Source organism: Eublepharis macularius, chromosome 14, assembly GCF_028583425.1.
Source record: "Eublepharis macularius isolate TG4126 chromosome 14, MPM_Emac_v1.0, whole genome shotgun sequence".
Taxonomy (NCBI): domain Eukaryota; kingdom Metazoa; phylum Chordata; class Lepidosauria; order Squamata; family Eublepharidae; genus Eublepharis; species Eublepharis macularius.
The window spans coordinates 48,275,958-48,508,102 of NC_072803.1; the positions used below are offsets into that span (position 1 = coordinate 48,275,958).

The window sequence follows — 232,145 nt, forward strand, 5'->3', positions numbered from 1 at the left end:
TAAACCTTCTGGAGGTACAATTAAAATATCAGCACTGCATGGGTAACTTTGCTTTTATCACTACATTACCAATAAATAACTTTGGGACAGGGGTGTCCATTCTTGTTGAACCTGTGACCACTTTGGGAATTTTGAGAACGGGGAGTGGGTGCCACCCCGCAATTGCTGTGCTGTGTGTGTATGAGAAAAAGAGAGAGAGAGAGAGGAATAATCACAAAATGGTTGCCACAAGAATACTGATTTTAACCAAAAAATACTGGGAGGTTGCAAGCCAGGTATCCCTGTAGGATACTACCACAAATTTTAAAGAGTCCAGTAGCACCTTTAAGACTAACCAACTTTATCGTAGCATAAGGTTTCAAGAACCACAACTCTCTTCATCAAATGCATCTGACAAAGAGAGCTGTGGGTCTTGAAAGCTTAAAGTTGGTTAGTCTTAAAGGTGCTAGTGGACTCTTTACTATATTGCGACTACCAGGGCTTTTTTTTCAGCAGGAATGTGGTGGAACGGAGTTCCGGAGCCTCTTGAAAATGGTCACATGGCTGGTGGCCCCGCCCCCTGATCTCCAGACAGAGGGGAGTTTAGATTGCCCGGCGCGGAGGGCAATCCGAACTCCCCTCTGTCTGGAGATCAGGGGGCGGGGCCACCAGCCATGTGACCATTTTCTCCAAGGGCAACCCACTGAGTTCCACCACCTCTTTTCCCAGAAAAAAAGCCCTGGCGACTACAGACTAACACGGCTAACTCCTCTGGATCTACCATGAATTTTGCTGGTGTTCTGCACTCTTGCTCTTTTCTACTGCTATGGACAGACTCATATGGCTACCCCTCTTGATCTGAGGCTTAAAAGGTGAAGGAAAGTAGCCAGAAAGGGAAGACCTTGAGGGCTAATCCTGCACAGTGCACTAGCTAGACCACCGTCTCCGCTGTCTCCTGCTTGTGAGCCCACCTCCTCCCACATCCAGCCATTGGTCCACCCAGCTCAGCAGTGTCTACTTCCTGCCAGCAGCTCTCCAGGTTCTTGGGCAGAGCCAGGTCCTTCCCCAAACACCTGATCCTTGAGTTCTCCAGCAGGAATTGCAATGGATTGGACCTGGGATCTTCTGCATGTTCTCTGCCATCGTGGCAGCTGTTTCATGTCATTCCGCACAGGTTTGTGTTCTTTACTGCGGAGGTGGTGGTTTGTTTTTCTTGGATTTCTTAAAAATTGGAGTAATTTTCTATTAATTTAACTGCCGGACAACCCAGGGCTTTATTGAAGGCAGGCTACATGAAAAAAAGAAAGATCAGGCTGAGACGCTGGCCCCTTCTGACCTGAAGTTTTCAGTGAGGTCTACGTTAATGGCTGTTGTTGCTGGTGGAGAGGGGGAATGCCCCATGTGCAATAGATATGAACTTTTTATGGGAGGAAACACTCAGTGCAATGCTGTTTCCCATCACATTTTGTTCTTTCCTCCCTTGCCAGGAAGTGAAGCCTCAGAAGTGGCAGTGCTAGGTTTTTTTTGTTTGAAATAGCATTAATTAGCTCATCGGAGAGAAATAAAGCTCATTTTCACTCCCACACATTTTATTGACTCCCCCCACATGCTTAAAAGAAATCTGAACAGCATGTGATGGAACATGTTGTGCATTATGCACTCTGGTGGAGCAGCCAGAGACTCACTCCATGTGCCTTCTGCGTTCATTGAGAAGGGGCACTCAAGAAGGCCTTAAATTCAGGAGTGCTCTTCAGTTTCACAGTGTTCTCTGCCCTGGTTCCATTTGGACCTGTTCTAAAAACACATTTCGAAATTTAAAGCATTCCCCCAAACGACCTGGAAGAAAGAAGAGAAAAATAAGTACAGGGGACTGATCTAGATTACTCTGCCCAGACTTTTCTACCAAGCAGCACGGAGTCAAATGCAATGGCCAGGAAGAGCAGGCGGCAAAAGAGGCATGCATTCCCCCTTGTATCTGTGCTAGAAGATTGCCGCTTTAAAATAAGCCCCCTCTAAGCTCAATGGCAGGGCCAGTCCAGCATGGGAGGTGCTGTGTCTTATCCAGTCCCAGGTGCACAATGCTCCCATTGGGTACCTGGTATTGGATATAATATATATCATAATGTACTTCCTCTCAGATAATTGACAGGTTGGGACTGAAGAGCAGCGCAATGTGGGACCAAAGATGAGAAAAACCTGGCAGCCCGCTGTCAGGCTTCAGAAGCGGGGGACAGCTGGGCCGCTAGATTCACTGCTTGCTGTGTAAGGCATGTAGCAGTAAACCCTGCAGGGGAAGAAGTTAATATGTTCTTTCCCCCTTTTATGCTTTTGCTGTTCCTCCTCTTCAGTCTGGCAGGCCCAGTGCATAAGACCAAGATTTGATGTCTCCTTCCTGTTGCATTTGTAAAATGCTGCTTAGGAAATGCTTTTGCCTCTGGAGGAGCCAATGGGCCAAACCACCGCCTTCTCCATCCCCTACCAGTGGCTTGCTTGCAATGGTTCTCCCTCTTCATTCCTGCAGCTCCCCACCCTAAGGAACATTTCCCCCTCCTCTTCCTCCAACAGTGTTTCTTAGCAATAAGCACCTCTCTTTGCTCTTCTATTGGTCCCAGGTTTCCCCCTTGCTTAAAAACAGATCTCTTTGCCTGTGTAACTTGTAAAGTACCATGGACACTGAGTCTGCAGCATGAGTTGTCCCTGTTGAATAGATCTGCAACAATTGCACTCTGGATGCCACAAGGGCAGCCCCTGGAAAGGGTCTTACCTGGAACACCCAGCTATGGTTCTTCATCCACCTGCAGCAGGATTACTCCTTGAATTCCAGGCTCAGACCATGGCCTCCCAAGGATGTTAACAGACAACACTGAGATCCTTTGGGCAACTCACATCTGGATAGACCAGGAGATCAAGGGATAAGTCTCTGCACATGTGCCAGGGAAGAGCCGAGCAGGTGGATCAGTGGAGAGAAGGAACCTAGGGTTGTCAGCTCTAGTTTGGGAAATTCCTGGAGATTTAGGGGGTGGAGCCTGGAGAGGGTGGAGTTTGGGGAGGGGAGGGATCTCCAAGAGTCCACTCTCCAAAGAAGCCATTTTCTCCAGGGGAATTGATTTTTGTTGCCTGGAGAGCACTTATAATTCCAAGAGATCTCCAGCCACCGCCTAGAGGCTGCCATCTTAGAGGAATTACATGCCCAGTAGGAAGTGTCTTCAGGGGGCGTGGTCTTCTAGCCTGCACCAGCTCTCAATATCTTCTTCAGCCTCAAAGCTCTCTGCTGCCTAATGGTGAAATGAAGGTGCCAGCAAGACAGAAAGACAATCTCGCAGTAGTGGACTTGGAAGACTCTCCAATACGGCCAAGATTAGGAGACTCATTCAGGAACACTTTTGGCACTCGCACACAACCGTAGTAGGGTAACCAAAGCTGGGGTGGATCTTAGAAGGGCTGCCAACATTTCAGCCATTGTGGGTGCTCAGTATTTGCAGGGGCTTCTATAGAAGGGAAAACTACTACCCACTTGACCTCTGTAGCTGTGCCTTTAAGAGAGGTCTGAAATGCAGACATTAGCATGTGCGAGGTCCCGTTTGTAACATAGCCCAAGAGATAAGATGTTTGAGTGGGAACATTTACAAAAAACTCTGGGTGTGCAAGGCAGGAAACGGTGGTGCAGAAAGGAATCCTAATGCTTATTTGGTTAGCAATACCAAGCGGCAAAAATGAGACTGGCCTACCTTGATGAAGCAGCTAGACAAGAATGGTCCATTGGAATAAAACCAGTGACAAAATGAATATATCCTATCTCTGCAGGATGTTATTTCAATGGGACAGTTTTAAAGCACATCTCAGCTTCCACTTTCCTTAAAATGGAAGAAAAAAATACTACCACCCCAATTAAAAGTTTCAAATTCATTCCAGGTTCTCATACAGTGGAGACCTAAGCTTCCATGGACCTCTTCTGTGTATAGACAGGGGACTGAATTACCCAACAGAACTCAATTTTACTGCTTTCCTATAGGCTTACTTTACAGTAAATCCAGCTGGGTTGATTGTGGATCTGGGCCACATTCTTCTGACCTGAAACTGAAGTTGGACCCTGTTCCATTTCCTCACATGGAATTTTCCCTGTAAAACGTATGAACATTTCAATGTTACTTAAGTATTATAGATTAGCACTAAATGGATATTATACTGCTAAATAGCATTATATCTATAAGTTATGCCTTTAAAAACCGTAAACTTCTGTACCCACTTTTTAAAAATCTACAAAATCAGCAGATTAAAGTAAAAAACCCCAACCAAACGAATACATTCTGAGCTCAAATGAATGGACATTAGCAAAGTTCTCAAGTTACAAAACTCTGCTATTTTGCTAAATTAATGAACAATTTCATCCAAGGGCTGGATGGAAGAATGAGTTAGCTCGACACTCACCGCCCACTAGAGGGCAGTGCTGTATTTACTGGCCTATCTCCACTTTCCAGGGTCTGGGTCATCTTGCTAAATGACTTTAACTGCAGTGTGGTTTCAGGGGATTGTGAAAAGAGGTGTTTCAAATGCAGGCAGGGAGTCATTTTTTTAAATACTAACTTTCTCCATCATGAAAATCACCCCCATCTATTCAGTTTAATAAGAAGCAAAGCAGCTTGGGGCGTCTGCTTGTTCTGACCTTCAGAGGAGGTTACATCATTCCAAATTCTAGATTTTTAGAAAAATTTTGTAACTTTTAAAAAAATGTTGTATATAAAACAGATCCATACTCCTCTTGAACTCCTTCAACTTTTTGAAAAGCATCCCTACAGCAGGAATGGCTGGCTGGTGGTGTATGGTTTGGGTTTGGGTCCCCAGATAATTTTCAGAGCTCTTGTCTGCTCTGTGAACATGTCAGACTGCTGGGTACAGAGTCTGGGCATTGATTCCTCTTGTTCAGCTTGTCTACTTTGATTGACAGCAGCTCTGCTGGGTATCGGGCAGAGCGATGTATTTCCCAGAATTCTTTAGCTGGACATCAAAGGGATTATTCCTGGGATCTTCCGAATGCAGAGCCTGTATTTTGTCACGGAGCCACAGCCCTTCCTCTGGAGGGGAACAGCTATGGATCTCTCACCTGAAGTAGGGACTTTAGTGAGATTCCCAAGTTAATGGAACAATCTCCCCCTCTAGAGGTTTCTCCCTGCTCAGATTGAGGAACAGTTGCTGATTCTTTTTCTTCTAGCTTGCATGCAGCAGGTTGTTCTGTTTTGTGGGTTCAGAATGTGTGAATACACCTCGCATGCATCATACAGGTCCAGATACTGGAGAGGAAGGACTGGCAGCTGCTCTCTGTTGAATGGGTGCTTAGGGGCAGGCCCACGGATAGATCAATTCTTCTCATCAATGTGAAATCCTCTGAATCAGCCTGCAGTGGCCCTGTTCCCAAAGACAACAGGGTGCTTCTGACAGCAACTGACCTATCTGTCTTGGATGGAGCTGTTGTATCTGAAGCCAGGCTCTGCCCACCAACAGCCTCTCCGAGATTTTGAGCAGTTGCTTGGGTGTAACAGTGCAGTTCTGCTTGCTTGCATGGTGATAGGACAATTGGACTGTTATTGTGGGTGCTACGAAATGAATGTGTGCTCTCCTCAATGAGCAAGCAGAGCTGCATGCTACAAAGTTTGCAAAACAAGTTTGCTGCCATTTAACTGGCAAATATCACAACAAAAATACATGCCCTGTTTAGGTTCTTCAAGATACCTACCTCTCGCTCTGATTTCTAGCCCACCCTTCCACCAAGGAGCTCAGGGAGACAAATTCTCTCTTCCTCTATTTTATCCTCACGATGACTGTATGAGACAGTAAATTGAGAGAGACTGGCCCAAGTTTACCTGTTGAACTTTATTTTGTTTTTTATTTTATGTATTTATATTTCTAGTCTGCCTTTCTCACTGAGACCCAAGACAGAGTAAGTCAATGCGATCAACAGCTGGGACAATCAATAAATATAATAGCGTATGCCCTACAGAATTTTTAAAAGAAGCATGCGATTCAAATACAGAAATAGAGCAATGAATTAAACATTGCTGGAACAAAACACAAGAATCTGATGTGCTCTATTAAGTGGCACAGAAACCACCCAGTAAGATCATATCTGCATCCACAGACAGTACCCAGTAGTATAGTCTACAATCCCTGTCTTTTTACCAAACCATGTCTGGGCACCATTTCCTTACCTCACAGCCCTCTTGTATGAGTGAAAAAGCCCTCCTGAATAATTCAGTCTTGCATAGTTTGTGGAAAGCCAGGAGAGTGGGAACTTTCCTAATTTTTGGCAGAGAGGGAAGTAGAACATGGGTCTCCTAGACCCTAGTCCAGCACTGTAACCATTATACCACACTCTATGTGGAACTCTCTGTCTGAGGACACCCGGGCCCGTCAGGATCTTCTATCATTTCGGCGGGCCTGTAAGACGGAGATGTTCCACCAGGCGTGTGGTTGAGGCCAGCATGAGATCCTCACTGAGCCTCCCACTAAGTGTGGGGTTATACAGTGTCCACCAACCGGCTGCCCAATGTATGGGTACAGCACAGGGCTATGTAGTGCCCATTCGTTTGCTGACCCACGTATGGGTTGCAGTACATTATCTGTCCGCTTCCCTCCCCCTGTATGCTGATGGGCAGGAATCTGGAATTGACCCCATCTTGGGACAGTTATTATCTGTTTGTTGATTTTATGATGAACTGTTGTTTTATGAATTGTTTTTAATATTTGTATTGTATTTTTATAACTGCTGTACCTCGCCCTGAGCCCGCTTGCGAGAAGGGAGGGTTAGAAATGCAATAACAACAACAAAAATGACGACGACGACAACAACAACAATAATAATAATGGTTGTTGTGGGTTTTCCGGGGTGTATTGCCGTGGTCTTGGCATTGTAGTTCCTGACGTTTCGCCAGCAGCTGTGGCTGGCATCTTCAGAGGTGTAGCACCAAAAGACAGAGATCTCTCAGTGTCACAGTGTTAGCACCAAAAGACAGAGATCTCTCAGTGTCACACTGTGACACTGAGAGATCTCTGTCTTTTGGTGCTACACCTCTGAAGATGCCAGCCACAGCTGCTGGCGAAACGTCAGGAGCTACAATGCCAAGACCACGGCAATACAGCCCGGAAAACCCACAACAACCATCGTTCTCCGGCCGTGAAAGCCTTTGACAATACAACTACAACAACAACAACAACAACAACATGTGCTTTCAGTGTAACTGATTATGAGAGCAAGGATAACACAGAATGAGCTGAGATTCACATCTTATCACTGGTGGCTTTAGGCAACCCTCAGCATCTTCAATATGGAGATAATACTGACCTACGTTGTGGGGATGAGAATAAAGATTACCAAGCAAGTGGATCTGAAATGGTTAAAAAAACTCTTAAATATTTTTGCTTTTAAAGAATCCAAATAAAAAAGTGCATGACTTGGACCTGGTCTATGTATGCAGCAGAATGAGGCAGTAAAGCGGACTGTTCCACCCCAGACTGCAAATGAGCGATGACTTGTGTAATGCTGCCAGTGATAAAAACTCCCTGCAAGTAAAAAGCTAGTACATCCAAGTTTGTTCCCTTCTGTGTTACTTTTTAACTTGTGGGGATTTTGTTTAAAATGTAGGGAACCATATAAAATGTGATCCCCCCTCCCAACTAAACTGGTGCGATCCCTTCTTACCAATTATTTATTATCTCATTTATACTCCACCTTTCTCCCCAATGGGAGAAAAACATCTTACATGTTCAGGACTGGCTTGCAAAGCACTCTGGGCACAAAATCGAGGAACTCAAGGAGTTAGTGGCACATCAATAACTCGAGTTTACAGTAGGCTTCTACATGTGCCACTACATACATACATGGTTACCACGTGCACATTTGCCCGTGCATACTTGGAACATTACTGAATTATGTGAACAAACTGTTTTGGGTTGAAAGTTTCCATTCTGCCATAGTTTCACTCTCTCTGAGGAGGAGCCATCAGTCATTCCCACCCCCCCAACCACACTAACAAAATTTCATGTTGATGTTACTACTAGAAGTGATAACCGTGTCTTGCTTTAATGGCTTATAAATGCTACATCAGTTAAAAATAACATACAAATAACATTAAAGAAAAACAAAAACCTGACTGGGAACACCAACTATAGCAGAGTCTGCATGGGTCAATTTCATCCGTTCAGTTCTCATACTGCAGGGTTTTTTTGTGACCATCTGCACCATGAGTAGTCACTCCGGCCTCTATGCTGCTTTCCCTTGACTTTCCTTGGAGCTCATATACCCTGACCTTTTTCCAAAAAACCTTTCTTTCTTTCTTTCTTTCTTTCTTTCTTTCTTTCTTTCTTTCTTTCTTTCTTTCTTTCTTTCTTTCTTTCTTTCTTTCTTTCTTTCTTTCTTTCTTTCTTTCAAACAAGACTAAACCACTGAGCCAGCTTTGCCTTTCAAGACTCCCGTGTCTCTGACATTGGACTTCATGACCCACCTCACTAGCATCTCAAAAGACTGCCCAGAAGGTTGACTCACCCTCTGTATTTTTCAAGAGCAGCCCATATGTTGCAATGTGGCTGGCATGCATTAAATGACATTTCTTGCTTGTAGCTCATTCCCTTCTGGAAAGTGGATGTCAGAGGATCCCCCCTTGGGGATCCATCAACCTCAGAACAAGAGACTGAGGAAGCCAAGATAAGGAGGTGTTGACAACCCCAGACAGAAGAACAGATCTGCTTCAGCTTCTTTGCCATCTAGAGGCGGCAAAGAAGACAGCAGTGAGAAAAGGGGAGAAGGGCATGGGGATTTGTGCAACCCAGTGATGCTCTTAGGGGCTGCTTTTCTCACACACCACTGGAATCCAAATGTGCATTAAGATGAATGCTCCAGTTTACAACAATTCAGAAGTTTGTCACTTGCTTGCTTAGTGTATTTATTCCTATTTTGCCAGCTGGCTGCAGTGAAAGAGATTTAAACTAAATTTGTAAGCAAGTTAGAAAGGCCCTGCTGGGTTGCACAAAAGGACCATCCAAGCCAGCATCCTATTTTGCACAATGGGTAACCAGATGCCCCCCAGAAGGCCCACAAACAGGGCATGGTGATGCATGGTGTATACAGCTATTAAGCCACTCTCAGCTTTGAGAATCAGCTTAATAGATATACTCTTCAGTTCCTCTGATGAAGTGAGGCCGGACTCTCAAATGTTTGTGCTGGAGTAATTTTTTTGACAGGTATTACTGGAACCCCTTCTTATTTTGCTGCTACAGACTCACATGGCTACCCTTCTGGAATTCCCACCCCAACTGTTTAATTCTTTACTTTTTAAAAAAGGTGTCCCCATTAAACATAATGAATAAATGAAACAAAAGTCCAATGACACCTTAAGGACACACTATTGATTTCAATATGAGCTTTCACGGCTTGTTTCCTCAGATACAAGAAATGAGCTGTGATTCATGAAAGTTCATACTGAGATCAATGTTTGTTTGTTTCTTAAGGTGCACTGGACTTCTGTTTTATTTTGCTATAACAGACTCAGAGCTAAACTACAAGAGATGAATTACATGAGGATGCTCATGTGAAGGGAGTCATTATGTTAGCTGGGAAGCTAAGATTTAAAAGACAGATTGGAAGGCTTGGTCAATTTCCCCTCTCTACAGAGCTGCAAAGATGGATTCCACAAAGGGTTTTTTCCCTCTTCACCTCCTAGAAGGAACGGTGAAATTGACAGAGCCTTTGGGAAGCAAAGAGGAAATAAACAAACCCTCTGAAGAGTGATGTTTGCTGGCTCTGTAGAGAAGGGAAATTGACAAAGCCTTCCAATCTTGTCTTTTAAAACTCAGCTTCCCAGCTAACATTGCGACTCCCTTCACGTGCGCGTCCTCGTGTCATTCATCTCGTGTAGTTTAGCTCTAACATGGCTACTCCTTCGCAATTGTGAATAAATGAGTCAGACACGTATTTGGAAGCAATGAGCATCCTTCAGTGATCAGGACAGGCAGCAGTTCCCTTGTCATTCATTCTGCCCATGTATGTCCCACCCATTCTGCACGGAGCTCAAGGTGGTTATAAATGCATAAGGAAGAAGGGGGAAATCCCATTTTTCTCTTTTCCAGAAAACAGCCCCCACTCCAACCAGGTGGCAGCCACAAAATACACCCCCTTCTCCAGATGTGCAAAGGAAGGCCCTCTTCCAACAAAGACCTGCGCTGTATAGAGTTATAGACTGTACAGGCTGTTGGTTAAACCATTCTCTTGCCACATGTGAAAAGAAAGACCCAGCAAAGGCTCCCCCCCCCCATCTCTTTCTCCAGATCTAGAAATAAATATGCATCTCATGAAGCGAGCTCCGGCTCATCTAAATGTAAGCTGGAAGAAACGCTCAAGCACCAAATCCAAGCTAGGTGCCTCCAAGTTGCTTTTGTGGGCTGCCCTTAAACAGCTGGGATGGGGCATAAGAAGAAAAGTGGCTTTGATTGATGTTGACCTATCTTGGAGCTGAAAACCTGCCAGCTCGACCCGTTGCTTGCTGGACTGGGGGAGGGGTGAGTGCTGGGGCTGCTGGTGCAAAGTGGCACATGGGGTAGGCGGTGCTTGGTCAGTCTGGGGCCAGGGCAAATTCTCCATCTGGTCTGCTAACCAGTGGGGTGAACCTCAGAAAAAGCTGACTGCTAGGCAGGGTTTCAGTTTCTGGGCTCTCACTCCCCCCTCGAGTTGATCTGTAATGAGGAAGTCTGTCCCCTTAGCAAATGACACACCGTCCAACTCTTCACCGTCTTGGTGAATGTGTGCCAACTGGCCAGTGGGTTTGTGAGTGAATTTTATGACATTAAGTTGCTTCTGATATACTGCCCTGTCAGCAACTGTCCCTTCATGGGCATCCTCCATGGGGACTTTCACCATGTGGAATGGCCTGTTAGAGGTGCTCAGAAAGGCTCCCGCATTTCTATCCTTTGGCAGACTGTGTAGAACAGGAATGTCCAGGAGGGCATTTTTATAAAAGAAATACAGCTATACTATGATGGGATGGTTCAGGGGGGAACAGGATTGTAGTTTATCCCACTGTTTATTGTATGTACTATCTTGCTCTCTTACTGCAGTTTGGTGTAGTGGTTAAGAGCAGCAGGACTCTAATCTGGAGAGCCAGTTTTGATTCCCCACTCCTCTGCTTGAAGCCAGCTGGGTGGCCTTGGGTCAGTCACAGCTCTCTCAGAGCTCTCTCTGCCCCACAGACTTCATAGGGTGATTGTCATGAGGATAATGATAACATACTTTGTAAACTGCTCTGAAAGAGAGTTGTCTTGAAGGGTGGTATATAAATTGAATGTTGTTGTTGTTATTGTCCTCTGTTTTTGTAATTCTGTTTTCTGCATTATTTATAATATATCATATCTGCATATTTGTTGGATTGATTTCCAGCTTTTGCAATGCTAAGCCTACGGCATTGTTCATTGTATATGCTGACTGATGTTGTGCAATCTGTCTTGAGTCTCTATAATAATAACATGTTTATTGCTTTTCCGGCCGAAGCCATAAGCCATACAAACTGAGTCTCTATAGATAAAGTAAATAAACAAAACATATGACAAGTGGGCTAAATTTTTAAAAATTAAAATAGAATTGTATTTCTGGAAGGAGTGCCTTGAGAAAGTCTTTTTTTAAAAAAAGATCGGGTTAATTAAACCTAGATCCATGGAATATTGTCATCTAAGATACTTGGAGTTTCCATCCAGGAAGAGATTCTGTTAACTTCTTACTAGTTTTTAAGGCTGCCCAGTCTTCCAGCCACTTGCCAAGAAGGAAACGCTTTGAGGACTGTTGGTTAAACCAGTTTTAGGTGTGCAGCTTTGCTGGTTTGCAGTACAACAAACAAATCAGAAAAAGCCGTGAAAACGAACTAAGGCAAAAGGTGTGCTACAATTCTAACCTAAATAATTCCAAACTGACTTCTCATTCAGCATATTTCATTTTCAAATTTAATAGCAATACCAAGCCATATTTCCTATTCATGTATTAAACATAAAGGCAAACAGGCATCCTATCAATCCTGGAAAAAGGTGGAGAACTAATTAATTTTATAACAAAGGAATCCTAAACATTTAAAGGGCAAATGCTTATATGTACAGTATGGGATGTAAACAGGAGTAAATTTCCTATGCCCTTATTCAAAGGATTTCAAAAAAGTGACAGTGCCTATAGAAATCTCAGCACTGGTTTGCACAGCAGGATTCGAGCACAGCGGCACCAGAGACCAACAAGCTTTTCCAGAGTGTAAGCTTTCGAGAGCCAGAGCTCCCTTCTTCAGACATGAGTCGATGAAACTGTGACACGCCACTGAACTGCACATGCAGGAGAATCAATGAATGGTTAGCACGGTTGCTCCACGCCGGAGTAATCGGCGGCGCTCCCACCCCAAAGTCATTAAAGCTGCCGGATCTCAGCTGCGATCCTTAAGAAAAGCCTTTAAGCCGCGCCCTTTGCAATATGGCCTGAAGATGGCGCCAGAACGTCGCAAACCGACCCTTCGAAGCGTTCCCAGTGCGCGAACGAGCCAGTAAGGGAAGAAAGGGAAAGCAACGCTCGTCTTCAAGCGTGCAAGTGGCATCTGCAGGCGCCTTTTTCTGGCGGTTGCAAAGGCCTCTCCTCTCCCTCCCGCTGCCTGGAGTTTCCCTAGAGGGATGAAGGCGACTAGCAAAGATTCCCCGCAGCTGGCTAATTGCGCGCCGAGCAGGAAGAAACAGCCCCAGTCGCGCCTTTCTCGTGGCAAACTGCAACTTTTCCCTCCCCCGACCTGTTGATTATTCCCTGCCTAAAGAAGGCGAGATCGAGCCGGGGAAAGGGGTTGGCTGCGATGCTCGGGGGATCGCGGAGAGAACCCGCCGGCGCCTTGGCTTCGGGCGCTTGCAGGATGAGAGCCCCCGGGGGCCAGGAGGACGGGCACATCCGGGCGGGGGTGGGCGGCTGTTGGGAAGCGCGGAGGGCGGAGGGCCGAGGACCCTCCTGGTGAACCGCGAGCCCGGCGGGCTGGAAGAGACGCGGCTCCTCCGCCAGGAGGTCTTATGCTTTCCCGGGCTGCTGGAGGCGCGCCCCCTCGGATGCGGAGAGATGCCTTGCCCGGAGGAAGCTCAGGGGCTCGAGGGCAGCTGCAAACCCGCCGGCCAGCCGCTGCAAGGGGCCGGATCCTGCCCTGAATGCTACACCAACCAGACCTTTGTATTTGACGATGGCTGCTCACACAGGTAAAAAACCCCCCAAACAACTTGGCTTAAAAATGAAAAAGCAGATATATATATTGTCCTCCCCTTGAATCGGGCAATCTGGCTTTCAGAGGTACACTGCCTCTGGACATGGAGGCTCTATAGTAGTTGCTAGAAATATAGCTAGTGTTTTTTTTTAAGAGGCTGTGTGTGTGGGGGTGTGTGGCTTGAGTGCGGGTCTAGGATTTGGGAGCCCCTGGTTCAAATCTCAGCTTGGTATGAAACCTGCTGGATGATTTTGAGCCAGTTATATTCTTTTATCTCAACCTACGTCACAAGGTTGTTGTGAGGATAAACTTGAGGAGAGGAGAACAGTGCATGTGATCCTAGAGGAAGGGTGAGACAAAATGTTTGAAATAAAAAAATTAAATGTACTTTATAGGAACTGCCCTGCTGGATCAATCTGGTAATGCTGGACTAGTAGTAGCCAGTCAGAAAGCCTGCAACTAGGGCATAAGGAGATGGGCATCCTCCTCCCTTACTAATTTTTCGTTCAAAGGTATACTGCTTGTGAACATGGAGGTTTTATTTAGCTGTTATGAACAGAAGATCTAACCTTGTTGGAGCAGATCCAGGTTGATGAAAACACTCCTGTTGTCTTTGCAGTTTATGGCATGTTGCATCGTAACCAGGGCTGGTTCCAGGTTTGGGAGGAGCCTCGGCCTTTGGTGTTCAGGGGTACCTCTATGTCCACTGCTAGGCTCCCCTCTTGCCCTCCCACCCATGATCCCCCACCTGTCTTTGCACCCTTCCTTTGCCCTCTTGTGAGCTCTCCCACCACCTGCAGTCACAGCTGCCCACACTGCCTGCACACCCTTTCCCCACTGGGTGGTGAGTGCAGCATGGGCGCAGTGGAGTGCTGCTGCCATAGCCACCAGGAGCGCTGATGCGCTGTGCACCACCTGCCCTTCTCCACCAGTTCTAGGTAGCACATGCACTGGGAACAGAGGTGACAAGGCACTCATGAATGTAGACATTAAGAGGAGGTGGGTGAGTAGGGAGTCAACAGCAGTGGGTCCCACCAGAAGCCAATGGGCCCTGGCAGCTGCCCACCATGTGCTGATGCTGGCCCTGATTTTAACAATTAATTGCTGACTTGTTGACTGGCGGCCAGCTTTTCACCCTCACTCTCACCTTCAAAGCTGGCAATGTTATCTACTGTTTTAATTCATTAGAAAAAACTATATTGTGTGGCTGCTGTGCAGGATAAGGGGTTGAGTAAAAATGTTTTAAGTCAAATGTTCGTTTTGCACTGGCCTCTTGAAAGAGCAAATGCAGGCCATGAAAGTGATAGTTATTTTGTTCCCAACACCTGGTATGGGAAAATACACTGCCTCTGAATGTGGACGTTCCATTTAGATTTCTTCTAATTGTTTGGTCTGCCCTCCTATAAATTTGTATTGAGAGCATGTACGTGTTAAGCCAACTGACTGAGAGGTCTACATCAAATCTTTAACAGCCATGTAAACTTAGGCAATATTCTGGAAGAATTCCTGTGCTCTGATACCATCATAGCATGCCACTATCAACCAGGCAACCCGCCCCGCCCCCCCAATACTTACCAATGCCATCCTCAAAAGACTGTCTGAGAAGTGGAAATTCAACATATGCAGCTCGGGGGGGGGGGCATGTGTTGTATGAAGAGCTTTACCTATTGAGTTTCTGACTGTCTCATCACTGTTAATGGTTCATAGCAAATCAGAAAAGATTAGACTTTTTTCCACTTGCGGGGTCAGGGGGCTGTGCGTGTGCTTGGCAAAGTTTCCCTAAAGGTATAAATTTGGAATAGGTAAAGTCCAGCTTGTGTTGCAGATCAAGTTTAAGACTTCCTGTGTTTAGAAAGAGACTTCCCGACTGTGGAAGCTTTTGCTTGGATGCATTTTTCTCCTTATAGAAAGTATTGCTTGCACCTTCTGCTTTCCATGGTAGCAGAGGGCCTTGCATCTCCAACTTCTGCTAGAGCTGTCAGCTTCAGGTTGGGAAGTACCTGGAGATTTGGGGTGGGGTGTGTGGAACCTGAGGAAGGCAGGGTTTGGGGAGGGGCTAGAGATCAGTAGGCTATAATGCTATAGCGCCTGTTGTCCAAAGCAGTCGTTTTATCCATTTTCCTTGCCATGTGGAGTCCAGTAATAATTCTGGGTGATCTCTAGGCCTCTGATCTTAGTAGTATAGGCCAGAGTGAAGCATCTGCTTAGTTTACAAGGGAGGTGACTGAGAGCTGATGAAATGGAGGTCTACAAAATTTTGCATGGTACAGAGAAACTTTTCATCTCCTTCCATAGCACTAAAACTCAGGGTCACCATATGCAAATGACTGGCAATAGGTTCAAGATGGACTAAAGGAATTATTACTTTGCATAGCAGGTGGAACTCACTTGTGGACTTGTGGAACTCACTGCCTGGTGATTAACCCCCATACTCATTGCAGAGATGTATGTCAGCTTCGGGAGTAAACTGTTCACACTTAATTCAGTGGCATAGTGAATAGCTTGCCATGTTGGAACTGGCTGGAGAGAAGCAAGACCTAAGCAGTGACTCAGGCAAAGATGCAACAGCCACCCTCTTCCTGAGATTTGGTATTGCGGGCACTCAAGAGCCTCCTGTTTATTTTCTCATGGCATGTTAATCATGTGGCACCAAGAAAGTGTGACTTGCCCCCCAACACAGCCAGGCTTGATCAGATATTGCTTACGTGTGTGTGAGTGTCCCTATTGAACACAAGACACAAGTAGCAGGCTTTCGTACAGGAATGCTCTTTACCTGTTGGATGACTGTACATTGTGATTCCTCATCAGTTGGATTATTAGACATTGCATTGTTGCCCATGAGGATTCTGTTTTTACTGGATGAATGCTATTTATTGTTATTTATCGAATGAGCTATTTATTGTATGAGTTTGTATAACTAATTATTAATTGATGAGAAAGGAAGTGGATAATGGTGATTAAGATTGTTGTCATACAGGATGCACTTCAGAATACAGTTTTGAGCATGTTAGCACTTTGGCTAAAAATATTTAAAAATTATATTTATTGAAATGGGTTTTTTTTTGTTATGAGTAGATGCAACTACCCTCCGGATAGTTAGCTTTGTTGTTAGCTCATCATCTGGCACCCGGAGGAGCCCTTTCCTGGTTTAGGGTTTCCCTGATCTTTCCCAAACCCGGTTTACTCCAAAGTTTTAGGTAAAGTTGCAGCAAAGCCTGGGTGGCTGGTTGTGCTGGTGGGAAAGTTCAGGAGTTCCCTGTCCCACCCCCACCCCAGCGTCCATGTTCCTTGCTCCATTTCTTTGGCAGCCATTTCCTCTCCATGCCGGGGGGGGGGGGGGTCTTTTTAAAAAAACAGTAACCAAATATCAATATAACATCGAAACGTAACGTGTAACAGGTTCTCTGAAATCCAAGCCTTCATTTTATGAAAGAGCACGTAGCCCCTTCTGTAATAAAAGGGGATGAGGCTTGCTTTTTTAAAAAACAAGAACAACATTCGATTTGTATACCGCCCTTCATGGCAACTTAACATCCACTCAGAGCAGTTTATATGCTATTATTATCCCCACAACAATAATCACCCAGTGAGGTGGGTGGGGCTGAGAGAGCACCGAGAAGCCGTGACTGACCCAAGGTCACCCAGCTGGCTTCAGGTGGACGAGTGGGGAATCAAACCCAGATCTCCAGATTAGAGTACTGCCGCTCTTAACCACTACACCAAATTGGTGGCTCTTTTTTAAAAAGCTGGGATTTCAGAGAACCTGTTACCCATATTATTTTAATATTATATTGATATAGTGGCATTTGGTTGCTGTTTTTTTTAAAACCTGGAAAAGATTGGGGGTGGGAGTGGCTGCTACCGGAGGGCGGGGGCAGGAAAACTGGGGAAACCTGCCCTGTGGAACCTGCCAACTGCAGTGCTGTATTGGCTGCCGCAGTGGCAAGGGTGAAACTACACACGGTTGTCTCCCTGTGGAAAATTCCATCACAGGGGAACCCTGAACAAAGCAGCTTCTGTTAAAGACCAACAATGTTTGTGTGCGCGCGCACGTGGTGTCGAGTGGGAACAGATGCTTTCTAAAGGGCAACTTTTATCTGGGTTGGGATAGTCAAGCTTCAGTGGGAACGCAGTCTCCCTCGCGGGATCCCTTGCATGCGAGAAATCTCCCACAATAGATCTGTCAGCCTTTAAGGTGACACCTGTCTATTTTTTGCCGCAGCAGACTTAACACAGCTAGCCCACAGGGATCTCCCCCTTGGACCTTATATCTGTCATTCTCTGACATTAACGCAGCAGCTGTCTATTTCAGACTTGACGTTTCCTCCCACTGAGTCAGACCAGGGGTGACTGGCAGTGGTTCTCTCGCAGTCTCAGGTTTCACATCACCTGCTACCTGATCCTTTAAACTGGAGATGCCAGCGACTGAAATCGGGACCTTCTGCATGCACACCCCGGGCTGTATCCCTGAGCAGTGGCCCCTACCCAAAGCCATTGCCCCCTTAGGCCATTGACTTTGCAATTATGGTGGGGGGACTCTGGGCCTGGGAGGGGCATTCCTCGGATCAGTTATAGCAGACTAGCTTCCTGAAAGGTGGCTTGCCTGCTAAGGGCTGCCATCTTGCCAAGGCCTCCAGCATGGGAGAGGGCCCACCTTCTAGAGGCTTTCCCATTTCCCATTGGGAGAAATTCCTGGAAGCGTAAGCACTTGCAATCTTGCTTGCTTCTTTTTGGACCGCTTGCATTGGACCATGCTAAAATGCATGCTGTGTTGTAATTGGGGGGAGAAGAAATGAGCCATGAAAGGGAAGGGGAGAACTGTAAGGCGTTTAAATCGCAGCAAGCTTTCTTGGGAGTTTTGGACTCCACATGCTATTTCACTACCACTGTAAGATGTTGACCCTTGAGCAGAGAAAAATGTGTGTTTTAATATTATCCCTTTTATTTAATGTTATCAATGGGGTTTATTGTTTTGGAAGCCGCCTCGGATTTTTAGATTTTTTTTAATGGAAGGATTTCTTCCTTTCCTTTCTATCTTTGACGCTTCTTGAATTTAGGGGTGTCTGTTTCTCTCCTCCATTTATCCTTGCAACAGCCCTGTGAGGTATGTTAGTTCAATGGGGTGGGCAGGGCTTGGGCCAAGACAACCTGGTGAGCTTAGCGGCTGAGGAGATATTTGAACCTGGGTCTTTCCAGTTCTGGTCTGACACTGCACTGTTCCGGATCTCTGCCCTGACTGAGTTTGCTGCCATGTGGCCCAGGGCAACAGGTGAATCCAGGTCACTGGGGAGGGAGGAGCTGAAAGTCTACAAAGCATCTTCCTTGTTGAAGTTAAGGGTCTTTGGGGCTGGTCAGTACCTGGCTGGGAAACCTGCTGGGAATCCTATGTATTTCACTTGGAGCCTCATGATGGAAGAAAGGCACAATCAAATAATAATAATAATGCATTGCTTAATATTGGTTAGTGGTTGCTGGTAGTGGCAATCCATCTTAACAAGTCTAGGGAATGGGAGTGTTGGCAGAGTGCCAATGAAGCAATCAGGACACCGAATCTGATTAACAGTGACAAAAGCTTTATTAATAGAACTAACAAACTGGCTAGGAAAGTGAAGAAATAAATATAGCTGCCTTGCTAGGTGAAAGGGTTCTACAGAATTCTAAAAGTAGCATTCTGCAAACAGAGAAGGAGAAAACCCCTTATTCAAAAGAAGGTACTCCCCCTATATTCATAACTAGAACTTGCTGATCCCTATGGGATCTGCTTCTCCTCTTATTTGTTGGAGTACAGCAGCATCTTGTGTACAGAGAGTGTGCCTTCCATTCTAGCAAAGCTTCAAGAACTGAGTCAGATTGAGTTACTGATGATCCCTTTTGTAGTTGACATACATATAAGATCAACGGTCCATTTTATGCAGCATCTTCCCAGTAGTGACCAAGGAGACTAAGGCAAAGCAAGGAGGAGGATGAAACATTTTGAAAAGGCTTTTTACTCAGATAGGAGGGCCATGTTGTAGGGAAGGGGTCTCAGGTGCTTCACTGACGAGTAAGGGACCATAGACTTCACAATGTTACCTTATGTCTTATCTGTTGCTTTAAATATGTGCTACCTGTGCTTCAAGTATGATCCCACTGAGTAGTTCTGTGTTGTCTAATGTCAGTCATAGAATTGCTTATTCTCTGTTTCAGGATTTCTTCAACTCTGTATTGGATTCTTGCTAATGTTATATCTTTGTAAACTTGCATTTATTTACCCTATGGCATTGTTTATGGAAATGTCTTTGATACTGATTGTACTAATCTCAGACTGTGTAATCAACCTTGAGTGTCAGTGAGAAAGGCAGACTATAAATGACATAAATAAATAAAATAAAGAATATAACCCCCCATTCTACTTTTTAAAAAGTTGTCTTCAATGTTTGGTGTGCCCCCCCCATTTGTTCTCACAGTGGCTTACCACAAACCTCCAGGAATTTCACAAAAAGGGCAAGAAAACCAGTGCCTTCCTCTCAACAGCTGGTTTTCATTGACATACTGCCTCTCTGATCGTGGAGGCTCCACTGAGCTACTGTAGTTAATAGTTGCTGACCGACCTCCTTGTCCTCCGTGAAATCATGCAATCCCCTTTGAAAGCCTTCTAAGCCAATGGTGCTGACTACATTTTCAGGCTATGAATTTCTTCAATTATGTTTTGTGAAGAAGTTTTGTCAGGTGGCATCACTAAATAAGACATTGGAAATAACATCATTGGCTCTTCAGCCATTTTTAACTTTAAAAGTAGCTCTCTCTCTCTGTGGTGCCCTCAAGTCATAGCTGACTTATGGCAACCCCTGGAGGAGTTTTCATGGCAAGACTATCAGAAGTGGTTTGCCATTGCCTGGCTCTGCAGTCCTCATCTTTGCTGGAGGTCTCCCATCCAGTTACTAACCAAGGCCGACCCCTGATCTGATGAGATCAGGCTCACCTGGGCTATCCAGGTCAGGGCAAAAGCTACCATAGGAGGTGGTTATGCAACTTACATGAGGGCATGTGTTGTTCTAGCTGCATCCCCATGTCATTTGGTACTGGCTTGGTTAATAGCTGTGTGTATTAATTGTACATTTAAATCCACACTCTTTCAGTTGTGTGTATTCTTGCTTGGGAGGTTTCGCAATCCTCCTCAGAAATATTTGTCCCTATAAATACAAATTGCCAGAGGATGTTTTGCATGCAATAGGGTGAGCAAATAAATGGCCTCTGGAACCTGACTTCACCTCTACAGCTGAACTAGGAAAAATCTCTTCATTATGATTTGCTTTTGTAAACATCCCTCTCCACCAGCTGTGGCCACTTACCCCTTCTGTACAACAGCAGGAATGGCTGTCCTAAAGCTGTAGGGCATTATTGTCTAGGCTAAAAAACACCCATCACTACACCAGACTGTGTGTGTGTTTGTGGAGGGGAGGAAGGCTGTCATGTTATCCTTGAACCCTTAGTAGGACTGCTACTTTCATTTTGTATTTCTTAAAGTTGCCATTTTCATTGTTGATTTTTGTCTTTCGTATGCAAAAAAGAACATTGCAAAATGCATTGCGAATAAATAGGGGGAAATTCAGCTTGAGGAAAGAGAAGAAAACCGGTGGAAGAAGAAAGACTTGTAGGTTCATTTCTTACAAAGGGAGAAATGAAATCAAATGAAGATATTCAAACTGAACCAGCCAATTTTTAACATTTGATCTTGTCCCTACAGGGCTTGTATACTGCAAGAGATTCATTCTCTCTCTCTCTCTCTCTCTCTCTCTCTCTCTCTCTCTCTCTCTCTCTCTCTCTCTCTCTCTCTCTCTCATATTCCACATGCACAGGACATCTCTAGGTACAATGTTACACTGCACCCCTCCCCCTGTCCCCCAGAGGGTCTTGTCTCTCACAGGAATTGATTTTTGGGGGGGGGTGCATTCATTTCAGCTGTTCCCACAAAAACTGTTCTGCTTTTCCGTAGGAGCAAATGACAGGCACTTACACACATGGGAGAAAGCAAAGGGTTTATCTTGAGGACGGGAATGTTACACAAACGGTGCCCTTTTGCCCTTACCCAGATTCTTCAGAGCTAAAGGAGGAGACAGACAAGTGCTTCTTTTCAATGACTGTATTGAATATTGCAATATGGGTAACAAAGAACATAAAGCTTACAAGCAGTTTTAAAGACATTTTTCTAGTACAAAAGGAACTGCCTGCTGAACAATTTGCAATTGGTCATTACATACATCTGATCTCTACAGTTCTTTCAGTTGGCTACTACTCAGTTCTTTTAGCTAATCTCGCGATTTTGCATGTATCAATGTAACTTTCTATTCCCCTTATTTGGTCACTATCCTTTGCTGACTTTGAATTTCTCACTTCTTGCTGACTTCCAAACCTTAGAATCAAAAGTTATAGATATGGGGAGTGAATGTGCTCTTCTTGTATCTATTTCTTCCTTCTCATGAGACAATAGCCTAAAGAATGTGTGGCCTTATCTACGTTCCCTAGGCAACTGAGAAAAGAGAAACAATTTCGGCTAGTTATGTTGTTCCGGAGCAACTTTCAGCAAAGATGGAAAAGTGAAAGAGAGAACGGGGGGGGGGGGGGGGTTGCAAGCACTATTAATTCATTCAAAGAATATGTATATGAAAGTATGAAAGATTATAAATCCTTATAATAAAAGGAATATTAAAAATCTTAACTCTACAGTAAGGGGGTCAACCCATATCCCTGTCCCTAGCACCTCCACTGAGAATCTTGCCCTGTTTCTTGGCCACTCTACAGTGTGCCAGGAAGTTGGGAACGGGCTCCGATTGGGTGTGCCAGTGTGCATGGTGCTTCAGTGAGCAGTAGAAAGGGCAGCCACAAAAATGGGTTGCTGCCCAAGGAGTGTACAGTCTAAATTTCGACAATGGTGTGGTGCGGGGAGGAGAACAGAGGGAGGGAAAAGAAGGGAGGCAAAATACTGAGGGTTGAGGATGCAGAATGGTTCCATGCTTGGGGAGATTTATTTTCAGCACGGAAAAACGGGGGTTCTGTAAGGAAGCATTATTTATAAGGGATCATGAGGCAGGTGAGTAAACAAGCGTGAACTTCCCTCCCCCTCGCCTGCATTGCAAGTGCACAGATGCAAAGTCCAGTAGCACTTAAGAATTTAACCAGCTTCATTCCTGCTGGCACCAAATTAGACTGGGAGGTGCGACTGGGCTTCTGTTTTATTTTGCTGAAGCAAACAAGGCCACCCCTCTGGATGCATAAGCTGAAACAGGCTGGAGAGGCTAATTTCTTTCTTTCTGGGTCCTCCCTTCCATTGACTGACTCTCAATCCATCACAACATTTGTGTCTCTTGGAGCATACTCAGTCCTCATCAGAGTGTTTTTTTTAAATGGGGGGAACATCCTTTTTATTAATTTGCAAGGTTCAAAGTTCTTTTGCATACTTGGAGAGTCCCCTGAATATGTAGGAACTGGCTGTCCTGATTGGCAGGGCTTTTTTTCTGGGAAAAGAGGTGGTGGAACTCAGTGGGTTGCCAGCACAGGGGGCCACTCTTAGCGGGAGGTGGTGCCCCTGGTACCACATATGCACGCGCAAAGGGCACGCATGCTCCCAGGGCCAATGATGTCACTTTGGGTCAGCGGGAACAAGGGGGGAGTTTTTAAAAGTTTAAATTACCCTCAGTGAAAATGGTCACATGGCTGGTGGCCCCGCCCCATGATCTCCAGACAGAGGGGAGTTTAGATTGCCCTCTGTGGCACTGGAGCAGCGCAGAGGGCAATCTAAACTCCCCTCTGTCTGGAGATCAGGGGGCGGGGCCACCAGCCATGTGACCATTTTCAAGAGGTTCCAGAACTCCATTCCACTGCGTTCCGGTTGAAAAAAAGCCCTGCTGATCGGTATTATACCACCAGCATACTTTCCAGTTAGAAGGAATGGTGCTAAATAAAATAACAGTCCTGAGTGAAGCTGGGAGAATCTTCCTACATAATGTGTTTCTCCGTAGGTTTTTAGGTAAACAGAACTACTATGGGTTAAGTGGGAAATGACTTGGGCATTCCCAGCTTTGCCTGGAGTTTGCTTGTGTCATTTCTGATCCCAGGGGCTAGAATCTCCCTCCCCGCTTCTCTTATTTTGCCTTCTCCTCTTGTGAGAAAACTGTGTACAGTTGGTTGCTGGGAATTGTCAAATCCCTTCTCTTGACCATGTAAGGGATGGCTTGGTTAATGAGCCACTGCCAGGAAGGAAGGGATCACTCCTAAATTAACCTGAGCTTGGAAGTCAGCAGCTCAGGTTTCCAAAGAATAGATGCTCCTCTACACTCACTCCTGTGTATGCTGGAACAGGAGTAGAAGCGGACGATGGCCAGAGGGGTTTGTGGTGCAGAACTGCTCTGCAAAGGCTGAACTGCGGTCTCCCAATCTGGTGGAGGTATTGGATCTCTTGCTTGCAGCTTCTCTGTGTGGGGGGGAGAATCCTGGTCTATGTTTGGCTGGGAAATTGGGGCTGCTATTTATAACTGGCTGTTTATAACACAAATCGTGACTTAATCCTCAAGCTCCCTTCAAGAGAACTGGTTGGACCAGCCCTGCAGAATTGTTCTCCAGAGGGTTGCAAGGCGGAGTGTTCACTGGAGCTTGCAAAGGACCCAGAAGAGAACCGTGAATCCTACTTTGTGTGAAACAGGCAAGAAGGTTGGGTGGCACTTGAGCGTTCTTGGTTTGCACATCTCACCTTTCCCACATTTTCTTGGGTGCCTCTTTATCTGAGGTGGCACAAATCCTGTCGCTACCTGAAATACCCCAAAATATTGATTTAGCAGCTTTTCTAGGCTCAGGGATGGGGGCCATAGCAATAAAGGCCTGCCTGGTTTACGCTTGGAGGTGAGGGGAATCTGGGTAAGGCTTCTTCCAGTGATCTAGCCACCCAAGATTTTTCTTGAGAGAGGAAGGTAGAAAGGAGGGAGGTAGGACAAAGGTACACCTTCAGGTAGTCTTAGCTGCAATTGTATAGGGCATCAGATGTAATTAGAACCAGCACTTTAGACTGTGCCCTAAAAGCACAGGAGACATGTCGCTTCTTCAGTCACAGTAATTATCTTGAGAAGTTCACACTCACGGGATGTAATGGCCACTACCTGAGTTTACTTTAAAACGGGATTAGATAACCCTATGGAGGCCCATCAGTGGTGATCAGCCACCATGACCAGATGGAACCTCCATGTTCAAAGGCAGTGTATCTCTGAATACCCGTACTGCATGGGGCAATGATATGAGGTAATGTTATTGTCTCGATGCTCTGTTTGTAACATTCTGGGGCTCCTATAGGGGGGCAAGATGTTAGACTGGTCCAGGAGGGCTCGTCTTCTGTTCTTATGAAGTCCGTAACATTGGTATTGAATAAAGCAGTTAGGTAAGAATTTCCTTGTTTCTGGTTTTAGCCTTTCTGCTGCAGGGATATTTATTTCATCTAGTTAAGTACTATGATTTAGAGCAGCTCTCTAGGATTTCATGCGGGAAAGGTCTTTCCCAGCACGGGCTACTTGAGGTAAAATAACTAGAAATGCTAAGGAGCGCATCTGGGACCCTCTGTGTACAAAGCAGCCGTTCTAGTACTAAGCCACAGCCTCTTCCCTTAACAAGAATATGGTTGCAACTGGCTAGCTCACACATTTGCTGCTGCCCTCACAAGCTATTTAGGGTACATCTGTACAGCATGTATAAATGACGAAGTTAATATTTTAATACTGCCTTCAATCATTTATGCTTTTATTAATATTCGATTGGCAGTAATGACTTTCGAGGTCAGGCATTGCTGGCTGTGATTAATAAGCTTGCCTCCAAATCAGGGCCAGGGGAGATTTTTGCCTTCTGGAGTGGGGGTAGAAGAGGCACTTGCTGGAAAATTTCTTCAGGAATTTCCCACCATGTAGCAGTCCTTTTTTAATCCTTACAAGACTTACCATCTCATTTTCTGTAAATCACCAGAAAACGGAACCCAGTTCTGGGATCTGAGAAATACATGGGAAAGACGTAGCCTCTTGAGTGGAGTGCCGGGAATTCAGAGTGCAACCAAGTTCAATTTCCATGTATGCAAAATGTGCAGTCAGAATCCTGCAACCTCCCCCTTTCCCAGGCTCTTCTCATGTATCTCCGAAGGCTGGCAACCTGCGTATGGAGTGCAAACTGACCGAGGGGAGGACAGAAGTCAGCCTGGCAAGCTAATTTGATTGGCTCAGTGGTGATCTTTCAGGTTGTGAGGTGAGAAGTTTGGAGTCACCATGTCAGGGGATTAAAGTTTCTTTCTTTCTTTCTTTCTTTCTTTCTTTCTTTCTTTCTTTCTTTCTTTCTTTCTTTCTTTCTTTCTTTCTTTCTTTCTTTCTTTCTTTCTTTCTTTCTTTCTTTCTTTCTTTCTTTGTAGGACTGTTGTATGGGAGTAGAGAGAGAAGGCAAGCATATAACAACCCCCTTTCAAGGGCAAGCTCTCCTGGATGTTTAGGTCCTTCGTTATGAGGGAATCTAAGCATGAATTGTGTCTGTGTGTTGGGGGGATGTCAGGGAACAGATACATTCAAGAAGTAAAAAATACAGGTCGCTTAATTTGGCTAACATGTCACTGTATTAAATATTAATAATATTTATTTATTTTCTTCATTTATGTCCTACTGTTCTCCCTAATGGGGACCAAAAGCAGCGTACAACATTCTCCCCTCCTCTATTTTATCTCCACAACCACCCTATGAGGTAGGCTAGGCTGAGAGAGCGCAAGTGGCCCAAAGTCAGCCAGTATGCTTCTGCAGCAGGGTGGGGATTTGAACCTGGGGCTCCCAGATTGTAGTCCATTGCTCAAACCACCACAGCGTGCTGGCTCTCATTTCTAATTTTCTAATTCTGGCAATTAGACTCTGATTCTAATTCTGAGAATACAATCCTAATTTTTAAAAAGGTCTGATTTAAAAGTACCTAGTCCTCATTCATTAGCCCAGTGTCTTGGCACTCTGTGAAGGTGGGAACATGTTTGATGCTTATTGTACAATTGCACAGAATCTTGCCAGCGTGTTTTCTCTTGTGAAAAAGCCAAATTCAGTGCAACTCTGGGAGATGCATGGATAGAGAGTAGAAGGGGTTGACTTTTGTGGAGACTGACGTGTGTGTGTGTGTGGGGGGGGGGGGTGACACCGGAGCTGGGAAACCTCATCCTGCTGCTTAGGTGTGTTTTTCACACCCAGGAGGAAAAACACTGACTCTCTTTGATATACTAGCATTTCTCTACTGGCTGAATGAGTTTTGGCTGGCCCAGGCTGCTGGGAACCCGATACCCAGATTGGCTAACACCTTTTTACCTGCTTGGGAGTGAGAACTGAAAAGGTGGTGCTCTTTCTTTCTGTGTGTGTGCGCATGTGAGTGACTGAGGGGGTGGGGTACGTGACCATTTGAAGGTCACCATCCTCTTTACACAAGAGCCCCGTGGCGCAGAGTGGTAAGCGGCAGTACTGCAGCCCAAGCTCTGCTCATGATGACCTGAGTTCGATCCTGGTGGAAGCCAGGTTCAGGTAGCTGGCTCAAGGTTGACTCCATCCTTCCGTGGTCGGTAAAATGAGTACCCAGTTTCCTGGGGGTAAAGTGTAGATGACTGGGGAAGACAATGGCATACCTCCCTGTAAAAAGTCTGCCAAGAAAACGACGTGTAATGTGAGTGCGACGTCCCCTCCATGGGTCAGTAATGACTTGGTGTTTGCACAGGGGACTACCTTTACCTTTTTATCTATCCTCTTTACAGCCATTGGAATCTCCCAGTGGGGAGGGGAGATCAGATGTCCAGGTAATGTAAATTCCAAGTCACATTACAAGTCATTCTGCTTCATTTCTTTTATTAGCCTGCACCATAGCTCTTTAGCCAATATACTCTCTAGTGTCATGCTTATGGAATAAAGTTTGTATTGTTTAAGATGTAAAGGGATTGACTGGATTTCTATCGACATGCCTTGTCTGGGGGTCAACATTACCCAAAGAACTTTGATCATCTTCCTGCCATCAGACTGAGGAGAGGGTGGGGAGACAAAGATGAGAGAATCTCCCCCCCCCCAAACCCTGCTTGACAGAGCTGCAAGGGACCCTTATTGAGGGGAGTGAGTTCATCACAGACAGAATGACTCCCCCCACCCACTTCTTGAAAACAGGCTGTTTGTCAGGTCCTGGGGCAGAAGCATTACAGGATCTTCCTTTTTAAAGGGAAAAAACAGCTGAACGGGACCCTGATTTGACTTGAGTGTGGGCAATGAAAGGCTTAAGACCCCTGCACATGTACACACATGCGTGTGCGCGTGTGTATGATGTGCCATCAAGTCACTTATGGTGACCCTATGAATTAACCTCCAAAACACATCCTATCATAGATAGACTTGTTCAGATCTTGCAAACTGGAGGCCTTTGTTGAGTCAAGCTATCTCATTTCAGGACTTCTTCTTTTCAAACTGCCTTCTACCTTTCCTAGCATTACTGTCTTTTTTCCAGTGAGTTTTGTCTTTGCCAGATGTGTCCAAAGTACGATAGACTCAGCTTAGTCATTTTAGGTTCTAGAGAGAATTCAGACTCAGTTTGATCTAGAACTTGCTTATTTGTCTTTTTGACCATCCATGGGTCCTGCCATAAAGATTTTTGTGCTGTCATATTCAAATAAATACACAAAAACTTACATTTGCCAAGTGCAGCAGTAAGTATTCCTAGAGAACCCAGACAGTGGACATTTATATTTATACTGTTGGGAAATGGGAGACTACTTTCTTTTTTTGATTATATGTTTTTTATTATAAAAAGCAGAGTGATAATATGGGGGGATACAGAAAAGAAAAAAGAGATATAACATAATTATGTAAAGCAGAAATAATTATATATAACGAAGTATAAAAAACAGAACATTTTCTCCCCCATGTCTCCTTCATTAAATATTTAAGATACGGTCTATAAAATGCAATAATTTGCAACTACATCATTGCTGTCATCATTACTACATGTACAATATTATTTACTTTCACCACGTTCTACATGCCCACTATAGTTAACAAATAAGGAATATATCAGAGTACAAAAGGAAAATCTATTATCTATCTCATTATAAGAAAACGGGATGATTCTGCTCAGGATCTATTTCTTTATCCTATTATATAAAAAGCAAGCCGTATTGACGGCAAGTTGCTTTTTATCTCCACACAGGCACACTCACAGGCCCCTCCGTGGGGATAAAAAGTGAGTCATTGGCAGATGAGCCCAGATGGGCAGGGCATGGAGGCCAATGAAGTGGGACCCTGCCCCCCAGCAACCAACGTTCTAAGATAATCCGCTTGTGAACATGGAGGGTTCCATGGAGGTGTTTGAGGGGCCACAGAGGCGGCAGGGAGGCCTGGCACAGCAGCGTGGCCCTCCCAAGGCCCTGCAGCAGCCCCTTTAGGTGAAATTCTTCCTCTAGCCTGTCTCTTCCCTCTAAGCAGCTGTACTGTTCACCAGCATTCTGTTGCTGATGACGTTTCACCCTTGGAAGTTAGGGTGAACAATCAGTGATGTTATAGCAATTTAGCCAAGTGTACTGGCTGGGCGCTGTGTGTTTGTGGATGGGCAGGTGACAGGCACCATATGTAATACATGAAAAACAATGTTCAAGGAAAGCACTGGATGACAAATTCTGGGATGAAGTCATGGCTAAAATTAATCTCTTCGTGTGATGATTTCAGCGGTGTGTACCATTCTAATATTTCTCTGCTAGCTCTTGCTGTCAGGCAATTTTTCCTTGCAGATGAGCTATTTGATGAAAATCATACTTACTACTGCCCTATGTCACTTTTCATCCTGAGCAACAATGAACATCTTTTAAATATTTTATTATCTTTCTATCAGCATGCGTGCCCAATCCCATTGACCTTTCCAGTAGATCTGGGCCCCTCGCAACTCACTTGTGTTTCCCCCCAGTTCCTTTTCCATAAGCAAGTTTTGCTTATCGGGCTAATGCACAGAAGCTACTATTTAAAAAAAAATTATAGATGAGGAAATGCCACTCGGGAGATAGGTGGGTGGCTGCATCTTTTCCCAGCCCCTTGTTTTTCCATTCATTTGCCAACCAATTTGTGATTGCAAAAGCCCCCACGGTTGCTCATAGTGAGTTATTTCCATAATACCATGGAAATTAGATCAGAGCTGGAAAGCAACAGAGGAATAGCATTTTCTTTACAAAAACGTTATTTGAAAGTCTTGTATTACGCTTGAACACCCAGCAGGCTTTGAAGCTTGGATCTGAGGGGACATCAGATGGGGGGCAGGGATGGGAATGCAGGAAACTTAAATTCAAATCCCCCCCCCCTTGGATATGATGGTCACCAGATGACCTTGGACCAGTCACTCCCAGCCCAACTTTACCTCGCATTGCTTATGTTTATTTAGGGGGGTGGGTGGGAATGGCCTCTGAGGCGCAAGAAGAAAAATCATAAAAATTCTCAGAATTGAAAACAAGCTATAAAGTAAACCAAGAGCTACCCAAGGACATAAAAATACCAAGAAACAGTAACCAGCAGCTTTAGAAGGCTATCCATAAAGCATTCCTCAGGCTAGAAGCAGGTCGTAAACACAGCCACAAAAAAATATGGAACCCATCATTCAAAGAGAAATATTCTGGCCTGGTGCCAATAAGACAGTTAAATAGGGACTGGGCAAGCCTTAAAGGAGAGAGCATTCCACTGCTGAGGTGCCACCACTGAATAAGCCCTGCCTGCGATTGCCACCTACCTTGACTCTGCAGGCAGGGGCACAGACAGCAGGGCTCGGGAGGCAGATCTTCTCTGGGCAGGAGGCCCCATCCCCAGAACTGTGCCTAGAAACAAACAGGCAGCTAGTGGAGGGGACACAACTCCTGTATCCAGCCTCTGATAGCAACCCTGTTGCCATATTTCAGATCAGCTGCAGTTTCCAGCCCGTTTTCAAAGGTAGCTCCTGCAGAGTGCATTGCAGTAATCTAACTAGGATGTGCACAGAGCAAGGATCACTATAAGACACATACTGTGTTTTTTACAACACGGTCATCACTGGCATATCAGCTGAAGCTGAAGAAGGGTGCTACATGCCATGGAAGAGAACTGAGCCCCCAATCATAGGCTGGGATCGAGCTATGAACTGGCAGGGGTAGTAGTACAATCCCCTCCAGGACATGCTGGCTCCACAGTCTCTGAGCAGCGGTTGCCATTGACCAACAAAACTCTCCACTGACAACAGTGCTCAGTCTGGTCTAGATTATATTTCAGTTTATTGGCCCTCGTCCATCCCATTTAGGATTGCCAGGCCTTCCACTCCAGCAGGAGGCCTCCCGTCGATTGCCATTGTGGGGGAAAAATAAAAATGCTGCTGGCCTCTGTATTGGTACTCTATGGTAAAGCCATTGAGTCTCCAGTGATTCCTACAGCTACCCATTGTCCAACCTGGAAGTGACATAGGTGATATCTCTCACATCCCGTGTCTCCCCCCCCCCCCCGCCAATTAATCCTATTGCCTTCTCCAGGCACCTGTTTGGGACTTCCACAGGCCTATCTGACTTAGTTTTTAGGCAGAAATAGTACATACTGGTGGTAAATCCCCCAACAACCTCTCCCAGAAGTTTCATGTAAAAGTTACTGTAAAGGGATTTTTGGGGACCCCTCACCTAATGTCCTATGTATGCACGCTATTGAAGCTGAACTACGACACAGAAAGAAGAATCTTCCTCAGCAGACAAATTCCTTCTCCCACATTTTAGCAGACTAGACTGCAGGTCGACTTAGCCCTACATAGAGGAAAGAATGTAAACATTTTTTCTTGTTTTCACTTTGCAACTAAGTTTTTAACCTTGACTGTGTTATTTTCCAGAAGAATGTTGAACCCGTGGCAGATTATGACTTCAGCCTTGAAGTGTTTATATTACAGTGAGATTTTATTGTCCTGTCAATTAGGCCTATTAGGTGCCATATATCCTAGAGACTGTAAGAATTATTTGTATGAACCTTTGATCTTATATTCTGTAAACAAATAACAATCATTCTGTAAATAATAAAGCTTTGGGGGTATATAAGACTTTCTGATGTGATTGATGGATATGTCTAAATGAGGACATAGCATCTGGGTTTTATTAATAAATAAATAACGCTCATAATTCTTTATTGATCACTGATTGGTGACTTAATTATTAGGGGGTGTCAGCTGAAAGGGAAAATAAAATTGAAACAGAGTACTTTGCATAAAAATTCTCTTTCCATTACACAGGATGGGGAACAAAAGATCCCCTTTGCATAGCATACATGCCATGGGGTCAAGCAACAGTTCCCTGGTATCACCTTTGGGAACTGGATACCTGTCTAAGAGTGGAATCACTGAAACATGCTATCCCCCTTCTTCATAAGAGGTCTCATGGTCATAAAATGGAGCCCCTCTGAATAAATAGGAAAACAGATGGGGATTCAACTGGTTTACCCCTAGCCAGTTCTGTATCTCTTGTATCATGGCCTGATCCCCTCAGGCTGGGAGATGAGTGAGGGGGGGGTGGAGCTGGTGGGATGGAAAAGGGGGCAGAGTGTGGCACCTGGTGATTCAGGAGGTGGAGCCTCACTGAGGGCGGAGCCTGGTATATCTGAAGGAGGAATGACTTTCAGATGATTCAGAGATACGCTGAAAACAGCTGTAGTCTGAGATTTTATTTATTTATTTTCAGTATTTATATCTTGCCTTAGACTTTTAGAACCCAAGGTGGCTAAAACTTTAAATCAAACCTGGAGGACTAATGACTCCGTCTTCTTCACAGCAATAGGCTAGAGTGGGTCACATGGTACTGCCTTATCCTTGTGTAAGATTCTGGGTGATCTGAGAGAATGGTGTGAGAGGTCCTTGACTGAAACCTAACCACTGCCACTAGGTGACCTTAGGCAAATCCCTTGTGGCTTATTTCCCCTTAATTTAGCATGGGGATGGTGACAGAGGTGACCTGCCTCACAGGGCTGTTGTATGGGTAATGAGTGAAATGCTGTAAGATCTGCATAAACGTTTAATTATGATAAAAAATAGTATTATTGAGGTTGGAGAGCCTTCCCTCAGTCTTCTTCTGCTCTGTTTGGACTGCTTCCAATATCAATTCACTTTTGTGTGAGTCTTCATGTTGTTATCAAGGCTGTGTTTACTCTGCCTTTAAACAAAATTTGGGTGCAAGGATAGCTGAATTCTGCAACCTGCACAGTTTATGCTAGCTGGGTAAATTTGCATGCTCACTCTTGTGTAATTTATGTTTTTATATATAAAATTAGTAATTATGGATTTAACTAAATGTTCTGAGATTTCAGACAGTTAATTTTTAAGCATAGCTTTGCAGCTGCAACTCACTTTAAAAAAAAGAGCTGAGATTGTCAAGGTGTCAAATTATGTACCTTTGATATCATTCTTTGTTTCTCTTCCTGCAAAATATCTCAGTATGAAATGCTCTGGCTATCAGCCCTGGCAGCTAAATGGAACCTCTGCGTTTAGCAGCAGTCTATCTTTGAATACCAGCATTGTTGCCCTGCTTCTGGGCTTCCAGGAAGCATCTGGATGGGTGCTGTGGGTCAACTGGTTGCATGAGGTGGTCCTTTTTCCGTGATTCAGCATGGTGCTTCTTGAACAGATGTAGCTTCCTTCTAGTGAGTCACTCTGTGGGCCTGTCTTAGCTCTGTATTGCCTGCTACAGTTCCCCAGGGCCTCAAGCTAAGAAAGATTTCAGCCAGCAGTGATTATTATAACACGGGATGCTAGGGATCGGGACCTTTGGCATGCCATGGGTATGCCCTGCCACTGAGCCACAGCACTCTTCCCGTGCCATTATAAAATGTGATGATCTACTAATGTAGCCGGAGTCTAATGTATTAAGTTGCAAGCATGTATAGGCAACAGCAGGCATATGTCATGAGGGAGGATGACTGGGTGGTTCTTCGAGAAGGGGTGGATTTTTGGCTCTCCTCCAGAGAACGCAAAGCTTTTTTGCCTCGTCAATCAGCCACAGGTGGCTGCAAGAAGCACCCGAGTCCCCTTCAGAGTCCCTTGCAGAGAGAGAGGCATGCCTGTGTGAGCTGGCTGCTAGATCTCCTTCCGTGCTATTTCTAGTTATATGATTGAGACTGAGAGCCCTGCGGATGAGACAGAGATGGACTCTGGATCTGCGAAGGATTTTTTCTTGAATGGTAAAGAGCGGGGAGAGATGATTCTTCATTCAACAAGGTGAATTTTTGGAACAGATTTCCCTATGCATGTGAACATGGAAGGACTCTCCCTGTGTAGGGGAAAGAGGCTGATGCTGGGAGTCCCTCCCTGTGGGAGATCGATTTGAAAAGGGTTTTGTCTGGAGAACAATGCCAACCCTCAGCACCAACATGCTTGTGCCCAAGATGACGGTGAGACGTTATTCCCGGAGAGATGACCTCGCTCAAAAGCTGATGAGGTTAGTGTCTGAGTCGGGAGACATGATGGCTGGCTCTAAGTACTGGCGCGCAGCTAGCCTGACTCATTCATCCTTTTCTGGTATTTCTGAACTGAGAGGAAGGTATTGTTTAAAGACAGTTTTTGCAGGTGGCTGTGTCAGTCAATTGGGGGGGGGGGGCGTGGAACCCCAAAGCAGCCATAATTAGAGAGGCCATGTAGTGGCTTGAGTGTCAGGTTCAGATACTCACATTATCTTTACTGCTTTTGGGGTGACCTGGCCTGCCTCACAGGGGTGTCGTGAGATAAAATGGGGGTGGGGGTGGAGAGCTGGGTATGTGGCTCTGGGGTCCTTCGAGGAAGGACAGGATGGAAATGTACTAGGGAGACAGATAAAGCCATAACTTTAATAGGCCAAGTAAAGCATTAGAAAGTGGTGAGCAAGCTTTTGTTTTCAGCAGAACTTTGGGCAGGATTTTTAGTGCAAAAGGAAGGGGGCAGTGATAGGCATAAGGGCAGGTCCAAATTTGCGATGAGGGGGAGTAAGGAGAGAATGTGTTAGGCAGGCTTGATGGGGAGACTAAAAGAAGGGAGGCAGCGCTCCATGGCGGAGCGTCTGCTTGGCACGTAGAAGGTCCCCAAGTTCAACTCCAGCATCTCCCGTTAAAAGGATCAGGCAGTGGGAGATGCGAGAAACCTTGGCCCGAGACCCTAGAGCACTGGTGCTACTCAGTCCTGCTCTTGGTAGACCAAGGGTCTGACTTGGTAGATGGCAGTTCCTCGTGCTTAGGTTAAACTGTCTTATTGAAAGAAGAGTTGCTGCAAGTTCTTCTGAGGCTGTGGCTCAGTAGGAGAGCACAAAATGTCCTGGCATCTTTAGCAGACGTTGGGAAAGTCTCTTCTCTGATGGCATCGCCTCTTCCCACATTATGGAGTATACAGGCTGGGACGGCATCTTCTCATTGTGTCAGGTGTAATGCAGATGTGTGTGTGTATGGGGGCAGGGGGGGGGAAGACCCGACCTCTGTATTCCATAATGTGTAAAGAGTACCTGTAATGTTCATGAGAATCGGGGAGGCTCCTGCATGTCACGGTAGACAATACTGAGTCAGATGGACTGATGGTTCCTGTATTCATAAGCCTGGATAAAGCCCAAATCTTATGTATCTGTGTGGTTTGCTGCCACAATGGGGCTTTGCCTCTTTCCAAGGTGATCTCTCTGGATGTAGAAAAGCTGCCTGTTGCTTCTCTGCACGAGTCACTGAGTTTGAAGTACAAAAAAAGTACTTCATGCAATGCTTGTGGAAATCAGTTATGAAGCCATAACTGGTAGTGTAGCTGCCTTTAAAAAGGAGATTAGACAAATAGCCATGATTACTAAATGGAACCCTCCATGTTCACAAGCAGTATATCTTGGAATGTTAGTTGCTGGGGGGGGTGGATTCCACTTCTCTGGCCTCCATGCCCTGCCTATCGGGGCTCATCTGCCAGTCCAGCTCTCATTTCTCACAACAGACAAACGGCCTGTATTTGTCTGAGACGAGCCAGTGTGTTCATAAGCTACTGTTGTCATCCCGGAGGGCTAAGCTTACGTTCTTGTCAGTTCTGGAAAAAATACGAAACATGCCAAAACGCAGTGAAGCCTCTCTCTCATTGGAATTCACAAAGCGGTGGTTGCTCCACAGGCAGCTGCCTCTCACAGTTGTTCTGTGTAACCAGATCATAGGAAGTTTTCCTTCTATCTGATTTAAAGAGGAAGGAGAGGTGAGGTCCACAAGTCATGGTCAGAAAGAGCATGAAGTTATGGGGATGTTCCTGTTTAAATTGGGGGGGGCGTCCTGTGTTCGATGCTGGGGAAAGTCCCCACATTGAAGCAGACAGTGCCGGTTCTTATTGGAGCCAGCCCGATCCTTCTTTGCTCGTGCTCTTCCTGAAAGGGGAGGCCTGCAGCTTTCCAGTGGACCTTGGACCTTTGTGGAAAGCCAGCATGTCATTCCCCCCCCCCCCACTTAAGCACTTCTTTCTGGCAGGGAGAGGGAAATAAAGTCGTGAATCGATGGATATCTAATTGAGAGCATCCTGTGTTCACATCTGGCACTTCTTCCAGAAACAACTGAGCCAGGAATGCCCATCAGCTTGTGCTAATCTTACACATTTTGGAGTTTTGCACTGAAATGTTGCATGAGTAACTTCTTACATTGCATCTTGACCCCCCCCCCCCGCCCCACCAATGTCAGCAGGGCTTTTTTTCAGCTGGAACGCGGTGGAACAGAGTTCTGGAACCGCTTGAAAATGGTCACATGGCTGGTGGCCCCGCCCCCTGATCTCCAGACAGAGGGGAGTTTAGATTGCCCTCTGCACTGGCGGCGTGGAGGGCAATCTAAACTCCTCTCTGTCTGGAGATCAGGGGGCGGGGCCACCAGCCATGTGACCATTTTCGCCAAGGGCATTTTAAACTTTAAAAAACTCCCCCCTTGTTTCAGCTGACCCAAAGTGATGTCATTGTCCCTAGGAGCATACGTGCCCTTTGCACGCACACTGGTGGTACCAGGGGCACCACCTCCCACCAAGAGTTGCCCCCTGTGCTGGCAACCCAGAAAAAAAGCCCTGAATGTCAGTCTATCCCCTTTCTTCCCATTTGTGTCTAGATCTGCAAACTTACGATACTCTTGGGGGAGGGCTGTGGCTCTGTGTTAGAGCTACTGCTTACCCATGTCAAAGGTCCCATTTTCAAGTCTTGGCATCTTCAGTTAAAAGTATCAGGTAGAAGGTGATGGGTATGACCTCTGCCTAAGACCCTGGAGAGTCGCTTTCAGTCAGAGTAGACAAGATTGACCTTGATGGGCCAAGGGTCTGAGTCAGTTGAAGGGCAGCTTCATGCATTCTTGTGCTTCGCACACATGAATGTGAACTCTAAACATCAAAAGCTTCTGTCGCAATAAATCAGTATAATCCTTTCAGGTGGCTACAATGCGCCTTTCCCTATTTGGTTCATAAATAAATGAATACTTTTTGGAAGATCCCCCTGTAGCAAGGTCAGAGAGGGAGTTGGTTTTAAGCAAAAGTGGGATTCAAGGATTTGGATAAAGAGCTGATTGGACACAAATCGAACTTGCCAGTTTGTTCGCAGAGGGAGCCCAACTCATCTTGCCCGCGGGGGAATAGAACTGAGCAACCGGCATGGAGAGCAGCAGTCCCGAGAGGCAAAATGCTGAAGTTAAAAGTGCTGAGTCCTGGGGGCTCCTCAATGCGCCATTCAGCAGAAATGTCAGGCATCCTTTTCTTCATAACCAACTTGGGAAAGGCAATTTTTGAAAGATTTATTGACTTTGTTTTGGCACTTGGCAAGTGACCTTAGAGAAGGTGTCTGAGCAACTAAGGCTGCATCCTTAAAGCAATTCAGTGGAGCCTGGCAGCCCAACACACCTCCCTTCGCCCAGTGGAAACTTGGCTGCTGTTCACAGTTGAGATGGATCTCATGTTGCCCCTAGTGTTGTCGGGGATCCCGTGTGTTCTGTCTGCTGAACTGGTTCAAAATCAAATGGGGTGGTTGGCTGGGCTGTAGTTCAGTGGCAGTGCACACGCTTGGCACGCTGAAGGCCCTAGGCTCCATTGTGGCATCTCCAGTTAAGGGAACTTAATGTAGCAATTTTGGGGAACGACCTTTCTCTACCTGAGTAGTTTGGAATGGCCTGACTTGGTAGAATATAGTAATATGGGGAAAATAGACAATGAATCCAACTGACACGTGAAAATGTAAAAATGAAAGTGTGATAAAGAATTTATGAATAGGAAAAAAATTACATACGTTCAATATTATGAAAACAATACATCAAATAACGTAATGATGATGGCATCAATAAAACCCTACATCAAGGTCATAAAGCAAAGACATAGAAAAACATATAATGCAAATGAAATGGGATATGAAATGGAATGAGGTCTGCTACCAAACCTCCATTGTAAATCTTTTTATAATAAGACCAGTAGAAAATACATGACTGTGACTATTAAATCGTGGTCATCCTTTCCAGAGATTCAGGGTCTGAACTGTACACACAAGTTTGGGAATAATAATAATAAGACAGACAGACAGACAAAAAATGTTCTAAATCTGAGGACGTTCGTGCGTAGAAATGACCTGCTCGCAGATGTCATTCTGTTTCAGATTCCCTTTCATTTTGCATTCTATGTTTTCGACACCTTCTGTTTATGATTTTATTGTAGAGTTTTATTGATGCCATTGTGTTTATAGTTTTTGATATATTGTTTTCATATGGATACATTAAACGAATAGTTGTTATTGAATCTATGTAATTTCTTCTGTTTATGGATTCTCTATTTCAATTTCATTTTTTAATATTTCTGTGGGTGTCAGTTCGTTGTATCGTATGTTTTCCCACTTTTACTACATTCCTCTTTGTATTTGAGTACTTTTCTTGTTGGGCTATTGGAAGGGTAACCCTTTTCCCTGACTTGGTAGAGACAGCTTCATAGGTTCAATCATAGCAGATAACAGAGAGTTGCCAGCACAAGCAGCCAGGCTGTGGATTAATTCCCATCCTTCTGTCCATTCAGGATAGACTGAAAATTCTATTAAAATGTAGATTAACGTTGCTGCATATACTGTGCGTTCATCCAGAAAGTTTTCACTGCTTTGACTACGACAGCACTGAATGTTTATCCTAGATGTTGACGCTTGTGGTCAAAACTAGTTCTTGTAATATGAACCAACTCCATACTAACACCTTTTTGCACCATTTGAACTTTGGCATTTACCTCTTCAGTTCTGTTTCATTTCAAGGAGAAGCTGGTATGCCTGTGCAGCCTATTATCCAGCGTACTCTGTTGAGAAATATACCCACAGCTGATCTGCTTGCTCTGTGGCTTATTCAGGGGTATGTGCCCTTCCAGCCGATGCATGTTTATTTAAAAGTAAATCCAGCCGCCTTCCACTGAACTTGCTCTTAAGGAAGTGTGCATATGATTGCAACCTGAATCAGAATAATGTTCTATGAGTTCATGTCTCAGCTGAGTTTTGAACTGAATGTTCCTCGCAGGGCAGCGTGCCTGCAAGTGTATTTGGACATCCGTGCTGGACTTGGAAGTGTGAAAAGTGGAGCAAAAAGGAGAGCAGCTTTTTGTGCAATGTCTGCTTTGTCATTGGTCTCTTGAGCCTTTTGCAGCCGTTTGCTTCTGCTGCCCCCTTTAGAGCCGGTGTCATGGTTAGTGTATTGTACTAGGATTCAGGTGACACAGGTTCGAATCCCTGCTCTGCCATGGAAGCTCACCGAATGAGCTTGGGCCAGACACACTCTTTCAGCCTAACCTACCTCACAAGGTTGTTGTGAAGGTAAAATGGAGGAGAGGAGAATGTGAGCCACTTTGAGTCCCCATGTGGAGAAAGGTGGGGTATAAATTAAGTAAGTAAACAGAGACTCCTCTCTCCTCTCCCTCATATTGAAGAACCTTTAATGCATATCAGTGATCATATTTATAGTCCACTTAAAATTTGTTATCCCTCATTCATGACAGCCAGCGTGATTCATGATAGAGGTCTGGGTTCAAATCCCCACTCTGCCTTGAGCTCGGTGAGTGACTGCCCCATCTCTCGGCCTCACAGTGCTGCCTGAAGCTAAACTGAGGGAGGGAGATAGTATGGTTGCCCTGAGCTCTTTGGAGGGACGGTTAAAGATGAGCTAAAGGAAGAATAAAAACCCATCGCTCTCGCTGTTCACTAAGAGGATGTTGCACACAAAAACTGGACCCCCCTCCCTCTTCTCCTCGATACGTGGAGTGATGGTCCCAGCCTGGTTAGCTGGTTGTGTGACCCTGTAGTGTCTGGTGGCAGCCAAACAGTTCGGATTTTTCTGATCTGGAATCCTGACTATCACTCTTTGGCTTTTGTTGAAGTTTTAAAAATTCTTCTGACTTCATTTCTTCCTCTCTTCCCCCTGTTTGCTGATCCAGGTGGGGTTGTTTTGGTGTGTGTTGTGTGTGTGTGTGTGTGTGTGTGTAAAACACACTGAAAAACAACCAGTGTTGTTTCTTCCCTCCACACTCCCTCTTGCCTTCTGCAAGGCAAGTCAGGCAAACCTCGGTCTTACCCTTTGGCTTCTCTCTCTCTCCTGCACACACACACAAGCTCAATTGCACACACATGCACACCCAATTACATGCACACGTGCCCTGCCCAATTATTCTCCCTTTGCTGCCACTCCTTCACCTGCCAGTCTGGAGGGGGTGAGTGCTCTGTCAGAGAAGCCATGTCTGTCCCCCTCTCGATGCCAAGAGGACCGGTGAGTTCTCCTGCCCCTAAGAGGGGAGGAGAGATTGAATGATGGGAAATGTGTGTGTGGGGGGAACGGGGAAGGTCTTAATCGTGGGTTCCCCCACTAGGATACCTTTCTCATTTGTTCACACAGGCACTAGGCTTTGCCTAGCTGGAGAGACGTCCTAAACTGGCGAAGTGCGGGTGGCCCCAGTGCCCTCCTGCAGAGGAGGTGCCTGAGCGTCTGGCAGTGGATGGTCTCCTCCACAGAGGGTTCCGTCCGGCAGGCAGGACAAGGGAAGAGGGGGGAAACCTGCAGCCTGGCTCCTTCCACTCCTCTCCTTCACCCCTCTCTCCCTCGCAGGCTCAAGTCGTCTCCGGGTGGCAGCGGAGGAGGGGGAGGTGGCGGCGGCTGCAAGAGCGGAGTTATCCTGGACATCTCCTCTTTGACGATGAATGAGCTGGACACGGAGGTGCTGCCTTTGCCTCCTCGTTACCGGTTCCGGGACTTGCTGTTGGGGGATCAGAGCTTCCAGAACGACGACAGGTAAGCGAGCGCGTGGAGGAGGAGGACGGGCCAAGGGCAGCAAGGGGAACCAGTGCCAGAAGTATGCCGTGCTTAAAGAGCGTGAGTCTGGGTGGAGAGGATAAAACTTAGGCTTTGGTTCAGAGGTTGCTGTGTCCAAAGGCAAGGAAACGGGGTTACGCAGAATGAGCCCGAGGCGCTCTCCGGGGTGCTGATCTTTCCCTCTTCCTCTGTGTGCCTCTAAGGTGCTCTTGCCCTTTCTCCCTTCAATGTGTGCCTCTTGATGTGACTGCTTCATTTTGGCAGGATGCTGCCCCAAACGCTGGTCCTTGTAGTGCGCTCTCCAAAATCCCATCCCGGTCTTCCACGGCAGCCCTACGCTGAATGCGGGCAGTGGAGGGGACGCTGCCCTCTTAGCCGCTTGGTTGCTCCATTGCGCTGTCCGCGGTGCTGGCCTTTTTCTTCCCCCCAATGAATAAGGCATTCTCTTAAGTCCTTCTCTTGACCTGTGTGCCTGCTTGCCTGGAGACTTCTTTCTTTGCCATGGAGTGTTTTTTGTACATTATGCTTAAGGCACACTGTAAGATTCTCTGTCATGCTGTCTGTGAATGCTGAAAGCATTTTTATTTGTGTGTGTGTGCGGGGGGGGGGGGGGAGACATTCCAGCTGGTGTGTAGTAAAAAAACATTCCAGCTGATGTGTAGTGTTACAAATCACAAAAAAGCCAAAAACCTGGTGCAAGCTTCACACGTGAAACTGTTCACTTTGCTTTGGAACTCCTTCAGCCGGGCCCTGCAAGCATGCAAAGCGCTCTCCGTAAGTTTCCGATGTGGGGTCCCGCCGTGCTCTTTCAGGATGCTCATTTTGTTTATGATATTTTACATGAATTGCTGTTCAGTGACGTTTTGTGTGTGTTGCTGGTCTCCTGACAGTTTGCATGAAATGGGTAAAAGCTTGAAAGCAAAGGGCAGCCCGAGGAAATATGAGCAGTCTTCATAAATCGAGCCTCACTAGGCATGGCGGAGGAGTTTGCTGACGATATCCACTTCTCCCTTTACCAATACCTTTGGAGATGCTTTGAGCAAAGGGCTGCCTGTACTCTCTCCTTGTTGCTGGTTTCCCCCTCGCTCCCTTTCTATTCCTCTGCAGGTTGCTTTCTGAAGACCTTCCCTGCTTTCTTTTCCTGAGAGCTTTGTACTCCCCAGGAACCCATCTAAATAGTTTTTGGTGCTAGAACTTCGTATTCCTTGTGTGTTCCATGTCTATAGAGCTCCCCACCCCAGTTTCTGCCCTCAACCAGCTGTATCTAGGTGAGGGGAGGAATCTCAGCCCCCCTCCCCCAGTGTGATTGCAGTCGGTAGCTATCAATGTGACTGAACACAAAGATGAGTCAATGGGACAGCAGAAATTACAACAAGAGAGTAATTTTCTATCCCTTTTGCAAAATGATCGTTTTGGGAGATGTGAATGGTTGCTGGACTCCCATGACTTCACTTAGATGGATTTGGAAAATTTATATGTCTCTGAAATTTCCCTTGTGGCTTAGGTTTTATGATGGTTTTATATTTATTTAAGATACGGAGCCCTTCCTTCATTTCTCCCTGTTGGTGACGCTCCCAGGTGAGCGACTGTAAATAAACCTTTCTGAAGAGATTGCATGAGAAGAAATAAATGCTCTTTATTTTTATTCAGAATTGCCTGGGGGGGGGGGTTGAGGGGATGTTTTGTTGGTGTTCTTAAACTCCCTCCCCCCTCCCCAATTTGCAATGATTTATTAAGGTGCTTGGTGAAGTTGTAGCGAAAAAAATCTGCGGGAGTACAGTTGCTTAGTTGCAAATGACTTCTAGAAAGAAGTCAGTTAAAGCAAACAGTAATAATCAGGCAATTGCTCTCTGGTGTAATGTGTGTGTGTCATAATCATTGCACTTGCTGTAATCTATTGCCAAAGGGGTGTTCTGAAATACAATGCTTTGATTCCCTCCCCACCATAAATGATATAATTCTTCCAAGAAATGGTTTTTTGTGGGTCTCTATGAAGTGGCTTGCTTCCCGGGTGATGGGAACTCAGCCGGCACCTAATCCCCTTCCACGGGGTAAAGGAAGAAATTGTTGGGTGTGGTGTGGGAGGATTCACCCTTCCCTTGATCATCCCCCCCACCAGATACTTGCTGCATCAAGTGTGTCTGTGTATATATTTTTATTTCACCTTTCTTCCAAGGACCTCCAAGTGGTTATTCCCTCCTTTGTTTTATCCTCAGAACATCCCTGCGAGGTAGGTTAAGAGCAACTGGCCCCAAATTACCCATAGAATCACAGAGTTGGAAGGGGGCCATACAGACCATCTAGTCCAACCCCCTTCCCAGTGCAGGATCAGCCTAAAGCATCTCTGACAAATATTCATCCAGCCTCTTCTTGAAAACTGCCGGTGAGGGGGAGCTCGCCACCTCCCTAGGCAGCTGATTCCACTTTTGAACTACTCTGACCATGAAAAAGTTCTTCCTGATATCCAGCCGGTACCTTTGTGCATGTAGTTTTAGCCCATTGCTTCGGGTCCTACCCTCTGCTGCCAACTGGAACAGATGAACCCAACTGGAACCCAGTATGTTTCATAGCTTGAATGGGGATTTGAACCCCCACTTTTGATCCCATGTGGTCTCCCGGGGGGGGGGAATAATGACTAAGGAATGGTTAAGAGTCTATCCCTGCCCACTGCTACTTCCCTGCAGATTGCGCCACAGTTTTGCAGGGATGAAATGAAGGCCCAGATTCCCAGACCTGAGACTCGTGTTTAAGTCAAGCCCTGGAACGGAACTGGAATTAATCCTGACAAAAGTGTTTCAGTAGCACCTACTTCTGAAGTTTGACATGCTGGTTAGCTAGAATCCCCAGTTAAGCTGAGGAGAAGGACTGGCGAGGACCTCTTTGGGTGGTGGCCTCACTTTTGCTTTCAGGGTGGGAGTTCTGATCCATATGGAAATGCGATACATTTACATTAACTGCTGTCCTTTCTCCACTTTGTCCCGTCCTCTCTCAACTCAAATATGAACACTCCTAGCTATACCTCGGCATCTTCCCCAAGTTCTGTTGGGTATTCCATGCCAAAGGCTCAGGAGAAATTCCAAGCCATTAAGGACGATTGAGTGCCTTTGGCCGAGTCCTTGTTTTCCCCTCAGATTCCCCCTCATAATAGGCCCAGTCAGGTATCAGGAGGACCGTCAGCCTCATCACCTTCTTACTTGGTCACAGAAAGGAAAAGGTGATGCTAAACGGCCTGGAGAAAGGAGGGGAGGGTATAGGACTGCGAAACCAACGTGACAAGCGGCCTTTCTCTTCACCTCCCTTGCTGGCTGCTTCTCAGAACCATTGACTCAAAGCTAGGGCTTTATGTTTGACTGGGTGCTTTAAATCAATCCCCCTCCACAAACAGCTTGCGGAATTGAGGCTGGTGTTTTGAGAGTACACAGGACTGAGGGGTTGCTGGCTATGCTTTTTTTAAAAAAACCAGCCTTACAGCTGTGGCTGATCTGGCAAAATACAATGGTTCTAAATATCCAATTTCTTTCTTTCTTGGAAAGCCAATCTAGAAAACAATCAGCATCCTTTCCCCCCTTTTTTTGCACTTTCCTGGCATGGATATATGTGTGTTTAATTTTGCAGTGAAGCAGTGACAACTCCAAAGGTGCTTTGGAGAGAAAATGCAATGATTTGATTGAGGCATAATTAGGATTTATTTTTTTTAGTACGGGTGGCTGTACAGTGACAAGAGCTTGGGGAGGGCATTTTCTGATGGCTCTTCCAGGCTGGAGAGAGACTTGTGTCAAATCTCATCTATGGGCCAAGCTAGAAGTGACGAATGACACTTGAATGGCAAGTGAACAGACTCACATGTATTCCTCCCTGTTCACTTGCACTCCACTCGATCATGTAGTGGAGTGCAAGTGAACAGGGAGGGATACATGTGAGTCTGTTCACTTGCCATTCAAGTGTCATTCGTCACTTCTAGCTTGGCCCTCCATTTGCGTTTACTGCTGGTCCAATGTGCTTGTACAGCTTTTTCAGAGGAAGGGGCATCATGATGGGGTTTCATTTCAGCTGGCGAACCCACTGCAAATCCAAGGCCTTGTCTGAAGCAGGGGATAGTTGGGCTTGGACCAAGAAGATCTAGAATTTTCTTATTCATTCATACCTTGTCTTTCTCCTGAGTGGTGACTGAAAGAGGTTCACAGAGTTCTCCAATAGAGCTTTGGGCCTTTCTTCCAGTTTATCCTCCCAACCACCCTGTAAAGTGGAGGTCTGGCTTGCCTTCCTTGGCGGCCCTGCTTCCTTCCTTTGAAAGGATTTGCTGCAGACAGGGCAGCCCTGGGATCCTTTAAAGCACCATGAAAAGAGGCTTGGTTCTGCAGGGTGTTGGCAACACAAGTCCTTGGGACTTCCCTTCCTGTGCCCCTCCTTCCCCTGCTGCCTTAGAGAACATCTTCTCAGAGGAAAGGGGATGCTGCTGACATCATCCATAGGGTCACCGGTGGGCACGACAGCAGAGCGTCACCTTCCCTCTGCATTCATGGAAGGGGCAGCTGGCATGGAGAGCATTCCAGCCAAGCCTCCCTGTGCTGCAGGTGGCCTGCCTCTCGTTTGTGCTGCCCCACCCAAGAGCCTCCACTGGCCCAGCTAAGTTCAGGAGTGCAACCCTCGCTCCCGGACAAAGAGCATCTTCTTGTCATTTGTTCCTATTCGTAGAGGACCAAATAGGACATCAAGTCAATGAGCCATCTCCTGTTGTCTGTCCCAGCAGCTACTATCCCAAGGTAGACTGGCTATGGAGGTGCCACACAGCTATCATGGCTGGTGACCAGGGCTCTGCATATGTTGAGATTCTTCAGAAGCACAAAAAAATGAAGACTATGTTCCTGGTACAGAACTCAGGTTCCTGAAAATTGTTTTCATTGTTTGAAAAGTGGCTGGAAATGAATACTTTATCTTGTTCTTTTGCAACCTCTTTCCAACAGTGGCCATTCAGATGGCTCAGTCCTGCTCAGATTTTGGCTGATTCAGAGTAATCATTTTTGATGCTGGTGCAGTTTTGACTCACTTTGTGTACGTGAGACTGATGAGAGAAGGGACTGCAGAATACCAGTTTTGCTTTGGTGATGGCACAAGAGCAATTATTAAAGCTTCTTTTTCTAAGTTGCTATTGATGCTTCTTGATCAAAGGCATTCAAGTAAGAGCATATTAGTCAGTCTGTCGGGCTAAAGTCAGGGAGATCTGAGTTCAAATACCCGATTTGGTTATGCAGCACCCCCAATGACTTTTTAAAAGGCCACCCAGGGTGATTGTGAGGATTAAAAAGGAGGAGGGAGGAACATTTATGCCATTCGGAGTTCTTTGGAGGCAGCGTGGCTCTAGTTTAACTCAGAAAAAAATGTACCCTACGCATTAAAAGTGAGAAATGCTGCTGTACCCAGTGTACAGTTGGATATCTTTGCTCCCCTCTTACTTTCCTAGAAAGGCACACTATAAACAATGTGAATAAATTATTTTTATTCTGCTGATGAATTGTCTCTTTTTGTAGTTACTCCTGACTTGCTTCCATGCTTGCACTGAGAAAGTGCAGGAATTGGTTTCGGATACCAAACTCTGTATCCTGAGAATTTTATTTTGGAGTGGAGCAGTGGGGAATCAGTTTCTAGCCCTCTGGGTGCAGAACCTACACATTATTATTGGAAGCAAAATGAGGATACAAATATATGCATGATTTGTATAACTTACCCCAATCAGAGTATTTGATTGTTCTGGGCACAGAAACGACAACTGCCAACTTCCAGCCAGGTGGTGGCTGGCGATCCCCTGGATTTACAACTGATTTTCAGCCCAGAGTTCAGTTCTCCTGGAGAAAATGGCTGTTTTCGAGGGTAGATTCTATGGTGTTATACCCCACTGAGGTCCCTCCCCAAACCCTGCCCTCTCCAAGTTCCACCCCCAAAATCTCCAGGAATTTTCCAACTGCGGCTGACAACCCTAACAGAAACTGAAGGTTCAGACAGAAAGTGTAAAATGGCCTGGCCAGACCATTTTGTTGAGCCAATAAATTATATTACTTCATTTACTAAATGGAACCCAATGTGCCTGTAAACACACTAAGCATGCTTCCAAATTTTGGCGTTTCAGATTACTAGGTAAAGTGTCCAGATTGGTACCTGTGCATTAGGAATTGTTCTGTGTTTTAATTTCTGGATTTTGTATAAGCTACTGTGCATGCAGCATTCAGTTCCTTGCTATTTTCCCCTCCCATCTACATTACCATTGTGCACATACTCATTGTTTTTAGATTTTTTATTTATACTTAACAAGAAATTTACAATCAGTATGCTACGTATTATTTACAACTTTACATAAATCGTACAACATTTATTTGGGCAGTAATAACACCATCAAAACGTAATCTTCTGTTTTCCTTTTAACTGATCATCTGCTGAGGATATGCCCATACAGATTGATAAAATATGGGAGAAATACAGTCAAGACATAGTTGCATGCAAGCCGCATCAAGGTTTTCTTGCCATATTTTTCTCAGTGTTCAGGAGAGCATGTGCTCAAACATTGCTTTTGAAAAAAGGCTCTTGTGTGACCATTGCTTTTATGAAGTGTTTGATCAATGTGTATTAATAGTATATGGTGGGATGGGGGAAATAAAAATGAAGCAATTAAAGCTACTGCAAAATGTATCTGCTCCAATTCAGGAAATAATTTGGGGAAATCCTCCTAGTTAAGCTGCAAGAGAGGGGGCTGAAATGTGACACAAAGAAACTCTGGAACAATGAACAACAAACTAAGGAAGATTCCTTCCTCCTTCCAACCCATTGATCTTGGAAATGATTGCCATTGTCTTGAGTTAAATAACGGCTCCATTGTTCCAGGAGCTCAGTTGTTGAAAACCACACAGTTTGTTTGAGAGGGGCATTTGATGAAATATACTTTCCTGCAGTATAACTATTCTGTCAAGAAACTCTCTTAAGAGCAGAAGAGAAAAGAACATCTGCAGAAGGACTCTGAGCAACTTCTGTCTAAAAGCTTTAGCATCTCCCCCCGCCCCGCTGTTGTTTAAATGAGGGTTCTGCTGACATTGCATAATCAAAGCCCTGGGGAATCTTAACCAAAAAAGCGGTCGCCTTTTATAACTTCATCCCTACTGCTTTTTCTAGGTTAAACAGAGATGAGGTAGTGGTGGTGTGCGCATGCGAGCGTGTGTGCATGTATTCCTTCTGAATTTGCTCATTCCATCTATGCCTCAAACAGTGGGGTACGAGGAAGCTGAACGGAACCTGGACTGTTTAGCAAATGGTCTTAATTTGAGGTAGGGCTGGTCAGGACATGACCTTCAGAATCTGCCTTGATTAATAGCGCCTCTGAGCATGTGTGGAGCGTGAATTCTTCACAGTAAACTGCCACCAGTCCCAATCTCAGATGAGTGAATTGGGTATTTAGGCTGAAAGGACTAACTGTTACATGGTTTGAGCCTCAATACTTTTCATTTTAGGATTGCACATGGCTAGGAGGAAGAAGAGAATGTCCGGCAGGCCATAAAACTTATTTGTTTATTATTTATTTAAAACATTTGTTAGACACCTTTCTACTTTGCAGGAACTCAGGGCAGCTTACAATATAAATAAAATCGCAATAATAAAATGAATAAAAACAAAGTTTAAAAACACAGTTTAAGACTGCCACTAAACACAGAAACAAAGCTAGTTAAAAGCAGTCCTAAATGAATAAAACTTACTTTCCTCTGACCACTTGGAGCCCCTGGATAGCCCTATTGGAATGTTTGTGAAGGTTCCAAGCTGTTCTAAAGAAGTAAGTTTCAGGTAGATAAGGTAGCTGCGCCGGTCTGCATAGTAGTGGCACCTTAGAGACCAAGTTTTTCAGGGTGTAAACTTTCAAGAGTCAAAGCGCCCTTCTCTGGATATCTGAAGAAGGGAGCTCTAACACTCAAAAGCTTATACCCTGAAAATCTTCTTGGTCTCTAAGGTGCTACTGGACTCAAATCCTGCTATTCTACTGCAGACCAATAGAGCTACCTACCTGAAGATCTCAGGTGCTGGGACAATCTGCTCTCTGCCTGAATCCCTCGAGAGCTGCTGTCATGCGTAGCAGCTAATATTGAACCAAATGGACCAATATACTGAGCTGGAATAAACCACTTCCTGTGTTACTTTCCAGGCGTATAACCCTCTCTTCAATTAGATTATCAGACTGATTTGATAACTAGGCAGCTGTGTTCTTCGGGATGAGTAATACTTTATTTTGTTATAGGAGGGGGGGAAATAATGCTTTTTTGAAAATCCCAAATGTAAGCAACCTGGCTGGTAGCAACCATTTAGAAGTGACCTCTGTAATTTTCACCTCTCCAATATGGTAAAGAGAGAGAAATGTGTTTTGCACCTCCCAAGGGGCTAAGAAGCCTGACCTTTTGATTTCCACCCATATTGGACTCCAGGCTTTCTCTCTGCTGCATGCACTTAACATAATAAGCAAGCCATTTTCAAAGCTGGGGAAGCTGAAGGTCACTTTGCCAAATAGCCTCCCCACGGAGAAGCAAGCAGCAGGGCGGCAGCCTACATTGAAAGATGGCTGAATTTCATCATGGCTAGGTTTTGGGTATTATACGGGCAATCTCATGGCTACCCAGAGGGGAGCTATGGAACAGATCCAAAGGAGCCTTTTGGATACCTGGCAGAAAAAGCACAGAGTGATTGCTAGTAAATGAAAATAATATTTTGTGCTGCTGGTTGGTAAGACCCAAAGGACCACTGGTTTAGAAAGAGCCAACTTCAGTCTTTTTTTCACTAGACCTCCCAATTCTGCATTAAACTGATAGAACAAGAGGGTGTGCGGAAGATTTAATGTGTTCAATCAGCTAAGTGTTGCAGCTATATTCTTAAGGCATAATGGTGGATGTGTGATCCTGAGTAGCACTTAAGAAGATAAATTCCTTTCTCGGATTGGTCTAAGGGCCACTTAGTCTAGGATCAACGTTTGGGCACAAAGGGGTCCCTTGGAAGCTGGTCAATTGTCTTTCATTTATAAAATCAATGTGTGAAAAGGGGAGGCTTACAGACAAGGGTTGCAGGCTGCACTGAGCTGCAGAAAAATTCCTGAGACAAACGTAATGCAATCTTTTAATTAGAACCAGTCAAAATATCCCAAAACTGTGCAAGCTTTTGAGTGCTCTAGAATTCTTTGTCAGTTCATATGTTAAGTACAAAGGGGGAGGGGGAGATGTTTCAGGCCATGATGCAAATCTCTCCACTCTAAAGCTGTACTATTTTACTGATCTGAAACTAGCCAGAGGATGCTATTTTGGCCATCCGGGAAATCCACGTGTTCCCTGGGATACAGGTGGGTTTCTTAAACAAACCCAATAGTGCCCCCTGGAACCATTTTAGGTTGGAAAAGCTCAGGGGAAATGCTGGTGTCCCTATTCCACATGTACTATACTCGCAATATGAATTGAGAACTGTATGGTATTAGAATTACTGAGCATGCACAACTCACAACTGACTGTTACACAGGGTGGGGGTCCCAAACCCAACCTGTGTAATATGCGAATTATGGAATACAGGATGTGTTGCAGATTCAGCTAAATTATGAGGTGTTTGTGTCTCCTTGTTTGTTCTTGATGAGTGGTTGCCAAAGGTATGAACCAAATCTATTGATAACCTTGTATGAGTGAAGTGAGATGAAAGTTTGGCATGTGGAGTTAGATTTGGGATTGGCACACTCATCATCAGACATGTGCTGATCACCCCAAGCGCATATGCAGCCTGATCCTATGTTCACTTAAGAAGTAAATTTTAAACAAATGTGTGTAGGACTTGGAAGTTGTTATTTAGAAGGAATTGTATGAAATGAACTTCTTGAACTGTTCTGGAATTTATTTGCGGCAACAAAGATATTAATAGCAGCTAACAACAACAACAACATTTGATTTATATACTGCCCTTCAGGACAACTTAATGCCCTCTCAGAGTGGTTTCCAAAGTATGCCATTATTACCCCACAACAATCACCCTGTGAGGTGGGTGGGGCTGAGAGAGCTCCAGAGAACTGTGACTCGCCCAAGGTCACCCAGCTGGCTTTAAGTGGAGGAGTGGGGAATCAAACCTGGCTCTCCAGATTAGAGTCTCATGCTCCTAACCACTACACCAAACTGGCTCTCAAACTGGTTATAGACATTGGAGTCCCGGTATTAAAGGAATGGATTGCAGAGTCTTGGAATGTTGCCAGAACAGCCAAGTTAGACTGTGTGTGCACATCTGAGAGAGGGTACGAAAGAGGCCAGAGATTTTTCACAGGCAGTGGACACTGCCTTTTATTAATTTTATGATTTCAAGGCACACTCTGAATACCAAGATGTAATTTTCTATAATATAGTATGATACCTACTCCTTGGGCTTTGTAGGTGCAGCCTCCGTCAATGTAGCCCTCAGAGACCTTTGCCATGTAATGTTCTTAGGCAGAGAACAGCCACCACCTTAAATGCTAGATATGTGAACATCAAGGGACACTTCTTACCCCATGCCATGTCCAGCTTGTGCGTACCTCCTGCATTTCCCACTTATGCTAGATATGTGAACATCAAGGGACACTTCTTACCCCATGCCACGTCCAGCTTGTGCGTACCTCCTGCATTTCCCACTTATGCTAGATATGTGAACATCAAGGGACACTTCTCACCCCATGCCACATCCAGCTTGTGCGTACCTCCTGCATTTCCCACTTATGCTAGATATGTGAACATCAAGGGACACTTCTCACCCCATGCCACATCCAGCTTGTGCGTACCTCCTGCATTTCCCACTTATGCTAGATATGTGAACATCAAGGGACACTTCTCACCCCATGCCACATCCAGCTTGTGCGTACCTCCTGCATTTCCCACTTATGGTAGATATGTGAACATCAAGGGACACTTCTCACCCCATGCCACGTCCAGCTTGTGCGTACCTCCTGCATTTCCCACTTATGCTAGATATGTGAACATCAAGGGACACTTCTCACCCCATGCCACATCCAGCTTGTGCGTACCTCCTGCATTTCCCACTTATGCTAGATATGTGAACATCAAGGGACACTTCTCACCCCATGTCACATCCAGCTTGTGCATACCTCCTGCATTTCCCACTTTGGTATAGGTCTGGGGCCCTCCCTGGCAGGGCTGGTTCCGGTAGCCTACCTGGGAATCTCCTGCAGGTCTCTCCACATGTCCCTCTTGGTCTCCCCTCAAGGGCTTCTTGTTTGTCACAACCTGGCCAGTCCGTTCCTGATGCCTATCGAAGACAGGACTCCCTTTTCACTTGGCTCCCCCCCCAAGCTCTGTTGCACCACCTTGCTGCCTCCTTCCTAGCCACTGGGCCTCCTTTAGGACCTCTTGCATTGGGAGGGCAACTGGACATCCACACCAGCCATACTTCATCTTGGGATGACTTCGATTTTTCTCACAGCCCTAATAATTTTTTAAAAATGGTCTATTGATTAAAATACTTCTACCTCGCCTTTTCATTGGTCTACAGAGGCTCAAAGGGGTGTGCAAACAGCATGTGCCAAATAGGCATTGTACAAACACACAAAAATTAAAACCATATTGACAACAAATAACACAGAAACCCAGCAGTTCGGTTCCAAGGCAATCAACCCCCAATTCAATTCTTCTTTTCATGCCTTTTCTTTTTGTTTCCTCCAGCTTGCTTTTTACAGCAAAATGTCTGCCTTCTAAATGTTTGGCATCAATACATCTTGCACTGTAATTATAAACACTGTTTAAATTGCATATAAAATTGGACAATGTGCACATGCAAAACAAACAAATCAACCAAACCAACAGCAGCAAAAGCAGAGGACGCGAAACCACTGACAAAAATTAGAATATTAAAAATAAGTCAAATTATCAATTCGTCTTTCTCATATGTGGATCTCTATCCTTCCTTGAAGGAGCTCTGAATGAGATATGTGGTCCCCCCCCATCCCCACCATTTTATCCTCTCAGCAACCCTGCAAGGTAGGACTGGCTGCGAGAGTGTGACTGGCCTAAGGTCACCCAGTAAGCTGTATGGCTGAGTGAAGTGTTTGGACCCAGCCAGGTCTCCCCTACAAGACACTCCACTACCCTGCCTTTCAACTAACGTGTAGCCATGTCTGAAGATGGGAGCGTTGACTCTCAAAAGCTTCTACCCTGAAAATCTAGTTGGTCTGCTGATACAGCCGTGTCGACGGCATTTGCGAAAATTTCCTCCTTCCCCCAAACAATGCAGCTGTGTCCCGTGGCTGATTGATGTGGCTCTCCCCAGGGATTTCTTTTGCATTTTGTTAGTGTGCTCTTTTTGCCATTAAAACTTCTCCAAGATGGACGGCAGTGACAAGCGGCAATTGTGCAGCTTCCTCTCAAGTAAATATAGAAGCCATTAATGCCCTTTTAGAATAGGCCTGGGGTCCCTTCCTCCTTGCTTTCATGAGTCATTTCTCAGTCTTCATGCTGAGTATGGAATACAGAGCTGCCTCCTCTGGTGTGTGTTTTTCTTCCCACGTATCTCACTAAAGATCACGTGCTAATTCTCACCCCAGTTAGGTGTTATAGGGGGAAATGAGGAGGGGTTGGGAGGGAGAAATCTTTCTCATGAGAAGAGAGAGAGAGAGAATATTTTTGTAGATTTTTAAAAACTGTCACCTATGGGTAATCGTTGTTTACTTGGGTGATTTGAAAGGTTTCTACCTGTAATTACTAACTCAGTGGCCTTCGGAGAAAATACTGTTTTTGTTTTAGAGAAAGTGGGTCCATTTTGAGTAGCCTTTCCTTCCCGTTTGTGTGGGAACTGGCAAGATCTCCCCCCTCCCAAAGCATAAGAATGGGAGCCTGCCTGAGATGAGGTGGGAAGAGAATTATTTATGAAATGGATGGGTTTTGAATGGCACAAATGATTGCTCATATAATTTGAATTAATTTTGGAGAGCAAAGGTAGTGTTTTGCTCTGCTGGAGTTGCATTGTGCTGACTTCTATTGAACAGCAGGGTCCGTTTGTGCCAAGAACCGCACCACATGATTCCAGGCGGCGGCGCTGGGAAATGGGCCCTTTGAGACAGCATATGTTGCAGAAGATCCAATGGAGGGAATAATCCCCTGAGCACCAGTACATTTCGAATTAACTTGATTTCCTTTTCTGAACAACAGCCTTGTTGGATCAGACCAAAGGGCCAGTTAATCCCGCATCCTTCTGATTCAGCGGGTCTTTTCTGAGGCTCTTGCCTTTCACTACATTTACAGTGTGGTAAAGTGGTTAGCGAGTCAGGCGAGGAGGCTTTGAATCCTAACTCTGCCAGAGAAGCTGGCTGGGTGACCTTGGACCAGTCACACATTCTCAACCAAGCCTACCTCACAGGATGGTTGTGTAATGATAAAATGGAGGTGGGAGAATGATGATGTAAGCCACTTTGGATTTCTCATTGAAGAGTGGTGTGTGTGTGTGTGTGTGTGTGTGTGTGTGTGTGTGTGTGTGTGTGTGAGTGAGTGACAACTCTGAGAGGTGAAGAGAGAGTATGATTAGCCCAAGGTCACCCAATGAGTTTCCACCGCAGAGTAAGGATTCACACCTGGGCCTCTCAGATATTAGTCCAGCACGCTAACCACTATGCAACACTGCCTGTCAGATATGTAGCTGAAACCCAACAAGAGCCTGGCTGGATCATACTAAAAGCCTCTTTCTTCTAGCACCAGACTTCTAACACAGATCAACCAGAAACTCCTAAGCAGGGCAAAAATGCCTGTTTCTGCATCTATTCAGAGGTATGCTGTATCTGTTCAGTGGACTATCACCGAGAGCCTTAGAGCCAAGCTACAAATGGTGAATTACACAAAGACTGCCTGTGAAGGGAGTTGCAGTGTTAGCCGGGAAGCTGAGTTTTAAAAGAGATTGGAAGGTGTTGTCAATTTCCCCTCTCTACAGAGCCAGGAGATGGCTCCTCAGAGGGTTTTTTACTTTTGTCTTTGCTTCTAGAAGGCTCTGTCAGTTTCATCTCCTATTCTAGGAGATGAAGTCCAAAAGGAATGGGTTGCAGAGGGGTGGCCAGCAGGCAAGATGAAGCTTGAACTAAATGCTAGTTCTCTCTACTATTTAGGACATCCTTTATGATTTCAGACCCTAAATCATTGTCTCTTTTTGCCAATCACTGTGGGAGGCAAAGGCTTGAGCCTCTACCTCTGTTCCCTTCCCAGCAAAGTATTACCCCACCTACCCAGCATGTACACAGCTGCAGATGACAGAGCAGCCCTGTGCTTATATAAATTTGAAATAGGGGACTGGGGTGGAACTGAGCTGCTGCAGTCATTGAGGGGGGGCGGTGTTTGGGGAGAAGGCCAACCAAAGCAAATCCATTAGGCATGATCATGGCTAACTCTTCTGGTTGGATAAGGTTCCTTTCAGGCATATATCTGCTAAATCACTTTCTCCCCTATTGACCTCTATCCTATCTCTGGCCACCCTGGGACAAAACGTAATCTAAAAATCAGTGCATTGCAGTACTGCCGAAAACAGCACTGGGATACGGCTTGCTCGATGATTGGAAACAATTTTATTCAGGTTAGTCACTCTTCTGAGGTTAACATTGAGGGCATATTCAGGCTGAATTTTGATGGATTATATTGCAAATTCCCATCGCTGGGGATGTAGGGATTGGTGCCGCTGAGAGTCTGAGGTGGCTCAGCATCCCTTGTCCTTGGCTCCCTATGCAGAAACCGCTTCAGAGAAACAATGACAATCGCAGCAATTTGGGAGACAGATGTCCACCTCCCTGTGGCTGAATGTAGCATAATTGCATTTCACCAAATGCCACTCTTCCTTGATTAGCCTAGCTGGGCTTGTTATGTGTGGCGGAGGGTGTTCCTGACAGTTTCAGAACAGCTGGGCCTTTTGCCCAAGGTACAGATGTGAATTTCAGATGCAAGAGGGGTATGGAGGGTTTTTTTTTTATTTTTCTGCCAGCAATCTGGTGTCTGGGTAATTTTGTCTGTGGAGAAGTGAGGGAAAGGCCTGGGTCATAGAAGGCAAGCAGCCAGGAGGAGGTCATAGAAGGCAAGCAGCTAGGAGAAGGCACTGAGAGTTACTGACTAGAACTGTAATGAGAACATTGACCAAAAATAAAGAGCTTTGCAGTCAAAGATTGCTAGGGTAGTTCAAATATATATTGGAAATTCAGCCCCTTCTATCTCCTCTCCTTTCCCAGTTTATTTACCAGTTGTCCATCCTCTACAGCAGAGGTCCCTCAAGGTTAATTTTATTAAAATACTTAATATCCTGCAATGCTGTGCTTTTAGATTACATTTTCCCCCAGGGTGGCCAGAGATAGGGTAGAGGTCAGTAGGGGAGAAAGTGATTTTGCAGATACATACCTGAAAGGAACCCTATCCAACCAGAAGAGTTAGCCATGATCATGCCTAATGGATCCAGTTTGAGTTAGTGGTTAAGAGTGCAGGACTCTAATCTGGAGAGCTGGGTTTGATTCCCCACTCCTCCACTTGAAGCCAGTTGGGTGACCTTGGGCTAGTCACGGCTCTCTGGAGCTCTCTCAGCCTCACCCACCTCACAGGGAGTGTTGTTGTGGGCATAATAATAACCTACTTTGTAAACTGCTCTGAGTGGGCTTAAGTTCTCCTGAAGGACAGTATATAAATTGAATGTTGTAATGTATAGTCTGCCTTTCTCACAGGCACACAAGGTGGATTACACAGAGTAAGCCAATACAGTCAACAGGATGGGACATCCAATAAATAGTGCAATAGGATCTGACATGTAGGCATCTGGAACCAAGCATAAATCTGAAATGCAGGTGAAGCGAAGTGTATGTATTAAGATGACACGTTAAATGATGCATTAAATGATGCAAAAATTACATAGTAGGAACGTGTTTAAAGCAACAGATAGTACCAATGCTTTTCTCTTTTTTTTAAAAAAAAAAGAGGTGCCAGTACTATGATATCCCCCCTCTCAATCCAAGTTCCAAATGCCCAAGAGGTTTTGGTACTCTGTAAAGAGGTGCTGGTACTGCATACTGGCATGTATCCCCTGGAAAAAAAGGCCTGGATAGTATGAACTGTGCAGACCAGTACAGTATACAGTCCCTAACCCTTTACTGCTATCTGTACCATTTTGTTACAGTACATCTCTGTTTCTTGTGTGTAAAGCCCTCTTGAATAATTCAGTTTTGCATAATTTGCAGAAAGCCAGGAGGGTGGGAGCCTTTCTGACCTCATCAGAGAGGCCATTCCCTAAGGTGGAGGCCACAAGAGAGAGGCCACAATGTACAGGCAGTTGTTAATTTTGTCCATGGGCAGGGTGGCATCCAATCAATGGGACTCAAAAGTGGCTGACTACATTAAAACCAGCTAAAATCTCATTTCCTGAAAAGAAGTACAACTAACAAGAAGAGAGCAAGCCGTTAACCCGATCGTAACAACTAACCCTCTGCTTTTAAACCACTCAAAGCAGACTGGAAAAGCTCTGCCTTACACAGCCCCTGTACTCTATGTTTCACATCCTCAGGAAGCCCATTTCCTAAAACAGGAGATGCCACACAGTTCACACTGACCTATCTGACCTAAGTGATGAAACTGTTACCAGCCCTTGGCCTGAATATCAAAGCTGCCTTCTGAGCACGTCTGGGTAGAGGTGGTCCCACAGATATGAGGGTCCCAGGTCATGATGGGCTTTAAGTTAATGCTAGTCCCTTAAACAGAACATAGAAGCAAATTGGCAACCAATAATGTAGCAACCTCAGATTTGGGGTAAGGTGTTTCAAATGTCTGACCTCTTTCATCAGTCTGCACTACATTCTGCACCAGTTGTAGCTTCTGTTATCTTCATGCAGTGTGTTGGAGTAATCCAATCTCGAGATTGTCCTGCCATGGATTAGAAAGGTCAGGCCCACTGAGTCTAAAACGGGACAATTTCTATGCCATATGAAGTTGAAAAAAGGGACTTTTGCCCCCTCATTGACCAGCTTTTCCTGTACAAATGCTGGAAACCTTGGTCTCTGCTCAGTGTGGTGGACCCTGTGAGCTAAACTGTAAGAGACAAATTACATGAGGATGCATATGGGAAGGGAGTCGCAATGTTAGTCGGGAAGCTGAGTTTTAAAAGACAGTTCCAGAAGGCTTTGTCAATTTCCCCTCTCTACAGAGCCAGCAAAGATTGCTGCTCAGAGGGTTTGTTAATTTCCTCTTTGCCTCCCAAAGGCTCTGTCTGTCAGTTTCACTTCCCCTTCTAGGAGGGGAAGAGGAAATAAACAAGCCCTCTGTGGAACTATCTTTGCAGCTCTGTAGAGAGGGGAAATTGACAGAGCCTTCCGATCTGTCTTTTAAATCAAGCTTCCCAGCTAACTCCTTTCACGTGAGCATCCTTGCGTAATTCGTCTCTTGCAATTTAGCTCTGAGTCCACCATGGGGATGATGCCTCCACAGAGGTCCCCCTTTGTTTACAAATGTAGTGAGAGGGACCAATCCTGATTGGGACCACAGGGTGGAGGGGGGAAGGCTCCAGTCACCCTACACCATTCTCAAGAGCCCAGACGCCGGCATTTGGACTCTTAAAAATGGCACATGGGTGGGGAGAACAGAGGCCCATCCTGCCCCCATTCCATAGTCCCAGTCAGGAGGCAGAGGTGTCCCTGTGGTAGTCTTGAGGTAGATGAGTCCCTTATTAAAGCTGTGGGCACATTGGGGATTTATAAAGAGGCTAGTGGGTGCCACCACAAAATGGCGGCTATGGGAGGTGGGTCAGTTACAAAATAGAGAACTGACTGAATGAGAAGGCACCACTAGGCAAAGAAAGAGGAAGCTTTGTCAAGAGGGAGAGTGATGAAGGAGGCAGGCAGGCAGGCATCACATAGTGGAGCCAACAGTGCAAGAGCCTCCTAGGGGACTGACTGACCATGACTGGGCCTTGAGTCACACCTGACATGGTCGACTGTGAGGGTGTGGGGAATCAGATGGTGCCAGGAATCCTGACGGCAGGTGCCATCGTGTACATGGAACCTCATTGGGGATCACAGTATCCTTTCTGCCATTTGGTCTTGCATGAAGGCCCCCCCCCATTATATTTACCCATCCTCCCTTCAACTCCCTAGCACCTCCAGCTTTTGCCCCAGGCCTTACCTTGAAGTCACTTTCTGATTTCCTTCCTTCGGCCATCTTCTCTCCTAGCCTCTCTTTCTACTCCGATTCCCATTTCGCAGACTCCTTGTCTTTTTCTCTCCTCCCCCCCTTTTCCTGTTGAACATGCAACCCACTCCCTCCCTATTGATGCTCTGTTGTTTCATCAGGCATTTTGCAGCCAATCTGACTTTTCAGTCCATCTCCTTGGAAAAGATGTTCAGGCTGAATTCCTTCTCTCTGGCCTGTGCGGAGGGAATTGGTGATCTGTTACTTTTTCCCACTTGTGTGTATGATTCAAATTTTTGAAGTCTCATAAAGAGAACAAAATTCAAGTCCAGTAGTACCTTAAAGACCAACAAAATTGTCCAGAGTATAAGCTTTCATGAGTCATTTTGTCAGGGTACCTGACAAAGTGAGCTTTGACTCATGAAATATTGGACTTCAAAGTGCTACTGGACTGAAATTTTGCTCAACCACTCCTGACTAACTCTTCTACCCACCTGAAAATGTCTTATAAGTGTTTTTGTGTATCTTTGCACATAGCTGCCAACTCAAAAAATGATGCATGATTTGATCACTGGCCATTCAAAAATCCTGTCTCATGGGGTGTGTGTGTGTGTGTATTTGTGTTTGCAATTGCCATTTGTATCTAGTAGTCTCAGCCAGTCCTTGTTATATTTTTGCCCTCTGGCACCCTCTAGAGTTTGCAAGCTCCTTAGCATTGTCCAGCAAGGAATTCAGTGTACCTTCGTGCTCTCATGCTTCATGCTTTTGAACAGTCCTCTGAGACCACAGCTGACATCCCTGTAGGAATGTTTCTGGGTATTTTCCCCATCTGAATCACTTCCCAGATTTTAGAGTTCCGAATGATCCAGTCTTATTTCCAGAGTGGAATCGGTGCAGCTCCCTTCCTTTTTTCTGTTTCCAGGCTTTGCTCACAGTTTGACACAACTTTCAGTGTCTTCCATTCACTTTGCACGTGTTCTCTTCTGTTGCTAAAGTGCATGTATCTGTTGGTAAACACTTGCAAAATCAAACCATCTTTTTCTTACTATTCATTTACAAAATTTATATCCTGCCTTTCTACTCCATTAGGACCACCAAGCCAACAATGAACATCAGAGCATTAAAACACAATAAAGCAAAAGGGAAATTCTTATATAAAAGCATGAACCCAACAATTATAACATAGGCTTAGGAAGGAGAGGTTGTTGAGAGAATGCCTGATGAAAAAAATAATTCTTCACCTGCTGATGGAAAACAGTGATACAAGGGGACAAACAAAGTTTTGGTGCCACAACTGAGAAGTCCTTCTCTCTAGTTGCTATTAATTTGCCTCAGATGGCAAGGGTGCCTGTAGCAGGGCCTCAAAAGATGATTGTAGTGGTTGGTTAGATTTCTATAGGAGTATAGTGCTCTGGAGTTGAGGGAGGTATGGCGGTGGGACACAAGGGAGGAAAAGAAGGTTGCGGAGACATGGTAGGGCTCGGTGCCCTTCCAACTTGTGTCCCATCCCAAGGCATGCTGGTAGTGGGGCTAGGCGGTGTAGCCTCCCTCCGGCACTGATGTTGTGCAACGCCAGGTCCATTAATAATAAGACCAAAATGCTGCAAGATTTTGTTGCAGCAGAAGGAGTGGACCTGGTGTGTGTGACCAAGACCTGGGTGAGGAAGGGCGAGACGGTCGCCTTGAAAGAGCTGGCTCCCCCAGGGTTCTCGGTCCTTCATCAATCCTGGACAGATGGTCGGGGGTAGGGTGGCAATTCTCATTCGACAGTCTTTCTCCTTCAGGACAGTCCCTGCTCCAAAGATCCTCAGTATGGATAGTGTTGGCCTGCTGTGGGATGCTGAGGAGAGTTTGGCTATCTACTTGGTGTACCGACCGTCTAGCGCACCAGTAGCTACCCTGTCAAGCTTGTTAGAGGCAGTATCAGGGTGGGCATTGCATCATTCTAGACTGTTGGTCCTGGGTGACTTCAACATCCATGTTGATGATGCCGCCTCTTCTCAGGCTACGGCCCTGGCAGCACTGGGACTCTCCCAGTTTGTTTCAGCTCCTATGCATCAAGCAGGCCGCACACTGGATTTGACTTTGGGGCAGGGATTCAGGTGGACCTGGATGCTGTTAAAGTGGTGCAATGGTCGGACCACCATGTCCTGAGGGCTCGTCTGGGTGTGCTGGCCTCCTCCTGCATGGGTGGTGAGCGGATTTATACTCGCCCGTGGAGACTTATGGATCCAATTGGCTTCCAGAATGCCCTGGGGGATCCAATGTCAACTGGCGGTTCGTTGAATGAGCTGGTGGGGGACTGGCATGACCATCTCTCGAAAGCCATCAACCAAATCGCTCCCCGTTGCCCTCCCCATCCCTGTGTCAGTCTGGCTCCCTGGTATACAGAGGAGCTATGTCTGATGAAGCGGGAACTGAGATGGCTGGAGCGAGTGTGGCAGCGGAATCGGGGCACAGAGGTGAGGACACCTTATAAAGCATTTATGAAAGCCTATGAGGTGGCGGTGAAGGCGACAAAGAAGGAATACTTTGCCGCCTCCATAGCATCTGCAAGCTCACGCCCGGCAAAAGTGTTCCAGGTAGTCCGGTCCATGGTTTCCCTGTTGCAGGCAGACTGTCAAATTGGAAATTCGGCTATAAGCTGTGAAGCTTTTGGGAGCTTTTTTGCAGATAAAATCTCATCCCTCCGTCGCGATCTGCCGGCCACGATTGATACAGTGTAAGGGAACTGGAGGCCCCTTGGCCGTCTTCTGGCCCATTTTTGGATCACTTCAGCCTGGTCTCCCAGGAGGAGGTGGACAGGATCCTGCGGCTGGTGAGGCCCACTACGTGCTCCCTCGACCCCAGCCCTTCGTGGCTGGTGAAATCCAGTGCCGATGGGTTGGGGGCCCAATTGGAGGTCATTATTAATACATCATTGAGCTCCGGAGGTTTTCCCAGGGTGCTAAAGGAAGCCGTAGTGAGATCTCTTTTGAAAAAAACCATCTTTGGACCAGTTACCGCCCAGTATCGAACCTCCTATTCCTGGGAAAGGTGATTGAGTGGGTGGTGGTGGATCCTGGAAGAGACCTCTGCCCTGGACCCATACCAGTCCAGGTTCCGTTTGGGTCATGGGACGGAGACAGTGTTGGTCGCTTTCGCGGACCATCTCCGTAGACACCTGGATTGGGGTAGGTCGGCACTGCTCATCTTGTAAGATCTTTCAACAGCATTCAACATGGTTGACCATGAGTTGGTGGCCCACCCCCTTGCCAATGTGGGGATTAGTGGGACGGCCTTGCAGTGGCTTGTCTCTTTTCTCCGCGGTCAGGGGCAGAGGGTAGCGCTACTTCCCCTTTTTGTATGCTGATGGGCAGGAGTGCAGGACTGCCCATCTTGGAATGGTTTTATTGATTGCTGTTTTTATGCTGTGTTTATTGTTTTTATGTTGTATTTTAATCAATGTTGTACCTTGTCCTGAACCCACTTGTGGGGAGGGTGGGCAAATAAATAAATAAATAAATAAATAAATAAATAAATCAATAAATAAATAAATAAATAAAGAAAGAAAGAAAGAAAGAAAGAAAGAAAGAAAGAAAGAAAGAAAGAAAGAAAGAAATCTTTAAGTTACACTTGGCCCAAATTGTATTTATAGGTCAGCGTCAGCACCTTGAATTGAGCCCAGAAAAATATTGGGAGTCAAACTGGACTCAAACTGGAGTGATATGGTCCCCGTACAACCATACCAGTCAGCTTCTTTGCTGCAGCACTCTGTACCAACTGAAGTTTCCAATCCTTTTCAAGGGCATTCCCATGTAGAATGCATTGCACTAATCTAACCTAGATGTTACCAAGACCTTTCCTTCCCAGGAAGGGCCACAGCTGGATCACAGCTGAAGCTGGTGAAGGGCACCCCTGGCCACCACTGCCAGCTGTTTTTACAACTGGAGGCCTGAGTCTGGCAGCGCCTCCAAGCTATAAACCTGCTCTTTTGGGGGGGGGAGTGCAGACCCACTCAGAACAGGGGAGACCTTAAATCCCAGGTCAGTTTTACTGCTCACCAGTAGTGCTTCCATCTTGTTCAGTTTATTAACTTGATATGATTGTACATACTCTTGAATGAAGATTGTGTGTGTGTGTGATGTTTTACCAAAGCACTGGAGTACATGGGCATGTCAAGAAAACAGTACAAAATGCTTGTTTATGCAGTGTACCCTCCCATTACAGCCAACAAAGCATCCACATAGTTTCCACTTCCTGTCTTACCTGTAAATGGCAGAGCCAGTGTGGTGTAGTGGTTAGGGTGCTGGACTAGGATCTGGGAGACCCCAAGTACAAATGCTCACTCTGCCATGGAAGCTCGCTGGGTGGCCTCGGGCCAGTCACATTGTCTGAGCCTAACCTACCTCACAGGGTTGTTGTGAGGATAAAATAGAAGAGAGGAGAGTGCTGTAAGTCACTTTGGGTCCCCATTGGGAAAGAGGCGGGATATAAGTGAAGAAAATAAATAAATAAGGCAGTCCATTGTAAGAGCCAGGTCTGGTTGTTTTCTCAGTGGACCTGCCTGAAAAGAAGAGGCTGCCTGTTGCATAATCGCAAAGAGTCCAGGCGTACCTTAAGACTAACCAACTTTATTGTAGTGCAAGCTTTCGAGAGCCACAGCTCTCTTCATCAGATGCATCTGATGAAGAGAGCTGTGGCTCTCAAAAGCTTATACTACAATAAAGTTGGTTAGTCTTAAAGGTGCTACTGGACTCTTTGCTATTTTGCTACTTCAGACTAACATGGCTAACTCCTCTGGATCTATGCCTGTTGCATGAATCACTTCTGGGTCTTGCCCCCAAGTAGGGGCTCTCTGAAACAGAGGTGATGGGCTCCTTCTGAGAATGAAAAACTGAGAAGCAAGCAAACTCTGAACTTTGAAGGTGGGAGGAGGAATGAGAGACTGACGCGTGCCTGTGATTTTAATTTGGAACATTGGACCAGCCAGGAGAACTTGACTTATTTATTTATATGGTTTCTATGCCATCTTTCAGTTCTGAAGAGCACCCCGAGTGGCTTCCAGTGATATGAAAATATATAAAAGGCAATCTGAACAGAAACGAGCAATAAAATAAAACAAAATGACGATTATTAATAATATACTAAAAGTAGCGAATAAGATACAGTGAACCACAGTAAAAAGAGTCTGAGCAACGGACTATAAAATATTGATTAAAATGATTTAAAGGTAGCATGCTGAAACAAAAGCAAGAGTTCAGTACAGAAAGTAAAACTGAAGCACAGTATAGAAGGTGAAATAGAAGTACATAAGAAATATTAAACATCATAGTATTGCAAAAAATATATTTTTTAACTCTTCCCCCCACCCCCACATACCTCTTCAGGATCTCATTGCATTTAAAAGATCAGTGGTCCTCTGGGGGGAAATGCACACGGTTAATAAGAAAGGGGAGAAATCTGGGTAATGCCAACCTAGAACCCAGGGCTTTTTTTCAGCGGGAGCATGGTGGAACGGAGTTCCGGCACCTCTCAAAAATGGTCACATGGCCGGTGGCCCTGCCCCCTGATCTCCAGACAGAGGGGAATTTAGATTGCCCAGGATCAGGGGGCGGGGCCACCAGCGATCAGGGGGTGGGGCCACCGGCCATGTGACCATTTTCGCCGAGGGCAATTTAAACTTTAAAAAACTCCCCCCTTGTTCCAGCTGACCCAAAGTGACGTCATTGTGCGGTCTTGAGTTCCACCATTGAGTTCCACCACCTCTTTTCCCAGAAAAAAAGCCCTGCTAGAACCTATGAACCTAGCCCCGTTTGTTTGTTTGTTTGTTTGTTTGTTTGTTTGTTTGTTTGTTTGTTTGTTTGTTTGTTTGATTGATTGATTGATTGATTGATTGATTGATTGATTGATTGATTGATTGATGATCACCTGTTCAACCCTAAGACTCTTGTGGTGGCTTATAATATAAACTAATATGAAAAACAATCTTCTCCCACTTTCAGCAGGGACAGCGACTCACTTCCTGGCACCTCCAGTAAAAAAAGATCAAGTAGAAGCCACACCCTCCAGTTTGCAGGATCTGAATGATAGGACATTTTGGAGGTCTTTCCTTCGTAGGGTCACCATAGTTCGGAGGCGACTTGACGGCACATCACACACACACACACACGGCACTGATGTGAAAGACCTTTGCCTGCGGCCGTGGAGAACTGCTGCCAGTCAGAGTTGACAGAGCTAATCTTGATAAGCCAAAGGTTTCATTATCAACCCAGGCATTTTCAAAGGGTATAAAACTGCAGGAGGGAAAGAAGGGCCAATTACTTATTAAAACAGAAAGCAAAAAACGCCACAAATTAACTAATAACAAAAACATCTGCAAAAGACCTGAAGAGCCCTGCTGTATCAGACCTGCGGACATTCTAGTCCAGCATCCTGCTTCACACTTGCCCTCGAGGTCCAATGAACAGAGCTTAGGGGCCAAGGCCTGCCTTGACGGTGCGTCCTAGTACTGGTATTCAGAAGTTTGCAGCCTCAGTATATGGAGGTTCTTTTACGTCTCCATTGCTAGGAGCCATTGATGTACCTCTTCTCCATGAATCTGTCTAACCCTGTCGTTGCTCATGGCCATTACTATGCCTACTGGCAGTGAAGGCCACATTTTACGTACTTCTGTCTCTCCTGAAGCTATTCGTCATCAACTTCATAGGGTGCCCTTGAGTTCTCGCATTACTGGAGATGTCAGAAATGCAACAAATCCCATTCTGGAGCATTCAGCAAAGGGAGGCTACTACTGAAAAGGCCCTGCTTCTTGTATTGGCCTGCCTGACCCAGTAGCAGGAAAGCAGGGTCTGAGATGATAACTTCAGCTTATGGGAAGAACGCTGGTTGTTCATAATCTGCGTGGGGTGGAGGGGGATGCTCACTGGTGTGCTTGCTGCACTTATGTCTTTCCAAGAACAGGCTGTAAGCTGGGTGTCTTCCGTTGCCTGCTGCTCTAGGGTCAGTGTTTCTTACAGAAGGCAATACTGTAATGTGCCAGCTGCCCGTGTCATATCCACTTTTAATTGTACAATTGGCACATTGCATATAGGGTGGGCACTGAGCCGGGTCTGGCCAGATGGGCAGAGGGTGTCCTCTGCCAAATCACTCTGTGTACAGCAAGATTTTCTGCCTCTCCTATTTGCGGAGGGAAATGGCCCATGGTGAAGAACTACCAGTTCCAACGCTGTGACTTTTTAATTCAGTGAAGGCTGATGGATGCACTTCCCTCTCTCAAGCTGAAAGATCATCTCTCCCCCTTCCCCCAGTCCCAAGAAGTGGATTTTCAATGCATGACTGAGACAGGGATATGCAAAGATCTCTTTCATCCTTTTCAAGTTTTTGCCCATTGTTTCAGTTCTGGGCTTGTGCATTTGTGTTTGCATTGGGGATGTGTATTATATGGTCTTTTTACATGCAATTTATACAGTATGTATATATACAATTTCATTAACATAGGTATACATGTACCATGCTCATTTATTGAGAGGCACAGATAATGTGGAAAAATGCATTAGGTGTGAGGAAACACCAAGATAGCTGGAAAATAAAGAATGAGGAAAGGGATTAGTAAAAAGGAATGGCTGACGAGCTTGTGGAAAATGGATTTTATTTACTTGACAAGTGGGGAACCCACAAGGATTGCAGGGGGGGGATCTCATTTTTACCTCCCCCACTATTGCCTCTTTCCTGTCTCTGAAAGCCCCTTTTCTTCTAACCCACCTGCCAACCAACCTTTATCTGACCCGTCTTCACCTTTCCCTTCTTCCCTCCCCTTAGCAGCCCCTCTCTGGGAAAACTCTGTGCAGTGTCAGCCACGGGGCTGGGCCCAGTTGTACAGTGGGGAACCCACAGGGACTTACAGGGAGCCCCTCACTTTCCCCCTGTACCCCACTCCCCACACTACTGCTTCTCTAGTCAGCCTCCATATACTCACCTTTCCTTGCTTCCTTTTCTCCTGCCCACCCATTAAGTAACCAACCGATTCAGCTATATTTATTATTAATTTGCTTCATTTGTACCTTTTCTCCACAGTGGGTACCCAAAGCAATTTAATCATTCTCCTCTCCTGCATTTTATTCTCACAACAACTCTGTGAAGTAGGTTAGGCTGAGAATGTGTATAGCACAAAGTCACATCGGGACGCTTCTGTGGCAAAGTGGGGATTTGAAACTGGGTTTCCCAGATCCTAGCCTGAAATTCTAACCACTATACTTCACTGGCTTTTGTGGGGTGGGGTGGCTGCTGTTCAACAGTAGTGACTAGCCAGTCCTGGTTGAGTCATACAAGTCTGGAGGTAGAAAGTTACCCAGTGGTTACTGGTGGGCCTAGTTCCAAAGAGTTCCCCTTAAAGGCCAAAACTGCCCAGGAAAGGGCACTGCCCCCTTCTCCTCCCTTTAATCGAAAGAACCAAGGCTTCAATTTGCAATACTGTTGTGGTTGCCTGGCAATGGCCACATAGGGTATTTGTTTCTTAAAGCTACAGTAACTGCTTCTATTATTGGAGGAGGGGGTTAGCCTCAGTGTTTTGTTTTTCAATTTCAGGGGTTTTGGGGGGGAGGGCAAACCTAGGGCTTTTCTCAGGATAGTAGAAAGATCTGTCTGTTCATGGGTCCATTCTCTGGATTTAAGTATCCACAGATTTAGTCATGTTGAGAATTAAGTATATTTATTAGTGGAATAATATTCAACTATTAGTTGTTGTTTTTACTTGTTTTGAAGAGTGTTATATATGGAGAGAAAAAATTCTTCATTTTTAGTATGATATCCCTAGATTCTAAAAAAGAAATACATAGTCTCTGTAATTAAAGTGTACACAAATTATTATACTTAAATAATATTTTTAAAAGGAAAAGAAAATGAAAAACCAGAGGCTTGATTTCTGCAAAGGAGAAGTGACATTTGGGGTGGGAAATGCAGGGCTGAGAAGGGTTACCAACTTCCATCTGGGGCCTGGAGATCTCCTGGGATTACAACTGATCTCCAGATGACAGGGATCCGTTCCTCTGGAAAAAATGGCAGCTTTGGAGAGTGAACTCGGTGGCCACGTATCACTAAGTTCCCTTCCCTATCCAAACCTTTCTCTCCCTAGGCCCCACCCTCCAAATCTCCAGGACTTTCCCTACCCAGAGTTGGCAACCCTAGGGCTGAGGGATTCCAAATCCTCTCTAGATTGGTTAAGTGCCGCCCTCACTTGGAACAGGAGGACGGCCTTCCCCAACTGTACAGCTTCTTCTTCCAAAATATCACCGAGTTGGGCTTGCAGGAAGTGGCTCTCCCCTCTATAAGCCCCATCGTTTCATCTCAGGCCTAATCAGTCATTTATACACCCTGTGGTTGCTAAAAGTACACACACACACACACACACACACACAATCTGTGAAGCAGCTAGAATTTTGCAAACAATAATATGGTGAAACAGCAGCAAAAACAAAAAGGGGGGGCGATAGATCTGGAGGAATGTTGAAAACAGCATTTGATATAAACTGAAGGCGCTCTCAGAATCCTCAAAGCCAACATAAAGCCAGGTAAAGCCTATTATGAGAGCTGTGGGAGAAAAACAGGACAAAAGTGTTCTTTTCTTCTTGTTCACAACATTGTCGTTTTTTAAATAAATGCTTCTGAGCAGAGCTACTACCAGCCTGCTGTGCAGGGTGTTGATATGTTTCCTGGTGGAGATGTTCCATTCATTTCCAGATAAATGAATGGAATGCCCGTGATTCCTTCCTAATGAACAGAATTGGAACAGGCTGCGATTCAGTTGCCAAGGTCAAATGTCTCTGTGAGTGCCTCTGTCAGAGTCTACAAAGCGTCAGCTTCGGAAACATGCACAGGGAATCAGAATGGTTATTTTTATACTCAGAAGTTTGTACTTTCTTAAATAATATTTCCTTTGTCCCACTTAAACTCTTTCCTGGGCTTTCATTGTAACATTAGGTAAAGAGAGTTTGTTTGGGTTTTTTTTTTTTGTATGTGTGTTTCTCTCTCATTCTGGTCAGGATGACTTAAGCATTAGAGTTTTTTTGAGTGGGTGGAATTGTTGTATCAAGCCAAAGATTTAATAAAACAACTTCTGGCTTTAAAGGTACTGAGTAATTTGTCATGTTGAAGATAATTTTTATTACTTTCAGCCAGAATTTCTGAATTTCTGTGCAACTCCACCAATAGTGGAGAAAGGTACCCCTTTTACCACAACCTTTCCAGCAAGTAGAGGGAAGGTTGGGGTTTATGTAGTTTAATTTCGAAGGTGTAATGTACCACCGTGTTAAGATTTTCAGTGTTCGTTGTTTAATATTTAACTGCTTAGCTATTATGCTTAATTACCTATATTTGGTTATTTATTATTTGCTGTCAAGCTATGTTACAAGTTCAGTTCAAATTGTATTTATATTGCAACCGAAGTTAAATATTTTTTTTTAAAGGATGACTTAAGCATTGAAAGGAGAAACATGATCTTAAAATATCTGCTTCTAACCATAAAGACGTCACCCTGGGGAGCCAGATCTGGCAGTTCAGTGGGAGACGTTTGTGGCGTGATCCCCTCTGGTCAGCACCAGCCACTATGAATTTACTTCAACTAAAATTTTTACCCAAATCAGGCTCTCCAAAAAAAAAAGAAAAAAAATTGGCCATGTCATAATTTTAAATGTTTGTTTTGGTATCTCCCCCCTGCCCCCCGCCCGCATCCAAATCTTAGCAGCAAGTTAGTACTTCAATTGGGGTAGTTCTCCCCCTGGCCCTCCCCCTGGCTACAGTCTTCATTCTAAAAGGTAGCAAAGAGAACTCTTCATCTGACTCCTGCTGGGTTAGAAACTGCAATACTAAGAGCGATTTTTTTCTTCTCCTTCTCCCATAATAGTAGAACAGTAATACTTAGCGGCTTGGAAGCCACGTGTGGCTCTTTGATATCCTTCCTGTGGCTCTTCTGAGCACTGTTCCCCAGTGTTACACCTGGCCCACATTTCAGGAAAGTGGGGAAGGTCTGTGCCCAGGCTTGTGGCTGGCTGGTGGTTTCCACCTTGAAACAGCTGCCACCAGGGCTGAATCCACACACCCGCAGAGCATCCCGGCATTGCATTAAATGTTTGCTAAACACCCGGAAGTGTAGCGTCTTTCTAGCGCGATTTCTGAATTGCATTAGGAAGATGCTACACTTCCAGGTATTTAGCAAATGTTTAGCACAACGCCGGGACACTCGGTGGGTATGTGGATTCAGCCCAGAAGAATGGGTAAGTTCTGAGCTTTCCGGAGTTGTAGGCCTCCTGCCAGGGATGGAAGTAAATGTGGCTGTTCTGGTTGATGGTCATTGCGAATATAGCTCTTTGCGAGCCGCAGAATGAGTATCACTGCAGTAGAACTTGTGCATGCCCGCTGAAGTTGATTCAGGAAGGACAGAAGGAGATACTTTTGTACTCAGAGTCATTTCCTTGTAGAATTTACTGCCATAGGAGGTAGTGATAGCCAGAAGCTTAGTTTATTTTAAGAGAGGATTACACAAGTTCTTGGAAGGGAGATCTATCAGAAGCTAAGAGCTGTGATGACTAAATAGACCCTCCAATTCTGAGTACCAATTCTAAGTACCAATTTGATCTCCATGTCCTGCTTGTAGGCATTCCAGATGCAGCTGGTTGACCACTGGGTGAAAGGTAGTGGTGAACTATCTGAACCATTGGTCTGATCCAACAGGGCTGCTCTTATGTTCCTAGAAAGGGAACACAGTAGCTTTCAATACCCACCAGTGAATGGGAAAAAAGAGAGGTGTCTATTTGAACACATGAATGAAGCCACCTTCTAATGAGTTAGACTTTTGTTCTACCAAGGTCAGTCTTGTTTACTCTGATTGGCAGCAGCTATCTAGGATTTCTGATGGACGTCTTTCCTACCACCTTCTACCTGATCTTTTTAAACTGGAGATTCCAGGACTGAACCTGGGACTTTCTTCATGCAAAGCAGATGCTCTATTACTCCACCATGGCCCTTTCCCAGCTTGGGGTACTTTTCCAATCCCCGCTTCAGCATGGAAGCTTATTGAGTCATCTTGGGCCAGTCACATACTCTTAATTAACCTGCCTCACAGGGTTGTTGTGAGGCTAAAATGAAGGAGAAGAGAATAAGGTAAGCCATTTTAGATCCCCATTGGGAGAAAAGGTATAATATAAAAAAGTAAGTAAGTAATTCTAGCCTCTTTCACAATATACTCTATTTTCTGCATATTGGGGTTTTGCTTTGTTTGCAGTCTCCCCATGCATCCCAAGGTGGTTCATTCCAGAAAAACCTTTACCATTTGATTCTGCTGCATGACCAGGGCTTTTTTTCTGGGGAAAGAGGTGGTGGAACTCAGTGGGTTGCCCTCGGAGTAAATGGTCACATGACTGGTGGCCCCCCCCCAATCTCCAGACAGAGGGGAGTTTAGATTGCCCTCCGCACTGCTCAGCAGCGCGGAAGGCAATCTAAACTCCCCCCTGTCTGGAGATCAGGGGGCGGGGCCACCAGCCATGTGACCATTTTCAAGAGGTTCCGGAACTCCGTTCCACCGCGTTCCTGCTGAAAAAAGCCCTGTGCATGACTAATATGGTCTTATGTTTGCAACCTCAGAAACTTTCTGTAAATGAAAGCTGACATTTTTCTGAGCAGAATTCCAGACCCAGTACCAATGTTAGGCATCTTTGTGAGATTGTAAATTCATGAGATCTGTACAGTTCTTAATTAATGTCAGTTGGTCTCAGTTCTCTGCCTGTAAAATGGGAAGAATATCTGGGATGCTCTGAAATTAGATAACGCTTGGAAAACCCATCTGCTATCAAAATGGTAATATTGAAAAGAATCACTCTTGCACCCCAGATGGTTATTCAGCCACCCATTGTTTTGGGAGAATGTATTGTGGCAATATGAACATAAAAACCTTCCATCTCCATCTGCCGATAACCATTAGAAGGAAGCAATTAGTCAGCCCAGGTGGGGGAAACCAATTTCATGTGCACTTATTTGTCCTGGGGTTTGAACAGTGGCATCTTTCTAGAGCCCCAGGCTTGCAGAACTTAATAAAATACAATGTTTTTGGACGGGGAGAGTACAGTTTGGAAAGGGTTGGTTTACAGATGATGGTTATCGAAAGTGAAATAAAAAAAGTCTCAGCAGAATCGCAGCTAGCGGTATTAAATTGCTCGGAGGAAGCATCCATTTCAGGCAGAGCCCAAGGGAAACTTTTCCAGAATTAATTTGGCAGACAGAAATATGAAGATTTAAGTCACTCTGGGCTTACGGACAGAGTCTGCACAGCTTGTGGACAAGACTCAGGAGGGGAATAATGGACCGCATCATTTCAGTTTTTAGCGATACAGTGATATTTTACCACAGGCAGCAATAGCTTGGTGTCCCTCAGCTGCTGAGCTTAAAGGTTCCTTTGCTTCTCCCCCTTGCAGGATCTTGACATAACTGGAACAGTAAGCTGGTAAATTTTGAACAACTTTTTTTAATAGCACCATATTTTGTGTTCTGCAAATGAAACCCATTCTTCTTACAAAGACTTAGCTTGAATGAATCGAGACTGGTGGTCCAGTTTAGGCAAAAGCAGCTCAGCTGAGCGAAGAGCACACACACCCCAGGAGCTATGCCAGGGTTAGAAAGTGTCCAGGACCCCGTAAGCCCCTTGAGCCCTCTGTTCCCCGCTGAGCTGGAAGCCGCAATGCCACTCTCTGACCATCTGCAGGGATGGTGCTGTAGAGCAGCAGAGCGCATTCCAATTACTCCTTCCCCTGTCAGCCTGCCATGGTGGCCCAGACTTTGGAGACTGAGACTCCTGGCACTTCATGATGCACCCTGGCATTCATCAGATTGGGCAACCAAGGATGGTAGCCGTTCTTGGCACATGCTCAGAAACTGGTTGCTTTAACCTCTCATTCTCACTCATCCTAACTGCTGTCATTGGCTCAAGCAGTTTGTAAAAAGAATTGAAATTGCGGCTTAACCTCCTTTGCAAGGAGTCTATGCTGGCAACTATGAGGCATGGAGCAAGGTGTTATGCAGATGCATGATATATATACAAGAAGGGACATCTACAATGCATGGTTGCCCAGGCAACATGCTTCCCCCTGACTCCATACTACAAATCCCAAGTTGCACCTCAAGCATGGACATGCCCCCAAATAATGCAAACCAATTTAGAACTTTTAATACCCTTGTTGGGTTTTTCCCCCCTGAGCATCTGCAGAATCTGTTCATAATTGCAGTGGCTATTCAGAAATTGAGGGGAAAGTTGGTGATGGGCAGGGTTTTTCTTCTGGGAAAAGAGGTGGTGGAACTCAGTGGGTTGCCCTTGGAGAAAATGGTCACATGGCTGGTGGCCCCGCCCCCTGATCTCCAGACAGAGGGGAGTTTAGATTGCCCTCCGTGCCGCCGAGCGGCACGGAGGGCAATCTAAACTCCCCTCTGTCTGGAGATCAGGGGGCGGGGCCACCAGCCATGTGACCATTTTCAAGAGGTTCCGGAACTCCGTTCCACTGCGCTCCTGCTGAAAAAAGCCCTGGTAATGGGTAACTTGGAGATTTGCAATGATATACTTCATATGAGCCATTGGTCTCCATACATTTTAATGGAAAGTGTACCGAGCCTCACAAGCTTGCCTTACCTTGAGTCCAACTGTTGGTCTATCAAGACCATGTTGTCTACTCTGAGTGGCGGCAGCTCTCTAGGGTCTCAGGTGGAAGTCTTTCCCATCGCCTTTTCCTTTTAGCCGCAGATGCCGAGAACTGGATCTGGGACCATTTGCATGTCAGGCAGATGCTCTGCCTCTGAGCACAGTTCTTCCTTGTGTTCTGGCATTGACAGAGGGAGTGTAGAGTGTATTTAATCACGGTTGGTGATGTGTGCTGTTTTTGTTCTGACCATAATGTTTAGGAAAACAAATCGTATCAATGCAAGCTGAGGGGAATTTGCCTGTCAGTAATACTAATAGATTCCCAAGCCCAAAGCTGTTTGCTGAACTTGCAGGGTGGAATTCTAATCATTCTCAGTTTCTACCCGGTTTTTAAAAAGATACAGTTTTAAAAGGCTAATAAATTAAATTTCTTCCTGAAAATAGAGTTTAAAATTGTATTCTGCTTTGTATGGCAGCCGTTGTGGGATTCAGCATGCATCCCTCTTCCTATGAATAATAGAGGTTTTCCAAAAAGCCTTTCCTTTCTCTGCATTCCAATTTTAGTTGTGTAGGCTACTAAACTCTGTCTTTCCTTTGTCTCCTCTCCCATCTCAGGGCGTTAAACTTGAGAATCGTAGTTTATTAATTGCCTGTTGGCGATGATATTTAAGGAGCAGGGCGTTTTTTCTGGGAAAAGAGGTGGTGGAACTCAAGACTGCACAATGATGTCACTTTGGGTCAGCTGGAACAAGGGGGGGGAGTTTTTTAAAGTTTAAATTGCCCTCGGCGAAAATGGTCACCTGGCTGGTGGCTCCGCCCCCTGATCTCCAGACAGAGGGGAGTTTAGATTCTAAATCTAAACTCCCCTCTGTCTGGAGATCAGGGGGCGGGGCCACCGGCCAGGTGACCATTTTTAAGAGGTGCCAGAACTCCATTCCACCATGTTCCTGCTGGAAAAAAAGCCCTGTTAAGGGGGTATATTTTCCTGTTCCTTTTAAGATGTTTGTGAGTATAAAGTGCTATCAAGTAACAGCAGACTTATTGCTGTGGTTTTCAAGGCAAGAGACAAACGAGGGGGTTTACCGTTGCCTACCTCTGCATAGCAGCTCTCAACTGCCTTGGCGGTCTTCCATCCAAGTACTAACAGGGCTGACCCTGTTTAGTTTCTGAGATTTGATATACTGCTTTTAATATTTATTTGAACATTTTATTATTGCTTTTTAATTTGTTGTCTACTACCAAGGGCACTCTTTGGCCAACAGGGAAGAGTTCATATGTCCTAAATAAAAAAATGATAAAAGTATCTTACTTGTGGCATCATTGCAAATGTCACTCATTGGTTTTGTGTACATAACCCACTGGGTTAGAAACAACTGCCCGTTCTTCCATTGTTTTTATCCATGTGCCACCATGTGGTGTAGTTCTGGTATAACCTTGGATTTTCAGCTGTTAATTTTTATTTATTTAGTTATATCTATTGTGCTTTTTGAAGTGGCTTATAAAGAAACACAAAAATAGAATTTAGACAAATAAAGAGAAAAAAATATATAAGGCAACTCCAGCTCTGGGCTGATCCTGGATCCCCTGCCCTCGGACCGTAGGCTAAAAGCCAAAAGTCAAACCCCAGGCTTAAATACCTAGAACAAGGAGGAAACAGAAGCCCAGCCCAGATCTTAGTTAGCTGGCAGAGATGTCCCCGAACTACTAGAAGAGCCACTGGCCATGCTAGCCTTCAGTACCTGTACCAAGGCTTCATGTGGGCATGAGTCTAAATAAAATAACCAACCACTTTCAGGTTTATTTTTTTAAGTCTTAAGTCATTTTTTCTATTCATTGCAAATATTTATTGATTGATTTATTTTATTTATTATATTAGATTTTTAGTCCACCTTCCCAGCCGAGCTGGCTCAGGGCGGAGCACAACATTTTAATTTACATAAAAACACATAAAAGCAGATAAAAACATTACAATAAAATTGAAAACACTACATACAATAAAAACTTCTCAGATGGTGATGGAAGAGTTACTTCATTTCAGACATGGCCCATATATCCATATCTATAGATATATAGGGTGGTGGACAGATCTTTTCAAATCAAGTCAAGTATGGCCGGCGGGGGCCCAACCAAGCTTCCGCCATATGCCTGGCGGAACATCTCTGTCTTACAGGCCCGGCGGAAGGATAATAAATCCTGCCGGGCCCTGGTTTGTGTGTTTTGTTTGATTTTGTTCAGCATAATTTTATTCTCTGACTGCTGTTTCTTCTTAATGCCCTTTTTATTTCTTTGGCCTCGCTGTCATTTAATCTGGCTGTGCCAACCAGTAAGGGCCCTGGCCCGTCAGCACTAAGTTTGAAGACATGCCAAAGACAGCGCTGTCCTAGAGACAGTCATTAGATTAATTGATGGAATGATGGTTATGCCGATGGAGCTTTGTTTGTCTAATTTTTTGGAAAGTCTTTAAGCGACATTATTTGGAGACTGCAATATGCCGTCGTTTTGTCATCTGGCACCCTACCTCTCGGCCCAGGACCTAACGACAGTGATCCATGCAACGGTCACCTCCAGGTTAGACTACTGTAACTTGCTCTACACAGGGCTGCCCTCGGGCTTGATCTGAAAACTTCAAAAGGTCCAGAATGCTGCTGAGCGTGTCCTAACTGGAGCTTCGTGTAGAATTCGTGCAGGACACACATTACGCCTATCTTGCAGCAGCTTCACTGGCTCCCAGTAGAGTTCCGGATCCGGTTCAAGGTGTTGGTTTTGACCTATAAAGCCCTAAACAGACTGGGACCAGCATACCTAAGGGACCATCCCTGTATGTGCCCCAGAGAGCACTTTGTTCAACTGGAAAACATCTACTGGTGGTCCCTGGCCCTAGGGAGGCTTGGCTGGCCTCTACCAGGGCCAGGGCCTTTTCGGTCCTGACCCCAACCTGGTGGAACTCTCTGTCTGAGGACACTCGGGCCCGCCAGGATCTTGTATCATTTAGGCGGGCCTGAATGTTCCGCCAGGCATATGATGGAGGCTAATTTTTAGCCCATCATTGCTGAGCCTTCCACCGGTCTCTACAAGGGGTATGGAGAGTCCACTCCCGCTGGTTGCCCCAAAAGGGGCACAGTATTTTATCTTTTTTTAAATTGATTTTAAGTTGTATTTTAACCAGTGTTGTACCTCACCCTGAGCCCGCTTGCGTGGAGGGTGGGTTAAAAATAAAATTAATAAATAATAATAAATAAATCTCTTCTTTTAGTGAACAATCTTGGTAGTTCAGGCTGTTAGAGGTTTCACACTAAGCAGCAGGCCTTCATGAGTTGTTTGTTTACTGGCCTCCTGTAGGACAGAGCCTAGAAAGGAGGAGGTGCTTTCTTTTATCAGCTTCAAAAGAGCCTCTCCTTTCAGTAATTTTTTTGGGGGTGGGGGGGCGCATTATGAAAGCAATGAAATTGTTTGCATAATTAGAAAGTATTGTTCTAGGTAGGTTGACCATATACCCCTTATTAGTTATGACTCCCAGAATTAGTTATGTTTTCTCCCAGAATTACAAATGATCTCTAGGCAACAGAGACCAGTTCCCCTGGAGAAAATGGCTGCCTTGGAAGGTGGACTCGATGGCATTATACCCAACTGAGGTCCCTCCCATCCCCAAACCCTGCCCTATTCAGGCCCCACCCCCAAGACTTCAGGAATTTCCCTGAAGGATTACCCAGATGAGGCAAACAAAAACAAACACAAAGTTGCCCAAAGGAAATGCAAGTGGACAATTAGGGTTGCAAGAAAGTGTTGTTGTTGTTGTTGTTGTTGTTGTTGTTGTTGTTGTTGTTGTTGTTGTTGTTGTTGTTATAAGCTGATATAAGTTTCCACCAGAGACCTAAGTATCAACCATATATCGGCATAATATGTACAGTGTTCCAAGTAGCGCCGTCTTTTGCAGTTCTGTAGGTGTTATGTTAGAAAGCTGAAGTTTTTCCATATGAATTGCAAAGTTTTTCGAGATGGTTCCAAGTGCCCCGATGACAATGTGGACTACTGTTGCATTCTTCTTCCATAGTTGAGTGGTTTCTATTGCCAGATCTCCATATTTAATCATTTTTATTGTTCTTTTTTTCCGACTCTAGCATCTCCAGGAATTGCAATGTTGGTTATCCAGACTTTTCAATTTTCCATGACACTTGTTGTTGTTGTTATTTATAGCCCTCCCTCCCTGCAAGCAGGCTCCAGGCGGCTTACAGCAATAGGTAAAAATACAGAAAATAAACAGTAAAATCAGAAATCTCAAAGGCATCAATTCAGTAAATTTCAATAAATCAAATCTCAGCAGATGTAAATTCCAACATCCCAAGACGGAGCCCCCTTCACTCATCCCTGCCCACCATATATAAAAAGGATGGCGGTGCGAGTCGATATCATTTGTAACTGCACATATGTGAGGGGGGCAGATAGCTATGTAGCCCCCCCCCATTTGTTGGAGGCTGGTAGGGAGGCTTATTTGATGGATCTGATGCTTGCTCAACCATACGCCTGGTGGAACATCTTTGTCTTGCAGGCCTGCCAAAAGGATACAAGATCTTGGCGGGCTCAAGTATCCTCTGATAGAGAGTTCCATGAGGTTGGGGCCAGGACTGAAAATGCCCTGGCCCTGGTCGAGGCCAGTCAAGCCTCCCTCGGGCCAGGGACCACCAGTACGTGTTTGCTTGCTGATCTAAGCATTCTCCAGGGTTCATACAGGGAGAGGCGGTCCCTCTAGTATGCCTCTAAAAGCATCAAGACCAACAGTAAAGCATTCTTTAAATACCTCAGGAACAGGAAACCAGCTAGGGAAGCAATTGAACCACTGAATAACAATGGAATTAAAGGAGTACTAAAGGAAGATAAGGTGATTGCTGAAAAGCTGACTGAACTCTGCTCATCTGTCTTCACTGCTGAAGATATCCGGCAGATGCCTGTTCCTGAATGGATGTTTTCAGGAGGGGAGGATGAGGAGCAGGGTAAAAAGTGGTGGCAAGCGAGGAAGTTCTAGAATGTATAGAGAAATCGCAAATTAACAAATCACCTGGACCAGATAGTATTCATCCTAGAGTTCTTAAATACGAAATTGCTGATCTGCTAACTGAGATATGTAACATGTCCCTAAGATCAGTCTGTGTACCAGAGGACTGGAGACTGTCCAATGTAACACCAATTTTTAAAAAAAGGATCCAGGTGGGATCCATGAAATCACAGGCCGGTTAGGTTACCATCTGGTCTGGGTAAATTGATGGAAAGCTTTGCGATAGGGGAGAGTGCCCTCAAGTCATGGCTGACTTATGGCGACCCTGGTGGGGTTTTCATGGCAAGAGACTAACAGAGGTGGTTTGCCATTGCCTGGCTCTGCAACCTTGGTCTTTGCTTAAGGTCTCCCATCCAATTACTAACCAAGGCTGACCCTTCTTAGCTTCTAAGATCTGATGAGATCGGGCTTGCCTGGGTTATCCAGGTCAGGGCTGATAGAAGGCATTATCAAAGATAAAACTGTAAAACATATATAAGAGCAATTCCTGCTGAATAGTAATCAACATGGCTTTTGCAAAGGTAAGTCCTGTCTCACTCACCCTTTAGAGTTCTTTGAAAGTGTCAGTAAACATGTGGACAGGAATGAGCTGGTACACATTGTTTATTTGTTTATTATTACTCTGGTGTTGTGTAGTGGTAAGCATGTTGGGCTAGGATCTGGGAGACCCAGGTTCGAATTCCCATGGGCCATGGGAACTCACTGGGTGATCTTGGGCTGGTCATACTCAACTGGTCATACTCTTGGGCTGGTCATACTCTCAATGTAATTTACCTCTCAGGGTTATTGTGCGGGTGGCAAATGGAGGAGAGGAGACTGATGTAAGCTGTTTGGGGTCCCTGTTGTGGAGAAAAACAGGGCGTTAGTGAAATAAAACATTGGCCTGGAGTTAGGGGTGAATAGTGAGGCGGCCAAGTTTGTGGATGACACCCAATTATTTAGGGTGGTTAGAAAATGGATTGCAAAGAGCTCCAAAAAGATCTCTCCAAACAGGGGGAATGGACATTAAAATGGCAAATGAAATTCAGCATGAGCAAAAGTAAAGTGATGCATATCGGGGCAAAAAGCCCCAACTTTGCATATACACTGATGGGATCAGAGCTGGGAGCAACAGATCAAGAAAGGGGGATCTTGGAGTGGTAGCAGATAGCTCAATGAAATTGTTGACCCAGTGTGCAGCTGCCATGAAAAGTGCAAAATTCCATGATGATCATAATTCAGGTTCGGAACAGAGTATAAAAGTGCTGCTCTCATCAGGCCCTTATACAAATCTATGGTGAGACCATGCTTGGAATACAGTGTACAGTTATGGTCACTGCCAGGGCTTTTTTTCTGGGAAAAGAGGTGGTGGAACTCAGAGGGTTGCTCTCGGAGAAAATGGTCACGTGGCTGGTGGCCCTGCCCCCTGACCTCCAGACAGAGGGGAGTTTAGATTGCCCTCCACGCTGCTCAGTGGCGCGGAGAGCAATCTAAACTCCCCTCTGTCTGGAGGTCAGGGGGCGGGGCCACCAGCCATGTGACCATTTTCAAGAGTTTCCGGAACTCCATTCCACCACGTTCCAGCTGAAAAAAAGCCCTGGTCACCGCACCTGGAAGAGGACATTGTAGAAAAGAGAAACCAAAATGATCAGAGGGCTAGAGCAGCTGCTCTATGAGGGCTGGTTAAAACTCTTAGAAAAAAGGTGACTAACAATGAAATCCTGAACAGAGTCACTCCAGATTAAGCCCATTTAAGTCAATGAGCTTAGACTAGAGTAACTCGGCTTAGGATTTCACTGTAAGAGGAGATATGATAAGAGGACTATAAAATTATGCCTGGTGTGGAGAGAGTGGACAGGGAGAAGCTTTTTCCTTCTCTGATAGTACTAGAAACTGGGGTCGTCGGCTGAAGCTGAGGAACAGGAGTTTCAGGACAGACAAAAGAAAGCATTTCTTCACAGAGCGCATCATTCAGTTATGGAACTTGCTCTCGTGGGACATGGTGATGGCCACCAGCTTGGAAGATTTTAAAAAAGGAATGGACTAATTCACGGAGGGCAGGGGGGATGTCAATGGCTACAAGTCATGATGGCTACTAGTCATGAAGGATATGTACTCCCTCCAGTTCCGGAGGTGGCTTGCCTCTTTATATCAGTTGTTGGGAGCATGTGTGGCAGGATGCTGTTGCAGTTGGGCTTCCTGGAGGCAGCTGGTTAGCTACTGTGTGAATAGGTGGTGGACTGGATGGGCCTTTGGTCTGATCCACCACAGCTCTTCTTATTTAGGGAAAGAAATTGCTGCATGGAAAGGAAAGGTGCTTTTTGTATCAAGGCTTTGAAAAACGGGTTGTATTCCAGCATCGTCAGAGGTGTGTGTGGGTTTTTTCCCAGGGATCTAAGAGCAGCGATTGTTGACTCACAAACAACAGCTGATCCTCATCCATTTTTAATGGCCTTCCCCTGCTTGTTGTCACTGACAGGCGCTGGGCAAGTGGCGTCCCTGAAAACCCGCTTCAGATTGGTCTCAGAGAGGCTTTCAATCAATCCGCAACCCCTGTGGATTCCTGTAAAAAGATGGACTCTGCCAGGTTGTTGAGAGCGCATCAGGAGCTGGGTGGTCTATACTTCATCTCTGTCAATTACAGCTTTTCCTGGCTCTTCCAAAGAGGGCTGCAAATTGGCCCACTTCAGCTGTTTGGAAGGAGGCCAGCTGCTGCGTGGTCCCAGTGGTGCTGGCTCCAGATGTCCCCCTCCCTGACCAGGTCCGCTGCTCTCCTCTCCCCACTGTTTTGCTCAATCTGCGCTGCTGTTGAGACGGAATGATTCCCGGCAATAGCTTTTTGTTTATTTACTGCATTTATACCCTGCCTTTCTCCTCAATGGACCCCCGTTACATCAGTATTCTCTCCTCTGTTTTATCCTCCTAATGAGTGTGGTAGGTTAGGCTGAGTGTCCGAGCTCCCCCAGCAAGCTTCTCCGGCAAAGTGTGGATTCAAACCTGGGATGACACTCTCACCACTAGCTCCTTCTTTTGGCTCCTCATTTGCTCAAAAAGGACAGGGAAAGTGGCAGTGGTGGAATAGATGAGAACTAGGGTTGCCAGCCTCCAGGTAGTGTCTGGAGATCTCCCGGAATTACAACTGGTCTCCAGGCCACAGAGATCAGTTCCCCTGGAGAAAATGGCTATTTGGGGGTGGGGGACTCTATGGAATTATGCCATGCCAAGTTCCTTTCCCTCCCCAAACCCCACTCTCTCCAGGTTTCTCCAGATTTCACCCCCTAGATCTCCAGGAATTTCCCAACTTGGAGCTGGCAACCCTAATGAGAACCAGCAGGTCCAGGAAGGCTCCAGAGATTGCTAGTGGCCTCCATGCTGGGAGGCTTTTTACTCAAATGGGAGGGCTGTATTGTAGAGAGGGGGTCTCAGGTGCTTCGCTAATGAGTTACGGACCACAGACTTCACCACTATGTTGCCTTACATATTATCTGTTGCTTTAAACATGTACTCCTATGTACCACCTGTGCTTTATGTTGTCCAGTGTCAGTCCTAGAATTGATTGTGTTCTGTTTCAGTATTTCTTCTATTCTGTATTGGATTCTTGGTAATGCTATGTCTTTGTAAACTTGTATTTATTTATGCAGTGGCATTGTTTGTCTGAAATGTCCTTGATACTGAATGGAAATGTACTTGATACTGATTGTACTAATCTCATACTGTGTAATGTGTCTCAGTGAGTCTCAGTGAGAAAGGCGGACTGCAAACAAACATGAGCCTTGGCATGTGCCCAACAACACTTGCCAGTAGTCATCAAACTGGTGAAGATGGGTTGGGAGCAGGGCCGGCATGCCCATTGAGGCCAAGTAGGCGGTGGCCTCAGGGCGCGAGGGCTCTGGAGGGGCGCCAGAGGGGGGTGTTGGGGGCAGAGGCGCATGCCGCGGAGCTGGCATGGCTGGGCTGCAGCTGCTGCAGCCAGCCAGCCCCGTGCCACCGCCACCCCCACACCCCCCCAGCTGGGCGTAGCAGCTGCGAGCCACTGCCGGGGTGGCGTGCAGAGCCCGTAGCAGCCTCCTCCCGCCACCCCAGCCATCTGCAGGCAGCTTGCGCTGCGTGATGATGTCATCACGGAGCCCCGTGGCACGCGCATGCGCATCGGGAGTTCACTGCAGATGCCAGAAACCCTGGCTCTGGCAGTGGTTGGGAGTGTGTGTTTGGCCTCATCCAAGAAGATAACTTTGCAGCAAATCTCTGGATTTTTGCTGTCTTCTGTGCTTCAAGCTATTCTTGGCAATATTGAAAAGATGCAGATTTATCCCACTGATGGTGAATCAATGGACGGGTGGCATTTGTAATGCGCTTGTCTTAATAAGTGGAGCCATTTTCTACGTTGCGGTGGAGGCCTCTTGGCCATCTGTCTAAGAGAGGCTGTTGATACAGCTTGGCATTGTGTTGTTTTTGCAGGGCCTCCTGGCTGCATGTGAGCCTCCGGAGGTCTGTGTTAGGCAGGAAGTGGGGAGGATGATCAGCTGTGAAGGGCCAGGCTAGTGCAGCATCAAAGCTGGTCTAACGTAGTGGAGAAGAGATTTGGGCAATGAGTCAGGAAGTCTCCAGTTCAAATCTTGCCTGTAGTGTTTGGCATGAAGCATACATTCTCTGGGCGCACAGTCAGAATACATGAGCACAGAAATAGGAACTGAGCACAAAATCCTAAACCTCTGAGCATTTAAAAAAACACCAGTTATTATCTCTGCGTTGCAAACGTGGGCTTGAGAGCTGCTGTAATGTGTTGCTAAAAGGCAGAATGATAAAAACTCCGGTTTGGATCTCGCCAGGCAAGCCACTCTCTTTTAGTCCCCATATCACGGATGGGTAGGGATAATATGGCATAACTTACAAGGTTGTTATAAGCAAAACAAGTGAAGTGCTTCAAATGTTTGAAAGTGCTATACAAATGGCACTTTTCTTTCTGTTCAATGCCTTTAAGCTGCTGCCTGAGAAACAGAAAATCCTCCGGTGGATCTCTTCTCATCCTTGCTGCGTGAAGACTAGCTACAGCTCTTGAATTTCTGCCTGACCATGTATATGTTTCAGGTACACAAGCTTTGTTGTAACAAAGGGAGAGAGTGACAACCTCAAAAGTGGTTGAAAGAAAAGTACTTTTTCCACACTGTGCTTTCACACATCTTATGGATGTGATGACTGCCTCTACCTCAGGTGGCTTTGAAAGAGGATTAAACAAATTCCCAGAGGAAAGACTCGTTCGATGGCTATGAGTCACAATGATTAGATGAAACCGCCATATTCAGAGGCAGTGTACCTCTGAATGTCAGTTACTGAGGATACCTCCACGTCCTGCTTGGGGGAATCTGCTTGACCACTGTGTGGTGTGTATACACCAGCATACTTGCCATCAGGGCTCATTTTGAGGAGGAACGTGCAGGAATGCAGTTCTGGTAGTTCCCCAAAGAGGTCACAGGTGGCCCCACCCGCCTGACTCTGAGCCATTTTGGGCCCATTTTGGCCTGAATTGGGGCCAAAACGGCCCGGATCGGGCCTCTGACGGGTGGTGGATCACTCTCCCACTCAGCAGCGGCCCAATCCTAACCATTTTGGGCCCCTTTTCAGCCATTTTCAGCCCCCTTTTTTTGCCATTTTGGGCCCAATTTCGGCCCTGAATGGCCAGGATTGGGTCCAAATCAGCCAGGATAGGTGATGTCAGGGGGGCATGGCATATGCAAATCAGCTATGCCAATGACACACTTCCAGTGCTGGCAAGGGCCATGGCATATGCTAATGAGTTATGCTAATGAGTTCCTCCAGCTCTTTTTCTACAAAATGACCCCTGCTTGCCATGTTTGTATTCTGCATTTTATAATGGTCAATGCTGTTTTGTACTGTTTGCCAGAATTATATGTTATAACTCTGTGTGAGCATCTGAGAGTGTCTTAACTTCTGTTATTAATTGCAGGTGAGCCGGTGGGCCCCTCCATTATCTGTTGAAAATATGTACTTTCACTTTTCCCAGCAGGAGTCCTCGAGGATAGCTGCTAGCAGCAAACATTGTAACTTTCCCAGAGACTGGGATATTTCCTTTGTACTTCATGTAGTCTAAACTAATCTGTTCCCATGCAACCTCTTTGGGGTTTCATGCCAGAGTGTCAATGGACTGGGGGGGGGAGTTTTCCTATAATAGCAATGCCTTTCTTTGAATTGTCACTTCTGCCAATTTCTGCACCTTCGGGTGAACACCTATACTGTATGGATCTCAATAAAGCTACTTCAACTGGAACACCTGCATGTTAACTGTGGAGGGCTTGAGGGACTTAACTGCCAGGGACTGACACTGTGGGGAAACTGGATTCTGGACTCAATGGAGTTACCCAGCATGGCTCTTCTTATATAACTCTGTCGCCAGGCATGTTTTGATTGCATCTCGCACGTGTGGGCAGAGGCCAAAGAGGAGAGGTGTCATGGCCCAGTCTGAGAATGGGGTCTCCTCGGGAGGAGAGGAACCTCATGTAGCCAGCCAGGACTCCTCAGGAGAAGAGGAGTTCTGTGTAACCAGCCCTAGCCCTGACTCAGCAGAAGCCAGCAATCAGGAGCAGCAGCTGCTGGCCGATCAGAGCTTACAGCCAGCAGGTGAGACACCAGCACCCTCGGCCCCAATACCACAGGGGAAGCTCAGCCAGGGACATCCCAGGCTACAGGTGCAGCACAGCCAGGGGCCTCCACCCCCCCAGGTTCGTCCACACCCAAAGAATGCCCGCCACAGACAACACCAGAGACTGGAACTGCAGGAGAGACGGCGCAGTGCTCGTCTCCTGAGCTGACGCCAGCTGCTGGAGAGCGACGATGAGTAGCATTCGGATGGAGCCCCAGCAGCTGGCTGAAAACCACGCCTGGCTATAAAAGCCAGTCAGGAGTGACTGCCAGGTGTGGAAGTGATGTGTTGATTACCTGCAACCACTTCCTGGTACCTTGCATCTTGCTGTTGCCTGCACCTTGCCTTGATACCCTTGTGCTCTGACCTACGGACTGGACTTGGCTTTTGGATCCTGGACACACCCCTGGTGTTTACCTTGTGCTCTGACTGTGGACTGGACCTGGCTTGTGACTCTTGGACACTCCTTGGCTTCATGTTAGTACCTGGGCTACCAGCTTGGGTGGGCGCAGCCCATGACAAGAAGGGCACCTGCACCTTTAATCTGGACTGCATCAGCAGTTGAATTTCCTTGTTGCACAACATTCTCCTGCACTCTTTAGCAGTTGTGAGGGTAGAGATTTGCAAGGAGGAAGTGTGCTGGTGGCTGTATGAAGGATGTGTGAGGCTGCTGCTCGTATGTCATGATTATGTCTGCCTTGGCTATTTGCCGCTGAACCTTTTTGCATGAAAAGGGGGGCTAAAACTTTGTGATCCCTGCCCATATGCTTGCCCTAACTAGCTTCCTCTCTGGTGGTGTGCCTTTTTGAACTGTGTTGTCTCCTTGCTTCTTCCATGATCCCGGGCATTCAAGGGAGTGCTCAGGCAGTCCTCCAGTCTTGGGAGGGGCCCACCTGATGGAACACAGGCCTGGCTTGGAGAAAGTCTCCATTTCAGTCCTTGGCACCTGCAATTAAAGGGAGCTGGGGGTTGAAGAGACTCTTCCTTATCTGAGACCTTGGATATCAGCTGCCAGTCAGTTCAGAGAATGCCAAGCTAGATGGATCAATGGCTGACTTGGTATAAAGACAGCTTCATGTGTTTGTTTTGTCTTGTAGTGGGTGGTATCTTAAATTGCCATTTTTCAAAAATCCTATTTCAGTTCCTTCAAGCCTTCCTGCCACGCAGACACAAGCACCACTTTGTACAGTCTTTCCAGCTACCTTTTTGAGAGAAGGGTCATTTTTGTTGCTAAGAGCGGCAAGTTCATCTTTCAGGAAACAAACAATCTTGAAGTTAATAGTGTGGCATACTTCAGTTCATGATGAAAAGAACAGAGGCAGGCTGAAGTGGTGTCTGTATGGTTAAAGGACAGAGAGAGGGAAGGTTCCATGTGCACGGGGGCCTGAGGCTTTGGGTTTTCTGAAGACATGCCTTCAAAGTGAGGATGCAAACTTTAAACCAACGGATCAGCATTTCCCAATGTGTGACAGTTGAGTTGTCTTTCTTTCTATATTAATATTGGAGACTGTGTTTACTTGAGATAGGCAAAAGAAGTCCTTCACACAAAGTAGAACTAACTTATGGAACTCACTGCCACAAGATGTGGGTACTGGCTTAGATGACTTTATAAGAGGATGAGACAAATTCATGTGGTTGAAATCCATGAATTGTTAGCTGTGATGGCTAAATGGAGCTTCCATGTTCAGGGGCACTTTGCCTGCGGATACATGTTGCTGGTATCCAGCACTGTGGGAAGGTATTGTATTCCTGCTTTGGGGCATTACAGAAGCATCTGGATGGTTATTGTTGAAAACAGGATGGGCCTTCAGATGGGCTACCTACCTAAAATGACACCATGATGGCACTCAGTGGTTTTGTAGCAGGAATAATTGGGAGTGAGCTAATCTTATGTGATGTAGAGAAGGGATACAGAGTTAACCTAGCACTAGCAGAGGCTGATTGGAAGGGGGAAAGGGTAGACCTGCTCCACGGAGGAAACACTGTCAGGAAGTGTTTCAGCTAATGTTTAGCTGAAAACTCTCTGGATTTAATTTTGACCTGTTGGTTCTGATTTGACTCCCTGGGGAAACAACACTGCTCCACCCTCTATGTTGCAGCCCTTGAAGAGGGCTATTATGACGCCTCTCAGTTGCCTCCTCTCCAGGCAGGCTGAACTTACCCAGCTCTTTCCATCTTTCCTCGTCGCACTTAGTCTCCAGATGCCCCACCATCTTTGTCGCCCTCCTTTGGACAAGTTCCAGTTTGTCAACATCCTTCTTAAACTGTATGATTACTTCTTAAACTTTTGCTTATATTGTATGTGTTGCTTGTATGTTTTCTGCAATTGGGCACAAAGCATAAGGCATGGTTCACATGTATTTTGGTGTGCTGTAACACATTCCGAACCTGGAAAATGTAAAAGAGACCTGACTTAAACCTCTATTGTGAAAGTGATCTAAGGATGAGATTATCACCACTTCCCATTAGAAGAATACAATATTTACTCAAATGCAAGGCCAGGTTTTTAAATGAGAGAGGGGTCGTCTTACTTTTGCATACCAGTTACATCCAATATTAATTGTTTTGTGTATAGCCTTTATAAGTGGGCTGTCTTACATTCGGAGTCATCTTTCTTTTGAGTAAATACAATATTTAAGGATCCACACTGCTGGGAATTTTTCTGGCTGTTTGTCTACTGTGGGCAGGTGAGGTTGTTCTCAGACAGCACATTACGTGAATATATATACTTCTTTCTTTCTTTCTTTTTAAAAACTGTAATTTAAATCATCCCCCCTCCCTGGGGCTTCCTTCCAATGAATTCGTCTCATGGTCCATTCAGTCACATGGTGAATGCCTTGATGCCGTCATGCTACACAGCCAATCAGATACGGTTTCATGATAGCTTTACAAAGGGCAAATGATGGCACTGAGAGCAGGTGAGGATAATGTAAATTAATTTATAGAGCTCTTCGTAAGAGGTGCAAACAATTGTAATGAAAGGGCATTGATATTCATGAGAGCCTGCGGGTACTTTTGATTCAGCTCTGCAGGAGCAAACTTTGGGCTCTCCAAAGCACTTGCATAGCTATTTTCTTGTAGCTAGGCAGAGATTTATCCCTCCCATCATCACAATTAAAATAATATTTTAATGTCCTTCATCGTTGTGGGTTTGACTGACTGACTTCCCCTCTCCGTTTGCTTTGCTGGTGTGGGCAGAAGGGATTCAAATGGAAATGTAAGAGGCAGAGAGAAGTCACAGCCCGTTTGGGGGCAGAGGGAACTAATGACCTTTCACATGGAAGAGAATTCTCACTCCCAAATGCACCTTCCTCCTAGGAATTGCATAAGATAAAATTATATCTTTGAGGAGCCATTAGGCCACTCTCCACTTTCATCTCAGGCCTATTTGCATGCATAGCAACTAACATACTGACTGCCATACTTAACAGCAAAGGATCAAGAATGAATGTGGTCATACAACCTGCACTTGCCTACCCATTCTGCTATTGCTCTCCTTAGTGCTGAAGTTCCCTTTATGTCCTTGAGAAGTTGTGAGTGCAAAGGACTATATTATCTCTACAGAAAATGTCTGTGCAAGGATAACTGACTGGTGGTCCATGAGCTGCACCCAAGTGGCTGGCAATTTTGACCTACAGATCTGGGCACCACGGTATCTGCTCTTAAGGAAGGCAAGCCACTGGTACTGGCAGCAACAAATACCAACTTCGTAAGCCTTAATGCTTAGCCCACACACATACGAGGTTGGATCGGGACTTAATTCACAATTCCTCATTGCAGACCCCCACCATGTCGTTCCTCAGGATCTCTTATCCCTCAGAAGTACCATTTTGGGGAGATCAGTGCGCTGCTGACTTAGAAATGGCCCTGCCCTGTTTGGCGGCCTATAATGTGATGTGTAAAACTCTGCAGCCCTAAGAGGTTGGCTCCATTACTCTAACTCCCCAAAGGCTAAAGGAAAGCCCTGCAACTATTCTTTCTTACAACCTTGTTGGTCAGTATTATTATCCCCATATTGCAGATGCAGACTAGGGGACTGAGGCTGAGAAAATATCTTGCCTAAGGCCCTGGCAGAGGTGAGGTTTAAATTAAGGACTGCCTGATTGAAAGCTCCATCTTTTAGCTACTACACTACAGTGTCTTTGTGATCATTTCTGTGGAGGAGGGCTACGTTAAACGTTCTCCATTTTTGAAAATAGTGAATGGATGTAGATTTTTTTTAAAAAAAACCTTTGTTTAAAAAAAACCTATGTAGCACCACCTACTCATTGCTGCTGCTTTTTTCTCAGATTAGTCACATGGGTGACCCCAGCCAATCACATAACGAAGCAGATGGGATCATTATGCCACATTGGCCAATCATGTTTGTCTGTTTGATAGCATCACAGGGGCAAGTGAAGACAGTGGAAAGAGCAGGTGAACATAACTAAGGGCAGTGGCGAATGAGAGTAAGTGAGGGCAACATAAAGGAAAATACAGCTTCACAAAACTTGAACACTATAGAAAATGCTGTAGATGCTTAGAATGTGTTTAAAATATTACTATGCTAGTCTCTCCATTAACTCCACTGGAGGCAGCTCACAACAATATCCTTTAAAAAAACTACATATATCAGTGAAAATGCCCAGCTTAAAAAAAAAAAAGTCAAACCATTTAAACAGCAACAGGGAATAGAATGCAGCCTCAGAGCATTAAAAATGGAGCAGGGGAAGAAAAACAATCCGAAAGAAACATACCAGTTGCATTAAAATAAGAGTGAAAGCTGCGAACTTTGCAGGGAGTGGCAGAGGAGCGGGAAAGGTGTGCGGGAGGCTCCCGCTGAGGAACTGCTGGCCCTTCCGCAGGGCTGGCGTGTGCCGGGGGCGTGCGCGCTGGGGGCGAGTTGGCAGCCGCGCCCGCCGCCGGCGCGCTCCCTCCCGGCCACAATCCGCCGGGCCCGGCGAGGCTCGTTGCACTGCGCAGCTGTGTCGGGGGCTGGGGGGGGGCGAGGCTGCCTGAGCAGGGGAGGGATGGTGCCTGCCTCCCGCCCGCCCGGAGCCCGGCCGCAGACCGCGCGGAGGCTGGCGATGAGCGAGCGGCAGGCGGCTGCTTCCCGGGGGGCCGGAGAGTGAGCGGCAGCCCGGCTGGCCCAGGCCAGCATGGCCAGAGCCAAGCTGAAGAAGTCGCCCTCCGACAGCAATGCCCACCGCAAGAGCATCCCTCCCCTGGCCACCACGGAGGACGTGCCGGGGGTCAGCCCCTTGCTGCCCACGCGAAGGTTGGGGTCGGTGGGGAGCGAACTCGGACACAGGTACCGCAGTGCTGCATGCCTGGCCCGGCTGGCCCCGGGAGCGGACCCGGGAGCAGAACCCGGGAGCCCCTCGGGAGAGCGCCGAGCCACATCTCCGCGCCGGGAGACTCCCCGCCTGTGGTTTTTTGCATGGTCAACCGGCTTGGAAGCCAGCCGCCTTCCCCGGAGACTCTCTCTCTCTCTGTGCGCGCTAAACCGATGCATGCCAGTTCTTTGAGATACGGAGAGCATGACTTCAGCATTGTTCTGTTGCGGGGCACATTCTCCGGTGCTCTCCAACGCAGGAGGGCGACCCGCTTTCCTGTCGATGCACCATCTTTGGAATGGGCAGCAGGAATAGCAGGAGCGGGGGGGGGGGGATGATTTAATGTCAAATATCTCCCCTCCCCCATGCATGCCAGGACTCGCATGCCCCCTCCTCAGTGCTGCAGCCGCCTTCCGGAGGCACACAATGTGCAGCAATGAGGGAGGGGACTCCCCCAAGCCTTTCCTGGGAAATGGGCATGCGGTCTGCATTTCCCTGGGACCCCCCCCCTCCCCTTTTCGGAAGGAAATGGTTGAATGTCTGAATGCTCACGGCAATGCAGATACAAGATCGAGTCATCCACTCTGTTCTGTTCCACGCTCTATCCCTTCTGTTCCTTCCCTCCTCCTTCCAAGCCCTCCCCCATCAACGTGTTCCATCTTCTGTCTGCAAAATCCGTTCTCTTGTCCTTTTTTCAGACATGTACTGCACATTGGCCTGGACTGTAGTGTTGGTGCTCTTTATTATTCATTTCCTTTTGCCTAATCGAGGGTGTTGATGCTGTTGGGCAATCGGGAGGGCAGGAATTGTTTAACTGGTCTGGGGATTTGCGCTGGGGGATGGGGAAGGGGGTGCCTGCCTGTATTTTCTCGAGTAGCTGGAAAACATGGACGTACACACAGGAACAAAACGGTAGTTGTGGATATCGTAGGCAGGCTGCAGAACCTTGAGTACTTGGGGTTCATGGGCTTGGTTGATGTACCAGGAGGGTATGTAGCTTAGTGATAAGAATGGCTGGAAAAAGTCCTGAGTTCAAGTTTGAGCATCTCCTCCTAAACGAGGTTGGGTAGATCTGGAGAGCTTCTGCCAACCAGAGAAGACAAGACTGAGGTGGATGGACCATTGGGTTGAATTCAAGTCAAGAAACTTCATGCAGCTGCATCTCAGTGAGAACAGGGATGAGTGGGTGGCAGGCCTGGGGGGCTGCTGTCCTCTCCCCCCCCCAAAAAAAGCCATGCATTGCTCCTGGCAGGCGCTTTAAAGAACCTTTAGAGAAGTATTCTTCTTTGCCTTTCTCCAACTATCACTAACCATCATTATTGCCTATGATGTTGTTTTTATGGTCTTATATATTGTTTTATTGGGGGGGAGTTATTTTGCTTGTGAGCTGGTCTCTGAAGAAGCAGCACGTACATTCCCTATAAGAAATGAACCAGTACGTAGAAAAGAGGGCTTTGGTAGGAAGCTAGTTTCCCACCTTTCCTAGCCTCTGTTGGGGTTCTTGGAAGGAGCTCCTCCCACTGTTGACCCCCAATTGCGTGGTCATGGTTTCCTCTTGTTTCACCTTCCTGCCCCAGCCCTCATAGCTAACAGCAGTGCTGTATCCCTGCCACAGCTTGTGATGTCTCCTTCCGGATCTCAGGGTACGCATCAGGTCCATGTTTGACTGAGGCTGCTCCCACCCAGCTCTTCCTCCCAGTCTAGGGATGCTCAGAACCCACTCTTTGACCATGTTACTTACAGACGTGTGTTAGCTCTCGGCCGGGTGTCAAATGAATGTGACTGTAGTTGGCAAGGAAGGACTGTGGGTCAGTGGAAGGGCATCTGCTTTGCATGCTGAAGGTCCCAGGTTCAAGCCCCAGCACTGCCAGTTTAACAGGTCAGGGAGTCGGGACCTTGTCTTGAGACTTAGAGAAGCACTGCCAGTCAGTATAAATAATCCTGACCAAGAGTGATTCCGCACACGTTGGATAATGCACTTCCAATCCTCTTTATAGATCATTTGGAACGGATTTTTTCATGTGTGGAACAAAAAATCCACCTCAAACAATTGATAAAGTGCATTGAAAGTGCATTATCCAACATGTGAGGAATCACTCAAAGATCAATCGATAAACTGACTCAGATGCTCTGTTCACATGTTACAGTGAACACATGTTCACTGGGGAAGGGGTGCCACGGCTCAGTGGCAGAGCACCTGCTAAGCATGCAGATGGTCTCAGGTTCAGTCCCTGGAAACTCCAGTTAAAGAAATCAGTAGAAGGTGATGTGAAAGACCTCCTCTTTAAGGCTCTGGAGAGCTGCTGCCTGTCAGAGTGGACAATACTGACCTTGATGGACTGATGGTCTGATTCAGTATAAAGCAGCTTCATGTATTCTTATGTACCTGTATACTTGTACATACATATATCTGTATGTAAGAAAGATCCAGTGTTCATTCATTTTACAATTGAAACTGGGGACCAGTACATGGGTCAATATGGGGTCTGTAATCATACACTGAGCTGTACACACATTGACTGTAACATGAGAATTACTCAATGCGTATGCCAAGAGCAATCAAATGTACGCTGTAAACGGATTGAACGTGTGTTCAGTCACATGAATGTGAATACAGTTGCATGCATTTCATGTTTCATGTATTTACATTCATGATTCTGTGTTAATTGTCAGTTACACTCACATGCGTGCAATGAAGACTGTTACATGAATATGGGGTACATAATTTGCAAGTCATTGTTTACTTATTTATTTTTATTATTTATTTATTTATTTATAGTTTCAGGTGGGTAGCTGTGTTGATCTGTAGTAGAAGAGCAAGATTCGGGTCCGATAGCACTTTAAAGACCAAATAGATTTCCAGGGTATTTATTTATTTATGTTGTTTTCTCACTTAGACTCAGGGTGGATTATATAGTGTAAGTCAATATAGTCAACAGCAGGGACGTTCCACAAACAATGCATTAGGGCATACAAATGCAAATTTCCAGAGATGTGAAAACAAGCAAAGATCTGACACAGGGTTGAAATAACGCTGAAACAGAGCACAAGCAATTCTCAACCTGACATACCAAACAACACAGAAAACACCCAGTAGTTTCTTACGGTAACAGATAGTACATAGTAGTATAGTCCATAGTCCTTGTTCCTTTACCAATGCATCTCTTTGAAACTACTTTCTTATAGTACATCCTTCCTATTTGAGTAAAAAAGCCCTCTTGAATAATTTGGTTTTGCACAGTTTGTGGAAAGCCAGGAGGGTGGGAACTTCTCTGAGCTTTATTGCTGAAATTGCATACAATCTAGGGAAATGACCAGTCAAACTGGGCTACTGTGCAGTTGAGGGCAGAGTGAGGCCAAGGGAGAGGAAGGCAAAGTTGAAGGCAGGTGGATACAAGTGAAAGGAAAGCTGACCTGCTTGTGACTGAGAGGTGGATGGTGGCTCCGTGGCGATTCTCCACCAGCTCTCTGGCCACCAGTTCAAGACCCCTTGAAGGCCAGATTCCTAGTGCAGTGTGGAGGACAAAGTGTTGGTCTTGGACTCGGGAGATGTGTGTTCAAATCCCTATCCCGTTATGAAGGTCATTGGACAGTTTTTGGCAAATCAGTTTTTCAGCCCACCTCACTGGGTTGTTGTGAAATCAGTGGTGGGGGAAATGCGACGTTGATTGGGGGAAAACTGAACATTGTTTCTTCACTCTGAGGTAGCAAACCAGACCCCAACCCCAAGTCTGGTGTCAGAGATACCTTGGGGGAAAAAAGAGAGAGCTTTTATTTATTTATTTAAAACATTTTTATTCCTCCTTTCCACCCAACATAGGGTCTCCAAGGTGACAGTCAAAGCATTAAAACAACTTTAAAAATACATATAATACAAAAAAGTAAAACATTTAGACAACATGGTTAGAAAAAAAAATCTTGGCTTTGTAGACCTGTTGTTTATGACTTCTGCTTGTTCTCTTCTAACTGGCGGGAGAATGTTGCACAAATGGAGCAGATCTTGGATAACAGTATAACAGATCTTGGATCTGTAGAGCAGGCAGTGGGACCACTGGATTCCCATGTGAGCGGGAGCATTCTGGCCTGTGATCTTACTCTACCCCAGGCTGGACAGCTCCTGATCAGCATCCCTAGTGGGGAAGGAGCTAAGGAAGTGCCTGCCCCTAGGATGGCTGCTAGTGAATGCATCAGACGCACAGTTCATTGGAATAATGCAGGGGTGTGTGTATTGAGAAGCAGGGGTGGACAGAGGAGTACTGTAGTATCCACAAGGGAGTTCTCACACTTGGTGTGGGTGTGTGTACACGTGTGGGTGTGTGTACACGTGCATGTGTGTAAAAGGATAAGAAGGAGCAGCAGGAGGAAACTGACCCCATATTTATTGTCTGTCTGTGTTTTTATGTTGTTTCCCCCAAAATTGGCTCTAAAAGAGGCTTGCGGTAATACAAACCTATAGCTGTACAAAATATCACTGACACTATCAAAGCTGTTCAGAGGAGGGATTCAGGCAGAGTGGGGGGGATGGCACTGGGTTCCCTTCGAGGAAGCCTTGAGTGTGCTTCTGTCCTAGGCGTGACTGGCTAGACCAGAAACACATGCATGGGCTTTGGGGAGTAGTGGTTAGAGTGTTGGACTAGGACTGGAGAGATTGAAATTCAGATCTGTCCTCTGCCTCTTCTTCTATGTGGCCTCGCCCATAGTAGATGGGTAGAGACCTACAGCTGTGCGAAGCATGCCTGTTTATTACCAGAATAGAGACCTATACTGGTTTGGGGGAGCTCTAACCCTTGGTGTTCTTGTTCAGTAGGAAACTGTCAGGGCAGTTGGCCACGGGGAGACCTTTTAGTTATTCTCTTTGCAAAGCCAGTGTGCTGTAATGGTTTGGTTCCTCCCCAAACCAGCCTGCTCTGCTATCTATGATTGCATCCCAAAGGTGAGATTAGACAATTGGTTGTCTTTACAAAATCTCAGGCTGAATAACAACAGATTAAACTGAGAAATCTGTAGATGCCCTTACGGTCAGAATGGCATCACAGAGCCATGTTGGGTTCACGTGGCACTACTGGGTAGAGTGGGGGTCAATTGTGCTTCTGTCCTGGAAATGACTTGGCTAGACCAGAAACACTTTCATGGACTGTGTGACTAGTGGCTGGAGTGTTGGACTAGAACTATGGGACCCTGAGAGTTCAGTTTTGTACTTTTCCATAAAGCTTGCTAGGTGACCTTGGGCTAATCTCAGCCTAACCTACCTCACAAGGTTGTTGTGAGGATAAAATAAAGGAGAAGAGAACAATGTAAGGCGCTTTGGGTTCCCATTACAGAGAAAAGTGGGGTATAAATGCAGTAAATAAATAAAGCCTGCAAGATTTTCAGCTTTTACCAACCTTTGCTCCTCCCCCCTCCACTTTGATTGTTTCACTGCAAGGCCCTTAAGACAGCCCAGGAGTAAGCCACGCCCAGCAGCCCCTCTGTCTACTTACTTTGGCCCTGGCAAACAACAGCAAAGGGCTGAGCTCACCTATTCCTTCCTCCCACCACACCACTGCCTGCTCATGCAGGTCTGCCAAAGGCTGCCTCTTGGGGTTAGCCGGGCTTGTTCCTAGCCCTCCAGTGACCCTCCTTGGCAGCAATCCTCTGGGAATTTCTCCAGCAAGTTCGAGGGGAAGTCCAGCTTCCCTGCCCCATCTAACTTTCTCTCCCTGTCAGCAGATGCTCTCTGCCTTTTGCAGATTCTGGGCCTGCTCTATTTCTTGACCCTGCAAGGCCATCATCATCAGCTCCTTGTCCATTCCTTCCCTTCCTCAGCTAACTTTTGGGAACCTGCCCTTCTTGGGTGGCTTTCTGCAACAAAGCATAGCTCCCTTCTCTCCCCCCCATCCCTGCAGGGACCTGACTTTTTAAAAAAGGCACAGAATTGCCTCCGACTGAGGTAAGGGCAGCATTGCTCTCAGAGTGAGGCCTGGAGGAAGGAAGGGCTCAGTTAAAGGATCTCAAGTTACTTCCTTTATTATTTATTTACTTCAATCATACCCCTCCTTTCTCTCCAATAAGTACCCAAAGTGGCTTACATCCGTCTTCTCTCCCCTATTTGTCCTCACAACAACCCTGTGAACTAGATGAGGATGAGAATGCATAACTGGCCCACGCTCATGCAGGGAGCTTCCCTGGCAGAGCGGGGATTTGAACCTGGGTCTCCCAGATCATTGTCTGATGCTCTAACGACTGTTGAGGAGGACTTTTTTCTGCCTGAGACCTGTGAGAGCGGCGACCAGTCTGAGCTAGTAGGGAAACCCATGGTTTGGTCGAATATAAAGGCTGTTGAGTAAAATGAGTGGTGGGTGTGGGGAGGGGGTGACGTGCATGCAGATCCTACCTGCATTTAAAGCATCTCAGGTGGCATCTCCCTGCCAATCTGGGTAGGCAGTACTGGGGAAGATAAACCAGTGCTCTGCTTCCGTACAAAGCAGCCTTGTGAGTCGATATGAAGTGCTGGTGACCGGAACTTCTTGGATGTGTGTCCAGACTGAGCTCCCTGCTTCTGAAAAGCTTCTGCACAGGTTTGCAAAGACATGACTCATATATGCCCTCTAGGAAGTGGTCTATGAGTATGTCTTTGGCAAATCTCCCAAAACCCGCCTGCTCTGCTATCTATGATTGCATCCCAAAGGTGCTGAGATTAGACAATCAGATGCCCTTACGAAACCTCAGGCAGAATAACAACAGATTAAACTGAGAAATCTGTTGATGCTCCTTCCGGTCAGAATGGCATCACAGGGCCATGTTGGGTTCATGTGGAGATGGGAGGCGTTACTGGGTGGAGTAGGGCTCAGTTACGCTTCTCTCCAGTGCATGACTTGGCTAGATCAGAAATGCTTTCACGGACTGTGTGACTAGTGGCTAGAGTGTTGGGCTAGAACTATGGGGCCCTGAGAGTTCAGTTTTGTACTTTGCCATAAAGCTCGCTAGGTGACCTTGGGCTAATCTCAGGCTAACCTACCTTACAGGGTTGTTGTGAGGATGAAATGCAAGAGGCTGAATAAAAATAGGTTGGATAGGAAGGAAACTTGCACTGGCTGTTTGTGAGTTTATGTCTCAGGACTCTGTGAAAGGGGGTATGCAACACTGGCCATCTGTATAAGGCTTCAGGATTGACCAGTCCAGGTATAAATGCTCGGAGCTTGGCCTTCTGCTCTTGGTCAACCAAGCAGGGCCAGCTGCTTCCTCCGCTCTGACCCATCAAATACCTGCCCCCCCTCTCTCTGGGCATAATATTATCCAAGCCTTTCCAGCCAATATGGAAATCTCCCCATGGCTTTAATACTTAGTACTGGGGCGTTGCACCCACAGAATGTTTGGCTGTGCTCTGGATCTGTTTGGCTAGGCTGTTTCTCACTTATCCCACCCGCATCTTGCGTCCCCTTGTTCCAAAAATCTACTTCCAGGCAGCCCAGTTGCTTCCGATGCTGCGTGTGAGTAAAACAGCTTTAAAGGTCTGCGTCCTTGAATTTCGTCACTTGTGGGTTGTTTTTTTCCTCCTCCTCTTGGATTTGAAAGAGAGTCAATTAGCATAACATGTAGGATGAGGTGACAGAAATGTATCCTTTTTTGAATTTCTCCCCGGAGCTTTTTATTTCTAAGTTACCAGGTTGGGTTTTCAAACCTGTTCATTAGAAAGTCCACAGTGTGGTTTTGACTTTCACACAGAGCATTGCACACACAATGTTTGTTGCTGCCTTCACAGGACTCAATTCACAGGACTCAATCCAAGCAGTTTTTCCCCTGGTGAAAAAGGGAGGAGGGAGTCAGTCCTCTCTGACTACTAAAAGACTGTGCATTTACAGAAGCCGTATGGGACTAGGGCAGTCATAAGGGGAGAAATTGGGTGAGCTGCAGTAGCATAGTGGTTAAGTAGATGTGCTGCGACTCAGTGTTCTGCTGGTTCGAATCCCACTACTGCCTGAGTAAGCCACTCTTCTCTGCCTCAGCTCCCCAGCTGTATTGTGGGGATAATTATAACACTGACTTTGTTCACCACTCTGAGGGGGCTCTAATGTGTCTAAAATAAGTGCAGTTATTACTATTAAAAAATGTGGGATCCAACCTGCACTAACCTCCCCCCATGTGCATGTGTTCACAATAAAATCCTGCAAAAATCAATAATTGTTTTGTGTAGCGTTTTACTAATGTGCAGGAGCTCATGCATGCATCATTAAAAGATTGTACAAAAAAATCTAGAGAGCAGTAACAAACATCACAGCAAGAATTTTTTAAAGAGGGGAAAGATACTTGTTTTCAGGTTCTGGTCAGTCTATCTCAAAATGGATATTGCTGAGCTGGAAAAAGCACAGAAGAGGGCTATTAAGATGATTAAGGGACTGGCGCACCTTTCCTATGCGAAAAGTCCAAGGAGTCTGTTATTTTTCAGTCTAGAAGAAGAAAGACAACCAAGACAAGACAGGATCTGAGGTTTATAAAATTATGCATGGGGTAGAGAATGTAGATAGAGAGAGCTTTTTCTGCCTCTCCCACAATACTATCACTTAGAGGCACTGACGGACAATAGATTCAGAACTGAGAAAAGGAAATACTTCTTTACTCAACGAGTAATTAAACTACAGGATTCATTGCCAGTGGACATGGCGAACAAGCAGAGATGACTTTAAAAGGGGGTTAGACAGATTAATGGAGGGTGGCAACTAGCCATGATGAGTAATGGAAACCTCTGTATACAGAGGCAGCAAACTGAGTGCTAAAAGCCAACCTCAGAGAAGAGACCTGACCGCTGTGCTCTGTGCTCTGGTTGGCTGCTGTATAAAACAAGATGTTGGACTAGATAGATCACTGTGTAACAAGACTCTGTTAGCCTCACCTTACTAAAGATCCTACTATCTCAAAAGAAAGATTTATCTTTTACTCTTGGATAGCTTTCAGCAATTAGTAAGGCCTGTCAAACAGGACAGTTCTTTGAACCAATTCTGCTTATCAGTACATTATTCATATAGAGTCCTTTTTGCTTCACTCCTTCTCATCAAAATACACAGATACCTTTCTAGAGTACATTTATTTCCTTTATTGCAATTACACTCTCGTTTCTGAATGAAGCAAGTTATCAAAATATATATGGTCATTAATATAAATCCTACAAAACAGAACACAGAAAAGCAATAAGTATTCAATTTGTTAACATTTCATAATTAACTCTAAGTTTAAAACCATCAAAGTTTCTATGAAATGCATTACAATGCAAAGATCAGATTCTCACCTAAATTCTCAGGAGATTTCTTCCAATCAGAACTCTAACATACTATCTGAATGTGCATGTTTTATAGGTTGTCTTTTGCAAATATCTAAGATCTTTGTCATATGATAGCATAAACAAACTATGATTGGTTTGATGCTTCATTAAATATTCATAATTTCTATTGTATAACCTCTTAATTAGCCTAAAATGGCATTATACCCAACTTACAAAACAAAACTATAAATCTGTGAGAAAGGACAGAAAGAGTTAAGTTGGTAGATCGCTATTGGTCTATTCTCTGATAGAGGACATTAATCTAGATAGAGTCCACTATTTTTAAATGGCTGTCAAAGATGACACCTGTTTTAGTTACATAACATTCTGGGGGAAAAAAACAGATAGTTCATGCAAAGTTTAGAAGTTCACCTAGAATACAACTGTACTGCTTTATACTGCTTAGGATTGCTTACCGCAATGATCTTTAATCTATATTACTGCAACAACTGGCTTGATCCAGCAGGGCTCGTGTTCCTATTTGCCTGTTCTGATCTTTGAATATATGCCATCACCTTATTGCCAGGCCCTATTATCTTCTGCCTGAGCCTCTGGAAAGCCACTGCCATTCAGAATGGACAGCACTAGCTAGATTGAACCAATGATGTGACTTGGCATAAGGTAGTTTCTTAGTGGCTATGGATTAGTGGTCACACAAATCCTGTTTCTCCACAGAAGTTCCCCAAGCTGAATCTCTAGCATCTCTGCTTTCCCGTTTCTTGGGCACTAAGTATTTGGCAATACCCGTTTTGGCCTGAGATTCCAGTGAGCTGCTGTAGCACAGTGGTTAAGTGGTTTGGCTGCGAATCAGCACTCTACTGGTTAAAATCCCACTACTGCCATGAGCTCAGTAGGTGGCCTTAGGTAAGCCACTCCACTCAGCCCCAGCTCCCCAGCTATATTGTGGGGATAATGATAACACTAACTTGTTCACTGCTCTGGGTGAGGCACTAACCTGTCTGGAAGAGTGGTATTTAAACGCTGTTGTTGTTGTTGTTATTTGAGTAGACCATACTGAGGTAGATGGAACAGTGGTCTGAGAATAAGGCAGCCCCACGGGTTCAAGGAAGGAGAAAAATGCATGTCACAAACTCCCCCAGGAATGCAAATTTGTGTTTTTAATTGAAATTGGAATGAAATGCTTGAAGCGCATGCTATATTTATCACTTCATATTTCACACCTTTTAATGGTTTACTTAAAAGCTATGTGGAGGCAGGAAGAGAAGCGGAGGATATGAATTTTTTTATATAAGCACAGTAAACAGCTGTGTTTGGAGAGCAGGGATAGACCTGTCTGTCAAAATCCTGGGTATGAGGGTTGTGGAAATGGGGCAGTGGCACCACGTCTCCTTTAAGGCATGTTCATGCCAGATATTAAAAGGGCATTTGAATCACGCCGAGCATAATTTTAAGTTTGCCTTTCCTGCCTTTTTAGATTCTGTCACTGTCACTGGATTCTAGATTTTATTTTGTAGATGTTACCTTAAATAACTAACATTTGGTGGAGGATAACATGGGGATATTGATGATCCCAGATGAATGTTACAGATGCCAGCATTTACTGGTTGCTTCTTGTGAAATACATGCTGAGCATCTCCAAAAGAATACATGCTGAGCATCTCCAAAGATGCCCAGGGTTGCTATGCAGAGCCAGGCAATGGCAAAGCAGTTATGAACCTCTCTTGCCTTGAAAACCCCAGCAGGGGTCACTGTGTGAGTCATCCACAACTTGATGGCTCCCTCCATCACCACCATTGTGCTTCTTCAGTCTGCTGTAGCTTTCTGGTCCTTTAAGTTCACATAAGTCTTACTGTTGTGAATGCACTTATGAATTAAACACTGCAAAAAAGGTATTGATGTGATCAACCTGTATCCAGACTCTTGTTGTGCAGTGTTTTACAATGTGCATCTGTATATGGGTAAAACATCCTGCAAAAACAATCTTGATTCCATTGTATGGATGATGATACCAAGCCTGACCTTTTGGGGGTTGTATGCTTGCGTATCAGTGACCCAGAGGAAGACTCTACTGAACTAAAGATGTTTCAACCTGTGCCTAGCTGATCACTGAAACTGAAACTGAAATTGGAACTGAATGTTATTCTGAAATTAATTTTAGAAATGATTCTGAAATTAAGTTTAGAAATCCTTTTAATTAAACTGGAATGGTGGAGAAGCAGAGTGCAGCACAAAGAGAAATTCTGAAATAATAAAGGAACAATGTGGAGGAAAATCGACTCATCCCCAATTTGCATGTTGAATGAGGGATCCAAAGCTTTCTCCAGACAATTCACCTACCTGAAGCACTTTCTTCCTTTGTTTCCTTCCTCTGCAAAACCTTGAGGGAGAGGATCAGGTGCGCCAGGCAATTGTGCTATAATTGCCAATTTCCCTTGGGGGACTAAAAATGATATTTTGCAAAGCTAAAGACTTTTCATCCTGTTCTTGTTCAGTTCCTTAAGTGAAAGAGCAGAGCTCAAGAAGATTCAGGGCTGGGATCAGAACTAACTCCAAAGCCCGTAGGCCTTGTGCCCTAGTTGGTGGAGAATGAAAGGCCTTCAAGGAATGGAAGGATCAATTCAAGGCATATTGTGTCATTGATATCCTTTTTGTGCCCCATTCCAAGCATTCTCGGGTTGCTTAGCTGGAGAACTGGCCCTCCCATGGTGCAGTTTTGAGCCTGTGCTCTTCCTTGGGGAGAAAGGCCAGTGCCGAGGGGTTTGGACCTGCTGATCAGATGCCTCCAGGGCTTGCTTGCTAGACCAGCCACCTGGAGTTTTGTCCTCCTGGCTTCCTTGCATCTACAAGGCCTTGTGGCCTTGTACCCACTAGAAGTCGTTTGATCAAACCCCTGTCAATAGACCTGAGATTCTTTGGGTGTGTCTGCAAAAGAGGTATGGCTTTTCCCTTCCCTTCTGTGTGCATTTTAGTTATCCAACTGTCTCAATATTGCTTTAATATCCCATCTTGGTGCTGCTGCTGTGTTTCTAAAATGAGCTCTTTGTGTGGGACTTAAAGCTTGCAGACGTCTGCCTATTCATTTCGCGGCCTCTGCCTTAATTTTTCTGCAAGCTGCTTTTGACAATACCTTTTCTTGCTCATGTTTTTTTTGGAAAAAATACATGGAAAGATGAGAATTTTATTTTATTTTGCATTTTTAATCCCTAAGCAGAACATTGCTGATTTACCGTATTTAGTTTGGGATGCACAGTTGAGATTCTCTCGTTCCAGGATTCCCGATGGCAAGGATCTTGGAATAGACCCTGAAGTTTTGTAACCTTTAGGGCTGTGTTGAATACCTGGTAGGTATTAGAAGGAAGAAAGCTAGCCATAGGCAGATCTGTGTGTCTTGGATCTTGGTGGGCAAACTGCATACCATGTGGGAAATCTATGATGAGATCTCCTGGTATTTTCTTTTGTGTAAAAAATAGGGATGGTTTGAATTTCTCATCTCTGCCTTCTGGGCTTCAAACCCAAAAATCTCTATCTCATCTTCATTTCTTTTGTGTAACTCAAACCCACAAGCTTTAATTTCTGCAGCATATTCTTTCCCCTCATGCGGCATTTGTCCTGCTAAAGATAGGTTGTTTTTGCATATGTGTATGTGTGTGTCATATAAAGTGTATATGGCATAAAGGGGCAGCAGGGATGAACTGGGAACAGCACCAACAAAAATGGGCAAAACTACAATGCTCACAAGGGCATGACAAATGTCACAACAAAAAAGAAATGGCATAGCTGGACATCCCTTGCCAGTTTGGTGTAGTGGTTAAGAACAGCTGGACTCTAATCTGGAGAGCTGGGTTTGATTCCCCACTCCTCCACTTGAAGCCAGCTGGGTGACCTTGGGCTAGTCACAGCTCTCTCAGAGCTTTCTCAGCTCCACCCACCTCACAGGGTGATATTGTTGTGGGGATAATAATAACAGACTTTGTAAACTGCTCTGAGTAGGTGTTAAGTTGTCCTGAAGGGTGGCATATAAATCAAATGTTGTTGTTGTTATATTAAATACCAGTTGCCCCAGGGAGGGCAACAACTTGCATCAGGGCATGACTCTGGGAGAAGGAGAGTCAGAGGACCACATTCCCAAACTAACCTGCCCATCCAATAGACACCACTGAGCTCATCATTATATGGCCCTAGGCAATTTCCTGGGGCACCAGGGGAAGCTGGGGCAGCAAAAGAGGATTGCCAGTGGCAAGTGGCAGCACCGAGTGGCTCCCCCAGCCCTAGCACCACTGCACAGATGTGCGGCATGATCAGCAGTGGCATTTGCTGCTGGGATCTGCTGGCCTGGCCTACCTTCCCCCAACCCATTCCCCACCAAGGAGGGAAGAAGAACAGGTAACTGCCAGCTCTTCCTTTGCCACTGGGGTCCATGCCCACCTGGACTGTGGGGCAGCAGCAGCTCCTAGCCCTCCTGGGCTGCAGCAGCTCTATCTCTGTGCCCAAGCAGTGTGTGTGGGTGCTGGTGGTGGCGGCACCAGGCTAGTGGCTGACCTATGATGCCAAAAATCCTTGGGCAGGCCCTGATAGGAACATTTGCAAAGAACCTGATTTGTGTGTCCCCCAGGTCCACAGATACAATGGTAAATGTGTCAGCTGTTCCTCTTCACCAAGGAAAATCCCCATCTTCTGGCCTTTTTCCCTGGTAAAATCAACGACCCTATTTTATCCCTTTTTTTGCCTTTGGAGGATGTTGTACTAAATCTTTTTCTAGCTGGTAGATTTGCAGCTTTGGCTGAATTTTTGACTTGTGTCTAACGGACACATTGTTTTCATGTCCCTACAGTCTGCCATTCCGCTCACTGTTGCAGCTGAACACTGTTTTGGATGGTTGATAACACATTGGGGGGGGGCAATTATGATTTTCTACTATGTCTTTAATTCAAAAGGCATGTACTCTCTTTGGATGTTATAAAGGTCCCCCCTATTTTCATCTGTGAAAAGGTGGAGAGATATGTCTGTGTGGCCACTAAAGGCAGGGCCTTCTTGACGTTGGCACCTCATCTTTGGAACTCCTTCCTTGTAGCTGTTTGTTAGGTTAGACGTGTGAGTGTGTGCATACTGTCAAATGGTAGCTGACTTATGGAGACCTCATAGGGTTTTCAAGGCAAGAAATGGATAGAGGTGCTTTGCCATTGCCTTCCTCTACATGGCAAACTTTGTCTTCCTTAGTGGTCTCCCATCCAATACTTACCAGGACTAACCTGGCTTAGCTTCCCAGATCTGACAAGATCGCCTTTATTAACAGTGCAATCCTATGGAGAGTTACTCCAGTCTAAGGCCATTGACTTCAATGGGCTTAGACTGGTGTAACTCTCCATAGGATTGCACTGTAAGTGACTGTGTTCCCTCCTGTCTGTTTTGCGCTGGTTTTACTCTTGGCTTTTTGCCGTGTAGTTTTTTATGTTTTGTTTGATTGCTGTATTGACCTCTTAGGGATTTTTGTTGCTCTTTTTTAAGTGCAACATAATTAATTAAACATACTTTAATGTATGTTTTTTTAAACTGCTTTTTTTAATTGTTGAAGAGATCATTTGGCGATCCCATCAGAAACCTCCCATGGAAATGGGTAGTTAGACCTACAGCTTTCTTCTGGAATCCCCACATGCATACTGCCCCCAAGTCCTGCCCCCAGCCCCACATCTTAATTTTTTCCCATGCCTTATGGGCATAGTTGTGCTTTGTGGTTTTGTTGGGAAAGCCAGCAAAATAAGTTGATTATCCATTGGTCCCCCTAACACTATTGGCATGTAGTCAGATTCCTCTAACAGGTGCACAAGTTCTAATCAAAAGTGGATCCCTACAGTGGCTTTGGGCATGTGGATTTGTGCTGTGTGAGCTGGAACTTTTTGTGGGCTAATTCCAAAGCACTCCAGCAATGCTCAAGTTATTACATTATTTTCTCATTCCTGCTGATGATGATCTGCTGGCACTTTAATGAGGCATTTTGCCTAATGGTGTGAAGTGTTTGTAGTGGCGATTTGCATTTTGTAATAAAAGGCCTATTTAACATGTTTCTCACTGATGTGGAAAAAGAAGTGTTTGGTGAAGATTAATTTTTCTAGTGTCCAATTAAGGATGAGCATTTCTGTCTCCGGTATGTTCTGTTCCTCTTCAGTTCTGGATTAAAGCTGCAGCAACTTGTGCATGATCCAGTTCTGGAATTAAAGTCTTCCCCCACCTCCTACTCCCCACATCACCAATGTACCTTGAAAAGGCATTGCAAAAAACTAGACTCTTAATGTGATCTTAATGGGTTTGCATTCAGTTTCTTTTGCCCATTGTTTTACTAATGTGTGCATGAGCTGTTGCCCGTTGATAAAAACCTCCTAATAAAGATCTTCATATAACAGCACATATAATAGCATCAAGATTGCTTGATTGCTTATTTATTTCAAAGTGTATATGCTGCCTCTCCAGATATCTACTTGAAATAGCTTACAACGGTTTTATCAATGTGTGTTTTAGTAACACTGACTGGAGAAAGATGCATGTGAGCTGAAGGAACATGAAATTGTGGGAAATTGCATATGCACAGCAAAATTTACAACCATAGTATGGCGCATTAGAGGATTCCTAATGTATCAGTTTCAGTTTAGAAATGAAATGCCTCTGACTCTTGCATTAATATCGCTGTTAATTATTTTCTCTTCTGTACAACTGGCTCTTTTTATTACAGTCTATTACGTGTATTAAATTGTGTTCTGCAGTAATCAAAATGAAAGGATCACCACAAACATACATGTGCAGTTGTATAGAGCAAAAGGGTTAGAGAACTTCAGTAACTGGGTAATAAGGGCAGAGGCTATGCCCTGAATGCTACTTGATACAAAACAGGTGTTAAAGTTCCTGTCCTACATTGACGGTTCTTAAAATAATATTAATTTCTACATGAATATTTTCTATCCTGTGTATATTGAGGAATGTTTTCAATAGGATAGTTGAAAAGTGAAATATCAGAGGCTTATGAAGGGCAGTAGGCTGGGCAGACAGGCACTGCTGCAGCTTCTCATTTGACCAGGTGTCTGCAACCTGGTCTAATAGATCTAACGTAGAATAAGGTAATGTCATATATTAAAAAATGACTTAAAAAATCAGAACAGAGCCAAAAAAGATCATAAGAGCCCTGCTGGATGAGACCAATTGCTATCTAATCCAGCATCCTGCCTCACACAGAAGCCAATCCATTAATCTAGCGGGTGTACAACAGAGCCCAGAGGCCGAGGCCTTTCCCGGATGTTGCCTCCCAGCACTGGTATTCAAAGGTTCACTGCCTCTGGTTGTGGAGGCTGCCTTTAGTCTGTGTGGCTAGTAGCCCTTGTAAGACCTCTCCATGAATCTGTCTAATCCTCTTTTAAAGCTGTCTAATGTCTTTGGTTAATGCTACATCCTCTGGCAGCAAATTCCACGTTTTAATCACTCATTGGATGAAATAGTATTTCCTTTTATTTATCCTACATTTACTGCTCATCAACTTCATTGGATTCTCTGGATCGCTACTGTTTGGGGGAGAGGGAGAAAAAGTTATTTCTGCCCACTTTTTCTACTCCATGCATAATTGTATAGACCTCCATCATGTCCCCATTAGTCCTCTTTTTTCTAAACTAAAAAGTCCCAAAGTCTTGCGCCTTCCTCACAGTAAAGGGACTTCAATCCCTTGAACATCTCGGTTGTCCTCTTCTGTATTTTTCCCAGCTCTGATTTGTCCTGTTTAAGATATAGAGTGATTCCACACACATTGGATAATGCACTTCCAATCCTCTTTATCGATCATTTGGAATGGATTTTTTTGTGTGCAGAACAAAAAATACACCTCAAACGATTGATAAAGTGCATTGAAAGTGCATTATCCAACGTGTGCGGAATCAGCCATAGTAAACTGCACACAGTGTTCCAAATGCACTGTAGATCTATACAGGGGTGCTAAAATACTAGCTGTCTTATTTTCACTCCCTTTTGTAATAAGCTCCAGCACAGAGTTTGCCTTTTTCACCACTGCAGCACATTGGGTTGACATTTTCATCGAGCTATCCACTAGGACCCCAAGGTCTCTTCCCCTCTCAGTATAAGAAAGTTCAGACCCTATTCGCATATACTTGAAGTCTGAATTTTTTGTTCCAGTGTGCATCCCCTTACACTTACCTACACTGAACTTCACTTGCTGCATTGTTGCCCACTCACCCAATTTGTGGAGATCCTCCCGGAGCTCTTCACCATCCAGAATAGTTTTGTGGCATTTGCAGCCTTGGCCGCTATGCTGTTCACTTCCAGTTCCCAATCATTTATGAACAAATTAAACAGCACCAGCCCAAATACTGCTTCTTGTGAGACACTACTGCTTACTTCCCTCCATTGCAAGAACTGTCCGCTTATTCCTACTCTCTGCTTCCTGTCATTTAATCATTTTTTAATCTGCAAAAGGCAATAGTATACTCTCACTTTTAAGTAACCTTTAGGGCCTAGTTTCAGGTGGGTAGCCATGTTGGTCTGCAATAGAACAGCAGGATTTCAATCCAGGATTTGACTTTCAAACCTTTCTCCTGGCACCACTTTCTGATTCCCCTGTTGAGACCCCTCAGCTCTGCCTGCACACAGAACCAGTAGCAATCTTGGCCTTTCTCTCTAGGAACTTAAATTTTTCTTAATTTGTTTTGCTAAATATATCCTGAAAATCTTGGTCTTTGAAGTGCCACGGGACTCAAATCCTTAGGGCCTAGTATCTCCACCCATAATAATTCTGTTGGGGAGTTCATTTCCCTAATGCTTTCTAGCTTATTTGACTCTTTGCCTTCTTTGATACACGAAGCATCACCTCCCTCAACACATCCTTCATTGTCCTGTCTATAGAGTTTATACCCAGAGATGACATATCCCACTGATTTCCCCCATTCCGCCATGTTTCTGAAACATCCACTATATCCAAAGGGTCAGTCAACACCAAGCACTCCAGCTCCCCCATCTGGCTCAGAGCAGAACCACAAGTGACAAAAGGCACAGGTTTGACACTTGTCTGCTTCCCTCAAGTTTTGATGGGAAATGTAGGCGTCCTGGTCTTGCAGCTTGGCTCTCCAACTGCTGTCCAATGGGCTTTTCAACTGTCACTTGTCCAACATTCCACCATCATTCCAACATTCTGCCTACATTTCCCATCAAAACTTGAGGGAAGCTGGCAAGTGTCCAATCTGTGCCTTTTGTCACTTGTGGTTCTGCTCTGAGAGGCTTCTAGCATTGACAGAGGAGAGGGAAACCAATAATGTGCTTCTTTCTCCAACAGCCCTCTCTCTCCTGAGTCCCTTTTATTCTGCACATTACCCTCCTTTGCCATCCTATTCTCATCCCTAAATTCTGTTGTTCTCCTGCAAAGATTACCCTGAGTATTTACACTTTCGTCCCTTTGGACTGACTCGTCCTGGACTGGAGGCTCCCCTCCCCAGCTCCTTTTGGCTTTCTCTTGGGATAAGTGTAAAAAACTGCTGTGCAATATTCTTTATATTAAGTACCAGCAGCTTAGTTCCCCTTTGGTTCAAGTAAAGGTCTTTTATCCAGGTTTGGCTTGTCCCAGAAAGTTGCCCAGTTCCTAACAAATCTATTCTCTCTTTCTGCTTGCACCAGTTTCTCATTCACCTGTTGAGCCCCCTCAGCTCTGGCTGCATATGGAACCAGTAGCAATCTTTGCCTTTCTCTCTAGTAACCTAATTTTTTCTTAATTTCTTTTGCTAACTATTCAGCATAACCCTCATTTAATCTGTGCTGTGTCATTCACTGTTCAAGCCATCCTTTGATGCCATACTCATCAAATGAGGAAAACATGTGGATAACCCTGCTCAAACTAAAAGGTGAACATTTGGATATTTCTTTGTATCTTGGAGGAGGATATGACAGGCATGCTGGATTTTTTTTTTGTGTATAGAAGAACTACTTCTTAGTTACTTAGACTTGCTCCATAATCCTTTTCTATGCTAATCAAGCCCTTTAGGCTGTGGAATTCCCAGGGAGGATTAAGCACAGCTGCTCCGAGCTACTGACCTGCATGATTCCAAAGTTAATGTCTCCATCACTAAGTAATTGCTTTCATTGTTGCAAGAGTTTAAAACCATATTGGCAAAGGCATGCCTTGTATTTTTCTACCTCTGAGCGGCTGTACCAATTTGGGCTGGAGAAAAGGCTGCAGTAAATGAGTTTCAGTGAATTTTATTGGCCCAGATCTACCCAATTTACAAGTAATAATGCTTAACATTTGAATAGCATTGTCTCAGTTTGATGTGCTTTCCATCTGTTCACACAGTAATCCTTATAAACAACTCTGTAAGGTATTTTTATTCCCATATTGCAGATGGGGGGACTGAGTCTGAGAGAGACTGGCTTGCCTAAAACCACCTGCTGAACTGGTGGCCAAGGTGAGATTTAAACCAGTGGCTTCCAGACTATGATGCTTTACCAGGTTCTGAAACTATGAAGGTCTCCTGAATGGTTTGACAGAAAGCAAGGAGAGCCCAGAATGGAGTCATAGGGTGACAGTGTCCTGTCCTAGGTAAAGTTGTTGAAGAAATGGCATTGTTTTTTATGGGATCGCAAGTACAGGAACAGTTGGCCAGTAGTGTAAGGATCCAGGACCATGGAACTAGTGATTGTAGGCCTGTTTGGCTGGACAGCAACTGCAGGACCTTGGACAGCTCCAAAGCTAATGCTTTGCTCCAGTAACTGTCAACCCCCAACTCTGCTCTTCTTGTACTGTCTCTGAATACTCATATGGGCTCTGTGATCTCCGGATCAGGGGTGCCTCCTTTAAGGGCCTATATTTATGCCTAGAACCCAATATAGCCTTGACTACCTGTTAGAATCTTTGGTAAATAGGTCTGAATGTCTGAAGTCTTACCACTGCACCTAAGGTTCAGGTGGGAAAGGCTCATTTTCCTCCTTAACCTGCATTTTGATTCTGCTAGGCTACGTGAATCTTCTGTGGCTGCCCCTTTCTTGCCAATGCATTGTCTAGACATGATGTCTTCTCCTATTCAGGGTCTTTGTCTGATTTTTAAGTGGAAGCATGAAATATGCTGTTAAATAGTGTGGTGACACAGCTAAAATCCTGTGTGGAATGTTATGGGATATATAAAGCATGTGGATAGGGTTGCCAGACCAAAGTAGCCTGTAGAATTATGGAATGGAAAAAAGGGACAAGGAGATGCAGAGCTGTGTTAGGCATTAAAACTAGAGCTGATGGTCGCTGGGAGGACAGGTTTTGTGTTGAAAAACAGTATTCTGCACAGAATACACTAGGGAATTGCGGCTGCCCCATTTTATAATTAAGGGAAGATTTTACCACTGCTTTCTATTTCCATAATACATCTACAAAAGCTTTGTTTTCATTTTGTGTAAAAAGAAAAAAAGAGCCCACATTTAAGGACACAAAGTACTCTTAGGAATCCGGATTCCTTAAGACAATCACTCCAGTAACGCTTTCCAAGAAAAGCTTCTCTGCCTAGGCTCTTAGCTCCAGATGCATCTGCTTGCCTCCATTAACAGTGGCCTCTGGGACAAAGCTGCCCTAATCTATGCATCCTCTGGCTTTCAGGAGAGGCAATGCCTCCTACGTTTGCACCATCAGGGTCTGGTGATGGCTTAGCACTTTGCTAAAACAATCAAAATGCATACTGGCACTGCAAGGCTCAGAGTTCCCTCTACGAATGATGCTAGGGAGTCATCCAGAAAGGAGAAGGATCCAGGTCAGAGTTGCTGCAGTAACAGGAACTGTCCAGCTAGGTAATTAAAGCTGATGGAGGAATGCACACAGCTGATGCAGAAAGAAGTATTCCACCAGCCAACTCCAGGTATCCACTAGAGCTGACATTACGGCTCCACCACTTCCCGGAGCACTGGTGGGACCAATCCCAATTATTCTTAGGCAACAGGCTTTTCCTGGGATGAGAAGGCCCTTTTCAACAAGCTAGGCACTCCACCATCTATTTTTTTTTAAAAAATTGAGATTGTCAAAAACAACCATTTTTTAAATTTAGCACTGTATTTGATTTTCTGCACAGAGTTATGCTGAAGGTGCTGAGCCCCTGCCAGCAACACCCAACAAGCCATACAGCAGCCGGGGTACAGTCGAATGCTGCCCAGCACCAAGGGAATATTCCATATGCCCCCCGTACATCTGATAGGCAAACTCCATTCCTCAATAGATGGCTCCAGGTGATCACAAAATTTTCCTGCCTGTCTCATTTTTTTCAAAAAAATCTATTTATTTAGTTTTTAAAAGTAACCAAAGGCTCAAGTTTTTACTTCTCTCACAAGCGTCTGCTCAGGTTCTGGGGCAGGGAGGTTCCAGGGGTTAGAATTGGGTCCTGTGTTCCTCAACATCAGCGAAACCTGTCCCTCTGGTTTTCAAGAGTTAGCAGAATCAGTGGCCTCAGCTTCTCTTTTTTTTTTTATAGAAAATTTTTATTAGGTGAGAATATTAATATACAACTTTCAAATAGCATCTCATTATCCTTTCCCCCACCCTTTCCCCCCCCCTTTTCCAAGACTTCCAACAGCTTTCCAACCCTATAGCCTAATCTATTCAGTGGCCTCAGCTTCTCCATGGGGTTTCTCAGACTTCCTTCAGTGGTTGTTAATCTTCTGGCTGTCAACAGGTACTCAGATCTGCAGGGGGTGGGGAAATGCAGTGACGCCACCCCCTCCACAAAGGATGCTTCTTCTAAGCTGGAGAGTACAGGAGAGGCGGGGCAGTCAGAGAATCCTTTCTATTTTCCCCTCCCCTCCCTCCCCCAGATTGCCAAGACAGTAACAACAGGTCTGTTTGACTCATACATCAGAGAGCATTTATAGAGCGTTTGTAGGCCTTGCAGTGTCCTTGTAAGGTGGGTCAATGCCTTTGTAATGCAAATTGCACACAGAAACAAAATATGCAGCTACATACAAAGTTCAATAAATAAAAGGCCTTAACCCCATACAAGTATGTGCAATAGGTCACTTACAGTGCAATCCTAAATAGAGTTACTCCAGTATAAGCCCATTGAAATCAATGGGCTTAGACTGGAGTAACTCTTCTTAGGATTGCACTGCAAAATGTTGAACACCTTAACAACAGAAGGGTTATATCCTGAGAGCCTTGTGAAGATAGCGTTCCTTCTCCGTGCAGAGGTTCCACGGCAAACACGGTTGTGGTAGGAAGGGACACTTGAAGGCAGAAAGTTTGATTGAATAATTTCGGTCTTTGATGCTTGGGGTGTGCTTTGATGTCATTACCCTTTCTTCTTAATAGCCCTTTGCTCTTTCCTTATGTTGCCTTTCCTCTGCTGTTGTGACATAATGCGCCTTTTGCCATTCCCTCCACTGTTGTCTTTTCAGCATCCTACTTAGCATTTATGTAGCATAGTCAATGCTCAAAGCACTTCCCACACATTATCTTGTAATCCTTCCAACAGCCCTGTGAAGTAAGTCAGTATGCTTGTGTATTCCTCATTTCAGTCCTCTTCCTGGGGCAATATGATTTATTCATTTTCATTATGAGCTTAGAAGCTTCTCCCACCCTTGGAGTTGGTAGTGATGGTTACACTTCTGCACCTCTATGTGGGAACCTCTGCTTACCTTGCACTTACTCACAGTACTCCTGCTGATTGATGTGGGGGAGAGAGACAGATGAAAACCTAAAAATCCATCCTGAATCACCCAGCCAAAATATTTTCTTAGAGCTTGTCTGCAAGGCATCTTCTTGATGTGAAGAGGATCCGCGTGGACTGCTTTCGTACATGCTGGATAATGCACTTCCAGTGCATTTTAGCCATCAGTTACAACTAGATTTTCCGCTTGCAAAGGATTGCTAAAGTGCATTGGAAATGCATTATCCAATGTGTGTGGAAGCCATCTAACTGCGAGGCCATCTGGGAGCCAGGCAGAGAAACCCAGAGGGGACTCTAGAACCCCTCTGGCCTCTTTGCTACCTAACTATGCTTTATCTCCCCTCCCTTAATGGCTAAATTTCAGTTGGTGATTGGTGGGGGAACAACAAGGACATTTATAATCACAATGATATCCCAACAGTCGTCCTAGGAGCTCAAAGTGTCATACAAGGTTCTTCTAGCCTCTGATTTATCCTCTGAGGTATGTTAGGTTGAAAGCATGCCTTGCCCAAGGCCAGCCAGGGAGCTTCATGACTGATCAAGTATTTGAACCCAGGTCTCTTTGGACAAAGTCCAGCATTCTCGCTGCTACATCATCACAACGGACAGAGAAAAGTGGCCGGCAGCTCTACAGCTTCCTTTCAGCTTCCTCTGCCAGTGTCTGGGTCAGTCTCGAGGATATTTCTTAGCAGGAGGTGGCTTGCTGATGAGCTCACCAGGCTGTTACCTGCAGTCCAGCTGTCGAAACTGGTCAGTTGATGTGTTGCTCTGTTTCTCTTTGGTTCTCTCTTTGTAAACAAAATGTCCTGCGGCTTCGGAAGTCTTGCTTCCGCTTGGCATTCTGCAGAGCTAAAGGAAGCAGGCATGCTGCCAGTCTTGAAAGGCTATCTAAGCTGGAAGCAAGATTAGAGAGATGCAATTGGTGTTTTTTAATGTTTCCCTTCCTCCTCTACCCCCCATCGCAGTAGCATTTAGCAGTTTGGTCATCACTTCCCAGGATCATTTAACACTCAATATTTTATCAAGGTTTGTGTAATGGCTCTGGAGCTGTCAGGCTATTCTATAAATTGTGTCCATCTTTTCCCTCCTGAGATTCCTACTGCCTGTTCTGTGGCTGAATCATGTTGTAATAACTCAAAACGTGGGCTTGAATGTCTGGTCCATTGAACCTTCTAGGAGCATTCTGGCTTTCTGGAATCTTGGAGAGATGTTTTGGCTGGATGGAAGGCTACTGGGGGGGGACAAAATAACGCTGTGGGGTCTAACTTCTGAGCATGATTTTATTTCATGTAATGTTTGGGTGATGTGAGGGGGTTGTCCAAAGGGAATCTTTGTATAGGCACCTGTAGTAGCTCATGGGGGAATCCTGGTTGGATGTGTGAGTTTGTTAGGAACACTAACAGAGTGGTAGAAGAAGTTGGTTTAGCAAGTGATGAACCTTATGTTCTTCATTTTGTAGAGTTTGAAAGCGAAAGTCAGACAAACTTAATTGAATTTAATGATTCTGGGAACAAAATAGATTCCAGGTTGCACCAAAGGCTACTGGGATAGAGTGGTGATGGAGAGTGCCATCAAGTCATAACTGACTTATGGTGACACCTGGTGGGGTTTGCAGGGCAAAAGACTAACAGAGAGAGTTTGCCATTGCCTGCCTCTGCAACCCTGGTCTTCATTGGAGGTCTCTCAATCAATTACTAACCAAGGCTGACCCTGCTTAACTTCTGAGATCTGACAAGATTGGACTTGCCTGGGCTATCATAAAGAAGCAAAAAGAAACAGCCACAAGTTATGAGATTATAAAAGCCAGATGTTAATCAGATATTTCCCTAGCATGAAGTGGAACATGTCAGTCCTTTGTAACGTAGAAGAACACAGTGGTCCTAAATCTTTATTAATATTAAGATGGAAATTAATTTTAGGTGGTGCAAAAATATAGTATAGCAGGCTGGACTTCAGGACCCTGGACAGAGTACGATGGAATAGCTGTTTTAAGCAGGAAGGCTGGAATCCAGACATAAACGTCGCAAAATTAGGATCTTCCATTTAGGAAAAAAAAACCTAATTAGTAGCTCCCTGCAGCTGCTTTGAAGAGCAGGGGAGGGCCAGAGCTGCTGGAATTCTGCTCAAGTTCAAGCTTCCCTTATTTGAAGTGAGGTTTGGCAGGGTAGAGACGTAACTATGTGGGAAGACCTCATTATCTCTGGGTAGGAGCCAGAAGCTGTCGAACTGCACAGGGGGAATTAGTTTATTTTGCACATATGCCAGAATATCTCTGAAGAATAGGATATTGTGGTAAAACCCTCAAAAGAACAATACATCTTGTATGCTCCTTTACTGAAGAAAGTCCCAGAGCAGGCTGCATGTATTTTACACATCAGCATTTGGACACAAGGGGCGGCATCAAAGGATGGTGGCATTGAAAGTTGTTCAGGAAACACAAGGTTGGCATGTGCACATGCATGCACACACACACACACAAACGTCCTTTTCCCAAAGGCACTGAGATAATGTTTAAGTTTCCCTCCCTACTGCGTCCAAACTGAGATGTCTCACCAGAGGATACCCCACCCCAATCCTTTTCATGCATTTCTGTAGCACTTTAAAGTGTTCAAAACTCTTCATATACATTATCAGGTAATTCTTACAACAACCCTGTAAGGTAGACCAGTATTATTATCCTTGCATTGCTGAAGAGGTGTTGGAAGAGAGCAGCTTGCTCAGATGTGAGATTTGAACCAGGGATCTCCCGGAGTCACAGACTCTGAGCATATGAACACACAAACACACAAAGCTGCCTTCCGCTGAGTCAGACCACTGGCCTGTCAAAGTCAATCTTGTCTGCTCTTCCTGACAGTGGCTGTCCAAGATCTCAGGTGAAGGACTTCCATGTCACCTACAACCCATTCCTTTTAACTGGGGGGCCTGGGGATTAAAACTGGGACCTCCTGTGTGTCAAGTAGATGTGCTAGCACTTTGCCATTGCTCTTCTCCTGGTCCGGCTAACAGCTCCTTCTCTTATCCATACAAGCCCTCCGAAGAAGAGAAAATATGTGAATGTTCGTGATTAGCATAACTATTATAGGCTTTAGAATCTGGTGTTCTATGTTGCATAATCTCAGACGTACAACTCTGCCTTAGAATAACCCGTTGTCATGTCTGTGAGATGCACAAACACTCAAGAGGGTTTTGTTTTTCTTTGCCAAGAGCCCCTGTTTGTCCTTCTGAGACTCCTGAGACTTTGTGTGTGTGTGACCGTGACTCACAGCTGTCTGTTTACCTATGCATCAAGCATCTGTAGAGCTATGCATTGAGCACAACAAAGGTCCACGCAGAGCCAAACAGAGCAGAAATAGCAACCAGACTTCTTTTGCAGCAAAATCAAAATAACGGCAAGTCCTGCTTTAAAAAATGCCTTTCCTGGGTGTTGCATCTTTGCAATACAAGTTATGTTTGGTTGCTAAATCCCGATGACTTTTGATAGCAGCTACCATCACAGACTGGAAGTAATTCTGTCAATCAAGGTGTAATTTTTTTCAGGCAACTCCCTGTTTTGACATTATGGAGGAGAAAGAACCAGAAGTCCATGGTAGACGTGCTGAAAAATGATGGAAGGAGGGCAGACGGAGTGCTGGCTATTCAGGGTGGGACTAGTAATGGAACGTCTGGTGCAGTGGATATCCTTCATGAGTTTAGGGGCCTTTCAACTTGCTTATCAATCCATGGGTGACTTATAGGGTGGGGTTTTGGCTCAGTGGTAAAGCCCAGGCTTTGCATATGGAAGGTCCCAGGTGCAATCTTAGGTAGCCTATGTTGGAAAGAACTTTCTCAGCCTGAGACCCTGTCGTTCTGCCGGGCCTGTAAGACAGAGATGTTCTGCCAGGTGTATGGTGGAGGTTAGGCCAGGCCTCTGCCAGCCTGGTGGAAGATAAGTGAAGATCTGAACCCTCCCTATTAGAGTTGTTGTCCACCACCTAGTTTTCCCGATTGGTGGACCGACTGCCTCCAACTAGTGAATCTGACTAGTGAACTTGATTGCTGCTATCTTGTATAGAAACTGTTTTATATTTATATTTTGCTGTTTGATTCTGTTGTTTTTTTAGGATGTAAATTATATAGAATGTTTTTTACTCAGTGTCATCTGCCCTGAGCCTGTCTCGTGGGGAGGGTGGAATAAAAATTTAAAGTAAATAAAATAAATAAATAGAATAAAACCTCTGGCAATTATGGACCTTCCCCAAAACATCTGAATCTGCATTTAGGCTTGGGTTTCTCTAGGCCAGAGCCCAAGTGTCTGCTCTGATCAAACATAAATGTGAAGCACAAATACAGGATGGGGGATACACTTCTGGGTAATAGTGTATGCGAAAGAGATCTTGGAGTAAGAGTGGACTGTAAACTAAATATGAGCTGTCAGTGTGATGCGGTGGCAAAAAAGGCAAACTCAGTCTTGGGTTGTATCAAAAGGGCTATTACATCGAAATATCAGGAGGTCGTAGTCCCTCTCTATACTGCCTTGGTCAGGCCGCACTGGGCGTACTGTGTGCAGTTCTGGAGGCCTCACTTCAAAAAGGATGTGGACAAAATTGAAAGGGTGCAGAAGAGAGCAATAAGAATGATGAGGGGTCTGGAGACTGAGCCCTATGCGGAAAGGCCTTGGGAATGTTTAGTTTGGAGAAAAGGAGATTGAGGGGGGACATGATTGCTCTCTTTAAATATCTGAAAGGCTGTCATTTGGAGGAGGGCAAAGAGCTGTTCCAGTTGGCAGCAGAGGATAGGATTCGAAGCAACGGGCTTAAATTACATGCAGAAAGCTGGATATTAGGAAAAACTTTTTCATGGTCAGAGTAGTTCAAAGGTGGAATCAGCTGCCTAGGGAGGTGGAAAGCTCCCCTTCACTGGCAGTTTCCAAGAAGAGGCTGGATGAATATTTGTCAGGGATGCTTTAGGCTCATCCTGCATTGGGCAGGGGGTTGGACTAGAAGGTCTGTATGGCCCCTTCCAACTCTGTGATTCTGTGAGTGTGCACTGTCAGTTGTGTCTACTATGTGAGACAATTGCTGTATTTGAGTCTTTCATTATAAACAGTATTGTCTTGTAGATAATAGTAACACAGTTTTGTCACAGAAGGCAATACTGGGCTGGATGAACCAAGCATCTTTTGCAAAGACAGCTTCATATGTGGTTGGAAATGGTCCATAGCTCACTGGCTGAACGTGTCTTTTGCACGCAGAAGATCCCAGGTTGAGTCTCTAGTATTTCCAGTGAACAGATTTCAGGAGCAGGTTGCCTCAAAACCCTGGAGAGGTAGATCAGAAGTGACAGTAGAAAACTAGCTGAGCCCAGTGGCCTCGCTTGGTATAAGGCAGTGTCATTTAGAATATGTGAAATTTTTTTCCTGGAAATCAGGGGCCGCAGTGTGCATTCTGAAGAAACTGAGGGAGGACATAACCTTCAGTGTCTTGAGAATCTCATCTTTTTTTTTTTTTAAGGGAACATTTCTAGACCTTCAGAGTAAAAGCAAGAGCAGTGCATGGTATAATCTTAGAAATATAGGCAGCTGAACAGGGTTGTTTTCATGGGATACACTTCAGTGCTCAGTAGGGCCTTTCTGTTCTTTTTCACCACAACCACCCCTCCATTGTGAATTTTAGAATAAATTGATGTATTGTCAAAGGCTTTCACGGCCGGAGAACGATGGTTGTTGTGGATTTTCCGGGCTGTATAGCCATGGTCTTGGCGTTGTAGTTCCTGATGTTTCACCAGCAACTGTGACTGGCATCTTCAGAGGTGTAGCACCAAAATACAACAGATGCTACAATCAGCAAAAGACAGTAGAGACCCCCTCACCTCTGCAGGAGTATACCGCATACCCTGCAACTGTGGACAAGTTTAAATCGGGACCACACAGCGTAGCATCCAGACAAGACTAAAAGAACATGAAAGACACTGCAGACTTGGCCATCCAGAAAAATCAGCAGTGGCTGAACATAGCCTAACTCAAACAGGACACAGTATCCTATTCCAGGACACTAAAATACTGGACAACACTTCCAACTACTTCATCAGATTGCACAGGGAAGCCATTGAAATTCATAAGCATAAGCACAATTTCAACAGGAAAGAAGAGACCTTAAGAATGAATAGAGCATGGTTTCCAGTCCTGAAAAACACCAGGCTAACAAAATACTCTATACCCGACAATAGCCCTGCAGAGAAGGTTAGCATATCAAGCACCAATCCATATGCAAAAGAACCTCCTCAGGATACAGTGAAGCCTCCCTCCATTAGCATTCCACACTCTGGGAAACTCCTACAGGATGACTCAGCCCAACCCTACCTTCCTGAGTAGATATAAATTACCTGCCAACTTCTTTTCCACACTATGACACTGAGAGATCTCTGTATTTTGGTGCTACACCTCTGAAGATGCCAGCCGCAGCTGCTGGCGAGACGTCAGAAACTACAACGCCAAGACCACGGCTATACAGCCTGGAAAATACACAACAACCGTCTTTAGAATAAATCCTTCAAAAATAAGCTATCATATTGTCATTGGCATCTTATGCAGCGATTCTCTTTGGTGAAGAATCTGAGTTACCCTGCCACAAATCCTTTTTTTTAAAATGCTACTTTTATTTTTAGAAGACTCATATTTAGCAATATTTGGTTTGGGATCGAAAACCCCAAGCGAATTTGGTACTGGTTGTGTTCTGGGGCAGCTTTTGGGACTGCCTGGGGTGCAAAGCTTTGGTGTGCTACTCATGGTCTGTCTGCTCAACTAGCCGTTCAGTGGCTGCAATAAATCATACAAGTTTAAGGGATGAAAATTAATACTTTATGACTGACAGCTGCAATGCCCTCTACTATTGGTCCACACAAAGATGGAATACACTTCACTTCCTTGATATTAGTATACTTCATTTTCTGGTCAAATTGTAAAGCTTCTATACTGGTGGATGAGGCATATGTACATTATTATTTAGTATCATCATCATTATTTATTTCATTTGTATCTTTTCCCCCAGTGGAGACCCAAAGCAGCTTATAGCGTTCTCCTCTCCTTCATTTTATCCTCACAGAAACAACCCTGTGAGGTAGGTTAAAAAGGTAAAGGTCCCCTGTGCAAGCACCGAGTCATTACTGACTCATGGGGGGACGTCGCATCACGATGTTTTCTTGGCAGACTTTTGTTATGGGGTGGTTTGCCATTGCCTTCCCCAATCCTCTACACTTTACCCCCAGGAATGCTAAGATTATGTGACTGGCCTAGGATCACCCAGTGAGTTTCCACGGCAGAGTGGGGATTTGAACCTGGGTCTCCCAGATCTTAGCCCTACACTCTAACCACCATACCACACTGGATTTCATCATGCACACACTTACGGGAGAACTTGTGAATAAAATTGCCTTGCCCTGTCTGCTTTGGGACACCTCTGGTAGTTTTTTTTCAGCCTGTACATTTGGAAAAACACAATTTTTTAAAAGGTAAAAGTGCTCCGCCATACATTCTGATATGTGAACAAATGGCAGCCATTCATAGCTATAAAGTGGACCCACACAAGTGAAAGTGGCACAATTCATGTCACTTGAACACACAAATGATGCCACCCAGGGCTTTTTTTCAGCTGGAATGCGGTAGAACAGAGTTCCGGAACCTCTTGAAAATGGACACATGGTTGGTGGCCCCGCCCCCTGATCTCCAGACAGAGGGGAGTTTAGATGGCCCTCCACACCGCTTGGCACGGAGGGCCATCTAAACTCCCCTCTGTCTGGAGATCAGGGGACGGGGCCACCAACCATGTGATCATTTTCGCCAAGGGCAATTTAAACTTTTAAAAACTCCCCCCTTGTTCCAGCTGACCCAAAGTGACGTCGTTGGTCCTGGAAACATGTGCACACTTCGCGCGCATACATGTAGTACCAGGGGCACCACCTCCCACCAAGAGTTGCCCCCTGTGCTGGCAACCCACTGAGTTCCACCACCTCTTTTCCCAGAAAAAAAGCCCCGATCCCACCAACAACCCAGTTTGTTGCTGGGTTGTTGTTTCCTCTGTGTGTTAGGAAGAGGAGAGAACAATGTAAGCTGCTTTGAGTCCCAATTGGAGAGAAAGGTGAGGTGTAAATGATGTAAATAAATAAGTTTGGATAGCAACAGAAACACCGTCTCTGTGGCATGGATAGGTTTTAAATCAGCACAATATCAGCATCCTAGTCATGCAGCGACAGCTCCCACAGTTGTGTGCTTTACTTTTTCAAAAAATTCCAGGTCTCTCTCTGGTCAAAGCTCAGCGGTCTGTGCAGTGTTTGCACATGGCTGATCTACACCACATTGGTTTTCGCCACAATGATGAGCATATTTTGTTATCTAATAATAACAGACGTGAGAAACTGAGACTTTTGTCTCATCTGCTCTGCTACCAGAATTGTGTCTGCCTTATTTTTTCTGTTTCTTCACAAGCTCGATGAGTCTCAACTTGCAGCTGCCTGGCACAACAAGAGAGCATCTCCTAATAAAAATTGTACTGTTGAGAGAAAGGCAGGCAAACACAGAATGTTCCCTGCTTTGGCACGGTTAGTGGTGCAGTTGCATATACCACTTAACTGTCCACATTCTTATGGGTCTTTCACTTCCTCTCTCCACCACTTGTTTACAGGAAACCTGGATCCAGAACACTGATCTCCCTGTTGTGCAGGGGTACAGGGTCTATTCTGTGCCTGCAATTAAAGTGCACTCGAAGGGACGGGGAAGTGGGGGGTTGGCTATTTTGATCTCTGTGGACCTAAACACACAAGTGCCAGAGAATACTTGCCCTAATAACTTTCGGGCCCTACTTCTCAAAGGTGATCATTTTAGAAGTCTACCCTTTGTTAATGTATATATTCCCCCTAGGGGCTTATCAGTGATCACCCCAGAAAGGTGACTGTATCTGGGATTTACTAAATGACACGATGGATAGGTTGACTTCTCAATACCCAAATGCACATGTTATTCCATGCAGAGACTTCAGTGCGAGAACTGGGGTGGGCAAGTTTGAGGCAAGAGATGGTGTGAGTGCACAGATTGCAACGAATGCCCATTTCCTAGAACGCTCAGCAAAAGATTCAGTGAGAGCCAAACTAAAAGTGACGTCTTACACAGGTTGGACACTAGTCGGCTTCCCTCAAGTATTGATGGGAAATGTAGGCATCCTGGTCTTGCAGCTGTAATGGAGAGCCAAGCTGTAAAACCAGGGCGCCTACATTTCCCAACAAAACTTGAGGGAGGCCGACTAGTGTCCAACCTGTGTAAGACGTCACTTGTAGTTTGGCTCTTAGTAAACAAATTTGGCCTTAAACTGCTGAATCTGCTTTCTCTGTCCAACTTGTATATTTTGCACAGCACCTCTTTTGATTCTACTGGGGGGTCCTTTACATATGTGGCGATGTCTGGTACTAGCATCATTGGCTACATAGCCATATCTTCTGATCTATTGAACCAGGTTTTCAACTTCGAGGTTTTAGATCTAACATTAACTGACCACTGTCCCGTGAGACTGTCTCTTGCCACCAATGTTAATGTTCTAGTGAAACCAGTACCAGACCTTGCTGAGAGCATGACTCCCAACCTTAGGAGGCTCAAATGGTCCGGGAAACTACATTGCACTATATCTAATACCTTGCTATCCTTGGAAATGAGCAGACTGAGATCATCTCTTTTACAAAACACCACATATGTGATCAAAACTTTTGACGAAATGAATTCCCAGCTTAAACCTGTTTTATCAAACAACAGCCCCATGAAACCCATATTACATGCTCAATGTGGCTGGTTTGACCATGAATGCAGAGCGCTTAAAAAAGAACTCCTTCACGCTATGAGACAGGCCAGGCATAATAGGGATAGGGCTCAGATCGGCAATTTAACAAAGTTCAGGTCTCAGTATAAAGCTCTAATGCACCGCTTAACCGTCCACATTCTTATGGGTCTTTCACTTCCTCTGTCCACCTTCCTTGAAGAGCATTGGATTATTGTTTATGCCACCGAGTGAGTTGCTCTCCAAATTAAGTTTACACACAAAGACTCATCTGTCTCAAAAGAGTTGAATTCAGATTAACGGTTCGAGGGATACCAGGTTGGGTTCCATCAGTCTGAGTTCGTTAATGGCGGCTCTTTTCTCCTAGCGCAAGAAGCTTTCTGTTGCCACAAGAAGCCTGATGACTGAGTTTTTGCCTCAGTAGAATGTTCCTTGCAGAGTGGATTCATGGAACCAACCTACTGTTTGTTGAGATACATGTAAAGACACAAGAGATCATAGTTTTCAGGTGGGTAGCTGTGTTGATCTGCAGTAGGAGACCGTGAATCCAGTCCAGTAGCACTTTAAAGACCAACAGCTGGAGATCATAAATCCCAAATCAGAATAATCTTCGAGCATGTTCAGATTGGCCAGTTTGCCAATCCAAATGACTGGGATCCTTATCTGAGCTACCCTTTTGGTTTGCTGCAAGCTGTACACATCTTTGTCATCTGAGGAGAGGACTAGAATAGAAAGACAAAAAAAGCTTTGGCAGAATGGGGCATTTAACTTTTTGGTCCCAGATGTCCAGGATCCCTCATTTATGGGAGGGAATATATATATTTATTTTGCATGTGCCGTTTCTGCATTTGAAGGAAAGTTTGCAGCTGCCTGGTGAGATGTTTGAAACGCTTGGAGTGCCTCTTCTTTCAGTGCAAGGAACTATGTATCAAACAACAAGTGGGCCCCGAGTATGGTTGGAAGCATATAATGAGGAAATCTTGCTGAAGCGAAGCAGGTCTGGTCCGTGTCTTATTGGGAAATCTCCTTGGAATCCTGTGTAGGCTATGCAGAGTCATGTCATAGGAAAAAGGCAGGAAAGAAATGCACTAAATAAATAAGTGCTCATGTGCAAATGCTCACACACAGTCACACGCACATACAAATGACATATGCACAGGGCTTTTTTTCTGGGAAAAGAGGTGGTGGAACTCAGTGGTGGAACTCAGGACTGCACAATGATGTCACTTTGGGTCAGCTGGAACAAGGGAGGAGTTTTTTAAAGTTTAAATTGCCCTCTGTGAAAATGGTCACATGGCCAGTGGCCCTGTCCCCTGATCTCCAGACAGAGGGGAGTCTAGATTGCCCTCCGCGCCTGGCGCGGAGGGCAATCTCAACTCCCCCCTGTCTGGAGATCAGGGAGCGGGGCCACCGGCCATGTGACCATTTTCAAGTGGTGCTGGAACTCCGTTCCACCGCCTTCCAGCTGAAAAAAAGCCCTGCATACGCATATGCAAAGATGCCTTATACCAGGCCAAAGCGTTGGCTCATCTAGATCAGTACTTTGTATTCTAACTATCAGTGGCTCTCAGACAGAGAACGCTCTACCCCTGTTCAGTTGAATATGATAACAGGTCTCATTCTTCCCATGATGCCTCTTGTTCCAGCAGCTCTGACTGCTTACCAGGATGTCCGTCATCCTCTCTGGGGCAGGCGAAACTAGTTTAATGGGCCAGTGAACTATGCTGCATATAGCATTTGAATCGCTCACCCCTGCTCGTGTGACCTAAAAAAAATGTTTTTGCTTTTGCTTTTTGCTTGCAAATTGAACCTGTGATTTTTTTTTTCAAAATCTAAATTGGCAGCCAGCAGCAGAACAAAAGCAAACACAACAGAAAGCAATAAAAAGTTAACACTTTACAAAGCAGCAGAGTGAAGCAGTCAGTCGAAAAGAAAAACCAGCAATTGAGTCTACAGAATAACACAGCACCAGGGTATATACAAACGAAATGTCCTCCAGATTAAAAATGGGTTTTTACAAGCTTCCAGGAGGGAGGAGCTTTGATGGACCTCCTGGGAAAGGGAATTGCACAATCTGGACATGATGGCATTTTCAAACCAGACACACGACAATAGTCAGCTTCGCCTGCTAAATTTGATGATGCTTTTATGGGTCTCAGTGGATGTTTTATGCAAGACAGGAGACAGTCACCTTTGGAATGATGGGAGATAAATGAATGTGTTGGTTTCTAACTGTTTTAGGAGGGCAGGGAGCCTGTTTTGTGGAAGAAAAATGCTCTGGGATTTAAATGTCATTTAGTCCTTTGTTTTGTGCTTAGAAATTAGGTCCCTTTCCTAATGATTGTGAATAAAGGAGCAGAAACAGAAATGAAAAAATTAATATATGCAATCTTAGATTTACTACTGATGAACAAATGTTCCATTTCATTTGGTTCTATATTTGATTATATTGTTGTCAGTGGTTCTCTGCTTGTAACTATTGCTTTTATGGATTCACTTGTTTTATGTAGTCGCGTATGTTTTTATATGCCGTTTATACATAGTGTACATCATTTGTGTGAGAGCCTGTTTGAGTAGTGGTTAAGAGCGGCAGGATTCGAATCTGGAGAACTGAGTCTGATCCCCCACTCTTCTATTTGAAGCCAGCTGGGTGACCTTGGGTCAGTCACAGCTCTCTCAGAGCTCTCTCAGTCCCACCCACCTTACAGGGTGATTGTTGTGAGGATAACAATAACACACTTTGTAAACCACTCTGAGTGTGGCATTAAGTTATCCTGAAGGGCGATATATAAATTGAATGTTGTTTTTGTTATTTAGAATTATGATTTATTGATGTGCAGATAACCCTGGAAATGCTTACATGTTATCGAAAGATTTGGTGGGAGGAGATGCCCAAAAATTAAGAATCTCCAGTGAGACTGAAGATAGTTTTATCTTTCTGGATTTATTATCCGCAGAGTATGATAATAGTTTTAACTAAATCTGTTCTCCCTTTCTTTTTATGTAGATAGGAACTGTGGTTTGTTTATGTGATCTTTTTCTTGCTGGTCATTTGACTGTAATTATAAATTTGATACTCAAATCAGAATCTCCAGTTTGAGTTGTACAGGGAAGAAACAGAATAGAAATGGGGATTTGGGGGACAAAACAGCAGGGATAAGAAATTAGAAGTCATTACTAAGTTTGAAAGACCCACTTAAATATGGTTGTGTTTGATGTGGGTGACCAAAAATTAAAGAACAGGTCAGTGTTGTGAAGAAGGATGGAGATTTTCTTGGAATTTGGATTCTTGCCTCATATGTAAGTTGGAACAGAGACACAAAGCCAAAGTTGTTATATTTTTGGTTGGAAGTGTAAATGTATCCATTCCAACTGTATCTGTTTACCAAAGGCAGTCCTGATATCATGGCACTTGCTCCTGATAAAGGAGTGTGCCTCATTTGTCCTTCTTGTGCTTTGGGAGGGGGGCGTTTGTGGAAAGCCTCTTTTAAAAATGCCGTGTGCGTATCCAGCATGCATTGTGGTGGAAGAGAGTGCCCTGAAGTCATAGCTGACTTATGGCGACCCCTGGTGAGGTTTTCATGGCAAGAGACTAACAGAGGTGGTTTGCCATTACCTGCCTCTGCAACCCTGGCCTTCTTCGTTAGAGGTCTCCCATCCAATTACTAATCAAGGCCAACCCTACTTAGCTTCTGAGATCTGACAAGATCAGGCTCACTTGGGCTAACCAGGTCAGGGCCCAGTATGCATTAGCAGTACCCTTTTTAGTCCCTCCTTCTTAGTGTCCAGAATTTAATTCTTTGTGGCTACTGGAAGCATCTTGACTTTAGTGCTCATGTGTGCAAATATATGCTCATGAACAGTAAGGTGCCATGTGGCACACAGCCTGCTGTTCTGAACATTGCTGAGGGATCATTTGAAACATTAAGCTTTTTTTTTTTACTTTTTATTTATATATTTTTTTGTTTTCATATCAAAATTAAACACAACAATTGAACTCAGCAATTCAATATGCTATAAACTATTAAAAAACGTGGTCAGGAGAAATATAGTAAACTGTCAAATATATACACAGATAAGAGCGTCTATAGGGGGTATGTTCTCAGATAATTGCAGACTTGGACTTTGGCATGTATTCTGTATAATTAGGTGGTTTTTCAAAAGTTGAAAGGGTCCACAGAATATGGCTTGTTCAGTTTGATATTGTGCTTAATCATATAATCAAGAACTGGTAGCCAATCTTCCCAAAAGCTGGACTGTAGGTTTGCGGAGTCTGATTGTTTGAGTTGATAGGTTATTTTTTCCATTAAAAAGTAACCCCAAATTTTATTGTGCCAAATTGTGATTAAAGGAGGTTTGGGATTTTTCCACATAATAGCTATAGTAGCTTTAGCTGCAGCTAATAAAGAGGCTACTCTGAGCCCTGTGGCGCAGAGTGGTAAGCTGTAGTACTGCAGCCCAAGCTCTGCGTACGACCTGAGTTTGATCCTGGCGGAAGCCAGGTTCAGGTAGCCGGCTCAAGGTTGACTCAGCCTTCCATCCTTCCGAGGTCGGTAAAATGAGTACCCAGTTTCCTGGGAGTAAAGTGTCGATGACTTGGGAAGGCAATGGCAAACCACCCCGTAAAAAGTCTGCCAAGAAAACGCCGTGATGCGACGTCCCCCCATGGGTCAGTAATGACTCGGTGCTTGCACAGGGGACTACCTTTACCTTTCACCTAATAAAGAGGCTATCAAATCCCTTGGCCCTCCTGGTAGATCCTGTTCTGAGCAAAACTAGTTCGGGTTTTAAGGGAATTTCATATCCCATGATTTGTTTAATGCATATAAGCACATTTGACCAGAACATCTCAACAGCTTTGCAAATCCACCAGCAGTGAAACAAGGAACCTATTTCCCCACATAATTTTGATCTTATGCTCTACGGCTGGCTATTGCAAAGGAAAGTAATTCCGAGTGTGGTAAGCTAATGAAAGCCACCCGTTGTAGGGAATCATTGCAGAAATGGTACTTGCTGCACAAAACGGGGGATCCAACCACCTGTTCCTTTTAACTGGAGGTGCTAGTGTAACAGATTCTTATCCGTGTCTCCACTATCTCAGACGAAAGATGTCTCTTTACTCTTGGACAGCTTTCAGCAATTAGTTAAGACCTGCAAAACAGAACTTGCTCTTTGAACAAATTCATTTATCAGTACAAAATTATTTAGAGGGTTCTTCTTGCAAAGCTTTTCCCCATCAAGACACACAGAGTCCTTCTAGACTTTATTTATTTCTTTTTATCGCAATACAATCTAGTCTTTTAAAGAAGCAAGATATCAAAACATATATGATTATTAATACAAATCCTACAAAGATGGAACACAGAAAAGCAATAACAATTAGGTTTGCTAACATTTCCTAATTAACTCTAAGTTTAAAGCAATCAAAGTTTCCATGAAATGCATTAAGATTCCTATAGCAATGGTAAAATTCTCACCTAGGTCCTCGTAAGATTTCTTCCAATCAAAACTCTGACGTACTATCTGAGGCAGCATTTTACAGGATATTGTATGCAAAAATCTAAGATCTTTTTTATGTGATAGCATAGATAAAGCATAGATAATTTGCTTGGTGCTGGATAATTAATTATGCAGTTAATTGTATAACATTCTAATTAGCCAAAAAATGACATTATATCCAACTTGCAAATTAAAACTATAAATGTGTGAAAAATGACAGAAAAAGTTAAGCGAGTAGATCACCTTTGGGCCATTGTATGATTGGAGAACATTAATGTAGATAGTGTTCACTACCTTTAATTAGCTGCCAAAGATAAAAGTATACTTGTGTTGGTTATACAACATGTGGGGGGAAAAAAAGAAAGTTGAGGCAGAGTTCAGAAGTTCACTAGAATACATGTGTATTGCTGTAGTATAATACACTTTAATCTGTATTACTGCAACACTAGGGATGGAATTTGGGATTTTCTGCATTCGAGTCAGGTGCTCTAGCACTGAGCTACAACCTGTTTCCACCTAGGAAATGTTGGAGGGTATGTAAATGGCTCCACCGCAGCCCTACCCATGGGCTGGGAGAAAGGTAGATCAAGGGAGGCTGGCCCAACTCCTTGCTCATTTGAGCTGGAGACCCTCCCAAGGTGTACGTATAGAGCAGTCCCAAAGCCCAGCTGTGGTGTGGAAAGCAAGAACTTGCTAGCATGATGTGGCATGCATCCAGCATAAATGGGGGATTTTACAACCCTAACACATCGGAGATCCATGGCTCAGACAGGGATGATGCTGGCATGCCGATATTGCATGCGCACAGCTGGCACCAGCTCTAGGCAAGGGGAGGTGATTGCCTGGAGCCCAGAGTAAGCACCAGTTGGAGAGGCACCCAAAAGATGCATCCTGATCTCCTCCTCCTTGGCCACCATTGCTGTCGCTCTGTTGGGAGGCTGCTGCCTGCAGCTGTGTGACAGCGAGGTGCGCGAGGGAAGGAGGAGCTGCTTGTTTGACGGATCTTCAACAGCTGGAGTTTCTGAGATTCAAGCTGGGCTCTTGCATTTGCACACATGCACAAATCTGTCTATTTTTTAAAAAAATTGTAAATGGACTGGACTGTGTTTGCAGGAAACATCTCTGGAAAGCCGTACCATCTAATCTGGAAGTACTTCTGCCAAGATGGGGGGTGGGGTGGGTGGGCAGCCTTTGGCTCAGTGGTAAAGCGTGTCCAAGTCTGCAATCCTAAACCCACCTACATCAAACACAGTGGAGCTTACTTCTGAGTAGACATGTAAAGGGTTACACTGCAAGTCACTTCAGGAGTGAAATACAAGGACAGCCACTTATTTCAGGTCTTTTTGCTTCCTAGTCCTCCCTTGCAGGGCAGGCAGGGACTGAATGAATATGTGACAGCAGATGGGTGGAAAGGAAGGAGAAGCCATTGGTTCTTTTCTCTTTTTATGTATCGCCAGCCAACCACAGAACTCCTGCAGTTCTGAGTTAGGGCTCGGGGTTGGGGATGCTCAGACTTCTCTGGGGGCTTTTTTCACCCCTTCTTTGCATTCCTGATGGATGGGGTTAGTGGGGGGGGTGTCCTTTGCATTCCAAGCTGTGCTCGGGATTATATTAGGAATAATCAAAAAGAATTTAAAAACCGAGAAAATATTTTATTTTGACATTGTTCGTTTTGAATGCCTGGTAAATACAAGCGAATGTTCATTCTAGATTTGTCGCTTTTCTCTCTTTTGAAGGGGAGGGGAGTGTAAAAAAAAGTGGGCCAATGCTGTGTCTGTGTAATGAATGGCAGAGGCGGGACCTAATTCTAAATGACATGTAATGGCCCACAACTTGGGGGGGGGGGTTGCCTGGTGGTGGTGGAAAGTGCTGCCAAGTTGTAGCTGATTTATGGTGGTGGAAAGTGCTGCCAAGTTGTAGCTGATTTATGGCGCCCCCTGCTGTGATTTTAAAGGCAAGAGACTAACAGAGGTGGTTTGCCATTGGCTGCCTTTGCATAGTGACCTTGAACTTCCTTGGTGATCTCCATCCAAGTACTAAGCAGGGCTGACCCTGTTTAGCTGCTGAGATATGATAAGATCAGGCTTGTCTGGGCTATACTAGAGTGCTTTTACACTAGGGCTAAGTTAAAATGTCAGGGGTCATAAAGGCCACGCAATACCCTTATTTTAACTATCTGTCCGTCTTCTTCAGGGTCTGAGTGTTTGCACCGTATTATCACCCTCTAGAGCCAGCTCTAAACCTCAATCTTCATTCGTTGGATGGTTTTGATGGATGGTTTTCTGGCAGCATTTAAAAAAATATAGGCTGAACCAGTTGTCATCCCTGTGCGCTCAGCCTGCATCAAAAGCTCTCAGGACCAGAAGTGCTTTCTCAGCACTTCCTTTTCCAGATGGAATTATATAATTCTCTTTTGAATCATTTTGCATTCTAAGCCTGGGGGCAGAAGAGGCAGAGGAGATGAATAAGAAGCCAGCTGGAAGACTGGTCTGGGGAGGAGGAGGCTGGCGATTGGATGTCCAGAGTCTGCCTGGATGAGATGCTATCTCCAGCTGTAATGGTTTGTGTTTGAAAGCTGGTGGTAGCCTAGAGGCAGGCAAGCATGAGCAGGTTGGCCTTTAATGAAGCAATAAATTGCTCGGGAGGAGGATACAGCATCTTATCTTACGGGAATCACTTCCACGTGATTTAATGAAAGTTGCTAGCTGAGATTCATGTATGGCCATATCCATAGGGGCTTACTATTACCTCCATGTTCAGAGGCAGGCAGCGGTCCTATGAATATCCGTTGTTTGGAGAGATGACAAGGATTTGGCCTTGCTGGGACATCTGGCTTGCCTCTACATGATTTCAATCAATCAGTCCTTTATTGACATAAAAATACATAAATGAAGCATGATATGCAGACTGCATTAAGGTCACAGATAAATAAATATACCAGCCTCTACATGGTGCTGGACTAGTTGGACGCTGGTTATAATCCAGCAAGGCTGTTGCTATGTCCACAGTTAGTAGCACTGTTTGATGGAACTGTATTGGCTCACTGTGTCTCAATCCCTGCTGGACTGAGAACTATAGTACCACCCTCTGGCCAGCTGCAGTGGTGACACTGTAGAGTAGCTGGGAAGAGACCTGCAACTCCCTCTGCTAACAAATGATTGTGATAGCACATGGAGCAAGGTGCATGTGGCAGCCTGCTGTTCAAGACCCCAGGGCACTTTTATTTTCACCATGGTATTTGCTTGGCTCAGAAGCTGCTACCATCTATAACTTGTCTGATAAACGAAGGCCAGCAGGCGCTTATGTTTGCAAGAAGTTTTTGCTATTACGTGGTTGAAATATTGCTAAGTGAAGAGGTTGTCTGAAATGCTAAATGTTTTTCATCTCTGAGCACCAAACCTACACACTTGGAAATGTGCAGTACATGTAAGCAATGGTTTGAAGCAAAATCTTCTTGGTGGTGGTGGTTGTTTCTCTTTGTGTAATTCTTTTCTATGTCCATTTGTCACCAGCCATTAACTATCCCAAACCGTTTTCTCATACACTCTCTCTCAAGACAAATCTCATGGACCGTTTGTGCTATGTTTTTAGATGGATGTCTGCGGGGCTTTTTTTCTGGGAAAAGAGGTGGTGGAACTCAGTGGGTTGCCCTCGGAGAAAATGGTCACATGGCTGGTGGCCCCGCCCCCTGATCTCCAGACAGAGGGGAGTTGAGATTGCCCTCTGCGCTGCTCTGCACCAGCCAAGTGACCATTTTCAAGAGGTTCCGGAACTCCGTTCCCCTGTGTTCCAGCTGAAAAAAAGCCCTGGATGTCTGTAAGGTAAATTTGGAAGAAAAAAAATTAAAACAAAAAAACCCATTATTTTTCTAACCTGATGCTTTTATTTTTTTTAAATTGTGTATTCCATTAACCAAATTGAACGCACATTTTTTTAAAGAAAAGGACAAATTACAGAAATTTAACTTCCTGCAGTTTCCCCGAGATAGTTGGGGTGCCTACCAGGCTAAAATAGGGACAAAGACAAAGTCTGCATTGCAGTGACTTGGGTCTCAATTCAGAAGAAGTGAGTTGTCCCATTGAATGCAGTGGGACAAGATTACTAAAAAGTTCCACGGATAGGGACTTGTGTTAGTTACTTTCTCTGAACTGGGGCCTTATCATTCAGTGTTTGTTCCCTTTATACTGTAACTTCATTCTGATTTGAGCAGTAAGGAAACAATGTGTTTAAACCCTTCACCAATTGCAAAGGGAATTCCTTGCATACTTATACCATGGAAAGAAGAGTATCTCAGTTGTTTTTCAACCTGACCCTAACACCTGCTAACCCATCATCATTTTAGGAATGGTGCAGATCAGAGCTGCAGTGAATGTTTGTTAATTTCAGTAGTAGCTTCTAAAAGGCAGTGGAACAGTGCTGGAAAACCATATGTCCTGCTGCAGTCATGTTGTTGCACCAGAATTTTCAGCCCTTTGATCCCTTGGCAGCTGTTACTTCTCAGTGCTATTTTCCACCTCCAATGCCCTCACTGTCCTTCACGTACCCTATATTTCTTCTTCATTGGCCTAATTGTCCTTCACTTGCCCTATTTTCCTTCACCATTGTCCTCACTGTCCTTCACTTGCCCTACTTTCCTTCTCTATTGCCCTCATTGTCTTTCACTTGCCTAAGCTGCTACTGAATCCACTTGGTAGTGACAACTCAAGAGATTTTGTTTAAAAATCCATTAAAGTGAACATTGAGCTCAGCAATAGGAAATGATAGAGTGATGCCCCAAAAATGTGGAACACACACAATTCTCACAAATATAATTTGAGGAGTTGTAGGCCTACAAGTAATTTTGGGAATAAATAATTCATAAATTGCTTCCTGACCTAAATCTCCCTTTCCAGCATAGTATAAAGTTTTAAATGCTTGAGACCCCTCCTCCCCATTTTTCTTTTTCCTCCTTTACCTGATTCTTAACTAGAGATGGGCATGAACCGAAATACAAACCAAAATTCAGCACGAACCAGGCCGGTTCGTGGTTCACGAACCAGTGGTTCGTCAGAGCCCATTTCTGATTAACCACCACGAACTTTAGGCTGGTTCGTTTGGTTCATTTTTTGCGTCGTCGCCGATCAATCAGTTTCCTAGGCAACAGGAGATTGACTTCCTGCAGACCTTCTGCTGACCCGGAAGTGGTGATTTGTTGATGTCACATTTTCACAAACCAAAATGAACTGATTCGTGAACTGCGGCAGGTTTATGAAAGTTCATGGTTTGTGGTTCGTGAAATGTGACAAACCACGAACCACACGGTTCATTTTTTCAGGTTCGTGCCCATCTCTATTCTTAACTGCCCTCAACATTCCTAAAGAGCATGTTCTGTCCTCATCAGATTTTTTTTAGCAAAGTGGTCCTTTTTTTCTCCTTGTTTATAGAACATTTTTCTGTATAGTGCAGGAGAGCTGACCTCTGGGGTGAAATGAGTAGCTTGATGCTCACTTCATATTCTGATGTCATTGTGAAATGGTCCTGTAGCAATAAGTGCTGAGGCTCAGAGTTAGGTTAAGCTGCTTTTCTAACCCCAAATTTGAGCAAGTACATTACGAGGAGTGGTTTTTTAAAAAAATGTTTCTCTTCCCTATGATGTATAAGAGGTTTGGGGAGAGCAGGAACTGTGTACCTCACACCCTCCAAAAAACTGTAAGTGTAGGGCCATAACCAAGTTCACATCTCTTCCTGTTTTCCTTTCCCCCCCTTTAACTGATGCTGAACTGCCCTCAATATTCCATGGTGCACAGAAGGCAATGAGCATGCTCACTCCTCATCAGACTAATGGGGGGTGGGCGGGTTCCTTTTAATATGCAAAGTAATCTTGGGTTTATCAGGGAAGTCCCCCATCTATGCAAAAATTCACGCTTTGCTGGCTGTTGGTGGCCTGGTTCACTGACAACTTATAGGCATAGGATCATTAAATTTGAAGAGGCAGCGGAGATGAGAATAGCATGAAAGGAAGCTTCACATTCCAGTGCTGCTACCTGCTATGGAAACTGTCAATGGAATGCCACAGGGAGTTGAGTTGTTCACTTCTATTGTCTCAGCATAAATATATAAAGCAGAACAGTACATCCTTCGGTGTAGATCAGTAACATCTTGCCTGTAGCTCCAAGATAGGCAAAGGAGCAAGCTGACTCTACAAATCCAAAATATGCACTGAAAAAGGAATGTGAAACTTGTAAAGGGAAGGACTCTCACACTCCTAAGAAGATTCAAGTCCTGTTCAGGGCTTGGTCAGCATGTGGGGCGGGGGGGGGGAATCAGGGTTGTGCCATTTGCAACTGGCTCCGACCTCCACATGCTGATCTGTGTCTTTTGCACACAGCTTATGTACATACACACACCCTGTGTATTGCACTCGCAGGCCATGCAAAATGCAGGCTCCCTAGTCTCACAGAGTGCCTTCTTGCATACAGCTTATATGTACATAGCCTGCTGGATTGGACCAATGGTCCATCTAATCCAGCATCCCATTTCTCACAATAACCACTTACATGCCCTCCCCCAAGGGCCCACAAGAAAGAGCACAGAATCCAAAGTTTCCCTTGTGATGGACTAGAAAGAGCTGGCATTTAGAGGTATACTGCCTCTGAAACTGGAGGTTCTGTTTAGCCATCTTGACTCTTAGCCACTAATGCGCCTGTCCTTCCTCTTCCATGAAATTGTCCCGTCCCCTTGGAAAGCTGTCTTTGCTGGTGGCCGTCACTGCATCCTGTTGTGATGAATTCTAAAAGTAAATGGTGCACTGTTTGCCTAAGGACTAATCAGCTTCGCTGGGTGCTCCCAAGTTAGGATATTTTGGAGAAGGAGAAAAAGGCAGAACCACATGTGGAGGTCAGGTTCAGGGCCTTCTCTCTCTCTCTCTCTCTCTCTCTCTCTCTCTCTCTCTCTCTCTCTCACACACACACACACACACACACACACACACACACACCTCTGTTCCATATCCTCTTTTAATTCACCAAATTGGCTTAGTCTCTGTAAACTCATGCAGTCAAATGATGCAGTCCACACTGCTGGGGAAAAAAATTTTCAAAGTGGATCCAAGCAAGCAAGCAAGCTGTACACATGAAACAATATTTATTATACTATTTCTTCCATTCTTTCGATGTTAGAATTTTATGCTTCTGATGACGATCAGACTCTGCATGGGAAGGGCGCTCCCTTTTTTCGGTGCGTGCAACATGAATATTGGCATCATTAATAAGGACGATGGAGCAGCAGAGTTTGCAGCACACTGTGATGAATACAACTCTAATGCACTGAAATGCTCTGTTTTGCCCCTTCCAAATTCTAATGTGCAGTTCTGGCACCATACATGTTAACTCAAGGATACATTACACACCATGGATGCTTTTTGGAATAGGAAGGTCCTGGGTGAGCAGGGTGGTAACAAACACCCTCTCCTCTTCCTCCCAGTACAACAGACAAGTACAGTCCTGCGTATCATTTGAACTGGCCATTGGATGTTGCTGTCTTTTAGTGCAATAGAATCTTTCATTTCCACCCGGGGTATGCAAGAACCCTCATGATGCTCTGCTGAAGTGTGTCTGACTTGTTAATGTTCCTTTTGCCCTGTGTCTGTAGGCCACATAATGAAGATTTCAGTATGGATTCCTCCCTTTCACAGTAAGTTAGCTTCGAACTTCATGTGCTTCAAGGTTGCTTCTGACGATCTCGCAGGGAACTATCACTTGTTTCTGTTGGAGTTGAGAATTGTTTTAATTGTATGTTTAAGGGAGCATGAGCTGCTATTATACGGGGCATGTCTACACTGTCAACAAACTGGTTTTGGAATTACTGCTCACTCCAGAGAACTCTGGGAACTGTAGTTCCATGAGGAAGAGGAGCTTTCAAAGAGTTTTCAGCATCCTCACAAAACTTCAGATTCCAGAATTCTTGAGTGAATGGGGAGGGAGAGCCACATAGGAATGATCAGGGCTTTTTTTCAGCTGGAACGTGGTGGAACGGAGTTCCGGAACCTCTTGAAAATAGTCACATGGGATGGTGGCCCCGCCCCCTGATCTCCAGACAGAGGGGAGTTGAGATTGCCCTCCGCGCCATGTGGCGTGGAGGGCAATCTAACCCCCCCTCTGTCTGGAGATCAGGAGGCGGGGCCACCAGCCTATGTGACCATTTTGTCTGAGGGCAACCGACTGAGTTCCACCACCTCTTTTCCCAGAAAAAAAGCCCTGGGAATGATTGAAGATCTGTTAGCCCTGGGTATGGGGTATGGCGTGGAATGCTTCGTTTCTCCCCCTACTCATCAAACTTGACAGTGCTTTAACTTGTGTTTATTTATGTATTCCTCAGTGGCAATGCTTTCTTCAGTTGTGTGCTCTGGCACCCTGCCATACAGCTTCCCTTAATGGCACCATTTTGTCATTTTCAAAGAGGAAATCCATCCCCATAGTAGCAGGGAAACATTGACAGGGGTGTGCAAAATATAATTTACGTTTTTTAGAAAATTCTCCCTTTGGAGGAATGGGATTCTAGTCATTTCTTTGAAACAGTTATATAAAAACAAACATTCTTTGTGAACAAATAGACCTTCAGGGGAACATTTGCTTTCATTGAGGCTGTTCATACCCAGTTCTGAGCCTGCTCTTTAAAAATTCATCTTCCCTGTGTTGGCTCATTAACACATGCAAATCACCATTCAGTGATGCAGTGAGTTAAGGGACGAGCGTGCATGTGTGAATCACCTCTTGTTTGCTTCATTCTGCAATCTTAACTACCAAGGCCATCTTTCTTAAAAGAGGACCTTTGAATTGTAACATTCATCAGTTCCTTTGGCTGTTGCTCATTCCTTCAGTGAAGTCATCTTTCTCTGAAATCAAGACTTGGTGAGTCTATGCCATGGCTTAGTGGAAGATCATGTGCTTAGCATGCAGAAGGTACCAGGTTTGATCCTGGCCACCTGCAGTTCAAAGGACCTCAAGTTGTGGCAGATGGGAAAGATGCCGTGCTTGAAGCCTTGCAGACCTTGGGATTCAGAGCAGATAATTCAAGGCTAGATTGTCTGAGTCAATATGAGACAGTTTTGTCCTAATGGGGAAATACCCCTTTTTCTCAGTGCTGGAACTTGCACTTTGCATGTAGAAAGTCCCAATTCAGTCTCTGACATCTTCAGTTACAAAGATGATGAAAACCTTTGGTTGAGATTCTGGACAACTGTTGTCAGTTGGTGCACTAGTGGTCTAATTCTGTGTAAGTCTGTTGCTTCATGCACCTTGACTCCTACGTGTGCATGGAACACTTTTTAGTTCCTATTTCTTTGATGTTCCAGCTATCTCTGACTGTTTCCAAACAGGCAAATAACAACAATAACTGCATTTATATACCGCTCTTCTAGACAGATTAGGGTCCCGCCCAGAGCAGTGAACAAGAGAGTGTTATAATTATCCCCACAATACAGCTGGGGAGCTGGGGCTGAGAGGAGCGGCTTACCCAAGGCCACCTGCTGAGCTCCTGGCAATAGTGGGATTTGAACCAGTAGAGTACTGATTCACAGCCAAACCACTTAACTACTGTGCTACAGCAGCAAAGGACTCTTTCAACCACTCTTCTCTAAGTGTAAACAACAGCAGCTCTGCCAGAGTCCTCCCACTGATGCATCTCAGCTGTTTACTCCTATCTGCATGTACTGCTTGTTTGAGTGGACAGCAGAGGTGCGAAAAGAGACTTCTGATAGAGCCTGGCTTGTGCTATCCGCTGGGGAGGGTGGTAGGAAAGAGCCGTTTGTCCCATCTCCGTTTGAAAGGGGCCAAGTTGCACAGTAGTATGTGGGAAGGTTGAAATTAGGAGCTCTACTGATGGGAAGGACTAGTAAGGAAGAGTTTGCATTCCTATTTATTCAACCCCCCAAATACCCATTTTGACTTATCTTCTCTGTTGTGCAAATTGAACCTGTGATTCTCTCTTTTCACACCGTCTTGTGTCTCTAGGGACCAATTTTTCACCATAAAAAAAAAATCAGTTCTTCAGGGTTGCTTGTATGTTAAAATATCAGCATTATCCACTATACTCACAAAAGAGGGATTGAATCCACAGACCCAATGAGATACTTTGCACTATCCAGGGAAGATTCCTAACTTAGCGGAAGGGAATTGTTGGTTTTAGCCCCTTGTATGTATAAATATCATGTGCTGGATTCTTCCAGCTTTTTCATTTGAGCTCACCCCTCTCCACTGCTGCTCCCTGCCCCCACATGTGGCTTTTGTCCCCATCCCCAGTATACTCATAGTGATCAGCTGATGGGATCCAACTCCTTATAAACTAGGTATTAAAAATGTTTGTGACATGCATACACAGTACTAGGGCTTTTTTTCTGGGAAAAGAGATGGTGGAACTCAGTGGGTTGCCCTCGGAGAAAATGGTCACATGGCTGGTGGCCCCGCCCCTTGATCTCCAGACAGAGGGGAGTTTAGATTGCCCTCCGTGCCACTGAGTGGCGCGGAGGACAATCTAAACCCCCCTCTGTCTGGAGATCAGGGGCGGGGCCACCAGCCATGTGACTATTTTCAAGAAGTTCCGGAACTCCGTCCCACCGCGTTCCCACTGAAAAAAAGCCCTGCACAGTACAAAAAGATCTACAAAACGAAGCATGAAAAGCAGAGAACCCATCAAAGTTAAGAAAAAGATGGTCAAATACAAAGCAGGGAATATTAGCTTGCTCCCAGGAGCTAGAAAGGAAGGTTTGGGGTGGGGGCATAATCTGGCCCTAAGGTTTCCAGCTGCCTATCACATATCGAATGGATATTTATCTTCGGAAGTGTATTATCAAAAGCAGCCCATTTAGTTCTCTAGGCACAGGAATACTGTAGACCGATGTTGAATTATTGGCAAATGTAGGGTTTGTAACTGACTGCAAGGGAAGTGCTGTTCTCTGGGCTATAAACATTGCACTTGGTAAATAGATTTGGACATTCATTGGCTTATTATACATCTTCAATAAATCCATGAAATACAGCGACAGCACACCAGAACGGGCAGCATTACTAACTGCATAACACTTGGCTTTTCTGCTGCAGAATGGAGCTATTTGTTTAGGACAAGGCACTTGATAGACTTGGTATCTGTGACAAGAGGGCTTGGTGAGGAGCAGAAGTCATTTTGGGGGTGGAGGATATGCTGTGGCAACTGCTTCTTTTTCAAATGTCCCCGTGAGTTTCCTTCTCGTTTCTGCACATTTGTTCGTTGGTAGCTAAACATTGCTGTGAGAAATACAAGATTTGTACAGATCAAAATGTTTTAGGTATATTTCTGAAAGTGAGAAAAGAAAAAAAGAATGCAACTATGGAAACCCTGCCTTTCTAACGTGAATAGAGTTTGTCAGTTTGTAACCCAGAAATACTGGACTGATCTCTAAAAGAGGATATAGCTGTCCAGGGTTTGCAGCATGGCCCCCGGACTTGCCAGGAGGAGAGGACAGGAGACAGCCACCCAGCCACCCCAGCAGACCCCCAGGGCCTGGACCTACCTACACAGGAGGGAGGGAGGGAGAGAAGCCCTACCTACTCAAGAGGAAGGGCTAGAAGCTCCCAAGCCCCAGAGGGCTAGAAGGGGCAGGTGGAGGTCAGCTAGCCCCACCCTCCAGTGGAGGATAGGGGGCCAAGCAGGGAGAGTGGGGTCAACCCTGAGGGAGTCAGAGCAGAGGGAGAGGGCAAAGGCAGTGGGGACAGGGCCCCAGCAGCTATCCAAGCGGAGGCCTTACCAGCCAGGGAGAAGAAGCAGCCACAGCAGCTCAAAGCCACGCCCCAGCCTACAGCTCAGCTAGAAGGCAATAACCTGGCTCAGGGGATGCCAGGAGCAAAGCAACTCCAGGTGCTTTGGCATTCTGTTGGAGAAGCTGGGCAGCCAGCCAAAGGGCCACAGCTGGGCCTGCCTTCAGCAATCAGCTCAGCCAAAGAGGCTTGACAGCCAGCCAACAAGACACAGCTGTAGCGGGCCAATGCAGCCAAATCAGCTACCCCAGCTGCAACTGCTTGAGGCAGTCCAGGACAATACTGGAAGGCAAAGGAGGGGTGTGGCCTGGAAGGTGGAGCCTGGGATGAGGGGTAGGATATAAGGAAAGTCCACCCACAGGGGGTGGTGGGTTGAGCAGGCGCAGGCGCAGGCGCAGGCGCAGGCGCAGGCGCAGGCGCAGGCGCAGGCGCAGGCGCAGGCGCAGGCGCAGGCGCAGGCGCAGGCGCAGGCGCAGGCGCAGGCGCAGGCGCAGGCCAGTGAGTGAACTGAGAGGGAGTCTGGGTAATGTATACCACCCCTCCTTTCACAGAGCAGGGTCCTGCAGCATCCCTGATGCCCCTTTGATGTCAGGGCCAGGCGTGCCGGCGCCCCACCCAGTGGCAGCCACAGCAAGCCCTGACAATAGCCACAGCTTTTACTGCTCTGATCCTTTCTCCTACTCCACTTGCTTTAGCAAACAGATTCCCATTTCGTCCCAGTCCAAAAGGAGAAGGACGGTGGACAAAGGTGATTGGGAGAGGAATGAGGGTGGGAGAAGTCATGGCCATGGCCATGCCATCTCCCGTGGCATTTGTAAAGGTATATGAAGTATCTCTTGGTTGTGTCCCTTCAGCTCTGTCCACATTTCTGTCTAGGAAACCTTGGAGGTTTTTGCTCACATTTCTGGATTGTCCTCTGGCATCTTGAAGGGTCAAGAAAAAAGATGGCTGCATAACAGTTGCTATGTCCACACTACAACTATAAACCATTCTCGGGCATCTTTCATTATTGTGGCTGCAATAGAAAGGGGTTTCTAATAACAGTCTGGGGGGAGTTAAAGGGTATTGGAAGAGAATTATTGGAGAAACAAGGATTTTCATATACATATTAAATCATAGGATTGCCAGCTCCTGGTTGGGAAATTCCTGGAGATTTAGAGGATGGAGCTTGGAGAAGGGAGAAGCCTCAACTGGGTATAATGCCATAGAGGCCACCCTCCAAAGCAGCTGTTTTCTCCAAGGGAGCTGATCTCTGTTGCCTGGAGATCAGTTGTGAATGATTCCAGGAACTATCTAGCCATCACCTGGAGGTTGGCAACCTGAATTAAATACATGACAAGGTAGTGGTTAGGAAGTCAGTTTAGGACTTGGGGATACCTGTGTTCAAATCCTTGCCACGATGCTCATTGGATGACCCTGGGCCAGTCACACTCCCTCTTAGCTCAACCTACTTCACAGGTTTGTTGCAAGGGTACAATGAGGGAAGGGAGAATCATATTCTGCCTTGTCTCCCTGGAAGGAAGGCAGAGTAAAAACGTAGGATATCGAACAGTGGTAGAGAATGCTGCCGAGCCATCCTTTATACATTCCCATGCTTTTGGATTAGTCCTAACCTTGCAGATTGAACTTCCCAAGTTAGTTTCCTTTACTGGTCTGAGGCCACGTGGTGGTGGCAGGTTGCATGTCAGGGAAACTGATGCACAACACCGAACGTTTCTGCACAAGGGTGGAATTGGCTTGCCTGTGGCCAGGAAGAGGTAGCTAGGGGTTGGTGTGACAGGAAGGTACTGAGTTAGGAGCAGTTTCCGTTTGCTGCTGGAGCAGAGGCCAGTGAGTAAGCTAGCAATCTTCAACCGCCTGCAGGCTTTCTGAAATTGCATTGCGTAGTCTGTACTACTGGGCTGTTATAGACTGTAATTTTAAAACGGGGGAGCAAAAGGAATATTTTTGAGTGCCAGCTACCTCTTGGAGTCATCCCTGATGTATTCCTTGCAGAAAAGACTCTTTTATTCTGTCTCTCCTTATTGTTTTTCCTCCCACCATGAATATAAATCATTGCAAAGCTGAAGGCATTTTGGCACCTTCGCTTGGCTCTTTCCCAGGCCCCTGGAAATCTCTGAGTGCTACATTTTAATCAGTCTTTTCCATCCCCCTGTTCCTTTCTCTTCTCACTGCCAACGGAAATTTGCCTCCAAGTTTCTTCTTGGATTTTGCATTTCTGAATTTCATGTTCTTCTTTCCAAAGCACAGCCCAGGCATTGGGAATTCTCCATTATTCTGTTCTCTTATAGCCAGGTTTTGTGCGGAGTGGAAGCAATTTGCTGCTGTGTGTTGGAAGTCATTTTCTCCATTGGAAGTCATTTTCTCCATTGGAAGTCATTTTCTCCATCCACCTATACTTACATGCTTGTGAAAATTCTGACATGAAAAAAAGCAGTCTTGGTGCAATTGTATGTACAGTTGCATCAATATTCTTCTTGTGTGGTAATCTCAAGGTGAATGAAATTCTGGAACAATAAAGGTGAAATCCACTTTTTGGTACTCAGTGTGGATATTGCTGGTATGATTGCCAACCATCAGTATTTAACTGGTCTGATCAAGGAGCGAGTTTGTGGTCTGTGAAACCAAGCAAGTGGAGATTCTGCTAGACTCCATCCACTCTCCTACAGATGCTGCCTATGGCTCCACCCTGACCTGTCTGCATTATGGATTCCATCCTGACCTACCATGTTGTTCCTTTGGTTACATCCTCTTCTGTTGAAATCCGTTGACTGTAATTACGTATTTGGTGGTGGAGAGTGCCGTCAAATCATAGCTGACTTAAGGCAACCCCTAGTGGGGTTTTCAAGGCAACAGACTAACAGAGGTGGTTTGCCATTGCTTGCCTCTGCAACCTTGGTCTTTGTTGGAGGTCTCCCATCCAATTATTAACCAAGGCTGACCCTGCTTAGCTTCTGATATCTGGTGACAAGATCAGTCTTGCCTGAGCTATCCAGGCAACATATTTATATTTTGTAAAAACACTGGGGATAAGCAACTAACACATTTGAGTAAAAGATTTGGTGTCACGCTCTCCCTGAAGTATCAGCTGACTGTGTCCAGAGTGGGTCTGTTTGTGTAGGGAAGGATTCAACCTCACCTCCCGCACACACACTTGAAGTGGTGCAGTCCAGATTTTGAGCACCTCATTTAATTTTATAACTTATGCTTATCTAGTGCTGAGGTAAAGACACTCTCTGAATACCGAGAGGCACATACACTTTTAATTCCACCCCTCCTCTGCTTAGCTTTGATGTTATAAAGAGATGAGTTCAGGCATATCTTCACGCCCTGGCTAGAGCAATGTTATCTTTGTGAGTTTGGAGGTTTCATTGTATGGGGATTTAAATTAACAGTTTCATTGAAGAAGGGACTTTTCCAAAGATGGGAGAAAGTGAATAGATAAAGGTGGATGGTGATGACCAGACATGACTAGAAGAGGATGGGGCTGTGGGATTAACAATCCAATCCTATGCAAGTTTACTCAGGAGTAAATTCTGTGGGGTCCAATGCAGCCATAACTTTTTCCTTTGTTTACATCACTTTTAAATTCCTGGTATGCCTCCCTATTCTTTGGGATTCAGACAGTGATCTAGTAAGCAATCTGTGTGTGGAAGGGATCTTTCATGTATATATTTTTGGATTGCTCTTCCACCACTTTGGACATGATAACTAATGCAAAGTAGAGAGAAATCACAATCCCATGATAAATATCAGATTCTACCTGCAATTCCATATTTACTAAATGTATGCAGAAGATGGAAGATGGGGACATGAGTCTACAAGTGGATTAATAATAATTCCTTGTCCCTGGAAATCATAGTTCGGTGAAGGATGGAGTGGTCAGGAATTCCTTTTGCACTCTCGCCAAGCTACAATTCCCAGGATTATTTAGGGGTATCCATGATGGTTAAATTGGTATAACATCAACATAAGTTTGCAGCCTTGATGTTCTGATTTCCTTTTGTAATTCATCCTGACAAGTTTTGTAGCAGACTGAAGTGCCATACATCAACCAACCAACCAACCATCCTAAAGCTGAGATGAATTTTGTTGTTTTGGTTCTCCATTATTGATGCAAATGTTTTCAGTGAGGTGGGTGATGCTGTTTCAGAAATGTCACTTTTTGTACAGCAGCGTTTAATTTTCGCCAACTCTGATAAATGGAAATCCCTTCTCGATGAATACCCATAACAGAACACCAGCTCCCTCTTGCTGTCATTTGAGGAATCAATTAATAAGACAAAGTAATTACCATGTGCATACAACGTAGCAACTATCCCCGTTTTGCTTGCTTTGTTTCCCAAGGATGTGGCCATATGTGACTGAATTTTATCTGCAGCATCTGGCATTGGGAATAATTCACCTCCACTGAGCCAAAGTTCAGTTTGTTCACTGTGAGACTTTTCAATTGCATTTTGTTGGAGTGAAAAGCTGGACACAGGCAGCTAGAGTTTAAGGCACGGTTCACACTTGCATGAGTGTGAAATGCTAGAATGCAGAGGAGGTTGAATGGACAGCACTGCCCCATACTTCAGGTGATGGGATCCACCTTTCCTTTGCGTTAAAGATTTCATGCAATAAGAGAACTAGTCGAGGAGGGAGAAAGATTCTTCCTCCTTGCTCTGCTTACTTGTGCTGCTTACAGGGAGTTTTGAACATAGAGGAACATTCCCAAACATGATGCTTCCCTTGCAGGCCAAAGTGGTTCCATCCATTTTAACCACCTTGTTCACATAAGCAGGAGAATCAGGACAAAGAGAGTGGAAGGAGACATGGCAGCCCCGTGGCGCAGAGTGGTAAGCTGCAGTACTGCAGTCGAAGCTCTGCTCACGACCTGAGTTCGATCCCGGCGGAAGCCAGGTTCAGGTAGCCAGCTCAAGGTTGACTCAGCCTTCCATCCTTCCAAGGTCGGTAAAATGAGTACCCAGTTTCCTGGGGGTAAAGTGTAGATGACTGGGGAAGGCAATGGCAAACCACCCTGTAAAAAGTCTGCCAAGAAAACGTCGTGATGCGACGTCCTCCTATGGGTCAATAATGACTCGGTGCTACTAAGCCCAAGTTTCATTGGAATGCTCTTGGATGGGAGCAATAATGTTTGCTTTGGATTCGTCTAATGTCCTTTTAAAGCCCTCAGAACCTGCTGCAATTACTTTATCCTGTGGCAGGAAGTTCCATAAGCTAATTATGCTTTGTGAGACTGACCTATAGGGAACATAAGATGCCATTATAAATGGGGGAAAGCAGATGTGCTGTAGTGAATAAGGGTGCAAGCTATGAGCCAGTAAGTCTGGGTTTGAATTTCACTGCATCTAGAAACTTGTTACGTGGCTTTCCTACAGCATTAAAGCAAAATTGCAGTCTTTTCTACTGCTCATTTAAAGGAGATTATTGATTCATTGCCCTATATAAGTGTTCCTTGACATGAACAAGTTCTTTCTGGTTATCCTCTGATCAGAGATGCTGCTCATTTTCAGGGCATCGTTTTATGCTGCGTCAATAGCAATGATTTATCCTCCAGTTACTCCCAAACCAAGTGCAGAGCCATGTTCTAGGTCCCCAGGTTAGCACTTAGTAAAGAGTCCAGTAGCACCTTTAAGTAGCATCGTCAGACAAAGAGATGCATCTAATGAAGAGAGCTGTGGTTCTCGAAAGCTTATGCTACAATGAATTTGGTTAGTCTTAAAGGTGTTACTGGACTCTTTAGTATTTTGCGACTACAGACTAACACAACAAACTCCTCTAGATTTAGCATTTGCAGTAACTGCCACTGGAACAAAATGTTTTCAATGCCTACTATAACGTGGCAGAAAAGTTTGTTGCAGAGCAGGATAATCAGCAGATAAGCTGGATGTTGCCTTGCTTCCAGAACCGGCTTTAGGACACTTCTGAAAGAGATGTCAAAGCTTGCCCCAGCTCTCTGAAGTTCATGCCGCTGTTGAGGCAGCTGTTCTGGGGCCTGTGGGAAGCCCAGAGGGATTTGCCTTGTGTACTAGAGTCCCTTTCCCGCAGATGTTGTTTTCAGTGGCATCCTTGTGTCTCCTCTAAAGTTTGTCTTGCTTGCTTTGCCCTGCATTTTCCCTGGTAAGAGTCACATCTGTGTTCAATTGTTTGCTAGTAATCGCCTTGCTAAAATGATCAAACTACTACCAAATATTTGTACCTTTTCCCATGTTATTTTCTGCCTACAGTAGACAATTGGCTCTGGAAATGATTGCTTGTGATGTTAACATAGATGATCTATAAACAGGTGTGGGAGAAGAGAGATTTCTTACAGAACGTATTTATCCCAATCTGGCAGCTTTTTGTTTCATTTTTTTAAAACAATCCAGGTGAAAATATCAAAAGTCTTTTCCTGTGTGCAATGGTTGTTATAATTATTCAGTTGTTTGTTTTCTTGATGGGATCTTCAGCTGCTATTGTTCATTGTTTGTTATATAAATGTATTTTTGTGTTTTAAGTTAAAATTTAAAAGACATTTAAAAAGTGAGATCTGACCAGGACCACAGACAAGAAATGCTTCCAAAATACTCACCCACATTTCTCCCCAGATTTCTGGGTTCTGAATTACATGATCTTCTTTCTGATGCACAGTAACCCTCCCTTCAATGGTTTTTTAACTTCAAAATTTGGTATGGAGCACTTCTCTGTGTGCGTGGGAGCCGCTTTTGGGTCCTTCCATTGGCATCTTTGATGGACTCCCCCCCTTCACTCCCCCACTAGGAGGCAGATTTTCCTGCCACAATCCAAGTTAATGCTTTGGCTGAGCAGCCCCAAGTACTGTGTCTCTATTTGTGGTTTTAAAGTTCTTTTGTGTCCCACCCTGATACTTTTGTGTCCCACCCTGATAAGATGTTATAATGTAGGCTTTTTTGCCTAGTCTAGAAACTTGGTAGGGAGCAGGAGCCCTCTTCCTTTGTGTTTGAAACGGCACCAGAGACTGTATAATGTTAAAAAACAAACAGCTTTATTGAACAGGCAGGAAAGGAATGAGAACTGTCAGGGAATGAAAGAAAGAGCTGAGGTAAAATTTGTTAAGAGAACAGAATACTTTTTAAATCACAGGCAAAATAGGTTTTTAAAAGCTTAGTTTCTAGGTTCTTGACCTTTAATAGTGAGAAGTGTTTTGTTTATTACTTAGGTTGCAGCAACAATGTTTTTTCACAGAGTTTCCTTTTACAACTCAAGTTTCAAGATATTAGTTCAAAACTGTTTCCCCTTTACAACAGACCCAGGATCCTCCTCAGAGCCAACCCCCCTTTAAATATTGGGCAAGAATTATTCTTCTTCATCTAAGAAGATATAATCCTTCTTCACTTGGCTTGAATCTGAATCTCCACTTACTACGCAGTCACTCTTTGCCAAATCCCCCCCCTCCCAGTTCTATTGTGATTGTGTAAACAGGTTTCACCTTGTGCTGGCTTTTATACTTGGAGTTCTTAATATGAATTAATCTCAAAACACAGATGTTACAGATATGGCATCTGATTTCTTTTTCCTTTCATACCAGACCTTCCCTGTAAGATGCTTACACACGCTCTCCCAAAATCTTGTCAGCAACCAGCTCCCATCCTGAAGGCTGGTTCTGACTGGCTAATCACAGGGAAGGGAGAAGCCTGCCAATCAAGTTCTTATACCAGGCCATTATGAACTCCTGTTCCTCCAGCCCTTAGGAAATCTCCTCTTTTAACAGCGCATTCCGTCACAGCATTATTTCCCCCATGCCCTGTAAGTTATCAGTTCTGACTCTGGCTAATTTGGTCTTGTTTTCTTTACATTCCCTCAGGGTTCAAGTGGAGTTTTATGTCAATGAAAATACATTCAAGGAGCGCCTCAAGCTTTTTTTCATCAAGAACCAAAGATCGAGTAAGTGTTTTGCACTGACCACTTCCTCAGTATTGTGTGTTTCAGAGATGTAGAACAAAAATATGAAGCTGGGCCTGAGCACGTGAGCAGAGAGTGTTTTGTGCCTCTCATGGAATGAGTCGTCTGCTTATGGAAGGTTCCATTTGGCTCCTGGAGGGTGCTTTGCCATGAGTGAATGGAAGGGCCTTTTTGAATCTGACCCTACATAAAAAATGTGTTCTTCTTGTTATTGTCATTGTTGCGGAGACTGATAAGGATATATTTGCTATTACTTGGAAAGCAGACTCAAAATGCCAGCTTTTTGGTGGGTAGGTGGAAGATGCTAAATATCCAATTATTTCTTTAATGTGCCAAAGGTGATTTTAGATTTTATTCCTCATCTGTCCACAGCAGGAGTAAAATTGACAGAGCTGACCTGCTTGATTTACGGGGGCCTTTTTCTTTTTTTTACAGCTGGTAGATGTGGTAGATTGTTTAACGTGGAGGGTGATTTATCAGGTTTCACACACTTATGCTTATGAACGTGAATGATAAATTGTTGCTGCTAACTATCCAACCTTACTCACTTGAAGACTTTCTTTTTGGTTTCTCCATTGAGGAACAATACTGCCATCTACCGGTTTCTTATATTCCAGCCTTTTGTGATCTTTGTGTGTTTGTCTAGTTTTCTGTGCGCTTTGCTGTTTTCGTATGGGCTAGAACTCTTGCTTCACTTCTTCAGAAATAATTTTTGTTTTACTTTTTGGAATCTTGAAAAGGGGAAGGCCCCAAACTATTTTTGCACATCCCTATCCAGTTATACTAGTTAGGAGTCAGCAAAGATTCACTTCAGGGAGGGAATAGATAAATAATTTGGAAATTTCCTCCCCCAAATCCTCCCTTTCCAGGATTCTGGAAACTCTTAAGAGCTTGAAAAAGTTGATTTCCCCTTTTTCTGTTTAACAAATTATTTTTCCCTATACCATTTCTTTGACTAAAAATGTCTCCCCTGACCCCAAAGATGCTTTAAGCACCTATTGGAGAGGGGGGGAAACCTGGCACAATACCAGTCTTTTTTCCCTATCAGGGCTTAAAGGAACAAGTGGGGATGTTTCTGATTGGGAAAATAGTGTGTGAGTACACGTGTGGTATGTGTGTGTTTGTGTGTTAGCTCCCTTTCCCTATACTGGAGCTGTGATCCATATTACCCCCTCCTAGCTCCTTTTTAGGGCCAAATTTCTGGACTTCCACTCACAGAACCTCAAGCATTACAGTAGTTATGGCCTCTTAGAAGGAAAGATTATTGCTAGATCTCTCCCCTCCAGAGAGAGCAGGCCTGTAAAGATTGACCTGAAACTCCCAGAGAGAGACTGAAATAATATTAAAACTCTGAAGTGCCTCTTTGTTTTACCAATTGGCCTTTTGTTTACAAGTGTGTGGGATGCAGCCGGAGGGCCTTGAATGAGCTTTGCTGAACCTTGTCAGTGCGGGGGCAATTATTGCTCACAACCCAGATAAAGGATCCTTGGGCAGATTTGCTATAATAAGCAGAACAAATTATTGTGTGTGTTTGTTCTCCTGACAAAGCAACAATAGGTGTTTTAAATGTTGTTGAAAGCAGATGTTCCCAGAAGGCAACATATTTACTTTTTTGTTGTTGTTTTAAGATTGGACTTTTTCTCTCTCCCTCTCCATGTTTGGGGAGGTTTGGATCTGCATCCATGTTTATTCTGAAGACACTGTTTTAAAAAAAAAAATTGTGGTGCAGTAGATTTTATTCAGGATGAAACACAGAAACCTTAAGCACTTGGTGAGGCATAGAGAGTTTGGGGGGTTATGTAATTGAATGATTTGAGTCACCGGTTTGAAAGTTGCAGTTAGCCACAAACAGTGGCTAGGCCCAGTTGACTAGAGAATTTGCGATGGAGGCAAGATCTAAATTGGGGACTTCTTTATTTTGTAGCTCATTGGCTGTGCTGTACTTCTCAGTGCTTGCAATTCCCTCATGGACCAAAGCAAACATTATAGATGTTTATGCAAACTGTCCCAAAGAGAATGATCAAGGCCACTTTATGCAATTCAAAAGCCCTAGAAAGCTGCCTGGGCCACCTACAATGTACAGAGATAATGATGCTTCTGTTAGTGAAACTTTTTGAAGGTCTGCCTCCTCTCATGTTGGACAGCCTACCAGTTACATTAATCTTTCCAAGCTGTACTCTCTGTGCCTTTGCCTGAGAGATGATATGAGTGGCAGTCAGAGACAGGGCTTTTCCAGTGCTGGCACCTTGCTCCATTGGCTACCCTTCAGTTACCATGCTCAGTTCAAGGTATTGGTTATTACATATAAAGTTCTTCACGGCTTTGGTCCGGCATACCTACAGGACCGCCTCCTTCCCTATGTTCCTCCACGGCAGCTTCGCTCATCTGAACAGAGTATCCTGCAGGTACCAGGCTGCACATGGATGAAGACAGCAGAAGCCCGTACATGGGCTTTCTCTGTGGTGGCCCCAATCCTGTGGAATGACCTGCCTAAGGAAGTCAGAAGAGCCCCCACTTTCCTGGCTTTTCGTAAATGATGCAAAACCGAACTATTCAAAAGGCTTTTTACTCAAATGGGAGGGCTGTATTGTATGGATGGGGTCTCAGATGCTTCGCTAATAAGTTAGGGACCATAGACTTCATCACTATATTGCCTTACATATTATCTATTGCTTTATATGTCCTCCTATGTACCACCAGTGTTCCATGTTGTCTAATGTTAGTCCTAGAACTGATTATGTTCTGCTTCAGTATTTTCTTTACTCTGTATTGGATTCTTGCTAATACTATGTCTTTTAAACTTGTATCTATTTACCCTGTGGCATTGTTTATGGAAATGTCCTTGATGCTGTATTGAAATGTACTTGATACTGATTGTACTAATCTCATACTGCACAATCCACCTTGAGTCTCAGTGAGAAAGGCGGACTATAAATAAATAAATAAATAAAATTTAGAATAGTCCCCCTATTGAGACTCACCTGACATATATTTTTCTGTCCTTGAGATATCAGGTCAAAACATTTCTTTTTATTCAGACTTTTATCTTAGGGGTTCTGTCTTTCTTTAAAGACATTTTTTAATTGTCTGCTTCAACCTGTAGTCTGTTTTTTTTTAAATAGCTTTTTATTAGTTTTCTCATATAGGAATAGGGGAGGACAATGGAAAAGGGAGGGAGGGAATATCAAATATATATCATAGAGTCTGCTCAAGTTATAGTTCTACTTATCTATGTCCTTTCCACATAACATTTTATCAAACATTTAACTGTGATTATTAGTAATACATTACAGTAGTGTCTTCATATAGTTACTACATTCAAGTCAGTATACTTATTTTTTATCCATTCATAGAATGGTGTCCATGGGGCTGCAAAACCTTCTTCTATTTGTCCTTTCATTAATGAAGTTAGTTTGTCCATTTCTGCATTTTCCATTATCTTCACTATCAATTCTTCTTCTCGAGGTATTATTGCTCTTTTCCAGAAGGATGCCAATATCCTGTAGTCTGTTTTATGGGTCTCATTTGAGGGGGCTGAATGTTACTTTCATGTCCTTGGCTTCTTTTTTATGGCTTGCTTTCATATTGATGGCCATTATGTTGTTGCGTTTATGATTTTATTGTGTTTTCATTTTGTCAGCCACCTTTGTCACTGGAGATTAGTATATAACAGCCATGAAAACTAATTAAATAGCAAATTCAAAGACAAAATAGTAAAGCTAATTATTTATTCTGTAAACCTTGTTAGAACAATAGTATAGTCCATATGTCTTATTGGGACAACAAGGAATTATATTTCATAACCTGAGGCAAAGCTGGCCACTTATAATTGCAAATAAATAAACAGTATATCTGATGTACAATGAAAGAATCTCCAGTTCTTAAAATGCAAGTACTCATCAAGTTGCCAGCCACTGTTCTGTACCATTCTGTATCACCCTAAAACTATTTGTCTATATGCTTTCATTCTCCTGGATAATTTTATTCCTCCCCTTTGCTGCAGGTCTAAGGATACGGCTGTTCAACTTTTCCCTGAAGCTTCTCACCTGCCTTCTTTACATCGTTCGTGTTCTGCTTGATGACCCACAGCGGATAGGATGGTGAGAGGGGACCATTTCTTGGGATTTTGATTCCTTTTGCCTTTATGTCATCCTGGATTGTTTGTGGGTTGATGCAGAATTACCCTGACATTTGAGAAGTCCCTAGGGTGGCCAACACCAGTTTGGAAAATTCCTGGAGATTTGGAGGGTGGGGACTGGGGAGGGCATATTGAGAACTCAGCAGGGTATAATACTGTAAAGTCCACCATCCAAAACAACTGTTTCCTCCAGGGGAACTGATCCCTATAGTCTGGAGATAAATGGAAATTCCAGGAGATACCTAGGACCCTGTAGGCTAGCAATCCTAGAAGTGCCTGAAGACCACAGAGTATTACCGCTGGGCCTAGCTCAACCAGATATACTGCTACAATCTCCTGGGATGTCCCATATGGGTTGCTATCATTCCTATTGCATGATGATCAAAGCAGGATGAAATATTGGGATATCTCCCTAGTGTTTTTTTATTTAAAAGAGAATCTGTGAGGGAGCCAGCGTAGGTCAGGGCCATGAGATGAAGGAAAGAAGTGGTTTAACCATTCCTTGTACTGTTTTCCTAATCAGAAACAGCCCCTGGCATACACATGCATACACTTGCTAGCACTGGAAGAGAAAAAATGATTAATAATCCCTTATTGCTTTTACCTTCCGGTGATAACAGCTTGTGGGGGGGGGGTATCAGTTTGAATTGGTGGAGCCAGGAAGGGAAGGGGACAGTACACAGGCACCCCTCCCCCATGGGCAAATAATACCCCTGGGTGGGGTCCCAGCCCAGCAAATGGCAGGTAAGAGGCTGAAGCCTCACATTGCACAGTTCTGATCCAAACAAGACCCCTGTGGTTCTTGGGAACCTAGCTCCATGTAGCTGTGGTGTATCTAAGGAGTCAGTCACAGCAAAACATATCATCTAGTTTTGCCCCTAATTTCCTTGTTTTCACTGTATATGTTTTGCTTCAAAAGGCTTTGTTTTTCTTTCTCCTTCAGCTGGGAATGTGAAAAGCACAACTACACAAACTTCAACCAGTCCTCAACAGAAATCAACTGGTAAGCAACTCTCGGCTTGTCAAGCGGTGATTTTGTGGCTTGGTCTAAGTTAGATGCAAATCAAGAGAACTGAGAGGCAAAAGAGTTGATATACTACGCTCCGGTTGCAAGAGGTGTGTTCCGCATTGAAATATTTCCCTTTGAAAGAAATAGACCTCCATGCATCAGGAAAATAACATGTCAGGGAAAAGGTTAGGCAGATGCTTTCTCTCTGATATATTTAGTTTTTCAGTATGCAAGGAGGTTATTTGTAAGGGACTGTTGAAGATTTGCAGTTCTCTCCTGCTAATGGTGTGACATAGAGCCAAGCTACAAGTGATGAATTACACTTGCCTGGCAAGTGAACAGACTCACGTGTATTCCTCCCTGTTCACTTGCCATTCACTTGCACTCCAATGTAGCTTGGCTCTGAGAAAAGCTTTGTCCCTGGGAAGTGGCATATCACTGCTTCCCATTGGAAGAGGCTTTTTTGTTTTCATGGGAAGGAGCGTGCCTGCTGTCCTAGGCAGCCACTGTCTGGGCTCTCAGGCAAAGCTTTTTCCCAACATCTGAGATCCTTTATGTAGAAATGCCAGGGATTGAACTGGGGGATTCCCTGCATGCAAAATATGTGCTTTATCCACTGAGTTTTGGCCATATGAATATGTCAAGCTGCTCCAAACTGAGTTAGACCATTGATCCAGCTTGCTAAGTATTGTCTACTCTGACTGGCAGCTGCTTTTCAGCATCTCAAGTAGGAAAGGTTCTTCCCCAGCATTCCCTAACTGGATACGTCAGAGACTGAATGAACAACTTTTTGAATCACAGTCCTTCTCTTATATTTAGCATAAAATGGTCTCCCTGTTACTGTGCAGTAACACCTCCCCCATGTATCTTAATTTTTGGCTCGTGTTAAATATTTTTGTTCTCAGGTAGCATTAGAACCATTGCCAACTGAGAGGGGGAAACTGCAAATTCTAATAAGAGAGATATTAGAATGCATAGCAAGCTGAAGTGATTTTGCAAATAGCTCATCATCCATGCAGAAATGCACTCTAATAATTTGCTTAACAGAACTCCTAGGCCAGAAAGCATGTTCTCTGCAGCTTGTTTGGGCATGGAAGGGTTCAGAAGGGATGACAGATTCACCTCTTCAGAGGTTGACAGTATTTATAAACATGTCTGGTGTATGGAAACACAGACCTTTCAACCCAGAATTTTTGTCTCTAATTTTTTTTTATGTGGTATAATACAGGACTGCTTTTGGATATTTGGAAAATATTTATTATTCATATTTAACAAAAAGGAAGAATTTGATTTTAGTCCTCAATATATAATTGATAGTTGGCAAGAAACAGCAATTTATATTTGACTGTATTGGAGAAATGACATGCAGAAGTATTTAGCATTAAAGACATGACATGCAGTAGAAAACAATAAACATGAAATGTTATTAGTGAATTTGACACCTGCCCAAAACCATATAAACAAGAGATTCTAGCATGTCGAAAGCAACCAAATTCTGAATTTTGTATTTAAAATTTCACATTTAAAGTTCGGTTTTTAAAATTTAAAAATTTTCATTCAAAGTCTGACAAATCTTCAATTGTTGGATCTTTGAACTTGTATTATAATCCTTAGGTCTATCTCAATTAGTGCACATCAATAAAATAAATAATTCAAATCTAGAGAGCTCACTCGGTGTGGCATTTAAAATGACAAACTAGTGTTAGGGCAACTCGAGGGATGGGTTTTAATACCACTTTAGCAGTAGCCAAGTTCCTCTCCCAATCGGTTAAGGAAAAAACTTGTTAAATTTTTAATACTATACAGATTATATATTAAAAGACTTTTCCTATTTTAACACTAATTCTAGTGTGGCACTGCTCAGAGCCGAACAGGCTGTATGAGCAGTATCATTAAAGTTAGGGCAACTCACACTCAAATCCCCTGCCTGCCAAGAAGTTCCTTGGGTGCCCTTATGCCAGTCTGTCAGATGCAAAAGTGTACCTGTGGCCCGCTGACCTCAGACCCCTGGGCTACCCAGACTTTAGAGCCAGGCTGGGTTCCGTGGACCCGTATTTATCAGTGAACTGATGGAGAGTCCCAGGCAAGAAATGAAAACAAAGCTTTATTGACATCACTTATATATCCTAGGCTAGCCTCATTCACATTCCACGCTCCCTCTAAGGTTAGGTTGGCCAGATCTATTTGCGTACAACAGATGCTTGAGCAAGAGAGCTGCATTGATGATGGCTAGTAGAACTCTGCCTTGGCATGTCTTCACCCCCTCCTTTGTAAGGCTGATGACATCATTTTATCTCCGGCCTTTCTCTGCTGTTTTTTCACCTCTTTTTCGCGCTTCCTCCTCCCCCTCCAAAATGTGGTTGTATCCAGTTTTTACTCAGTATGGATGTTTCATGTTGACATCTTTGGTTGCCCTTTGCTAGGCTCCTCTGCCCTGTTTCAGGGTTGCTTCCTGTTATCTCATAGTGCTAGCAGGGGGGAGGGGTTGACCACTCAGAGAGGTTCAAGCACATCGCGTCTGTCATGCTGAAGTGGATCACGCTGTTCTCAGGCCAGAGTGTTGCATCCTTAATCTCTGGCCTACTTATACTTTTCACACATTCTTGCAAGCGTTCCCTATTTGTAAACAGAACTCGTGAAATTTTGGGCTAAAGTTTGCTGAATACACAGGGACAGTTTGCAGGTTAGTCCTGCAGACTCAGAAGCAGATATGTAAGCATTTAAAGAATCATAATCTATTAGCAACCTGTGTTAGACCACAAATCTATATTCCATGTCTCACAAGTCACATTCTTCCAGTCTAACTTAGTGTGCTAGGTGGAGCACAAAAATGTTCCCAAGCCACACAGAAACCAGTAACAGTAGTGCTGTGAACCAGCAAATAGGAGCTGGGTACTAGGAAAGAATTAAGATGTGAAAAGGGGAGATTTAGGGACAAACTACACATTACCTATGACACAACCGTGACCCAGTTATGTCATTTTTGCAGACAGACATGGCATTAGGGAACTAAGCACGCTGAGGCCCAATTCAGCTAAACTGGCCCCCAATGTGCTTGGGAAAGCAAGTCCCATGACATCATTTCTGTCTGTGAAAAGGAGGACATGGCCAGGTCAGGCAAACTCCAACCCAACCTGTGGTGCAGTTTGGCCCTTAAATCAGTAAGGTTTTGGGGAACTGAGGTGTTACAGGAGGCTAACAGGGTTTACTAGATCTGGTGTGAAACTTGGGCTGCTTTCACACATGTTGGCTAATGCACCTTCAGTGCACTTTAGTGATTGCAAGCGGATTTTCACAAGGTAAATCTAGTTGCAAACGATCACTAATATGCATTGAAAGTGCAGCCTGCCTGAAAAACTGTTTTCCTTGGGTGTGTACTGCTTGATATTTAGCATCCGATAACTCTTCTTGATTAAGTGTTATTTGGGTATCTCAGTTGCGTATTGCTTTCTAAATAATCTTTAGTTTCAGGTAGGTGGCTGTCTTGGTCAGTAGTAGAAGAACAAGATATGGGTCTAGTAGCACCTTAAAGACCAACTAGATCTCTAGGGTATGTTCTTTCAAGAGTCAAAGCTCCCTTTGGATTCTCGAAAGTTCATACCCTGGAAATCTAGTTGGTCTTTAAGGTGCTACTGTTTTTGCTCTAAATAAACTTTGTTCTTGTTTACTTTTTAAAAGCAAACCATCCTTTTCATGTCAGTTTACTTCATTATCCCTCATATCAATCCAGGTTTACATGGGTTTATTCTCAAATCCAGATTATATCCCTTTAAAACATTTTCTTTATAATTCCCGCTGGGAACCCCAGTGCAGCGGGGTAGGTGAGATATCGACAGGAAAAGTCCTTTTGTGTGGTGTCTGGCACCACACTGGTGACAGTGTGCGTGGGATAGAATTCTGGAAGATTTAAGGGAATTCCTGAGGTAAAATTTACTTTTTGCTGGCAAGTAAAGTGGCAAGAGAGGTTTCTGAGGACAAAGTTTGCATAATTAACTGTAGCTGAATCAGGGCCAATAATGTTTGCATGCCAACTGTCTTGAATTCCTTTCTCCCAATTGGTCATCTGTGTTTCAGATCAAATGTGACATTTCCAAATTAGCAGCGTAATCCTAAACAGAGCTACTCTCTTCTAAGTCCATTAAAGTCAATGGGCTTTGAAGGGTGTAACTCTGCATAGGATTCTGCTACAAGTGTGTTGTGTTTTACACTGTTTTTTTCCAGGGCCCCTATCTTATGGGTGGATCGCAACAAACCATTGTGGGCAATTCAGGTAAGTGAATGAAGACCAGTGGAATGAAAAGTTAAGATGTGCCCATTAAGACGAATTCCACAAATGAATGCAGTTACGACAAGTTTGCAGTGTAATTGTTTTGGAAATACTATATTCCAAGCAACAAGATTTTGCTATTCTTTAAACTTTAAGAATCAGAGATGTGGACTCTTAGAAATACGAGAGGACTGTGCTTTCCTGAAGGACTTACAGCTTACATGACTATAATGTCTTCCGGAGTCTGATAATGGGTTGAATCCTGTAAATCCATTCCAGTAATGGCTCTTGAGAACTTCTTGCATCCGTGGAAGGAAAGCCTCACTATTAGCAGATAGATCTTTGAGATCCAGCTCAGCGTCTTTCTGCTTTCTTTTAAATTATTTTTATTAGGTTTTCTCAGCCCTGATCCTGAGGTTGTTTATCTAGTCATTCATGTTTGTAAAGACTGCCATCTGTACATAAGGCACTTCACTATTACAGACTGAGGGCTTGTCGGGTATGGCTGGATGGGGGAACAATCTATAAATACCTCCCCAAATCTCCCCCTCCAAATTCTGCATGTTCTCAGAGACTGGATAAGGAGACCTAGTGTGGTGTAGTGGCTAGAGTGATGCACTAGGATCCAGGCAACCTGGGTTCGATTCCCTGCTCTGCCACAGAAGATTACTGGGTGGCCTTGGGCCAGTCACACACACTCAGCCTAACCTACTTCACAAGGCTTGTTGTGAGGAAAAAATGGAGGGGAGAATGAAGTAAGCAGCTTTGAGTCCCCATTGGGAAGAAAGGTGGGTTATAAATGAAGTAAAATAAATAATTTTGCCTTCCACTTTTCCCTTTAACTGTCAACAGTGCCTCTTGAAGCATGCTTAGTCTCATCAGATTATGCGGGGGGGGGGGGACTTTTCCATTGGTTTATCTACAAAATCATTATTTTGCATGTCAAATCTGTCCTGGTTTTGCTGCTTTCATAATCATAATGGGGACACAGACTCTTTCTTATTAGAAGTATTGTTATTGTTGTTAATCTTATCGATAAGGATGATCATTTTGCTGCTGCAAAAACAGTCTTCTGACACCTTAAAGGCTAACCATTTTTATTGCAACATAAACTTTCATCAGCCAGAGCCAACCTCATGATGCTGACAAAGTGTATCATTGGTTGGTAGGCACTGAGATCTAGGACATGATTCTCCACCTCAAACATCCGACAAAATAGGCCCTGGTCCACAAATGTGTATGCTGCAATATAATGTGCCACAAACCTTCCGCTTTTGTTATTTTTTGCTGCAGCAGATTAGTATGGCTGTTCTTCTGAAATTAACTACTAGGGCAGAATTACGTGCTCTCCAGTGTTGTATAGAGGCCCCGTGAATGTGTAACACCTTTCTTTTAATACGAAAGATCACTTCTCTGAACGCCCACACACAGGCTCACGCATGAGCCTATTATTACAGGTTGCTGAAGGCTGTACTCCACCTGGTGTTCTCTTACTCTGAAAGAGCTGATCCTACACCCTGATGTAAAAGCAAAGAAAGTGTACTTTTAAGTTATAGATATACAAGAGAACAGACGTTATTGTCCTGTAATATGTCAATGCACTCAGCGCCTTTTGGGTACCAAGGATGCTCTGATTGGTTGGAATGGTGAATGCGCACTTATATATTCCTTGGAGGGGGGCACTAAAATTTTCAGGACTCTAATTTGGGAGGATGTAGTGCCCATGTATTTATACATAACATGGATGCTTTTGAATGTGTTATTGCACTTTTGAGCTGAAAAATTCCCGTTTCACTTTGCGTGAAGCAAAATAGTGACTCTTTTACTATTCTGCTGTATTGTCTTTCCTTGCCATGGTTTTTTCCTTATTTTTCAACATTTGTGTGTGTGTGTCAATGAACCGGCATTCTACATAGCAAAGACCTGCATTTTTTATATATAAATGCTCATATGTAAAAACTTTTCAAAGTGCATACAGGAACAAATTAAGCCCAAACACTAACAGTGAAAAAGCAGAGAACCCAAAGCAATAAAATGTATGTAAAAAGAAGAGGAATCAGGAAACGGTTGCTCACTGCTCATCCATAATACACTCAAACAAACTGCTTCCGATGGTGCTCCACTATTGTGAGGCAATAGGTTCATGATGATGAAGAACATGCACTCGGGTAGAGTCGATGGCTAAATGGCTAAACTACATGTTATGATTTTTAACTTATCATGAATGATTCCTCTGATAATGCACTTCCAATCCTCTTTATAGATCATTTGGAACGGATTTTGTTTTGTGCAGAACAAAAAATCCACCTCAAACGATTGATAAAGTGCATTGAAAGTGCATTATCCAACGTGTGCAGAATCAACCCATGTCTTGGTTCCTCCAAACTGACTGAGACAGTCAGATGTCAGGGGCAAGGGGACTCATTTCTCAAGTGTATGGCATTCCAATTTGGATCAGGACTGCAGTGCAGAGAGAGAAGGGTGCATCGAGCCTTCTCTCCCACGGGATTGTCCTAAACTGAGATGGCTCCGCACTTGTTTGCACTGGTGGGAGTCTGCATAGGTAGCCCGTAGGTACATACTTGACTGGGGCCCATTCCCTTTTCAGAATGCACAAAATAGCAAAGCACAGTGACTGAGAGAACATGTGACCCTGCAAAGTTCCCAGTTCAGATCTCAGCCACAAACTGGCTCCATCTCCAATGAAGGGGATAACAACACTGGCCTACTTTATATGGCTTTTCGGAGGATTCCTACAATAATACCTGTGAAGCACTTTGAACACTGAAAGTGCTATGCAATGCTAAATTTTATTAGGCAGTATTTCAATAATATATGTGAAATACAATACACTTACTGATCCAGAGGAGTTAGCCGTGTTAGTCTGTAGTAGCAAAAATAGAAAAGAGTCCAGTAGCACCTTTAAGACTAACCAACTTTACTGTAGCATAAGCTTTCGAGAATCACAGTTCTATGGTTATTGTGGGTTTTCCGGGCTGTATTGCCGTGGTCTTGGCATTGTAGTTCCTGACGTTTCGCCAGCAGCTGTGGCTGGCATCTTCAGAGGTGTAGCACCAAAAGACAGAGATCTCTCAGTGTCACAGCTGCTGGCAAAACGTCAGGAACTACAATGCCAAGACCACGGCAATACAGCCCGGAAAACCCACAACAACCATCGTTCTCCGGCCGTGAAAGCCTTCGACAATAAATCACAGTTCTCTTCTTCAGATGCATCTGAAGAAGAGAACTGTGATTCTTGAAAGCTTATGCTACAGTAAAGTTGGTTGGTCTTAAAGGTGCTACTGGACTCTTTTCTATTTTTAATGCACTTACTGAATCTTTGCTTCTTTTTCTCAGAAGAAATATGAGCAGATCTTTTCACCACAACTTGATTAAAATTTGAGCCCAGATATCAGTGCATCCAGATGTACATAATTTTAGAAGTGAGCCTGCCATGGAAGCATCCTCATTATGTTTGGGTCAGATGTACAATCTTCTCTCCCAATTAAGTGCAAGTGAAACTTTGGAGTGGGGGGGGGGGGTTAGCGGGAACTGCATTGTGCAGCACTGATTGGCAAGAAATGAGTGACATCGTTAACTCACTTTCTCCTTACTCCTCAAGACAGTATTTCAATATGTAAAAAGATGTTTTCACTTTTATAAAAGCGGCTAGGCTTTTATATGTGCAAAAAATGGAAAAGTACAGTATTGCTGTCAGTGGATGTCTGGATTGTGAAAATGATGGGGTTAGTGGAGATGGCTAAACTTACAGCTCTGATCAGAGATAAAACATGGTCTATCATTATGGTCAATTGGAAACCTCTTATTCACTTTCTGTGTGAGACGAGAAAAATGAACTGATGATTTGTGAATTTGATTTCTAAGAAGATAAATTGGAGAAAATAAATAGAGGGGGCAATATTGAAAAGGTAACATTTGGAGCACAGGTATAATGTTTGAAAAGATCTGATAGGTGTTGTAGAGAAAAATGGAAAATGAAATATGTATTATTTTTCTTTGTTGTTTTGTCTTTAATTGTTCTTTTCTTTTTCTCTTGCTTCCTTTTTATTTCTTTCTCTTTTATTTGCCCTTTTTATTGGGCTTTTAATCTTATCAATAAAATAAAAAGTATCTTTAAAAAGACAGTATTTTAATATGTAAAAAAATGTTTTCACTTTTATAAAAAGGAGAGGGGGGAATCTACACCGAATGAAATAAATATACACATGCGCTTTAAGAATTAAACATGAAGAATGGCAGGAGGGGTAAAGCAGATGACTGAACTAGAGATGAATTCGTTGGCCAATGTGTTTGTGAGATGGATTGCTAAAACAGGAAGAAAGTGAAGATATGGGAGAAGAAGTCATCTAGTGGGTTGTGATTTAGAGGGCAGATCCTGCACACAAGATGCCAAGTTGCCCAGTTCTTGAATGAGGCCACTGCGGAAGCTGGCCATCTTTACCAAAACTCCTCTGTTTCTTTTTCTCCTTCCAGGTCAGCGTAGCAATCATTAGCTTTCTTGAGACCATGCTCCTAATCTATCTCAGCTATAAGGTAAGAAGGTTTTATAGGAAAGTTGGCCTTCCAATGCAAGAATAAAGAATGTATTCTAGTGTTGCCAACCTCCAGGTGAGGCCTGGAGATCTCCCAGAATTACAACTGATCTCCAGGTGACAGAGATCAGTTCCCTGGGAGAAAATGGTTTCTTTGGAAGGTAGACTCCATGGCACTATTCTCTGCTGAGGTCCCTCCCCAAACCACATCCTCCCCCAACATCTCCAGGAATTTTCCAGCCAGAGTTGGCAACCTTGGCATTCACACATGTGTAGCTGTCACTCCATGATTCCAGCATTAAGCAATTAAAATGTTTTTGGTGAAAAGGCCATCCGAATTCTAACACCAGCAACAAACCTTTCGTGTCACTTGACCATGTCCAAGAAGATGAATTTTTTCCATAGAGGTGATTCATACATTCAGCTGCAAGATGCTGATTCCCTGTCCAGACATTCTTCCCTGTGCATAAGAAGGGGACAAGTTGTCATCATGCTGCTCACCCTTCTCCCTTTTATGCATGCAACCTCTTTTGGGACCATAGCTCTGGGACATGCTCAGGCATGTCTGGTTAAAAGATCTCGGTGAGCAGCTCTTTCCGTACTTGACACCTTCGTGAGATGCTGTGAATTACCGTAGCAATACCGAGCTAGAGAAACTAATTGTCTGACTAGGCAGCCTTATATGTCCTTTCAGGGAGCAGGAGCCATGGCTGAGTGAATTATTTTATTATGTATTGAGATTCACAGCTCTTTATTATATTAAAATCTTTATTGGAGACTGGAAGCAGACAGACTGAAGACTCAGGCTCAACAGTAACCAATTTATACTTGTAGAAACCACTCCCACTTTTACACCAACCAATAAAATGTAAGCAGCTAGAATCCTTCGTTTGCATGAATCATATACAAGTATCTACTTTTGAGTACAGCGACTGGACCACAAGGCAACAGTTCTGATTGGCTGTGCTGGCACCCAAACACCAATAGCTTTGTAGGCCTCAGGAGCCTTCGTTCTACTCAAGCAATACATAACAGCACACATCTTTTGCGTGCAGATTGCTCCCAGATTAGAATCTCTAGTTAAAGAATTTAACTAGAGACTTTGCCAACTTCACATTGTCAAAGTCCTACTCTGCTTCATGTGCTGGCAAGCTGCTGCTGCCAGAGTAGATAGTATTGGGCTAGATGGATCAATGTTCTGACTTGTGTATACGGTAACTTCCTGTGTTCGCACAAACTGGCTGGAATAGCTGCTCAAAAGCCCACGTGGGTAGCTGAGAGGTGTGAAATTAGTACCCCTCTTTCTGAGATACTATTCGTGTAATTTTCACCAATATGCTTAGACACATAGGTGTCACCAGTAGAGATGGGCATGAACCAGAAAAAAACCGAACTGTGCAGTTTGTGGTTCGTCCCATGAACCTGCCCGTTTGGTTCGTGAAAATGTCACATCCAGGTCAGCAAATCATCACTTCCGGGCCAGCAGAAGGCCATTTTTGGGTCAGCAGAAGGTCTACAGGAAGTCCATCCCCTGTTGCCTAGGAAACTGATTGATTGGCGCCAGACTGTCTGCAGTGATGAACCAAAAAACGAACCAAATGAACCAGCCTAAAGTTTGTGGCGGTTCATCAGAAATGGGCTCTGACATACCGCCGGTTCACGAACCAGCTCAGTTCGTCACGAACTTTGGTTTGTATTTCAGTTCATGCCCCTCTCTAGTCACCAGTGGTTAATAGTACCACCACTCCATGTGCACCCCTTGGGCATCTGCATAGGGATTTAAAGGCCAACAAGATTTCTAGAATATAAATTTTTGAGAACTAGCTGATGAAAGGAGCTTGACTCTCAAAATCTTATACCCTGGAAATCTTGCTGGTCTTTAAGGTGCTACTGGACTCGACTCTTGCTCTTCTACTGCAGACCCAGCATAGCTACCCACCTGAAACTATCTGCAGTGGGCTTGTGTGATAAGACACTACCTGATCATATGAGCATATGGGAACAAGCCCTAACATGATTCTGTTTTTTCCCCAGGGCAACATTTGGGAGCAGATTTTTCGGGTTTCCTTTATTCTTGAAATGATCAACACTGTGCCCTTCATTATCACGGTAAGTGTGCCATTGAGATTGCTAAAGAAAACAACTGTATCTTAGTGTAAAGCTGATGGTGGATGCAATTCCCATTGAGATTTTCCTATACATTTCATTGAAGAATATACATAGTCTTCAAGGGGCACAGTTACTGGCACTTCATACTGGCAAAGCAATCATTGGGGGAGAGAGCCAGAGCGATGACATAGCTCACCTAGGCACAGAATGTTGGAGAGTTATCAGCAAACATTAAAAAGACAAAATGTGACCTCATGTATGAATAATAATATTTAGTATTTATCAAGTGCCTGGGGTCATAGAAAGTATTGTCATGCAGAATCAAAAATCATGGAAAAACAGGAGTGTGGAAGAGGCAGTCTATTTATTGAATCCATTTTTATCCTGCCCTTCCCCCAAGGAACTCAGGGCAGTATATCTCATTCTCTCCACCTCCATTTTATCCTAAAAACCACCCTATGAGGTAAGTTAGGCCAAAAGCCAACACAAGATGTGCCTTTATACAATGTGGGGGAAATGATACTGGCCTACCCTACAGGGCGATTGCAACTATTATACCAAAATGATGCATGGAAAGTGTTGTTAACAGTGGGAATGTCATTTGAATAATAAATGTTAGTTCTGGTTAATTATACATCATAGGTGTAAGCCACTGATTGCACAATTAATCGCTATGTATATTTTAGGGTTTGAGTAGTAATGTATGCATGTTTTTATTCTTCAGATGAAGCAGGAACATTGTTCTGAATAAACATGCATGTAACTGGGACTTGTTCTTCTAGATATTTTGGCCTCCTCTGCGGAATTTGTTCATTCCGGTTTTCCTGAATTGCTGGCTGGCAAAGTATGCCTTGGAAAACATGATTGTGAGTAACCAACAAATCACTCTCATCATCCACTAAAAAGATAGAAATATCCAGTTGTTCTGTTTGGGCAGACTGGACTATGGGGTTGATGTGGGGAAAGGGGGCAGGGAATGATGGAAAGTAGGTTGTTCTACTCAGGGCTTTTTTCTGGGAAAAGAGGTGGTGGAACTCAGTGAGTTGCCAGCACAGGGGGCAACTCCTGGCAGGAGGTAGTGCCCCTGGTACCACATGCGTATGAGCAAAGTGCGTGCATGCTCCCAGGACTGCACAATGGCATCACTTTGGGCCAGCTGGAACAAGGAGGGAGTTTTTAAAAGTTTAAATCACCCTCGGTGGAACTGGTCACATGGCTATGGCCCCACCCACCACAGAGGGGAGTTTGCACGGCAATCTAAACTCCTCTCTGTCTGGAGATCAGGGGGCGGGGCCACCAGCCATGTGACCATTTTCAATAGGTGCCGGAACTCCGTTCCACCGCGTTCCAGCGAAAAAAAAGCCCTGGTTCTACTTATTTCCAGGGCCCAGGCGGTTTTAAAGGGCCCACCAAACTGGACCCAGGACCTGGCATAACCCACCCTGCTTTTTGCAAATTCTGGATAAAAGGAGTCATGCTCGCTTTTTATCCCATTGACTCTTCCATGGGACAACAGACACTCACAAGATTCGCACACTCCCAGGATTCTGGAGCAGCTCCAAACGGAGTTTCTTTCTTTCTTTCTAGAACGACCTTCACCGAGCCATCCAAAGAACGCAATCAGCCATGTTCAATCAGGTGCTGATTTTGATTTGCACCCTCTTGTGTCTTGTTTTCACTGGGTAAGCTTGAATTTTACATTTATTTCATATTTATTTTAAACATCGACTTTGCATGCATGCCTTCTTGGAGAATGTATTTCATATCAGGATGGCCTCAGGGAAGGGAGACTACCTTATGGCCATGAGTCCAAAGCCAGCTGCCACATTTTAAGGATTTCCTCATGCCTATCTGCTGGCATTCCTGTGCCCACCGCTGCAATAGAATGCAGCTTGCAGTAACTAGGCAGATGGTAGGTAGACGGATGCTTTTCTGGAGGAGTACAGCTGCTGATAAAAACAAAAGCATTAAAAACATTTCAAAATCTATATTCCAGCTAATCTCTAGCGTGTAGCATGCTGCATTGGAGAACTGATTTAGATGGGCAAGAAAGGCTCATACTACAGACATTTGGAATGCAGGTTTTCTTTGTATGCTTCTTCCCTGCTACCAGAATGGAAAAGGCATCTCTGCACATAAATGACTAGCATGTCAAGGAAAAGGTAAGCTACAGAACATTTTTCTTGACATGCCAGTTTTTTAGGAGTGCACACAGGACTGCCAAGTCCCCCAGTGGGGGCAGGGCATTCCCTCTTCCCAGCCTCTGCCCTCTCTGCCACTTACCTGGTCAGTGGGGGGGGGGAAGACCTATGGAATGGGCCTGGGAGACAACCCTCCCCCCCGGCCCCCGGCCAGCACACAGTAGGTGGGCTCCCATGGAGTGCAATGACTTCACTTTTGATCATCAAGGTAAGTGTCAGGTTACCCCACCCTCTCACTAGGAGGGTAAGGGGACCTAGCAACCCTCTGTGGATACCTGAGTCCTCTCCTGCACTAGGGAAGTAGCATGGTCATAAGAAGATTTTTTGGAGGCGTAGACCCATCCACGGTGGTTGATGAGGGCGACTAGAGAGTTCAAAAGGTGCAGACATATCCTGATCTGAACCACATTTACTTGAAAGCAAAGTCGGTGTTTTGACAGGTTATTTCTAGAGACGGGAGGCCTCCTGACACCGTAATGATGGCTTGGGTTCATAATTAATCCGTTAAAAACAGATTAGGTATATGTCAGCTGGATGCCCAAATTCATCATGAAAACGAATTTGTTAGAAATCAACCCGGCTCTAGACCGCGTGATGATTCCCCGATAGCTTCAGTGAGAACATTTTGGGCTCTGTGAATGGTGGGACATGCCCAGCGCTGGGTGCGATGATGATGTCACTTGCGGAAGTGATGTCATTGCACCGCTGGGAGTGTACCCGCTGCTCACTGGGCCAGGAGGTTCCTTGCCTTCCAGACCGATTCCCCGGGGCCTTTTCCTTCTGCCAGCCAGGTGAGTGGTGGTGGGGGGTAGAGGCTGGGAGCAGGGGATCCCCCACTCCCACCAGGTGACTGGCAGCCCTAGGGGGAAGAAAGGTCTCACAAGCACACGTGGAGGCAGGAACAGTTTTGTCAGTCCCTTCTTTCCACCCAATGCACTTTTGCAGGTAGAAGAGGGCTGTGGGAGGTGTGCTGTTCATCGTAGTGTCAGAGACATGTGTCCAACCCAACCCACCTCATGTTTAACTCATGTGTAATCAGACTCTTGGTTACAGCTGTCTTCATTCAAAGAGGATGTCCTGTCTGGAGTTATCCCATCTTTAATTTCACACTAATGAGGAGAAAGAGTGTAACTTGGCCAAGGCTACCAAGTCAGCTTCACATGTGAGATGGTAAACAGGAATATAAAACACTTCATCAAGTACACTGACTTGATGGCCAACGCTCTGTCAAGTACTCTGTCAAGTATACTGACTTGAGAGCAATGACATCTTGTGTGTGATAGATAGAAGTGAGGTGGTTATGGGATAAGCCTACAAATGCCTCCCTGAGTTCTTTGGGAGGAGCCTGTTTGAAAGGCCCTCAGAGAATACCAAGCCAACTACATTGAAAGCTGTTCAGCAGACCGGCCATCACCACCTTAAAACAGGACACTCAATAAAAAATAAAACTTCCCGTTCACAGCTAAAATTAATCTCCTGTATTCTTAAAATAAGGATTACTACATTTAGTTGCCAAACAAGCAGTGGGAGACTATGGGTGACCTGGGAAGCAGCTGTCGGTGATATCAGCCCTGTCTAGGAATTACTGAGGACTCTGTGGTAACACCATAGAGTTTCCAGTATTTCCTAGAGAGGGGTGACACCCATTTCTCGTCTGGAAGTGATGTCCCACTACCACCTCAACAGCCATTTCTATTTTTTTTTTTTTGCTGCTGCTCCCTGTATTTTTCCATCTCTTCTTGTACAGCTCCCATTAAACATAATAGGCAGTTGTCCTCCATCTTCTGTCTATAGTCATCTTGAAAGCTGGCATTTTATTATCTTAGGTCCTCTTTCCCCCCAAAGCAGATGTTTCAGCTTTGCTTTTAGCTGTCCTCATTTTGCATGGCGTCAATGCCTCCAGCTTTGACCTTGGTTCTTCTATGTATGTCTCTCCAAGGCCCAGTTAAATCCAATTCTTGCTCCACTCAGGAGATATTTCTATTAACTGAGATGACTCTGAAAACAGGACCTCTTCCAGCAGTGACTCATGTGGAAATGAGAAGCTGGGAGCTTTAAAAGCGGTTCCTCTTGAACTATGCTAATGCAGTCTGCAGCAGCCTTGGTGGCCTACCTATTGAAAAGCCCGGAATCATCTGAGGGCCCTTTAGTAGGCTCAAATGTATTGTTAGCCTTGTTGATCACAGAGTTGGAAAGAATCAAAGAACCCCTTAGTGCAAGCAGGCATTTAACTATTCACCTACCCACGTTGATCAAACCCTCCTCATTTTCCCGGAAGGCTCTTGCATATATAAGTTTTATGGCCTCTGAGTTGTGTGTGTGTGTCTAGAACCATATATCATCATCATGACCCTGAACATATGTAGGCAGAGGGCATGGCCAGCATGCATATTTATCTAGATTCTGTATAACCATGCAGGCTGGACATGCCTCCTGCTTGCACATGGTCACCCCAAAGTTAGCACATCATCCAAATACATACACTCCTCTCAAGACCATTTCAAAAGCAAAGTACCAAATGATGGGGACAGAGTCTATGTGCATACAGTTTGTATTTGCATAGGGCAAAGCCTCAGAAGTTTTCATAATTTGCAAGTGGGGTTCCACATTTATTTATTTGTGCATTTCTTTCATGTCCATTTGAAAAAGCTCAACATGTTTATGAGATTAAAAACATGATTTCAAAGCTCTAAAATCAAGAGGTTAGAGAACAGCAGAGGGGAAAGCAGCAAGGGGAAACAAGTGCTGAAAAAATGGGAGCACAGAAACTACAAAACAGAATGCCTGGTCAAATACAAATATTACAGTTTAACTTGTTAAGTTCACCACTGTGGTGCGGCACATTCCATAACCAAGGAACCACCACAGAAAAGATCATGTTTCTGTTTAGTCCCCCACCCCTGTTCAGTGCCTCTTTCTGTCGCAGCAGCACGCAACAACACCATTTTATCAAAGGCTCTTGAAGGATACAACGATCATTGTGTTACATTTGCGTTCTGACCTTTCTCCCAGAAGCTCATAGTGGAGTACCTGGTTCTCCCCTCCCATTTTAATCTCATAAAAACACTGTAAAGTAGGTTAGGTATCATGACTGAGCACCAAGGCTAAGGGTCAAGCTACACGCACTTGTGTGACCTGAGTTAGGTCAAGGTCCCCTGATAACAACATATGTCATCCCAAACAGCTATTTTGGCTCCAGAACACGCACGCGCACGCGCACATGTGTGCACGCGCGCGCACACACACACACACACGATGTCTGTCTGTAAAAGGAACACAGTCAGGTTTGGGAAATCTCAAAAAAAAAACACCTCATATCAGAGATAAACGTCTAGTTTGGTCCTTAGTGGGGATTTAAGCCACTAGATCTTTAATCCATTACAGAATCCTGGGGTTTGCATGTGAGTATATTTGTTGTTTCTTCCTCCTTTTTGTCCAGGACCTGTGGCATCCAGCACCTGGAAAGGGCTGGTGAAAATCTCTCTCTCTTCAAGTCTTTTTATTTCTGCATTGTCACCTTCTCCACTGTGGGCTATGGCGATGTCACCCCCAAGATCTGGCCCTCTCAACTACTAGTCGTGATCATGATTTGCGTGGCCCTGGTTGTGTTACCCTTACAGGTAAGGCCGAAGCCTCTGTTTGGATGAGCCATCACTAAAGTCCTCTTTAACTTGCTCTGTTTCTGGTACTTGGAGTGTTTTGATACTCCTGCCTTGCAGGAGTTTGCATGGTATGTAATCCTCTTGATACTCGCGGTCACCATTTTGTATGAACAGGGCAGCGTGTCTGTTTTCCAAGTTCAGTAGCTGTAGCATGAATTTGCACATACTGATATTACAAAATATGAGCATCACCATATTCCCACAAAATGGAGACTGCATGTATCAGGAGAGTGTCTTTCAGTATGCAAGGTGGCATCACCAACAATATGATGACTGAAAAGATTCAAGACATGTTGGCATAATTAAGGCTATCCCACATGCCTCAACAGAAGCAATACACTTCATGCAACACTTAGCAGAACAATGTGTGAAACTCAGCAGAACAATGGCACTGTGACCAAAGTTTAAAAGAGGAGAAGACATCAGCCATAAGTAACACAAAGTGAATAAGCTGAAGGGCCCACAGTTACAGATTATCAGCTGACAGGCTCCACGATATCCTTGGCTGCTCAGTTGACTGCATGACCTTTTGGAGCAGGCAAGAGTTCTCAAACCAGTTGCCTAGGGATGTGCCAGTTTTTCCACTTGGCTGAGAAGCTGTCACAAAATTGTTGAACTGCATCTGTTTGATGCCTTGAGCTAAAAAAAAAACAAAGCAGCTGTCCACTTCCATTCTCCCTCCCAATTCTCTTTGGGCTTTCTTGGCCAGAGTTCTCCAGTGGTGTCATTTCTAAAAGAAAAAAGGTGTGTGAAGTTGTGTGTGTTGGACCTAGAAGCCATGCTATATGGCCAGGAAATATTTTTAATAGTAAATCTGTGTGGAATGTGTTATGGTTACTCAATGCTGAGTGTTGTATCTTGAACACCATGACAGACCAGCTTTATATACAATAATTATTCACCTCTTACGTGGGTTCAGCCTACATTTCTAGTCTGCCTCAGAAGCCACCAATTTGCTACAAGAGTCCTGAAGGGCCAAGACTGAAGAACACACAAAGCAGAAAGCTGTCCCCCAGAGGCTGGTTGTGCACGTTACAACACTGAACTCAGAGCCAAGCTGCAAGTGACGCCTGACACAGGTTGGACACTAGTCAGCTTCCCTCAAGTTTTGATAGGAAATGTAGGCATCCTGGTCTTGCAACTGTAATGGAGAGCCAAGCTGTAAAACCAGGATGCCTACATTTCCCATCAAAACTTGAGGGAAGCTGACAAGTGTCCAACCTGTGTAAGGCTCTCAGAAAGCAGCTTCCAAGCTTCGTTTCTGGTGTCCCTGGCTAAAATTCAGCTTATGCACTATCCTTTAACTATCATTTGGATTCCATTCTGATGAGAAAGATGTATTGATCCCACTTTATCCTAAGAATTCAGAGTGACATACATGGTTTTCTTGCCCCTCTTTATCCTCATAATAATCCTGTGATGTAGTTTAGGCTGAGAGAGAGATTGTCTCACCCCCTGAGTTTCTTGGCTGTGTAGAGATTTGAACCACATTCACTTCAGTCTATATACCACACAAACAGCGCAATTCTAAGCAAGTCTCCTCTGAATCGTACTCGGGCCCATTTAGTGGGGCTTATTTCCAGGAAAGAGTTCTTAGGATGATTATACTATAAGTCTCTCACATACTCTCCTGTTAAGTAGTGAGAAGTAAGGGGAGACCTGGCATTTCTGATCCCCCTGGAACTGAAGCCCATGTAAAAATAATATGAATGAATCCATACTGTGGATTTTAACAGATGTCAAAAGGATTTTGAAATGTTTAAACAAATGAATTATAATATTTTAATAATATTTTAATATTAATGCTATTACTATTTTCTTTCCAAAAGTTCCAAGTAATTTACATTATCTCAGAAAAAACAACAACAAAGATCCATTGGTCAACTTAAAGATTAATAAATTTATTGTGACCTGAGCTTTCATGGGGTGGAATAAAACCATTCAGTCAGATGCATTAAGTGTTTATGTTGCACAAATGGCTAGTAGATATACTTGATGGGAACACAGAGAAGGAAAACTCCCCAATCTTTACCATTTTAAAAATTATCAGTAATCCAACAGCTCTGTGAAGTAGGCTATTTTTGTTAGAATTTCCTAAATGGTTATTTCAGCAGCCATTACAACTCTGTAAGGTAGACCAGTTTTATTATTCCTCTATTCCCAGATAAGGGCTGAGACTAGGGCTGAATCCACAGTTACCGGCACAGCGTTAAGCAGGCAGAGTGAGAGCGTCTTTCTAGCGCGTTTTATAATGTCATCGTGCCATGATGCCACTCTCATAGCGCAATGACGTCATAAAATGCGCCAGAAAGATGCTCTCAGTCCAACTGCTTAGCACTGTGCCGGTAAGTGTGGATTCAGCCAAAGATATGATGAGCTTGCTTAAGGGCAACGAGTGAGTTGGTAGATGAACTGAGAGACTGGAGCTCTCTGAGAAACAAATTTAACCAAACCAAAATATGCTCAGAAAGGCTCATGAATATCTGAAGCTAAGCAGATATTGGTCTGGCCTGACCAGTGCCTGGATGACAAGCTGCTCAGGAACCTCATATATTCCACCTGGAACACTGCAGTGGAGTTCAGGTGGAGAAGAAATGTGTATCACATGAATGAAATGGCTTGGAAGGACCAGCTTTATGAATTGACAAAGCTGATTTCTTCCAGCCTGGGTGAAAACAGCCTGTTCTTTTGCCTGCAGTTTGAGGAACTTGTGTACTTGTGGATGGAACGGCAAAAGTCTGGTGGGAACTACAGCCGCCACCGAGCGCAAACGGAAAAACACGTGGTCCTTTGCGTCAGCTCCCTGAAGATTGACCTGCTCATGGATTTCCTCAATGAGTTTTATGCTCATCCTAGATTGCAGGTGATGGCTGACTGTAATTAGGCAATGAGAAATGAATGGTGGTTAATTTTTTGAGAGGAGATACTCTAAAGCCAGTCTGGAAAAAATGCACAGTTGAAAACCCCACCAGGGGTTGTCATAAGTCAACTATAACTTGAGGGCACTCTCTACTGTAAGTTAAAAACATGCTCACTTGAAGACATGTTGTAATGAGTTTAAAATCTATATGCCAAAACTCATGGAGGGTTCCAGTCACAGCAGTTTGACATTTACAGTACCTAGGACTGTTTGGTGCAAGCCCATTACATTGAACTAACTTCAGACCGGTTGTCATGTTTTGTGTTGTTTTTGCTTTCAATTGTGTTAAAAGTTCAGGGCAATTTTTTTTAAATCTAAATTTCAAAGAATTGCATTTTTTTCTCTAAAAAACATAAAACATAATACTGAAAACATCCTAGCAAGATGCATGTAAATAAATAAATATAAATATAAATAAATAAATATGATGGTTTGTTGTTTCATGTCAGGGTTTCTCTTGCAGGATTACTACGTTGTGATCCTTTGCCCGACAGAGATGGATATCCAGGTGCGGCGGGTCCTGCAGATCCCACTTTGGTCTCAGCGGGTGATCTATCTCCAGGGATCGGCACTGAAAGATCAGGATCTCATGAGAGCAAAGTGAGTTGAAAAAGGGAACCAAGCTTATCAGAGACATTCTGCAATTATCCCATAAGGTTTCGAAGCTTGTATTCTTGGATATTCTACATACCTTTTCTTTCCTGTTTTTTGTGGGTGTTATTGCTTGGGAGTAGCTGGTGTGGCCTAATAGCAAAGAGACCGAGCTAAGAGTTAAGAAATCCCTGATCTGAATCTCCTTCCTCCCATGAAAGAAACCTTCAAGAGTGAATGTTGGCATGGCAGTGTATCAGGCTAGGACAGGGCAAACCTGGGTTCAGATCTACTTTCTGCCCTGAAATTCACTGAGTGACCTTGCAACAGTCATTCTCTCACTCAGTTTAACTCACCTCACAACACTGTTGTAACAATGGAGAGTCACATGTGCCCCTTTAGCTCCTGAGAGAAAGAGTTGGCTAAAAAATAAAATTAATTAATAAAATGGTCTTAGATAACTCAGCCTCACCCCACATCCCCATTTGCATTACGGAGGTAATGATGCTGGCCTACTTTACAGGCTTGTTGTAAAGATGATTGCACGATAATGAGTGTGCAAGACATTAAGCATTCTGAAGCATTCTATAAATTTGAAGTATGTTATTGTTGTGACAGCCAGCATGGTACAGTCGGTAGAATGTAAGATCAGCATCTGGGAGAACCAGATTTGAATCCCCACTCTGTCATGGAAGCTTTAGCCAGTCATACCTTCTCAGCATAACCTACCTCACAGGGTTGTTGTAGGGATAAAATGAAGGAGAGAAGAATTATGTAAGCCCCCATGGGTCTCCATTGGCGACAGACAGACAGACAGACAGACAGACATAAAATTGCTCTCTGATTGATGTGAATGGGTTTGGCCTAAAGGAACTGAAGTCAAGGTCTATGACAAAAGAGGTTAATGTTCATTAATATCTGTGGGGGCTTCCTTAATTGGAATGGTTGTTAGGAGGTTGTTCTCTAGTGGCTCTGCTCAAGTGTCCATCAGAGCTTTGGGAACAAAATCCCACCCAGCTGACAGGAGGGAGGCAGGGGTGTATATGAGGAACAGAGGCCAAGGAAAGGGAAAGAGGCAGACAGCTGTGAATTGGCTGAAGGATCTAGAGGTGTCGGGTCTCTGGGGATCTGATTGGGGTGGTGGATCTGTTATCATATAGGAGTCCAACCCTCCAAATTATAGCCCTGTTACCTAGTGCTTTAATCTGGCATTCAGCTCCTGTTGGCTGTGATTAAACAGAGTCCATTATGTTTTCAGGATGGACAATGGAGAAGCCTGTTTCATTCTGAGCAGCAGAAATGAAGTGGACCGTACAGCTGCTGTAAGTCAGAGATGGCTGGCAAAATCACTGTTCTGGGGAGCTGGGTCCAAGCAGAAAATACTGGTCCAGGCCAGGAATCCTCCTATGATGGAGACAGCTGTTTCCAAATAGGTGCTCCCTACAGGCATAAAGGTGATCTCTTCTGGGCTTTTTTGAAACATCCTCTGCTCCGATGAAGTGAAGGAAAGCCAGGACTGGCTTTGTGCATGGGGAAGACATGCTTTGGGGAAGGAGTAAATGGGCACCAAGAAACAAATTGGCAGGTACCAAGGTTGTGCCCCCAGCAGTGCCTGCCGTTTCTTGTGCAAGGGCCACTTGGAATCCTGCTTTTTGTATTTCACGTGACATTTAATAGACACTTGAAAATTCTAGCTAATTTCAGATACCGGATGGGAGAGGGTGTTTTTTCAGTTCTAGTACAAATCCTGCCCTTTTGAAAATGTAGCCCTTACAATCTAGTTTACATGATACAAGAAACAAGCGTGCAAGGGAGGTTTTCTGTCATTTTCTCCTTTGTGTAGGATCATCAAACCATCCTAAGAGCCTGGGCAGTGAAGGACTTTGCTCCCAATTGCCCCCTTTACGTTCAGATCCTCAAGCCTGAAAATAAGTTTCATGTGAAATTTGCTGGTAGGTTCCTTTCTTTCTCCTTAAAAACCAAGCAGAACGCTGAAACGGTGGGTCTCAGGAAGATCATTCTCAAACTTCATGCCTCAAATCCAGCTTCCAAAGTTTTACTTGGGAATACACAACTTACAATTTATATGGTTTTATTTTGTATGCCACTCAAATGACCTATACTTTTGAGTAGACAAATTTTAATTTTTACTTTCTGCCAATAACAATCCAGATTTTGCCACTCCTGAGCATCATTACTGTTGGGAAAAATACTTGTGCAATTTTTTAAAGTTATGATCAGAAATAAATATATTTTAATTTAGTTTGATTTACTTTTGGCATGAATTGCTAGCTGCTGCAATATTCTAACTACAGCTGAAATGGTCTTTGGAAGTGCAGGGAGGGATTATTGTTGTTACAGCGTTGAGGTTTTGAATGTACAAATCTATTTCTCTAAATTTTTAACTAATCTGAGATAACAAATGTCTGTAAAATGGATTACTTCAATTTATTTTTGGGGAAAAAAGAGAATACAGTACCATAGTACCTTAAAAACCTTTATTGAGTTACTCAGTATTTACCAGTGCCATTCTAAGCAGAGTTGCACCTTTCTAAGCCCATTGACTCTGATGTTTTGAGGACGGTGTAACTTTATTTATGATTATTCTATAAGAGAACTTGTTAGGAAGAAGCTAGAGTGAAACTTGGATTTTCAGATGAGCTAGACCAATTCCGGCTTTCTCCTTGTTGGTCCATTTTTGTGAATGTTCTGCAGATTCCAATTCTTTTTCTATTTTTCTGCTTATTTCATCCTTGTTTTCATTGTTCCCTGGGTAGGTTTTTTATCAGCCGAAAGCATAGATGGTAGAGAATGAAAATAAGGCGCTGTTATCCTCTCCTGCACCTAATTGAGATCATCCTACTGAGTAGGAACAGGGACATAAAGCAATCAAATTCTGGGCCTTTTGTGTGGGCAGTCCAATTGCTGGGTCCAATCCCCACGTTGTGGAAATGGCAAGCTAAAACAGAATTCAAAAGAAAATGCCATACACTGTGTTCATGTAGACCAAAGAAACAGAACAGGCTGGGCTGGCAAGGATATTGTGTGACAAATCCAGAGCCCCTGAGAAGCATCACAATTCGATATATGTGAACAAGGATATGAACGACTGAATCTTCCCTTTTTCATTTATAGTTTTGTCAGAAGTTTCCATTCTCCACTGTTGAGTCTGAAAATTCATTTGTGTAGTATATGTATTGTGTACAGTTGTAATATGCAATATATGTGATACTAATACATATAGTATATAATGCTGAAAAATGCATATATTTATGGAAATATGAAAATGGCCTGAAAACAGAAGAATCACAGGTTCAGTTCGTACAAGAGAGGAGCACAGTTGAAATGGAGCTTTTCAGATATAAGCAGCTGAGTTAATAAACTCATGGCTTTGGAAATATTAAGTCTATGATTGCAAGTGCACTCCCAAGAATAAAAATGGTTTGGTACGGAAGGATTAAAATATCCTAAAGAATGGTGATGCCTTGATGCACAAAGAATGTTTGTGAGACTTGAGTCAGAGATTGAGCGTTCCAGCCGATCAGAGAATCTAACCTGTTTAGCTAGAGCTTTCCGAACCTCCCTATTGATTCACTCACAAGCCATCATACTTACTGAATGGAAGTCAACCCTGAATGTAAGATAATTTTCAGTGCATAGAAATTCCATTGTGGTGACCCCAAAATACTGTGTTGTGCTGTAGGAATAACTGCAAGGCTTTTTAACATTTCAGATCATGTGGTCTGCGAAGAAGAATGCAAATACGCCATGCTGGCTTTGAATTGTGTCTGCCCTGCGACCTCAACGCTCATCACCCTCCTAGTTCATACCTCCAGAGGACAGTAAGTAAATGAATTGTTGATAAGAGCAAGCAGGGAAAGACAGAATGACCAAACTGTAAAGAGTGAAGGAAGATATGTTTCAAATGTGGCAGAACTGGTTTAGATATACGTTCTCTGCCCTGAAAAAAATGTGTTCAAGATACTGCTGCCACACTTGAGAGGCTGTCTCTTCATCTGCAGTTAATTGGTTTTTTAAATGACCACTCCGTGAGCTATGGCTTCTCTGCGCATATAGAATATGCTTTTGAATAGCAGTGAAACCTCCCATTTGAAAACAGATCACACTGGGAATTACAAACACCAATCCCTTTTCAGTTTGCTGGGCTCATAATGAAAATGCAGATGAAAAGAGGTTATTTCCCAGCATGACAGCTGGGATTGAAAGAGCACCTGTATTTTCTGGAGCATGTGCCATCATTCTGAAACTTGCAGGCGCCAGCACAAGCCATCACCCTTATTCACAGCAACGTGCATTCGCTATCTGGCTGTTTGATTCATACCCTTCCCTCTGATCTCTCCAGTCATGCATTGCAAGCATCCATAAAATACGTTTAGGGAGCATTTCCATTACTTGTCATGAATGATGGCAGCGTGGGTTATTTTCCCATTTGAGAGATGCGGCTCGCTGGGTTTTGAGCAATGAGGAGCCAAAGTGAATTATCGAGATAGCCCAACGGAGGCTGAGGGCATGCGGCCCAGCGTGCTCAGCTGGTTGCCGTCTTATCTACTGGCCTTCGCTTAGCTTCTGGCAGCTAATCCCCGAAAGCCTCTCAAGATCAGGTGCTGGGACCTCAACTGGAAAAGTCTTCCTGGTTCTTTAAGCCGGTGCCTGTCACCATAGGTCACGATGCACCCACATGCATACATGCACAAAACGGCCTTTGGTTCTCCTGGCGTGGCTGAAAATATTTCTGATCCTGATCTAGATCTTGGCCTAACTGACAACCAGACTTTGTACTTGTGTGTGTTAGAGAGCCAGCCCTGTGTAATGGTTAGTGTGTGGCACTTGTGACAAACTCAAGCCATCAAACTTGCTGAGGCCAGTCGCTCAGCTTTACTTACAACCAGGGGTCATTTTGTAGAAAAAGAGCTGGAAGAAGTCATTAGCATAACTAATTAGCACGACTCATTAGCATATGCCACACCCCTTGACACCACCAGAAGGGTGTCATTAGCATAACTGATTTGCATGTGCCACACCCCCTGACATCACCTATTCTGGCTGTTTTGGACTCAATCCTGGCCATTCAGGGCCGAAATTGGGCCCAAAATGGCAAAAAGGGGCTGAAAATGGCCGAAAAGGGGCCCAAAATGGTCAGGATCGGGCTGCTGCTGAGCGGGACAGTGATCCACCACCCGTCAGAGGCCCAATCCGGGCCATTTTGGCCCAATCCAGGCCAAAACGGGCCCAAATGGCTGAGAGTCAGGCGGGCGGGACCTCTTTGGGGAACTGCCAGAACTGCGTTCCTGTGCGTTCCCCCTCAAAATGAGCCCTGCTTACAACTCAAGATTGCTGTGAGGATAAAAATGGGGGTGGGGAGGGGTTTGCTGCTGACTACTAGGCTTGTAGTCAGCTGCCCTGGGTTGCTCTTGGTGGAGAAGAAGGCAGGATGCAAATATTTTAATCAATAGATAAACCGAAAGCCACGCTGCTTCCACACAGCAAGGATTCTGCATGAGACTTTCATCACCACTGAATCCCTACAGAGACGTTCATATTGGCGGTGGAGCTTCTACAACGGAGTTTTCTGCACACCTCCCTGCCATCAGCCACTTCCAGCCGCCACTTACCCCAATGCACCATGGGAGGGCCTAGATCCGTTGTCAAGGTAACATGGCTTGGGCCCAAGGCAAGTGGCCTCTGAGGTGCAGGGCCTCTGGGCTCAGCTAGCTCCGAGGCTGTTTGAACACTCCAACCCCCTCTGGAAAGGTGGGAAAAGATAGGATAGGATAGATGGCTAAGATGTAGCTCCCTCACCTTCCTACAAACAGTGCCTGGCTGGCCCCCTGTCTTGCATGCATTCTCACGTCAGTTACTGGAACTGAACGTGGCTCCAGACTGACACCCTTCCCAGTGCTCCAGTCAACTCAGATCAGAACCAAACCGGTAGTGGGGCTTGAGCTGCAAGTCCCTGCAAGCTTCAGTAGATACAACCCAATGTGCTGACCCTTTATGAAAATAAAGGCACTGGCATTTCCTTGTGGGAAAGGGAAATGAACGCATCGGTAAATGAAAGAATGTCGCGACTGTCATCGGGCAGCTGTTCAGCTGAAGAAGCAGGCCGAGTTTTCTGGAGATCCATTGTCATTGCATTTTTGCTCATTACAATAAAAGCCACGTGTGGTTGTAAGGCTCTTCCCTCAACAACACCCCAGTCTGGTCTTGCCGGCTGCTGAAGGCAGATATCCTTGGACCTCAGAGGGGCAGGGAAGGGGGTCACATCACCTTGTTCTTCTCCTGTCCCAGGAGGGGCAGCACACTCCAGCGGCCACTTCCCTTGTCTTCCTCCTCAGCCCTCACTGGGACCTGCTTTTAAAGGGTTTCTTCCAGATACCAACCCAGGCTCCTTGAGTGACCCAGGGCCACTGGCCCTTCTCTCAGCCTATTCAATGGGAGGGCTGAGTAGACTCTGCATCCCCCTGGTTCCTCCCACCCCACCGCAGCCCAGGGTAAGACATTTGCTCTTCCCTTTATGAAGCTTGCCCCGGTTGAATCTGGGGCCTCTCCAGGAGCAACTTCAGCAGCCTAGGGCCTGTGCTTGCTCCACGCAGGCTAGTAAAGGCCTCCAGTTGGCCTGGCTGAGGTTGAGCCACTTGCCTTACTGCAAGAAGGAGGTAAGTCGGCTGTGCAGCTGGGGTTTGCTGCCAGGGCTTGGCATGGGCCTTGGCAGCTTCCCACACTGATGGAGAAGGCAGCCTGGGACTCTGTGAAGATGCCTGTAGCTGAAGTGCTGACAGAGGAGGAGGTACTTCTATAAGACTAGAGGAGGAAGAAAAGAGGACAGAGTCAACAGACAGTGGTCCTGGGATCCATTAGCCCACCAACATTTTCCCCTTAGTTCATGTGGTTCATGCTCAACTGGAGTGACCTAAGGATAGGATATCGTCGGGCAAAAGAAAGCAACATTTTCACAGAGAGCCAGATTGGTGTAGTGGTTAAAAGCACGGGACTTTCATCTGGAGAACTGGATTTGATTCCCCCCTCCTCCACTTGAAGCCGGCTGGGTGACCTTGGGTCAGTCACAGCTCTCTTAGAGCTCTCTCAGCCCCACCCACCTCACAGGGTGTTTTGTTGTGGGGATAATAATGACATACTTCGTAAACCGCTCTGAATGGGTGTTAAGTTGTCCTGAAGGGCGGTATATAAATCGAATGTTGTCATTATTATTAAAAGTCATGGATTGGAGACAGAGGACGTGCTTTGCATGCAGAAGGTCCCAAATCCAGACCTCCATTGAAAAGGGAATCAGAAGCAGGTTTGCGAAGACTTTTCTCTGCCTGTGGGCCAAGCTACAAGTGACGAATGACACTTGAACTGCAAGTGTATTTCTCCCTGTTCACTTGCCCTCCACTCAATCCACTTGCCGTTCAAGTGTCATTCGTCACTTGTAGCTTGGCCCTGAGATCCTGGAGAGCAGCAATCACAGCAGATAATTCTGGATGGATCAATCATCTTACGTTTTCATAACAGGAGGGGCCATAGCTCGGTGGCAGAGCACCCACCATGTGTGTGGAATGTTCCCAGTTCACCCCTTGGCATCTCCAGGTAAAAGTTGATAGGTGGCAGGTACCAGCTCTTGCTCTGCTTGAGAGCCATTGCATAGTAGATGACGCTGTGCTGGATGGACCAGTGGTTTTGACTCAGTATAAAGCAGCTTTGTTCATATATGTGTATGTTCAAAAGTACACTGAGGAGTTACGGAGTCTGAATGCAAAGCCTAATGGGTCTTTGTTTGTTTTTTAAATCTGTTTCCAGAGAGGGGCAAGAATCTCCAGAGCAGTGGCAAAGAATGTATGGACGTTGCTCGGGCAATGAGGTATACCACATCCGGATGGGCGACAGCAAGTTTTTCATGGAGTATGATGGGAAAAGCTTCACCTATGCATCTTTCCATGCACACAAAAAGTGAGAGGAAAATGGCATTGTGATAAAGAACCAGGGTCTATGGATTGGGGGGGAGGTTCTAGGAGAAGATGCAAGTCTGTAAATTAATTTGAAAGTGTTAGGTCAGAGTGGATTTGCAGGTGATGATGGAGTACCCAAAATAAGGAATGAGGACATCTTGAGAGCCAGTGCAGTGTAGTGGTTACTCTGTCAAAACAGGGCCAGGAAAAACTAGATTCAAATCATCACCACCCCACTTCAGATGTGAAATCTCAAGGCTTTTTTTCAGCCAGAACGCGGTGCAATGGTGTCCCGGCACCTCTAGAAAATGGTCATGTGGCCGGTGACCATTAAACTTTAAAATCTCCCTCCTGCTCAAGCTAACTGGCACCAGTCAACTGGAGCAAGGGGGAAGTTTAATTTTTTTTCTTTTTCTTTTTTAATTGCCAGTGGCGTGGAGGGAAATTTAAACTCCCCCTCCTTGCGGGAGTGCTCCCGGGGGTGGCTGCACCCTGCGCGATGATGTTACCTCCTGGAAGTGATGTCATCGTGCGGTCCCGGGAGTGCATGCACACTTTGTACGTATGCATGTGGTACTGGGGCACTACCTCCTACCAGGAGTTGCCCCGTGTGCTGCCAACATACTGAGGGCCAAGCTACAAGTGACGAATGACACTTGAACGGCAAGAGGATTGAGTGGAGCGCAAGTGAACAGGGAGAAATACACTTGCCGTTCAAGTGTCATTCGTCACTTGTAGCTTCGCCCCGAGTTCCACCACCATTCTTCCCAGAAAAAAAGCCCTGTATCTTACTGGCTTTTCTTGAGGCACTTTCTCTCAGCCTGACCTACTTCATAAGTTCATTATGTGGAAAAAATGGAGGAAGGAGAGTCCTATGTCTGCCTTAATCTCCTTGGGAAAAGGTTAGGATAAAAATGGGATTGGTAGAGCTTCTTCTGGGAATGAAAATATGGGATGATAAATATGCAGTCTTCTCAAAATCATAAGTAAAACAAGAAAAAGAAAGGGAAACAAAAGTAACCTTGGACACTAGTTGTTTAAAATGTAAACGCAAGGGATAAATAAGAATGGAGAACATCTCCCTTTTGTTCTTAAAAGATGACAGGCATACATATGAACTGTCAGAACTAGGGGGATTGCCAGCTTTGGGGGAGGGGTCTGGAGATTTCTCAGAACTATAACTACAGGGATAAGTTCCCCTGGCAAAAATGGCTGCTTTGGAGGGTGACTTCTATGATTCTATGGCATTATACCCTCCCCTCCCCAAACCCCACCTTTCCCAGGCTCCACCCCCAAATCTTCAGGAATTTTCCAAATCAGAACTGGCAACCCTAGAACTCAAATGTGTGACGGTTTGAATTTGGGCCTGGAAGGCTACTGCAGAGTTCTGGGCAAAGAATGAAACTGCCAGGAAAGGAGTCAAACAAAGAATGAAGATAGACCAAACTAAGATATCCTGGTATTCTGGATTTCCCCCCACAACCTACCTTTTATCCTCCTCCTCACACGTTCTTTTTGAAAGATATTCACCTATTGGTGGAGTGTTGTGTTACATCCAGGGCCGTTGGGTGCTTCTTTCAGGTATGGCGTCTGCTTAATGGGCGTGAGGAGAGAGGAAAACAAGAGCATCCTCCTCAACCCTGGACCACGGCATATCATGACAGCATCAGACACCTGCTTTTACATCAACATCACAAAGGAGGAGAACTCGGCCTTCATATTCAAACAAGAAGAGAAACAGAAGAAGAAAGGATTTTCTGGGAGGAGTATCTATGACGGACCATCAAGGTTACCAGTCCACAGCATCATTGCCAGCATGGGTGAGTTGCCTCAGCCCCTGTGGTTTCTTTCCCAGTGGTGCATTGTGAGGACCTGTTGTATTTTTTAACGGATGAAGCAGCCCTATACCAAGTTAGACCGTTGATCTATCTAGGTCGGTATTGTCTACTCTGACAGTCAATCTGCTGATTCCGCACACGTTGGATAATGCACTTTCAATGCACTTTATCAATCGCTTGAGGTGGATTTTTTGTTCCACACACAACAAAATCCGTTCCAAATGATCTATAAAGAGGATTGGAAGTGCATTATCCAACGTGTGCGGAATCACTCTAGACAAAGGGAAATCCCGCCTTTTGCCTGAGATACTTTAACGGCTGGGGCTTGATGCAGAGACATCTTTCATGGTGCTGTACTACAGAACTGTGATCCTTTCCAATATGAATTCTCCTTACTGTGAATCAGACTAGTCCACCTAGCGCAGTGGTGTAAATATACTTGTCTCTCAAACTTACATCTCCTGAGTAAAATTGCGTTATAGAAAGCACAGGACACCAACACTGGAATTTCACATACCACATCCCCGAATAATGAATAACAACAACAACATTCGATTTATATACCGCTCTTCAGGACAACTTAATGCCCACTCAGAGCGGTTTATAAAGTATGTCATTATTATCCCCACAACAAAACACCTTGTGAGGTGGGTGGGGCTGAGAGAGCTCTAAGAGAGCTGTGACTGGCCCAAGGTCACCCAGCTGGCTTCAAGTGAAGGAGTGGGGAATCAAACCCAGTTCTCCAGATTAGTCCCACGCTCTTAACCACTATACCAAACTGGCTCTCTGAGAGTAAAGAGACATAGCAAACCATGTTGCAAAAGGTGCAATATTTTAGATTTTTTTAAAATGATATTTGGAGTTCAAAGTGGCTTGGTTATGGATGTGTTTGGGGGGCTGTATTCTGATTATGAGCTATTGGAATAACCCCGTAACAAAAAGTCTGCTAAGAAAACATTGTTATGCGACGTCCCCCCATGGGTCAGTACTGACTCTGTGCTTGCACAGGGGACTACTTTTACCTTTTTTACCTTGTGTTCACCATTTTTATTCACATAGAGGCCTCTAAATTTCAGCTAATTTCTCTGGATCTATAGCTATTAAATCTCCAAGTGGAAGCAAGTACCGAGATCTTAGTACACACACATGTACATGTTGGAACCCAAAACCAAATTTCCACCTGACCTACAACTGCCTGTTTTCAGCTGAAATGCTGCTGAATTCATTTTGAATTGCAGTTGTTCTTTAATTACCAGATTCTCTGTGAAATTAAGCATTCTTCTTTTTTTTAAATAACGGGAACCAAGTTTATTCACACACCTTGCATCAGAGGTCAGTGGAGGAGAGAATATTGCCAGGAATATCTTGTTATCTTTACCCCAACATTATGGGAGAGGGGGCATGGGGGGCACTAGGTCATGTATTATTCCTAACTTTTAATTTTATAATTACTAGTAAATCTGTTAATTTGTAGCTGTTCGTTGTCATATTGTAGCTGTTTGTTGTCATATTGTGACATTTATTAATTCTCACAAACGTGAGAGCTAGCAACTTGGAAAAAATAAATGGTGGTATTTTCATTCTAACAAGCACGAGTGAGGCCAAAGTATATCTCCCATCTGAAGGCGGAATTGGAAACTAAAAATGCTGTAAATTGTGTCCTCGTTTTCTTTCTATCAGCCTTATCTCGCTCTGGTTTTATTGCCTTCCTAGCAAAACACAAATGTATTTGCCAAATGCAATTTGCTTGTTGTTCGCCTGGATCACGGCAGGGATCTTTGCACAAAAGATGAAAAAGACATACAATGATTGTTCTCCAAGAAAATAAGCCTGCATTCAGCTAGCAATCCAGGGAGGGAAGAGTGGGAGAAAGATGCTTGGGGGAAATAACCACTTGCAAAACTAAATCAGTAAATGCTTGCAATAAAAAAAATCAAAAACAAACAGCACTAATTCCAGTGCAATTAGCGGGGCAGAGGGGCTGTCTCCCAGTGTGGTCATGAGATGGGATGTGCATTTTGCCTTGGGGTAGAGTTGGAAGGCCCATAATACATTGCTGAAGCTAAGCTGGTTTGGATCTGATCAATTCTTGGATAAGAGACCTTGGAGCTTTCTAGCTCTGGAAATTTCCTTGAGTTCCATGATGGAAGGAAGGCAGGATGTGAATGTAATAAAAAAGAAGGTTCAAACTATTGGAGTAAAGCTGTGTCTTGTGTACAAAGAAGAGAAAAAGATCCAGCAGGGGGCAGCAAGCAAGTTATACTATAGGAATATAGAAGTACCTTCTTTCCAATAAGGTTTCTCCTTGTCTATCTGCAGAATGCTTCGTTTAGAACGATCTTGGCTAGCAAGACAGCTATTTTGTTTCTTTTCTTTCCTATCCTGTTTGTTAGTTCTATTAATAAAACTTTTGTTACTCTTAAATGGTTTAGTGTCTTGCAAAGAAATATTTATTATTATTATTATTATTACAGCACTTAGCCAGTACGTTAACCATAAAATTTAAGTGCACATTTTACAACCATTTGAAACATGAAGCTCAAAGAAATATATGTCCCTAGTTTCTGGCTACTGACTGATCAGGCATGTGGAGTTGTGATCCCTGTGCTGTACTTTATCATGTCCCAAGATCTTGACCTTTTAAAAACTTGTCTGTTTACACACGCAGTTCCTGTGGGTATCATGCTCCCATTTCAGTTGTTTTTGACTAGAGATGAAACCCAGTTTCAAAAAGCTGTCTGTTTCAATTCAGATGCTCCCATTTTGATTTTGTTTATCTCTTGTCAGAAAAAACCAGATGGGTTTTGCCCCAGTTTTTCATATTGCACCAAATGTTTCCTGTTAAAACGGATACATTTTCCATGTTAATTTTTGCATCATTTGTATACAAATGATGTAGAATATAAAAATAGTATAAAAGAAGTAGGAGAAAAATCAAGGACAGCAATGGAAATGAGTCAGTCTGAGAAACGGGTGATGATGACATACAAAATCAAAAAGAAATGGAACTAACCATATCCAATCATCCCTATTTTTTACGCCTAAGTTGGCTTCTAGCCTGTTTTATAATATTGGTTTATCTCGCTTTTTTATAGTGAATTGTTAATTTCTGTCATCCTTCTGTTGGAGAGCTCTTATGCTGGAAAGCCAGCTGCTAGGTTCTCTGAAAAAACATGAGACGAAAGCAGAACTAAATTCGCCCTTGTTGGCTCCTCTTTGTTTTTAAAATATCCCAAATGTAATCCACAAATTTTCTCTAACTGGAAAAACTAATAACACTACATTTAGGGATGATCTGATGGGTAAATGTATTTATTATTTAGGGTTTTTTAATTCCTTTAAGGAGCTTCAGGGCAACACAGATGGATTCCCCCATTCTTTTTTCCCAATACCACCCAATGAGCTTTATGGCAGATTCAACAGAAAGTGAACGAATCCTAGTCTGATTCGCTAACCGTTATGCATCACTGGCTCTCAATAAAGCTTTCCTCACCTGTGAGGAAATTAGGCTGAGATCACAGGGCTGGATTCGTGCTGGTTTTTACTACCTTGGGTTAAGACCTTCTGTTTTATGAGAATGAAGGCCCCAATTTAATTTAAGAAAATGTTCATCTTGGGAAGATTTTAATGGTGGACAATTTTGAGAAAGTGATTTGGGCACACTCTTGTTTATCTTAATACTGAATCTTGATGGGGAAATGGCTTGTGTGAATAATTATGGGCAAGGATACAGGGATTACAATTCTTGATTTTAAAAATTGGGTTAAGAATCATACTCCGATTTTAAAAACTTCATTAAGTTTCTCCCTTATGGAAATAAGGGAGTTCAGTCTCTGGCTAGACTGAATAAAATGTTCCATATCAGAAGACGTAAGGGTCAGAAATATTCTGCGCAAGACTGGGCTTTTTTTCATTGATGGTGGGGATGCAATGGTATCCAAATGTTAAGATATATATATATAAGTGTTATTTATATAAGTTATGTAAGTGTTATTTTTCAAAGGACCAACAGGAACTCAAAGGCTGTTGAGTTCCTGATGGTTGATTATACTGATGAACCTTTTAGTTTACTTCAAGAGGGTAAGAATTGTTTCAGTATTTGGGTCTAGCAAGTAGAGAGGCCATATCTCAATTGCAGAGCTCATGCTTTTCATCTGAGTTGCCAGCTCCATGTTGGAATATTCCTGGAGATTTGGGGGGTGGAGCCTGGAGAGGGTGGTGTAAGTAGTCAGTTCCTGCCTCCACCATATTTAATAGCTGTTTGATAGCTGCCTGCAATATAAAAATCGCAGGGCCCCTGGATTAATGCAGCCTGATCTACAACAGGGGGAATTTCAGCCAGAGCTGCTGAGTCCCATCCAGGAGATCAAGCATGAATAGGACATTGATGCAAATGCAGAGTGACCACGGTGATTGTATTTACTGCCTTCCCAGCTGCGGGCATGAGTGGTGATAAGACAGGCTCTCGTTGAGTCACCCTTCTTAGGACATTAGATTTTGCATTTCCTTTCACACATCCCGGTAGCAAGTAATCAAAGTAATCAAACCTTTTTAATTCCCAGGAATTGACCTTTAAGGTCTTTGTTGCAACAGCTGAGGGGGCTGTCCAGCCTCAGGACACATTTTTCCCTATAAGAACCAGGGCTCTGGTGCCATTCAAATCATGCATGCTTTCTGGATCCCTTAGGGTCACTCTCCCTAAGGCTCTCTCTCTTGGCCAAGAACACTGGACATTTGAAGCTCTTCCTCCATGGATGACACTACTCTTCGGATAGATAATTATTGCCCTGAAATCCCTAAAATCAATTCCACCTTCACCCCTGCTTTTCCTAGGCATCTTGTGCGAGAGAGAATTTTCCCCCTTTTTTAAGATCACTAGTCTTGTCTGCTACATTGGGGAAGGGACCCCGTAAATACTGGTGGAGATATCCTGTTATCATTCTCACATAGCCTTCCTCCTTGCTGCGAATTCCCCCATTTACTTGCAAGGAGACCCATTCCCAGTAACAGTGGGGTTTGGGGAGCAGAGGGATCTCAGCAGGTTATAACACCATAGAGTCCACCCTCCAAAGCTGCCATTTTCTCTAGGGGAACTGATCTTTGTGGCCTGGAGATCAGTTGTAATTCTGGGAGATCTCCAGCCACCCCCTGGAGGTTGGCAACCCTACTTTTTATGCAGAAAGTCCCGGGTTCAATCCCCTGCCACCTCCAGTTAAAAGCATCTCAGGAAGCAGATGTTGGGAAAGACATTTTGACTGCGACTGGGGAGCTGATGACAATGTAAACAATATTGAGCTAAGAGGGCCAGATGTTTGACTAGGCCTGAGGCGATTTCATATGACAGCATAATGGTGGACAGTCTCTGGTAGACTAGTTTGGTTTATTTTATATACTTATACCACCATATCCAAGGCACCTCCAAGACAGCATGGTGTAGTGGTTAGTGTGTCAGACTAGTATCTTGGAAACCCAAGTTAAAATCCCAGCTCTGCTCACTGGGTGACCTTGGCCCAGTCATTCTCTCTCAGCCTAACTTGAAGTGGTTGTTGCTAAGATAAGGCAGAGAGGAGGAGGGGAGAGCAATATTGTAAGCCACTTCAGGTCCCCATTGAGTAGAAAAATAGGGTAGAAGCAGGGCTTTTTTTCTGGGAAAAGAGGTGGTGGAACTCAGTGGGTTGCCCTCGGAGAAAATGGTCACATGGCCCCTCCCCATGATCTCCAGACAGAGGGGAGTTTAGATTGCCCTCCGCGCTGCTCAGCGGCTCGGAAGGCAATCTAAACTCCCCTCTGTCTGGAGATCAGGGGGCAAGGCCACCAGCCGTGTGACCATTTTCAAGAGGTTCCAGAACTCCGTTCCACTGCGTTCCTGCTGAAAAAAAGCTCTGGGTAGAAGTATCTAAATGAAGTTCACTGCAGAATAAAAATCCCAGATGATATATATACCCAATCTGGTCCAAATTTTTAAAAAATAGCAACAAGGATTATCAGTAAAAACGTGTCCCCCCCAAAAAAGGAAGCATGCAACAATTGGTTGTATTAAGGGTTAAAGAAAGAACATTTAATGCTAGCTTGGGAGCTGAATGAAAGACTTTAAAATATTCAGCATTCAGCAGCCTTTCAGATCTTGGCAGTTCACATCTTTTTTTTAATGTGGATTTCTGAATTTGACTGGCAAATCTGGATTTTGAGTGTGAATTTTCCTTTCAAAATGTCAGCTTTTGGGACTAGAACAGGACTCTGTGTCTCTACCTCCCCTCTTTCTGGTAACTTCTAGTATACCACAATGAACAGTGTGATATTATCCCATGGCTCATCTCCCGACTGAACGGCAGCCTATGATGTCATGCCACATACTGAGTAATAGTACTTGCCAAGGAATGACAGAGGAGAGAGATGTTCCTCATAAAACTGGGCTGATCAAATTGCTTTGTGTCAAAATGACAATCTCGGTCACACTCAATGTGTCATCAAGAGTCAAATACAGATATCAGATTTGTGGGGAATGTTTAGCAAATACCTAAAGAAAGATGGTGTAGTGGTTAGAACACTGGACTAAGATCCAGGAAACACAGGTTCACATCTCTGCTATGTAAGCTTGTCGGGGTGATATTGCTGTCTCAGCCTAACCTCCTTTGCAAGAATTATTGTAAAATAGCAGAGGAGAGAATGAGGTATGTTACTTTAAGTCACCATTGGGCAGAAAAGCAAGGTGTAGTCTTTTTTATTATTTTCATGCTGCCTTTCTACCCAAAATAGAGTCCTCAAGGCATCAAACAACAGATAATTAAAACATTAAAATTACATTTAAGATACATATATAAATACAGTAAAAACATAATTGACATATAAACAAACAACATAGAGAAAACCTGGGAGGAGGGCCAGTAAGAGTTTATTGGGGTAAAAGAAGTAAATATATAGAGGTGAATATCCAGGGAATATGTGACACCAAAGTTCCTAGGAGAATTTTGGGGAGCCATTTATTTCCAGCTCCAGTTGAAATCGACCTTTGAGACCCTGCCAAGGCCACGGTGTTGCAAAAATTTGCAAGATCTGGTTGATCTGGTGCAATTTTGCCCAAAATAATTACACCATTCCAGAGAACGTTGAAGAGGAAAAGAAGTTATTCCATGAATAAAATGGGAACAGAATTTCAAGCAAGTAAAACACTCTGAGCCCACCCAAATTAAGCAGGGGGAGGTCTTTTATACCTTGCCTTTCTGAGACAAAGCCCTTTTCTGAGACAAAGCCCACCTTCTTGCTGAAGCGAAACGTCCTTCTCTTTTCAGCTCTAAGTGAAAATGTATTTCTTATCTAGCTGGTTTGAACCGGCTTTGTACAGCTCTGTTCTCTTGCTGTCTCAGCTATGTTCTGTACAGCTACATTTTCAAGGCCAGGCAAGCTTAAACTATTTCGAATGGCATGCTGGTAATATGGCAGTGTTCTGGCTCATTTCGCTCACGTGATGTTGCACAGAGAGAGCTGTGGGTGAGATGCAATGGGCCTATTTTTGCCATCCCTGACTCATTTCCCCTCCACAATTGCAGCTCCTTTCCGCCCACACCTTGAGCCATTGAAAGGCACCCCCCCTACCTTCCCACTAACTGTGTCAAGGATTATTCTTCCCATTTTCCTGCCTCTCCCTCCCTGGGTTTGCCAATTAGCATCCAGGGCTGGTTTTCAGTGGCAACTAAGATTCATGACAAAGCAAAGACAGTTACCCAGACGGCTGGGCGTGAAAGGGCTAATAACTGTTGCATTGTGTCAAACTTTGATCCTGGTTATTATACCCATCTATGTTCACTTTGCAGAATAAAGAATGCTTTGCGTGTAAGAGTAAAAAGATCCATAAGAAGGGTCCGGCGGGGGGGGGGGGCAGTACTCAAGCAGTTTTCTCTCCTTGAGACTTTTGTATTGCTAAAATAGCTAAGAAATTTTTCTTTCCTCCTCCTTACCTGAAAAACATCATGAATTTAGGCAAGATTTTCTGAAGGACTGAGGCGGGGGAGGTAATTTTTTTTTTTAATTTTAGCAAATTAATACCCTGGTTTTCATATTAAATGCATAAAGTGGCTTGCAATAGAACACAGAAAGTACAATTAGATTAAAAGCATCAAAAATTCCATAAAATCACAAAACAGAGTCATATTGAAGACCCCAGACATAACAATTACAGCATCCAACGCTGTCAAAGGCCATTCTTCCCTGACCTGGATGGCCCAGGCTAGAGTGCTCTCCTCTGAAGTTAAGCAGGGTCAGCCGTGGTTAGCACTTGGATGGGAGACCATCTACGCAGAGGCAGGCAGTAGCAAACCTCTGAATGTCTCTTGCCTTTAAAACCCTATGAGGGGGTCATCATAAGTTGATGGTAACTTAAATGGGGGGGGGAGCACTTCTGAAAGGCCAGCAAAGAAGGAGGGAAGGAATTCTACAATCTAGGAGCTGCAGCCAAGAAGGCCGCCTTGTAGACTCACCACTAGCAAAGAGCATTTAGGGCTGCCTTTGTGGATCCTGCAGCAGGGCTCTCTGTATGCTCTCTGGAGCCAAGTTGCTTTATTTATTTTACTGATTTATTTTGCATTTGAAAATTGTTTCTTGGATTGCATTTGAGAGTTAGTGTGGTATAGTGGCTACGGTGATGGACCAGGCTCACTTCTCTCCTTTACCATGGAAGCTTGCTGGGTGACCTTGGGCCAGTCACACACTCTTTGTCTAATCTATGCCACAGGGTTATTGTGAGGAAAAGATGGAGGAGAGAAGAAAGATGTAAGCCACTTTGGGACCCTGTTGGGGAGAAAGGTGGGGTATAAATAAAGTAAAATAAAAATAAAAATTATGTGTGCTGGTCCATTAGACCTAACTTTTGCAGTAGTATTCAATCCGAGTGTACAGCAGAAACAACCCAAGATTAGACTTGATTTAGTGAAGACCATGCAAGTGGTAAATTTTAGACGTTTCTTGAGGCAGCCCTTCCAATTAGGAATGTTTCTGAAATTCTCCTCCTCCAATTTTTCCCTGGATTTTTGGAGTTTCGAATCTTGTTTCCAAAGTTGAGCTGATGCATTAGGAATCCTCTGCTGTTCCATTTTAATTTCTAAATTTTGCACCAAGCCACACATATGTGCAGTTTGTGGTAGTGTTCACCTTCATCGGTGTGTCTTTTTCTTTCCTGCTTCACATTAGCAAGTTGCAAATACACACTAACAAAACACAGCAAAAAAGCAATCTTGCTGAAGAATCAGATTCGTTCCTTGGGATGTCACCAATGTGCAGGAATGGGGCCTTTCCACACTGCTTACTTTCAGTCGCAATGAGCCGGAACATCGCGCAAAAAATGCAGAAGATCGCTTTTTCTCGTGCAAGATTTGCCCGACATCACGCAAATCTCACGCAAGAAAACGCGATCTTCCACGTTTTTTGCACGATGTTCCGGCTCATTGAGACTGAAGGTAAGCAGTGTGAAAAGGCCCATGCTTTGTAGTTAAAAAATTGCAGAAAAAGAATCTTTATGCAGTCATACACTATAAAAAAAAGAATATTGATGCAACCACACATATGGGGATTATATGTGTGTGTCTTGCAGTAATTTGTGACAGTGCATGCATATATCAGTAACACAGAGAGGGGAAATGAGAATATGAAGGAATACAATTACATATGCTTCAGAATTAAGATTAGAAATTCTCCTAGTTAAACAAGAATTGAGGAGAAACGAGAGACGTTTAGTAGCTGTGGATTATCTGAGTTCTGCCTACCTGCTTGAAGGTCCTGCAGCCTTCTCCACACCAATTGGTGGCCTAATGAGCAAACTGTTGCAGCCTGATGCCTCTTGTACTTCCGTTTCAGGCACGGTAGCCATGGACCTACAAAATACCGAATGTCGACCTGCCAACAACAGCAAGCTCACCCTTCCTGCAGAGAACGGCTCAGGGAAAAGGAGGCCCAGCATCGCCCCGGTCCTGGAGGTGGCCGACAGTTCTTCCCTCTTACCTTGTGATATGCTCAGCGACCAATCAGAGGACGAGATGACTCAGTCAGACGATGAAGGCCTTACTGTTATAGAGTTAGTGAGCCATTGGTTAATCTCTTTGTTTCAGGATTAGAGTCACGGAGACAGCAGGTGAAGTGATGAAACGGTTCCTATGCTGTGTTCAAATGCAAATGCTGGAATCGCATGATTTGCCATTTTTTTTGCCTTTAAAAAAAGTTCCCTTCATCAAGAAAACCAGAGTATCAAGGTTCTATTCTAGCCAGGTCTCTTGCTTGCTAGTTTTTAACATGCAGGGAAAAGTTTGTCTCTGAGAGAGAAGCATTCAGTCATGCCACACCCTACCCGTAGTGTGAAGCAATGTGGGCATGGAACATGATTGACAGCATCGCAGACACCTGCTTTTACATAAACATCACAAAGGAGGAGAACTTGGCCTTCATATTCAAACAAGAAGAGAAACACATTATTTCTGCTATTTCTGTGAATTAGGCATCAGTGCAAGTGAGGTTTTAGACCTAAGTATCCACTGGGATTCTTGCAAGTTTCTCCTGCCTGAACCCCAAATAAGTCCTTTGTAGGCAGAAACCAGGCGTCTTTCTAGTCCCACCACTAACTGATCAGAGGCAGGAACTGCAGGATTTTCAAGCCAGCAGAGAGAAACCAGGGGGAAGTCTAGCTGAGGAATCAAGTGATCAGAAAGTGCTGGTCACTGTCTCCAACTGTACAAGCCCCAGAGCTGCCATTGCGCATCCCAACTGAGCAGCGGTTCACCCAAGGAAGCCATTTCCAGTGTTTGCCAGGCCTCTTCCACCCCCAACCTACCTGGCTTGCTATTCGCCTCCTGCATTTTTACCTCACCTTTCTTCTGGGGAGCTCCGGATGGTGTATATGGTTCTTCTCTCCCCTCTTCGTTCCCACAGTAAGCCTGTGAGGTAGGTTAGGCTGAAGGGGCGACTGGTTCAAGCTCATGAAATGAGTGGCATCCAGGGCTCTGACTGGGGGTGTCTCCAACGCTAACCACTAACTGTCAGTCTTCTTCAGGCTCGGTTGTTCTGTCTGGCCCTGCAATGTCACTATTTGCCTGACCTCAGGTTTTCTCGCCTTTTTTTCCCTTTGACAAACTGCTACCGAAGAAAAACAAGCCAATCCTGGATGTGTTTTTTCCCCTCGAGATATGGCTGGGCTGTCCTACAGTCGGGAAGGGCTGAGCCGAGTGCTTGGTGGTGGAGAGCGCCCTCAAGTCATAGCTGGTGTATGGCGACCCCTAGTGGGGTTTTCATGGCAAGAGACATTAAGGGGTGGTTTGCCTTTGCCTGCCTCTGCAACCCTAGTCTTCGTTGGAGGTCTCCCATCCAATTACTAGCCAAGGCCGACCTTGCTTTACTTCTGAGATTGGACGAAATCAGGCTCACCTGGGCTATCCAGGTCAGGGCTGAATGCTTGGCAGCCTGAAATCGTGCTCATTTTGGACATAGGGATTTCACCCAGCAAAATACAGTGCAAAGCCCCCCTTTCATCTTGAAGTTCCTTTAATCGTATCTTTGTGAACTATGGTGGCTGAGCTTAATCTACTAAGGTTTCTTTGATCACCCGCTTTTACCATCTAGATGCCTCCTTCGTATCAGTGAAATACCCCTTGTAGTTAATTGAAAAGCACCAGAGAGTGTTGAAGTCTATGGGCACTACTGGAGATATTGCTTTATTTAACTTTGCTTTAATGAACACCCAGGTAAAGGAATAGCAGGTTTGACCTGCCTGGATAGTTAGAACACTGTACAGCTAATCATTTAAACTAGCCATAGCTACAGACCTCACCTGAGATCAGGTGTTTTCAAGTCCCCAAAGAACATTACTTTGAAATGCAGAGGCTGCATTTTACAACAGAAGAACTTATCTACTTCAAAGTCCTGCTAATAAGGTTGGCTGTATGGGTGGGTTATGGCGTGTAAAAAGCCATCAGCTCTCTGCTCCATCTATTAGAAGTCCCAGCAAGAATCCAGCCTGCTGTTCTGCCAAAGCAGTGCCATACATTTTTATTATTATTTCTTGCGCTAAAAGTCTATTTGCATAAATTAACCTCCTATTAATGGTTTTCTGCTTCATTTCAGCTGTATTACTGGGTGGCATTCCTCTTTAATTTGCTGCTACCGAGACCCCAGCTGAGCCAGTGGGAGAAATGCTTTATTTTTGGTGGCATCGCAGTGCCATCATGTGGATGTATTTGGGAAAGCTGAAATGTTTTGAGAGATCCCTAAATGAGAGCCAAAGTAGATGCAATGGTGTCTGTGGACACCACCACCACCATTTTAGAAAGATTAAATATGCTGCTAAGAACTGAACCCTCAGCATAGTGGGCTGTGGTGTTCTTGTTTGCTCCACCCCACGTACCTTTTCAAGTGCTGAAACACCCCAATGGTAATGTCCCTAGGTTGGACCCATGCATGCTGTCACGCTGACCTTGGCCCTAAGTCTCAAGCTGAATCCTGATCACATCTCCTTTTGTTCTCCAGGTATGTGAAAGGATATCCTCCCAACTCGCCCTACATCGGAAGTTCTCCCACATTATGCCATCTTTTACCCGTCAAGGCTCCTTTCTGCTGCTTGCGCTTGGATAAGGTGAGAGCAGAGACGTCTGAACAAGCCCCTTTTCTAGCTCTCCCTCCCTCCCCTATCATAGACATTTAATGAGAAAAAAACTGGTGTGAGAAAATGGAAAATAAAGGCTCCTCAGTTTCAATTTGCACAATTGGAAGTTCCATAAAATCATAAAACAGAATCAGACTGAAAAGGGATTAGCAAAATTTAAAGGGGAGGTTATCGCATCAGCGGGCCTGCAAATTCAGTAGTATCCCAGGTAAGAGGCTGTGTTTATTCAGATCAGTGTCTTTGGTTCTGTCTATCTGTCTCTCCAGTGTGTTTTTATCACCCAGGGTTCAAAGAATATTCCAGGTTCTCTCGGCCTTCCCCGGGCACTAAACTACACGAGACGCCCGACACGAGTCGGGATATTGCAAGTAGTCGGCAGGAGGATGGGAGGGAAAGAGTTGGTGAGGGGAGCCTGAAAAGAGCTTTCTGCCACTGCTAGCCGCCTGTCAGCTTCGGGCTTGGCTCTCTTCGGGCTCCCCTCAGTGAATCTTTCCCTGCCATCCTTCTGGCTCTGCTGCTGCTGTTCTGCAAAAGTCCACTCCGCTCAGGTTTCCCTACGGGAGCTCAGGGGGCAGGGGGCATGTCAGAGCAGCAGCAGCAGGACAGGAGGGAAAGAGTCAATGAGGGGAGCCCAAAGCTGCCAGGCAGATAGCAGCAGCAGAAGGAGCTGCTGAGGGTCTTGCTGCCGCCACTGCTGCTGCTAGACTCAACCATCCCTTCTCACAGAAAGGGGAAGGAGACTCCTTCCCCTCTATGTGAGAAGGGATGGTTTAGTCCAGCAGCGGTGGTGGCAGCTCCTACTACCGTTGCTGGCCACCTGGTAGCTTCAGGCTCTCCTCGCTGACTTTTTCCTTCCCGTCCTGCTACACTACCTAGGTAAACTTGCGAGAACGTGACACGAGTCAGGCGTCTCGTGTAGTTTGGCCCAGATCCTAGCCTGACTCCAACTGTTCACCACAATGGTTTTGCTTCCTGTAGAGCAGTGTTCTTCAATCTGTGGGTCAGGACCCTCTTGGGTGTTACAGATCTAGGGGCCTTTATAAAGGTATTTTTCTATTTCTTGGTTGCTGTTTGGAAGAACCTTCTCCTATTGCATATATATTGAGAGCAAGGATGCCACACCTCCTGCCTTTTTATCACAGGTCAATTCAAAGAGGCCTCGCCATCTGCAAAAGATCTCTTTCACTTTCTTCCACTCCCCGCACACTGTCTGGCCATCCCCATCAATGAATCCTCCCGCATTCAGTGCATATGGTTGTGGCATGAAATCCCCTCCTCAATTTCAGATGAGAGTTTGGAGATGCTCTCTCAATTAATGTGCCCTAGGCTGCTCCATCAATACCCAGTCTATTGAGGGGGTCTTCAGGGGGCATCTTTGCCAGGATCCCCAGAATTCCTGGCCCTGGGCAAAAAATAAAAGAAATACAGTAATTGCATCAGGGTGGTTGCGTTTCCCATTCCTTATTCCAGAAAAAGCTCTCTTTTCTCTATACTGCTTTCTCTTCTCCTTTCTCCTGCTCATATTGCAAGAAGTCCCCAATGAATGAGAAGCTTTACAAGATCAAAGGAACAAGAAATAGGATGTGGCAGGGATCTGGGAAGAAATTGTGGGGAGGGGGGAGCATCAGGAGGAAAAGAGCTGGCACAGCAGGGGGAGATCTGAGTGAAAAGACTAATTCATTGCTTGTGCCATGCCTGATTATGGTCTTTGATCAGCTGCCAATACCAGATGTTTGCACGTACCAGATAAAGCTTGTTTAGCATCCAAACACTTTGGACATATTGCACAGCTGTATACCAAGCAGGGTGTGGAATACAGCCAGTGGAAAGGGGGGTGGGGGAGGGAGGGTCTCATTACCTGCCTTCTATCTGCAGTCCAGCCTGCGGGAGAGGCAGGTCTTCACATATCCACTTAATAATAATAGTGCTTATGTACTACTCTTCTAGTCAGATTAGTGCCCCACTCAGAGCAGTGAATAAGATCCGTGCTATTATCATCCCCACAATCCAGCTGGGGAGCTGGTGCTGAGAGGAGCAGCTTACAGAAGCCCACCTGCTGAACTCACGGCAGTGGTGAGATTCAAACCAGTAGAGTGCTGATTCGCAACTCAGCCACTTAACCACCATGCTACAGCAGCTCTTAAAAAATTTCCAACCCTTCTTCCATTACTCTTGGGGAAAAACATCTGAAAAGCAGAACATGGGAAAGGTTTGTTCACATGCTTGCAATGAGGAGTGGCAGATTTCCCCCTGCTCCCATTCCTTTATTCAGGGCTTTTTTTCTGGGAAAAGAGGTGGTGGAACTCAGTGGGTTGCCCTCGGAGAAAATGGTCACATGGCTGGTGGCCCCGCCCCCTGATCTCCAGACAGAGGGGAGTTGAGATTGCCCTCCATGCCACGGCGCAGAGGGCAATCTAAACTCCCCTCTGTCTGGAGATTAGGGGGTGGGGCCACCAGCCACGTGACCATTTTCAAGAGGTTCCGGAACTCCGTTCCACCGCGTTCCTGCTGAAAAAAAGCCCTGCCTTTATTGCTCTAGAATGCATCTATGCTGTGTTCTGCTTGTCCTTTGTTCTGGTTCAATTTGGAGAATTTTAAAACTAATTTCAAAGTTGGCTTATGCATAGTTTGACACCACAATTAGTTCCTTCCTATCTTTTGCCTCACTCCTGTCTCCAGTGTTACCACATTGATAAAACCCTGCCCCCAAGCAATTTTAACATGTTTTTATGTATGCTTGCATCAAGAGTCTTTGTTTCGATGATGTGCTCCTGTGCATTGGTAGAAGCATATAAAGATACAACTGTAGGTACAATCACATTTGGATACAACTGTAGGAACAGTCACATGCAACTTGATACAACTGTAGGTACAATCACATTGGGATTGGTTTTCAGCTGTGTTATATCCAGCCCAAATGTCACCTATTTCTGTGGGTTTGGTAATCTGCAAATATGTTTAAATGTAATTGTTGACCCATCAGTGAAAAGACAGGTGAATAATTACCTTCAGTTCTTGAGTTAGCGGATGGCAGTACTTCTTATGCATTTATTTTCTTATAGTGGTAAACTTATAAATGTAAGTAACCACAGGTTAAAATAAAGCATAAAATGATGGGAAATGTGAATTATTTTTCATTTTTCTTTCCAGGGTTGCAAGCACAACAGTTATGAAGACGCTAAGGCTTATGGCTTTAAAAACAAACTAATAATTGTTTCTGCTGAGACTGCTGGAAATGGGCTCTACAACTTCATTGTCCCCCTCCGTGCATATTATCGGTCGCGGAAAGAGTTAAACCCTATTGTATTGTTGCTGGACAACAAGTAAGTGCTTCTCCAGCTGGGCTTTTCCACCTATTTCAGAGTGCATTTTATATCTGATGCTCCAGTAAATTTTAATCCAGTTTGTGAGTTTCACCCTGGCCCTTGAGGTTCCTTCCAGTTTATGCCCCAGCCTAGAGAACAGGAGGATAGCTTGATCTCATCAGATCTCAGAAGCTAGGCAGGGTTGGCCCTGGTTAGTACTTGGATGGGAGACCACCAAGGAAGATGAGGGTCACTATGTGGAGGCAAGCAATGGAAAACCACCTTTGTTCATCTCTTGCCTTGAAAACCCTAAGTTGCCTGTGAATTAATGGCACTTCTAACACCACTTGGGGAAAGTAAGCAGCAACCATGCAAAAGGCAAGCTGGATGCTAGGAATTATTAGGGGAAAGACTGAAAATCTAACTAACAGCATCATAATGCCTTTATATAATCTGTGGTGGTACCACATCTGGAATACTATATGGAGCTCTGGTCACTCCATCTCAAAGAGGACTGGAAAAGATGCAGAAAAGGATTTTCCAAAGGATGACAGGGTTCATAAGGAGCAACTTCCCTGAGAAGAATGATGAATGAGTTAGAATGTGTCCCAAAAATGTCTATGGGGAAATATGATAACGGTTCATTAAAAGATGCACAATGTGGAAAAACTGGATAGAGAGAAACTTTTCTCCCTTCCACAAATAGGGACAGAGCAAAGCAAGCCCTTCACGCAAAGTACAGTTTAACTCTTGGAATTCACTGCTGCCAGATGTTGTATGGCCATGGGTAAAGCTGGCTGGCTTCAAAAACTGTATAGAGAAATCCATGTACCACATAAGTAATTTAAGAGCATAAATAGAAGTTACCTCTGGACTAGTCTCCCGTGCAGATGATCGAGTCTGGGGCATGTGAAGGATGGCTGGGGACCTTTAGGTGGGGGGTTGGCTGCTGAAATTCCAAATTCTTACTGTCCAGATAAATTACAGCTACTGTTGTACAATGTGCCATCTCAGACACTATTGTGTAACACATACACACACAGAGATCCCGGTAACTGGCCAAGATGCTTGTCTTTTTTCCATCTACTGTTTTTGGAATGTACTTTATGGTGTTAGGCTGCAGACAGAGGAAGGCCTGTGAGATCTGTGAGAGTAACACGCTATCTGGCTTGCTGCCCTCACTAAGCCTCTGAGCAAGCTGATGTCTGGTTTTTCATCTGCCACCAATTTAATTACTGCAAATGTTACATATTTTATTCCAATTACAAACTATCTGTGATACATTTGCCCAATGTATACCCCATTTCACATTTTTACATCTTGATTGTATCTAGGGATGGATAAACACAGCTGTGTGCCTGTGTTTGTCCACTGCAAGATAAATATTTGCAAGCATTCCATGCCAAACACTCAAAAATGTTCCATGCGTGTTCCTGAGCATTCAACAGGATGCTCACAAAACTGATGCACGTGCTAAGTTGGGAACCCATCCAGAGGCATACACCCCTCCCCTCTATCCCAGACTGGCTGCTGCTACCCATCAGCCCAATGTTGCGATGCCTTCTTGGCACAGCCCAGACAAGTGAGATGCCCATCCAGGGCTACAGCCATGTCACGACAAGCCTACTAGAGGCCAAGAATGCTGCTACGGCTTGTGAGTATAGGCCTGCCCACGAACTGTTCATCAGCACCCAAGCATGTTGTTTGTGAGGACTGGAGCATAACTAATTGGCAGGTGCCATTTTTATTTCACACTAGTTATGCAGGGAGGAAGAAATCCATGCCACACCTGACAATATTAGTGTTGTCAGCTGGAGAACTGGCCATTTACATCAAAGCAAAGCCACAAGCCATGTTTTAAAAAGCCTTAATGAAATATTTTACTTTTGCTATTTCCTTTTATAGGCCTGATCATCATTTTCTGGAAGCGATCTGCTGTTTCCCAATGGTTTACTATATGGAAGGCACTATTGATAAGTAAGCATCCCTAGGCCATCTGGGTTTCTACACGAGAGATGGGCATGAACCAAAATTCGAACCAAAGTTCATGATGAGCCAGGCCAGTTCGTGGTTCACGAACCAGTGGTTTGTCAGATTCCATTTCCAACGAACCATCACAAACTTTAGGCTGGTTTGTTTGGTTCATTTTTTGGTTCATCACTGCAGACAGCCTGGCACCAATCAATCAGATTCCTAGGCAACAGGGGATGGACTTCCTGCAGACCTTCTGCTGACCCGGAAGTGACGGTTTGCCGACCTGAATGTGACATTTTCATGAACTAAACAAACTGGTTTGCCAACCAGGGCAGGTTCGTGAAAGTTCGTGGTTCATGAAATGCGACAAACCACGAACTGCATGGTTCATTTTCCCCCTATGTTTTTGTGCCCATCTCTATTCTACACTATAAGGGATAGAAACTTGGTGTATGTTTTTATGCTTATATTCTCTGGTCAGTTCTCATTTCCAGTCTGCCGCTGGATGTACACACACTGGCCTTTGGAGGTTCCTGCAGACTTTCTGCTCTTTCTGCAGTAACTTTTCTGCAGATCGCAGAAAATTCTGGAGCAAGATCTAAAGCGCTCACTCAAGCCCTGGTCTACACATGCAGCAGAATGAAGTGGTAAAATGCTGGGATGATAGTGTGGTCAAGACTCCATGTCCGAAAGACAGCTGGGGAGGAACTGCATTTGTGAATGCTCTGCAGTTAGAAAACCAGCACAGCAGGCAAAGGCTGGCTTTTCTCCCTGATGTGTAACTTTTCTTTTTGCAGCAAGTTCTCCCCCACTCTAAAATGGCATGCTGCATCTGCAGACACATAGGCAGTTCTGCCACCTCATTCTGCTGCACATGGGGAAAGTGGATGGGAAATGTTGAAATGCAAAATTATTTGTATCCTCCCTTTCTCCTGAAAGGGCTCCAGACAGCTCACAAAAGAATGTCCTGTCTTCCTTGCCAGCTCTGGCTGCCCATTCTACAGCAGTGGCTCTGCAGCCAAGAAATAACAGGCATGGGCAGAGGAGGGTCATGTCTTCTGAATGGAGGGGATAATTTATTCATTTCATTCATTAAAATACCCATCCCACCTTTCCCATTGCCAGTGGGGGCTCAAGGCAGTTTACAACAATCCATATGCACTAGTAATATAACAATTAAAATAGATGCAGCAGAAAAGAGAAAGAGTCCAGTAGCATCTATAAGACTAACAAAATTTGTGGTATGAGCTTTCATGAACCACAGCTCACTTCTTCAGATGGATGAACAAGACATCCAGAAAGGGCAGTAGCAAGAACTGGGAGGGCAGCGGGGGGAGGGGGGACAGACAGACTATGATTTTCCAGGAACCAGGACATTGAAACTACGCTGGGAAACAGAGGGAAGGTGGAGCATGTGGTCATAGCTGGACAGGGCTCTCTGATAAGCTTCCAAGGGATCAAAGTTTCTCAGAAAATTACAGCTCCAGGCTGTTGAGATCCACAAAATGGTATTGTTCTACTTTGTAATTCCACAACCATTTCCAGCTCTTCCAAAGGCTGAGTTTGCATTTTGATGAATTCCTGGTGCCTCCCCCACCACCACCGCCCACGTGACCTCCTAATATGCTTCTGTCTTTCTAGCCTCGACAGTTTGCTGCAGTGTGGAATAATTTATGCAGACAATTTGGTGGTGGTTGACAAGGAGAGCACCATGAGCGCTGAGGAGGATTACATGGCGGATGCAAAGACTATCGTTAATGTCCAAACCATGTTCCGGTGAGGTGGGGGGGGCAGTGTATTTGTCTTATATAACAATGTGCAGTATGCCTGAAAACAGGAGTGCCAAACATGGTGCCTGTGGGTGCTATGGTGCCTGCTGACACCTTTCCTGGTGCCTACCTAGTGTTTTTAGAAAGTGGGGCCAGGCGTGGCTTTTCCCCAGCAGGGCTTCTGATTGGCCACTGGAGATTTGATTGGCTATGCAAATTAAAGGCCATCTTGTTAAACAGAGCTTATATCTAAAGTGCCCAAGGTGCGTTGAAGAGTTACTATTAGAAATAAGCATTAACTCTATCCATGACATTTTGTGGTCAGCTCTGCCTCATGCGGCAGCCATTTTGTGTTTATCTCTGCCTCCTGAAGCAGCCATTTTGTGGTTATGCCCTTCCCTCCCATGTCAGAATTCCAAAAGTGCCTGCAGAGTAAATATATAGAGGACCCCTGCCTAGAAGATTCTCAAAATTTATACCACCATGCGCTTTCATGATTCAGAGCTCACTTCTTTTTTTTAAAAGAAGTTACAGAGACTCAAGGTGAATGACAGAATGTAAGTCAATTCATTCAATAGGATGAGACATCTAATAAGTAATATAATAGGTTAGTGTGTGGGTTTGTATTAGCTGTCAAGTCACAGCCCGTAGAGTTTTCAAGGCCTGAATCATTCAGAGGTGATTTGCAATTGCCTGCTTCTGTCTCGCAAACTTGGTCTTCCTTGGTAGTTTCCCACCCAAATACTGACCAGGTCGAACCCTGCTTAGCAGTAGGGTTGTCAGGTGTCAGGTTTTCATCCAAACAGTTTGGTATTTTGTTGGACTGTCCAAGGGAAATGCACTCAGAATACCGGGCACCTGGGGGAGGGAGGAGAAAGGGGGGAAGGGAAGGGGAAAGTGAGGAAGAGGAAGGAGCATCATGGTGTGAAGGAAGCTGGCCCACATGTCACCGTGGAATAGGTGGGACTTGGTCAAGGGTTGGTGCCGCTCGCAGGCCAGGGCCACAACACCTCTGCCTCTCCACTCCCCGTTGAATGGCACATCGCCAGTAGGGCTAGGCTGGCCAGAAAGAGGAGGGCATGGTGCAGAGGAAGCCAGCCCATTCACTGATGCGGAACAGGTGGGAGTAGACTGGGCCAGGGGGCTGGTGCTGCTCACAAGCCAGGCCCACAATACTCCCACCTCTCCACTCCCCATCAAGTGGCATGTTGCCAGGAGGGCTAGGCTGGGCTGACCAGGCCAGCTCCCCACTGGCAGCCCCCCATTGCACAGCCCTGCCTCTGAGAGCCTTGGAGGCTGGTGCCCGCATAGCCTGGCATGATGACATTACTTCCAGAAATGATATCACTGGGCTAGAGCTGGGAGCGCATGCGTGGGAGGATCTTGCCTAAGGTGAGAATGAGGGCCCCCCCTCTCCCTGGGGTCCGGTTTTTGAGGAGAGACCACCTGGCAACCCTATTTAGCCACCAAGATCTGACGAGAGTGGGTTACCTGGACCATCTAGGATTACAGAAATCAGAAAGAAATCATAAGTATTAGACATGCTATGTTAAGCAATGCAGAGAATGGCTGCAGACAATGCAGTGAGAGCAAAATACTACGTATAGCAACAGATAATGCAGGCTGTGCAGAGTAGTATAGTCCACAGTCCCATTCCTTTTATTAAAGTACCTTGAACCGTTCCATTACAAGATAGCCCTGCCACCTTGCTGAAAGTTCCCTCCTGAACAATTCTGTTGTACATAGTTTGCAGAATGACAGAAGTGTGGGAGTCTTCCTGACCCGCTCAGGCAGACCATTCCCCAAGGATGGAAACAGAAGAAAATGCACGTGCGCGTGCAGTTGTTGATCTTGCCTGTTTGCAGGGTGGTACCTGCAGAATGCCCTGATCAGGTGAATGGGACTGTTGTGCTGAAACACAGGAGGAGAGGCAGATGCTCCAGAGCTCTATCTCACAAAAGCTTATGCTGGAATAAGTTTCGTTAGTCTTTAAGATGCCACAGGGTTTCTGTTTTATTTTGCTAGAATAGACTAACACAGCTACCCGTCTGGAATTAAAATGTACCTTTTACCATACGTCCTCCAAGGCAGGTTACAGAATCATTTGAAAACATCAACGATAAAATGAATAAAATAAGACCCAAAGGCTCGCCATATGGGCAGCAGCTATGGTTGCTAACAACCTGGAGAAAACGTGTCCTACCCCTTCAATAAAGGTTCAATGGGATGTTACATGCCAGATGATGTTATTTACCTCCATGCCACAAAAAGCCTCACCTGACCACATCCCACATTAAGCCTCTATTAAAGAGACAGGACTCTTAATTTTCCAGGTTGTTGGCAACTGTAGTCGCATCAGAGATCTGTACTTTCCTGGTTCAAGCCCTCAGCATCATCGCAATTCTCATTTATTTTATTTATTCCATTATTTGTTTTATTTACATCATATAGTCCACCTTTGTTACTGAGACTCAAGGTGGATTACACAGTCCAAGACAATATGATCAACCACTGGAACGTTCAATAAACAATGCAATAAGGTATGCCAATGCCAATTTGCAGAGACTTCAAAACAAACAGATATGGAACTGAAACAATGCTGAAACAGAGCATAAGCAATTCTAAACCTGACTTATTAAACAATGCAGGAACTACCCAATAGGATTAGCAACCAACAGTACATAGTAATATAGTCTACAGTTCCTATCCTTTTACCAAATCATCTCTTTGAAACCACTTTCTTACAGTACAGTTCTCCTATCTGTGTAAAACGGTCCTTCTGAATAATTAAGTTTTGCTAAAAGCCAGGAGAGTGGGAGCTCTTCTAACCTCATCAGGCAGGCCATTCAGTAAGATGGGGGCCACAACAGAGAATGCACATATATAGGCAATTGTTGAATTTGCCTATTTGCATTTCCTCTCAAGATCACATCAAAGATTTGTGCTGCTGGCATATGTGAATGGTCACCACCACCTGTGTACATATACACAAGATGGAGGGAGAGATTAATGGTGGGCTCTGCAGCCGTTTTTTAGCACCCTCTTTTCCTCTTTTGCTGATATCCTCCCACCAAAGTAGCCCCCTTTTATTCCCTTGGCAGTAGAATTGGAAAATGAAAACGAAGCTATTTCTTCGCATAGTGCAGAATTCTCTGCAACAAAGTTTGCTGACTACTGCTGGTTTTAAGTTTCATTTAAATCCCCTACAAATATACACAGCACAGGCAGAGAGGGTGGCAAACATTTGAATGTATGTATTGGGAGGTAAATGAAAAGACAAAAGGAAGGGGGGGAAATGATAGGGAAAGAAAGACTTTTTTAAAAAAAAGAATAGATCCAATTTTATTGCTGCTGATATTTTATTGAATATCTGTACATCGAGCTGCTCTTAATTATTGATTCTATTGGAAGCCTTTGGCTGAGAGCTGGAGTGTGCATTTCAAATGTAAAACTAATGATTAATCAAGGTCCATCTAAGCCAGCATTCTGTTTCCCGCAGCTGCCAACCAGATGGCTCTGGGAAACCTCCAAGAAGGGTAGGAAGGAAACAGCCCTTCATGTCCTGCTTGTGTGCCTCTTGGAAGCATCTGATTGGTCACCATGGGAAACAGGATGCTGGACCAAAAGGACCATTTGATCCAGCTAGACTCATGTCTTGCAAAAGATTACTTGTAACTTCTCTGCTTTCCCCCATTCTAGGCTTTTCCCAAGCCTGAGCATCATTACGGAGCTGACACATCCATCCAACATGAGGTTCATGCAGTTCCGAGCAAAGGACAGCTATTCACTGGCCCTTTCCAGACTAGAAAAGGTAACAAGGGATTCTGTAGTTCTGGTTTGACCTCATAATTTAGGGTGACGTACATGTACAGGGAGGAAGAGCTTGGAAAAGACTATTTTTGTTGGCATGCTTCTCTGTTTCCCTCAAATTCCGAATGTTAAAGAAACGAACAATGGCGCAATTACCCAGTTTCGGAACTTTGCTGCTCTTTAATGCTTGAATGATATGATTCCCATTGTGCTCTGTCCTCTTCATTCTCTTGAGAATTCATGGTGAAATCTCAGGGCAGCGATGGGCATGCTGCAAGGCTCGTTACAGAAAACACAGATCCTGTAATTATCTCATCTTTTTTCACGGGATGATGCAGCAAGATCTCATGGAAAGGCCCTGATGATACCACTTGTAAAACAAAGAAACAATGCTGCCATTTTTGAAAAGTAGGACAGAAAACTTTTGAAGATTCAGTGGCAGTATTTTTATTTAAAAAGAAGAGAGCAATAGCAATTCATCCTTAACTGGGGCTCTCATGTATCCAGTTTCCATTATGCTCCGATGTCTCTTTTTTACAAGATTATCTGCGCAAAGAAAAATTTCTCTCTCTCTTTTACTGTACTAAAATAGTCAGCCAATTAAAACAATGAATAGTAAATGCAGGACAGACAAAAGATAATGCTTGTTCATGCAGTGCACTCCTAAACTTAAAAAAATCACTGCCACGTGATGATCATTAGCTTACATTATTTCTGCAATAAACCCAAGACAAATTCATAAAGGATAGTTCTATCAATGGCTGTTGACTGTGATCGCTAAATAGAATCTCCATGGAAAGAGCAAGAAGTATTGGAATATACATTAAGTTGGGAAAAATTCAAGAAATATGTGGAGAAAAAGTGGGACATGAAGGGGAAATTGTGGTCTCTGGATAGTTGTTAAGGGGGAGATAGAACTTTACTTAAGGTTAGAAGGGGGTATATTTTATTATATTTTATTGGATTAGTATAGAGTTATAGTATTATATATTATAAAGTTAAGAGTAAGACAGTGTATTCATATGGGAAGAAATAAGGTTGAATAATAAGGTTGAATAGGTAATAGGGAGTATATATAATATTTTAGTGATGTATTAGAAGCAATAGATTTATAATATAGATAATAGGTATTTAAGGATTAGTGTGTGTGTGTGTGTGTGTGTGTGTATTTAGTTAGTATATGTACCTATTATATACTTATATATATTTTTATACTCTTAATTTAGATAAGTATTATATTAATATAGTTAATACAACTCAATAGACTATATTAGTATGTATTATATAGATATATATTATACATATTATTATAGATTTTAAGAGTTTATAGTATATATTCTTTAGGTTAAGTTGGGTATGGAAAACTGTTGGGAGTCATTAGATAAGGGAGGGGGGAAAGGATGGGGAAAATGCAATGGGGTAGAAAATGATAATGATTATTATGTTTATGTTTGTTAACCCATCCAATAATTTTTTTTAAAAGAATCTCCATGGTCCAAGGCAGTATACCTTGGTGTATCAGATACTAGAGTACCAATAATAAAGAAATGTTGCCTTCATAATGTCTTGCTTGTGAGTTTCTCAGTGACATCTGACTGTCCATTTTTGGAGAGCCTGTCCTAGATGAGATGAATTTTGAGCTGATTCCGCAAAGCGTCTCAGATGTTCTTATCTCTGCATTCTCCCCCCTTCCCATAGAGAGAGCGAGAGAATGGTTCCAACTTGGCCTTCATGTTCCGGCTCCCGTTTGCAGCTGGGAGAGTTTTCAGCATCAGCATGCTGGATACACTGCTTTATCAGGTCAGAAGGAAGGATAGTGTGGGTGTTCTCATCATACTTCCGAGCAGGAGCTCTGACAGTTCTTAGGGACTAGCTGCTTTCATTGGGTGTGGTATGTAGTTTTGCACTTCTGTGGCAGGTGTGTTGTGTGTGTAGCCGCTTGTATTGCACCTCCTGGGATAGCTTGTACAGACCTTTCCCTAACAGATCCCTCTAGTCCTCTTGGCTCTTTCTCCTCCTTTCTTTATCTGCCCAAGCCATCATGGGCAGGAAATGCCTCTGTCCCACTGGGATGACCCTTTATCCCCGTTTTAAGTAGCTGCCTGCTCAGTTTCCAGGTCTCCTCGGCTCTGTCTTCATAACCCTCTTTCTCTTGAACCTTACGTCCAAAGGAAACATTGCTGAGAGGTAATCTCCTACGGTTCAATTCTGTTTGGTATCCTCTTCCTGCTATGTTGATTTGCAAACAGTGCCATGATGAGTCCCTCTCTGCTGGTTGTCTCTATTGAAGAATGAAGTGGGAATAAGGTGGCAGAATGGACTGTATCGCTCAAGGCTGCTGGCTGTGGAACCCTGCTTTAAATGTTTCTTTACGTTAAAAAAATCTATGTCAAAACTGGCACAGCAGAAAGGAAGGTTACACACACACATGGTTGCTGTGCTAGTATTCTGTTTACGGGGAGATTTTTTTCATTCTTTGTGTTTATTCATCAAAACATTCATGAATGCATATAACACAATGATACATTCATAGAAACAATTGCATCAAGAATATCATGAACATGAATATAGGGGAGCATTCCCAAATGTGATTCTCCAACTTCCAGCTGAATTGGTGGGTGGCTGTACCATTGGTCCCCAGCATTGTCAGTCAAGTCGGCAGGAAGCAGACTGGGTTTTGTGGGGCTGAACGCCTGTTGATACCTACTGAGCACCAAGGCTGACAGATCCTTCTTCTTTGCAGTCATTCGTCAAAGACTACATGATCACCATCACGAGATTGTTACTGGGCCTTGACACCACCCCAGGTTCTGGCTACCTCTGTGCCGTAAGTTTTCTTCCATTGGCATCCAAGTGGTAGATTTTGTGGTTTGCTTTTCTTGGCATGCCGCAAGAGGGGGGGCTTTCTCCACCAAAGCCACTTGCAGAGTGGAGATGGAAGGGCTATGGGTCAAATGAAGTGGTTTGCATCTCAGGGATCTAGACAGGAAACAACTTTGACCTCAGGCCCTGGAGAACATGGCCACTCAGTGTCCTTGCTAGATGAATCTTGCATCCATCATAAGGTAGCTGGCAGGTTTTTTGGGGGTGGAAAGGGTCTATGCACAATGTCCTGAGTGCTTACCCCTCCTTGCTGCTCCCATCTCCCTCCGTGCCCATTCCCCTATGGCTACCCTAAGGAGATGGTCAGCAGCTGCACAATGGGGAGTTGAACCCGCATCTTCCTAGTTCTGAAACTCTAGTCATCACACCTTATTGGTTCTCTTTCTCTCTTTTGACGCTCTTCCCCCCCCCCTCTTGCTGGGTAGATGAAAATCACCGAGGATGACTTGTGGATCCGGTCGTATGGGCGGCTATTCCAGAAGCTGTGCTCCTCCAGTGCTGAGATCCCTATTGGCATCTATAGGACCGAGTCCCACATGTTCTCCACCACTGATGTAAGAAGCACAGCCAATAAAACAACTAGACTATTGCTCTTATGAAACCCTGGCTTCATCCCCCGTGCCTCTGAAACGCTGATCTGCTAAACAGACTCTCCACCCAATCTCTCTTTCTTCTCCCCTACCAGATAATTTTACAATCAGAGCAGCTTCATTTAGTGAAAATATGTTGATGAAATTCAGACCTGTCCTTATCTACCACTACCTGCCATCTTTGGCCACCCTGCTCCTTTTGGCCTCTTACTCAGAGCGGAACTACAAGTGACAAAAGGCACAGGTTGGATACTTGTCAGCTTCCCTCAAGTTTTGATGGGAAATGTAGGCAGCCTGGTCTCGCAGCTTGGCTCTCTGTCTGCTGTCCAATGGACTTTTCAACTGTCACCTGTCCAACATTCCGCCAAGCTGCCTACATTTCCCATCAAAACTTGAGGGAAGCTGACAAGTGTCCAACCTGTGCCTTTTGTCACTTGTAGTTCCGCTGTAGTCTTCCTCACTTCTAAAGCTCCCTCGCCTTTCTGGAAGAATGGAATCCCTTCTGTCATCAGACCCTGTGTGAATATTCTCTTGCTGACACCTTCAGCTTGAGCAGTTCAGAGTGTTCGTGAGCATTCCATGATAGCATGCCACCTTCTAAAAAACAGACTAATGTCATCCTTTGTTAATGACTATCTTATATTTTAAAGTGAGAACTGAATAGCTAACTTTAAATATTTGACACCTGAACTAGGTCATAAGATGGATCCAAACATAATTATATAAAGTACAAATAACTTGAAAAATAACTTTTCTCCTTTTTTTTTAAAGCCTCATGACATCAGAACGCAGGTGAGTTTTGTTTCTGTCAAAACTAGTCATCAGTTTATGCAAAAATTAAGTACCCCATTTACCCAAAAGGAAAACTAGGAGTTTTTTTTCCATGCGTGCCATCAAGAAAAAGAGAAGATCATCTTAAATTTGTATCCCAGTTACAGTTATATGTAGTAGTAAAAAAACTTTTATGTATACCTTTCTTTTATAGGAATCATCTTACATTCAGTGCTGTCTGCTTTTTGGATAAATTCAATATAAAGTTGAGACTTCACTGCTAAGTTAGAAGATAAATTGCTCGTATTTATTATGCATACACTTAGTGGTTTGAACAGTCAAGCTCACATTGTGTAATTCCAGATTTATTGATCTAGAATATGAACCCCCAGAGCAGCGGTGGACAAGTTCTCCCCATTTCACCTTATAGCCGCTTCACTTTTCCCAATATTTCGTGGTCATTCTCAGCAAAATAACTCTTGCACTTTCTTATCTCAGAAAGACCTTCAAACCCCCAGCTATTTCTGCTGGCCTCCAACCAGAGGAGGGAGGTGCTACAGAGGTATAGTGAACAATCATGAGCCAGGTCTTAAATCCAGGATGATTTGGGCTCACATTCTGAACTGGGAAAGTTTCGGTTCTAAACCCATACCTAGGTCTGAATTTTATCACTAGTTCCAGGTACACAGCTGGAACTGAGGGTGTGATCTGATGCCTACAGCTAGGGTTGCTAACTCCAGATTAGGAAATTCCTAGAGGTTTTAGGGGTGAAGCCTGAGGAGGGGAGGGTTTAGGGAGGGGAGGGAACCCCGCAGGGTATAATGACATAGACTCCGCCCTACAAAGCAGCCATTTTCTCCAGGGGAGATGTAAGAGATTAGCTGAAATTCCAGGAGATCTCCAGGCCTCACCTAAAAGCTGGCAACTCTGCCTACAGCTCTTTCCAGGCCAGGAAGCAGGTCTTAAAGACCCCACAACTCTGGCTTCAGAGCAAACCCTCTAAAGCCAAAGGTGAAGCTTTGTTTGTGTATTTAAAGGCTAGCAATAGGCCTGTGTTGCTAGCCCTCAGTTTGCACTAGTGACGGCCTCTGTGCAATGGTAGCATCAGCAAAACGGGCTGGGCCCTCTCCCCTCAGTCACTTACCTATAGGGTTGCCAACTCCATGATGGGAAATTCCTGATTTGGGTTTGGAGAGGGGAAGGAGCTCAGTGGAGCGTAATGCCGTAGAATCCACTCTCCAAAGCAGTCTTTTTCTCCACCGATTGCTGTAGTCCAGAGATCAATTGCAATTCCAAGAGATCTCCAGGTCTCACCAGGAGGATCAGCCATCCTACTTACCCTGCCTCTACTTTGAACTGGGCATAAAAAGAGACTGGGAGCCTGTGAAGTTGTTGTGGCAGAGGGGAGCTGTGATCCCTGCAGTGTTTTCCAGGCAGCCCCCTGGCTGCCACATTCTGCACCACCAATTGCAGTTTCTGAACAGTTTTCAAATGCAGCCCCATGTAGAGAGTGTTGCAGTAGTCCAGTCTCAATGTTTCCAGTGCACGTATAATAGAGTTGCTATATTATGTGTGGGAGGGAGCGTGACTCAGTGGGAGAGCATCTGCGTGGTCTGCCGAAGGTCCCGGATTCCATCCCCAGCATCTCCAGTAGTCGGTGATGTGAAGGGGCCTGAGACCCTGGAGAGCTGCTGCCAGCCTGAGTAGGCAATAACCTTGATGGAGCAAAGGTCTGATTCAGCGGAAGGCAGCTTCTTGGGTTCATGTGTTTATATGCCTTCAAGCAAAGCCTTGCACACTGCCCCATACGCTATAAAAGTAATTTAAAAAATATATATTCTACACTGGAGAAGTTAAAATTCTGCAACTAATTCAAATTCAGGAGGGCTTTTTCACTCAAATACTAAGGCTGTACTATAAGAAATGGCCCAGAGAGATGCTTTGGTAAATCATCATCATCATCATCAAATGTATAGTCCGCCCTCCCCACAAATGGGCTCAGGGCAGATGACAGCATACAAATAAATACAGATAAGTTACAATAAAAAGGCAATAAAATCACAAAGTTCGCAAATCGGGAATGGGATTGTAGGCTCTACTACTGTGTAATTTTGGTTGCTGTAAGTATGCTCCTACTGGGTAGTTTCCACATTGTTAATATGTCATGTCAACTTATGTTTTGGTTCAACAATGTTGCATCTCTGTAGTTGGAATTGTGCTGGTTTTCAGACTTCCGCAATCCATAGCGTATCGTATGGTTTAGTGAATGTCCTAGCCATTGATCGTATTGACTTGTGCCATGCAATGTGCCTTGAGTCTCAGTGAGAAAGGTGGATGTTAAATAACATATAAACAAAAATAAAAAACTTAGATGGTCTATATTGCATTATTGATAGGGCTGCCAGTCCCCTGGTGTGGGTAGGAGATCCCCTGCTCCCATCCTCTGCCCCTGTGAAGCATGGGAGCATGGCCCCTGCCGGGCGCAATGATGTCACTTGAAGAAGTGATGTCATCGTACCTGGTGGGAAAGCACACTTTATGTGCAAAGGAGAAGATCACCCCAGGTAAGTGCCAGCTCCCCACCACCACCAGGAGGGTAAGGGGGCCTGGCACCCCTAGTTGTTAACTCATTTACATCCCTTGTTTTGGTGCTGGCAGCCAAGGGGAGGGGCTAATGGCTCTGCAGGCCAAATTTTCTTTAGTCCCTCCCGTGGCTTCCAGTGATTCGGCCACAAGGACTAATAACTTGGTAAGACTAAAGCTTTTCTCATACTTCTGTGGTTCAGCAACCCTGGCTGTGCATCCAGGAGATCAAGCCGGTCCCTCGGTCATTGCTTACTCTCATGGCCTACTGGTGTTCCCAGTCACAGATCTCAATCAATGTGGAAGACTGCGAGGACACCAAGGAAGTCAAGGACCACTGGAACACCAAGACAAGCCATCACCGCAACTCTTGCCCAAGTGACCAAACCGAGCACCCCCTGCTGCGGAGGAAGAGCATGCAGTGGGCACGCAGGCTGAGTCGGAAAGGGGCCAACAAGCAAGCAGCCAAAACAGCCGAATGGATCAACCAGCAAAGGCTGAGCCTTTACCGGCGATCAGAACGGCAGGAATTATCAGAACTGGTGAAAAACCGTATGAAACATCTGGGCTTGCCCACGACGGGGTATGGTAAGTGGGCTGTGTTTGTGGTTTCTGGTTCATGCTGCCTCCAGAGGTTCCTCTCATCTGGTTTCTACAGTTTGGAATTTAACCAAGTCATACCTTTCTCCAAGTGTTCAAAGCTTCAGAAGCCAAACTTCCCCCTTTTAGTTTGCCTGTTTAAACAACCAGCAGATTTCCGTATCAGCATTGTGAAATTACTCTTCTATTAAAAATTCTCCTGTATCATGGCAACAAGGCACATCCAAATTAAATATCTCTGCTGACTCAACCCCAAACTCCTTATTCCTATTTTGCTTCTTCCTCATGCAAATTGAACCTGTGTGTCTTTATTTTCATGCCATTTCCCCTATAGAATGTAGGCATTTTTCAATTTATGCATCAATATTTTATTTATTTGTTTTTTAAAGTATATCTACTGGGAACTCAAAGTGGCTTACAAAAAACAAACAAAAATATAATTTAAGTCTGTAAATGAATATTACACATGTATATACTATAAATGACATATACATGCACCAACAACAAAAATGGGTGGAATGAAGCTGCCCACTCTAGCCCTGCACATGATACAGTGATTGTGCATACAATATGTGTGCAGCATACACATAATTTTTCTTTGTATGTGTGTTACATTACATTTGAGGGTGTACAACTAAACGTGTGGTGTAAACCTCACATTTATTCAAGTGCTGGTCTCCAGTTTTATTTTTAAAGCAAACACGCTTGACTCTTTCTTACAAATATATGTACACATGTCTATGCAGGATGTATGTGCATTCACTATAATGTGTATATAGGGCCACTGACAATGTACAGACCTCAAAATGGGGCGGGGGGGGGGATTTAGTCATTTCTACCAAATACTATCCTTCAGTCACAGCTGGGTTTTCCTATTCTGGTTTGAGCCTGCATTTTGGGTCATTGAAATCTCTTGCCAGCACAGTTCTGATCTCATAGACCAACCTTTCTTCTTCTGCACTGTAATCTTTTTCTTTCTTCTGTGGGAGCCAACACGAATGAGAGTTTGTAAGTTACAATCCAGGGAGAGGAAATGCACGTAGGGACAGGTTCACACTCACTGGTCCCACCCTCATGTGCAGTCATTGTAACTTGTGAATGTGCATAGGCTTGGTATGTGCGACCAGGACATCCAATAAATATGATCATATGCTGGGGCTGACCACTAACACCCAACATGAGCTGGACTCTGCTAGCTTGCAATAAGAGCCAGGGAGATGCTGCTCAGAGGGTTTGCTAATTTCTTCTTTGCCTCCAAGAAGGGGAGGTGAAACTGACAGACCCTTCCAGAGGCAAAGAGGAAATTAACAAACCCTCTGAGCAGCGCCCTCCCTCTGTAGAGAGGGGCAATTGACAGAGCCTTCTGATCTCTTTTAAAACTCAGCTTCCCAGCTTACATTGCAACTCCCTTCACGTGCTCCTCCTCATGTAATTTGTCTCTTGTAGCTTGGCTCTGAGTGGAGATTTGAACTGGGGTCTCGCCAGTCTTACTCCAACACTTTAACCACTATGCTCATTTGCAGCACTGTGATGTTTTTCCAAAACTACGTGGTGGTTTGAGATCCGTGGTTTCTTGGCATTGCTTTATGAATCTTTAACTTGCCTTGGGACTGTGTTTTAGAAAGAAGCCAGTAAGACACACCATTGATTAAGATTATGAATTCCCATGTACCTTCTTGCCTTTTGGAAAGGAAATCTTGAAATCAGAATTCTTGGTGAGGCTATCAAAAAGTAGCCTGCTTAGAAATCCTAAGCAAATGGAAGAGTTTTTCTTGATGATATACAGGAAAAGTTTCTCTCCTTTTGATTCTGATGACTCAGTCTTCATTCCACAGCTTTCTTGCTTTTGCCTCCCAATTTTTTGTTTGTCACACCATCCTGTTTTGCTGGCTGTTTGCTCCTTTCCCCATGCCTTCCTTTCATGTTCAAAAAGTCATTTTTTGCATGCATTAACAAGGCATCTTTCTTTGTCTGCTGCTTTGCAAAACATGTAATCTGAAAGCATTTTCCAGGTTTTTTTAAAAAAAAGGTTAAAATCTTCAATACACAAAAGCTAACATAGCAGAGCAAACAGGGGCACTCTTGAAGAATGGAACTGGGTACAAGCACAACAGAGGGTTGCCTAGCAGCTGCCTTGCTCTCTCTTGTATGGCCTTATTAGTGACAGTTGAAAGCTAGGAGAGGGCTCTCAGCATGAAGATGGGATACCTGGCTGCTGCCTCCTTTCTCTCCAAAAGCCAGCAAAAGTTAATGATGGATTTCCACAGCTTAGGGTGTCTGGAGGGTGGGAAAATGGAGAATGATGGAAACACCTAAGTAACAGCTGCATTGATGCAAACCTCTGTGAAACCCTCTGCGAGGCTTTGCTTTCATCCCCTAAAGATCTGAGCCCTTTTCCGTCATTAAAAGTGGTGTACTCCAGTACTGCATAACTTGAGACATGTGCTACCTGCAATCTTCTTGATGTGTGTGAATAGGGCAAAACGTGTGTTTTCCCGCTTCAGTATGGACAAATATGTACCCTCAAATATGTTTCCGATTGTACATATCTGAATCTGGAAAATATGCTTGTTGCCCTGTTCACACAAAACGGCAACTGCCCGTATCAAGAGGATCCTTCATCTCCTCTTACATGCAATTGGATTGTGAACGCTGTCATGACCAAAAGGGGCTCTGATGTATGTCAGGTGGGGGAAGGATATGTCACAGACCACATCAATAATTGTCTGAATGCATTCTCACAGCATATCACTTGTTACTGTCAAAATCTCTGCAACTTCATGGACAGAACACATATGTCTGGCGGCTGCTTCTCTCTTTTTTAAGTTTTTGTTTTTATATGTAGATTATATATATTTTAGTGCGTTCTTGCCCATTGACTCACCAAAGCTGGTCTCTGAATACTTTCTGAATCACTGCTCGCTGAACTTTCTCTTCTCTTTCTCTCTGTTTATGTCTGTGCCTTGTGTTTTTTTTTCTTTTGTTTTTCTCTCTGTATGTCCTGTAGAGGATGTAGCAAATTTAACAGCCTGTGATGTGATGAATCGGGTAAACCTTGGATATTTGCAAGGTAAATTTCTTCTCCCCTGGGAGTCAGGCTTGACTCATGGCACATCAAGAATATGCCCACTAGAATTTCACGTTTCACCCCTGCACCTGCTCCCTCCCTCAAGACGCATGCAGAATTAGAAGCTGGAAAGTGACCCTTTTGTGTCATCATCATAATTGAGTGTTTTGGCAAATACACCCAACCAACTGCCAGACAACTCACTGCCCCTTGAAGGAAGAATCAGTCCATTTGCAGCGCTTTCTTGCTGCTAATTTGCATTGTTTTGTTGCTGCCACTTCCCAAGATTGACAACGAGGTGATTTTTTAATCCTGAGGGTTATAGATGCCAAAGGAAACTAAAGATCCAGATTTTTAGTTGAAGAGTTGGGGCCATAGCTTTGCCAGACTCAGAATCTTTGTCAGCTCTAGGGGACTACTGGAAGAGAAGTCCTGGGCTGTTATGACAAGCAGCTGGCATGCACATGACTGGATTTAAGAGCATAAGGAAAGTCCTACCAAATCAGGCCAAAGGTCCGTGTAGTCTAGCGCCCTGTTTCCAGCAGAAGCCAACCAGGTGCTTCAAGGAAGCTTACAAGCAGAGAACAAAGGCAATCCTGTACTTGCCCAAATTACTTTGCCATAGACTAATATGTTTGGAAGTGACTAGAGGCTGGCTTTTCCCCACAGCTATCATGGGCTGGGATTATTGATTGAGAGATTCAGGTCTTCCTCTATGATACAACATGGCACTTGTAAAAGCAGTAGAAAATGAAACATTACCCAGAAAGGCTGTGTTGGAATTACCATGATTCTTGTATTACCTTTAAAACTAAATGGACAGAACAACTGGATTTATCTCAGGTTCTGTTTGGATGAATCCCATCAGGAATTCCTGGTCATGGGGCAGAGGGACCATCCCCAACATTCCAGCCAAATGTCCATATAATAGAGTCTATAGCATCCCTAACTACTGGTTTACAACTTTCCTCATCCTTTTTATGCTCTGCATCCTGGGTTGCAGAGTAGAGATGGGCACGAACCTGAAAAAAAAACGAACCGTGCGGTTCGTGGTTTGTCGCGTTTCACGAACCACGAACTTTCACAAACCTGCTTCGGTTCACGAACCGGTTCATTTGGTTTGTGAAAACGTCACTTCTGGGCCAGCAAACCATCACTTCCCAGTCAGCAGAAGGTCACTTCCGAGCCAGCAGAAGGCCACTTCCGGGTCAGCAGAAGGTCTGCAGGAAGTCCATCCCCCGTTGCCTAGGAAACTGATTGATCGGCACCAGGCTGTCTGCAGTGACAAACCAAAAAACAAAACAAACAAACCAGCCTAAAGTTCATGGGCTCTGACAAACCACCGGTTTGCGAACCATGAAACGGCCCGGTTCGTCATGAACTTTGGTTCGTATTTTGGTTCGTGCCCTTCTTTATTGCAGAGGCAGGCTCTGTTAGTCTCTTGCCCTAAAAACCCACCAGGAGTCACCAAAAGTCAGCTATGACATAAGGGCAGGATTTCATTTTCATCCTATAGCTATCTAATGCAAATTATTTTAATAGACAGTCCTGGGGAACCTGGCTTTCCCTCCCCAGGTCCTAAACTCTGTCAAATGCCATGTCTAACATAAGCAAAGAGAAGTTGCAACCCAAAATGGAATTCATGGAATTCTCGATCAATTTGCCCCAACGCATGAGCATGGAAGACCAAAACTGCTCTCTCAAGGCAAACAAGGTCATGTGAGTGTGGTTAATGGTAGCTGAGGCAACTATTCCAGCAAAGCATGAAATGACCCCCTGAGCTGGCATCTCAGTGGGAGATTCAGTTAAGCATTAACTTCAGCTTGGAGAGAAGATGCTCAGAATGTGAATAAATAGACCTCATTAACTAGGAGTTGGGTTTAAGTGGGTAAAGGATGTGAGCTACGGAACATCAGCTGCAATGCTCTAATGCTTTGAGCAACTAGCATAAAGTAGAAAACTGTGTGAGGTCAGGAAGGCCCCTTTCCAAGCAAAGTTGAGCAAAAGCATACTAAAAATTTGAATTTCAGTCACTTAGTTGACACTGTTTAAGATGGAAAAATTTGCATTTTCCTTTCCGTTGAATGAACACAACCTCCCAGGGAAAGAGGTTTCATACGAGCTCCTGTTGGCATCAATATATTGTCAATCAGTCAGCTAGCGAGACTTCTCAACATTGAATATGAGAATAACATGTACGTGAACTGAGAAAAAACCAAAAATATAATTAGAGCTGCACTGAATGATGTCCTGTTCAAATATTCCTCCAGATGTTTAGATCACATGAATATTTGGCCTTTAAAAATGCCATTTAGCATTGTTGTTTCTCTTGGATGCTACTGTTCCCTGGCTGCCATTGCTTCCTCTTTCATGCATTGGTAATTCCAGCCGATCAGGGAACATATTACGAACAGAATGACATCATGCTGCAACAGAGCCAATCAGATTGGGCTACATGATGATGGCGCAGAAAGAACCCAAAAGTCATTGAGAGTGAATAAGTATGTACCCAAAATGCTCCCAAAAAATCACAGAAAGGGAGGAAGCATTATTACATATTGATACGATTGTACACCCACCCACCCCCGCCAAAAAAAAGCTTTTAAAGTTTTTCTACTCAGACCTAATTTATCTAAATTGCCCCAAAGTAAATCTGTGAATTCTGCCTAAAGAGCTTTTTTTAGAACTAGGTAATTTTGCATGCTGTTTGTGCAAGGGTCATGTAGCTCAGATCTATGTAATCTAAATTGCTGCAAAGAGGTGGCTGTGCTAAACAAATGATAGAGCTTCTCCAGCAATGACATTATGACAATATACTCAGCAGGGTAATGGTACCTTGATCAAATGCATGGATGTGATACAAAAGCCCATTTCCTTGGAAACCTTACCTCAGCCCCAGCATCCCTTCCTCGATCCCATAACAAGCTGCTTACGGATAAGAAGCAAATTTATAAGAGCACACTTTTAAACATCTCCAGGCTTGCTCTTATGGGGATTAAAAAATTATTATTATTTGCTGTATTTGTTGAATTGTGACCAAGCTCAAACAAACCTCAGCGCGTTCATTATTTTGAGAAGCTGTGGAGGAGCAGTTGACGGGAGGTGGAATGGTATTTGTGTGTCTTTCTCCATTAAAGTAGAAGACTTCCTTGGCCTGTAGTCAACCAGAAGGCTTACTGAAAATAAGTCCCTAATTTTCTCTTGGTTGTCGATTGAGATTTTCCACCTTGGCTTTGCAATCAGGCTGGGCTGTGACCACCTAACATATGAAATAGCTTTGGAATGAGTGTGATCATTGGCCCATCGAACCGATATTGTCTTAATCTGATCAGCTGCAGCTCTGCGAAGTTGCAGACCTTTTTCTCAGCCTCCCTTCCTGAGATTCTTTAGCTGGGGATGCCGGGCATTGTACCCATGATCTTCCATGAGCAAAATTCTGCCACTTAGCTATTGTCTCTTCTGTTGGTCTTTGTGTCAGCTAGGCACAAGACTCCAAATAACATGTCAGACTGTAGCCAGGAGGAATCAGGTAGTAGGATGCCCTTTCTAACTGTACAGGCTGGTTCGCACATGCATGTCGTTGTTCATCAAGCATCTCATCCACTCTCATCTTGTATTGCTGTGCTTTTGGGGCCAGTCTACATTTTACAGGCAGACTTTGAGAGGGGTGCATTGAAGGAACGAAGGGAAGCAAATGAAGTTTAATCACACCCACAGTTTTTAAAGGAAATGTTAACTATTATGTACAGAGTGAGACATTCAGAGGAAGAAATTTTCAATATTGCAAGTCCTAAGTATTAGAAAGGATTGATTGTCTAGAAATGACATTGACAGGTATTGATAAAGCTGTGTATCTGCCACGATTCTACCATATTATTATGATTAGCATTTATATGGTGCGTTTAAATGTTCAAAAACCTTCCCTATCTTCTTGTAATCCTTACAGCAACCTTGTAAGTTACATCAGTACTGTTTCCCCCATATTGCCTTTTTGTGGTTTGTATAAGGAGGAATTCACAACAGAGGCAAGATTCAAACTTCCCGATGCAGAGCTCATTCTCTTAACCGCTGTACTATACCAGATCCAAGTTGCACAGACCTTCTACATCCTGTGTTTTCATTGCTTAAAAAGAAGCAAGCCTCTAGCCTTTAAAACTGCCAAGACAGGCATGTCAAAGAATGAGCAAAGGTCTGGTAGAAGGGAAGCCAAGCAAGATTTTCAGTAGTCCTGGCATCACTGAGGCATTCATAAGCAAATGGCTGATACTGTATGTAGAATTGTGTTGGGTCTTCCGTTCAGCCCATTTAAAGTTCTCCTACTTGTTTCTCTTAGTAGAAATTTGTGTTATGAAACCAGTTTTCTGGAGTGGGAATCACATCATCTGGGAGGGTAACAAAAACGATCCAACCCTATGAACAATAGAATGAGAGAGAGTGCGCGTGTGCATGCATGTGCATATGTTAGGACTGGGATAGAACCAAGTATGGTAATAAGGGATCAAAGCTCAGTCTGGCCCACAAAGACATTCTCATCTTCCCATAGATCCAGAGGAGTTAGCTGTGTTAGTCTGTAGTAGCAAAATAGTAAAGAGTCCAGTAGCACCTTTAAGACTAACTGACTTTACTGTAGCATAAGCTTTCGAGAACCACAGTTCTCTTCATCAGAAGGATCTGACAAAGAGAACTGTGGTTCTCGAAAGCTTATGCTACAGTAAAGTTAGTTTGTCTTAAAGGTGCTACTGGACTCCTTACTATTTTTCATCTTCCCATAGGTCTTCATTCCATTGATTCTTCTCACAACTTTTTAGCAGACCTGAACCACTTTCTTCTAGATAAGCCAAGACTGAGGCAAGAATGGGTGTGCATCATAATAATAAGCCTTTTGTGGTGTCTCAGCTCATGTGAGAGTAGGCAGAGCTGGTATGGTGGCTCTTTAGCACTTGCTGAGTATTGAATCCCACCCATTAAGTATCATCCAGGGATACATACAGTGTGTCTGAAATCCAGAGCTCCTGGCATGCTCCAGGCCTTCCATTCACTTTAAACGGAGAGGCTTCGTCTGCATACCTTTGTGCTGATGGTTATAGTGACTGGAGAAGTCCAGTGGCCCCTTAGAGACCAACATTTTCCAGGGCATAAGCATTCATGAGTCAAAGTTCACTTCATCACACACAAATGAGAATGAAGATCCATCTGCCCTTCTGTCCACTTCAGAAAGTGGGGGGGAGGGGGGGTGTTACAAAGAAGGGCCAGCTGGATTCAGGAGACAGAGATACATTGCATTTTCACAACTGATGCGCTGTGTTGTTTGAGTGGGTGGCTGTGTTGAATGTGCATATAAAAGAATAAGACAGGACTCCAGTGACACCCTAAAGACTATCAAAATATATTCCAGCATAAACAGTCGTGAGTCAGAGCTTACTTCATCAGATGTATTTAAGTGTAAATCCATCAGGCCCAGTTTATATAAACAACAGAAGGTGAAGAGAAACCCCACATTGTGCATAAAAGAGAACCCTCCCTACATGGCTGGGGATGGAATGGGGAGGGAGTCCTTTCTTAGAAACGGAAGGCTGTGAATCACATTCAAAAATCTAGGGCTGCTCTGAAAGATATCCATAGGAACACCCTCGCCCCATCTTATCAACAAATGTTCTGCTAGCGCATGTGCATCATGCTTCTGCAGCCTCTGGCACACTTATAGGCACTCCTTGCCCACTCCATTTTTCTTCCATGCGGCTGCTTTTGTGGCGCACCAGCTTCTCTGATTTGTCATGCAAAACTTGATGAATTTCCATCTCCTGTTTGGATTGCTCCATAGAGCCAAGCTTGGCCCATTCGGTGTGGACTTGCTTGTGTGTAGCATTTTGGGCTGAAGCCAACCAGAAAATTCAGCTTTGAGGTCATTGTGATGATTTCAGCATGCTTTGTCCTAGAATTTGCTACTGCCTGTGGTAGATTTGAGGGGTTCCATTGAACACTTACGAGGAGAGGAAGCAGATTTCTCTTATTGCGGTGATTTAAAGTGTTCAGTGGTGCCTCAGCCTCTGCCTGTCTCTAGCACACATCTGCAGTATCACTCAACTATGTTACCAGCCGCATGTGTCTTTTTTGCAGATGAAATGAATGACCATCAGAACACCCTGTCCTACGTCCTCATCAACCCACCTCCTGACACACGGCTGGAACTCAATGACATAGTGTATGTATGAAATTAACAGACAGTATTTTTGCAAAAGCCATTTCTGAATATTTAGGACAGGTCAAAAAACGGCCAGAAAAACTCTCTAACTACAGAATGAAGGCTAATTTTTCTTCCAATGGGATAACAGGCCAAAAGGTACTGGCTGTAATTTCTCAGTTTGGGTTAGCATTGGTCTTAGAAGTTAGGAAGGAATTTGCTTGAAGCCTTTCATTTGGTTAATATTCCGAGCAGTTGATGCACAAGGTCCATTATTAAATGTTCAAGATGACCTAGGCTGTCTTGAATGATTTTACGAATGGGTCATTGCATGGCTACATGGCAAAATAACCCATTCTTGCTGGGAGAAGGTGGACACTTCAGTGTGTTGTTTGACCCAAAGCCTAATGAGTCACCACCAGAACATGTATGCACAGGGTGTGCATAATAGCAATGTGAGAAGCTGTGCTCTGCAGCAACTCTCTTTCCCTGGGTGACTTTTGGTTGTTGCACCATTTGGTGTGGTTTTTGGTGATCAGAAAATAAATTGTCTAATGTATTCCATTGAGCTGGTTTTAGAATCAATATTTTATGGTATCACCATAAATTAAATATGTATAGTTAATTGATTCAGGAACCCAGCCTCTAACTCCTGTCCAGAGCCTTCCCATGTTCTCTGTGCATACTCGGTTTAATTGGGTATGGGCTGCCCTGCTGATTTTAGTGAGGATAGCAAATCCATGTTCATTCAGGAAAAATGGGTTGCCCTCCACTAAACGTTCTACGACATCCCTTGCAAGTTATTAGAGCTTCTGGGAGAGATTATTTGTATACAGCAATTTGAGTCCGTTTTGATTGATTCACACAACTATCTTCTCATCTCTTCAAATCACTGTGATTTGACTTAGGGTATGAGAATTCTGAACCTGCCTTTTGTGAAGGCCTTGGCTTGTAGTTGAGCTCACAGCTCACCATACCCTGCACAAGCCCTTCAGGTTGTGGCTTAAGTTAGAAAGGGACAACAACAAGCATGGGGGGGTGCATTTGGCAGAGCTGCTCCCAGTATCCAAATCTTATTACCCACCTCAGTATAACAACAGCAGCAGGATGGATAAGAAACAAACAAGTATATTGGCCCAAGGGACGTGTTCCATGGGCTGACTGTGGTATTACTTTGATGTCTTCATTTCTGCCTAGGTATTTAATACGACCTGACCCTTTAGCTCACGTGGAAAATGAGACGCACAATCGAAAGAGCAGCTGTAGCAAGTTGGACCCATGTAGCCCCGAAACAAGAGACGAAACACAGCTCTGAGCCCCTCCCTCCTTTTGCACGGAACGTATCACCTGCCCCTCTTGATAATGCATGGAACGACTACAGGACTAACTATTAACTGTGCCAAAGGGGAGGAATCATTTTCTATGGGGATGGGAGAAGAGTTCTGGGTCAAGAGGTTTACAAAGACAACCAGTTGGTTGTGTAACCCATGGTGCACTGAGACGTCACATATCCCGTCCAGATTCATAACTCTTGAAGGACCTACTGCTCAGAATTAAAGGATACTGAAGACTGGATTAAAAGTCTTGCTTTTAATACTTTTTTGTTTGGGTTGGGGGAAGGGGAGGGTTGTTTAAATATGTACCACAACTAGTGAAAACATCTTTCTCGGGCGTGGAATGAAGGGTGTGAGCATGCTGATTGGGAAGCTTCTTCTCATCTGACGCAGAAGCAAGGCCAAAACCGCAAAATGGTGCAGCTGAACGTGATGTGATATCCCAGATGTTATTACTTGCAGCGTGCTTGGTTTATTGACTTCTCATTGTGAATGCTCTTTGGGGTGTGCTTGTTGCTATGTTTTCTTAGAAGGAAAAATGGCTGGTTGGAACTCTTAGAGCAGCTGCAATGGCTGGCTTTTGGCTGTCACAGCTGGGTCATCTGCTCAGGTAGGGTCTTTAAAGCTGAAGAATGCCTGCAAAGTTGGGGGATGAACTCCACTGAAGCTCAAAGAGTTGGGAAAATCTCTTCGGTGTGCTAGGTGGGTTAAGTTATAAACAGATTTGTCAAAGTCTCAAAGATATTCATGTGTGTATGTTGGATTCATTCTTCATCTTGGAGGCTGTAAGCCTCGATCATGAATTCTGCTCACCACCCTGTAAATCTTGGCATTGCACCTCAAGTAAGACTCAAGAAACTGTTGGCCCGGCTCCCAAGATGTATCTGAAGTATTATCAACCATTGTTTGTTCATGGTTTTCTTGACAACTTTTCAGGCAGGATTTTCACTGCCTTCTCCTGCAGCTTCCTGCTAAGGGTGGCCAGCCTTAATGAGGAAGTTTGTTTGCCTGGTGGCAATGATGTTTAGAAGGAAAGGGCACCACAATTTACAGCAAGCAGGAAAAGAGTGAGAAGAAGTTGAGAATTATGTCCCAAGAAAACCTCAAACATGGAAAATGAGAGAAATCCAGGACTGCCTTTGGGGACTTTACGAATTATACAATGTTAGTTGTATCCCTCAAAGTTTTTTTAAGCGTACACTTAAAAAGATAATCTGGACTGTAGCAAAATATGCATTTGCAGAAATATATATAGTGTAAGTACACGTCTGAAGGGCCCATGGTTGGCTCTAGCTCTCCTTCTACACTAACTGGCAAACACAAATTTACCTCTGAGTAAACGTTTGAAAGGGCCCATGGAGCATATGCTACAAACTGTTCCCTTTTTTCTTAAAGCAATCAGATAGCCGTTTCCTGAATTTTTGTCCTGTAGGCTGCATTTCACCATTCTCATTCGTATGAAGGGTATCTTTTCGCAGACGTACCCCCTTCCCTAGACAAGGCAGTGAGGAGATTGTATCAGAGGTTCCCATACCCAGAATAATTTGCTGGTTCCTGAGAAGGCTGTTTTGGTTCAGTAAAAGCGTATACTGCCTCTTTACGGTTACAACATATCATGATAGAAGATAACTAAGAAAGCTGTCACATGCCATGAATTTTCAGTCTCTGGGGTTCCGGAGTGAGCCCCTCCTTTAGGTTACAGGCAAGGTCTTCTTACAAAAAGCAATGGGTAGAGGCTTCCCAGATTGAACCTAGAAAAGCAGCCTCCACCTATGCAGTTTATGTCTCTGGACTTGAAGTCCAGACCTAACATGTAACATGCATTATTGCAATGTGCAGACAAATAATGAAATGAAGAAAATAAGACACCAGGATATCCCACTGGACTTAAATTTACCCAAACATTCATGTAACCACTGGCAGTTCCAAAGCTGGATCCCAAATTCCAGCTACCCCAAATTTGTAATTATCCCCGTGTCAATTTTTATTTCTCTTGCCCTCAAAGACTCATATATTTTACGGGGTAGGCTGCCCCAGTCTGAAATCCCAGAGAGAATTCATGGTTAATGCACATTTTTCTTTCTCAGTTGGTCTTAAATCTTGGGGTAGGGGTCTACCCTTAAGTAATTTTCTGGCATACTCTTCTATTACAAGCAGCATCCATTGAAGAGCATACATTTGTTTAGTAGTACCTGACAAATGTATGAACTGATTCCCCAGCCCTTAAGGATAATGAAACCACATTAAGGTCCCATTAAGGGATATCAACGTGTGGGATCTGTGGCTCTGATCCAGTGGCAACGGCTTACTGTGTGTGTCTCTCTGTAAGGCACAGAGCCAAAGCAGATGAGGATCCTTATCCCTGTGGGGAAGACTCATTATAGAGGTGGACTGGGTTTAAAATTCAAACCGAGTGCCAATTAATGCCATTTCAAAGCATATCAGCAGTGTTATGAGAGGAGTTCACTTGAAATATATTGGGAAGGTGTTAAGTTTCTTCAGGCCTGAGAGCCACCTTGAATAAGGAAGGAGGCTTGTCTCGCTAAAACGCTCAATCCACTATGGTTATAACTGCATCTCAAAGGAAGTGCTGCAATCGCCTTATGGTAAACATGCTCTGGCAAAGCCAGGATGCTATGGTCAAAAGAGCAACACAGCATTAAATGGTGAGATATTTCTTTTTGTTAGTCCTCTTTTGTTTTTCTTTAATGGGAAACTATAAACCAGTTTTGGACTACATCATGATACAGATTTGTTGGGACCAAATAGACTTATTTGTGGGACTAGAACCTTGACCTTGAGCTAGCCAGTCAAATGGACTGTATTCTTGTTGGCCCGGTAAATAATTTTTGCATAGTTTCTCATTCTGTGGGACCAACATGGCTACGGAAAGTCAAACTCATGGTTTTTCCCATCATATACAGTAGCATCTAAAATAAGATAAATTGCATGCCAGCAACACAGCGTTTTGATATTTAATTTTGCCTACCAATATAGAACAATGCTGGCCTTAAAGAAAAAAATCTTACACATTTTCCACAGGCCATTTCTACAGTGTAAATTTACAGTCTGCTGAAATGTTTAAAAAAATGCAATGTATTTAGCCATGGTTGATGGACTATTGAGATCAAATGTTTAATTTTTCTATTTCATTAGAACTGACATATGTAAAAAAATAAATATTTTTTTATTTTTGTAACTAATTATCCTGCTAAAAGAAATTCTTAACCTGGAAGAATATTCACCTGTATCAATGGTATTGAGAAAATGTTGTCTTGGCTCGTTCGGAAGCCACGTATCAGCCATTTGTTCTATTTATAAAATGCAACCTGGTGTCAGTATATACAGAAAATGATCTGCAGTGTATAAGAGCAAAGTTGTATTCCAATTTATAGCTCTATAAACAAATGGAAACGTCTAGCTTTTCAGGTGTTTTTCAGACTTTAGAGAGGTGGTGGTGGGATCTGTCATTTAAAATTTGAACAAAAGCTTGAAGAGGACAATAAAGAAAACAGCACTTTCAAAAAGACAAAGGTTTGAACTATGAATTTCAATATCAATTTGTTCATGTTGCTGGGTTAATGTATTTTCCATAATGTAAAAGGGTATGTTATATTTATATGGTAATCAGGCAGCTTAAACAATAACTGTCAAAATACTAAATGTCTGTATAACAGTTCCAGCCAGAGTTAGGCATGCTTAAACTCAGCTCCACTCAAAAATCAACTGGATTAAGCATGCCTATCTCATCCTGTGTGGGATTGTAACTGAGACGTATTGTTTTAATTCTAGTTTAGCTGTCATGGCTGCCCCTCAGTCTTGGGAAGTTGTATTGGTGGGGATGTAATGAGAATTCCATGAGAGTATACCAGAACAGATGTATTTCCCATAGTGTTGCCAGGTCCCCTTATCCTCCTGGTGGGAAGGGGGAGACCTAGCACTTACCTTCCCCATTGTTTTAGGATGGCCCAGCAGTGGCACAATGACATCACTTCCAGGAAGTGACAGCATCGGGCAAGCCTGGGGAGCACACACACGCTTTGCAGTGGGTTGATTTGGGCCCCAAATGGGCCTGATTTGTCCCATTTGGGGCCCAGATCAGCCCACTGCAAAGCACAGGAGCGTTCTTGGGGTGGCAGGATGATGTCAGTGACATCATTGTGCCAGCCCCAGGAGCACGCCTGGGAGGACTGTCCCCACCTCCCCCCTTTCCACCAGCCTGGAAAACAGTGGCGGAGAGTAAACAGTGGTAGCAGGGGACCCCCTGCCCCCACTGGGGGAATGGGATCCCTGATTTCCCAGGAACTACCTACTAAACCATTTTAAGCCTGTAGCATTGATAAGGCCTCCTGTGGTGGCCACTGGCCAGTATTTGTACTGCTCACAGTTTCTGCCAAATCATCATAACAATGTTGTTTCCTGACTTTGCACATACAACCCAATTATGTAACTTTTGGGCCAGCTGGCTGTTGTAGAAAACAGCATCTATAGATGAGTTTAAGATCCAGTCATGGCCTCATGTTGTAATGTGTGTAGGGGGGCCAGTTTTGTCTTCTGGGACTGAGACCCAAAGGAGAGCTATTAGCTACCTAAATATAGGGCATATAAGTCAAAAGAAGATAATACTTATTTTTATTTATTTACTTCAATTTATACCCCATAATATAGTCCCAGCTGAAGCAATAAGTGCCCAATTCAGTCACCAGTTGAAGGATTGGTGGTAGAATGTGTTGGAAAAGGATGGGGGGGGCACCACTAAGCATGAGCAGGCAGTATTGAGTTCGAGTGACGTGTCCTGAAGCAGTGTAGGGCAGCAAGTTGATCAGCTCTAGTATTGACTACATATTTTACCCACATTGGGCCCATCTTTGCACCCATTAACTTTTATAGCCTGAACGGCCATGGCTTTCCTTAGTTTTGCATACAAACTCAAGCAGAAGTCTGTGAAAGCAGGTGCTGACTCTCTGCCGTGGTTCTAGGTCCATCCTTGGCAGGTACTGTAAACAATGGCCAGTACTCATTCACGGATCTCTCTATATAGTCCGTGCACTCCTCCTTATGCAGCCTGGCCTCTTCCACAAAATTGAGCCCATCTCTAAGCATGCAGCACATGAAGTATAAATAAAGGAAGTATAAGTGAAGGACTACTGGGGAATGTCTTTTTCTAAGAGGCGGGTTTTCTCATGGAGGCCTGTCCCTCACTAGCAAAACAGCTAGGGGGAAGTATGTAGGTGAGGAAGGACCTATTCATTTGGGTTCCCCAACTTTACTTCCTGCAGGGCTTCTCTGACTAACGGGGGAGCCACAAACATGGAGCGAGCCCTGTGGGAGGAGGGGGTAACGTGGACTCATTCTCCCCGTCTCATGTGAAGTTAGTCGGTCTTAGCAGTTAATTGTTCCATGTTATTTTAAAAAATTAAGTTGTTTAGTGCTAATGAAACAAAATTTGAGTCCTATAGCACCTCTGAGACTGAAAAATTTCCAGGATATAAGATTTTGTGGAGTGGGGGCAACACAGCAGATCTGACAAAGTGAGCTTTGAGTCACAAAAGCTTATACCCTGGAAAACTTTCATAGTCTCTAAGGTGCTACTGGACTCAAATTTTGTTCTGCTAATTTAGAGGTACACAGTTACCCACCTGAAATTATCAATGCTAATAAAATACCCCTTTTCTTTTGGTAAAATACAGGCAGCCAAACTAACAGGGTTGGAGACTGTGGCCTGAAAAAACTGATTTCGTGCATGGACCGGTTGCTTTTTTTCTAAATCTCCACTATGGATTAAAAATCCATACAAGCTATAAATGTGTGTTCCTACTGAGAAAAAAATTGTTCTGTACAGCATCTGGTGGAAGGGTAAAGTATTCTCCACCTTCTACGGGAATTATATATAATTATACAGTGTTCCCCCTGAATCAGGACGGAGCATGCTCTTTGTATAAAGCTGTGATAACTTTGAAGGGTTCCTCCCTTCAGGATCCTATTTTGTTAAATGCTCTCCTGAGAAAAATGTTGTAGACAACCCAAGATGGAGAGTGTTTTTTTTCTTTTTTTTGGTACGATATTTGTGAACTTGCTTCACAGTGGGATGTAATTTTAAAAAAATAAATAGCTGCATGCAGCAACAGTCTTAAGAGTGGTCTCTGTGTTTTTTCTTGGGGGATCTCGAGAAGAAAAAAAGAAGTGCAAGAAGAAATGAGTGCTACAAGATGATGGCTGGTGACTGAAGGCAGAAAATGGTGGGGAGAAACCCAAGATGCCCAGTTTTTCATCACATCTTTTTTGCGTTTCCTATTCTGCTTCCTGTCTGCCTTTTTGTGCCACCTTGCCTTGACTAAATGCTAGTTTGAGCATGTTTTTTGCTGGTTCGGGCCTAGGAAAATGGATTTTCAGGTCCTAAGATCTGGAGCGACCCAGAGACTTATTCGCTCTAGCACCATCACTGACAGGTCAGCGGTTAGAGTAGCAGACTCGGCCTGGAAAGACCTGGAAATTCACTGGGTGATCTTGGGTTAACCACTCTCTCAGCCTACCTTCCTTTACTGAATTACTGTGAAGATAAAGTGGAGAAGGGAAAATCTTGTATGGTAGCCTCATCTAGGGTTTCGAACACCTGGTTGGGAAATACGTGGAGATTAGGGGCATGGAGCCTGGGAGGGCAGGGTTTCAAGAGGGGCAAGAGCTCAGCAGTGTGTATAATGCCATAGAGTCTACACCCATTGAAGCAGCCATTTTCTCCAGGTGAACTGATGTCCATCGTCTGGAGATCTGTTGTAGTTCTGGGAAATCTCCAGGCGCCTGCTGGACTTTGGCAACCCTAGCCTCATGTTCTTGGAGAAAAGGTAGGATAAAAACAAACAAAGATGACATACACTACCAGGTCACAGGAGACACTGTGCCTATTTCACCCTTGTTTGGACTAGGCCCTCCACACTTCAGCCTCCCATGACCATCTTCAGGGGAGAGGTGCGGCAGTAGGGTTGCCAGGTCCAGCTTGGAAAATTCCTGGAGATTTTGGGGGTGGAGCCTGGAGGGGTGGGGTTTGGGGAGGGGAGGGGCCTCAGTGGGGTATGATGCCATAGAGTTCACCCTTCAGAGCAGCCATTTTCTCCAGGGGAACTTGTGCCTGTTGCCTGGAGATCAGTTGTAATTCTGG

At 44.4% G+C, this 232,145-nt stretch overlaps 1 protein-coding gene across 2 annotated transcripts; it reads left to right on the forward strand.

Moving 5' to 3' along the window:
* The first annotated feature begins 40,385 nt into the window (after positions 1 to 40,385).
* KCNT1 (potassium sodium-activated channel subfamily T member 1) lies at positions 40,386 to 225,031 on the forward strand. Of its 2 annotated transcripts, XM_054998022.1 has the most exons (33): positions 90,144 to 90,295; positions 136,169 to 136,210; positions 148,133 to 148,212; positions 152,234 to 152,330; positions 153,312 to 153,371; positions 157,599 to 157,647; positions 162,139 to 162,198; positions 164,232 to 164,306; positions 165,089 to 165,172; positions 165,894 to 165,988; positions 168,058 to 168,066; positions 169,947 to 170,127; positions 172,868 to 173,032; positions 173,553 to 173,689; positions 174,939 to 175,002; positions 175,524 to 175,632; positions 177,414 to 177,522; positions 181,499 to 181,648; positions 183,229 to 183,467; positions 193,332 to 193,548; positions 195,987 to 196,092; positions 199,273 to 199,445; positions 201,333 to 201,404; positions 203,043 to 203,177; positions 206,870 to 206,981; positions 208,679 to 208,780; positions 209,724 to 209,807; positions 210,289 to 210,417; positions 211,225 to 211,245; positions 214,089 to 214,395; positions 217,415 to 217,477; positions 223,592 to 223,676; positions 224,853 to 225,031. In XM_054998022.1, the coding sequence occupies exons 1-33, from the start codon at positions 90,144 to 90,146 to the stop codon at positions 224,968 to 224,970; spliced, it is 3,681 nt and encodes a 1,226-aa protein (XP_054853997.1). In that variant the 3' UTR covers positions 224,971 to 225,031. The 2 variants fall into 2 exon arrangements, with proteins under 2 accessions (XP_054853998.1, XP_054853997.1); XM_054998023.1 differs by lacking the exons at positions 90,144 to 90,295; positions 136,169 to 136,210; positions 168,058 to 168,066; positions 217,415 to 217,477 and adding an exon at positions 40,386 to 40,480.
* The last annotated feature ends 7,114 nt before the right edge of the window (positions 225,032 to 232,145 follow it).

What these genes read in the sequence shown, in the direction of transcription:
- KCNT1 (XM_054998022.1), top strand. Translation starts at nt 90,144, where the DNA reads ATGGCCAGAGCCAAGCTGAAGAAGTCGCCCTCCGACAGCAATGCCCAC. An exon ending in TCTTTCCATGCACACAAAAA is followed by an intron (nt 181,649 to 183,228) that starts GTGAGAGGAAAA and finishes TGCTTCTTTCAG; the next exon opens with GTATGGCGTCTGCTTAATGG. An exon ending in ATGGAAGGCACTATTGATAA is followed by an intron (nt 201,405 to 203,042) that starts GTAAGCATCCCT and finishes CTGTCTTTCTAG; the next exon opens with CCTCGACAGTTTGCTGCAGT.